Source organism: Hemitrygon akajei, chromosome 30 (genome assembly GCF_048418815.1).
Source record: "Hemitrygon akajei chromosome 30, sHemAka1.3, whole genome shotgun sequence".
Classification (NCBI taxonomy): domain Eukaryota; kingdom Metazoa; phylum Chordata; class Chondrichthyes; order Myliobatiformes; family Dasyatidae; genus Hemitrygon; species Hemitrygon akajei.
The window spans coordinates 26,921,061-27,142,611 of record NC_133153.1 but is presented as its reverse complement, the minus strand read 5'-3'; the positions used below and the strand labels follow the sequence as shown (position 1 = coordinate 27,142,611).

Below are 221,551 nucleotides of genomic sequence, written 5' to 3'. Positions count from 1 at the left end.
TATATGGATACAAGATCACACTAAGTGGTAGAGGAATTGTTGTTAGTGGCACAGGAACCAGGGCCCTGGCTGCCAGTCAGAGGGAGTGTGGGAAATACTACTTTGTCACCAAATCATCAAGATTTCCAAATGATCAGATAGTAGATTATCTACATTTTACTGCATTTCTTACTTTGCATGCTTACTTAGTGACTAGTAATTGCTGATCTACAGCAATAGAGACCTACAGCATCATAAAGCACTTAGGGAGTTTCGTTTTCTGCAACCTTTGCTTACAAAGTGAACAGTTTTATGAATTTTATATAATATCAGTCACAGAACTCAAATGAGATAAATCCACATTTATTTATTATAAAACAGACGCTCATCTTTAACAAAAAAAAATCTTAAACTAAAGAGAAGAACATCAACTTTCGTTCTGTTTGAGTGCAGTTCGCCATACATCTGATGAAGGTGGACATGGAAAGACCCAACCTTGCGGAATACAGCTACCTTCAGGATGATCTCCTGGCACAAGGTATCGATCCCATTCTTGCCTTGTAGGGAAAAGGAAAAAATGCAATGTCAACATGTACACTTTAGAAATACACCATTAAGTAACTATTAGAAACATACTTAATTCTGTCTGTTACCACTGTTCCCAACACAGCTTTCAAGCAGCACGTATAACTGTGCTGTAAGTTTTTGATGAGGAGTAGGGAGGGGAAGGGACTAAATGATTCTGTTTAATCCAATATAAAAAATAAAATAAATAAAAATAAGATTTAATAGGATAAAAAATTTAAATCAACTATTTTAAGCATAGTGGGCATATAGACAAATACCAGATTGTTTCATATAAAGGCAAAAAAGCAGTGTAATTCTCCAGATAAAGAAATGAGAGTCTAACAAAACAACATGGAACCTGGCAAATATTAATACAGTGTCTCATCCAACAAACTTTTTTTGTTAAATGAACTGATATGCAAAAATATTCCAGAAAGTTTAATAAAATGCAAGGCCCTTGTAGGGATATTTTCTTAAAAAGCAGATATGTAAAATATGAAATGAAAACATAAACATGCTAGAAGCTCCATGTTGAAAAAGAAGTGGAGCTTTTGTTTCAAATTGAGAATCCCTCATCGGTTCATTGCTCCAACGCTGCTTAACCTGTTTCCAGAGTAGTTTTTCATTTTAGGTGAATGCCTTGTCACCTTCCAAGCATTTGATGGCTAACAGTTTCCTTACACAAACCACTTTAAGTCTTGCTGCAGTTCAACTGATTTTTGTCAAAAATGCTAAATTATAGGACAACTCTCATCACTTAACTCCAAAGTTGAGTCCCTGCTCAAAGATGGAGAACGTCTCCTTCTTAAAAGAGTTAAATACTCCCAATTGTGTAAAATACTCCATCAGCTTGAATAATCACATTTTCCTCATTCTTTTAGAGGAACCAATTATACCCAAGAATACAAATATCTGGAACATGATAAGATAAATTAATCCTTACCTGATTTGAATAAGTGCATGAGAAGAATGCTCAGCTTGCAAGTAATATTGACAAAACGGTTGTAGTGGGTGGTCTGCAGGCAAATCTATTACACAAAGTAAAGCATATAAAAATCACCTGGTGCTTCTTTGTGTGGATGACAGTGTTACTTTCAAGGGGTAATCAATGACATTAATGGCTGTGATAGGAAGTGGTGGAGGAGATCTATTGAACAATTATTTTGGTTTTTTGCATAGTAGAGGAATTAAGGGCTACAGGGAAAAGACAAGTGGGTAGAGATCTGTCAACGGCAAGATCAACCATGATCTTATTGAATGACAGAGCAGGCTCGACGAGCCAGATGGCCTACTCCTGCTCCTATTTCTTATGATCTCAAGGCTGAGCAGTAGATCTACAATAAAGAAAACTCAATTTGCTGGAGGAGCTTGATCAATACAAGGGACAACAAATATGATTAAAATCTATCCACATAAAAGCCCACTGCAGATGCTGCATAGCTGGAAAAAAGTGGAAAATTGCTGGAGGCTCTCAGTAAGTTAAGTAGCATCTGCAAAGAGAACACAGATGATGTTTCAGGCCAGCCCCTTTTGGTTAGAATTGGTTTCTGAACAATGGTAGCCAGTTATAACTAAAGGTGGTTGATCTGAAACACCATGGTATTTAAATGTACATTCTTTACTTAAATTACTCTTACTCATATTTCAAAGACTCATTAACATAAGAACAATGGCTTGATTATTACAGCAGTGCAGTGGTTTGATATAAAGTGAACTAAGTATGAAAAAGTAAAGTCCAGCTATTACAAGTACCTGGGTCTCCAAATAGCATTGATTCAACTTCACGTTGCTGTTTTTCTAACTTCTCTCTCTCTCTCTTCATTTTTTTCTCATTTTCTCTTTTCCTTTCTTCTTCTTGTTCCCCTTCCAGCATAACTCTCAAGGCTCTTTCTTCTGCATCGTAGAGATCACTACGTTTTTTAATTAATTTTCTAAGCCTTTCAATATGATGCTCAAAATTTTCATCAGCAGAAGGAGGAGGATGAACACCTGTATAAACAAATCATATGATCATAAAATTGAATTAATTATATTCTTACAAACTCAGTACTCACAAAATCTGCAAAATATTTTGTGATATACTGTTTATATTTTGTATTTACAGTTAGTATTTTCTTTTTTTTTCAGAACATTGAAAAACTGGTACCATAAGTTTCTTAGACTCAAAATATTCTCAAGATTATAAAATTATTCCATAAAATTTACAGACTAGAACTGGAAGTATAAAACAAAGAATCTTAGTGACAAAAAGAGCCCTATTAGTGGCTTTTGTCAGAACAATATCCACAATAGTACAGCACAGGAACAGGCCCCTTGGCCTATAATGTTGTGCTGAATTAAAATAATATAATGCCCAACTAAACTAATTCCTTCTATCTATACAATATCCATATCCTTCCACTTCCTGCACATTCATGTGCCTATCTATAAGCCTCCTGAATGCCTCTATTGTATTTGCCTCCAGCATTCCAGCACTCTGCATAAAAACATCCCTTGAACTTACCCGCTCACCTTAAATGCATGCCCTCTGGTATTAGACATTTCAATCTGGGGAAAAAGATACTTGCTATCGCTCTGTGCCTCTCATATTATGAACCTCTGTCAGATCTCCACTCAGTTCCTGCCGTTCCAGAGAAAACAATCCAAGTTTATCCAAATACTCCTTATTGCACACGCCTCTAATCCAGGCAGCATCTTATCAAACTTCTTCTGCACCCTTTTCAAAGCCTTCACAACCTTCCTTTAATGGGACAACCAGAACTGAATGGAACACTCCAGATGCTGTAGAGTTTTAAAAGTTGAATTACAATGATTAATAGGGGCTTGGACAGATATCTGAATGGGAAATAGGATTAGCGTCGACAGATGTCATTCTTGTCATGGGTGAGATGGACCAAAAGGGCCTGTTTCTGTACTGTGTATTTCCACTATTCTAACCGCCTCTTAATCAGTGCAAAGTTTCTGTATATTACAGTACTAAAATTCATGCTATCTTTTTTTTCTCAGCATGCAAAAAGAGAATATATTTTTTCTGTTCTTGATGTTTTACATAGTCTACCATATTAACAAATTAAACAAGTGTTTGAACTACGTGTTTTCCCAAAGCCGAAAGATGATTTTATAGAAGAGTTGGCCCTTAAGGCTAAGTGTCAATATTCATATCAGCAGTGAAACAGTTCGGGGGGGGGGGGTGAAATATTAAAGTTTATTTCAAATTACATTTCAACCTATAAATGATGTATATTTAGTGAAAAAGCAATATATTAAAATATTTGCACCATGCAGTTACACTTAATGAATAAATGGAAAAGGCCATTTGCTACTTAGTCAATCAAGGACTGAAGGTTCATCATTATCTCTATAAGCTGTTTGGAAGACACAGGATTAATGAGGCTAACAGCCTATAATAACTTCCTAAATATGTTACAATGCATAAAAAGAACTTGTAAGATGAATTTCGACATTAGAACTTCCCTTTTCTCACCTCCTTGCATTTTATGTTCTTACGAACAAATTGCATACACTTATTAATAGCTCCTGTACACATGCATAGCATTCTAAGCTGTCAACACAGACATTAATAAGCTGACTGCACTCTCTGGGGAAGAGTAAATGGGCACTTCTACAGCTGAAAGCAATCAGTACATGAGGAAAGCATATCAGTTTATGCTTGCATTATATATAATATACATTATGGTGCTGTCTGCAAAAAACAATCTAAAGAAGGCAGCTTCTGAAAATGATTGGTTACTGCTGGCAGCTGAGAGCCAGAAGAACCTTTATGATATACTATGAAATAAGTCTTCATATTTTGAAACCTTAATGCCTGCTTTAATCATTATTCTGTACTCATTTGAAATTCCACAAAGCAATTCATGGTGCAAGTTATAACTAATGCACTCTGTTCAGGATTCAGAAGTCATGGAATTATGTGAATGCAGCAGGCATTAATTCAAATGAGATCCAGTCTGCAGTTCTAATGTACATTGCAAGCAGTAATCCATTTGAAATTATAAGTGACAGCTTTGTAAACAAACAGTGCTTTCTATAGAGCAGAAACTATAGGCAAACAGCAAGGCTGCTCGAGAGATAGTTTATAAACTGATATGACCATGAGATGGTCTCATATGAATCAGACAAATGGAGTATATCAAAACAAGCAGCTATGTTATTTTGTCACTTAGCATATCAAAGCAAATTTTCTCTGTTTATCAATAATTGGGATATTTATGCAATCAGAGTTAGCCCCTACAACATTAATTTTGACTGAATTCTCTGGCTCAGAAGCTTTGAAATAATCTATGTGGATTAACTTGTCCCAGCAAAGGTATTTAAAGATTCCAGAGGTATTTTCTCGCAGGTAGTGTGCTCCCCATTGTAAATATGTAATGTAATAGAACCAAGTGAAAGACTCAAAATTTCGGAGTAAACAGTATCATAGCAGCAATTAAACTTGTATCGAGTCAACTGTTGCTAGCTTTGTTCTTTAGAGCAGTGGTTTCCAACTTGCAGTCCACAACCCTTCAGTTAATGGTAGGGGTTCATGCATTAAAAAAAGGTTGGAAAACCATGATTTAGAGAAATAAACAGTCGACGTTGGGCCAAGACCCTTCATCAGGACTGAACGTACTTTTGAGTTTGGAGAAACTTCTCATATCAACCAGCTTCCACTCCCACATGACTCAGATCACACTAGGAACATCTGGATGTGCATCCAAGATAACTTTTGTGACCTGTAGTGTGGATAGCAATGTTAGCTGTCTAAGGAGATGAATAATTATAAAAGGCGTCTGTTCAAACTAATAACCATGTGTCAACAAAGTCTCAAAGAACACGGTGGAGAGATGAGTTGGTAGATATAAGAGTATGAGATGCATTTTTATAAGGAACTTGCTACAAGATAGCACTGAGGAGTTTGAAACAAGATGAGCACCTCCACTAGCAAAACACTGTTACTGATGCCAGAAGGGTGGATCCACTTGTTAGGAAAACTGTACAGCTGCGTATTTGATTGTACTGTATGTGCAAAGAATATCTTTGAAATAGGACCCAGGTGGGGTTAACATCTAACACTTTATATGAAAGGGAACTTAATGCTTCAAATAAGGCCTCACGAAAGTTTGTGTGCAGTTTTGGACAGCTATCTATAAGAAAGATTTAAATAAGGTTGAAACAGTACAGAGAAAATTTACAAGGACGTTGCAGGGACTGGAGACCTGAGCTTATGAGAAAAAATTGAATAGGTTATGATTTTATTTGTTGGAACATAGAAGACTGAGGGATTATGAGGGGTATAGATAGAGTAAATCCAAGCAGGTTTCCACTGAGGTTGGGTGGGACAACAACTAGAAGACATGAGTTAAGGGTGAAAGAGGAAAAGATTAAGGGGAACATGAGAGGCTCAGAGAGTCGTAAGTGTGTGCAATGAGCTCCCAGCGCAATGGTGCATGCAAACTTGATTTAATCATTTAAAAGAAGTTTGGGTAAGGCCATAAGATAGGGGAGCAGAATTAGGCCACTTGGCTCATCGAGTCTGCTCTGCCATTTCGTCATGGCTGATCCAACTTTCTTCTCAGCCCCAGTCTCCTGCCTTCTCCCCATATCTATTCATAGATTCAAGAATCTATCAAACTCTGCTTCAAATATACATAAAGACTCGGCCTCCACAGTTGCCTGTGGTAAAGAATTTCACAGATTCACCACTCTGGCTAAAGAAATTCCTCTTCATCTCTTTTCTGAAAGGACGCCCTCTATTCTGGTCTTAGATTCTCCCACCATAGGAAACATCCTTTCCACATCCACTCTATCAAGGCATTTCACTTTTCAAGCAACACACACAAAATGTTGGAGGAACTCAGCAAGCCAGGCAGCATCTATGGAAAAAAGTGGTCAATGTTTCAGGCTGAAATACTTCAACTGGTTTCAATGAGGTCACCCTCATTCTTCGAATTCTAGCAAATATAAGCCCAGAGTCATCAAGCATTCTTCATATGACAAGCCATTCAATCCTGGAATCATTTTTGTGAACCTCCTTTGAATCCTCTCCAGTTTCAGCACATCCTTTCTACAGGGCCCAAAACTGCTCACAATACCCCAAGTGAGGCATCATCAGTGCTTTATAAAGTCTCAACATTACATCCTTGCTTTTATATTCGACACCTCTTGGAATGAATACAAACATGGCATTTGCCTTCCTCACCACTAACTCAACCTGCAAGTTAGCCTTCAGGGAATCCTGCACAAGGACTCCCAAGTCCCTTTTCGCCATAGATGTTTTGTACTTTTTCTTCATTTAGAAAATGGTCAACCCTTTCATTTCTTATACCAAAGTGCCTGACCGTACACTTCCTGACACTGTATTCCTTCTGCCATTTCTTTGCCCATTCTTGTCTAAGTTCTTCTATAGCCTCTCTACTTCCTCAAAACTACCTGCCCCTCTATCTATCTTCATATTGTCTACAAACTTCGCAACAAAGCCATAAATTCTATCATCCAAATCACTGACATGTAACATAAAAAGAATAGGTCCGAACACAGACTCCTATGGAACACCATTAGTCACTAGCAGCCAGCCAAAAAGGATCCCTTTATTCCCACTCTTTGCTTCCTGCCAATCAGCCACTGCTTTATCCATGTTAGAATCTTTCCTGGCTATGGGCTAGTGGCTTGTTAGGCAGTCTCGTGTGGCACCTTGTCAAAGGCTTTTTGAAAATCCAAATACACAACATCAACTGATTCCTTCTTGTTATTTCATCAAATAATTCCAACAGATTTGTCAGGCAACATTTGTCAGGAAACCATGCTGCCTACAGCCTGTTTATCATGTGCCTCCAAGTACCCCGAGACCTCATCCTTAATAATCGATTCCAACATCTTTCCAACCACTAAGTCAGATTAACCAGCCTCTAGTTTCTTTTGTTCTGCCTCTCTTCCTTCTGGAAGAGCGGAGTGGCATTTTCCAGTCTTCCAAAACCATTCCAGAATCTGAAATTCTTGAAAAATCATTATTAATGGTTGTTTACATACTAGATGAGCTGAAGAGCCTGTTCTGTGCTGAACTTTTCTATGACTCTATACATCATGAGCTCAATGATATAGAAGGGGGAACTTGCACAGTACGTACTTGCTGATTTTAAGTGTTTGCACTATTTTTGTCCTTCCCTTTAATTTTGCATAGTACAGAAATAGTTTGACAGAAATACTATACCTAGCCACACATTTTGGGATGGCACTTGTTGAGTTCAGAAAACAGCAGGTCCACAATCCTGATGACCTCAGCCAGCCCCCGACACTAATTATTACCATCCATAAACCCTTCACTTCTGGGGAGAAGCAGGCCATTTTGTCTGAGTAGCCCAGACTCAGATTTAACATGTGGGAATGCAGAACTTTTGGCTCACGTTAGAAGATATGATTGAAATTCACCAGAGACACTCTAAAGCTACATGTTTTAACATACAGACAGTATGGCCTAGAGGTGCAGAATGGCACCTGGACAACTAGTGGGAATGCCAGTAACAAGGGGAGATATTGCAACTGAAAGGGTGAGGTAAGGGAGGGAAAGGGGTAAGGTGAGAGTAAATGAGGAATGACAATATGGGTAGTTAAGAAGCCTGATGAGCCCACCAATGATGATGCAGAGTATAAATATCAAGTCTACGAGGCATACTCAGGCAGACAGTTCTAGGTGGGATGATCCAATCTTCCTGAAGATAATTCAGCTTTGAGATCAGTTCACCAGAAAGTTTTAGATTTGTGGGTTGCAGTGGGATCCACCTAATCTATAGTACAATGCAAGGGAGATTGATGGGAAAATGTGGAAGGGAAATCGTAAGTTGCTGTTAGTAAATATAGCTACTGTGAGGATACAGAGAATTTCAGCACTCCAGGCACAGCAAGGATCTGCCATATGGATACAGAAGGATTAAAAAAAAATGACATATTACAGCTGTGACTACTTATAATACTGGTGCAAAGGGCAAAATAATGAGGTCAGAGAGAAGTTGCGTACTTGAGATCAAGCTAATGCACCTTTCAGAGGATTTCGGGCATGCCCAAACAATGAAGGCACTGTCCTGAAGATAGCTATATCTCGTAAGGCAAGTGCTATCGCAGATTCAAAGAAGGGAGAGATTACATGGACAAGTCAAGTTAAGCAAAGATGCATGATCCACAAAGCAGACATTACCCACAGGGACTAGTCAGGAGTTCCAGGGAGAACCAAGTGCAGTGGTAGCAGACATTAAAGTAAAGGTACAGGTAAACTATAAAAGGTGAGGTGGCAGGGTTTGCTCCCAGGTGGGTAGGACCACAGGTGGTGCCACTGAAAAATGACACCCGGGTCTGTGTGTTGTCGCAGGGAGGAAGTCAGTAGAAACACTAGACTCAAGTTAAATGCTATGAATCATTGCTCCCACTAACAATTTTGTTATAGGAAACTTAAATTGATAAACACCTGTCTTCTCCATCTGATGGAAGACAGATGGAAACAGACCAATGGATACAAAAGAATGGGTGTGTGGATGCAGAAGGGAGGGGGAAGCACTTGTCAGCACATGCCTATGAAAACGTTAAAGTATAACAGTAATTGTATTTTTTTAAGCAAAGGCTTGTTCTGGGAGTTGGATGTTTAGTGATATAGATCAGGAAAGTCTTGGAAAAAAAGATGGGAAGGGATCCAAGTTAATGACATAGACACTAAGTTCCACAACTTGAAGGGCAGGGAGGGGTGGGGTGGAGTGAGGTGAAGTGAGAGAAGAGGAGAAGAGGAAAGAAAAGAGAAGTACACGGTGTCAGAAGGCAATTACTCAGGTCTGGAAGTAAGTAAACACCAATTGATCTGGGCCATTTCAGTGGTGGGGCCAACTAGCAATAGGATACAATAGGGAGGATGGTTGAAGGATAAGGTATCATTGAGTCATGGTCCCTACATCCATTGGGGTACAGACCACCCCAAACACTCCTTTAGATGGATTAAAAGAACCTAACAGAATGAACTAGTATAGCAACATAAAGTAGGTCAAGCAAAGATCATTGCACAAGTTAAAAACAGAAGAAATTTTGGGATCTAGGAAAAGGACAGAAAGGGCTTAATTTGGTCTTCTGACCTATAAACGAGAAAGGTTATTCAAGTAGTCCTGTACAAAGCCTATCCTTCTTTTTGGCTAACCTAATGTAAAATATTGTGCAGTTGACCCCAAGAGTGGAATAGATTGCACACCTTTTCTAGCTGCAGCTTCCTTCCTTAATTTCCGTAACTTCTCCAGAGCCCGGAGGATATCCACTAATCTTTTTGCATCTGCTTGTTTTTTCCGCACTTCTGACAAGACACTGTCGGCTGCAGCTTTTAGTTCACGTTCCTACAAAAGCAAAAATATAAAATTAAATCCAGTTGCTTTGAATATTGAAAACCAAATGATTTGAAAAAGTCAGTGTCATTTGTTTCAATCTTATCGACCCCCCCCCCACAAAAGGCAAAAGAATAAAAACATTAATATTTCTATTAACTGATCCATGGAGCTGTCTCTGCTAGTTTGCAGATCTGTTGCAGATAATACACTCAATTACTACTTTCAAAACAAAAGTTACATCTCACTGCTTCAAAGCAGGGCAGTTGTGGTTTTGAGAATAAAACAACTTTTGACTCTCCATAACTTTGTCACTCAGTAATAGTAGTAAGTACTTACTGGCTCTAATTAACTCCAGAAACTCCTTAATTATCTGTTTGTGTTAGGAAATATAACATTAAATAAACTACAGTCTCACGGTACAAAACAAAGTTTGGCCCACTAATGATTGACACAAACTTTATAACTTTATTCCCAAACTGCAGCAATGTGCAAATATGACTGGTTATCAAACCCATTAGGAATGATAGTTTTTTATACACCTAGTTTTGATAATCATCTCCAAATTATCAGGATACCAGAGTTACACCAATCTGCAGATTTACTTATTTTTAATGTTCTCTGAAGCAGCACAAAATTAACAATTCTTACAATCACAGCAGCTAATCATTCAGCTGATTAAAAACAACTGGTCTTTGAAACAGACTAAAGCCAATAATATTACCGTAGATTCCGGATTTTAAGCCGCTACTTTTTTCCCACATTTTGAACAGCTTTGAACTTTGCGGCCAATAATCCGGAGCGGCTAATGCATTTTTTTTTCATGCCGCCTCGTAAACATTTTGCCTCGTAACAGTAGACCAATAAAATTGATGAGTAGTTCACAGAGGTCCAATGAAATTGTACGATAAATCAAGCGCACTTTCACAATTAAATTATTGTAAATCAGTCATTTGTACTCACCCTCATCAACATGGAAAACACTCGAAGCATTGTGCTACCTACCCTCTTAGTTTAAACTATATTTGTTTTCTGTACTACATCGCGGGATGCTATGACGTCACACCCGGTTTCGCGGCGTCTTGTGGGAAAAATGCCGTTTGCGATGAAACGGAAAGGAGGGGGTCGAGCGGCGGAGCGGCTTTGGATCCGAGCGAAATCTGCTTTTAAGTTAAAGGTATCAATAACTTTTCCTGGTAGGCTGCAGTATATATATTTTTTACCAGTCGTTAGGAGATATTGGAATGTTGTTCAGTAAAGAAGTATACGCAACGTATATTTAAAAGTAGCCGCGTACGGGCACGGTTCGAAAAAAAGCATTTGCAATATGTATTTGTTTTTGTTACCATATGGATTTAATTAAAAGTTAAAAAAATCCTCACGTGTAATATCTTTCTGTGTAAATATCTCATATTACAACGTGGGACACCTGCGGCCGAAAATCCGGTGCGGCCTAAAATCCGGTGCGGCCTTTACATTTAAAAAAATGATTTTATTTCTAAAATTAGTGCCAGCGGCTAAAAATCAGGTGCGCTCTGTAGTCCGGAATCTACGGTAAACAGCCGTCTGAGTAACTGTCCATTCATAATTGCCCATTAAAGAATAAATAAATTTCAGTTCAGAATTATCCAAAGCATGCCTGCATTCTACTCTAAAGGACCATCACACATTTCTTTGAACACTAACTATTCTTCAATTTTGAACTAAATCTGACCAGTTGGTAGCTGCAATTTAATAAGCTAAAGAAACAAAAAATATCATAGTTCAATATGATATTGTAGTGCTAAAGTGTGGCAACATTAATGACAACAAGGTTTCACTCCCAGACAAGCTCAACGCCTTTAATGCTTGTTTTAACTGAAGCAGCATGGACAAACCCCCACACAGCCCCAAAAGACCCCATTCTTAGTCTGTGAGGTTGACACAAAAGCACCTTTCAGGAGGGTAAATTCACAGAAAGGACCTGATCCAAACAGCGTACCTTGCCAATACTGAAGACCTGTGCTAATCAACTGGCCGAGTGTTTACTGACATTTTCAACCTTTCTCACTTCAGCAGTGAGGTACCCACATGCTTCAATCATACTGATGGCCAAGGAGAACTTGATAACCTGCCTCAATGACTACCATCCAGTAGCACTATGAAGAAGTGCTTTGAAAGGTTGATCACGAAACAAATCAACTCCTGCCTGAAGAGTGACCTGGATCTGCTCCAATTTGCCTATCATCACATCTGATGTCATTTCACTAGCCCTTCACTCAGCCCTTGAATGACAATGAAGATTAACTATAGCTTCATTGATTACACCTCAGCATTCAATACTATCATCCCCACAAAACTCATCACTAAGGTCCAAAACCTGGGCCTTGGTACCTCCTTGTGCAACTGTATCCTCAACTTCCTCATTCACACACCCCTGTGCATTTAGCTCCTTGTTCTATTCACTTTATACTCATGACTTTGTGGCTAAGTACAGCTCCAATACCATATTTAAGTTTGCAGATGACACCAGTGCTGTTGGCCAAATTAGAGGTGGTGATGATTTAGCATACAAGAGGGAGACTGAAGATTAAGGTTGAACGGTGGCACACCAACCATCTCTCACTCAACGCCACAGAAAATCAGAAATGCTAATTATCAACTACAGGAGGAAGAAGGTGAAAGGCAATAAAGCAGGCCTCATTAGGGGATCTGTGTAGAGGGGGTCAGTAGCTTTAAATTCCATCAATCCTATCAATGGATCTGTCCTGGGACCAGTACACAAGTGTCATCACAAAGAAGGCACAAGAACACATCTGCTTTCTTAGAAGATTCGGTATGTCAATAAAACATTTGACAAAACTTCAAGACGTACAAAAAAGCTGGATGAACTCAGCAGCATCCGTTGAAAGAAGCAGTCAACGTTTTGGGTCGAAACCCTTAGTCAGGACTAAAGAAGGAGGGGGCAGGGGCCCTATAAAGAAGGTGGAGAGAGGGTGGAAAACCAATCAGAGGAAAGATCAAGGGGTGGGGGAGGGGAAGCAGGGAGGGGATAGGCAGGAGAGGTGAAGAAGGAATCTAAGGGGAAAGCACTATGGGTAGTAGAAGGCAGAATCATGAGAGGTGATAGGCAGCTAGAAGAGGAGACAGAGTAGAGGTGGGATGGGGGAAGGGAGAGGGAGGGAATTAGCAGAAGTTGGAGAATTCGATGTTCATACCAAGGGGCTGGAGACTACCCAGACGGTATAGAAGGCAAACTTCTATAGATGCGCAGTGGAGAGTATCCTAAATGGTTGCATCACAGCCTGGTGTAGAAACACCAATGAACAGAAACAGAAAAGTCTACAGTAATTGCCGGATACAGCTAATCCATTGCATGCAAAGCCCTCCCCCCTACTGAGCACATTTACAAGTAAGTAGCATCCATCAGCTAGGACCCCACCACCCCGGCCATATTCTCTCCTCACTACCACCATCGGACAGGAGGTACAAAAGCCTGAGGTTCCACATCACCAGGTTCTGATAGTTATTTAATAGCAACCCATCAGGCTCCTGAACCAGTGCGGACAACTTCACTGACTACAACACTAAATTGATTCTACAACCTCACTTTCAAGGACTCTTTAAAACTCAATTTCTCATTACTTTTTGTCTTCTTCTGCACATTGGTTGCCTATCAGTAATCATTTATGTATATAATTTTGTAAATTCTATTCTAGTTCTTTATTTTCCTCTAAATGCCTATAAGAAAATAAATTTCAAGGTAGGATGTAGTGACATATACATATTTTGATCATAAATTTTAATTTCAAATTTGACATCTGATTAGATTTCCAATCAAAGTTCCTTTTTAAAAAAATCCAGTTTCCAAACATGAAATTTAAACTATTCACAAAACTTATGTAACTTACTTACATGGTCGACCTCAAGTCTCACAAATGAGGAAATCTGCAAATGCTGGAAATTCAAAGCAACACACACAAAATGCTGGAGGGACTCAGTAGGCCAGGCAGCTTCTATGTTAAAAGAGTAGTAACAGGCAACAGTTCAAGCTGAGACCCTTCTTCCCTTCCTGAAGGTCTCGGCCCAAAACATCGACTGTTAACTCTTTTCCATAGATGCTACCTGGTCTGTTGAGTTCCTCCAGCATTTTGTGTGTGTTGCTACCTCAAGTCTGTATGTTTTACTGATCTAGTTAACAGGGTATTTCTGTAAATGTCTGGAGAAAGCAATTAATATGATATAGAGATCATTAAGAAGCCAAATGTGTAACATAGTAAAGATTTGATTAAATACCCTTTTCTTCTCTTCAACTTCTCGGACACAATTCATTCTCCATTTTTCAATCTTTGCTTCCTTTTCTGCCATCCTTGCCTTTTGTTCCTGTTTTTCTAAACACCACTCTTGCTTCTTCCTTTGAATATTTCTTCTTTTCTTTTTAATTGCATCCAGCTTTTTTTTCACAGCGCTGACATACTCACTATCTGTAAGGATCTTTAGTTTCTCCTGTAAAACAGTTTTTATCTCAATTGCTTTTAGGTAAGATTCGGTCCAAATCTCTTCATTTTCTACATTTTGCCTCAATTGCTGGCATAAAGCAGTTAGTTCTGCCACAAATTTGCAAGCATTCAGTACAGATTCTTTAACTTCACTAACTAATGGCAGAGATTTAGATTTTTTGCTCTCTGAAGGCTGTGACTTACATTTTGACACAAACCTCATGAGCCAAAATTCATCTTGCTCCTTTGTCCGTTCATTGTTTTTGAAGTCATGGAATTGATCAGGTGATAAGAATTTGGTTACTGATTCCTTTCTCTGCTGTTGCTCTATACTGCTATCTTTCAAACCTTGTGGGAAATTAGCAACACAAGGCCAAGGCATGGCCATTTCATCACTTTTGTACTGCATACCATGTTCATTCTTCCAAGATGGAATGTCCACTGACAAATTTGGGAAGTTTTGTTGATTATTATGGCTCTGGTTCACTAACTGAGAATTCTGAGGTCCAAATCCAGCAGGTAAGTTAAGACCTCCACTTTGAGGTGTAGTTTGATTTGGACACGAACTGTTTTCAGGTTGAGAAGTCACATTTTGAAAGTTGGGTGGTGGTACATCTCTCTTGGGGAAGGGTGGGTGTTGCTCGGGATGCGAATTTGGCCGAAAGGGATATTGTTGTTGGGCATCCAAGGGTTTCTGTTGGTATGGGTGTTGAGGAAGATAATACGACTGCCCATTCTGTGGATAATGATTTTGGTGAGGATAAACTGGATGGTCCTGGCAGAGAAATCCCCCAGAGGGGCAGGGTTGATCTCTGCCTTCATAAGCCTGCGGGTGGGACATGGGGTCAGGAGCCTGTAAGTGGGGAGGGCAGTTCTGCGAGCGGGGTGGCTGCCCCTGCTGGCCTTGATCCCAGGGGTTGGGAGGACGTTCAGGTCCTTGCGGGTGTGGCGGGCGATCTTGATTATGCCCCTGCGGGCGAGGAGGGTAGTCCTGGTGAAGGTAAGAGGGGTGGTCGCTCCCCCACGGACGGGGAGGGCATTCCGGGGGCTTGTTGTCCTGGGGCTGGGTCAAGTACTGGCCCCGATGCTCCTGATCCCAGAGCTGCTCCTCTAACCGCTCCGCTCTACCCAGGGACGCTGGGGGGCCTCGGGGAGGACCCCGGTCCCGGCCGCCCTGGTAGGAAGGGGCATCAGGCCTCCAGTCGCTCCCGGCCCGGCTCCTCTCCGGCCCAGGGAATCCATGCTGCCCTCCGGGAACAGGATACGCGCCGGTCGCCTTCTCCTCGCTCCGACCAGTGGGGTTATAAAAAGAGTCGCGGCCTTGGCACTGCGGGGTAAAAGCCGCAGTTGGCGGCACGTTCCGCCGGTCAGGGAACCCACGGCAGAATGGCGGCGTCCACTCCATCGCCGCCTGGAACGGCCGACCCACCCGTCACCGAACGTCATCTAATTGACAACGATACCCGACCAATCAACACACGGCAAGGGCGGGTTTACAAGGTTGTACCCGGTGTTTAGGGTTGGGCGCCACCTGGAGTCGCCCAGACTAACTACTTTTACAGAGAGGGCAAGTCTTCCTCAATTTTTACACGTTCCCTTTATCAGCGCACAAGAGAGACTACAACGGCTGTAGTGACTGTAGACTAAACAAGAGAAAATCTGCAGATGCTGGAAATCCAAGCAACACACGTAAAATGGTGGAGGAATTCAGCAACTCAATGGAAAAGGGTTAAACAGTTTCGGGCCGAGACCCTTCATCAAGATTCTCGGCTCTCTACTGTTCATCTTCCTCCACAGATGCTGTCTGACCTGCTGAGTTCCTCCTACATTTTGTGCCTGTTATTCCATTTATCAATGTTCTTTTTTTAAAAAAATACGATTGAATCTTAGGGGTAACTTTGATGCATTAGAGACACAAGAGATTCTGCAATGTTGAAAATCTTGAGCAATGCACACAAAACTGCTGGGTGAACTTAGCAGATAAGGCATCGTCTACAGTATGGAGGGATTATTGGGCTATTATTTTCTGTTAACAAGAATATCTAACCCTAGAATCTGAACTATCAGTCAAATGAAATACAACTCCAGCAGACCAGTTATTTCCCTAAACCTCGCACTAACTTTCAGTCATAATGTTGCCTCGGCAGCTGAACACTACAGACCTCTTACATTGACTTGTTTCTAATTGAAGATTTGCATTTCTCGCCTTGTTTTTCTTCACAGTCGTGTATAATTTATGCAGAGTTTATGTTCTGTGTGCTGCCTGAGTCTACCTGCCTGTAAAGCCCCTCCACGCAAGATTTTTATTGGACCCGTACCTCACTAACCCCTATTTATGACAATAAACTCAACTTGAATTCAGGACGATCTGTGTTAATACAGCTATCGACAACAAAGTCATGACTCGCAGTTACAGAGGGAGAGGATAGTATGAGGAAGGGACCAAGGTGAGAAAGTGGCGAGAGATAAAGTAGGAGCGGGGGTGGGGGGGGGGGGGGGTTCAGTACATGTAGAATGCACAAGAGGGAATAGACAAAATAGTTGAGATTTGGTGGGAGGAATAGTAAGAAAGGGCTACAAGAGCAAGGGTGAAACATGACCAGCAAGTCAAGGGAGATGGCTGCTGAAATCTGGGTGGGGTGGATAGGAAGAGAGTGAGAGAGGGAGATCTGTTTCACTTGGTATATTATGCATGTTTTTAATTATGATTGCATTGGCATTTAACTTTGTTGTTTTACATACTCAGGACATAGAACAGTACAGCACAGGAACGTGCCCAAGCTTGTGTTCCAGAGTTCAGTTATTTACATCTTAACATGCAGATGACTGAGCTCTGGAACACAATCTCCATAGTTTAGATCTTAAAAGGGATCCAGTAATCCTGTAGAGCTGTGCAGCCAGAGCTGGGTTCTAGAGCGGAATGGGCTAGGAGGTGTTCTTGTGGTATGGATTCCAGGGTTCGAGAAGGTTAATTCCCACCTACCAGGTTTGCATTCAGTACCTGCCTTTGAAGTGCTTGTATATTTCCAGTTCCCTTTAAACTCACTGGATTCACAGTAAAATTTATTGTACAACTGTTCCAGGTATGAATGAAGAATGAAATCAGAATCAGATTAAAACTGACTTATGTGAGATGAAATTTATCATTTAGTGGTAGTAGTACTGTGCAAAGACATAAAATTACTGAAAATTACAAAATAAATAAGTGCAGAAACAAAGGAATAATGAGGCAATGTTTACTGACTGTTCAGAAATCAGATGGCAGAGGGGAAGAAGCTGATTCTTAAGCTTTTGGAGTTTCACTCTTCAGGCTCCTGTATCTCATCCCTGATTGTAGTAGCGAGAAAGCATGCCCCCGATGATGGATGCCACTTTCTTGAGGCACCACCTTTTGAAGATGTCCTTATGGAGGGGAGGGCTGTGCCTGTAATAGAGCTCACAGAGTCAACAACTCTGCAGTATATTGCAATCCTCTGCATTGGAGCCTCCATATCAGTCTGTGATGCTACCAGACAAAATCCTCTCTGTGGTAACATCTATAGAAATTGGCAGGAATCTTTGGTGAAATACCAAATCTCCTCAAACTCCAAATGAAGAACTGCTGGCATGCCTTCTTTGTGATTGGATTAATGTGTTAGCTTCAGGATAGATCCTCCAAGACACTGACAACTAGGAACCTCAAGCGGTTCACCCTTTCCACACTATGAGGACCAATAGGTGTTCTAACATCTTCCCCTTCTTGAAGTCAATTCTTTGGTCTTGCTGACATTGAGTGCAAGGTTGTTGTTGCAACTCCACTCAACCATCCAATATTTTATGCCACTTTACTGCCATCTGATATTTTAAACAATAGTGGTATTATCTGTGAATTTACAGATGCCATTTGAGCTGTGGCTAGACATTCAGTCATGAATGTAGGGAGAGTAGAGCAGTGGGCTAGGTATGCATCTTTGGGTATTTGTAGTGGTAACATTTAATAGTCCGGAAAACCTGCTAATCTAGTATTACCATACTCAAGTAATACTAATCTAGTATTACCAGATTGTTGGATTTTTAAAAATCATACTTAGGTAGAAACTAATGGAATCACATTTTTAAATTACCAATTTTCACTAAATGATGTTTCTTGGAATGAAACAGATATATATATATATATATATATATATAAACAATTGATATACATGTACTACAAATCCCACAAAATTAATTTGCTTTGAATATTAGGGTAAATTAAACTTATTCAAGTGGGGATTTGCCTTCTAACCCAGAGGTGGGTGGAGTGGAGGATTATTATTAATCAACTAAAACTGTACACAGGTCAAGTCTAGTAAAACTATGTTAATAATTTATTTAATAGCAACTGTATAGAGTTAATATTCACCATAATTTATATTTTTGTTTCTATTTAATCCAACAAAAAACAAAATAATTTAATCAGTCCTGAGGATGGACTTTTGCTGGTTATTCCTCTACTAAGACCCTCCAGAATTTTGTACGTTTTGCTCTGGATTTCCAGCATCTTCAGAATCTTGTGTTTATAAAATAAAGTACTTATTTTTATGATGAGGAATGCAAATAATATTTACTGTTTTGAATGTAAAATATCAATTATGATCAAACTCTTTTTTAAAAATCTGCAATATCTGAAAATCAGGAGCATTTTACTGAGTAAAACATTGATGAGCAAGTAAATTTTCTAATTTTTAAATACATTTGCTTCTAGGCTTTTCCATTTCTTGAGAAAATACATCTATTTGGAAAGAGAACAGTGTTGCCATTATGATTGGATATATGTGCTTTTCAAGTGTTACAGTTTGTTTTTAACAAATTACATTTATAGCTATTCTTACAAAATAATTTTAATAATTTTAATTCTTACAAAATAATTTTAATTCCTACAATCATGGAACTTAATTTTGTTAAATAATTTTCTCCTGTAATTATTGTCAGGCATCATTTAAGTAACTATTTTCAAAAAAAAATTTACATAAATAGGTGGATTTGCATTATACCACCCACCTCGCTTAGGAATTGTTAACCAAACTCAAGGAATTATTTTTTAAAATTTACTTATCATCAAGTAAAACCTGGCTATAAATAATATAAGAGAAGCAATTGGCTCAATTCTAATTATACAATGATAGTGGTTTACAAACTTCGCCAAAGAAGTGCACAAATGTACAAAAATTCTTTTAATTTTTAAAAGATGAAACACTGTCATCTAGGATTTTCTGTGAAGCAAATGCAGTCATGTTTTGGATGACACAAGCATCTGTGAAAATAGAGTTATCAGTTTCCATGCTTCTTCTTGAAGACTGCTTGTTTAAATAATTCTAAGCCTGTCTGTTCATTAATAGCTCTAAATGCCAAGGTGACCAAAGTTGTAATCTGGTAAGTACTTAATTTGTACATTTTATTTATACAACCAAGGATTTACAGAAATTCATCTTCATATCCTTCAGTGTTGCAAGAAAATGGATTTCTAAAGGACTAAAATCAATTCTGTTTCTGGTCACAATACCCCAGATGGAAATACAGAAAAAAACATAGTACATGTGTATTGTGCTTAATACTGAAGATACCTAAAATGTTATGCATAGGTTAGCACAATAACAACTGAACCAAAATCATGTCCAAAACATTACAAATTAAGAATCGAAACTGAAATCCCCACAAAAGCTTCGAGTAAAACCTGCCTATTTTCCATTTAATCTCCCTTTGCTGCAGTCTCTTCTTCAATCTGATTCCCACATTCTGAAAGCAAGTATGAAATTCTCTTTTTTTCTAAATGACTATAGCACCTCTAGCACAAAGTTCTGATGAATTAATGAGAAATTTAAGGATATTCAATAAGATCTTGCTCCCATTATACAAGTTGCACAATTGTTCCTGAACTGTAGGGAAGAGCTGCTTAAAAATTGTAACATATGATAAACACACTGAGAAATGTGTTTATAGTAAAATTGAGAGATGGCATAATGACCACTGTACAAAGTTTTACTATTTTACAAATACATGATCATTTTCCAGGTCTGCTGAGATCATGCTAAGGGGATATAGACCGTCAACCCCTACCAAACATCTATTCTCTTCAAACAGTAACTCCCTAGTGAGAGGAACAGACTAATAATGCCTTAAAATTAATTAAAACTAGTTTCAATTTCGTATGAGGCTCATCTTGCACATATTGTTCTGTACTGTGATCTTTAGTTGTTGGCAGCATCTACTTGGCGATGCCATCGATCATCATCCACTCCAGAATCATAGTCCTCTTCAACAGTCTCCTTCGGGGGCGCTCTAAATAAAGAAGATATGCATTAGGTTCAAGGGAATTATATTTAAAATTTTCAAACTGAAGGACAAGCTTTTCCACATAGATAACGGTGGGCATATGCAATAAGCTGCAGAGTAAGCGGTAGAGGCAAGTAACAATTATGACATTTAAATACATTTGGACAGGTAAATAGATAGGAAAAGTCCAGAGGAATATAGGCCGAAGTAGGCAAATAGGACTAGCTTAGTCATTGGCCAGCATGGATGTGTTGCGCCAGAGTATTTCTGTGGTGTATAACACTATGATTCAGCTGTTTCTCAAGATGAACAGTGCTGCTGAACTGGAGCTACATTTACTATTCAAATTTTGGCAAGTGACAGAAGTGCTATCCATACCTACCTGTGGACAGCCTACGTATCTGCTGGCGGAGGGCACTCTGACTGGTTGCGTCACAGCCTGGTTTTGAACCTAAAATGCACAGGTTCACAAGAGGCTGCAGAGGGTTGCAGACTCAGCCATTTCCATCAATCTGGAAATTCACTCTCTTACTATTATTGGGACTGTGTGACAGGAGACTAAAAACCCACAGACAATGTTTTAATAACAGCTTCTTCAGGTTTCACAACTGTCCACAAACTCATGAATACTGGTTTGTTATTCTTCTCTTGCACTATTTACAGTATTTTTTAAAATTTAAGTTATGTTTGTCTTGTACCGTATTACTGCCACAAAATTACAAATATCCTGAAACGTCAGTGATAATAAACATGATTCTGATTCCGTTGGACCAACAGCCCAAAATGAGTCTAGATTTAATAGCAATGGTGCAGTGAAAGAGCGACCTTTTTTGGTGTGCTTTTCTTTAATGTTTACATATAGTGGAAAACAAAGGAGGGAGACAAGACAGTAAGTGCTACTGTGTGGTTTCAGAGAAAATATTTTTCATATGTTTTCAGAGGACTAATAAGGAAATACAGCATTACATAACAGCTTCTTACTAAGAGCATCTGTAGGTGGAATTTTATCAGTACAACAAAACATCTGTGATAAGATGGAAGTTTAAAGAACTGTTAGGGTGATAACTGAGCTGCAATGGACATGAAAGATAACTTTGCCTTGCCCTTGACTACTAAGTTGTTACCAGAATTGTGTTTTCCGCAATTTATTCTTCTGAAAATCAAAATGAACATTCCAATCTAACTCCTAAAATAAAAAAACAGGTTTAAATTGGACATATTTTCCAGCTTTGTTCTAGAATTTATTTTAGAATTAATTGTGATATTCGCTTGACATGAATTCCCCATGGAGTTGATGAAAAAAATCGTACTGCCACATTTCTTCAGAAATTGCATATTATCTGCTTAACACATGGAAAATCACCGAGGCAGAGTTGAGGCTTCAAGAACAGAATTAGGGAGTCTAGCCTTTATGTTTCGAGTAAAGAGAAAGAAATGAAATACATTTTCACATTGTGAAGATTTGTTGAGTTAATTTGAAGATTTTTTTTGACCAGAAATGGACAAGGCCACTTGAAGAAAATATGAAGATAAGCATAAACAGTCCCAAGTCTCCAAAATAGGATTTGACCATATGGAAATAATACCCAGTGAACTCTAAATTTATGAAAGATTATAAATATAGATAGACCATTCTAAGTTTTTGTTTTCCAGAGCTGATGGGCAGGTCACACAGTAATGACAACTTAATGATTTTTGATGAGTTCACTGGAGAATGTAATTTTGAGAATCTTGTGTTTTCATTAACAATCATTAAATAACTTCCATGTGATCTATCTTTTGCTATAAATGACCTATAAAAGGCAAAAATGAAAGAAGCACCTGCCTACATCACAATTGATGTACCACCACTTTCAGATACAAATATGTAGAACAAAGCACAATCCATGTTGGAGATTTAAATTTTTGTCACCGTCACTTTCCCCAGACATAAATGACCATTGGAGATTTACCGCATGTATCCCGGTTGTTTCTTTCCATCGACTACATCTTTGTTCAATTCTACAGCAACAATGTCTGAATTTGGCACTTCAAACATCGGCTCCAACAGCAGCTTTTCCTGAAAACACATCTTACTTTTAGAAGTTGCAGTTATACCTCACAACAAACACAAATCAGACTTACCCCAAGTAGGAATAAGTGGTATTTAGCAATATTTAACTCTAAGGCAAGGTGCTTTAATATAAACTCAGTGGCCACTTTATTAGGTACAGGAGTGGATCTCAGGGCAGTAATCTGTTGCTGTAGGTTCAAGGTTCAACATGTTGTGCTTTCTGAGATGCTCTTCTGCACACCATTGTTGTAATGTGTGTTTATTTGAGTTACTGTCATATTCCTGTCAGCTTGAACCAGCGTGGCCAATCTCCTCTGACCTCTCTCATTAACAAGGCATTTTCACCCACAGAACTGTGACCCACTAGATGTTTTTTGTTTTCATTTTTCACATCATTCTCTGTAAACTCTAGAGACTGTTGTGCGTGAAAATCCCGGGAGATCAGCAGTTTCTGATAAACCCAAGCCGTCTAGTTTGGCACCAACTATCGTTTCACAGTCAGTCACTTAGATCACATTTCATCCCCCACTCTGATTAGTCTGAAAATCAACCTTGTTGGCATGCTTTTATGCATTGAGTTACTGCCACTTGATTGGCTGATTAGATATTTGCATTAAGATACATAGGTGTACCTAATACAAGTTGCCTTTGTAGGGAACATACAGTTACCACACCCTTGTGGACCATTTCATTGTTTCCATGCCTGGGCATTGAAATGCTGAACACAGATGTGCTAGTTGTCAGATAGCAGTGCCTTTGGCCTCTTGATTGTCATTTAATGCCATCTAATAGAAATAGTGGCAACAATGAAGGACAATGAAAAATTGTGTTCATAAGGCAAGAAATTACATTCTGTTAAAAGGAAATAACAAACCAACCCCTCACAGTGTTCCATGGATGAATACAACCTAAAAGGGAGGCAAAAAAATTCAGAAAAATAAAGAGAAACAATAAAATCAAATGATCAGTTTGTGATGGGAATAGAACCATTGAAAGAGAAACCAAAGGAAGATGGAGGAAACAGTAAATTGATATTGTGCGTTGACATTTAAGTGAAGACAAATTAAAAAATGAAAATGAGAATAAATAAATTTAATGATCATGAAAACCCTCAGCCCAAATTGTCTGCAGGCACACTATCAAAAGAATCTAGGGAAAAGAAAGCAGAAGCATTACTGCTCCATTTTGATAATTCATTAGGAAAGGCTGTAGTGCTAGAAGAGTAATGGATAGCTTAGAAATGATTGTATTTAACAACTGAGATAAAACTTTTTGAGGGAATTATAAATTGACACAAATCATTCCTATCACAAATGAGCGATACAGCACAGGTACAGCCAAATGGCCCAACCGGTCTATGCCGGTAGCTCCCTGGCTTGTCCTTGCTACCCTTCTTAAGCAATAGAAAACATTATACACCTTCCAGTCTTCAGCAACTTCATCACCAATGGATAATGAAGTCAATACTTCCATAAAAGGCCTCTGCAACAACTTCTCCAGCCTCCTGCACTTAGTCAGGCCCTGGGGATTTAACCACCTTAATGCACCATAAAGCTGCAAATACTTTCTCTCTGGCAATATGAATTTTCTCCAAAACATCTCCATTTGTTTACCTTACCTCGAGTTTCTCTGATTTGCTCTTCGGTAAACTGAGGTGAAATATTTGTTACAAATCCTAGCTGTCTCCTGCAGTTCAAGACTTGGGTGGCCCTGTTGATCTCTCAGGGGACCTACTCTCTTTCTAGCCATTCTATTTCTCTTGGGATTTTCCTTTACCGTCTAGATCCATCTCAAATCTTCTTTGCCCTCTTGATTTCCCAGTTAAGAGTATTTTTAATTTTATTATAGTCATCAAGGAATTTATCCATCCTTAACCTCCTAAACTAAATGTATGTGTCCTACTTTTTCTTGATCGGAACGTCAATCTCTCCTCTCCTCAGCCTTGGTTCCCTAAACTTTACCGTTCATCCTAACAGAAATCTGCTGTCTTAAGCATTTGCTGCTTTCCTTTCAAACATGCTTACCCAATTGACCTATGCTAGATCTTGTCTAACTGCCCCAAAATTAGCCCTGTTCCATGTTAGGACCCTAACCTATAGCTAGGTCTGATCGTTTTCCATCACTATTTAATACTAAGAAGAATTATAGTCACTTATTTCTCTGCCCCTCTTACAATCACTCCTTGCCTGTTCTCCATCTCCCTCTCCTCCCCCTTTCTTTCTCCCGAGGCCTCCCGTCTCATGATCCTTTCCCTTCTCCAGCTGTGTATCCCTTTTGCCAATCAACTTTCCAGCTCTTAGCTTTATCCCTCCCTCTCCTGTCTTCTATCATTTCAGATTCCCCCCCCCCTCCCACTTTCATATCTCTTACTATCTTATCTTTCAGTTAGTCCTTTTGAAGGGTCTCGGCCCGAAACGTCGAATGTACTTCTTCCTATAGATGCTGCCTGGCCTGCTGTGTTCCACCAACATTTTGTGTGTGTTGCTATCCTATACAGCCTGCTTCTATGCTGTATGACTATTTTCAAAATGCTTTTGATGAAATATCTGTAGGAGGTTGTGTTCCATGACCTCATTCATCAAAGTCAGGGACTAAGTAGCAGAATGAATTTCTATATGACTTTAGAACAAAATGGTGATCTAAGAGAGATTTGGACAGAGCAAATCTAGAAAGCATTTTTGGTAAAGCTGCATAAATAAAGATCATTATGATCATCAACTCCAACAGAAGCTTATTGCAAGGATGATGAGAACATAGAACTAATTAACCAGAGTGGTTGAAGTAGAGAATATATACATCAGAAAGAAAGCCAGAAAAGCATGAAGGCGAGGAGGACAGAGAGTTAGAAATTCAGATGAAGGAAAATGGGCGTGTTTGAGTAGAGTACAAAATGTTGTCACACACTGGTTAGTTTAAGAGCTGGTTTCTGTGACATGTGTAATATTACACAGCAGAGAGTTCTCAAAAGGCCATCGTGGTGCATCCAGTGACCTTGACCTCACACATAATCAAGACCCTAGAGAGGCTGGTCCTGGCTCACTTCGTCCCCTGGTCAGATTAGCCCTCAGTACCCTGCAGTTTGTCTACCAAGAGCACATTGGAGTTGACAATGCTGTAATCTATCTGCTGAACAGAGCCTACTCCTATTTGGATAAGCAGGGCAGCACTGTGAGGATCACGTTTGATTTCTCAAGTGCCTTCAGTACCATACAGCCCTCATTGCTGGGGGGGGGGAGCTCCGTTCACTGTAGGTTGGCACTTACATTGTATCCTGAATAATGGACTACCTGGTTGATAGACCACAGTTCATGTGGCTTCAGAGCTGTGTGTCAGACATGGCTATAAGCAGCACTGGGGCCCACAGGGGTCTGTATTGGCTTCCTTCCTGTTTATCCTGTATACCTCGGACTTTAGGTACAACACTGAGGCATGTCATCTGCAAAAATTCTCAGATGACTCAGCAATAGTCGGGTATATAAAGGGAGCCTGGGAGGATGAGTACAGGGCCCTGGTAGAGGATGGTGCAGGCTGAATCCTATGTAGCCCAACTTCAGTAAGACAAAGGAGAGGATGATGGACTTTAGGAAGACTAAGCCTGCATTGCTCCCCATTCCTATTGATTGTGAGGACGTGGATGTGATGAGGACCAACAAGTGCCTGGGGGTGCACCTGGATGACAGACTCAAGTGGAGCAGCATCACAGAGGATGTATACAAGGGACCCAGAGTCACCTCTACTTCCTGAGGAGACTAAGGTTCTTTCAAGTATGCAGGTCTCTCCTTCACATGTTCTACCAGTCTATTGTTGCCAGTACAAACTTTTATGCAGTGCTGTGCTGGGGCAATGACATCAACACGGTTGATGTCAACAGGCTCAATAAACTGACGAGAAATGTTGGCTCTGTTATAGGAGTTAAACTGGACACACTGAAGACTGTGGTAAAACAAAGGACCTGACGGAAAATCTTGGAAATTCTGGACAATGTTTCTCACTCTCTGCATGCCACCTTGGTTGGACAGAGGAGGACTTTTAGTAACAGACTAAGACAACTGTGCTGCTCCAAAGAGCATCATATGAGGCCATTCTTACCCTCACCATTAGGTTCTATAGCGAGTCAACTTATAGCCAGGGAAGTGACAACCCCCTCTGAGACAATTTTTTTTAAATATATTCTTTCTTATTTCTCTTCCAATGTTTGTATATTGGCATATCTATGAATTTGTAATGCTATAGTGACACTGTGATTTCCTTTGGGATCAATAAAGTATCTATCTGGGGTCCTAGTCATCATTTGCAACTTGATGTTTTGTAGGAGTTCTCTCAGATATGGAGAGTCAACTTAGTCAGCCATTTTAATTGGATGAAGTTACTGCAGAATGATGCATGCTTAGATTCCATATGATCCAACCCAATGAGATTTCATAAAATTGACAAGACAAAGAATTTGCAATACTTGCCACACACTGGGAACCTAACGCTAAAGAATTAGAAAGTTATGCCTAGAGTACAAACTGAATATGACAAAAATAAATTATTTGGACTTGAGTACATCTTAATATGGGGTTTAATTATTTTCCCCCCAGGTGACTAACTTTAATCAATAGTTCACCGATGGAACCCAAGGAGAAGTAACTCTCCAGAGTGGTGATTACAGCCCATTTAAAAAAAAATAGCATAACCCCCCCCCCAGAGATTTTGACCCCCTTTGAGCACCAATCCTCTAATCTCAGTGACCCATTTAAAAGCTTACATTGCCTTAACCCCATCCCTTGACCCATCAGAAATGAAGCTCTTCATCACAGTAGTATGCAAGCACAAACACAACTGTAAACCAACCCTTTTAGGTAATATTTTCAGAAACTTACCATGATTGATCTAAGACCTCGTGCACCAGTCTTCCTTTCCAGAGCAAGGCGGGCTATAGCTCTCAAGGCATCCTCAGATACATTAAGATCACACTAAACAGATTGTTAGAAGTTCAAAGATCAGTAATGATTACAAAGACAGATCTTCACATTAGAAATTACTGCCTCTAGATATAATTTCTCTGAAAAATGGTTAGATCCAAATTGTACATGCAGGACTTTAAAGGAAAGCCTCAAGGAAACTAAGATTTTGAAAATACATGTTTATGTTTATTTCAAGTCTTTCAATTACTTCACAGTACCATCAGTCTATCTGGTAGCCTTTTTGGGTATCCACTCTATGGTAATAAATTTTCTAGTGATTGAGAAATTACATTTTTCCATTTAAACCATGGCTTGTAACACATGGCAATTGCGTTAACTAGTAAGATGGATTGCACTTCACACAGCAAAGCACCATTTTCACCAAAGGCCTGAAGCTTTAACAAAATGGATCAGCAGTAGCTAAAATTGAAATGTCATTTCTGTGCAATTTTATTTGCTGGTTCCCGAAGGAAGCTTGTACTTGGCTTTCCCAGCAAAAAGAACTTTAATGGAAATAGTTTGTATTTTTTTTTAAAAAGGACAAACATTTAGCCTTCTTAATTATCAGACAGTATGCTTGCTTCCTTTATGAGAAATATAGGGAGAATGATTGGTTAGTTTTATAAATAGAACATGAGACGAGATGCTTTATGATATTCCCCTCCCACATTTCATAGCCTATGCAAATAACTACATACAAACAAAATTACCAATATTTATTAAAAGAATTCTCAAAATAAATCTCTTCCTTCCTTGCAATTAAAAAAAAAAGAACAGCTGAGAATAAGAGTCTAATTCGCACCTTATCCATACTAAACAACGCCTGGTATTGTGGGATGACAGCATTTCGAGGTTCTGTTAAAATCCGCACCAATGTGTCCTCATTTAGACTATGCAGTGGAACTATCACAGGCAGTCGCCCTACAAATTCAGGTATCATTCCAAATTCTATCAGGTCCCGGGCCTCGACGTGGCAAAGTAATCTATCTTTCTCTTCCAATTCCTGTACTGTATTGTTGTCACCACTCATATTTGCTAAATCTGCTGCTGCTGCAGCTCTTCTCCCTTTTCCAAGATTTGAGGGTGTGCCAAATCCAAGGTACTGTTGAGACAGGGGACAGAAGGAAAGATTACAGTTTCATAAATCACAACAGTTCTTCACACAAATATGCCTAGAGTAGTGAATACTTCGTGTTGGCGCGTGGCCTAGTGGATAAGGCATCAGTCTAGTGATCTGAAGGTCACTGGTTCGAGCCTCAGCTGAGGCAGCTCGTTGTGTTCTTGAGCAAGGCACTTAACAACACATTGCTCTGCGACGACACCGATGCCAAGCTGCTTGGGTCCTAGTGCCCTTCCCTTGGACAACATCGGTGGTGTGGAGAGGGGAAGACTTGCAGCTTGGGCAACTGCCGGTCTCCCATACAACCCTGCCCAGGCCTGCGCCCTGGAAACCTTCCAAGGTGGAAATCCATGGTCTCACAAGACTAACGGATGCCTATTATTATTACTATTAGTGAATACTTTAAAACTATTTCCATTAGCTCCCAAAAAAGTACCGATTCTTACAAAAATAACTATTAAATGCTTTTAAAGAGCAAACACGAGGAAATCTGCAGATGCTGGAAATTCAAACAACAATACACACAAAATGCTGGTGGAACACAGCTGCCTGGCCTGCTGTGTTCCACCAGCATTTTGTGTGTGTTGTTGTTTTTATTAAATGCTTTGTAATCTTGCCAGTGAGGAGTTGTCTTCAATTAAGGTTTCTAATCATCTCCCATAATGTCAACATCCAATATTAGCGATTTACAAATGCGCAGTGAGGTTTCAATGCAAGGTCAAGATTGAGTTTGGCTGTAACAAAGTTAAGAGTAAGTTAGCCCCTGATGTCAGTTGTCCATGGCTGTAGAGAGATCGTCACTTGGAACCAAACTCCAGCCTGAATTTGTACTGAAAAGTAATTACGTAAGTAATTAAGGGGTAAACTACAGTAACAATTCTCGGTGACTGCCATCAAAAGAACTAATTAATTCAATATTAACTACTTTTCAAAGTCAATGTGCATGAAGAACAACCCAGAAACCCAGGACCCTTACCTTTTCGTTCTTCCTCCTGCTGATAATCCTATCCAGACCATTAAAAGCACCAGATGCCACAAATAAAATATTAGTTGTATCCACCTGAACTGTTTCTCCACGTAGCTTTCTGGAATTTTTTTCTGGAACATTTACAATTGTCCCCTCAAGTAACTTCAGCAGCCCCTAAGTCAGACAAGAGAAAGAAATTCTTCTTTAAATTAAAATATACATCACTATTCAAAACATACAAATTGGGAATTTCAGGAATGCTTCCACAATTGCTGTGCGGTTAATTTAAAGAAATGGGACATTAACGTAGTCAAAAAGCCTCCAGTCCAAATTTTGGCCCTAAAGCACTCACTGCTCTTTGAAAGAGCAATCTACCACCAACCTGTGCCCACAATCCAGAAATTTATCTTTCCTTCGATCTCTTTTTCATTCATTCCTTTAAGGTTACTAATTAATCTGCACCAGATTCTTCTCAGAAACTACATGCAAAGCATTAAAACATATGCAGAGCACTACTGCACAAGAACCAGCCCTTCAGCTCACAGTGCCGTGTAACCACAACTATGATGTTAGTCACCCATGCAACCTTATAGGTAGCTCTAAAGTGTGCGGCCATTGTTTATTTCACGTGTGGAGATAGCAGCCTATTTCTTTTGTTTTCTAAAAGTCTCCCAGCAGAAGTCTCGCACCACCCTCTTTGAACACCAGCCTTTTAATCTTAGCTACCCAAGAATTTTATGGCCATTCCAGTTCTTTTGTTCAGTCTTAAAACAATATTCTATGGTTATCAATATAAGTTTGTTTACTGTCATTCAACCATACAGATGTACACAAGTTAACGAAACATTGTTCCTCTAGGGCCACAGTGCAAAACACACAGCATATAGTTACGATCTACCACATGCAGTCAGAAGATAATATTAGCACAAGTCCCTGAGTGCCATGCCCGAAAATTCACAGGCTGATATGATATGCAAGGTGTTGCTTATTTAAAACTGTATAATGTTACTGGCACAACTACAACAAAACACAAAGTAGTACGAATATGTGAAACAGCAGCAATAAAAGATGAAAAGTGACCGGTGCGGGATGAGAGTGTGTCCGAGTTGGTGGGGGGGGGGCAGGGTGTAGGGTGGGGAAGGACATCGAGCATTCAGACAGGGGGTACATGTGTGTTCGGTGGCAGCAGGTGTTAAGTCTAATAGTCTGGGGAAGAAACTGTTTCCCAGCCTGACAGCTCTGATTCTTATACTGTGGTTCCTTCTGCCTAACGGTAGAAGGACAAAGAGATTGTGGGAAAGATGGGAAGGGTCTTTGGCAATGTTGGAGGTACTGCGTGTGTAGCACTTCTGATACATGTCCTGAATGGGGAGAGGGGGAAGCTTGACCCTGATGTTTTCAGCAGTCCTCACTTTCCATTGCAGTATCTTGCAATTTCCGCATCAGTCAGCGATGTAGCTGGTCAGGACTCCTTGAAAGTGCTCCAGTAGAATGTTGTGAGATTGGGGGGGAGGAAAGCTCCATTTGCCTCAGTCTCCTCAAACAGAAGGTGCCACAGTCCTCCCTTGCCTAAGGGGGTGTTGAGGGACCAGGTGACATTGTCAGTGATGTGCATGCCTGGGAACTTGGTATTTCTGACTCTCTCTGCAGAGAAGCTGCTGATGTGCAACAGGGAGTGGTCAGCCTGAACCTTCCTGTAGTCAACAATCATCTCTTTAGTCCTTTAGATGCCGAGACTTAGATTGTTGTGTTGAGCACCAATCCACAAGCTGCTCTACTTCCTCCATGTTTGCTCTTTTATCATTGCTGCTGATGAGGCCACACTGTTGTGTTGTCAGTGAACTTCATGTGTTTAGAACTGGATTCAGTAGCACAGACATGCATTAGCAGTGCAAACAGCAGCAGGCTAAGCACAGAGCCCAGAGACACAGGTGCTCAGCATGATGAAGCCCGAGATGTTGCTGCCAATACAGACTGTCTGCAGTCTCTTCGTCAATGATACAAATCCAGTTCTAGCAAGATTCTTGGGAAAAGCCTTCTGAAAATCCATCAACTGCAATGATCTCACCCATCTCCAGCTTATGAACAGATGACCTGAGTACAAGACATATCTAGGAGACGACAGAATAGATCTGCCAGCTCTTGCAGGACTGCAGGCATCTTCTGCTGTAATGAATCTTACAAATTCTCTTCCTCAAAGGACATTGGAAGCACAGTCTTTAAGTAACTTTATGACAGAGACAGACAGACTCTTGATTAAAAAAATAAGCAGGACAAATGACTGGAGGTAAATGAGAATGCAAAGATAATTCCATTACATGTTGATGGGCCAAGCAGCTGATTTCTAATTTGTACAGGCAGCTTAACGAAACCCAATTTCTCATCATATCATATCTTTCTATTCTAATCAGTGTCTATGCATATTTCCATCAGTTCTGCAAAGAATAACCAACTCCAAAACCAAAATCAGTAAATTATTTTTATCATGAGCATACTGAACGGTTGGGTGGTGGGGTGGAATATGACTCTACCAAAGGAGGTGTAAGGCACTCCTTCCCTCTGCTAGCCTGCAGGTCACCCTTAGGCAAGGTGTAGCAACTACTTACTCCTCGATCAGGATCCCATGAGACCAAGGAAGCAGGTGGAGGATGGTGGTATGAGCAGCTGGTGCATATCACGTCCTGGTTATGCTACCACTGATGCCAGGCAGACAACCTCTGAAGAATATTGAGAATGGTTGGGGTCATCTGTCTTGTAAAGACACCGCCCAGTGAAGGAAATGGCAAAACACTTCTGAGGAAAAATTTGCCAAGAACAATCATAGTTATGAGGCCATGATTGTTCTTGGCAAATTTTTCCACAGAAGTGTTTTGCCATCGCCTTCTCTGGAACAAGGATCATCTACATCACATGATGATGATGACTGAGCAGTGTTTATCTAAGAACATCTTACCATTAATTATTAATGGAAATTACTTAGAACTGACCTGTTGAACGCCTTCACCGCCCACATCACGTAGCTGATGGATCCCTGGAACACTACCAATCTTATCGACTTCGTCCAAGAATACAATTCCTGCAAATAAATTCATTTTATTCAGACAACCAAACTGCATACAATTGAATAAGCAGCACACGATTCGTGATAGTTGTGGAATAAATTGAGATACCAAATAGTGAACTTGACTATTTCACCTTCTCCTGAACAAGTGCAACTTAACTCTTTCTCTTTCCATAGGTGCTGCCTGACTTGCCCATTTTCACGGTTTATTTTGTATTTCAAACATCTGTTGTTCTTTTGATTTTCATTAATAAAAAGTGAATAACCTTATTGTCATGATTGATGAACAATTAGTGTAGGCTCCTAGCTCAAGCACCTGCTCAGATAAAAAGAATAGAGGGCGGGAGTGGTGGTTAACGACTCTAAACATTGCCTTTGGCTTTGCTTTACAAGTAGTTTTTTTTAAAAAGTACAGTGTATTTCTAGACGTGATCATCTTAATTGAAAAGTTATCAACATGAAAGACAAAAGCTACAACAATGCCAATAACAAAACACTGATGATGTCAAAACTATCAGTGTTTGCAGTCATTGCATCATAAAGCAACAGCTGCTTGTGGAATACGCACAGCTGAATAAAATGTAGAGTTCTTTATGACTCAAGGAACTTGTTTTACAAAATCCAAGCATAATCTCCAGGAACCCTTGAACTGAATGTCAGTTATGAAATACACTCACCAGAAAATATCTTGAAGATATGATTATCTATGTGCAAGCTTTTAAAGCATGTAGTACACAATTATTGTGTAACATATTAAAGCAACTTCTCCCTCCAAGATTAATTTTTAAAGTGGAAGATTAAACAGTAACTTTATCTGTCATATGTATATCAAAACAGTGAAATACACAGTTTACATCAAATTAGTGGGATTGCACTGGGCAGTCCGCAAATGTTGCCAAGCTTCCCTTGCCAACAGAGCATGCCCCAAGTCACTATCCATCCGGGAATCTTGCTCTCACCCACAGAATGTCCTGTCCATTCCCCTAATGAATTCCCTATCACCACAGTGTGCCTTTTCTTCCCCCCTTTCTGTCAGAGGCAGACTCAGTGCCAGTGAGCCGACCACTGCAACTTTCCTCTGTTAAGTCACCCCCAGCAGTATCTGGTGGTACACCTGTTGTTGAGGGGGATGGCCACAGGGGTTCTCTGCACTGGCTCCTTAGCCCAATTCCCCTTCCTGACTGCCACCCAGTTTCCTGTGTCCTGCACCTTGGGTGTAACTACCTTTCTATATGTTATACCATCTTCAACCTCTTTATGTAATTGAATCCTGAAAACTCTTCTATACAACTTGGCATCCAATTCAATGGAATTATCATTACTAGCCACTTGGGACTTCCCAGCAATATGAAACAGCAATGTACATCAAAAGGGGGCAAATCCACTCCACAATGACCAAAATGTTTGCACAGCATGCTTTATAATTTATCCAGAATGCCAAATATAGGCCATTGATTTACATATGTCTATTAAAGAATGAAACGCCCCATATAATCTGTGAAAAGCATGACGGTAATAAAGAATAATCATTACTAAATTAACAAATTAAATATATGGCAACAATTGCAACACATACTGCGAGAACATAATTATGGCCATATAATTTGATGTCCGAATACATAATTAAAAGTAGCCAAGACAACATTGCAAGACCCATAAATTCAATAATTGGGACAAAGTTTATGGTTACAGTTAATACCCACAAACCTTACCTTGCTGTGCTTTGTCCACATTATAATTGGCATCCTGCAAGAGCTTAGCAACAACTGATTCAATATCTTCACCCACATATCCAGCTTGCGTCAGGGTAGTACAGTCACAAATGGCAAATGGAACCTCTAAGCATCGGGCAAGAGTCTGGGCTAACAAGGTCTTGCCTAAAAAAAATAAGACAAGTGTTTGGTACCTTGCATATCTCCCATCTTCACAGCAACATTTTAATTCTTAATATTAAAATAAATATAATGCTCAGCATTGCAATTCTAAAAAGTTTGCAGCTTTTCAAAAACATAATTTGTGTACACAGAAAAAGCACAACAAATTAATCATCTTTGCATGAGAAAGTTTATACCTAAAACACGATAATGATTTTCAGCAATAGAAATCTTATTGCTGTTGTTCAATCTGAATATTGACTGTTCCACATTCCAAAAGCGCTAACTGACTCACTGTGTATTTCACATAATTTTTGTGTTATTTTTCAGCCTTCCAGCATAGCAGCTCAGCTTCTCTTAATTATCTTTAATGATTCCATTCACAGGGTGTCAAGGTAAATACATTATCTCCTTTAAAATTCAATATGCAAAAACAGTCAGCAATATTGAATTACTCCAATGCAGAATCAATACTTCAGGTAAACTTCACCCTTTTCTTTGCCATCTGGTTGCTCTGGTGATTAAAAACTCAAATCGTATATAATTTTCATAATGTTTGCTAAATTAAAACAGGATTGCAGAGTATTGGTATAATAAAACTCACAAGATCAACTTGTTTTGTTCAACTGACCTGATCCGGTGGGACCAAGCAACAGAATGTTGCTTTTCTCCAACTTAATATCATCGTGAGCCGAATCGAGCACTTCGCCACCTCGTTTCTCTTGGGGAACTGACTGACTTGCCTGTTGCTGCATGGAAGCTCCAAGAGCATTGCCATGTGGACTAATACCTGCAATTTGAAGTAGCTCTATGGAAAGAAAAAGCAAATCCTCAGAAAACTCACTTTATCAGATCATTGATTAAAAACAGTAACCAAGATCTCAATATTTTGCAAATACTTCCAGAAAACAGCTCTGCATGAAGTAGCAACACACATAAGCTGCACTTTCAATTTGTAACTGGCAGCCAACGCAGCAAATGTAAGCGTACATATTATTTACTTCCATTGTTTATGTACAATATGATTCTTTATACCTGTTGGCACAAATATTAAAGCTGCATGAAGTGGGACAGATTATAAAGAAAATTGCAGGAAAGTGATTTGAAAATTTTAATATGAACTAGGCCTCACAAATATGAATGTTGCATTTATACAACTTGCAAATACATTACATTTTCTAACATTCTATAACCATTTTCAATTATTAAATCCAAAACTAACAAAAGAAAAAGCTGACTGAATAGGAGTGGATGCTTCAAGAGTGCATAGTGCAGGAATAGGAAAGACTGGTCAGGTATAACAAACCAGTAAAGATACCAAAAACAGACATCAAGAGTAAATGACTTTTTACTTCATGAGTTAAGAAACCAATAAATACTGGAACTGAAATTTTAATATCTGTACACAAATCCTTATCAATCATGTGATCCACAAGCCAAACACAACAGTTACCATCAGCAACTGTTGTAATTATTACTGACACATGAAGCATGTCTGCTACAGAACTGACAGAATTGCCAGAACTAAAGGTTATTCCCACACCCAAGTAAATTAGGGGTAAAAAAGATGAATATTTCTCTATGCCTTGCTGGAAATGAACATATACAATACGTATGAATGAAGACAAGACTAGTGCTTACAAGAGAAACACGAAGATATAAAACCTCAAATATCTGCAACACTAATTTGCTCAATATTCAACTGACTTCCTTTTCCAAATTCTTGTTTAGAAACTTTTGTATTATCAATATCTATTTTTTGTATTTGCATCTGAAGTACTGTAGGTTCATTCCTCATCTCCCATCAAAGGGTATCATCTTTTCCTCAGTTACTTACACTGCAATATTTTACCTCCATTCATTTGAAAAGTCAATTTAAAATTTCTGTTGACATACAAACAAGTCTGCAACTTTTAGCAGGTGGCCACTTGCCTCATTCCCACCCAAATTTCTCTGTAATCTTCCAGAATGAGTGAATATCGGCATCTCTACTGGTAGCAAAACTACTCTCATGCAATTCCTTGTTCAAATTAATGGCTTGAATAAACGAACTTGTAGGACACACGTATTTTGGAAAATCTGTGATACTCCTCTATGGTGATTCTCTACATTTAAGTGAGTTCAACAGTCTAATGAGTGTAGCCCTAACAGTACCCAAAAAGCTCTAGCACAAATCCAGCTAAATCTGCTTTGTAGCTAGTGTCCCATTCATTACCTGAAATATATTCTCTTCACCACTATAACCACCAAGTGAAAAATCTGCAAAATGCACTCCTGCAATGTACCAAGACTTCATCAAACATGCCAGTAGCAGCCACATTAGAACTTCTCAAATCTAAATTCCCTTCCAACAAAACTAATGTAGAAATAAATACACTGCCATTTCTTCATCGATGGTCGATAGAAGGCCGAGGACTCCTTATCTAACAGCCCTGAAGAATCACCTCACCAAAAAGACTGAAGCAATACAAGAAGAGAGTATCATATCCATTTCATGCAAAAGATCTGAAACCTTACCCTTGGCCTATTTGAAGCATCACTTTCTGATTGTAATCTGATTCTGATCATCAAGGTTTATAGACACCTATAGGCATGGTACGTTCATGAACAGAGACCCAATCGGTCTCAGCCTATGCCCCCTCTCCTTTACCTCACTAATCTTAGTCTCACATTGATTAATAAATATTTATTAATTTCACTCACTTTCTCAAAATCATTCAGCGATTCAGGAACACCTTCTTCCCTCTGCCATCCGATTTCTACATGGACATTGAACCCATGACCACCACCCAACTACTTTTTTAAAAATCTGATTTTGCACTACTTATTTCAATTACTTAATATACACAGGTACTTACTACAATTCAGTTTTTTTTTTAATATTTATCATGTATTGCATTGTACTGCTGTCGCAAAAGTTTGCAAATTTCACAACGTATGCCAGTGATATTTAACCCGATTCTGATCATAGGTATAGCTACTGATACTCACATCCATCCGTCTATCCCGGCTGCTTTGTAGGATGTGAAGTCGTCCTCGTTTTAGGCCTACTTCATCAGCTCCCTTACCTTTTCTTTGCCAGTATATTACAGAAGGTCGTTACTAGTTCTGTACTTCATCTTAGTTTTAATTTCCACCCTTGTACACTGTCATTTTGTCCATCTCTGACTCTTTCCTTTTCCTTGAACTCCAGCTCAGGGGGCAGATTATGGCCAATTTCCACACCGGTTGATCCAAAGTGGCTGTTTCCCCTTAATTGTGGTATCCCCTTCCATCAAAGTGGTCCTCATCTTCCACCATATGTCTCAACAACCAAAAGATCTCTCTAATTTCCACCATTTTCAACTACTAGACATTTAACATTGTTAAATAACAGCTGCTTTCGCCTCTATCTTCACCAATGCCCAGGCAACATCCTCTATCTCTTCTTCCCCACCCCCCCACCCCCAACTAATTCGGGGCCTACACCCTGCTTTCAGTTGAATCAGAGATCGTCTTGGTTTTCTTCCAGTTTAGTGTTCTTTAATGCTCACAATGTGGTCCCCTCTGCAGTGGAGAAAACACATGCAGTTTGAGTAGTTATTTTATCAAACTGCTCTGTCCTGTCTACGAAAGAAACTGAGTTTTTAGTTGGTCATTACTTTAATTCTCCATCTCATTTCCACTCAGACCTCTGTTGTTATCCTCTTACATAATTTCAATGAAGCCCAGAGTTTGAGGAACAACATCTCATCTTCTAACTAGCACATTACAGCCCACCTGACCCAACAGAGTTTAATAATTTCAAGTAACCAGCCTTTCAGTTTACATGGATTTGAAGGGAGGTTACCAACCTTGATGTTAATTCTGTTTTTCTCTCTCCACAGGCGCTACCCAACCCGAAAAACATTTCCAGCATTTATTTCACAATTCCAGCAGCAGCAGTTTTGAGTGTTACAATTCAAGCTTTGTTGTTTTTATATCCCTCTCCTCTTTCCTGGATTCTCATTTATCCCATTTCTATTTACATTAGCTCCAGAATGATCACATTAACAAGCCGTTGCTAACAAAATAAATGCTGGAAATATGTTTCAGGTTTAGCAGCATCTGTGGTGAGAGAAAAAGAGAATCTCTTCACAGGTTGATAACCTCCCTTCAAAACCAGCTTGAACTGATATAAACTAAAAGGCCGGATACCCATAGCTGTTATTTCTTTCTCTTTGTCTCTAGACTATTAGGCATTTTCTTTGATCTTGTTATCCACCTCTCCCACCCTAGCCTCTCCACAACTTAAGACATTAATTTTGAACTTTTCCTAGTTCTAATGCAATGTTAACTGTTTCTTTGCCACAGATGCCATCTGTTAAGTATTTGCAGCATTTTCTGGTTTTGTTTTGTATGTTTATTACAACAAACTGAAAGGTGTCATTCACAATACATCTTTTACACACATAGATTTGCTAAGTACAAACTGATAGCTATTTATAGCAAAGCCAAAGTGAAACTCAAAATAATGCGCCAGAGCAGAAGTTGAGTCCTGGTAAACAGAAATAGGTTACACTTCTAAAGATGAATGATCAATTCTAGGAGTCATCTTCGCCCTTAAATGCATCAATACCTTGCATTTACAATGTCTCCAGAGGAGAAAGTCACTCAATGTGCCTTGTGAGAAGATGACAAGCAATAGCACCAAAGTTTGAAAAGCCTTTTATTAAAAAATGAGAGCAAGAGAGATACTTCCTATATTTGTGAGTGCAACAGGAATCACATTCACTTGGCAAAAAAAACATCTGAAAGCAGTGCTTTCCTTTAATCAGAATCAGATTTATTATCACTAACATTTGCCATGAAATGTGTTGTTTTGTGGCAGCAGTACAGTGCAATACATAAAAGGTTATAAATTACAATAAGAAATACATTAAAAATAAAATAAATGAGGCAAAAAAGGGAAAATTGTGAGGTATGGATCACCTCACATTTCAAATATACTCAGATGGCAAGTGCAATGATTGAATGTTGGGTTGATTTACAAGCCAACAAAAATGAAGAGTAAACAGTACTTATAAAAACTTAATTAAGTATTATAAAAGAATATGCTTATTTCAAAATATATATCTGCCTCAGATATCAAACCATTATAAGGCACTCCTGTTTGGGGGGGGGAGAGTATATGTGTAAAAAAGAAAATTTCATGACTTCAGTGATATTAAACCTGATTCTGATTCCGACATGCATGTCCAAACAAGTTATTCAGTCATTGTGATATAGTTCAAAAATGTTATGCAAAACATTTTTCAATGGGAGGAAAATATTTTAAACACGCATCAAAAATCACTAATTTAAAGCAAAACAGATGGGGCATTATCTATCATACAGTTAGACGTCGTCACAACATTCAACAAATGCAAGTTATAAATTTCACTCTGGCAGCTGCTGACAGAAGACTGGAAAAATTGTACTTGGTGTTAGATTTCTCAGTGGTTGCAATAATCTAGGAATCTTGATTCAGCATTTCACATTTGGATTTTGGTACTGGAAAGTAGTAATACAGGGTGGCAATGCTCTCTGGGGTAAATATTTTTTTAAGCTAGAAACAGGGTGAGAAGCTGGTTTGCTGTACAGACTTTATGTTGGAACTGAAATTGAAAGCTCCAACAGGCATCAATCAGTTTATCTGTTAACAACTCTGTGATGTTGCTGTAATCACAACCTTGTAGAGAGGGTGTACAGCTGCATGTTGTCCTTGATAATGATTAGTGAATCCTACTGCATTTTTAATACAAAAATTGACCTAAAGATTGTAAATTCAAATCAGGTTCACTGCCATTCCTTAAAGTTTCACTTGAACACTAATGAGATTTCTGAGATACTGAATGATATATATCACTTTGAATAAGTTTTGAAGAAACAGCTCAGAGCTCTGCACAGAAGGTTATAGAATGGGGATATGGAAGGTGCAACGAACCTGGATGTCTTTATACACAAGTCACTGCAAACAAGGTGTTCAGGTGTAGCAAGCAGTCAGGGGGCTTTCATTGCAGAGGATTGGAGTATAAAAGCAAAGACAGTTTACTGCAGCCATAGAAAGCCTTAGTGAGATATCAAGTCCACCTGATAGTTTGCAGTCTGTTTCACAGTCCCTTTATCTGAAGAAAAGTTCTCACCATCGAGGAAGTACAATTAAGATTTACTAATGATACAGAGAAAGGTTGGGTTGTTTATGCCAATATTCCTACATAATTCAATCAAGACAAAATGGACTAGAAACCGGGAAGTATGTTCCCAATGGTGAGACGATCCTGAATCAGAGGTCCCAGCCTCAAGGTACAGGAAAAGGGAAAATCAGGAAAATCTCTTCACTCAAGAATTGATGAATATATATTTAATGACCTGGCCTCCACTATCCCCTGGAATTTACTATCACTGACAATGGAGGAAGTCAGTCCTTAAACATATTCAAGAATTCAAAACACTGGGGGAACTCAGCAGTATCTATGGAAGGGAATAAACAGCTGATGTTTCAGGCCGAGACCTTTCATTGGGCCAGAAATGCTGACTGGTCATTCCCGTAAATAAAGGCTGTCTGACCTGCTGAGCTCCTCCAGCATTTTGTGTGTGTTGCTCTGGGTTTCCAGCATCTGCAGAGCCTCGTGTATTTAGGAAGGGCACAAGTACGTTGCTTGTGGCTAAAGTTATGACGCTATGGAGAGCAAATGGAACAGGGTACTGAAATAGATGACCAATTAATGTCACATTGAATGGGACAGCAGGGATGAAAGGCTGAATGGTCCACTCCTGGTCCTACTTTCCATGTTATACAAGTTACAGGCATGTTACCAGTTAGGACTGTTGAAGTCCTTGTCATGGAGGAATAAAGTTCAAACTTATTATCAGAATACATACATGTCACCACATGCAACCCCGAGTCTCCTTTTCCTACTGGCATACCAGCAAATCTGTAGAACAGTAACTAAACAGAACCAATGAACAGCAAACTATGCAAATATAAATAAATAGCAATAAATAATGAGAGCATGAAGTAACAAGATAAAGAATCCTTAAAGTGAGACCATAGTTTGTGGGAACACCAGAAATAGAATGAGAATAGTTATCCCCTTTTGTTCCAGAGCCTGATGGTTGAGGGGTAGTAACTGTTCTTGAACCTGCTGGTGTGAGTCCTGAGTCCTTGTACCTTCTACCTGATGGCAGCCTTGAGAAAAGAGCATGGCCTGGGCACTGAGGACCATTGATAATGGATGCTGCTTTTCTACGGCAACATTTCATGCAGATGTGCTCAACAGTTGTGAGGGCTTTACCCATGAAGTACTGGGCCAAATCCACTCCATTTTGTAGGATTTTCCACCCAAAGGCTTTGGTGTTCCCCTGTAAAGAACACTTTCCACCACACAACTAAAGAAGTTTGCCAAGGTTTTTGATAACAAGCCTAATCTCTGCAGACTCCCGAGGAAGTTAGAGGTGCTGTCATGCTTTCTTTGCAATAATAATTCCATGATGGATCCAGGACAGGTCCTGAGATAGTGACAACCAGGAACTTGAAGTTACTGACCCTCTCCACCACTGATCCTCCAATGAGTACTGGCTCATGAATCTCTGGTTTCCCTCTCCTGCTTGCCTAGAATTTGTATTATACATGCAGCAAAGTGGTCATTATCAAAATAATTTACTGCTATTGTTCGTAAACCAAGCTAGTTTCTAAAACATGCAGCAAGCATTTTAATGGGTAAAAAGCATAGCACAGGGGGTCCCAACCATTTTTATGCCATTAGCCAAGGGGTCCGTGAATCCCAGGTTGGGAACCCCTGGCATAGCACAATAATGAAGCACTGTTTATCTCATGCTTCCAAACATAAGTACAGATAGACACAAAACACACAATGCTGCAGATCTGTGGGGTTATCAAAAGTGGATATCAAATTGTCATTCAAATAATAATCTTAATGAATGGATGAATAAACAGTAACAGATATAACCCACTGGGTAAAAAAATTTTTTTTTGGAAGGATTCAAACTTGCAAAATTACATTCTATAAAGGATTATATATAAATATTTCTCCTCGTGGGTTCCCAAATACTACACTTGTTTAATCAATTTACAGAATAAATTTGGAGCATCATGAAATGCTATCTTTGCAATTAAACCTGGGGTTTACTACAATGAGACATCTACCAGATTAATTTTTGATCAGCACTGTTTATATCCTGGGAAAAATAAGCTGGTACTTCTCAAACTGATCTTCAATTCATGATACAAGCAATTTTAACTTATGAATTATGCTTCTGTTTCAGGAGATTTGGAACATGACAGTTAAGAAATGCTGCCGTAAAAAATAAGGAAGTCAGTTTCAAAGCATAGACAATTGCAATGGATTTCAGACACCGAATCAAAAAATTTCACTAAGTTTCAAAAATTTCAACTAGGTTTGCAATTTCACTTTTTATTTATTCTGTTTCCTAGATCATCACCTGTGTCCATTTTTAAGACCACAAATTTTAGACTGTGTGGCTGGATACACAATTCAGTTAATAATCAGGCTGTTTTCAACAACAAAAAAAGAAAAACCAAAAAAAAAGGGCACAGGTGAGAAGATGGAGTCAACTTACTTGAAAATCTGTACTCATCCTCTCGTCTTCGGATTTCTAACTCTAGAGAAAGGTTAGAAATAATATCAAAGAGCGATCTAACTAAAGGCAGCAACAGGCATTGATGAATTGTCAATCTGCACATTTAATAAATAGATCTGTTGCATACTGCTTCTTTATAAAGACCACAACCCTTATACAATTAACATACTAATTTTTAGCTCTGACAAATATATCCCCAACTGAAATGGGATGTAAATAATGCATACGAGTTGAGACTGATACAAAATTGATATTTGAATAGATGACAGCATTGATTTCCATTATAATTCAGTGACAGGCAAAAACTACCTTAAATCAAAAATATAACCCAAAAATCTTTTGCAAATACTGTGTACTACAAACAGACATCAGTTAATATTGTACTTCATGAAAAAGGAAAAAGAAGCAGTAAGCCATATGACTCCTTGGGCCTACTCCACCAACCAAAGACACACTCTATGGCTTGTCTGCTCTGCTACCTGATCCTCACATCTTCCAATTTCCAAAAATCTATCAGGTTTAGACTTAAACATTCTCAGTGGCTGAGCAGTTAAGGCATAAAGGCCAAGAATCCAAAAAAATTTATTATAGCCAGCCAGATAAAGAGATTTCTCTATATACAAGTATAAGGTAGTCAATCTTTCAATCTCAAATAATGCCCAGCTTCACCAGAGAAACAACCTGGAATCCATCCTTCTCAGGATCGTGGGTATAAGCAAACATATGAATCGACAGAAGTGAGATACTCAGTTTTAAACTCTGCTCTGACATTCTATAAGGTGATGGTTTCCAATTCAATCAACCCCCAAAAGCAAGTCGCCACTCTGTTTTAAGGCAGACGCCATCTGTATCTGCCTTAAAAATATTCAGAAACATGGTTTCCAATACCTTGGAGAAATTCTAAAGACTTGTCACACTGAGGCAAAAAGAATGCTTTGTCTGAGGACTTCCGGTAAGATGGCGATTGTTTAGCTGCTCCGAACTTCTGCTCCGTTACTGTCGCTACCTTTGCACTAAATGTCTCCATTTTATAAAGCTTAGATAGGAATTATTTCGGTATCTCTTACTTGCCTGTGAATATATCTAACCTACAATGTCTAGCAAGAGTTCTAAATCCGGGAGAAAAGAAACTACGCCTTCGATGGAGGCGCTTGCAAATCTCCGAGACGAAATCTTAAAGGAAATTAAAACCGCTTTCAAACAGTTAGAAGACAAACTGGATCGGATCAACGATAAAGTGGACAAACATGCTGAACACTTATCTCGCATCGATTCGACTTCTGAAGCTTTAGAAAGTCGGGTTCGATACTTGGAGACTCTCTGTTCCAGCTTAGAGGAAAAATCTAATAAACTTCTTTCCAAAATGGTGGATCTCGAAAATCGCAGCAGACGCTGCAACATCAGAATTCTGGGATTACCAGAGGCAACTGAGAAGGGGTCAACCGTGAAGTTTTTCGCCGAGTTTCTCTGTGAGATATTCGGGAAGGATCTGCTTCCAAACCCGCCCGAGCTCGAACGGGCACACAGAGTTAACGTCCCTCCCGGAATTCTGGGATCCCGTCCACGACCAGTAGTCTTGTGTTTCCATCAATACCAGGTAAAACACAGTCTGATTGTGGAGACACGTCGCAGAGGCTCTTTTTCTTTCCAGGATACAACCATTCGCTTTGTAGAAGATTTTGCACCCCAGACTTTAAAGATGCGCGCTGAGTATAAAGGCGTAATGAAAGTACTTTTTGATCGTGGTTTCAAACCTTCCTTTCGTAATCTTGCTGACCTAAGAATCAAGTTTAATACCGGGGAATTCAAGTGGTTCAAATCAGCGAGGGAAGCCGAAGCGTTTGTGGCAAGTCTTCCGGCTATCCAGTCATCTTCGGAATCTGATCGGACCTCCTAAAATGGTGGATAAGTACTCGTAGTAAAATTACTTTCTCTGGACTCGGAATTCACTTGAATCACTCAGACATTATTCACTGAAACTCTAAAGGCTGTTGACAATCTCTCCCGGGATTTGGTGTGTGTGTAATCTATTTTCACCTCTGTATAACTTTACCTACAGAGTTCTACAACTAAATCTAACTTGTTTTGGAGGTTTGAAGTCTTTAGTGAAGGTCTCCCTGTTTGTCGGTTCACAGTTCAACTGCTGATTTATTTTTCCTCTGTTTTAAATACTTATCTATTTTATCTTTTTCTTTTCTTCACCCCCTTTTTTTTCCATTCTCTGAATGTTTTTTTTCTCCCTTCTCGGTAAACGGTTGATAAATACTCGTCTTGAATTTACAATTTTCCCCTTCCTCTTTTTTTTCTTTTTCCTTCTTACCTTTTTTTTCCCTTTCTCTTACTTTATCCTTCTATAATATTTCGCGGGTAGATTAGTTTTGGTTTTCTTCCGATTTTCTCTGTATTAAGTTGTATATCTCGGCAGAAGGTGTTCTAATCTGTAGTTATGTTTCCTAGTGCATAAACTAGTTACTGTTTGTTATAGCATTTATACGGAACTGCTGTCAATGACACAGATCTGGAAGTTGTATTTGGGTTAATTTCTTTGGTAGAGCTAGCTACTTGTTTTGGTAGCCGTCTAGTTTTGGGTTGTGTGGGTGGGATGGGTTTTCCAGTTCCAACATTTCTTTATTGGTTAGGACATGTTTATATTTTGACCTTACGAATCTATGTTTACATCTCTGCTCCCAGACTGCTATTGTACCGCTTGATTTTTTATATGCCTACTGCCTTTTATGCATTAGTAATTGATAATGGCCAGTGCACTTAAATTTGTGAGCTGGAATGTAAAGGGACTGAACCACCCTGTTAAAAGGAGGAAGGTATTCTCACATATTAAACAACTCAAAGCTGACATTGCTTTCCTCCAAGAAACTCATATTCGTTCATTATTCAGTTCTCAATTCGGATTTAAAGTTCCATAAGATCTGGGGGCCTTTTATCGAGTACTTTCATAACCTTCCTCTTGACTAGGGTTTTTTTTTCTTTTCGGTCCCTTGCTTTCAGCTACCTTTCTTTTCTGGTAGTAGGCATTATTATCCTCTGTTGCTAAGCGTATTCACAGTCTGGGAGTTTGACTGTCCGGACTTATACTCTCTATATTGTGTGGTGGTTGGTCTGGAATTGTTGTTTTTTTTTCTTGTGTTGTGGGGTTTGGGGAGGACACTAAGCTCACTTGTCTTTAATTTAGGTGCTTTTTTGTTAAATTCTCTTCCTCTGTAGCATATTGATATTGTACGCTTAACCTTGCTCTGTATTAATGCTCCTCATTGGGATTTGGGGTTTTTAATTTTGTAAAATGTTTTGAAAAACTAATAAAAAAAAAATTAAAAAAAGAATGCTTTGTCTGTCTCAAATGGGCAACACTTTATTTATAAAAAGTGACCAATTCTCCCACAAATGGAGACAACTTCTCAACATATTAAGCTGTCATTGTCTTAGGATGTCATATACATCAATCAAGTCATCTTTCTCCCTTTTGAACTGCAATGAATAAGAGCCTGGTTGTGTCAATCTCGTCTTCCTAAGGCAATCCGCCATTCCAGTGAGCAGTCCAACAAACCTTAATGGAACTGCTTTCAACACGTTAAAATCCATCTTTAAATAAGCAAATGCTCTACCATGTAGTTCAGATGTGGTTTCATCATTTAACTGAAGAACAAACTTCCTTCTTTTGTAATCAGTTCACTGAACAATAACAGCGTAATTTTTTCTAATAACTTGATATACTTGTAATCTTGTGAACATGCAGCAGAGCAACCAAATGCATCTGGCAGATGGAACAGTGTCGGGAGGTGTATGGTCAAGCGCTTTGGTAGAAGGAATAAAACCGTAGACAAGTTTCAAAAATTTCGGAAGTCCTAGGTGCAAAGGGACTTGGGAGTCCTCATGCAGGATTCCATAAAGGTTAATTTGCAGGTTGAGCTGGTGGTGAGGAATGCAAATGTAATATTAACATTCATTTTGAGGGATCTAGAATATGAAAACAAGGATGTAATGCTGAAGCTTTATAAGACATTGGTGAGGCCTCACTTGGAGCATTGTGGACAGTTTGGGTCTCTTATCTAAGAAAGGCTGTGCTGACATTGGAGAGGGTTCAAAGGAGGTTCATAAACTGATTCTGGGAATGAAAGGGTTATCATATGAGGAACTTTTGATGGCTTTGGGCCAGTATTTGCTGGAATTTAAAAGGGATTGAAACCTATTGAATATAGAAAGGTCTTGATGGAGTGGATGTGGAGGATGTTTCCTCTGGTAAGGAAGTCTGGTACCAGAGGGCACCACCTCAGAATAGAGGGATGTCATTTAGAAAGGAGATGAAGAGGAATTTCTTTAGCCAGAGTGTGGTGAATCTGTGGACTTCATTGCCACAGGCAGTTATGGAGGCCTGGTTATTGAGTGTACTTAAGGCTAAGATTGATAGTTTCTTGATTAGTCAGGGCACGAATGGTTATGAGGAGAAGACAGGAGATTGGAGCTGAGAGGAAAATTGGATCAGGGTGACGAAATGGCAGAGCAGAGTATGGGCCGAGTGACCTAATTCAACTCCCATGTCTTACAGCTCCTACTAATTAAGAACATGTCAACCTTGAAATTTGGCCTCTGCAGCCGTCAGTGGCAATGTATTCCACAGATTCACCATCCTCTGGCTAAAGAATTTCTTCATCTCTATTCTAAAGGGATGTCTGACTCAAACTTTTAACATTTAGCATTTTAACAAAACACTACTTCATTTTTTTTCTCTGCCAAGTGGGCAACTTCCCATTTTTTCACGTCATATTCCATTTGCCTTTTTACTTAATCTGACTACATGAGTTTGCAGCTTCCCCATTTCTTCTTCACAACTTTATCACTGCATTACTGGAAAATTTAGTAATCAAACCTTTGGTAACTGAGATCCCAGCACCAATCGCTGCAGCATATTAATGACCAAGCAACAAAACAACAATTTATGCCCATTCTGTTCCCTGCTGGCTACTCAATCTTCCATCCATGTCCATCCCTATAGCTTCAGTAAGATGTCCTACCTTCCTACACCAATTGCCTTCAATAAAAGGAAGCATTTTTATTTCTGCCTGTTGAACTTTTACATTTTCATCCTGAACATATGAAAAAATATACTCTAAGTTTTTATTTCTCATCCTTGATAACATGAATCTTTCTAATGCTAAGTTCCTCAACTAAATAATTATCAACAAGTTCTTCAAAAAAAATTCCTTATCAATTTGTTGTTTTCATTTAGGTTCCCTCCAATAAATATGGGCTTAAAATAAACCTTAAAAAGCAAAATTTCAATGCTTTTCATTTCACTAAAGTCTTGATAAATTCCTATAAGACTGGAATTCATGTCCACATAAAGTAAAAGATTGCTGTGACTTTCTTCAAAACATTTGCTCTTTATTTCTTTTCTTACCAATTTCAAATCTGTACAATATTTAACCAGAATATCCTCAAAATTAATCATCTTTAAATGAGATAATTAGTAGATGAGGCACAACAAAGGCAAGACATTACACACTGAAAAGAAAGTTAGAAGTATGTAGTATGTAGCACAACTAAAGACAAGATGAACACAAATAGCATTAAACGTGCCGAATCAAATCATAGCAAGGATAAGTAAAGCAAACACAATTTAGAATAAGTAGAGAAGTTTACCATTCAGAATATGACATCAGCTATTTTATATATGTAAATTGCTCATGAGAGTGGATAACTTGGGCCTCAAACTAATGTGAAAATGGCAAACAAGTGGCATCTTTCTGACATTCCCACAGGATGCAATAGATTTCTATATCTACAAATGAAAGCTGAATGGTTTTCTGGATTTCTTTCTCCCAGACTGATCCTAAGGATCACAAGGAAACCAGGGATCTAAGGAAACTAAGGATCACCAGGGATCACCTGAAACAAAGCTAAAAAGCTCACCTGAATACTGAATACTCCCAACCTACCCTCAAGTTTCCCTTCAAATTGATAAATCTATCTAGTACTTTAAAAGTTAACCTTCTAACACAGTTAATGAAATATATTGCATCTTATTACATCTTTGAAATAAATACGGAAAGCTGCTGAGATCATAAGCCACAAAAAAAATTTGCATGATGTATATTCCAAGAACATTGGCACAGAAAAAGATGATTTACCAAATTCAACTTTCCATGAACAAAGAGCAAAGCTCCAGGTGAATCAATGGTTAAGAAATAGGAGAGCAGCAAAGCCCAAAAGTTCACAACTATGAATTTAAACATTTTGAAATTAACATTAAAATTGAAATATATTGTAAAAGAAAATGCAGCTCATGTTCTTGCAGAAATAAGGCAATTTGTCACATTTTTTTAGTTGTAATTTTGCTGATATTAACAAAGTTGGCTACACCTTGAATGTATATCAAACATAATGATCACTATGTTTGATAATCAAATACAGTGGATTTCAGTTCATTAAGCCATCGGTTAACCAAGGCAGCTGTTTTTTTGGGACAAGTCTTAAAGAACTAATCAAGAAAATAGCCAGGATTCCCTTCATTTGTTTGGGACACTCTGCTGCTTAATTGGAATAGGAGACCTCTGCCAATCAGTTTCTACTAGCGTCAGCTGCGTACACTTGTGTGGCTATAAGACACCACACCATACTGAGAGTCAACAGTTTTTAAATGACATCAGTTGCTTATATTTGCGTTCAAAAAGCAGTGCTTTTTTGTCACTGATAGTAAGCAAGACAAGACAGATCTGTTTTACTCGCTGCAGTTTCGAGCATTTAAGCTTGGAGATACCATAAACGTCTAGGAGTGAAAGAAACAACTTCACCACTTCAACAAGAACTATGAAGAATGTGAAAGTATCAACAATCAACTTGAATGTTACAATGAAAATTATAATTTGGAGATGTAGTCATCCAAAACATTGTACAAAGGCAGTCCACTAGCTGCACTGATTTTCCTTATTTACAGTCAATCAAAAGAACATGGCAGTGTACAGATACACTGGGTGAGTTCCTCCATCAATAATGAGCACAGTGGATAGAGGTGAACAGATGGACGTTATTTACTTGGATTTCCAGAAGGCGTTTGAAAAGGTACCACATAAAAGACTTATCCATAAGATAAGTCATCCATAAGATAATGATGCATAGAGTTGGGGGTGATATATTAACATGGATAGAGGATTGGTTGACTAATAGAAAGCAGAGAGTTGGGATACATGGGTGTTACTCTGGTTGGCAATCAGGAGTGACTGGTGTGCAGCAGGGTTCGGGGTTCGCCTACAACAGTTCACAGTATGCATTAACAATCTGGAAAAGGGTACTGAGTGTAGCGTATCCAAGTTTGCTGATGATACTAAATGGAGTGGAAGAACAAATTGTGCCAAGATATAGAGATTCTGCAGAGAGATATAGGTAGGTTAAGTGAGTGGGCAAGGGTCTGGCAGATGGAGTACAATGTTGGTAAATGCGAGGCCATCCACTTTGGAAGGAAAAATTAAAGAGCAGATTATTACTTAAATGGCAAAAAAAATTGCAGCATGCTGCTGTGCAGAGGGACTTGGGAGTGCTTTGCATGAATTACAAAAGATTGGTTTGCAGGTGCAGAAAGCAAATGGAATGTTGGCCTTCATTGCTAGAGAGATTGATATTAAAAGCAGGGATGTTATGCAGCAACTGTACAGGGTACTGGTGAGGGCACACCTAGCGGACTGCATGCAGTTCTGATCTCCTTACTTGAGGTATCTACTGGCTTTGGAGGCAGTGCAGAGGAGGTTCACCAGATTGATTCCAGAGATGAGTGGGTTAGTCTATGAGAAGAGATTGAGTTGCCTGGGACGTACTCGCTGGAAATCAGAAGAATGAGAGAAGATCTTATAGAAACATATAAAATTATGAAAGGGATAGATAAGAGGCAGGAAAGTTGTTTCCACTGGTTGGTGAGACTAGAACTGGGGGACATAGCCTCAAGATTCAGGGGAGTAGATTTACAATGGAGTTGAGGAGGAACTACTTTTCCCAGAGAGTGGTGAACCTGTGGAATTCTCTGCCCAATGAAGCAGCGGAGGCTATCTCAGTAATTATATTTAAGACAAGGTTGGATAGATTTTTGCATAGTAGGGAAATTAAGGATTATGGGGAAAAGGCAGGCAGGTGGAGGTGAGTCCATGGCCACATCAGCCATGATCTTATTGAATGGTGGAGCAGGCTCAACAGGCCAGATGGACTACTACTGCTCTTAATTCTTACGTTCTTATTAGGAACTAATACAGTTTTATAGTACTGTAATAGCATTGGTAGTGCTCTAATTTGTTCTTTCATTTAAATACACAAGTTGTTGTTACTAAGTTACACGGTAGTTTGTCTTTTTAAACCTTCGAAACTAGTTCCACGAAACTTCAGCTAATTGGGCAGCCCAAAATGTATCCCAATGCGTCCCAATTAACCAGAAACCACTGCATTGAAAATGTTTATGAATTGAATTATGAAATGAAATGTTTATCAATTAGTATAAATTGTTATATTCATTAAAACAAAATTATTCTTCTCAGTGAGATCTTGATAAATATGTGTTTAGTTAATATCTTTGAACACTTTCCAATAACAAATAACAAGTATATTTTGCAACTAAATCAGAAGAGAATATTATATGACATGGAGATTTGTGTTACATTCAGTAACTCCTAATAAATGCTGTAAATTATGTGACTATTTGTGGGCAGGCATTTAGCATGATTGCTCTTTGTGAATGCATTGATAGTTTCTTCTTATTTAGTCACTAAATGTTGAATAAACAATTAGGATTTGCTCCAAATGTTGTAAATTTTGTGGAAAACCAACTGATTTGTTTCTTTTTAGATAATAAAATAGAAACTGAATCACTTGGCTAAAAAAATTACAATACTTTTTTTCTCACCAGGCAACGGGAATGGAACATATTATAACTTATTGACATAAATAATTTGCTAATCTTACACAGTATTACACATAACTGTTTGTCATTCATAAGAATGCTTACTATCCTTATGAAGAAAGAAAGCCCATAACTCACAGTGAGTCACTGGGACGCCGTCGTGACGGTGTTTTTTTTAAAAACAGGCTTTCTTGTTTTTACGAGGCCGAGTTGCTAGCTCGATGCTCAACCCAGCACGGATGGGAAGCGTGCCAGGGGAGCCAACTGGATTTGAACTTGGGAGTCTTCGCTCCGAAGTCCGGTGCTGATAACACTACGCCACTAGCCAGCCTTACTATCTTTATGGCATGGGTTTCTGATACTCACTGGGCTGAATTTCTAAAAAAAATTGTGTTTAGTTTGTGGGACTCATTTGCATAAAAATGCTCTTAATTTATTCCAAATAAGTTAGACAGCCTAAAAAAAATTAATCAGAAAAAAAACTCCACTAGTTCATGATAGCTCCTAAGCATTCTAGTGCCCTGCACTTGAATATTCATGTCAGCTGTAAATTTTCTACTTCTTAAAATTAAATAATTTACTAATTACATTAATATAAGCTTAAGATTGTGCCTGTCGGGACAAATAACTTAAAATGAGAGTCACTTGCAGACAAATAAAGGAAAAGGAAGGAGAGGTCACTGAAGTCTCCAAAATAAAGATTAAGACAAAAAAGTTTAGAAAGGGATAAGAATTTAACTTCAGGCAACAAGAAGACAAAACTGAAAAGAAGGGTAAGTGAATACAGGTGAATTCAGATGTTAGATCTGAATGAACTTGGTATACAAAATAAGTCAGAAATTGACAGGTTATGGGCATTACTGAGTTGTGGTTGAAAAAAGATATTACGACACGACTCAAACAACTGAGCAAACTCACTCCTGTACAGCTCCTCATCACCATCTGAAATTCTGCCAACCGTAGTTGTGTCATTGGCAAATTTATAGATAGCTCTTGAGCTGTGCCTAGCCACGCAGTCACGGGTGTAGAGAAAGTAGAGCAGTGGGCTAAGCGCACACCATTGAGGTGCGCCGGTGTTGATTGTCAGTGAGGAGATGTTATTCCTAATCCGCAGTGACTGTGGACTGAGGGAGTCAAGGATCTAGTTGCAGAGTGAGGTAGAGGCCAAGGTTTTGGAACTTGTTGATTAGTAAAGGGTATGATGGCGTGCAATGCAGTGCTGTCATCAATAAACAGAAGCCTGACAAAAGGCACTGCTACTCTCCAGGTGGTCCAAGGCTGAGAGTTCAGAAACTGGAGGGTAAAACGACTTGAAGTCCTATTGTCTGATTCCCTAAAGGTTAACCTGAAGTTAGAGTCAGTTTTAAGGAAGACAAATGCAATGTTAGCATTTATTTCAAAAGGATAATATCAACGTGGAGCACAGTTGATTTGGAGCACTGTGAGCACTGTGAGCAGTTTTGTACTCATATCTAAGAATGTGCTGATATTGGAGAGGGTCCAGAGGTTTACAAGAATGATCCTAGCCAGGAATGGAAGCATTAATGTCTGAGCAACATTTGATGGCCCTGGAGTTTAGAAAAATGAAATGGGGATCTCAGTGGAACCTACCAATATTGAAAGGTCTAGATAGAGCGAACATGCAGAGGATGTTTCAAACAATGCCCTCTAGGACCAGAGGGCACAGTCTCAGAATAGTTGGACATCTCTTTGGAACAAAAATAAGAATGAATTTCTTAAGCCAGAGGCTGATGAATCAGTGGAATTCATTGTTGCAGACTGCTGTGGTGGAAAGTCATTAGGTATATTTAAGTCAGAGGTTGATAGATTCTTAATTAGCAAGGGTATCAAAGGTTACAGGAGAATGGATTTGAGAGGAAAAATAAATTAGCTATAATTGAATGGCAGAGCAGACTTAATGGGCCAAATGACTTAATTCTGCATCCATGTCTTATGGTCTTAAGGTGCAGGATGAGGCTGGCAATGGAATTATTAAGCTATTTTCATTTAATAAAAATAAACTTAATAAATGTAAACAAAGCATTCAAGATTTGGAATGGACTCAATGGGCTAAGTGGCCTTACACTTCAATTCTAAATCCCACTGCACTTAATTCACCTTTACTGTTGATTACATTATTTCCACAAATCTTAGCTTTCAATATCATACTTAAACTGTTAAAATGTTGGAATTGGGTTTCCTGCAATTCTGTTGCAAAAATTACCTCCAAATGTCAAATCCTGAAATACTGCCAGAGCAGGAAAGAAAGCAACTATCATTTTCACTGCAGTGATGCAGGACAGAGTACATCTCCAACCAAAATCTAACACCCTGATCTTTCCACCACTTCTCTAATCTGCAAGTCAGCTCCAATTGGTCAACTTGAAAATCAACTGGATCCTTTCACAAAACAGCACCTTGTAAATCATTTATCTGGCTTGTGCTATTTGTAATGTCCACATTATTAGGCCGAGAGGACCAATAAAGTACAAATTTGCAATCACTGCAATCCAAGTTACGAATCTTTCTCATACTAAATACACAAACCTTTCTCACTCTAAATACACAGAACTTTCTCACACTAAGTACAGAGTTTGATCTATGATCTTTGATCAACTATTGTTAATGAAATCATTATACAATCATGCCAAAAGTCACATGGTTACTTCAGGCAGCGTCTGCATTATTCTCATGTGCATAGGTCAAAGGCATCATTGCCATATCACATCTTTTAATTTGGATTTGCGCAGAGAGATAACGGAATGCTGAATAGTTGATCTATTATTTTTCACATTTATCAGTTAGAAAGACAAAGAGGTATATAGAAAAACATCGTTTCTAGATTTCTCTCCGTGTATCCCTACAGCCCTTACCCAGACTCACCCCCACTCTCCGTCAAGCACACATTGGGACCTGGAAACAAATGACAATCTTTCTGCATTCCTGAGATAGGTTCTATTAATCTCGCTTAACAGTGCCATACAGAATCCTACATCACATACGTTGCAGCATTTTTTTTTTAAAAAGGACAATGTGCACATCAACTCAAGGCTGTAGGCAAGGCTAATAAACATCTAAGGTTGATATTCTGGGGAGAGTAGTCATTCTGCAGTGAAGTATAAAACTTTGAAGATTTGAAATTGGCACATAGCAAACAATGTTTTATATACACATTAATCTACAATCTTTCACAGCAGCAGATAACATGAAAGAATGCTTTGACAAGCTTCTATAATTCTTTTAAGATGCACGAACAATTTTTTGTAAACTTTTCCTCCATCCCTCGTTTACATTCAGCCCAACCTGCCTGCCAAGTTCTGCATAATAACAAAATACTTCACAAAATGATACATAGAAAAATATTCTTATTATAGCACAACATAAATAAAATTAACAACTGTTTGTTTTAACCTTGATGGTTCAATGATATACTTCTTGGCAAAGATTAAGAATATAAACAAAGATAAATATGAAATACAGGCAGAAATTTGGCATGCTACTTCAAACTCTGAAATCTGGTTAACTGAATATTAAACCATTGACCTTGAATTATATTCTTGATTCATGAATGATTAATTTATAGGTCAACTGTTTGAAATAGAATCACAAGTACAATATCGCAGACAGAATTTTGCTTTCTGTCGATACATCAGAACAAAATGAATAGAAATTCACCAACTTTGCTCCCCATCCATCAACCAGGTCTCTTCAGAACATGCGGCTGAGAAAGAATCAGACCTTTTACAATCTGAGAATGACCCAAGGTGAGTGCCTGACCACATATCTGGAACATCACAAACATAACATGACTGCTTCAAGGCACTTCTTAAAACCTACCTTGTTACCAAACTTTTTGCATCTGCCAATATCTCCTCATTTGATTCAGTGCTAAAAAGTGCTTAACTATATTTCAAAGAAGAATAAATACGGAACTAAGATGAGTATCAACGCACAATTCCAACAGAAATACACACTGTTGCGCTCACAGAAAGAAGGAAACTCCAGAGAGGACCAAGCTTCAACCGTGTGGAATGATTTTTTCAAGAATAATGAAACATACATCATCTACTCTGTTTATATAAAAATACGTGGAGCTTTACTGTAGAATAAATTCCAAAAACAGTGAGATTTAATCTCTCTCATTACTGTCCATATCATAATCAGGGTATTGGATTAGTAGTAAAAGAAATTGTACATTATAAACAAACTGATCACGTTATGGATTATTCTGAAAATTGATGCCTAAAATAGATTGTATTTTAAACAATTTTAGTAGCTTGTGAATGTCTAAAATTATTAATATCACAGATGATAAAGTCATGGATCTAATAGGAAAAGATTTCATTTTCTACAATAGTTGTGCGTCCAACTATCATAACATAACCCTTATTTGTGAACTACGCAGCAATGTTACTGATTACGAGGATGCACAGGGACACGTCATCAGATGTAACATGGGGCATCCAGTGTTTCAGACTTTCAACTGCAGACACTCTTGCCCAGGCGATCTAGCCAGAGTCGATGAGACCCTCAACTTTTGTCCCAGAAGCATTGGTCAACAACACGTGGCCATCTGGAAGCTCGCCCAGCAGCCTAATTAAGGTCTTCCACAGAATTTGCATTACCAAAATCAAGATATAATTACTTGGAATGATTATGACTTGATTAAGCATCTTTAGTTGACAGAACAATGCTGCTGATAAAAATGGATTAAAAAAACAACTCCATACTTTCAAAAACATACCAGTAATGGATAATGATGTGCAGTTATTGCTGAGCTTCGTCAGCAGGAATTCAGTATGCATGAAATAGTCTCATATTTTGTTTTGAATGGGAGAACATTTAGCCTATCTAGATAATGCTCGTTCTTGGACCAAATTCATCAACCGCATTCTCTGACTTATTTCTTTGGTACCCCATTTTCTCTCATGTGCCCAGCAATTCTGCCTGATTTTGCTACTGACATTGATTGATCACAGGTCAAAAATGGTATCAATACATATACAGTATAGAAGGGCAGCATGGTAGTGTAGTGGTTAGCACAACGCTTTACAGTACAGGCAACCTGGGTTCAATTCTCTACGCTGCCCGTCAAGAATTTTTATGTTCTCCCCATACGTCCAAATACGTATGGGTTGGCAGGATAAATGTCCTGTGGTTAAGCTAGGATTAGAACAGGGGATTACTAGGTGGCATGGCTTGAAGGCTCAGGAGGACGAATTCCTTGCTGTATTTCAATAAATAAATATACACACATGTACAGAAAAGTAATTGAGATATAAAATACTGTTTTCATTCATAGAAGATTTTGAAATATGCCCGAATAAATTACATTCTGTGCTTCATGTCATAACTAAATTTATGTTTAAAAAGGTAAATCACCCCTTTCAATATCATATGCAGAATCAACAAAGCATGTATTCCGTACATTTGCATTTCTACGCACATACAAGAATGCATACAACTGCAGATTACAATCAAGATTCACAAGTTATTCTATTTTATATTGTCTCCTGCTACATGGCTTTTCTTGGCAGTGGGGTATTTGCCTGCTCCCATGCTTCTCAATATTTATAATTTCATTCAATTTACTTAGCCATTATTTTCATCCTTTCTAGGCAATTATTCTGCCTTCAGCTGTTCTCCTGAGTTACTGGACTGTGTAATAAATACAGCACTGCATGGTATTAGTACCAATTTTGTCCCACATTCAAAAGCATAGAATACAAAAGCCAATACTCACCTGCAAATGTGAACAATTATTTTTCAATACCAGTAACTTTGGAAGCTACTAATAAATTAGGGATATCACCACACAAGCTCAAATTCAATTCAAGCCATGTACTACAAAAACGATCAATGTATTGAGCTAAATGATAAATACTCACCGCGAGGTGTTAGAGAGGCTTGCTTCTCCACATCTGTTTGCTGTCTTAGAGCCGTTGGAATATTATTGTGAATGCGCTTGTAATGGTTATACACAGCAACTGAAAGAACTTTCTTAGCATAAGACTGACCAACTACATATTTGTCGAGATAACTATATATCTGAAACAAAATTAAAATAAGATCTTGGTGAAGATCTAGGTGGAGAATTTTGTATCAAATTGAAAGCAATTATAGTATACACAATTGAATATGCAAGATAAAGATCAGAATCAGGTTTAAAATCACCAGCATGTCATGAAATTTGTTAACTTTACAGCAGCAGTACAATGAAATACATGATAAATATAAAGAAAAAAATCTGAATTACATTAAATACATATTAAATAGTTAAAATAAGTAAAACAAAATAACAGAAATAAAAAAGTAGTGAGGTAGTGTTCATGGGTCCAATGTCCGTTTAGAAATTGGATGGCAGAGGGGAAAAAGCTGTTTTTGAATCACTGTGTGCCTTCAGGCCTCATTACCTCCTTCCTGACGGTAACAATGGGAAGAGGGCATGACCTAGGTGGTGAGAATCCTTAATGGTGCACGCCATCTTCCTAAGGCACTGTTCCTTGAAGATGTCTTGGATACTACAGAGGCTAGTACCCAAGATAGAGCTGACTAATTTTACAAGTTTCTGCAACTTATTTTGATGTTGTGCAGTAGCCTCCCCCCTCTGCCATACCAGACAGTGATGCAGCCAGTCAGAATGTTCTCCACAGTACACCTGTAGAAGTTTGAGTGTTTTAATTGATAAACCAAATCTCCTCAAACTCCTAATGAAATATAGCCATTGTCTTGCCTTCTTTATAGCTGCATCAATATGTTGCAAAGGATGACAATCAATCACTTTGTTCAATAAAGGACACATTGTAAATAAATCAATCATTCTATGCAGCAAAGGAAATGTCACATCTGACCAATGTTATTATGTAAATAAAAACATAACATTTGAAAAATCGCTGCTTATCTATGTACAATGTACTGTGTATGTTAACTAAAATGGCTTCTTTGTTTTGTTAAGAGTAGGAATGCTTCTTTGTTATGGTAAGTGCTTTCTCTCGCAGTCGTTTAGCTTTAGACTTGCTGATATCGGGATTGTATTCATTTGTTAACCGATGGGGAAATGTTATTTTGTCTTGTGGGTCTGGGAGCTGGGGGGTTTTTGTGGTCTTTTGAGGGACTCGGGAAGAGGACACCAAGGAAGGTGGACGTGAGCGGCACTGCTCGGTCGACCACCAGGGTGGTCCCAGGTGCAAGGACATGGAGGTCGGCGGAAAGCAACGAGGGGTCGAGTGGTTCGATGGTTGAGCTCCAACGATGTGCACTAAACTGACTGAACTCTGATAAGTTTTGGCGCCTTTTATTTTATTTTATTTTCCTTCACATATACTGTATTGTTAGTGACCTTTTAGTTCTAGTAAAATCTTTAAAGTATATTCTATAACGATATCTGGTGTGAGTTTGATATTGTGTGTGCGTCGCTGCATTGTTTTTCACAGCACCTGCGTACATGGGAGGTGGGGTTAGAGAATGGCTGGAATTCTTCCCCTAGACATATACCAGTCTGTTGAGCAGGTGTTACATCTATAATCTCTTTTAAACTTAATTCAACTTCATTTTTTCAAATTACTACTTGGCACTTTGGTAATGTAACTTAAAACCATTTCTTCCCGATATTGTTCAGGTAGCAAGATGCAGAACAAAATCAAGGAGTAAATTCCAACCCACTCTTCAGAATTACACAGCAGCACATACGCAAATTTTACCTTTTTTGGAGGTGGTGGTGGTTTCTGTTGGAAAGCTAGCTTCACAGCTTCAGCTGCCGACTCTGGCTCTTTATTTAAACTCTTCTTGGAGTCTGCTTCAGATAGCACCACAAAGAAATGGTGGCATTTTTCACATTTCACAAAGCGAGTTGAAGCTGAGGGTAAAATGACAACATTTCTTAAAAAAACAGTTCAGTCATATCAATGTTGATGATCAGCTTCAACTGGAGTCACAATAACACATGGTGGAAATGTTCAATGTAGAACAACATATATAATTATTTCCATTAAAGTTTTTAAACCAATTCAATATTATACTTTCCAAATCACCAAAAAGTTGGTAGATCCCTACTGATCACCGATTGAATAAATGTCCACCTTAACATGACAATTGACCTCAGTGGAAGGAGGGAAGTAATAGGAACAAATCCATACAGTTTTTTCATTGTTAAACACAAGTGATTAACATGATGGAATATTTTGGATGGTGAATCTCTGACACTCTTGGCCTCAAAGTCATGGAAGCTAACTACCGTAGATTCCGGACTACAGAGCGCACCTGATTAAAAGCCGCTGGCTCTAATTTTAGAAATAAAATCAATTTTTTACTTGTAAAGGCCGCACCGGATTTTAGGCCACACCGGATTTTCGGCCGCAGGTGTCCCACGTTGTAATATGAGATATTTACACAGAAAGATATTACACGTGAGGATTTTTTAACTTTTAATTAAATCCATATGGTAACAAAAACAAATACATATTGCAAATGCTTTTTTTCGAACCATGCCCGTAACGCGGCTACTTTTAAATATACGTTGTGTATACTTCTTTACTGAACAACATTCCAATATCTCCTAACTACTGGTAAAAAATATATATACTGCAGCCTACCAGGAAAAGTTATTGATCGCCTTTAACTTAAAAGCAGCGTTTTCGCTCCGCCGCTCGACCCCCTCCTTCCCGTTTATCGCAAACGGCATTTAAAAGCAGCGTTTCGCTCGGGTCTAATGCCCCCTCCTTCCCGTTTATCGCAAACTGGTATCCCACAAGACGCGGCGAAACCGGGTGTGACGTCATAGCATCCCGCGATGTAGTACAGAAAACAAATATAGTTAAAACTCTTCTAACTTTAACTAGAAAATGAATTACTAAGCGAAAATATTATAAACTAAATAACTGCCATAAAGGCAGCACAATGCTTTTCTTCGAGTGTTTTCCATGTTGATGAGGGTGAGTACAAATGACTGATTTACAATAATTTAATTGTGAAAGTGCGCTTGATTTATCGTACAATTTCATTGGACCTCTGTGAACTACTCATCAATTTTATTGGTCTACTGTTACGAGGCAAAATGTTTTCGGCGGCATGAAAAAAAATAATGTATTAGCCGCTCCGTTTTAAAGGCCGCAGAGTTCAAAGCTGTTCAAAATGTGGGAAAAAAGTAGCGGCTTAAAATCCGGAATCTACGGTAATTTGAGCTATTTAACCAGACACAAGCCGCAGGACAGAAGATTTGATGGAAAATTAATGTTGTGCTAGGGTCTGGTGTGCTGAGAATGATTGCTTCAAACTTCCCAAGTTTAGCTGGGCAAAATCAAGAGCCACGAATGATTTAATATTTGGCAAATAGGCTGACAACATAGGGAAAGTGGAAATGTGCATATGAGGGAGGCATGGGATGTACAAATGGCAATGCAAAAGAATGAGTCAAGCATGGAGCTTTAAGAAAACTGATGTAACCTTGTAGTCTGAGAAGTAACTGCTACAGATTGACTGGTTAAAATCTGTGAGTTAAAAATAAAACTATGAGGTGGAAAACCAATGACAAAAATCAGTAAAATTCCATGTGGGTGAATGTACCACAATGAAAATAAAAGATGACAGGAACAGTTAAAAATTCTTCATGTCATGTGGAATTTTGTGGTGCAGTGGGTGACACAAAAACCTGACAAGAGGAACCGAAGCAAAGCTTTGTGGGAGGGATAGGAATGGATATAAGATTTGAGATGATGGATGAAGATTTTCCAAACAGAAAATGAAGCGGAAAATTGAATTTACTGATTGCAGGTGGGGAAGGATTGACCTTGGATGTTAATTACATGGATCACGAAAGAGAATTGTATGCAAAGCCAGGGAAGCTAATCTTGGAAAGAAAACTGGGGAATTTAGAACATTTAACAGAAAGAAATGAAGGGACAAAAGTGTGTGGAGAAATTCATGGTCTCAAAACCCAAGCAACAGAAGAAAACCACTGAAGGAGGTTTCCAAATAATGTGCATACCAAAATGCCTGACAGCAATACAACAATATCTAAAAATAAAGTTATATCAATGTATTACTTACAAACAAAGGTCTCCACATGAGTGCACGGGTCTCCACACTTCGGGCAACGCAGCTGATTTCCACCTTTCCCAGATCCACTTGAACCAGATGATCGCTTGCTGCCCGCTTCGCTGACAGACTTCTGCAATACATTAGGGGAGAATTTCAGTTGCTAGAAATTCTAGATTAAATATCCGTCTCCTTATTTGGAGATACTGGCTAAGCCATGTAACACCCTGATAAAGGTTTCATTGCTAATTTTGTAGGGTATTTCATGTAATGGTCTTCCTGTAGAAGCAGTGTGTTCTGTTGGCAGTGTTTGAGTTACCATTAAAGATGAGGGATGCTTAGGAATGCATGACGTCCAATCAGGAGTGTGGAACTGGGAGAAGGTTCTAGAGGACGCTGGGGGAGCAGTTTTTGTGACCAACACTGAGGTGGGTTGAGGCCTTTTTTGGCAGGAGATAGCGAGAGGAGGAGTTCAAGAGAACCTGTAGGATTTGATCCAGCAGGAACATGTGATTTGATGGGGTAGAGGCTCCAATGCACAGGGGGCTGCAGAGGGTTAGAGACTCATTCAGCTCCATCACAGGCACAAACCTCCCCACCATTTAGGGCATACTCAAAAGGCGGTGCTTCAAGCAAGCAGCAACCATCATTAAGAACCCCAACTATCTGGACATACCCTCTTATTTATAACATCAGAGATGAGGTACAGGAGTCTGAAGACCCACACTCAACAATGTAGGAACAGCTTCTTCCCTTCTGCAATCATATTTCTGAATGGCACAAGAATCCATGAACACTACGCATAAATTCTTCTCGGGCTTCCAGCCAGGTGCAGGAGTCTATTTTAACTGATGGTTCAATGTCAAACTCCACCATCAATGTCAGGGATGATGCCTAGGCATATCTAGTCCAGTGGTATGTGCACTCAACTCCCATCATCCATCCCTCCTAATTAGTCCTCAACCAATCAGGTTTACGCTGACCCACCTTGTTTAAAATCACATTCCAGTTCTTACTTAGAGGAACACCTTCATCTTTGTTGATTAACTGTACAAAAACTATTTCGGACCTGGAGAGTCTCCACAAGTAAATAAGTCAATTGTGCATGACTTTCCTACAGAATGGCTGAAAGACGAAGGAAATCAGTTGGGCCCTTAACAAGGCCGATGGAAACACCAGGATGCTTAACAAGGAGGAACGTGTTACTACTGCCTGTCTTCCCTATATTTCCACAGTTTCTGGAAGGATTGCCAGGATCCTGAGGAAATACTGGATATATACCATCCACAAACACACAAGGAAGCTCAAATCCCAGCAAATGTGGGTCAAAGATTACCTGGGAGTCAGGATGGCTGGAGTTTACAGGATTCCCTGTGAATGCGGAGCAGCATATTTCGGCGCACGGTGAAAACCCGCATCAAGGAGCATAGGAAGTGTATCCATTTGGGTTACCCAGAGAAATCGGCAGTCGCAGAACATGGCATACGCAATGACCACAGGATTGACTCTAATGGCACAGAACTACTGTGCCACACAAATGGCTTTTGGGACCATCTGGTGAAGGAAGCCATTGAAATAAGACTAGAGAGTAAGAACTTCAACGAAGTCAAAGGTCTTGCTCTAAGTAAGAACTGGAATATGATTTTAAATGGCGGGGGGCAGCAGAAACCTGATTGGTTGAGGGACAGGTGACGGGAGTTGAGGATATTTACCACTGGACTAGACATGCCTAGGAATCACCACTGACAAGATGGTGGAGCTTGTCATTGAGACATTGGTTAAAATCAACACCTGGAGGTGACTGGAAGCCCGAGAAGAGTTTATGTGTCATATACGGCAGGAGAACACCAGATGCTTTTTCCATTAACTCTACCTCACTGTTCCTCTTTTGTATTATTGAACTTTTAAAATTTCTTAAATGCATTGCACCCTACTACTACTCATGACATACTGTTCAGAGGCCATTTTATAGGTACCCCTGCTCGGTAATGCAAATATCATGTGGTGGCAGCACAGTACATAGACATTTGCATAGTCAAAAGGTTCGGTTGTGGTTCAGGCCAAACATCAGAACGGGGAAGAAATGTGATCTAAATGACTTTGAACACGGAATGAGTATTGGTGCCATACTATCTCAGAAACTATTGATCTCCTGGAATTTTCATGCACAACAGTCTCAAGTTTACAGAGAATGATACAACAACATCCAGTGAGTACCAGTTCAGTAGGCAAATATGCCTGTTTAATGAGAGCGGTTAGAGAAGAATGGCCAGACTTATTCAAGCTGACAGAAAAGCAACAGTAACTGAAATGACGACATGTACAGTAGTGTACAGAAGTGCATCTTGGAAAAGTGCACCTACAGTGCCTATAAAATGTATTCACCTCCCTTGGAAGTCTTCATGCTTTGTTGTTTTACAACCTTGAATGACAGTGGATTTAATTTGGCCTTTTTTGACACTGATCAACAGAAAAAGACTCTTCCGCGTATAAGTAAAAACAAAGTGATCTAACTACAAATATAAAATAAAAAATAATAATAGCCCCTTTTAGTATGACACACCAAATTATCACTGGTGCAGCCAAATGGTTTTTCAATTAGAAGTTTTTACTAAGATGGCAGTTTCTTCTCTAAAATATTTTTTGTTTTTTTTTATTTTGCCATTTTTTTATCTCTCATCTTCTTCCTATAATGCATCTCTTATCACAGTTTAAATTTTTTTTGGTGTTTGGGTTTTTAACCCGATTTATAAGTTACTAGTGATTATATTCTTTTTGTTTTTTTTTACGATTAATTATATTAAGAAGTTTGGTTTTAGTATAGTGATTATTATTTCTTTAAAGTTTGGGTGGATCTTTTTTTTATCCTTTATATACGGAGTTGTCTTCTGCTGATATGGGGGTAGAGTTAGTTCCATTTTTCTTTTTTCCCAGCCTACCCCTGGCTGGGATGGTCTTTTTTCTTCTTGGGTGGGGGGGGGGGGGGTGGGAGGTCTTTTTCTAAATCTTATGGTTCTTATACTAGTTTTTTTTAGTTTTTTCATTTGGGCTGATTTTAAACTACAAAAATGTCCGCTATGTCGTCACTTCTGGGTCCGCCCCTTATTTTTGTTCCTCTTCCGGGTGCATGAGTTCATAATTTGGTCAACCCTTTATATACCAAAGGGTTGATTTCAGAAATATGGCTCAGACTATTAATTTTGTCTCTTGGAATACTAATGGATTAAACCATCCGATTAAACGGAAAAAGATTTTCAAAGTATTCCAAAGACTTAATGCTCATATTATTTTTGTACAAGAAACTCATGTGAGGAAAGAGGACAATTATCGCTTTTTTAGGTTTTGGAGGGGTCAACAGTATCATTCGAATTCGAATGCCAAAGTAAAGGAAGTTTCAATTTTTATTGACTCCTCTATTGTATTTGTCCAACATATCTTTTCGGATCCGAATGGTAGATTTTTGTTAATTACTGGCTTACTTTTTAACAAAAAGTTTGCAATGGTTAATGTTTATGCTCCAAATGTGGATTGTCCCGATTTTTTTAAGTCCTTATTTACTTCTTTACCTAATCTAAATGAATATAAGTTAATAATGGGTGGTGACTTTAATTGTTGTTTAAATCCTTTGATGGACAAATCTATATCTACTCAGACTTTACCTAATAAGTCGGCCACTTGTATTAACTCTTTTTTGACTGATAATGGAATTTTTGATATTTGGAGATTTCGGCATTTTAAGGACAAAGAGTTTTCATTTTTCTCACATGTTTATCATTCCTACTCGAGAATTGATTATTTTTTTATTGACTCTTGTTTTATTCCATCGGTAATTGGTTGTAATTATGATATTATAGCCATCTCTGATCATGCTCCATTAAAACTTTCTATTAAATTTACGGATACAGCTTCTAGTGCTAGACAATGGCGATTTGATTCTACCTTATTGCAAGATCCGGATTTTATTAAATTTATGAAGGAACAGATCGATTTCTTCTTTTCAACTAATTCCACGGATGATATTTCTTGTGGAACACTTTGGGACTCTTTTAAAGCATATATACGTGGACAGATTATCTCTTATACTGTTGGTCTGAGAAAACGCATTAAGATGGAAACTCTTTTATTGGTTGATAAAATTAAAGAGATTGACAAGAAATATTCGATTACTCCTAGCAAGGAGCTTTACAAACAAAGGGTTGAACTTCAAACGGAACATAGTTTATTACTTACATCTTCGATTGAAAATCAATTAATGAAAACCAGATCTGATTTTTATATACATAGTGATAAATCGGGTAAACTGTTAGCTAGTCAATTGAAGAATGCTTTGGTTAAACGTCAAATTACTAAGATCCGTCAGCAGAATGGGGATCTGACAGTTAACCATGATGAGATAAATAAATCATTTCAAGATTTTTATACCTCCCTGTATCATTCCGAATTCCCTAATGATCGTAATACCATGTGTGATTTTCTTGGGAAATTGAATTTTCCAAAATTATCATCAGATGATCTTTCAATATTAGAAACTCCTATTACGGATGCAGAAATTAAAGGGGTTATTTCCTCTATGAATTCTGGGAAAGCACCAGGTCCAGATGGGTATACAGTAGAATCTTTAAAATGTTTTTCCGCTACTCTTTCTCCTTGGTTATGCAGGGTTTTTGAAGAAGCAATTAGATTGGGCAATCTGCCACAATCTTTTTATAGAGCTTCCATTTCTTTAATACTGAAGAAAGATAAAGACCCTACTGACTGTGCATCCTATAGACCAATATCTTTATTGAATGTAGATTCCAAGATCTTTTCCAAGTTACTGGCATCCAGGCTGGAGAAGGTATTACCCCAAATTATTTCGGAAGATCAAACCGGTTTTATTAAAAATCGCTATTCTTTTTTCAATGTTAGGAGATTATTGAATATTGTTTATACTCCTTCACATAACACTTCAGAATGTGTTATTTCATTAGATGCAGAGAAAGCATTTGAAAGAGTTGAATGGCCATACTTATTTTATGTGCTTGAGAAGTTTAATTTTAGTCCGACATTCATTTCCTGGATTAAACTGATATATCATACTCCAGTAGCCTCGGTGCTTACTAACAATTTAAGATCTCCCTTTTCTCGTTTACTTCGGGGTACTAGACAAGGCTGTCCTCTCAGTCCATTATTATTTGATATTGCTTTAGAACCCTTGCCAATTGCTATCAGAGAATCACAGAACATTTTTGGCATTAATCGTGGGACAGATATACATAAGTTATCATTATATGCAAATGATTTATTATTATTTATTTCTGATCCTGAGAAATCCATTCCTGCAGTTTTATCATTGTTGGTTCAATTTAGTGATTTTTCCGGGTATAAATTAAATCTTAATAAAAGTGAATTGTTTCCTTTAAATAGACAGGTTCCAATTTATGGAAATTTACCTTTTAAATTAGTTAATGACTCTTTTATTTACTTAGGGATTAAAATCACAAAAAACTACAAAGACTTATTTAAGGTTATTTTTTTTACCCTTAATTGATCAAATTAAATGTTTGTTTACTAAATGGTCACCACTATCTTTATCTCTGATAGGTCGGATTAATGCTATTAAGATGGTTATTTTACCCAAGTTTTTATATATATTTCAAGCGGTACCAATTTTTATTCCAAAATCTTTTTTTTTGCTAATGTTGATTCAAAAATTTCCTCATATATATGGCAGAATAAAAATCCTAGGTTAGGTAAAATATATTTACAGAAGGCAAAGAAGGAAGGTGGATTGGCATTGCCTAATTTTAGATTTTATTATTGAGCAGTTAATATCCGATATTTGATATGTTGGTTAAAGGATTAGGATATATCTTTTAGCCCTCATTGGGTGGACTTGGAAATTAAATCTGTACAAGGATTTGCATTGGGTTCTATTTTAGGGACTTCTCTTCCCTTTGCTCTTTCTAAATTGCCGAAACGAATTGACAACCCGATAGTTAAACATACTTTACGTATACGGTTTCAATTTCGGAAATTTTTTGGGTTGACTCAGTTTGTTTTAAATATTCCTATTGTATCCAATTGCTTTTTTTATCCTTCTATTATAGACCAAGCTTATTCAGCTTGGAAGACTAAAGGATTATTACGATTTTCCGATTTATTTTTGGATAATTGTTTTATGTCTTTTGAGCAATTATCTAATAAATATAATTTGCCTAGATTTCATTTTTTTAGATACTTACAGATTAGGAATTTCTTAAATACTGTACTTCCTACTTTTCCAAATTTTGTGTCTTCAGGTATTTTGGAGAATTTGTTTGAACTAAATCCTTTTCAGAAAGGGCTAATATCAAAACTTTACAATATAATTATGAAGATATGTTCAGAGCCCTTTTATAAGACTAAAAATGATTGGGAAAGAGAACTTAACCTTATTATCCCTATTGAGAATTGGGATAAAATTCTTCAATTAGTTAATACATCATCTATATGTGCTAAACGTTCATTAATACAGTTTAAAGTTGTGCACAGGGCTCATATGTCCAAGGATAAATTGGCTCGTTTTTATTCCTATATAAATCCTATTTGTGACAGATGTCATTCTGAGATAGCGTCTTTAACTCATATGTTTTGGTCGTGTCCGCTTTTGAAAAAATATTGGAAAGATATTTTTGATATTATTTCTGCGGTATTGAACATTGATTTACAACCTCATCCTATTACTGCAATTTTTAGTTTACCAATGACGGACTCACTCCATTTATCCTCTTCCGCTTGTCAAATGATTGCATTTCTTACATTAATGGCTAGATCTATTTTGTTGAATTGGAAAGAAATTAATCCTCCTACCGTATTTCATTGGTTTTCTCAAACTATGTTATGTTTAAATTTAGAAAAAATTAGAAGTGTTGTATTTGATACTTCTATTAAATTTGAAAAGATATGGAGACCATTTATTCAATATTTTCATATGATGTAATATGACCCTGTTCCAAGCCTATTTGTTTTTCCAGTTTTGATTGTATATATGTTGAGAGGATCGGAGTTGACGACACTGATGATTTTTTATTGTTGTGAGATATTATAAACAGCCCTTTTTTTTCTATTCTTTTTCTCTTTTTTCTTTTTTTCTCTATTAGTTATTAGATTATTAGTTTTTTTGCATAAACTTTTTTTTCTTTTTTCTGTTTTTTTAAAAAATATATATTATGATATACCTAGGTTTGACTTGTTTATTTGTATATTGTATCGTTCATGATTTGGGAATACTCATTTATACTGTAATCATTGCTTATGTATTCTCTCATGTTTAGTTGGAAAGTGTATGTTTGTAATCCCATTATCTATGTATCATTTTATTTTGTTGATATTAATAACAATAATAAAAAGATTGAAAAAAAGAACCTATCAATCTACACCCAACGACCTGACTCCCCACAGCTGCATATGGCCGCAAATTCCACAAATTCATCACCCTCTGGCTAAAGAAATCTCTCTGCATTTCTGTTTTGAAAGGGCACCCCTCTATCCTGAGGCTGTGCCCACTTGTCCTAGACTCTCCCACAATGGGAAACATCCTTTCTACATCTACTCTGTCTAGGCCTATCAACATTCACAAGGTTTCAATGAGATCCCCCAACCCCTCCATCCTTCTAATTTCTAGTGAGTACAGACACAGAACCATCAAACGTTCCTCATATGAGAACCCTTACATTCCTGGAATCATCCTTGTGAACCTCATCTGGACCCTTTAAGGAATGGCTTAAAAACAATAAAGTTAATGTCCTTGACTGGCCAAGTCAAAGTCAGTGTCCAAACCTCAATTTAATTGAGAATTTGCTGCTGCTCTTCAAAAGGGCTGTTCACTCATGATTTCCATGCAATCTGACAGAGCTTGAACAGTTTTGTAAAGAGAATAGGGAAAAATTGCAGACTCCAGAAGTGAAAAGCTGATAGAGACCTATCCACACAGACTCAAGGTTGTAATTGCTGCCAAAGGTACATCTACTAAATACTGACTTGAAGGGGTTGAATACCTATGCAATCAAATATTTTGTGTTGTATATGTCCGTAATTAATTTAGATCTCTTTGTAGAGATTTTTTTCACTTTGACACAAAAGAACAAAACCCAGATTAAATCCACCGTGGTTCAATGTTATACAACAATAAAACATGAAAACTTCCAGGGGCGGGTGGTGAATACTTTTTATAGACATTGGACATGTCGAATCGTGAAGTGGATGGACTATAGCAACAGATGACCACACCAGGTCCACTCCTGTACCTAATAGACAGTGAGTGTATGTCAGTAATAATAAACCTGATTCTGAGTGCTACTTTGTAGAAATATTGCAATTCTAGATCCATAAAATAACAATATGAACAGCTTTCATTTATATGGCAATATCTGCATAGTAAAGGAAAACAAAGTACTTCACACTGGTAGTATTAAATGACAATTGATGTTCACCCATACAAAGAGCTTTTCTCCACGAGGACCAACACTTCAGTTCAGAGATAGGTTTTACAGGGCATCTTAAAAGGAGGAAAGGGGGACAAAGAAAGGAGTGAGTCTTGACAACCTAAACCTTTGCTGCTGGGGTAAAGTAGTTAAGTAGTTAGTAACCATGAGAGAATTTGAAGAGAGCAGATACCTTAAGGTTACAAGGCTGCAGGAGATTGCAGGGATATATTGGGGGATAAACAATGGAGGTATTTTAAAGCAGAAGTTCTAAAAATCACTGAGATGTCTAACTGGTAGCCAATTAAGATCAGCAAGAACAAGGTTAAATGGTGAGCTGTACATCATACAAGTTAGTTCACCAGCAGCAAAGTTTTGAGTGATCTGAACTTCACATTGAGCAGAAAGCAAAACAAAGGTTTCATCAGTAATCCAGAAATGTACCTTGCTGCCATCTCCAGTTGTATCTTTACCTCCATCCTTTGAAGCAAGTACAGTAACTGTCTCATGAAATGCTCGCCCAGGATATTTTCTTCCTCCTCGCTCTTCAAGATTTCCCAGCAATGGGAAATGGAACCGCATAGATGCAAGTCCTGAAATGAAATGCAAATTCACGATTGCGTTGCTTTCCAAAGTTTAATTTCAGTTGTATAAATATTATTTCTAATACCTATGCTCATCTTCTTTCCAATGCTGAGACCAATTGTTTCTATGTCTTTCCAGAATTTTTGCTTTTGATTGGAGGTTCATTCCATGTTCTGATTCACTTGAATTTCAACATTATTGCAGTAACAAACGAAGGGCAGGACTGGCAGGTTAATGATCCAAGGAAGAAAAGTTTCAGATGTGACTGATGGAGATACAAAAAAGGGGGAATCATATAGCTCAACAGCAAGGGTGTCACAGTAGAAAGGATATTCTGGAGGCTAAGTGGGATGGAATACAGGAGTAAGAGAGGAATCACTTTAGTAGGGTTACCAGATACCTTAGCCAGTTGCAGAAAGCAACAGGGTGATAGTTGGGGCAGATTTTACAACTTTCCCAATATTGACTTATTGTCTTCATCAAAGGAATGTGGATAGAATGGAATTTAGAATGGAGTGGAAGTGTGTCCAAGTGAGTTTCCTGATTCAGTATGTCAATAGTCCTACTAGAAAGTGGACTGTACTTAACGTCATCTTAAGAAATGAAATGAGGTAGGTGGTGGAAGTATTGATGGAGAGAAAACACTTGGGAAACAGTGACCACGATTGTGCAAGATTCAAGATGAATGAGAAAGACTGGTCCTCAAGTTAGGACCTAAATTGGGGGAATGTTGCACAAGGGAGAAACTGCCAAAAGTAGATGAGCAAAACAACATCTGACAAGTGAGTTATTTAAAAGTGTTAGCAAAGATTTTGGGACAGCAAGTTCCAGTAAGGGTGAAAGATTACAAAACTTTGAATTTCAACGATTACTGAAGGTTTAATCAGGTTTAAAAAAAAGGAAACATACGACAATTACAGGCAACTACAATCAAGCAAGTCCCTTGAGAAATTTATGTGTGGGAGCACTTAAGTAAATTAAGAGGGCAAAAATTGGCCAAGAAATCTTCATAGCAGGTAGGATAAAGAGAATCTCAGTACTTTGGGAGCAAGAGAGTGCATTTCCTTAGGGAAATGGTAATCAATATTGGAGCCAGCATTTATGGTTGACATTTGAAATGAATACATGTCATGTCTGTCCATCTATGTAGGCTCAGGAAGGAGAGTTACTGGAACATGCAATATTAAAAAAGTACTAGATTGTCTTGGAATACACAAGGGTTAATAAATCCCCAGGGCCAATTAAGATCTACACCAGCATGCAAGTGTTACAAGAGCGAAGAGTGCTGGGCCTCTTCAAAGAGCTTTGCATCTTCATTAGCCACAGGCAACCAGAAGACTGTAATATAGTTCATAGTCTTCCTTTGTTTTTGGAGGGCAGCAGGGACAAGCCTGGTTGTTACAGGTCAGAGAGCCTTCTTTAGGTGGCAGGGCAATTATTGGAGAGAATTCAAAAATTCAGGATTTATGTTTATTTGAAAAGACAAAAGCCGAACAGGAAGAGTCAGAATGGCTTGGTAAGGGAAATTCACGACTGATTTAATTGAATTTTTTTTGAGGTGGCAACAGATTATATTGATGAAGGCAGGGCAGATATTATCTATGTGGACAGGACAGACTTGTGACAAGGTCCTACATTGTAGGATGGTCAAGGCTAATGGATTCAAGGTGAGCTAGCTAATTTGTGAAAAAGTAGTAAAGGATGGTGGTGGGAGGATGTTTTTCTGATCGGAAAACTGCATCTAGTGCTGTACCATAGGGATCAGTGCTAGAACTTTAGCCTTTTCCATACAAGGAGAGTGGCTGATGTCTGAAACTTGCAGCTAGAAGGCACAATGGAACCAGATACAATGAAGAGACACGTGGATTGACACTTTCAGAGGCACAGCAGGGCAGGATACAATCTTAATTCAGGCGAATGTATGAATGTGGACTGAAAGGCCGAATGGTTAATTTCTGAATTGATTCTATCCTAAAGGTATGAACTTTGATTGGCCAATAATATAATCTTAGAGACAGCCACTTAACCATTTCTAACTACAATATAAATACAAGTATTAAAATTAATTATAGGCTTTGGTGATAAAGCCACCCTTACAATGAGTGACATCAAAGTAAATGAAACGAAAAGGAAGAAAAAAAATTCTTTGCAGTTTAAAACAACTAAGTCTTTAACTACTGACAAAGACTGACACATTATGTGTAACTACTTTTAATATAAGCTAGGGAACATTTTGTTATAAACAATAAAAATGAAATTATAGGTGTAAAAAAAATTCACAATACCAAAAGGAGAACTGGTTATTGTGCTAGCATCTCGTACAGTCTTCCTATAGATTATGAATATTCCAGTCCACCATATTTAATACAGTACCAAATTGACAAACGTTCTTTAACCAGAGTCCTATTGAGGATGATGGGAGAATCATGGTGGCAGGGCGGAGATAATGTCTTTACCAAAGGAGGTGTAAGGCACTCCTTCCCTCCCCTAGCCAGCAGGTCACTCTTGGGCAAGGTGAGGCACCTGCTTAGACCCACCCCGATCAGGATCGTGTAAAGCCATGGGAGCAGGTGGTGGATGGTCCTATGAGCAGCTGGTGCATATCACAATTCCTGGTTATGTGACCACTGACACCAGGTAGACAATCTCTGAAGAGAATTGATAATGGCTGGGGTCAACCTTCTTGTAAAGACACTGCTGAGCAGAAGGCAGTGGCAAACCACTTCTGTAGAAAATTTTGCTGAGAACAATCTTGGTCATGGAATGACCATGATCGCCCACGTTAGACAACAAGGCGCATAACAAACGACTGGTGTAATCGTTATAAGGTACAATGTTCGAAGATAACTAAAGAAAACTGACTTTGTAATGTGTAAGAGGCAAATTAATTCATTCAAAACTGACCATAGGTGAGTCAGGCTGACAATGAATAACTTCAGACGGTAAAAAAGACAATAGACATCTTGACCAATGACACCACAGTAATAACATGTCCATGCTCAACAATGCATTACACATAAGTGACATAATAATATTGTGTAATTGCATTGTTCACCTAAAAAGTCACATTTCTCTCTAAAAGCAGCATTTAGTAAAAGCCATACATAATTATGGAGAGTTATTGTCTAAACTTCAAGATAGCCAAAATGCTTTACAAATGAAGTAGCTTTAGACTCAGTGGTTACAAAAATGTAGAAACTGTTGCAGCCAAGTTGCACTGAGAAAGCCCCCACAAACACAAATGAAATAAATATAATTTTAAGCACTGCTTGAAGTCTAACTCGCATGCTGTGGGGTGGGATCTTTCGCGTCCACCTGACGCAACAGACAAGTCCCACAGTCAACGATTGTGTTGAATTATGTATATGAGCGGGGCTTGAATCCAAAAATTTGCAGTAGGTCATAACCCACTGGGATATGATAACAAAAAACAATGATGTTGCAACCACGATCCTGCGTTCCCTTTAGATACTGAAGGCCGAGTATTCCTCCTAAACCCAGTCTAGACCTTACCCAGACTCGAAGTGTTTATGGACGAGCGAAGGAGCCTGACTGCCGACGAGCAGGTACACATCACCACGACGCAGGACATTTGCGCCCAGCGGCCGCCCCCAAAAGCTCCTTCCAAAAGCCCTAGAGTGGGTGAGGGGGGTGGGCGCGGGGCCTCTGCCTTCCTCGGGTCAAATGCCTGCTAAAGGGCCGAAGAACGCCTCGGCTCAGGGCTGCTCCTGGAACGTGTGCGGGAAATTAAACGATGAGGGAGGAGCGCGGTCCAGAGTGAACCATAAGATGCAGAGACGGGACAAACTGGAGCAAATCCGGCTCAGTTGGCGGAGCTGACGCACCATTACCAGACCGGAAATGTCAGTTCGAATGCCACTACTTCCGGTTGACGCTTGTGAGCAAATACGCATGCGTCGGATGAACCCTTGCCAGTGACAGCGGGGTTGATGGATGGAGATGTGGTCGAGACAAGTGATGAAGGCGAGGGCCGGGTTGGTGGATGGACATGCAGTTCAAATGAGATGTGGGTTGTTCAGTGTAAAAGTTCTGAAGATTTGTGGATGGAAATGGCGAGATGACACCTGGATTGGTGGATGGACATGCAATGAAGATGACAGCTGGGTAGAAATCGCAGCTTTGCATATTATAAAGATTGTAACATCCTTCCCAGCCTCATCAACCTATGCTTTTTTAAAAAAAAGTTAAACTTTTTTTTTTGATGAAAGATAGCCAGAAACTCTCACAGCTATTGAAACAGTTTAATGTTGCATCACGAAGGGTCTCGGCCCAAAACGTCGACAGCGCTTCTCCCTATAGATGCTGCCTAGCCTACTGTGTTCTACCAGCATTTTGTGTGTGTTGTTGTTTGTTGTAATGTTTCATCTGAAGCTTCACCTCCTTTAGTACTCCACTGCAGTAGAGCTCGATGAAGAATGTAGGTTGAAGGAGTTTTAAGAGAAAGACTATGGTATGGTTTGCTAGTGTTACCAAAGACAGTCGCAAATTTCTTCAGATGTACTGTGGAGAGCATTCTAACTGGCTGCATCACCATCTGGTTGGGGTGGGGGGAGTGCTACTGTACAGGATCAAAATAAGTTGCAGAGAATGTCAGTTCCATCATTGTCGTATCCAGGACATCATCAAAGGGTGATGCCTCAAAAAGGCAGCAGCCCCATCATCAAGGACCCTTGTCACCCAGGACATGATCTCTTCCAAGTTTCTTGGTGTTCACCTGGTGGAGAATCTCACCTGGTCCCTCAACACCAGCTCCATAGCAAAGAAAGCCCAGCAGCATCTCTACTTTCTGCCAAGGCTGAGGAAAGTCCATCTCCCACACCCCATCCTCATCACATTCTACAATGTATCGGGAGTATCCTGAGCAGCTGCATCACTGCCTGGTTCGGAAATTGCACCATCTCGGATCGCAAGACCCTGTAGCGGATAGTGAGGTCAGCTTAGAAGATCATCGGGGTCTCTCTTCGCGCCATTACAGACATTTACACTACACGTTGCATCCGTAAAGCAAACAGCATTATGAAGGACCCCATGCACCTCTCATACAAACTCTTCTCCCTCCTGCTGTCTGGAAAAAGGCACTGAAGCATTCAGGCTCTCACGACCAGACTATGTAACAGTTTCTTCCCCTAAGCTATCAGACTCCTCAATACCCAGAGCCTGGACTGACACCTTACTGCCCTATTGTCTTGTTTATTATTTATTGTAATGCCTGCACTGTTTTGTGCACTTTATGCAGTCCTGGGTAGGACTGTAGTCTAGTGGTTTTTTGTGTTTTTACGTAGTTCAGTCTAGTTTTTGTACTGTGTCATGTAACACCATGGTCCTGAAAAAATGTTGTCTCATTTATACTATGTACTGTACCAGCAGTTATAGTTGAAATGAGAATAAAAAATGACTTGACTTGACTCATTGCTACCATCAGGAAGGAGGTATAGAAGCCTGAAGGCACACACTCAATGATTCAGGAACAGCTTCTTCCCCTCTGCCATCAGATTTCTAAATGGACACTGAACCCATGAACTCTACCTCACTACATTTTCAATTTTTATTTTTACATTACTTATTTTATGTATGTATACTTACTGTAATTTACTGTTTTCTATTATTGTTGTACTGCTCCTGCACAACAACAAATTTCATGACTTATGCCAGTGATAGTAATCTACATTCTGACTCTGACCATGTAGCATTTTAAGAAAACAACACCTGGTTGGAGGGGGAGAGATTTATTGTATCTCAGTAACAAACTAATGTGCAATCATGAATGCTAAGACTTAATTACATCTATAGGTTAGTGCTGGGGAGAGGCAACAGCTGAGGAAGAAGGAAATGGTGAATCAAAGCTCCAAACTTCACGCCAAAAATGATTAGTGATTGGTACAGGAATAATGTGAAAATCTGATTTGGCCATAGTAAATCTGAAGCCAATGTAAGTCCAAAGATAGAACAGCTCTCAGAGCCACCTGCATACAAAAAATTCAGGAACACCTGTCTGGTAACAATCCCAGGCATATATGGCTGTGCATCAAGGGCATTACTGACCACAGAAGGAAAAACTGTATTGACTGTACTCCTTCCCTGACACTATACATCTTGAGGCAACACAACACCAGCCATGAAAGCTACCCCCTCCCCCCAGGTGAGCAGCAGACTGTGAGTGAAACAGCAGCCATGAGAAGGATTCTGTAGAGAGTCAACCCCTGTATGGCAGCCAGACCAGACAACAACATTCCAGGCTGAGTGTGTACACCAGTTCACCGAAGTCTTCAACACTTTGCTCAACCAGGCTGCTGTCCCCACATACTTCAAATCAGCCACCATCACCCCTTACTGAAAAACCCTACACCTTCAGAACTAAATAACTACTGCTCAGTGTCAATTGTGCCAAACATTATGAAGTACTTTGAAGGCACTTATTATTGTGTGCTTTATATTAGTGTGTTTTTGTGTTACATTGGCTCCAGAGTAACAATTATTTCATTCTTCCTTACACTTGTGTGCTTGAAATGACACTAAACAAACTTGAATATTGAAATGACGTATTTTATCATATGTGGGAGAATTTGCAGAATATTGCGTTTCAATGTTGACACCGTCAGATTTATCATTTACGTCCAGAAAAGATATTCCGAGCCTTATTCACTCACCATAGGTTAGTGTCTCTGCCTATCCATGATATTGAAGCAAAACGAGGCTGAAGGCAACGTTCACCGTATCTTGATGAGTCTTGCGTTCTACTGTTAGCACAGAGGCCAGCTTGAAACTGACATCTGAATTATATATCTCTCATAACAAGTACTTCATTCAGCTGACTGCCAAAATAATACTGCTGCCGAATGGCAAAGCCCTTGCCACCATTGAGTACACCTACAAGGAGTGTTGCCACAAGAAAGCAGTATCCATAATCAAGGACCCGCACCACCCAGCCCACGCTCCCTTCTTGCTGTTGCCACTGGATAGGAGGTGCAGGAGCTTTAGGTCCCACACCACCAGATTCAGGAACAGTTATTACCGTTCAGCTATTAGGCTCCTGAACCGTCCTGGTTAACTTGTACTCACCTCAACTCTGAACTGATTCCACAGTGGACTCACTTCCAAGAACTCTGCAACTCATGTTCTCAGTATTATCTATCTATCTATTTATTTATGTATTGTACTTGCCCAACACACACAAAATGCTGGAGGAAATCAGCAGGCCAGGCAGTATCCATGGAAAAAAGTACAGCTGACGTTTCGGGCCAAAACCCTTTGGCAGTCCTGAGCTATAGTGTGCAGGGAATACCTTATGCAGGAAGATATTGTGCTTATCATGACGTGGTCTGCTCGATACTTGTTCTGAATTTTGCCATAATAATAATGGTGAGGCTCTCAGTGTTGACATTAAAAAGGAGTGAAATCAGCAGCCACTTCTAGTGACGTCGAATTTATCTTTAAATGTAGAAGTCTGGAAATTGCTTTGCTTTGTTTTACCTGGCTTTGACAGAGAGATATATCACTGAAACACGAGAGGAAATATTACCACTAGATGCTTACTCAACCTCCCATGGAAAGCTAAAGCTTATCCTTTCTAGTTTCAGTGGATTTTAATTGTTGTCAAACAATTGCTGCACAACTTAAGAGTAATCGTTTCTCACTCGGATTCTTCAGGTTTTAATCACTGGAGATTTTAAAAATATATGTTCTTAAATTTCTCACTGTCACTTTTATCTCACAATGCCACTTGTCTTCTGTTTGCTTGGTGTATGTGATTTGGTATTGGCATTATTCTAATTTGGACTATGCTTGTCTTGTTAATCATTCTCCAGTGTTGTTGTTTACCCTGTGGACTCATGTCCTGGATCTCTGCAGAGTGAGGCATGTTGAAATGGTTAGAAATTGCAGCAACCTTCTGTACAAAAGCCCAGAGTTGTTTATGGACAAATATCATTTGCACTACTATCCTGCAATTGTTGACCAAGTATTAGTTTATGATGGGAAATTATACTGTAATGTATGTTTAATACAAGGAGATATTGAACCTATTCTTGCTGGGGTCGTTCTTAACTGCCTAACCTCTCGTTGGTCTGAATCATCCTGAACTGCAGTATCACAGCCCAAAAATCATGAAATGCCCTTATAGTCTTGGTAACTAGCAAAGCCCAAACCCTGGCTAAAACCTTCATGTCATTTAACAATTTTAAAACAGTTTTAAAACTGAAATAATTTTTTAAAATAATGGAAATTCTTTAGATTTTACACATTTGGTAATTGTAAGTCTGGATTTACTTCGATTTCGCAACACAAGTCATTGGGCCCAATACCAGCTCCCAGCAGATCAAAAATCCCTGCATTCTATTCCCCCTGTCCTTACTTCCATGTACTCCTGCAGATGATTCTCTTATTCATGTCAATCAGCTCCTCTTGAATTATTTTCTAAAAGAAAGATAATTTAGTCAATGAAGTTACCAGCACATCTTTGGGATGTGGTGGGAGGGGAGAAAAGACAGAGCACCAAACAGAAACCCACAAGTTTATCAAGAGAATATAGAAACTCCAAAATGGATCCTGCAGCTGTAAAAGAGTGACCATTTATTGTGCCTTTTGACTTAGTACCATATAAATCAGTGGCTCTCGAGGTGGACCTTATGGTCTCCCAGGGGCCAAGCCTGATTTCGTAGGGGCCACAAATAAAAACACAAGAAACTGGGGGCCGCAGGAGTTTCTGACAGAGCCATGGTAAGCTTACTGTTTTAATGAAATATTACTAAAATATATAAATAAAAAAGAAATGAATAAATGTACAGTACAGTAATTTAATAGGAACCCTGACTGAAATGAATGGGAAAATATGCTAGATGATGCAAATGAGGCAGCCAATCCATATAGCGTGTGTGTGTGTGTGTGTGTGGTGGGTTGTGTATGTGGTGTGTGTGTGTGGTGGGTTGTGTATGTGGTGTGTTGTGTGTGTGTGTGTATATGCACGTGTGTGTGTGTGTGTGTGTGTGTGTGTGTGTGTGTGTGTGTGTGTGTGTGTGTGTGTGTGTGTGTGTGTGGTGTGTTGTGTGTATATATGCACGTGTCTGTGTGTGTGTGTTGTGTGTGTGTGTGTGTGTGGTGGGTTGTGTATGTGGTGTGTTGTGTGTGTGTATATATGCACGTGTCTGTGTGTGTGCGCGTGCGCGCGGTAGGGGGTTGTGGTTGCAGCACGCCAGTCGTTATTTCTGCTCCTGCTTGACCATGCACAAATCACCGTTCACTCCCTGTAGGGCGGCCCATGGAGCCCCCTTCCACATCTGCCCCCAAATCACAAATTGCGGATTGGACGGGGAGGGTGTTGTCTGCAGCAAGGCCAATCAGCAAGTATGCAGCAGAAGGCTGGTTCTGTTTGCCTCCACTGACCTGTTATAATACATTAAAATATAGAAAACCTACAGCACAATACAGGCCTTTTGGCCCACAAAGTTGTGCCGAACATGAACCTACCTTAATTACTAGGCTTACCTATAGCCCTCTATTTTTCTAAGCTCCATGTCCCTATCCAAAAGACCGCTATCCAAAAGCCTCTACCACCGTTGCCGGAAGCCCATTCCATGCACTCACCACTCTTTGCGTAAAATACTTACCCCTGACATCTCCTCTGTACCTACTCCCCAGCACCTTAAACCTCTGTCTTCTTGTGGCAACAATTTCAGCCCTGGAACAAGACAAGAAGTCTGTAGTTACTGCAGTGGCATCATCTGCCAGAGACGACTGAACTCCAGAGTGGTGAGACCTTGTGAAGTCTACCACTGCATCCCTATCTAACACTATAGCTTCCATTAAATCCCTGATACTGCATCATGTTTTGAAAGAAAGTTCAATCCCTTTTCTTGGTGAGTACGGGCACTTTATTGACACATCAAATTTGCATATATAATGGTATTTTTCTGAAATGTCTAAAAATTAAGTTATTAAACAAGTACTGCCTAAAAAGCTGGTTTTATCTTTACATGTATATTTAACACTGATACTCCTTCATGTGAGATTATACTTATTATAATTCTTTGATGTTTACTAGGATTTACTATAACCCTACTCACACAAATGTTGTTATTGGTTATATATATAGACACACCCATGCACACACACATATATTATTCTTTTTTTATATTTTCTATATATATGATTAGCCATGGCTACTGTAGCAAAGAAAGAATGTTAACAATATTCCATCGAGTATCTTGCCCATAATTTTGTTCCAGCCCCACACGACAAAAGGATTCCACTTTGTCTAATTTGTATGTATAAACTTTCAAATGGAAGTATGCAGCCATGTCAGCTGAGGAAACACTTGGAGACAGCACATAAGGACAAGAAAGACAAGACAATAGATTACTTCAAAAAAAAACTACATGATAATTTTCAATCAGGGCCAAAAGTAAATCAAATGTTTTGAAATTTAATTGCAAAAGCTGGCAATCCACATACGACAGGTGAATCATCGATCTTGCTTGCACCTTCTATTGTAACTTCTGCTGTTATGAATTAGAGTGCATATGAAACTATTCAAACTATCCCCTTAACAACTCATCAAGGTACATTGATGAAATGTCAGATGATGTTGAAAAACAACTAGTTGCACAAGTGCAAGTTAAGAAGTTTGCCCTGCAAATCAATGAAAGGACATTATGTGATCATGAAGCCCTTCTGATGACATATGGTCAGGCCAGTGAGGACATGCTTTTTGCTCAATACTTTAAGATAAGTACCAAAGTTGAAACTATTTTTGAAGAAGTCAGGAGATGTTTCTTGGAAAACAATATTCAGCTGGAAAATACAATGGCTTCTGCAACTGATGTTGTTGCATCGATGGTAGGAAGACACAGAGGATCCATTGCTCATTTAAAAATTGCTGTGCCTGATGTTTTTTGCATGATTCATGTCATCCACTATCAGCGTTTAGCTGCATTTAGTTTGCATGACACCCTTGTTCCTGTAATAATGGCTGTCAACTTCATCAGATCAAACGCTCTTCAAGGTCGTCTTTTTCGGCAACTTTGTGAGGAAAATGAAGAAGATTTTGACTGGCGACCAATGTATACAGAGGTCTGATGGTTATCAAAAGGTAATTGTTTTCATTGTTTTGTTGCACTTGGGATAGTGTTGTCGCATTACTAAATGATAAGCAGCTTGGAAAACAAATTGTCACTGCTAAGTCCGACATATTTTACCTGGCAGATATGTTTGAAAAACGGAATTTATTAAACAAACAGTTACAAGAGGAAAACTGATCTCATATCTTTCAGAGGCTGTTACTGCTTTCCTTGGAAAACTCAGTTTTCAGCAGAAAAATTGGGCAATTTCCTTCACTGGTGTCTCTTAAAATAGAATTGCAGGATAAGATCTGAGTGTATATCTTGATCATATGAATCAACTGCACACTGATATGGAATTTCAGTTCAGAGACCTGCTGGAGATACATATTCCAGATTGGGTGGTGGATCCATTTGGGGTGAACGTGAATGATGTTGACACCACATTACAAGAATGTCTTATTGAGCTGCAGAGTTATATAACAGCTCAAACAAATTTCAAATGCAGTAAGCAAAATTTCTGGACAACTAATGATATTCAGAATAGGTTTCCACAGCTCTGGGAGAAAGCAAAGTTGTTCTCAATTGGATTTCCAGCCTCTTAGCAAGTTGAATGTGATTTTAGTCAAGCTCTTCACCTGCTATCAAAAGCCTATAACCATCTTGATGTTGTGAAGAGACGATTTTCAATTATTTTTAACCAAGTTGCAACCAGATATTCAAAAATCCACTAGTTTGCATCAGTCGCAAGGATCTCATTAAGTGCCCAAAGTAATAATATTGTGCTTTTTCTTTGCTGGCTTGGGAACATACAGCAAGTTTCCGCTTGCAAGCTTCTGTTGCTACTTGTGCAATGGGGGAGAGGAGCGAGCTTCAGGGTTCTGATATTTCTGTCATTGAAACAATGGGGTCTCATTTCCTGGATGTTTGCAAAGATTAAGAATTTCAGGTTGTATACATTCTCTGATTTTAAATTGAACAATTGAATCCATGGTAGTGCAAGAGGTGATCTGTTAAGTTTTCTGAATCTTTCACTGATTGACTGCAATCATTCCTGTAACTCAAAAATAAATTATCTGTAAAGCAGTCTTGCACAGACACCTGTTTCCAAGTCATTAACTGTTTGTGAATTACCGTGCGTAAATGCTACCACAGCTCAGAGCCCAGTACTTTTTTATATCAAGACTTTAGTAACAAAATGAAACATTAAAGTAAGAAGTGGAAATGCAGTGTGTGAATACAACGTGCGAGCCCACGGTGAACCAGCCCAAGCACTCACTGAGCTGAACGGGCGGACACGTGGAGAGCGAGGCAAGACTCGCGATATTACGTGCGCCGGCGGAGGGCGGGATTTGCGCGGCGCTTCGCGGAGTGCTGGCAACGGGACGGCCCGTCGTTTCGGAGAGTTTGCGGCTCCGTCCGGAGGAAAACATGATGGAGGAGATCAAAGAAGAATCACAGGAGATCCAGCACGTCGAAGATACCCAGCATGAAGAGAGCGAGACGCCAGATAAAACGTAATCAACTCCCAGTTGAGGTGTTTCAATGGCGACGCGAGGCCTGCGGACGGGCCCCCAACCTCTGGCCGAGGGTGTCCATCCTTTTGTGCTGAAATGGGGCACGCCTTCGCTCATCCCTCCCCATCTGAACTGTTTTATTGGAGGCCCAAGGTTCACTCCTGGCTTAACAGCCGGCGTTTTCACGTTTTGATTTTTGCGATTTGATAATTCACTTTGTTGTATGCTCTTGATACAAATTCTGTTGCAATATGGTGTCAAAAATCCCTTAGATCTTGACTCCACGATTTTTCTTTCATGAGCCTCGTTACATTCAAACCGTATTTGCGTTTTCCTAAACACGAGGAACTCTGTAAATGCTGGAAATTCAAAGCAACCCACGTGAAATACTGGAGGAACTCAGCAGGTCAGTCAGCATCTATGGAGAGGAATAAAGCAGTTGATATTTCGGGCCGAGACTTCTCTTTGAAGAAGAAACGTCGACTGTTTATTTCCATAGGTGCTGTCTGGTCTGCTGAGTTCCTCCAGCATTTTGTGTGTGTTGCATCGGCGATTTTCTTTTGTTATTGTTTTGCCTCCAGATAGCTTACTTAAGCGTGAATGAAATAGAAAATGCTGGATACCTTGCTCCTGATTGTTCAGGGTGTCTTTGTTTTTGCGGTGTTATTTATTGAGAGATTCAACGTTTAAAAACGGCTCCTAAGACGTGGATTTTGGCTGGTTAATTATGGAATACTCATCGTGGATCGAACAATACACGGCAATGATTCCAGTTTTTGTTTTTTGATTTTCAGTTAATTATTTTAATCTCACGTTTGTTACGTAGGAAAATTGCAGTAATTATGCCACTAAATGGCTGACAAAGTTGCCCACTTATTATTGTGTAAACTATTTACAATTTAGTTAATCCAGAACATTGGAAAAACAGTATTCAATTTTTGTTTGCATGAGTGCATCACAACAGTAGAGGGAATATGCTTAGTTGTAGTGTATGGAAGAGATTCAACTTACGGTATTACCAAAATGTAAGGGCAGTTTGCAAAACACCAGAAAGCTAAATACTTTATCTGCATTTATTTACTCACCAGTGATGTATGTGACTTTTAGGTATTAGCAATTGTGATCCTGAGAACTTGAAAATACAGTTTCAATGAAGTACCACCAAGCAGATTTCTGTATTATTCAAGAAATATTCTGCTTTTCATCTGCAGAATTTGCATTTCAGCACCTTCATAAAACCACGGTTGATTTGATTGTAACCTCGAGATGGTATTTCAACCTAATGTTGTTAATATTCCACCAACCCGCTGATCAAGAATCTACCTGTCTCTGTCTTAAAAATATTCAGTATTTTGAGGATGAATTTCAGAGACTTGGGTCCTTTGGAAAGGCAGTGAGTTCTCATCTGTTTTAAATAGGCAACCATTCATTTTTAAACAGCAACCCCTATTTGTAGATTCTCCTCAAAAGAGAAAATGTCCTCATCACATCCACCCTGTCAAGACTTCTCAGGATTTTATATAGGAAACTTTTGCTCTTTCCGTTCATATAAGCATTGCTTATCCAACATTTTTCTTAAATTTTTTGGTGCTATTTCATCTATTAAAAGGCAAAATGTTTGTGGACCAGACATCTTGCTAATTGTTGGTCAGTGATGTAATAAAACTGCTTATACTGTGTGTAACAGGAAGTTTAATTTAGAGGCTACACTCAGGTTGGAGGAGCAACAACTTGTATTCCGTCTGGGTAGCCTCCAACGATGGCATTAAAGTCCATGACCGCCTCTACTGCTGAGATGAGGCCACACTCAGGTTGGAGGAACAACACCTTATGTTCCGTCTGGGTAGCCTCCAACCTGATGGCATGAATATTGATTTCTCGAACTTTCGATAATTCCTCCTCGCCATCATTTCCCTTTCCCTTTCTTCCATGGTCTTCTATCCTCTCCTATCAGGCTCCCCCTTCTGCAGTCCTTTATCTCTTTAACCAATCAATTTCCCAACTCTTTCTTCACCCCTCCCCCATCCTGGTTTTACCTAACACGTACCACCTTGTACTACTTCCTTCCCTTCCCCCCACCTTTTGAGTTCTCATATTTTTTCCCAGTCCTGATGAAGAGTCTTGGCCCAAAATGTCGACTGTTTACTGCATTGTTGCTGCCTGGCCTGCTGAGTTCCTCCAGCATTTTGTTTGTGATGCTTTCTTTAACTTAGTACTGTGTTCTTCTCCTATTGGCTGTGTCCTTGTCCTGTGCCTCATCTATGGCAGAATGAACAGTGTGCAACTAGGCTTGCTATTTCCTTTACCTGTGATACTCCAGTCACTTGTTTTAAGACCATAAGGACTCCAGAGACCTGTCAGTCCAAAACTCTGCAACTTGCTTGGTATTGTTTCCCAATTTGCTTGGCATTGAAAATCTGGGTGCAAGTAAGGGGTAATTAAATGAAACCAAAATGTGCTTGGAAATTTAGAAGGTTAGGCAGCATCTGTGAAAGGGTAACCTGTTAACGTTGCTGGTCCAGGACCCTTTGACAGAATGTACAGCCATTTGGCTTCTGGAAAATGGATACTTGTGTATGAATATTTTTGAAGCAAATTTTAACATAAAACTTTGTTGTTACCTCACTTAATTCCCATTAAAACTTGTTCATTATTGGGTTGGTAATTTGAAGAAAAGTGACTTTTGACAACATCTGAGTATTTTGTGTGCTGATGCATTTTTCTTTAACATAGTGAAGAAGATGAGCCTTCAAAAGAGGAAACATCAAGTTTGAAGGACAAGCCTGTAATAAATAAGAAGTCCAACAGATATCATCCATACTCAAAAGATAAGACGACAAATGGTGACAAGAAAGCTTATAACCGTAACCGAGTTTTTATTAGCAACATTCCTTATGATACAAAGTGGCAAGTGATTAAAGACCTCATGCGAGAGAAAGGTAACTTATGGATAAATTTTCATCTGAATAACTGTATTCTGGTTATTAATATCTTTCAGACATTGAGGTTGTGCTTGTTTTAGTTTACTGATTACTAGTAACTGCAAGCTACTTGAAAAGCTAGAATTAAAGTAACATACTCTATATAGATGTTATAAACAGTGGTAGTGAAACCATAGAATTAAGCTGTGTAACATAGCAGTTTCAAAGGCAACTGCACAAAAGGTCAGAAAACTGATCTTTTCCTCTGAAACAAGTGACTTTTTTTGTAGTTAGTTCTAACAGTAAGATCAACTGTGCATAAAATAGAAATTATTGTCCTATAGTGGGGAAAAAGAGAAAAGCTGTTTCAAGAGCTCCATATGCTTGCTTTATGTGCATTAATTGCTCCAATATCCTGTATTGCACAAGCAGGAATACATTGACCGTTTATGAGCTGTATTCTTAATATAGTCCAACCTGAAGTTTGTCACTGATTCTTTGATACTTAGGCTCAGAAACATAGTTCAGTAAACAGCTATTCTTGCCTGCTATCAACGAAGGCTGCAGCATAAGACATTTTGTGTCTGTGGTGGAATTGAAAAGCAAACTCCTTGAGCTTTTGTAATTCAAGTTGATTGTTGAGATAATTATTGAAATGTCAGCTAATTTGGAAATTGAAGCTAAGATCATTGTAATTATATCTAAGGGATTGAACTTGTAGCTTCAGCCTCAGTTTATGTTGTGAAGTTTCTAAAAGACAGCTTTTTTTTTGAGTGGGAATTTGGCAGGGGACATTGGCATATAGATTACATTAGAAGTTCTAAGAAAAATAGGAGTAGCAAAAGAAGTCTTAACATCTTTTTCAGGAGCAGTAATCAAAATTGGCACATTACTGTTGATTAAATTTTGGATAGGTTTGATACTTTATGGTAGAGAAGATTGCTAATAGAGACTATAATATTTCTCAGCTGACTGCGTTTGTGCCTTTGCCCTCTCCCAGAGAAGTTAGCATTTTGCAGGCAGTCAGAATGCTGAAACCAAGAATATTTTAACTCATTTCAATTTTTCAGGCCATTAGTTTCTCAAATTTAGGCTTTTTCTCATTCTTTTCAACAAGCAACTGTGTGTAATTTAGATTTAAATATTCTTAATGAAATGAAAATTAGATTCAAGTAAAATCATTAAAATCCTTACTGATTACTTGGATAATTGATCTGATGGATTGGATGAGATCAGTTCTTAGTCATTGACACTGTTAAGTATGACCTCTTTAAAGTGAACTATATATAAAGTTGCAGAAAATGACAGATTTGATAGTCACAGAAGCCCCAAAATGTAACTTTGTTCATGAAAAGGAAATTGGACATGCATGTCTGCTACACCACGTATTTTCGAAAATTCTATCCAGCCAAGCTTTGAAGTGCAGTTATCATTAGAATAATAAACATGCAAAAAAATTAGCAGTAATGGAAATGGAAGATATGGAAGTATGCAGTTGTTCCAGCAGCTTGGTCTAGGGTAAAAAGCAGTAATTATACCCCATCTCTGTTTTCAATTATTTTTCAGTTCTGTGGAATTTAATGCTAATTTGTGCAATTTGGAAGTTGGGTATAATTTTGGTCAACCACTTGCACTTCCTCCAAGGCTGTTATATTCATAAACACGAGAAAATCTGCAGATGCTGGAAATCCAAAGCAACACGTACAAATCAGTCCTGATATAGGGCCTCGGCCTGAAACTTAGACTGTTTACTCTTTTCCATAGATGCTGCCTGGACTGCTGAGTTCCTCCATCATTTTCTGTTATATTCTTAAGTTGTGCATAGCACCAGTATAGCTTTAGTATTATTTCTGTCCCTTTGAATTTATGTTTAATGCCCAGTGTTTTATTAGAGACAACTTCTCATTCCATCACTATAAACTATGACAGTTATGATCCTATTGAAAGGTGGAGCGAGAATCTTAGGTGACTTTTTCTTATTCTTCTTACTTACAGTCAGATTAGGCAGAGTTGACCATTGGTGTAGCTTTTAATGTTCCAAGTGACATCTCACAGACCTAAGCACAACAGCACAAACTTCTGAAGACTTCCCAGCTTGCAGACTGGGATAAGTCTGAGTTTGCACTGAAACAACCTCTGCAATGCCGTTTGGTGTGCCTATAACTGGTTCTTCATGGTGATGGCTTCCGGTGCCACACTTGTTGAAATAGAATGGTTTTTGGGGGCAAGTGGCTGACACTGGCAATCTTGAGAACAGAAGATTTACACAAAAATTCTAGTCATTTTCTTAATTCCACCTTCATTATCTGCAATAACTTCTATTTTTGACAAAGTAAGATTTGATTTTTAGGGCTTTCATCAACTAGGTTAGTAAATACGAGTTCTGCACATCGTTCTAACCTTCACTGAAGCTTTGCCAATTTAATAAGATTGCTTATGATTTCATAAACTTTAGCTAACTATCCCTTATGAAGGAGGTTAGCAAAATGATTTTTGGGTGGACGGGTATGGATGGTGTCGGTAGCTACCATCTGAATCAGGTTTAATATGGCATGTATTGTGAAATATGTTGTTTGTGACAGCAGTACATTGCAATACAGAATAAAAAAACTAAAATTTACAACAAGAAAATGGAATATATATAAAATAGGTAATGCAAAAAGAGCAAAACAAAGGGGGAAAAATGTGAGGTAGTGTACATGGGTTCACCGTCCATTTGTAAATTTGATGGTAGTGGGGAAGAAGTTGTTCCTAAAATTTGGAGTGTTTGTTTGTTATCAGGCTCTTGTATGTCCTCCTTGAAGGTTGCAATGAGAAGAGAGCATGTTCTGGGTGATGGGGGTCCTTAGTGACAATACTGTCATTTTGAGGCATTGCTTTTTGATGTTGTCCTCGATGTTGGGGAGGTTAGTGCCTGTGACAAAACTGGGTGAGTTTGCAACTCGCCACAGCCTTTGCAGTGGTGCAGTGGCCACTATAATAGATAATGATGCAACAAGTTAGAATGCTCTCCACAGTACACCTGTAGAAATTTATTATGAGAGTCTTTGGAGACATTCTAAGTTTCCTCAGACTCCTAATGAAATATAGCCTCTATCATGCTGCCTTTGTAATTGCTTCAATATGTTGGGCACAGGATGGATCTTCAGAGATGTTGACACCCAGGAACTTGAAAATACTCACCCTTTCCACTGTTATCTATCGAAGAGGACCAATGTGTGTTCCCTTGACTTTCCCCTCTTGAAGTCCACAATCAGTGTCTTGGTCTTACTGTTGTTGAGTGCAAAGTCATTATTGTGACATGACTCAACCAGTTGAGTTATCTCACTCCTGTGTGGCTCTTCGACACCGTCTGAAATTCTGCCAACTATGATTATGTCATTGGCAAATTTATAGATGGCATTTGAGCTGTACCTATCCGCAAAGTCATGGGTGTAGTGAGAGCAGAGCAGTGGGCGAAGCAGACGTCCTTGAGTTGCACTGGTGTTAATTGTCAGCGAGGAGATGTTATTTTTGGTCTGTGCTAACTGTGGTTTCCCAAAGAGAAAGTCAAGGATCCAGTTGCAGATAGATACAGAGGCCCAAGTTTTGGAGCTTGTTGATTAGTAGTGAGGGTGTGATGGTGTTGAATGGTGACCTATAGTCGATAAACAGCAGCCTGACATAGGTGCTGCTATTGTCCAGGTGATTCAGGGCTGGGTGGAGAGTCAGTGAGATTGCATCTGCTGTACACCTATAGCGGCAATAGGCAAATTGCAGATCTCTGTTTAAGTTATTTCTTGTAAAATTCCACACTGGAAAGCATTTGACTCTCTGTTTTTCCATCTTTTGGTGCCATAATTTGCTTATAGTTTCCCTGTTTCCTTCAGGCTTCTGTTCTCACTTCACTATTATTGAGTGTTCAAGTTGTGGCGTGCTTTTCTACTGTAAATATTTCTGAAAAACTCCACGCGTATTTCTTTACTTTCATTTCCAATACCTCCTTTGGGATCCACTTTGCTTCAGATATGATAGCCATGTTTAAGAGGCATTTTAGCAGACACATGAATGGACAGGGAATTGAGGGATATACAGTGTCTAGAAAAAGTATTCAGTCCCCACAACCATTTTCACATATTACTTTCTCATTTTCTAAATTTAAAATGTATTAAAGTAGGATTTTTGGAACTAATATACAAAGCATTGTGCATTATGCCCAATCAAAAGAAAAATTCCAAAATCTGTCAACACTTTACTAAAAATTAAAAACTAAAATTGTGAGGCTGAAAAGGTGTTCCTCCCTTTTGTAACTACTACTCTAACTTTCCACAGGTGTAATACTGTATATTATCTTACTAACTCACCCAATTTGTTGATTAACAAATTGGAGGATCACTTGTTTTCAATGAAGTCATAAGGATAAATATTCCCTCTCTTTGTAAGGTCCAACAGTGTGGTTGATTTTCAACCGATCAAATCAAAATGAAGACAAAAGCATTCACGACAAGTCAGGGAAATTATAATCGGCTCAAATCTGGGGAAGAGTACAAAACCATCTCAAAAGCACGGATCATACCTCAGAGCTCAGTGCAGTCCACTGAAAAAGTGGAAACCACAGTCACGCTGCTTAGATCAGGCTGCCCATCTAAGTTTCTTCATCAGAGAAGAATGGCACTTGTAAGTGAGGCATTTTGACACCAACAGTCATCCTGAAAGGGCTGCAGAAGTCAGTGTCTGGAATTGGAAATGGAGTTCATGGCTTCATAATCTCTAAGGCTTTGCACAAAAGAGGAGGAAAAAGCTAGAAAAAAGTGTATCCCTGCGCAATCACTTAAGATACTGTAAAGATGTGGAAGAAGGTCTTGTGGTTGGATGAGAGTAAAGTGGAACTTTTGGCCTCAACACTAAACAGTACATATGGCGTAAATCTAATGCTGCGCATCAGCCTTACTTTAAAGAATGGTGGAGGTAGTATCATGCTTTGGGGATGCTTTTCAGCAGCAAGCACTGGAAATTTGGTCAGGATTGATGGAAGTATGAAAGAGAGATCCTAGATAAAAACCTGTTAGCCTCCGCCAGAAAGCTTAAATTAAAGAGGAAGTTCGTCTTTCAGCAGGACAATGACCCAAAGCACACTGCTGGAGCAACCATAGAGTGGCTTCAAATGAAAAAAAATCATGTCCTTGAGTGGCTCATCCAGAGTCCTGACCTTAATGCAATCGATCGTCTCTGGCAAGACCTCAAGATTCCTGTCCACCGCTGCACCCTAACACTAACCTGGCACAGCTTGAGCAATTTTGCAAGGATTAATTGGCAAATCTTGCCCTATCACATTGTGTAAAGCTAATAGGCACTTTTTCAAAAAAGTTTACTGGCTGAAATAGCTGCAGAAGGTGGTTCAACTAAGTACTGAAGAGGGATGAATACTTTTGAACTGCTGACATTTCAGTTTTTGAATTTTTAATTTTTTTTGTTTTGTACTTTTCCCTGTTTTGGGGATGTACTGTGAAAAAGAACCTGTGATTCACAAATAAAAATTCTCAGTTAAAATTGATCAAAATCCCTGGTTGTAATACTCATTTATGTGAACCTTGGATTGGGGGCTGAATACTTTCACAAGGCATTTTAGGCTACGTGCAGGTAGATGTACAGTTTAAACTGGCATCTTTGGAAGTGTAAAGGGTGTATTACTCAATGTTCTATGATGGCCTTTTTCATAATTTAATGGTAAATATTTATACTGATTCTAGTATCCCTTGTATACTTATTTTCATGCACCATTTTAGTAGCTCTTGCCAGCTAGAGCTACTTAAGTCTTTGTACCCTTGTTGCTGATATCTGTATCAATTTTCAAATTCTTGTGTGCTGTATTTATATAGCACAAACATGAGCGCTTTGGCCCATCATGTCTATGGCAATCATTTAGCCCATCTACATCTGCCTGTGTTAGGACTGTATCCTGCACATTGTCTACTTGAGCTTGTCTAAATGCCTCAAATATAGCACGTGTGTCTAGTTCCACCACTGTGTTTAGCAGTGCCCTGCAGATATCCATCTCTTTGTAAAGAATACTTTCCTCTCAAACCCCCTTTAAAACTCCTCTCACCTTTAAACTCTGCCCTCATGTTTTCCCTATCATGAGGAAAAGATTCTATCTACTCTATGCCTCTTAAGATTTTACATGGCTCTGTCAGGTCACCCATCAACTTTCTCCTCTCTAGGGAAAACAAATCCAGCCAATCCAATCCCTTCAATACAACCATAATACTTTCTGTAGTATGGTGACCTGAATTCTGCACTATAGCAAGTGCAGTCTCACCAGCGTTTTGGGGGTGGCATGTTAGTGTAACTCTAGAACGGTGCCAGTGACCCTGGTTCAACCATTAGGAGTTTATGCATTCTTCCTGTTACATCAAGGATTTCCTCAGGGTACTGTGGTTTCCTCTCATGTTCTAAAGATAAACAGATTAGGAGATTAATTGTTCAAATGGATATAATTCGGCAGTGTGGGCTCGCTGGGCTGAAGGGCCTGTTACATTGTTGTATTTCTAAATTAAAAAAATTTAAATAACAACTCAACTTCTGATCTATGAAGGCAAGTATGCCGAGTGCTTTCACTACCTTATCTTTCAGGGAGCTGCGGACTAGAACCCAAGACTCGTCTGTTCATCAGTGTTCCGTAGCACCCCATTTCATTTCTGTAACAAAAATTATTTTAAAATTCACTGTATTCTTTTCTCATTCAGCTCAGGGTATTTGCATGTACAATCACAAACAAACGGGATACTGGACATGTACTTTACACCACAAGAAAACACTTCATTAGAACTAGCACAAATGCAATACAGAATGAAAACCTCAGGTCTTCAGTAGTAGCAGTACAGAAATCAAAATAATGCTTATCATCCACTAAACAAGCCGATCTCTGCAAATTCAATCTGAGCCACAAATCCCACAATCTTGCGCAATGCCTGTTTTCTCTCTCTGACTGGACATACACTAACCCTCTCAACATACTTGGCCTTATGTCAGCACTTCCACTGGTCGTTACCTAGCTTAAGACCAAACACTCACTCCTGTACAAAAATTTTCCCTTTTTTATATCCTTTAAGATTCCTTTGAAGTATCGCATAATTATCACCCCAATACTTTTCCATCCCTTGGTGGTACCAGCTGCACCAACTTAGCACTTAATGAGTTTCAGTCCAGACCCATAATTTAAGAAAACTGAGGCAACCAGTCTGTAAGGAGGAAAACATTATTTATTGTCTAATCTTGGTGATGTGCACTGGACTATTCAAAACTGACACCATTTTGTCTTCAAACTTTCATTTTATTATGTCATGTACCAAGGAGAAATCGCAATTAACTCTTTCCTTACAATATCCCATATGCATCACCTTGCACTTGTCAGTATTAATTCCATTTGCCCATTGTCTACCCAGCTTTCCATCTGGTTTAAAGTCTGCTACAGCCTGACCTAAACTTCCTTGAGATCACTAACCCCACCAGCTTCTGTATTTCCATTTAGAATAATACAATTGTTTTCTTCATTCGATGGCTAATTTTACAGCAATCTTTCAGATTTGTGTTATGAATATTTCTGGAAATCAGATCCTTAAGTGAATAGTAATTTGCAAATTTAAGCTACTCAGGAAAGCTTCATTTTATTTCTTCCTTCAACTGTTTAAAGCTATTTGTGCCCTTATTTCCGAACTGCATCTTTGCACTGTAAACATACATCACATGTTAATTAAATGCATACTAATGTTGACTGAACACCTAATCAAAGAAAGCATGGCATAAAGCTCTTAAGCCCTTGCAGAATGATAATGGTTTAAAATTTTATTTTGTAAGTTGAGTGGTATTTGTAAATATTGTTCTCTGTATTCAAGGTAGGTGATCTAATGTTATAAAAAGACTTAGTTACAGCTTGCTGCACACAAGAACTTCTCTGCAGGGTGGTAAATCATTAAATAATTTTATTATGGATGAGTACGAGTATAATGTTTCAAATCAGTGCATTTTTTTGTGAAACCTATTTAGAGTGGTTGAATGACCAAGAGCAATTTGAGACTGATTAGTAGAGCTGTGTAAGCATGACAGAGACTAACCATCAGCATAAAGGCCTTCCAAATAAGGATTTGTTTTGCTTAGCATTCAATTGTATCATTTTGGTTTCAGTTCAGGCCGCGATGATTATTGAAGTCCTATAAGGGATAGTTGAGCATTGTAATTTATAAATACAGTGAAGTGAAATTTCCTTATTGTGCAGATGGCTTTCTGGGCTTTTTCTGGTGTAAGGAAATTGGAACTGGAAGAGAAAATATGGAAAATGACTGGTACTTGCCTTTATGTCATAGGGGAAAAAAGGAAGTTGTTTTGCATCCTTTCTCGACTTTTTAATTATGTTGGACTTTGGTTCCAAGTTTCTCTCTTGAACGCCTTTATTACTGAGCTAATAACTGAGCTTAAAATGCATTTGTGCTGAGAACAATGTCTGTAACTTTGATTTCTGCATCTGTTGTAAGGTGACACACAGTTCAATTGTGAAGCTCAATGTCTTGGATTTGGATTTTATGCCATGATATGGCTGAATTATTGCTTTTGTGTGTTGTGCAATAAGCATTTTAATTGCAGTATTGTGTTTCTGTATTTGTGACTTAACACATCGAGGGTTGTAAGCTTTGTCACCTTAAAACAGTGTATTTTGACTGCCACAATGTTGGCATTGACAGGAAATGTAACTTGCTTTAGCAATGTCAGATTGTTTATTAAATGGTCGTAACAATGTCTGTTATTTGTTCACCAACCATATCATACAGGCCAAATCTGTTTAATTTGCTGCTATATGATGGAAAATGTTGTTCGAATTTGATTCGGATGATGCAGGTGACAAATCTTTGGGGCAAAAGTTGATTTCACTTTTTAAAATTGTTATGCATTGTAATGATTAGGAGGTGTGCTGGTCTGGTGTTGATTGTTGGTGAATAATGGGTTGCTCCTCTGTAGTGTTGTTTAAGTGGCAACAGTGAAGTAAGTGTGTGGTCTTTTAAATGCATTGTTTTTGGTATTTCCCCTCTGTATATCTCATGTAGTTGGTGATGTTATATACGTGGAACTCTTTAAGGATGCTGAAGGAAAGTCAAGGGTAAGTGGGAAAAATCTGCTTGGGGGTTCATAAGGTCCTCAGCAGTTTTAATTTTTACTTACTGATTAGCACAGGTAGCTCAAATTTTAAGGTGTTAGCTAGGATGCCCTTGTATTTATTGCCAACTCAGCTTTATGCTGGAGTTTGGTTGTGTTGAGTGGTTTAATCTGGAGGCCTGCAGTGGATATTTACATTTAATTGATTGGACTGGTGTTACTATAAACAAGTTGTAATGTATTGCTTTTACAGAACTGTAACCATAAAATATAGGAGGTAGTTGCAGCAAGAGTCTGTATTATGGAAAATATAATTTTTTTAAATCCTTTTTCCTACATGTAAGATATAAAATAGAAGCAACATCTGGTCATCATATATGCTAAAACATTTTCTTTCTTTCCCCCTCCCCATATTTTCCATTATTTGTCGTCTGAATCAAGGGCTGTGGGTAAGTAGTTTGCTGTTCAATTGCTTGGCTGTCATGATGTTGTGTTTCCTGGTGTGTTAAGTATTCTCCCAAACCAATGGTGTAGAACTGTGCATTTGACCACCTTAGCTTTTCGCTAAATTCTAGGTATTCTGTTTCATTGTTTTGGTGATCGCTTTCATCTTGGCTTTCAAAGTGGTGGATGCACTCCCAATTCTGATGGGGTAGCTTCACACCTTATTTATGGTTTTCAATACTGGTGGGATTTGACTCATTAAAACTAGCTATAAATGATCCCAATGGCCAGTGGGTGGTCTTGGTGAGTCAATAATTTACAGATTGCTGTTGAATATGAAGGACTTGAGTGTCAAAACATGGCAAGTGTGAATGTCACACATTCTGGGAACTTGGCCTTCTAGATGCCAAATGTTTATATTTTTACAACAGGTTACAATGTCGTAAACATCCAGGCATCCTGTGAAGAATGCAACTGTTATGTTGTTGATAATACATACTCTTGTTTATCTTATTAATAAAAGCATGAAATCCATTAACATTTGGAAAACCTGTTTGATACATTTACATATGCAGGAGATGGGGCCAAGTCTAAAGACATAATCAATTTATATCACATGAAAAGTTTATGTACAGTTGGTCTAAAGCTCACAATGAACAGTCCACAGTGGGAGCACAGTCTGCAGTGGGAGCACAGTCTGGCATGGTAGAGCTGGGTCCTCCACACAGACTGTCAGAGTTGAATGACTGCCCCGCCCCCCCCCCCCCCCAGACCACATGTATTACCAGGTTCCGGTGCTGGCTTCATATCTGCCATCGATTTCAAATTGCCGCCCATTCTGAAATGACTATGTTGGGGGAGGGGTAGTTTTATATAATATTTTTAATAATTGTATGCACGAAACAATTAGCTTCAATTTTAAGTTTGTCGCGATAGATCTTTGCTTGTTTAACAGTCAGCGTATCCCATTAAGTGGCATCTGTTCACTCTGTCACTGACCATTCCACTCTTTCAATACACAATTGAGATTTTTTTTGCTTTATACAGTGTTTTTCTATTTTTCATTAACTTCTGTCCATTACATATGTGAGGTCACTTCTCCAAACTGTCTCTGGTGTTTGGGAATTGTGGAATTAACTCATTTGTGACATCATGTTGGTATTTTTTAAAAAAATTCTTATATCAGAGGTTTTTGTATTTTGGAATTTCGGTTAAGGGGTACTCAACCTGTCAATTAAAATATATTGACTGTTCTCGCCCATTAATCAGGATATTACTTGTATAATAAGATTAATCTTAATATATTTATGTAACTGCTGTCAAATCTTTTACATGTAAATTGGAATTTTAAACAGTGGCTTAATTGAAAATGGGGAGGCTGCAGACTAACTAGAAGTTATGCTATGGTATATCTGGCAAGCAAATTACTTGAATTGAATCCCATTAGAAGCTTAATTTGGTGATCTCTTTGCGCCCTTTTAATATATTAATATATTTTCTGATTAAAATCTACAGTGTTGTGGAATTCAAATCAGAGGATTTAGTTTCAAAGGCTTTGGATGTTATGAACAAATATGATCTTGGTGGAAGACCACTCACCATAAGAGAGGTGAGTAATAGTTTCTTGCCAAATCGCTTGTATTTAAGCAGCATTCTTTATCAGTGCTCAGCAAAGAAACTTCACTGTTTTGCAAATTTTGATACTAAGAAGTTTTGGACAGTTGAGCAAAGAATTGAGTTTTAGGGATACCTTGAGAGGAAGGAAAGATAGGAAGGTGTAAAACTTGGAGCTTTAACATCTGAACATGTGGTCATTAGTAGTACAGCACTTAGATTTGGGGAAATTTAAGGCCGGCTTTGGAGCATTAGAGATTCTTGTGGGCTTTAGTGCTGAAGAAAATTAGTGATCTCAAAGGCCCAAGCCTTGGACAGATTTGAAATTGAGGGTGCAAGTTTTAAAATAGTCCAAACTGACTTTCAGTGAAGAATGAGCACAAAGGTGATGATGGATGAACAGGGCATGGAAAGTAGTGGTTTGGACAACATCAGATTTACTGAGACTGGAAAGGTGCATGTTGACCAGGTTGCTCTTCTTTAAAGGACAGTTTCAAACATCATGGCAAGTTTAAAAATTGTTTGTGTAACTATTTTGTTTTGGCCAGATCAGAGAGGTTTTGACTCTGGGAACATCTAATAAGCAATTGGCTTTTTTTTGTACGAAAGATTGAAGGATGACTTATTGGGTGATTAAAAATTATTAATGCACTTCCTAGGGTAAATATAGAAATGTTTTATTTTGGAGTAGGTAAATGGTCAATAAAATCCGATAATCACTTTGGACAAAACACATGAATTTTTACAGTATTGTACTTGTTTATTTGTGATGAATAACATGATAGAAAGAAGTGAAAGACAAGCAATGGAAATAAATACTTCTATTACATGTTGTATCTGGCCTTTTTGTCAAGAGAAATCAGTTTTAATCTGTTCATTTGCAGTAATTATATATATAATTTAAATTTATGGAGCTCTCTCAATACTATGGTAGGTTCTTTGATTTAGTCAAAAAAAAGTTAAGCAATTGTTAATTTGAAGGTTATATTTCTAGGTGATTTTGAGTGTTAAAAGCTATCGATTTAAATACAAAGCCTAGGAGTGAAAAGAACTCTCATTCTATGTGAACTAAATTTTGTACCAACATTTAAATTCTTTACAAAGTAGAAAAGAAATCTTTAATGAGAGAACTGCATTCACGTTCGAGAGCAGGGGAAAGAATGAAATTCTGCTAGCATTTTGCTTTTCCTTGTTTTCCTTTTTCTTTACAGATTTCTTACAAGCACTTTTACATTTTGTGAATTTAGGTTGCTACTTCAAAATTTGGTTGCCATGCCAATTTTATCGACTTATACGAACTATGAACAGAAATATTATGTGACGTATAATTTTGAGACTTTTTAGGGCCTTTATCAGCTGTAAAATCTTTTTGGAGATTTTCTATCTCTACAACTCGTTTGTAGTTTTATTTTTTATCAGCACAGTTTGTCTCCTTTTGCACAATGGTCAACCTTTGTTTATAGTTTTTCATAAATCCTATAGTTTTTTACTGTAAATGCCTGCAAGAAAATGAATCTCAGGGTGGTATATGATTACATATACATATTTGATAATATATTTACTTTGACAGTAGTTCTTAAAGAAAATTCAGATTTGATTCTTTATCATAAAACATGGCAACAATTTAAATAGTATTGGGGAAAATGGGGGGGGGGGATTTAAAATTTGTTTTATTTATACAGTATGGTCAAGAACATATACAGGTTTCCCCCGCAATCCGAAGGTACAGCGTTCCTATGAGACTGTTTTGTAAGCCGAAATGTCGTAAAGCGAAGAAGCAGTTACCATGAATTTATATGGGAAAATTTTTTGAGCGTTCCCAGACACGAAAAAATAACCTACCAAATCAAAGCAATTAACACAATAAGACCTAAAATCACACTAACATATAGTAAAAGCAGGAATGATATGATAAATCTACACCCTATATAAAACAGAAATATTGTAGGTGTAGTTGTATGTATATGTATGGTGTAGTTTCACTTATCAAACTCGGGAAGGCAGCGAGCCAAAATTGATTTGGAGGAAAAAAATTGACACGTACACGCATGCGCAAACAACTCCCCGCACAAGGCTTCATGGTCATTGTAGTCTTTCTCAGGGTAAACACGTGTATAAAGCGGGTGCCTTTTTTTTGTAAAGGCGAAAATCCTCTTTGGTTAGCAAAAACAGGTACTAATGTAAGTCTTTCGTAACAGCGAGTTGTCGTAAATCGAACGTTTGAAAAGCGGGGGCCACCTGTACTTTACCACTTTCGACCTCAATTGAGATAGTTCACAGCCAGGTTTGAGGACTAGTGCTTGATATGCAGTTAGAAATGGCATCAGAGTGCACAATTTGTGAGTTGCTTGTACAGAGAGCTATAAGGCTTCATTCAAATTTTAATAAATTCCCACCTACTTAGAATTTGGTTAAGGAACAAATTTGACATCACCTTTGCGGTTATCTGAAGAAGTAATCTTCAAAATCTTTTATTAAAAAAATGTGGACATGTATCAGGGATCAATTATTTCAGAGATGGTGCAATATGATTATGCACAGCTTGAAAAATATATCCAAATATAATTTTTATAGCAAAACCCAGTTTGCATTAGTGAAAATTAGCATGCTGACTTGTTTTGTTGCATTGTACCCATTATAGAATTTAAATTGGATTTGCAGGTTAAGACTGTTTGATTCCCAACTGTTGCATTACACTGAACTTATCCTTTCTGTAAGGAGCACGATAGCCAATATCATCCAACCTGTGTTGAAACATTTGGGGGGTGGGGGGGATGTGGAGCCAAACATTGACCCATTTTCTTTCAAAATTTTCACCAACCTACCATTTTATCATTTCTATGCTTCCTTTGTTCATAGGTTTATTATTCTGATCACCTTTCAAACATTTGTCTAGCTTTTCAATTGAATAATGGAGATGAATTTTGGCATCACAAAGTGACTGTGTGTGTGTAATCTCTAAGTCAGTGTTCATTAGCAGCACAGATGAAACGTCCGAGCTGGTCTAATTTTTCTTGGAATATGCATTTGTATAAACTTCCCAAAATCTTTTTTGACAAATGCTTTTGTTTTGTGTAGGATGCTGATGGAGAGCATGCTCGCAGGGCTATGCAACGTGCAGGGGGTGGTTCGTACCCTGGCGGATCCAGGCCGGATATTAGTTCACCAATTGTTAATTTACCGCCTAATCTTGTCAACAACCTAAATATACCTCCTGAAGTCCTCACCGCTCTACAGGCTGGAAGACTTTTACCAACTGTATTTGTTGCTAATGTAAGTGTTTCATTTCTTGGAGGACTAAGAAGAAATACTAAAAATTAGTATGCTGTTTTGAACTCCTATTCTGTTTCTGTATAGCTTGACTTCAAAGTGGGTTGGAAGAAATTGAAAGAAGTATTTTCCATGGCTGGGACTGTAAAACGTGCAGATATCAAAGAAGACAAAGATGGCAAGAGCCGTGGAATAGGGACTGTAATATTCGATCAGCCACTTGAGGCCGTTCAAGCTATTTGTATCCTTTTACTTACGGTTGTAGGTTTGGAATTTGGTTTACCAGTTTTTTTTTAAAGACTTTAAACCTATGGAATTTAAGGAATGTTTTCCGTTGTCATTTTGATATTCAAACATGGAGTGAAGATAGACTTGGGGTATGCTGCAGCAGGGTCTCACTTACTTTCCTACATGATTGAGCTCTGATTTATTCACAAGATTACGGCAATGTTGCAGTTAACTGCATAGTGCACACAGCCTTACCTCTGTTATCCACTAGGACAAATTTTTGTCATCTTCACCAGTAATATTTGGGAATTAAGCAAGGAGCGAATTAGTGTATGAGTTTGTCCACTTGGGTGTATGGAAATAAAATTAGATTTAGAGAGAAGGAGATCATTTAAAAACCATTTCACACAGGTAGATTAAGATACAAACTCTTACTCTTTTGATAATTATTCACTTTGTGGTTAATGATTATGTTATTGGAAATGTAATTCACAGCATTAAAATACCTGTACCATTAATTACTAAGGCTTTCATTGAATTTAATGGACAATTACTGTGTGAATGCAGCAACTTCATGAAAATAGAATGTAAGTTGCTATTTGTGAAACTAATGGCAGCGCAGTGCAAACTAAGCAGCATTTGTTTTACACTTATAATAATGTATACTGCCTGATTACGGAATCATTGCATTCCCTCACAGGAGTATTTGGGCAATTTCTATTTTGCTGCTCGCTGTTTTCTTTTGTTAGTTACCGTCGATTACTTTGTTGTATGAAAATGAATTCAATTTTTAATCCTGAAAGTCCCAAGGTATTTTCTGTTTTTTAAAAAATTCCATTTGTATTTGCGTCTGAGTTGTGGATTCAAGATTTTGTGCATGATGGCTATAAGGCGCATGGAACCACATACTTAAAGCTACTAAGTAGAAAATCTGAAAATAATAGCTTTAATAGACAAGATACAGAGACTTTGGTTTTTCTACAATATTAAATTTAAATAAGTTAACTGAAGCTTACATTCCAGTCTGCACACTTACTGTTTGTAGTTGGCACAATCCTTTGAAATTAAGTATGCCAGAAGGAGCTAAGAAATCCTTTATTCAAATTTGGAACTCTCTTCCTATTAGTTTTCTTAACTTGTTTATAGCTATGTTCAATGGACAGCTTTTGTTTGATAGACCAATGCACGTGAAAATGGTAAGAATTTTGTCTTGTTATTATTACAACATCATACGTACCTGAGAATCTTAGTTTTGCATTTCCTAACCAAGTTCCTTCCCTTTCATAAAGGACGATAGGTCTGTTCCATATGATGACTTGCGTTCTGTTGACAAGAAGCCTCAATTGCCTCGTAAGTACAACACATGAGACCAAAAAAGTCTCATCTGTTTAGATGCTTGCCCAGCTGTATAATTATGATAAAACTTGTTGCTTTGCATAATGATATACTAGTTAGTGGTTTCAATCCTGCTGTTTTGTTTGGATTCAGGTGGGCTTGGTGGTATTGGAATGGGACTTGGACCTGGAGGGCGACCAATCGCTGCAAATCAAATGCCTATGAATAATGCAATGGGCAGCATGACAGCTGGAGGTATGACACTTGTTCCTTACATAATTCTAAATGAGAGAGGAAAATTACATATCATAAACTTAACCACTACACCCCTTGCATTTGTCTTAGGAATTGGAATAGATGGACCAGCCTATAGGGGAATGAACAGAATGAGTGGAGGTAAGTTTTGCTTGCTTAAAAGCTAAGTTTTCAGTACTCTTTCTTTTTAATTATAAACCTTTTTCTTTCCATGCCTAAAGGAATGAGTGGTCCCATTGGTTTTAGCAGTGGAATGGACGTAATGAACAACATGGGAAGCTTTGGTGATGGAGGCATGGGTAATCTGGGTCGAATGGCAGGTAATATTTTACTTACTGCTTTGAGGCTTTATCATGTGTGATTCGTTTGGTGACTTTGAATTCATATTGCAGGTATGGGCACAATGGAAGACTTCAGAGGAAACCTGGCCCCAGGACTGGGAAACATGGGAGGAGTGGGAGGCAGTATGAGTGCCATTGGCGGAATAAGCAGCAGTGTAGCTGCAATGGGAAGTACTATGGGAGGTAAAGAGCTTTATCTTTCTGTCATAATACATTCCATAACACTGTAGTTATATTCCATCTTCTGAATTTAACATACTTCAAATATGATCACACTACCTACACTGAAAATTGCCTTTTGCAAAAGCTCCCTTCTGGAAAGTGCTGTAAGGGCAATTAAAACAAAACTTCATTTAAGATGTTAAATGTTTCTTGCCCAAACAGTTAATCTGGTCAGTCTTTTTAATTAGCCCTCACCACCTCCCCTCCCCCCCAGCTCCCTCTATCTGCTACCCTCGTCACTGCAATGCACTGTAAACACTTTAAATCAGTTTTTATAGTGCTGTTAATATTTTAAATTCATGCTGGTATTTGTTTTTATGCACATTTATTCCATATCTGTAATTTAACCTTTAACTTTATTTTTTATATAATTCTGTATTTATAATTGATTTTGTTGCATGTCTTGCCCTGACCAACACACCACAGCAATTTCCTAATAGATGTAAATGTACCTTTATGGTGAATGATGTTGATCCTTGATTATTCATCTCCTTAGCGAGTCATTCCTCATGGTTGAAATGTGAAAAATCTCCCAGATTCCGTCAAGCTATTTCTGTGACATTAACTGAAGGAAGTGAACTGACTGGTTTTGGTATCATTGATTGAATTTTGGTAGAAAAATTAAACGTGCAAATCTATAACTTTGAAAACATTAGAATTTATTTTGAATCAGGTTTTTGCTTTGCCAATCTTGAATATTGCCTTTTTATATTTGTTGCAGATGTGTATCGTGCAGGAATGGCATCTTCTGCTATGGGAGGTAGTTTTGATCAAGAATTTGGAAGAAGTGAAATGCCTATGAAACGTGGTTTTGGTGATTCATTTAGTGGAATGGGTAAGAAAGGAAAAACAACTTGATGCGTGATGTGGATCTTGAAAGATGAGCAACTCAGCAAGTCAGACAGCACCTCTGGAGGGGAATAAACAGTTGATGTTTTGGGCCAAGACCCTTCTTCAGGTTTGTGACATTAATGACTTCATTCACGAATCCGGATGAGGGGTCTCGACTCGAAACGTCGTCTATCTTTTCCCTGCCATAGATGCTGCCTGACTTGCTGAGTTCCTCCAGCATTTTGTGTATGTGTTGCTCAAGATTTACAACATCTGCAGAATCTGTTGTATTTTGAATAACCAGTGTGGTGTGTTCTATGTCTTAGTATTAACAATACTCATGTTGCTGAATTCACCAGTCTTTAGAATAAAAATGGATATCACTAATTGGTTAAAATGCATTTATTTGCAAAATCTTGTAAAATAAAACTAAAAATTTTGTTAATATATTCACTCTCCCCGCTTTCCTCCTCTTGTGCACTAATTGGAGAAGCTGTATACTTCCCTCATTTTACTAATCACCTTTGGAGTGGATTTTTTTTTCACCCATGCCGTCTGCTTATGCCAATGAAATGTTTCAAGCAAGTGTCCCATGGGGGAGATACTCTGCACAATTTGGGAGGATTTATCTGTTGCATATTTAGAGAGGTTTGCTTTTCTGATTTAATTGTAATAACACTCATCACTTTAATTTTTTTGAGTGAAGGTAATTGTGAATATTTGTCTAATTGGTTGGCCTGATGATAAATCTGTTCATTGTTCAGAATTGTAAAATTTTGCTGTTGGAATGTGTTGTTCATAATTGGCAAACATTTCTTTTCATTCCCTTTTTCTTTAGGAGGTGGAATAGGTGGAGGTATTGGAGGAAGCATGGGAGGTGGAATGGGGGCCACTGGTATGGGCGTAATTGCTTCTGCATTAGGTAGGTTAATGTACTGGTTCAAATGCTTACTTAAGCCTTCAAACCTAAAATTCAAAGGTGGATAATCAAGAAATTTTTTGCTTTATTTCTTATGAGAACTTGTCTGTTTTGATGTCAGTCATGTCAGTGTACTGCTGAACATTTGTTAGGATACTGAAGGTTGCATTTTAGAATACTTTGGCAAGAGGTGCAGTTGGCAAGAGTGCTTTCATGCGAATGCGAATGGAGACAAAAACATTGGGGACAGTTACTAGAATTCATTGCACAGTGGCCATTTGTTATAAAGCCTTTGTTTTTACTGTTCAGAATATCCTGCATAGAATTCTTGCTTATGTGAATTAATCTAAATGTGGGCCATAATGGATTTCAGTGTTGGGCTATGAAAGTGACTGATATTGTAGCATTAGAAATGCCAGAGCCTGTTGGAGAAAATGGAACTCTCTTGGTACCGTGGTATCCCAAAGTATTTATAGATTTTTTAAAAACTAGTTCTTTCTTTAGAACAAACCCCACTCAGTCAGCAGGAAGGTGTTTTTTAAAGCCATAGTTGAACTCTTTTCAATATTTCAGGCTTTTTAGTCTATTTCCCCCCCCCCCCCCCCCCCCCCCCGGGAATGGCAGACAGGAGATAAATTTGACTCTCTTCTGAAAATTGGGACTCACAACAAATCCCTGCTCCTGATTGTGCTGCAATGAAGATGTATGTTTAAGTTAGGAGTGAGGGCCGAACCCTTGGGCTTCTCACTCAAGCACACATTTTAGACCTGATAGAAGTTTATAGTCTATAAATTTGTAAGAGAAAATGAAAGGGTGGGTGGATGGTCAGAGTCTCTTCCATGGAGTAAAAATATCAAATACTAGAGCCCCCACCCTTTAAGGATAATGTCCAGGGCTTTACACAGTTGCATGTGCCTGGAACGTGATCCTAGGGATGGTGGTAGAGACAGGACATGATATTGATTTTGGTCAAAACAGACGTTGTGTACCTAAAGGCCTGTTCTTTTGCAGTATCGATCCATGTTCTAATTTCATCTCTGCCCTACGACTGAAAGTAGGAACTTGATATCTCATATTTGAAATTGTGAAACATGCTACTGATTAGCATTTTGTTCTTAATCTGAATATCATAGGTGCTGGCATGGCTGCTATGAATAACATGGCTGGAGGCATGGCAATGGCTATGGATCGTATGGGTTCCAGTCTTGATCGAATGGGAACAGGATTGGTAGGTGGGATCGATAGGAGCATGGATAATGATCGTGGATTTGGAAGTATGCATACTGGAACAGCAGGAAGTGGTTTAAGAGACGGTGGAAGTAGTTTTCGAGGCTGTCAGATTTTTGCAAGAAATGTAGGTGCTGTTTTTCTTTCATTAAAACTATTGCATCTTGAAAATGGTGCACAAATAAGAATCATTTTTTAAAAACTTGTTATTTTTCAGCTTCCATATGACCTGACATGGCAGAAACTAAAGGAAAAGTTTAGTCAGTGTGGTGAGTGTTTAAACATAAGTCTTGTTATTTTGACCTAATGTTCCAGCTGGGAGTATGCAAAAGTAATTTTTCTTCATGCGTTGCCTTTTAGGTCACGTAATATTTGCTGAAATAAAAATGGAAAATGGCAAGTCCAAGGGTTGTGGGATTGTACGCTTTGATTCTCCGGAAGTGGCAGAGAAAGCATGCAGAATGATGAATGGCACAAAAATTAATGGGAGAGAGATAGATGTACGCATGGATCGTAATGCGTGAGTGGTCTGTACAGAAAGATACAGCATGTCTGATTAACCTTATTGTTTTGCTGCATTTTGTACTGAAGTGATTTCCAACAGCTTTAGTGGAAGCTTACATGTTATGTGAGTTATCTTGCAATATTGAAAGATTGCCAACTTAAAACTGGATATCGACTTGTACGTTTATGTAATTTTTGTTATCAGACTGATTTTTTTATGTATATAGTAATTTAGGTAACATATTATTCACTTCTGTTTGAATGGATAAACTTTTTAATAAAATGTTGTCCAATGAATTTCGTTTACAATGTCATGACAAGAAGGGAGGGCTTTTGTAAAACTACCACTTGACAAAAGGAGTGAAAGCCTTTATACTATCCTGTGCAAAATTCTTAGCCACATATATATAGCTAGGGTGCCTAAGACTTTTCCACAGTACCATATTTGTCAATGTAGGGCAGTGAGAATGGCAAGGGTGGATCACTGTGGGAGGGGTGAGACAGGTAGCAGAGAAGGATTGCCGGGTCAGAGATGGGGGTGGCACGGGTGACACCAAGCAAGGTTATATAATTCCAACATTTGGTTTATTGATCATTACAGAATGTCTGTCTGGTGCCTCCTCTCTCCCTGTCCTTTTTCCACTCTCAGTCCACAATCGAGACCCACAGTAAAATCATCACTCACGTAGGTCATGAAATTTGTTGGGTTTTTTTTGGTGGCAGCAGTACGGTGCAATACATAAAATTACCACAGTACTGTGCAATTTCTTAGGCATCCTAGCTACATATATGTGCCTAAGACTTTTGCACAGATTTGTACAATTCCTTCTATTTTGTGGAAGCACCAATTCTTAATCTTCAATAATGTAACTGAATTTTGTGCTATAGTTCTGATCTGTACACCACATTCATTTTATTGCCATAAAACCATGAAATTACGGTTTGGTGCTCTACAAACTGAATACTGGGTATTTCATTGCAGCATCAAATTTTTTGTTATTGTAACAGCATTGCTGTAATTTGGTGAAAACCTTGCAACGTCTTTGAAGCATTATTCAGTAGGAATATAGTTCTCATGTACTTAAGTCCACTAAGAATTTTTTAATTCAAAAAGATCTTTTCCTATTCAATCTCATAAAATTGAAATGCATATTTGACTGTAAATTATGCATGCGTTAACCTGCACTAGATGAACAAAGAGATCTTGTAACACTGCATCTGATTGAACTTGAGGGGAATAACACATTTTTAATAATAGCTTGTATATGTCAATGGTAAGTACAGTGTAAAAGTTTAGTGCTGAAGTATGCCTAAAAATACTTGGAAACTTTCAGAGGGTATCTTGGGAGTTGATACAGGTACTTAATGAAATTTTGCTCTATTGCTTGTTTGCTTCCAGGAAAGACTGCTCACTTTGAATTTTATCAGCTTATCTCTAGAGTACAGTACTGAGTTTAGTGTTTCATGGAAAATGGAACCAATAGAACGGTTTCCATAATTAATTAAAGATCCTGCATTTTTGTTATCCTACTTTGACGAACTTGCCTACATTAGCCTTCCAAATTTGGGTTAACTTCTAGTGCACAGCAGCTGGTCTGATTTAGCTGTAGGCTGTCTTCTAATCTCTTGTGCCAAGTGTATTAAACCAATTATCCTGATAATAAAATTTAAGGGACAATATTCTCCTGATGACATGAATGGTGCTTAAATCTGGAGAGTGCGAATCTTAAAGTTGGGTAAGTGTTTTTTTATGTTTTTAAAAAGCAGTTTCATATGTGTTATATAACCAAGTTATTTAGGCTGTAAAATAACAATAAATATGAAATAAATAACCTGATCATCTTGTATATAATTGGCTTTTACTTTGTTGGGAATGTGTTAAAATCTTTAAATAACTTAAAAACATTTAACTGAACAGTGTGGTTGGTTGACAAATACATAATAGAAGCTACTACCATCACTGACAGTGATTTTAAAATTGCACATGACTGGGCAGTTTTCGAAAAGTTAAGCACCATGTCTGAAAATTCCAAATGTACCTCAGATTTATTATTTAATTTACTGTACGTCCATTTGGGTTAAAGCCAGCCTGTGTAAGGTTTAAACAACTTTTATTTAACAAACTTTTCCCAGGTCTTTCACAGAAGTGAAATGAAACTAACTGACCCATAGTTACATGAACAATGTCGGTTTGCCATTGGAGATGCTGCGTTGGAGAAATTTGGCATTGTGCAGGTTTCCGGTAAAGGAAGATTGCTTAAGGAATTAGAAGGAGGAACAGATTATTTTACGTATGAGAATGATTAAGGAGAATGAGGATTGAATAAGTTTGTCAGCAAAGAGTCAATATAGATTATTACGTAGTGCCTGTGAGTGTTAGAATAAAAGATTGTTTATGGAATGTAGGAGGATGGCAGGATTATTGGAGAGGTCAGTTGGGTGAGGCAGGAGTTTAGCCTAGCAATATTACACATTGAAATAAAAAAGATTTATGGTGGGGTCCAATGCAGTTTGAAGCTCAATATTACAAACCTGCAGCTCAGGCTAAGTAGCATGCAGAGGGTTGGAATTGGTTTGCAGCAGTAATAGTAACCAACTTTTCAGAGTCCCCTGGTAGTAGATCTTAGCTCATCCAAGGTGAGAGCAATAGTGAGAGAAATCAATGCTGTTTTGGGATTGAGAATTGATAAGGGTAGCATGTAGCAAAAATGGGTGGAAGAAGTGATTACAATATTATCTGGAAGGGTAAGACTATATCGAAGTGAAAGCAGATGCAGTTGAGCTGGACAAACGAGGTGGGAGGTCTGGTTTAGCAAGGGTGCAACTTCAACAGAAGAAAGTAGATGGTACACTGTGGTTAGAAGTTATAACTTTAATTAGAGTGTTACGAACCCCGAAACTGGGTCACTTACCAGCAAAGATGGAGGGGTCCGTTGAAGTCTGATGATACGATTTTTAACAGTATTTATTAGTAAAAATACACAAAAATAATATCAATGCAAATATACAGATAATATACATCGTCAATACTAAATCTAAAAGTGCAGGTATAATAATAATCAATAAGAAATAAGCTCTATCGTTGTCTAGGGGATAATGTATTGTCCGATGGAAATATAAAAGTCACTCAGTTCATGCAGGCTGCAGCCTTTGGGGACCGCTGGGTTTGCAATGGTTGGAGAGAGAGAGAGTTTTCGGAGAAAAACTTGCCGATTCCTTTTATGATTTCGATCCGTCGGAGTCTCTTTGGTGTGGCCGTTCACTTGTGGCCTCTCCTTTAGCTAAGCCGTTCTTCCGTGGTGAGCCCGCCAATCCCAGGCAAGGGAAGGACGCACACGAACCCTATGAAGGCATTCCCCACCTCTAAACACTTGCTTCTAAAGCCTCCCTTTAACCAAAGACTTTGGTCCTCTTTCCTGGTGATTAAGTGCCATTTGTGTTCATATTTGCAATAAGCATGGCATGGAAAACAATTCTTGAAACTGGTACTTTCCTGCTACACCATGATATTGCAGCAGTTTTGGCTCTGGAAATAATACCCAATTACAAGGTCCAAATGAGTGGGTTGAAGTTTTGGTGGTGTGTACCTTGATTGTAGCTCAATTAATTGCATGTCCTGGCAAGAACATTGCCTAATATTCCTAGCCCATTTAGAACTGAGATAATGAGAAAAATGAAATAAGCAAAAAGACAGCTTGCTCCAAGTTTCTTATCCAGTTTCCATCCATTAATACAAATTGCTGCAAGTACGAACATGATAGAGAGGAGAAGAGAAGCTGTTGTGTAGATCATGCCACTGCTATTGACTTCTACAGGCGATAAATCAACAAATACAGTTTTAATAAACCAAGGTGCACCTAAACAGAGAAGATCAAATACATTGGAGCCCACAATGTTCGACATAGCCATATCTCCTTTACCTGGGGGTAAGGAAGAGAAAATTTTATTCATTATAGTGAATGCAATAAGATGTAAAATTTTCTTAAGTGCAGCACATGTAATATCAAAAATGTTAGTGTAATCAGATAAATGGCTAAAATGAAGAAAAGGTTTTTAATAAACTTGTGATTCTGTAGAAGATAATCAGAAAAGAATGGGCAAGTAGAATAACAGTAACTGAGGGGGTCAAGTTGGTAGTTATGGAGCAGATACGGCTTGGATTCTTGACGTGGTCGGATTGGATATGGAACAAGGTAGCAAACAATAGCTGGCTGCTGGGTGGTAAAGGCGATCACAGCTGCCATGCTGTCTTTCAACATATTGATTAAATGAAATAGCAGAAGTCTCTACATTAACAATAGTTTTCTCATTTAAACATCAGTGAAGTTTCTTGAACTGTTTTTATAACATTGAACCAGATGGGGCTGGATTAGTTCTATGACATGAATATAGCTGCGCTGAACGGGTTCCTGTACCACTTGTATCATAGTGTAGAACTTACTAATGATTGCAGACTGAAAAGTGACACATCTGGGTTTTTAAAAAATGTTTGAATACCAAGAAAATGGGAGTAATTCATACAAAATTCAGATAAGAATTTAAAAGCTATCCAAGAAATTATGGTGTAACTTAAATTGGAAGTGAATGACATTGAGTTAGTGAGGGAGTTCTGTATCTTAGGTGCAGGAGCACTTTGCATTTAATATTCTAGAATCCATCTAGTTGCATTAGGCAGAGCTTTGCTGAAACTTTGTATTTCCAACAGAACAGTTAGTAAATATATTGATCTATTATTCCTATGACTGGTTAACAAAAATAATACATGTAGTTTTTCAGTACTAGGTCATAAGAAAACCTTTAAGATGAAAAGTCAATTTATGATTAATGCATTTAATTTTTCTCCCAAGGTTTCTTCACCCTTTGTGCTGCAAACATGTCACACAAAAAAAACAAGTTTTGGATGAAGTAATTAGCCTTTCAACAGTAACAATCAAGATTAAAAACAAAGGTTTCATTTTAGGAATACTATATTAGTATTTATTTGTTTTTATTGTTGGTAGTTTATTAGGGAACTTCCCCCCCCCCCCCCCCCAGTATGTGAGTGAATGAGTTTATTTTGTATGTGTATGTGTTGCTATTCAGCAAACTTTTAATTGGAGAGAAATAAGCTTGCTCAAGTACATTAATTTAGTTGTTTAAATAACTTAAACTATTGAATTGTGACATTAAATAAAGTTCCACCTTTCCTTTGCCCGCAAGAAGCTTGCTTTAGATATATATATCTACACACACACACCAGTTTTAATGCTTTGGTAGATAACAGCACGTCAGGCATGAGAATAACTACAATTATCCCATCTTTAAGGGTGTTGTCTACAGCGAGGATTGTGGATAACTGAAAACAGTCAAGAATAGCTGATGTAGTTGAATACAAGGCTATTCAATAATACAGAAAGCACTCATTGGAGAGTAACACTGCATCAAAAATCTAGCAATCATTCTTTATTCATTCATGAAAATCTGGATTAACCTGCAAAGTGGTATTTGGCACTTATTCATAGACCATAAAGTTGGTGTCTTTTTGGGGGGGGGGGGGGCAATTAGAGGTCGGCAAAAAAAAATCTGCTGCATAGTTCTGGGGCTGAAGTCACATAACATGGATTCAGAACAACACATTTGCCTCACTAAAGGGCATAACTTTGCTAGATTTTCCAGACTATTCGATCTTATTATACACTTCTCATTTACTCTTTTTTTAAAAATGGTTCCACTTTTCCATAAACAACAAGTTAAAGAGTGCAAGAACAAGGACATTAGTCAGTGTATGAAGTTAGTACATTAAGACACTAAATGCAGTTTTATATTTAAAATTCATTCATACCTTCTCTGGTAACAAGAACGCTAGCCACAGTGTCTGGAATACTGGTGCCTGCTGCCAGCAGTGTTAGACCCATCACTGTTTCAGGAATGCCCAGAGTTTCTCCTGCATTAATTGTTTGAACAATGTTAGATTGTCAGAGTTAAAGCCACTTACAAAATATTTTGTTAAATTGTACAACATTATAAAGTTATACAATGAAATACTATTTGCTCCATTTCCAACAGGGAGCAGACTTCATAATATACACACCAGGACCACCAGAGTCAAAAACAATTACTTTTCCCAAGCAGTAAGGCTGATCAACACCTCCACCCCTCCACAACCCCCAGCATTTTATCATTTCCTGTTGGAGTCACCTTATGTACAAACAACCCTGTGCCTAGTGTCACTTTATGGACATAAAATCAATGTATATAAGCTAGCTGATGTTTTTATTGTTCTTATTGGTGTTTTTGTGCTGCATTTGATCTGGAGTAACAATTATTTTGTTCTCCTTTACACTTGTGTACTGGAAATGACATTAAACAGTCTTGAATCTGAATCTGTAAAGATTTAGAGAAATTCTTGTCACAACAATAGGGCGCTACGGTAGGATAGCAGTTGGTGCGACACTATAACAGCCCAGGGTGTAGTTTAAAGTTCAATTCCGATGTTGTCTGTACGTTCCTCGATGGGAATGGGTGGGTTTCCTTCAAGTATTCCGGTTTCTTCCCACATTCCAAAAGCATACAATGACCAATTAATCTACTAACAGGTAAGTTGTCCTGAGATTTGGCTAAAGTTAAATAGGTTGATTGCTGGCAGGTGCGGTTCATTGGGCCAGAAGGTGATGTTTTGCGCTGTATCTCAAAAATACAGTAACCTTTACAATTTATATACGGTAATATCTTTGGCAATCTCAGGCCATACTCAATACTTCACACCAACTGAGATCTCAGAAGGAATTCCTCAATCACCACCATGCTAAACATCAATTCCTTGTTTTAAGTCCTCTTCTGAATACCTTTGCTATTCAAATTAACTGAGATTGGAGGAATTCCCAGTCTTATTCTGCCCTGTTTATTCACCCCAATTGGAACCAATGAAGTTAGCAAAGCCTGGATGAGAAATTAATGTATTTAATAGTTTAGCCCTGTAATAAAATATATATTTACATCAAGGTTTGGTTGTTCAATTGTAAAATAAATTGTAATCTACAAGACATACTGCATCTATAAGTGCATATACAGTACAATAATTGGATAATTTTTTTTACAATATTTGTTTTCATGCAAGCCTTTTAACAAATCTAAAATGATTCAACAAAGGCACAAGTGTCAGCTTTACAAATGAGGGGGCAGTCCAATTTTTTCAGAAGAATAAAATTGTTTAAGAACAAACAGGAAAACAATTTGTGCCATAACTGGGATGATTTGAAAGCTGGCATGAAGGAAATCTTGTGTAATATGTAATAATGTCTGTCTTGTTTTTCTAATGTTTAAATCTTTGCATTACTTACATAATATATTGCTCAAATGGTATTATTTATTCCAAGAAATTCTGACCCTTTTGTCAATAATATTCTTGCAAACAAGTCAATCTAAATAGTATCATACTCAAAATACTGGAGGAACTCATCAAGCCAGGCAACATCTATGGAAGGTAATAGAGTTGACATTTTTTGCCAAGACCCTTCATGAAGACTGGAAGGAGGGGGGCAAAAGCTAGAATAAAGTGGTGAGGAAAGAGTACAAGCTGGAAGGTGATTGATGAGGAAGGTGGGTGGGTGAGCAAATCAAGTCAGAAGCTGGGAGAGGATAGGTGGTAAAGACTAAAAACAAGGAATCTCATAGGAGAAAACAGTAGACCATGGGAAAAAAGTGGAGAAGAGAATGAGAGAGGTAAGGAGAGAGAGAGAGAGTATAACATGAATGGGGAATAGAAAGGGTGGGGGAGGAATTATTGGAAGCTGGAGAAATCAGTAGTCATGCCATCAAGTTGGAGGCTACACAGATGGAATTTGAAGTGTTGCTCCTCCAACCTAATTTTGGCCTCATGGCAGGATGGGAATGGGGAAGTCAAACAAATATGTGGCCACCGGGAGATGCTGCTTTGTAAAATATATATATATATATATATATATATATATACACACACACATACATACACACACACACACACACACAGTAATTAGGAGGGAAATAATTATAAAAGTATTCTGCAGAAACATGGTCATTAATTTTACAAAATAGGGCATAGTTAGTTTATATTACAAAAATGAGGTCTAATCTGGTTTGGCATGATTTGTAGCAAAGAAAAGTTTTAAATCCCATTGAGGACAGTTGAAGTACTGTCACTGTTGTAACAGAGAAAACAGTATACAAGCAGCTCCTACAAAGAGCAATGTGTTAATGACTGTATAATCTACCAATTCATCTTCTCGAATATGGATGGAAACCATTTGGCCCATGAGTTTTATTTAGTTAGTGATACAGTACTGAGTAGGATCTTCCAGCCCTTTGAGCCATGCTGCCACAGCAACCCCTCTCCCCCCCCCGACAACCCCAATTAAATCCTAACCCAATCATGGGACAATTTCCAATGCCAAATCAACCTACCCAGTACACCTTTGGACTGTGGGAGAAAACCTACAGGTTTCATGGTAAGGAAGTATTGAGACTCCTTGCAGAGAACACTGGAATTGAACTCCAAATTCTCATGTTCCCAGCTTTAATAGTGTCGTGCTAACTGCCAGGCTACTGTGGCAATTAATTAATTCTTTCCTCCCTCTCTCTGAGCAATCCCATTCCTCTTTGTACATATATGAAAAAATATTTACACACAAACCCTTTAACACTCAACCCCTCCCAATTCTGTCAGCCACCTGAAATAGAAGTAAATTATAATAGCTAACAACCAAGCATAACTTGGGGATGAAGGGAGAAATAGATAAAGAGATAAAACCCATAGAGCCACAGGGGGAGACATTTCATATTACAGCACAAAAGGGCATCAATAAACCTGGGTCACTGGAAATACAAAACATCTGCACTTCACCACTACCGTTCAGTTAATTACTAAGGATCACTCCTTTGTTCTGCCTAGAAACACGTTGGTTCTGTTATATCTAATACTTCAATATTTGTGCTCACATCTCTAAACTCGGTTATAATTTTAGACATTCTCACAGCAGAGATTGCTTAGCTCATGCCACTCAACACTATGTCCGAGGATGTGAGTTAAAATCCCAAGAGAGATTTAAACAAATATATAGAGACTGGGCACTGAGGAACACTGCACTGCTCTTGTCCACTGCTGCAAATGCTTCAGCCTGTGCATATGAGTCACCTTGGTGAACCTGAGAATGAGGAATGTTCCAAGAATCGCCTCATTTGAGCTTGCCAAGTGTCTGAATAGATATCATAGCTTTTGGGCCTTAATCTGTTCCATTATATGTGCAAATTTGAAAGTGGGATACAGGTATAATTACAGGATTCTTAGCACTGTTGAGGAACAGAGGGATCTTGGAGGTCCGTGTGCAGAGATCCCTCAAAGTCGCCACAAATGTCGACAAGATTGTTAAGATGATGTTTGGTCTGTTGGCTTTCATTAGTTAGGCATCAGTGTTTAAGAGTCACAAGGCAATGTTGCAGGTGTCTGAAACCCTGGTAGGTCACACTTGATGTTCAGTTCTGGTTGCTTCATTAAAGGATAGATACGGAAGCTTTAGAGTGGGTTCAGAGGAGATTTACCAGGATGCTGCCTGGATTAGGGAGCATATCTTATGAGGATAGGTTGAGCAAGCTAGGGCCTCTCCCTTTGGAGCAGAGGGTGATGTGATAGACATGTACAAGATGCTAAAAAGGCATAGATTGAGAGGAGAGCCAGACACTTCCCCAGGGTGGAAATGGCTAATATGAGGGGGTATAATTTTAAGGTGATTGGGGATGTCAGAGAAGACTCTTTTTAAACAGAGTAGTCGGTGTGTGGAATGCTGTGCGAAGGGTGGTTGTAAAGCAGATACATGAGGGGCATTTAGTAGACTCTTAGGCTCATGGATGATAGAAAACTGGAGGGCTATGTATGAGGGAAGGGTCAGATTGACCTTAGAGTAGATTAAAAGTTTGGCACATCATGGGTCAAAGGGCATATACTGTGCTGTTATATTCTATGTGCAATCATTTAATTTTAACCACTGATTCTCATTTAGCTATTAAACATAGATCAATCCTGCAATGTAGTTTCACAGACTTATTTTTAAGTACACTGTGGTTACGTTGCACTCTTTATTGGAACCAAGTGTGGTACCATGGCTTCGTGGTAATGGTAGAGTGTGGAATATAGTGGCTTCAGAGGCTGCGAATTCTGCTAATGCATCTTTCTGCCTCTAGTAATTGTCTACAGCACTCACAAATGCTCAACCCTCTGATCTACCTCACTCCTGCATACCTTCTCACCTCCATCTGAATTTCTACGAACGATGTGTCCTTAAGCAATTTTATAGATGGCATTTTAATTGATAGCATCACCATCTGGTATGAAGGTGCCAATGCACAGGATCAGAAAACGCTGCAGAAAGTTGTAAACTCAGCCAGATCTATCATGGGTACTAGCTTCACCAGCATCGAGGACACCTTCAAAAGGCGATGCCTCAAAAAAGTGGCATCCATCATTTAGGACCCCATCACCCAGCACGTGCCTGCCTCTCATTGCTACCATCAGGGAGAAAGTACAGGAGCATGAAGACACACAGTTTCAGGAACAGCTTCTTCCATTCTGCCATAGATTTCTGAATGGACAATGAACCCATCAACACTACCTTGCGATTATTTTCTCTCCTTTCGCATTACTTTCAAAATTTTTTGTATATACTGGTAATTTATAGTTTTAAAAATTAATATGATTTGCAATGTGCTGCTGGCAAATTTCACAACATATGCCAGTGATGTTAAACCTGATTCTGATACGTCTGACCTGGTTCTATCTCATTTAGCACGTTAGTTATGCCATGCAACAGTATGTAGGATGCCCTCGCTACAAAGGCAAGACTTCACCTCCACAAGTACGGTGTGGTAGTCGCTTCTGCTGATGCTAACATGGAGAGGTTGAAGGTGACATCGGCTCTCATTGGTTCCTCACGACCTAATATTATGAAGTTATTTTTATAACACATTGCAAACCCCTAATTAATCATTGTTATGTATTGCAAAGTCAGTGGCTTTCTCAATGAACCTATAACAGTTATATTAGTTCACATACCATTGGTTCTAGTAAAACTGATGTGGATTAGATTAATGCAAAACACAAAGTCAATAGGAACAGATTTGTATAGAAAACACAAATTTGCATTCCATGGACTACTTAATTTATTCAAAAACAAAAGGAGATTCTAAAAAACGCAATTCTTCTTACCCACGATGGTTACCATCCAAACTAATATATATGTAAATCCAGAAATCCACACAGCACACATGAAGAAAGTTAGCAGGAACCATTTTCTCCACTGATGCCTGCGACAATCTGGGATAGTTACGAATAGTAGGGTGGTGATGGGAAGAGACAGCACCCAGATAATCCTCTTCACATCCGATTCAGGCATTGCAAACACATTTGATGGATCTATGTCAAAAATAAAAACATGTTTTGGTTATTTAAAATAATTTTTTTGAATCAAATTTGTATGTAAAATTAATAAAATACATCAGAATCAGACTTAATCTCACTGGCATATGTCAAGAAATTAGTTGTGGCAGCAGTACATTGCAAAACATAATAACTAATTTACGATAAGAAATATAAATGAAAAAAATTAAATAAGTAGTGCAGAAAGAGTAAAGAAAAATCATGAGGAAGTGCTGATGGGCTCATCGTCCATTCAGAAATCTGATGGGGGAAGGGATGAAGCCGTTTCCAAAGTGTTGAGTGTGTGTCTTTGGGCTCCTGTACCTCTTCCTTGATGGTAGCAATGAGGAGTGGATGCATCCTGGGTGATGAGGGTCCTCAATGGTGGATGCCACTTTTTTTGAGGCATCACTTTTTGAAGATGGCCTGAATGCTGAGGAGGCTAGTGCCCATGATGGAGCTGGCCGAGCCCACAACATTCTGCAGCTTTTTCCAATCGTACGCAGTGGCCTTTATAACAGATGGTGATGCAGACAGTCAGAATGCTCCCACGGTACATCTGTAGAAATTTGTGAGAGTCTTTGGTGACATTCTAAGTCTCCTTAAAGTCTGAATATGAAATATAGCCACTGTCATGTCCTCTTAGTAAATGCATCAATATGTTGGGCCCAGGATAGATCTTCAGTGATGTTGGCACCCTGTAACTTGATACTGCTGACTCTTTCTAATGCTGATCCCTCAATGAGTCCTGCTGTGTGTTTTCTTGACTTCCCCTTCCTGAAGGCGACAATCAATTCCTTGGTCTTACTGAGGAAGAATGAAAGGTTGTTGTTGAGATACCGCTCAATAAGCAGATCTACCTTTCTCCTGTATGCCACCTTGTCACCATCTGAAGTTCTGCCAACAATAATTGTGCCTTCAGAAAATTTATAGATGGTGTTTGAGCTGTGCCTAGCCGCACAGTTGTGGGTAGAGAGAGTAGAGCACTGGGCTAAGCACACACCCCTGAGGTGTGCCAGTGTTATTGTCAGCAAGGAGATGTTATTTCTGATCCACACTGATTGTGGTCTCCCAGTGAGGAAGTCAAAGATCCAGTTGCAGATGGAGGTACAGAGGCCCAGCTTTTGTAGCTTGTTGGTCAGTACTGAGAGTATGATTGTGTTGAATGCTGAGCTGTAATCAATAACCAGCAGCCTGACATAGGTATTACTGTTGTCCAGGTGATCAAAGGCAGAGTGGAGAACCAGTGAGATTGCATCTGTTGTGGCGATAGGAAAATTGCTACAGTTCCAGGTCCTTGTTTAGGCAGGAGTTGATTTTGGCCATGATCAACCTTGCAGGGCACTTCATCACAGTAGATGTGAGTGTAACTGGATGATAATCTGAGGCAGATGACCCTGCTCTTCTTGGGATCTGGTGTGATTGTTGTCCTTTTGAAGCTGGTGTGAAGCTCTGACTTCAGCTGTGAGAGACTGAAGATGTCCTTGAATACTTTCACCAGTTGGTTGGCACAGGTTTTCGTTTCCCTACATAGCACACCATCAGGGCCCCGCGAGGGTTCACCCTCTTGAAAGATGTTCTGACATTGGCCTCTGAGACAGAGATCACAGGGTCATCAGACGCTGTGGCGATTTGTGCAAGTTCAAAACATGCTTAAAAGGCATCAAGCTCATCTGGGAGTGAAGCATCATAGCCATTCATAACATTAGGTTTTGCCTTATAGGAAGTAAAGGCCTGCAAACCCTGCCAGAGCTAATAGACATTTGATTCAGTCTGCAACTTCAACTGGAGTCGTTTTTGTGCTCCTTAAATAGCCTTCTGTAAGTTGTACCTGGACTGTTCGTATAGTTCTGGATCACCGGTCTTGAATGCCTCAGATCTAGCCCACAGCAGACTATGAATCTTGGTTAATCCATGGCTTTTTATTTGGGTATGTCCTCGAAGGCACAGTCATCCACACAGATCTTGATCAAGTCTGTGACAACGGTGGCATATTAATTTAGATTGAATATGAATCCATGTATAATGCTGAGTTCACCATCTCAAAACAGTCCTGTAATCGTTTCTCTGCATCCTGTGACCCTAACTTCTTGGTACTCATCACTGGCGTTGTGATCTTTATAGTCTCTGCCTGTACACCTGGAGTAAAAGTACAGCCAGGTAATCGGACCTTCCAAAGTGCAGGTGTGGGATGGCACAGTAAGTGCTCTTGAGGATGGTATAACAGTGGTCAAATGTGTTGACTCCTCTGGTTCCACAGGTGATATGTTGGTACTAGTCATTGAGAGACTTCTTCAAGCTGGCCTGGTTGAAATCCCCTACAATGATAAGGAAGGCATCAGGGTCCACTGTTTCAACTCCAAAGCCCGTCTGACATTGGCCCGAGGTGGAATGAACACCCCTACCAGAATGATGGTAGAAAACTCCCTTGGCAGATAAAATGGATGACTTTTGATCACTAGAGGTTCCAGGGTGGGTGAGCAGGATGGGAAAAGAACGGTCACATCTGTGCACCACAAAGCTTACTCCAAATATAGACAGAATGTTGGAAATACTCAAGTAGGTCAGTCAACATTGATGAAGGGTCTCAGACCCAAAGTGGTACTTATTCCTCTTTCCACAGTAATTCCAACTTGCTGAGTGTTTCCAGCATTTTCTATTTTTAATTGCAGAATTTGATTAAATAATTCCAATATTTCCCAAAAAAATTAACATTGCCTTTGTACTGTCAAATCTACTGATACCATAAACTTAAGGCCATGATAATTCATGTACAGGTGTAGTGTAAAATTTGTTATTGCCTAAACAGAAAATGTCCCCACTTTTTCAGTTGATGAGTATTGTTCAAAGCACAAATGAACATTTTGTGTATGAACCTTCCATTGATGAAAAATCCCATGCATTGGAACAGGCAAATTCCTTGAGTCTGTTCTGCTAATCAGTTAGATTATGGTTGATTTTTAACTATTTACTTGCTTTGCTTCCATTTACTTGCTAAACAAAAGTCCACCAACCTCAACCACTGTTAAATCTCTGACGTTCTTTCCCCCTCTTCCCAATTTTATCGCCTGCCTTCGTTGTTCAGGATGCAAGTTACAGCCAATTTTCAAAGATGAAGACTCAAGCTTGTTGTTGAGAACTTTCCAACACCTCAACAGATGACCAAATGCAATAGGCTGTGATGGAAAGATATCACAGCCAAGTTCAATCCTATGCTACACACACAAAATGCTGGTGGAACACAGCAGGTCAGGCAGCATCTATAGGGAGAAGCGCTGTCGACATTTTGGGCCCAGACCCTTCGTCAATCCTATGCTGTTTGTCTTAATCAAAGCTTCTTTAAAATGTGCTTCCATACTTTAAACTGGATATTTAAAGTAAAAGGCAATTTAGTGATTAGCCTAAAATCATTAATATATCCTCTCCTTCACTTCACTTAAGTTTCTCAAAGACAAGATTATGAAAGGTACTACACACCTTTGAGGGAAAGAATAGGATGATTTGGCAAGTGAATGTGGGGCTGAGGAACTGGTGCAGGGGGCAGGGATTCAGATTTCTGGATCGTTGGGATCTCTTCTAGGGAAGTATGACATCTACAAAAGGGCCTCAACAGAGTGGATGCGGAGAGCATGTTTCCCAAGGTAGGGAAGTTTAAGCCCTGAGGACACAGCTCAGAGTAGAAGGGTGGCCATTTAGAGGAATCTCTTTAGCCAGAGAGTGGTGAACCTGTGGAATTCATTGCCACAGGTGGCTGTGGAGCCAGAGGTTGATAGAGTCTTGATTAGTCAGGGCACGAAGGGTTATGGTGAGAGGGCAGGAGAATGGGGCTGAGAGGGAAATGCATCAGTCATGATGAAATGGTAGAGCAGATTCGATGGGCTAAATGACCCAGTTCTGCTCTTATATATCATGGTCTTACAGTCTTATAAAAGTCAGTAAAAAAAATCTGGCATATCGATGAAGGGTCTCAGCCTGAAACATCCACTGTTTATTCTCCTCCATAGACACTGCCTGGCCTGCTGCGTTCCTCCAACATTTTGTGCGCTGCTCCGGATTTCCAGCATCTGTCTGCTTCTGGCAAATTTTAAAGATTTCTATTTTTTGAAGCCCGTCATTCTGGTTTATGTGCATATCAAGTAGAATTGCAAATGAATTGTTCCCACCCAAGAGTGGATTTAAGATTTCTCAGAAACAACACCCAGGCAGCCAGGAACACCAGGTCAACCTACATAAATCACTGATCATTATATTCAAGCTGGAGCTTTCATTTCATACAAAAGGAAACAGAAAATATGAATTTCAATAGATGGTACAGCTAAATCAAAGATGTTATTTTTACTCTCAGAAGCATCGTGAAGAGACGGCGCTCGGAATTAATGAGATACAAATAGCTCAGTGGCAGGTTCAAGGAAAAGGAGAGCAATGGGAAATAGAGATAACCTGGCAATCTGAATTGTAGTTTAAATACGCAGTTTCTGGCAAGCTTTGACAGAACCAAAGTTTCAACTTCGGTTCTCTCAGCAGATGCGATCTGAACTGCTAAACATTTGCAGCATTTCCTATCACTTTCACTTCCCAATTCTCAGCAAGGTTCTTTGATCAGCTGCCTTAACTTTCCACATCTTAATGTCTTCATTCTGTTACCTAAGTGACAAGATCTCTGATCTGGAATCCTTTTGCATGAATTTATGGAACCAAACTGGGCAGACGTTTCAGTAACATTACCATACCTTTCACTCTCCCTTTTTCTGAGTGTATCAGTAACCTTGCTTAATCACCACTTGAGTTCTGAAGGTCAGTGATAGCACTCGACACTTAATTACAACAGTCATAATTTTTAAAAAAAATTACTACAAATACTACAATGATATAATTTCACTCTGGCTGGATAAAAAATTGTAAACTGGAAAATAAGATTTAATACCACTGGCATATGTCACAAAATTTGTCATCTTTGCAGCTGCAATGCAATACATAATAGGAAATGAATTATAGTAAACATTAAAATTTAAATTAAATAAGTAGTGCAAAAATAGAAATAGGAAAGTAGCGAGGTAGTGGTCATGGGCTCAAAGTCAATTCAGAAATCGGATGGCAGAGGGGAAAAAGAAGCTGTTTCTGAATTGTTGAATGTGTGCCTTCGGGCTCCTGTACTTCCTTCCTGATGGTTGCCATGAGAAGAGGGCATGTCCTGGGTGATGAGGATCCCTGAATGATAGACGCCACCTTTTTGAGACATCGCTCCTAGATTTTGTCCTGGATGCTAAGGAGGCTAGTGCCCATGATGGACCTGACTAAGTTGACAACTCCGCAGCTTATTTTGACACTGTGCAGTAACCCCCCCCCCCCCCCACCCCCACACCAGATGGTGAGGCAGCCAGTTTGATGACATTGTTCTGTACCCCTTTCCGGTCCATCGTTATTATATTTCTTCCCATTCCTCCCCCCCCACCCCCCACGCCACAGATCAGAATCAGGTTTATTATCACCGGCAAGTGACGTGAAGTTTGTGAACTTAGCAGCAGCAGTTCAAAGCAATACATCATCTAGCAGAGAGAGAAAAAGTAAGAATAATAAATTAAATTAAACATAATAATGAACAAACAAGCAGATCAATTACATATATTGAATATATTTTTTTAAATGTGCAAAAACAGAAATAGTGTATATTAAAAAATGTGAGTTAGTGTCCAAAGCTTCAATGTCCATTTAGGAATCGGATGGCAAGGGGGAAGAAGCTGTTCCTTCAGGCTTCTGTATCTCCTTCCTGATGGTAACAGTGAGAAAAGGGCATGCCCTGGGTGCTGGAGTTCCTTAACAATGGACGCTGCCTTTCTGAGGCACCGCTCCCTATAGATGTCCTGTGTATTGTAGGCTAGTACCCAAGATGGAGCCAACTGGATTTACAACCTTCTGCAGCTTCTTTCAGTCCCGTGCAGTAGCCCATCCATACCAGACAGTGACGCAGCCTGTCAGAATGCTCTCCACGGTACAACTATGGAAGTTCTTGAGTGTATTTGTTGACATGCTAAATCTCTTCAAACTCCAAAGTATAGCAGCTGTCTTTCCTTCTTTATAACTACATCGATATGTTGGGACAGGTTAGATCCTCAGAGATCTTGTCACCGAGGAACTTGAAGCTGCTCACTCTCTCTACTTCTGATCCCTCTTTGAGGATTGGTATGTGCTCCTTCGTCTTACCCTTCCTGAAGTCCACAATCAGCTCTTTTGTCTTACTAATGTTGAGTGCCAGGTTGTTGCTGCGGCACCACTAGTTGGCATATCTCACACCTTCAGCAGACGACGTCCCTCCTGGTTCACACGGCTTTTGGTTTGGGAATGTACCCTCTTATTCTGGCTTCTTCCACCTTTCTTTCCAGTCCTTACAAAAGGTTCTCAGCATAAAACATTGACTGTTCCTCCAGCACTTTTCCCCACACTCGTTCCTATCAGTGTGAGTGGTTTACACTAGTTTTCATATCTAAACTCTTCACAAAATCAAATTCCTCCAGCATTTATGTAGTGCTCATTATCCACCTCAGTTGTTCAAAATTATTCTCTGCAACAATTCTGAAAATATACAAAATAAGATAAACATTTTACTCTTCTTCTTTGGTAGACCCTTGGGATTGAGGATTTTACCCTACCTTACACACAGTTTCTGTTTCTGTTTGCCAACCTACAAACTTGCATATCTGGGCCCAACCTTGTTTCCTACCAGATTGTTCAAAAGTTCCATAAAAGATTCAAAGACTCAAGCATTCAAAGTTCATTTATTGTCAAAGAATGTATAAATTCATGCAATCTTGAGATTTGTTTACTCACAGGTAGCCACAAAGCAAAAAAAGCCAAAAGAACCCGATTAAAGGATTTTAAAAAAAGACCAACTCCTGATGCGCAAGGAAAAGAAAAAAAAGACACAAATCACGCAAACAATCGAAGCGAACAACATTCTGAACCAAATTGAGTCCCCAGATCTGAGCCACTGAGTAGGCCCGAAGCCCTGCTTATCAGTTCATCATATTAGCGGGCACAAAGCACAGCAGTCAGGGCCGTCTTCATAGCCTCAGAGAGAGGAGTGACCATTGCAGAGAACGAGTGAAATTGGCTTGCCTCAAATCCCAACATCGTCTTTTCGGTCTATCAGGGTCGACGTTCAAATTGACCAAACAACTGAACAGCAAAAGGCTCCAGCATCCTGGACAGAGGAGTGAACATCATGGAGAGTGAGAGAAAAAAAAATAAGCTCTTGCCTGTGATCTGGGCCAGTGTTTAAATTGTCTAAATCGCGGATCGTGCCTCGCAGTTGGACCTGGCCACTGTGAAGGGCTCAGGGCCTAGACCCCGATGCCCAGTGACTCACACCGAGCCCAGATTTCGCTGCCCAGCCTGAAGTCACTCTCAAGCTCTTCAAATCAGCTTGGCACCCAGAGCGACCCAACCTCACACCTGGGTCAGTTGTATGGGCATCTGAACTCCATCTCAACTCATCCCCCGAGCTCACCCTGCCTTTGCTCACCCCACCACCATTTGCAGCGATAATTTAAACACAATTTACATCAGAAAAAGGCATTTTTAGTGATGATTTTAGTTAGATTTCTTAACTACCAGCGAGCCATTGCACACGTTTGATAGCACCATCTTAACTGGAAACCTAACTTAAAAAAAAATACATTAGGTTGAATTTTAATGCCTTATAAATGGATTGAATATTCTGCAAAGTTTAGTATATAGAGATTATTAAATTGGAACTGAATATTGACTGTCCACTAAAGATAGCTGGAAATATGGGATGTTATGTTGAAATTGTACAAGACATTTGTGAGGTCTGATTTGGAGTATTGTGCTCGGTTTTCATCACTTACCTAAGGAAAGGAGTCAATACGATTGAGAGAGTGCATTGAAAATTTACAAGGATGTTGCCAGGACTTAGAGGGCCTGAATTACAGGAAAAGTTTGAATAGGTTAGGAGTTTATTCCCCGGAACATAGAAGACTGAGGGGAGATTCGAGAGAGGTACACAAAATTATGAGGGGCATAGACAGGGTAAATGCCAGCAGGCTTTTCCCCACCGAGCTTGGGTGAGACTAGAACTAGAGGTCATGGGTTAAGGGTGAAAGGTGAAATGATTCACGGAAACACAAGGGGGAATTTCTTCACTCAGAGGGAGATTAGAGTGTGGCACGAACTGCCAGCAGAAGTGGTGGATGTGGGTTGGATTTCAACAGTTAAGAGAAATTAAGAAAGGGGAATGGAGGGCTATGGTCCGGGTGCAGGTCGATGGGATCAGGCAGATTAACAGTTCATCATGGACTAGATAGGGCAAATGACCTGTTTCTGTGCAGAGTAGGAGTCCTTTTAAAAATCATTCCTTGAAGGGATCAAGAATAACCAGTTGAACTGCAAAATGCAGATCATAAAGAAACTATTGTTGGCTCAATAAGTTCATTTTATCTCACCTAATTCCTGTTCTAGGTAAAGCATGATTTGTGTAACAATAAAAAAATCACACTTAAAAAAAAACACAGGTTTCTGGGTCACTCAAAGTAAGAGTTAAATTTTAGTGCAATTGGCCAGTTGTTTGAAAACAATGGAATCATCACCTTGAATAGCAAGGATATTCAGTATTCTATGGAAAGCATGTTAAGTGTTTTCCAAAATCTCAGCTATGTCTAGCAGAGTCCACAAAATCCAATACTTGTGAAGTCTTACACAAACTCTTCAGGGGAGAGGAGTGGAGGGTGTGTCAAATGATTAGAAAGGTAGGTGTTTAACATTGCATAGATATCAATGCACATTTATATGCAAGTTCCTTTGATTGAAATAGACACCATCCACAAAAAGTGGAACACTTCTTTCTCATTGATAAAAGGTTTCTTATTCAAGTAGACGTAGAGATGTTAATTACTAACCCATCCAAATGCTCATCCTGACCTTACCTTCAGTAATCTCCGAGAGCCCGTGTAAACTAAGAGAGTGTTGGGAATAGCCAGAATCGTCCTGAAAGATCCCACTATCCGATCGAGAACGCCGATATACGAGCGGCCCATCTTTTCCCTGCCAGCCCATTAGCGCCTCTTGCTCATTGCTTTCTTCCATCACTTGTGCCAGGCAAGCACAGCACGGGCTAAACATCCTTGTTATGAACTGATTAAGTTTCATGTCAAAGCACATGACCACGACATACGCTGCATAGATCAATAACAGAGAAGCACATTCATACCTTAAAAAAAAGAGACAACATTCAAGTCGGCACATTAGCTCAAGCACTGTTTCCATTGAGAACAATACTACGATGTTAATTAAATTTTTATTTATTAATTTTATTTATTTAGATATCCAGCACAGTAAAAGGCCTCTGTGGCCCAACTACAGCCACGTGACCAATTAACTTACAGACCTGTACAACTTTGGGATGTGGGAGGAAAAACCAGAGCACCCGGAGGAACCCTGCATGATCATGGGGAGAACATACAAACTTCTTACAGACAGAAGCGGGAATTGAACCTGGGTCGCTGGTGTTGCAAATAGCATTAAGCGAACTGCCACTCTACTGTTCTGCCCCTTTGACCTGTACAGGTGATATTCAATATTTATTATAATGACCAAAAGTGTGATCACTTTTGTGTTCATTCTCAAGCTTAAAGAGTTTCTAACAGTATAAAACAAAAATAGATAAGCCAGGTTCTCATTCCACTTTCAACCAAATTCAAACTCAGAGAAGATTTTATCTGCTTTGTCAATTAGTGCGACACTATTACAGTTCAGGGCATCACAGTTTGGAGTGTCCTCTGTAGGAAGTTTGCATGTCCTTCCCACAAGTGCGTGGGTTTCTTTTGGGTGGCCCAGTTTCCTCCCAAGGATGTACTAGTTAGTAGGGTACAGACGAGATCAAATCTGCAGATGCTGGAAATCCAAGCAACACACACAAAATGCTGGAGGAACTCAGCAGGCCAGGCAGCATCTATACAAAAGAGTATTGTTGACATTTCAGGACAAAACCATTCCATCCTGCCGAAGGATTTTGGCCCGAAACGTTGACAATGTCCTTTTCCACAGATGCTGCCTTGTCTGCTGAGTTCCTCCAGCATTTTGTGTGTGTGTGTGTGTGTTAGTGGGTTAATAGGTCATTGTAAATTGTCTGTGATTAGGCTAGAGTTAAATAGATGGTTGCTGGCGGCCTAGCTCGACGGGCCAGAAGGACCTGTTCTGCACTGTGTCTCTAAACAAATGAACCTGAGATTTTATTGGAGGGGGAAGGAAGATATTCCTGGCCAGATTATGGGGAAAGATGGGAGAATCTCATAGGTTTGATCCTGCACATTGTTAAAAATCTAATTAGCTGAATAAAATGTGGGATGTCAAACAGGAAGGGAGTAAAAGATGATTACATTTATTAAATTAAAAATCCATCTCTTTGTTGCAATTATTTAGTATCAAGGGCTTAAACATTTACAAGCAACTACTGAATTTTAGATGCAGTTCTTTTAAAGATGAAAGGGGAGGAATGTTCATTCTAATTAGAACATGCTTTTGTTGACATGAGGAAATATGATCCAGAGAGCCCAGCTGGATATAGATTAAAGCTCCCCCATACCCCTAGGCTTGGAGGAATTTCTAAAGCTGCACTACTGAAACTCGTACTTTTCCACATCATTCATCTTATCCCTTTGTGAATGTAATAGCTTTTGTTCCAAAATCAAAACTGTTCTCATCTTATTCACTGTCTTTGAATAAGACTCATCCCAGGCAACTTTGAAATTGGGTCTTAAGAAGGTGGTAACTTAGTTCAGTAACTAATTAAGACTGCATCAAGTGGTGTAAAGTTTTATCTTGGTAAAATAAAATATTGGTATTCATTAGAGGTTCACATGAAGCAAAATAGACCAGAATGTTATACAGCACCAACACAATACACAAGGCTGATTTGTGCATGAAATTCCTGAAGTTTTCTAGAGAGGCCACGGCTTTGAATGCAATGGGTTACCCTCAGGAGGCTGATTTATACTTGTGCATACGGGCTACACCGCAACCTGCGCCGTAGCCCTGATTTTCACTTCTGTGTCGCTCTACGCCATAGCGAGCATGCGTTGATGTGCGCCAAAACACTAGTTGGCGGTGGGGTTTCTATGCCACTGTGTTGAGTTTCTTCGTGAGAGACATGGACGAGGAAATGCATTTCAAACATTTTCACATGCCAGCAGGTAGATTTGACGATTTGGTTCATCTACTTCGCATCAGTGTATGCAAAGCCTACAAATATGGCGGAGAAGAAGCAACCGGAAATGTGCAGGAGGAAATGCGATGCTACCAAGTGTATCGCATAGAAACACTTGTGACGCACAAGTATAAATCAGCCTTTAGACACTGAGCATTTCATCTTGGCCGATTCACCAGAAAGGTCCTGGGTTGAAGGTAGTTGGTAAGACAAAGATTAAAAAAAAACATCCAATTTATTTTGGGATCAGACTTGTCCACAGGTTAGGATTTTACACTGCAGCAAGGCTAATTTCAGGGCGAATTAGGTAGGATCTAGCAGAGGTTGATTGGTTGAGCCTATTTGAAAGGAAAGGAAAGAATGGCAAGAATGAGGTTTTTTTTAAAAAAAGTGAGATTACAAGTAGCCAATAACAGCATGTTCCTCTTAGGGTGAAAGATGAACCGAGCAAGTTTGAGGAACTTTGATTGGTGAGATATTGAGTTATAGGGAGAGGAAAGCCAGGCTAGATCTTTATTCCTCGGAATGTAGGAGAATGAGAATCAATCTGATAGAAATGTTTAAAATTATGTGAGGCGTAGATAAGGTTAAGAGAGACTAAAACACATGAGTATAGATTTAGGAAGAGAGGTCAAGGTTTAAAAAGAGACCCGAGGGGCAACTTTTTCCGCATGCAGAGCCAAGCGAGTACATGAGTCAAGGTGCCAGAAGAAATGGTACAATGCTGTCACTTAAGAACCACATGGACAGGTGAGTGGAGAGACAACACTTAGAGCAGGGGCTCCCACCCCGAGGTCTGCAGACCCCTTGCGTAAAGGTAATGGTCCATGGCATTAAAAAAAATGTTGGGAAGCCCCGACTTCGATGAATACGGGCCAAATGCAGGAAACTGGATCTAGCTGGGTGGGCATTTTGGGCAGCGTTGCCTAGCTGAGCTGAGGGGGCTTGTGTCCGTGAGGCATTCCTCTGACTATCTAATTTGCACGTAGATCAGCATTACAGCTACATTTTTAGTGATTAAATAGAGAAATTATATTAAAATTAAGTTTAATAATAGATTGAAAAGCCTTACCAGTGTATCACATTATCGAAGATAATAGCAATTAATGCTACAACACTGATGGCATAAGCTATGCAATCCCTCAGCAGTGGCCAACAAGTCAACTTGCAAACCTGGAAAAGTTTTCAAAATTAATGTGAAATATTTCACATGCCTACACAACTCTGATGAAAGGGCCTTTTTCCCTCAAGACTGCACGATAGTTAACACATTCATTATTGATGTTAATGACCACTTTAATCTTTCTTCAATTCATTTCCATGATTGGGCTTTTAGTCAAGTCCAAGAGCTTAAGAGCAAATTTCTTTGAGAAGTTATGACATTTGGCATAATTTTAAAAAAACACACACACTCACTGATTGTGAAAGATGTATAACCAAGCTAATTTAACCCCATTCCCACACACCCCTTGTTAACGTGGAACACGGAACACTACAGCACAATGCACAGCTTTTGACCCATGATGTCCTACTGACCTTATAAACCTATTGCAAGTTGAATCTAACCCTTCCCTAGAGGGAGGATACTACAGTGCAAAAACAGGCCGTTTGGCCGGTCTAATCTGTGCAAAGCTATTATCCTGCCTCATCCTACCAACCTGCACCCAGGCCACAGCCATTTCCTTCCCATCCTTCTACATTTCTATTAACATTTCTCTTAAATGTTGAAATTGAGCCTGTATCCACTGCTCCTTCCCATATAGACCTCCGTTGTCTCTCCTGCATTAACTTTTCTCAGCTTCTGCTCCCCCTCCAAGTCTACATCTCCTCTTTTAAAAAAGAAAAGATTTAATTCTACTATCCTTAGGCCACCACCCATCCCCAGACCCCATTGTTCCTCTTTATGTTGAAGACACAAAATTCATGCTGTTCTTTTCAGATGTTTTAACAGGTTTACAAGTCTTCTAGTGTCAAGACTTTACAAAGTCACTGTTCTATTGTTTCCATGCTTAACAATTGATTGTATGCCTTTATTTTTCCAATATTTTTATTGAATTTCATATACACATATACAGAATTCATAAGGATACTTATTATAAATCAAAATAAGATAGCACAAAATGAAATATATATAAACCACACTGATACAATCACGGTATACCATATTGATGATCAATCAAATAAAATAAATTGAATGATGAAATACAATAGTATGGTTAATTATATTTTAAGCAAAATCTACACCCCCTACCAAGACAAAGCTGGTTGGTAAAAAAAAGTACCATGTAGTGTTTTATAATAATAGCCCAGATCTATATTTTAATAACAATTCAAAGATTTTTTAAAGTAGTTCAGAAAGGGTTCCCATAGCGTTTGAAAATCTTGGTTAGAAACAGAAATCAAACAACGAATCTTCTCTAGATTTAATCATGACACTGTTCTGATCATTTAGAAAGCAATTAAAGGCAATTTCTCCCACCTTATTGCCTCCGCAGTCATTGATCTGGTTGACTATGCCATCTGCCTGATAAACATCAACGCTATTGTCCAGCTGAGTGTGGCCACGCTCACTGCTCCAAGTGTAGCCAGTGCATCTACTCCCCCAATTCATCCATGCCTGCACATTCAGCTCTGGTGCCCTGTGAGGGTCTTTCCTAATGCTTCTCCTACTCACCTTCTACACCACTCCAGTGATAATCAGCAAACAGTAAAAGTTTTTATTTTTTTAAAATTTTTTTTACACATTATCTGATGACAACCAACTCGACCTCACCACTTCCTCTTCAGGCTATCTCTCCACACCTCCAACCTGGCAAGTGAGCAGAGATTTCTGGCAAACAAAAACTGACAACATTTACTGAACGTTTAAATCTGACACACATTCCAGAAGCAGTTTAATTCAATAACTCGGTAGTATATTTGACCCTCTCCCTCACATAATGACAACATCACTACAATTTACTTCCTCTAATGTCACCAGGACCTCAAGCTCCTCTTATTGAAAACCTCATCACACCCTTTTCTTCCAGAACCTACTGTTCCAATAATTTTGTCCCCAGCCTCTCGTTCTACCATCGCCATGGATACAAACCGGCAATGGCTTCTGGCCAATCAGCATTTCTATTTTAAAATCCTCACCTTTGATTTCAAATCCCTTCATGACCTCACCCCTCTTCATATCTAATCTCCAGCCTTGCAGAACAATTCTGTCCTGTCAATCAGCCCCAGATCTATTTGTTCTACTATTAGTGGCTATGCCTCAAAAAGGCTCAGAGTTTCCCCTAGATCTTGCTTTCTCATTACTCTTTTGGAATCCATTTTAAAACCCATCTCTCTGACTAAGCGTTAGATCTTTGCCTGGTACATCGCTATATTTAATTTTGTCATTTAAAAACAGCTCTTCGAAATTTCCTGCAATATTTTTCCAGATTACAAATATTAAATAAGTGATTATCAATAGAATTAACGCAAATTTGAATTTTGACAAGATAATAGTTTAATCTCACCTCAGAATTGTCAGTGACATTATTGTATTTACGTACCATGGTGGACAACAGCCCACATGCAGCACAGATCCCAAGCAAATTGTAAACTGCAGATCCAACTATCGTACTAATTCCAATATCTCCCTTTGTCACAAAGACACCTAGGTACAAGGAGTGAGAGATCAAACAGCAAGATTTCCCAATTTAGTATTCTATTAACATGCAGAGTGTAACCAGAACTGCAAGGTTTAATTTGGGACAATCCGAAAGTATGCTGGTCAAGATAGTTTTACAAAAAGTATTCCTAAATTGAAAGGTGACATCAAGGAGACGTCTACTCATTATCCAACAATGATTGTTGGCACCTTCACAAGAGTGCCAGCATTTTACACAAAGTTGCCTGGAAATTCAAACCTGCAATACTGGTTTTAGTCAATTTTTATATAATTGTCCCCCCCCCCCCAAATGAGTGAGCCACGAGAGCATCCATTTCTAAGTGATTTTTTACATTAGTGCAGTGGATAGCATGATGCTATTACAGTTTGGGACGTTAGAGTTCAATTCTGACATCATCTGTAAGAAGTCTATACGTCCTCCACATGGAATACTTGGGTTTTCTTCAGGCCCTCCAGCTTCCTTTGACAGTCCAAAGATGTGCCTGTTAGTCGGTTAGTTGATCATTTACAATTGTCCTGTGATTAGGCCAGGGTTCAATTGGTAGGTTGCTGGGGTGGTGAGGCTCAAAGGACTGGAAGGGCCTATTCTACACTGTATCGCTAAATAAGTGAAACATTTTCATTTGGACACTGACTTCTTGCCAACACTGGACTGACCCTGGTGAAGGTTAATGGCTAGACTTCTGCACAGCTAATCTGGGAGGCCTTAAGATAAACAAAATATTTTTACTACATCTTTAAGGCTGCACTTACCTCAGCTGCCCTCAACATTGAATTAAGCCAAAACTCTAGCCTACAATTTCTGCTCCTTCTCCTGTCACAGTCACACCATCCCAATAAAATCTACATGCCAATATTGGACTCTCAATCACTTTCACATTTCCAACCCCACTCCAACATCTCCTAAACAGCCAAGGGGCCCAACTTTCTCCTGGATCTCCAGCCCAAAACACCAACCTAGGCCTTAAATGCCTTGCAACGCCAGTCGCCAATCAGGGCCCAGAGACACAGAGCGAAAGAAAAAAAGCAACACCTAGTTTGTTGTAATTGAAGTTCCACTCAACACAATGGGCTAATGCTTATCGGCTACCTTGAGGACACAGCTGTTGCTTTGAGCGCAAGTAACTTCAAATAATGGTAAAATTGTTTTTAAAATATTTTCACAATCCTTTAAAGATAAAGTTGATAATGCTAACATTAAATATAGATGATTCAAGGTATTCAGTTAACACTGAAGTCAAACCCAGACTGATGGAAGTGATCAGAGAGTATAATAGAAACACGTTTTTTTGCATGTTCCAATTATTCAGGTTCAGATTCAGATTGTTTATTGTCACTTAAAAACCACAAATGCAATGCAGTTAAAAAATGAGACAACGTTCCTCCAGAATGATATCAACAAAGCACATGACAAAATAGACTACACCAGAAAATCCACATAACGTTTGGCAATCCCCAATCCAGAGTCCGGAGAGGCTGCTGCGTATTAATATCGCGCTACCATCTTAGCGCGTTCCCCGGAAAGGAGCTCCAAATCCACCAGACAAAACAAGACCAAAAACTAAAGCTACAAGACCTGCACAAAACCACATAGTTACAACATATAGTTACAACAGTGCAAACAATACCATAATTTGATTTTTTTTAAAAACAGACTATGGGCACGGTAAAAATAGTCCAAAGATGTTAAAAGACTATAAGTTCGAAAGAAACCACCACAGAGTTTCCACAAGTCCTCAGGGTCCCGATAGACTCATCATCTCATTGTGTTCCAATTAATATTAATGAGTAATATTTTTAAAAAAGGATAATAGGTCTTACCGAGAAAAGATGTGACTAGTTCAGGAGCAGAGCTTCCGGCTGCCATAAATGTTGCTCCAGCAACATCCTGAGTAAGACCAAGACCTGACAATTGCAAATACTGTTATATTATCAGAATTCAAGGATGATTTAAATGAATCATCACAAAAAGATTGTATACAATAATCAAGTACCAGGAAGTAGAGATCTGTTAAGCGTGCCCACAGAAAAATAATCCCAGGGTTGTATTGAATTGAATTGACTTTATTACTTACATCCTTCATATACACGAGTAAAAATCTTTATGTTGCATCTATCTAAATGTGCAATTTATAGTAATTTATAATAAATAGTATGTACAACAGGACGTTCAATAGAACATAGAAATACAGTTGTGTCAGCATGAAATAATCAGCCTGGTGGAAGAAACTGTCCCGGAACCTGCAGGTCCTGGCTTTTATGCTGTGGTACCATTTCCCGGATGGTAGCAGCTGGAACAGTTTGTGGTTGGGGTGACTCAGATCCCCAATGATCCTTCGGCCCCTTTTTACACACCTGTCTTTGTAAATGTCCTGAACAGTGGGAAGATCACGTGTACAAATGTGTTGGGCCATCCGCACCACTCTCTGCAGAGTCCTGCAATTGAGGGAAGTACAGTTCCCACACCAGGCAGTGATGCAGCCAGTCAGGATGCTCTCAATTGTGCCCCTGTGGAAAGTTCTTAGGACTGGGGTGACATTAGGGTATGTGGTGACATGTACAGTATGTACTCTGATAGTAAAACTTACTTTGAACTGTGATACACCAGAACCCTGTCATGGACAATCCCCAGCTGGGCTGCAAAAGGAGGAGAGTTGGACATGGGGCTTGCAACCCTATCCTTTCAAAACTCAGAGGGACAGAAACACCAACAGGAGTTCCGAAGAGCTCACCCCCAAGAGAGGAAGGATAGGCAAAGATGGGCTACATCTGGGGACAACTCGAAAGACAGGCCAAGGACAGAGTGGGCTACTGGCAGCCTACGCCTCAGTCGGGGGGTGGTGGGCAGAAATAACAGATACAGCAGGCCTTCAATTCTTGCTAAACTAAGCTTTACACTGCATTACAATGAGAGTTTTATGCACCACAGAACAGCAACTCAAAACATCGTGATCATCCCAGAGGTCCTAGTTAAGTACAAATGCATTCCAAAACAAGGATTATGAAATTCTGCAGCCACGTTTTAATTCAAAGCAAAACTGGCATTTCATTTTCAACTCAGCCTCAGTAGTCAGCAGTCTGCATGCTGAACAACATCACAACTTTTGGTAAACGCATTTTTATTGGAATCTATTTGGTTTCTTGAAGAATTCAAACACTAATTACAAGTACTCCAAAGAAGAAAACTTTAGCTAGCTGAGAATGCTGTGCATAGTTGACATAAGAAAGGGAACAAAAACTGCATTGAAATCTTTCTTCACGAGATGTAAAGCTTCACATCCCCTGAAGGCAAACAATAAAAAAACGCAAGATCTAAAAGTTAAATTGTTGGGCATTCAACTCCAGTGATCTGTAAATCTTAAATTGGTGCAAGCTATTTGAGAGAGACCATGCACAAAATTCAATTGAGATGCATAATTTTTGGAAAAACAACTTTATAATTATACACTATTCAGAAGGGAAATCCTAAACATTCTAAACTACAAAAGCGGAGGTTTCAAAAATGAGTTTCTTTCTCTTGATCCAGTTTGCTTTAACCAGACATCTGGATAAAAGATATTGCCAGTTTAAAGTTACCAATATACACACTGATGTAGATAAACTGTGTCACTTGTGGCAATCCCAGTGCTGCTCAGGCAGCATCTATGGAGAGGAATAAAAAGCAGACGTTTAGGGTCGAGACCCTTCTTCAGGACTGGAAAGGAAGGGGGGAAAGATGCCAGAGTGAGGTGGTGGGGAGAGGAGGAAGGAGTACAAGCTAAAAGGTGATAGGTGAGAGGGAAGGTGGGGGAGGGGGCATGAAGTGAAAAGCTAGGAGGTGATAGGTGGAAGAGATAAAGGGCTGAATACATTGGACTCTGAAAGGAGGGAAGAGTATACCATGGAGAAATGGAAGGAGGGGCACCTGAGGGAAGTAATAGATAGGTGAGGAGAAGGGGTCGAGGGGAGCTGAATGGAAAACTAGAGGGGGAGGGGAGGTAATTACCGGAAGCTCAAAAGTAATATCAATGGTCCCCATCCACCTACCTTTCCCCTCGCCTGGTTTCACCCATCATCTTCTAGCTTGTACTCCTTCCTCTCCCTCCCACCACCAAAGCTAACAGCATTTTGAAGGACCCCATGCACCCCTCATATAAACTCTTCTCCCTCCTGCCATCTGGCAAAAGGTACTGAAGCATTTGGGCTCTCACGACCAGACTGTGCAACAGTTCCTTCTCCTAAGCTATCAGACTCCTCAACACCCAGAGCTAGTCTGACACCACACACACACACACACACACACACACACACACACACACACACACACACACACACACACACACACACACACACACACACACACACACACACACACACACACACACACACACACACACACACACACACACACACACACACACCTCCACTCCCTTTGCAATTTTTGCTCATTTTTTTCTCAATTCCTGCTAAAACATTGTTTACATTTACATCAATTAATATATTGTAATTCGCCCTTTACTGTGTCTATTGTCTTGTTTATTAATTATTGTATTGTCTTGCACTGTTTTGTGCACTTTATGTAGTCCCGTGTAGGTCTGAAGTCTAATGTAGTTTTGTGTTGTTTCATATAGCACCATGGTCCTGGAGGAAGGTTGTTTCATTTTTACTGTGTACTGTACCAGCAGTTATGGTTGAAATGGCAATAAAAACGACTTAACTTATTCTGGCTTCTTCCCATTTCCTATTCAAACCTGGTGAAGGGTCTCAGCCCGAAACATCAACTCCTTATTCCTCCCCATAGATGCTGCCTGACCTGCTGAGTTCCTTCAACCTTTTGTGTGTGCTACTCTGGAGTTCCCTCTGCAGAAACCCTTGTATCGTTGATTCACTCTTAAATGCCATCCTTACTGTAAATAGTAAAGGCATTTAAGGTGACGTGGCATAATGTTATAAAGGGGGCCAGGTTAGCAAGCCCCTTCTACAAAACAGCAGAAAATTTACAACTAGCAAAAGTCACAAGTTTTGCTGCCCGTCAATGATGGCTTGAATGCAACCAAATGTTCTTTAATTCAAACGTTTATAAAAATTCAGTGACTCAATTAAATTTTAATTATTAAAAAGCATGCTAAAGCTATTAATATTAAATCAAGGAATTATACAATTTTGTAATTAATTTTATCTGTTTCCCTTGTAGCTGTTCCTTTCTGTTGAAGTTGGTCAGCTTGCCATTTCTGCAAAAACATTTTAACTGTGCCTCAATCAGCACGAGCAATTTCCTGTGTGACCACTGGGCATTTCAACAAACCCCTGCTTTGTCATTGAACCGAGTGTAGCTGGAACGTAGGCAACAGAACACACTCCGGGACCCCCATGTTCATGGAGGAGTCTAGGACATTTCTGTGGTAAAATGCCAAATTTGGTTTCAGATATTGCAAGGAACATCACTGGAATTAATGGCTAGACAACAAAGCTACATATTTAAAAGATTTTTTTTTAAAACACCAGATCGATTTAAAGCACGGTACTGTGCTAACGTTTAGGCAGCCCAAATTTTTTTTTAAATATAAATTTTGTTTTTGATGTTTATTTTTTGTCCTCTGCATTAGCGTGTCAGTAGAAAAAAAAAGCAAATTTTAGATTTCTAAACATTCATTTTCCAAAAAAGTTAAATGTTACAGAGAAATTGTATTTCTTTAAGGGAAGTAACAGATTAACTAATAGCGACACGCACAAAATGCTGGAGGAACTCAGAATGTCAGGCGGCGTCTATGGAAAAGAATAAACAGTCAGATGTTTCAGGCCAAGACCCTTCATCAGAACTGAAGGGGTGAGAAGTCAGTAAGGTGGTGGGGGGGGGGGAAGAAAAATACAAGGTGGTAAAACTGGGTGAAGAGCTGAGTAGTTGGTGAAAGAGATACAGGGCTGAAGAAGGGGGAATCTTATAGGAAGGCCATGGAAGAAATGGAAGAGGGAGGAGCACCAGAGGGAGGTGATGGGTAGATAAGGTGTGAGGGGGAAAGGGGGAATGACTGGGGGGGGGTGCTATTACTGGAAGTTCAAGAAATAGATGCACATGCTTTCAGGTTGGAGGCTACTCAGACGGAATACAAGGTGTTGACCCTCCAGCCCAAGTGTGGCCTCATTGCAACAGTAGAGGAGGCAATGGACTGACCAGTCAGAATGGGAAGTAGAATTAAAGTGGGTGGCATTGGGAAATCCTGCTTTTTTTCTTGCAGAGCGTAGGTGCTTGGCAATGTGGCCTCCTAATCTACGTCAGATATCATCAAAATACCACAACTGGACACTGTAAATGACTCCAAGAGACCCACAGGTGAAATGTCACCTCACCTGGAAGGACTGTTTGGAGCTCAGAATGGTAGTGAGGGAGGAGGTGTAGCATTTGTTCTGCTTGGAAGGATAAGTGCCAGGAGGGAGATCAGTGGGGAGGGATGAATGGGCAAAGGATGAATGCGGAAAACAGAAAGTGGTGGAGGGGGGGAGGGAAAGATGTGTTTGGTGATGGGATACCGTTCGAGATGGCGGAAATAACGGAGAATTACGTGCTAGATGCAGAGGCTGGTGGGTGAGTACAAGAGGAACTTTATCCTTAGTGGGGTGAATGGGGTGAGGCCAGATGGGCGCGAAACAGAAGAGATGCAGGTAAGATGTGTTGATGGTGGAGGAAGGAAAATCTTTGAAGGAGGACATCTCATTAGGTCCAGAATGAAAAGCCTCATCCTGAGAGCAGATGCGGCTGAGACGGAGGAATTGAGAGAAGGAGATGGCACTCTTACAAGTTACAGTTTGGGAAGCGGTATAGTCCAGCTAGCTGTGAGAGTCCATGGGTTTATAAAAGATATCAGTAGATGAGCTATCTCCAGAGAGAGGGACACAAAGATCGAGAAAGGGGAAGGAGGTGTTGGAAATGGACCAGGTAAATTTGAAGGAAGGGTGAAAGCTGGATGCAAAGTTGACGAGCTCCACATAGATGTGGGAAGCAGCACCAATGCTGTCATTGATGTAGTGTAGGAAAAGTTGGGGAGTGATACTAGAGTTTCCTTGGAACATAGACTGAGCCACGTAGCCGACAAAACATTAAGCATAGGTGGGATCCACACGAGTGCCCACAGCTACACCTTTGCTTTCTACAACTGTTGATAATGAGTTGTACGAACTAAACTGATCAACGGTTGTCGAAAGGATCAAACTGGGTGAAGAACAACCAACCCAAAAGGCGAGGGTGTGGCAGATGCACCAGCTTAATCAGCAGATCATTAATTCTTACATCATGGCAAGAGTGAGCAAAGCAACAAGACACAAGGTGGTCATTCTGCATCAACAATACGTTTTCCCCCAAGCAGAAATTTCATGGCAAACCGAAGTTTCAAGATGTGCTGTCCAATCCATTCTGAAGAAGTACAAAGAAACAGAAGGTTGAGGACCAGAAACGTAATGGCTGGCCGCGGAAACCAACTGCAGCAGATGAGAGATACATCAAACTGACGTCCCTTCTAAATTGGACCAAGTCCAGTGCTGCCATCAGCTCTGAACTCAGAAACCACTGGAACCCAAGTACACCCTTCTGCAGTCCAGAGAGGTCTTGTCAGAAGTTGTCTTCGTGGAAGAGTTGCTGCCAAAAAGCCATTCCTCCAAAAGAGGAAACAAAGCCAGGAGACTCACCCATGCATAAAAAAATGGACTGGGATACCGAACAAAGGCAGCAAATGGTCTGGACTGGCGAGTCAAAATTTGACATTTTTGCCTCAAGCAGGAGGCTGTTTGTCCTTCGAAGAGCTGGCGAGCGCTACACGGATGAGTGCCTGTAACCAACAGCAGAAGTTCCCCCACAGGTTTGGGTCTGCATTTCTGCAAATGGAGTTGGTGATCTGGTCAGGATGCATGGAATTCTCAATGCTGAGGAGTACAGGCAGATTTTCCCTGATGGAGCAAACACGAGGAAATCTGCAGATGCTGGAAATTCAAGCAACACACACAAAATGCTGGTGGAACACAGCAGGCCAGGCAGCATCTATAGGGAGAAGCACTGTCGACGTTTCGGGCCGAGACGTCAGTCCTGACGAAGGGTCTCGGCCCGAAACGTCGACAGTGCTTCTTCTTATAGATGCTGCCTGGCCTGCTGTGTTCCACCAGCATTTTGTGTGTGTTGTCTCCCTGATGGAATTGTGTGATGGATGAGGTGTCTGATTGATCTCAATTTCACTCTGCAGCAGGCCAATGTCCTCAGACACACAGGCAAAGTCATAAAGAACTGTCTTCAGTGAAAAGAACAAGGAGTTATGCTACAGATGGTATAGCCTCCACAGAGCCCCGATCTCAACAACATGGAGGCTGTCTGGGATTATCTGGAGAGACAGAAGCAAGCTTGACAGCCAAAGTCTGCAGAAGAACTGTGGCAAGTTCTCCAAGATGCTTGGAACAACCTACTAACCGATTTTCTTTTAAAACTGCATGAGACCTCAGAGACTGCACGTACCTCAGAGAAATGATGCAGTTTTAAAGGCAAAAGGTGGTCACACCAAATACTGATTTGATTTAGTTTTTTTTAAAACTGTTTACTGCTCTTTATAGTAATTTTAATATTTAGAAATTTTTCATTATTTTTGAAAGCATCTTTGCTTTGCAGATTGTGGTTTTTTTTAAATAGCATGTGCCCAAGCTGTTTGCAAAATACTTTCTTTTGAAAAGAAGGTGAAAAAGGGTTAAAAGGACACATTCTAGAGAGAGCTTTGAGCTTGGGTAACTGTTGCTTTAATTGGAGGATGTTAAGACTCTAAACCAACATCTGTAGGAGATTCAATAGTTTCAAAGTACATTTATTATCAAAGAATGTATAAAAAAATACAACCATGAGATTTGTTTGCTTACAGGCAGTTGCAAAGCAAGGAACCCAGTTAAAGAAAAGATCAACCACCCCAATGCCCACAGAGAAAGAAAAAAACAAATTGTGCAAACACTAGAAGCAAGCAACAGCGTTCTGAGCCATATTGAGTCCTTGGATCCAAATACCCAGAGCGACCTGGAGTAGGCCCAAAGCAGGGCAAATCACCACAAAGTTCACTGACACGAAGCACAGCAGCCAAGTGCAGTCTCACAGCTCTAGTGTCATTGAGAGAGAAGCCCCCGGACTATCTGGGCCGGCATTTAAATTGTCCGCACCTCACAGTAGGACCAAGGCCCCACTGTCGGCAAATCACTCTGGGCCTAGATTTTGCTGCCAAAGGAGCCGATCTTAACCTCTCCAAATTGGCTCGGTACCCGGAGAGATCCAACTTCATCAGACTCTTGACACCCTGCCTTTCCAGTCTATATGGGCCAGCATTTAGATTGTCCAAACATGGATTGTGCCTCGCATTAGGATGTGGGCCTAACTGTGGTGAGTCACTCCAGGCCTTGAACACGCTACTTATCAATTTGCTTCGGACCTGGATTTCACTGCTGAAGAAGCCATTCTCAACGTCTCCACTTCGTCTTGGCGTTTGGAGTGGTCCACCCTCATACCTGGGTTGGTTGGATGGTTATCAGAATTCCTCTGCCCCGTCTTCTCCCCTCCGAATCATTCACTCCAACCAACGTGGCTCCAACTCCAAGTGTGTCGCTTTTGCAGCGAACCAGTAGGGCCCATCCTGCAAATTCACTTTGCCTTCGCTTGCTTCTTCACTTCTTGCAGTGATAGTTTACCACAATTTACTTTAAAAAGTTATTAAAGGTTTTAAATCGAATTCCCATCGGAGATATGAACAAAAAAAAAATCAGTCCACAAGTTATTGGAGCAGTATTAGGCCATTTGGCCCATCAAGTCTGTTCTGCCATTCGATCTTGGCTGACATTTTCCCTCTTGACCACATGCTCCTGCATTCTCCCCATGACGTTCTTGCTAGTAAAGAACCTATTAAATTCCTCTTTAAACATACGGTGACTCGGTCTCCACCACACTCTGAGGTAATGAATTCCACAGACTCGCTAACCTTGTGGTGAAACCTTCCGGTTTAAGATGGCGCTACTGAAGATGGGCAGCGGCTTACTGGCAGTTCATAAAGCAAGGAGTAGAACTAAATATTTCATTGACGACGCTTACTGTGGAAAATGTGGTGAACAATCACGGCATACAAAGAGGCGAGTGAAGGAAAGGCTGACTTGAGGGTTGAGGCGTGTGGATGCGATGCAAAGTCGGAGTGAGGTCAAGATGGAGTCAGGGCGTGCAAAGTAAAGTTGAAGCGGAGGCGTTTTGGAGCCTGCCGATGTAAACTATGCGGGGTTTAATCGGACTAAGCACTGGGCTGATTTGGAATGATTGGGTATAGGCCAGAATAGAAATAGAAATATCTTTATTGTCATTGCATAGTACAATTTGTCACGCAGCAATACAGTGAAAATGAGTTTGCAACTCTCGTACTCAATGCTATAAAACAACAAAGAAAATAAATAAACAATAAGTATCCAGCCAGTACAAGCAATGTCCAGCAGTACAACTCAGATGCATGACAGCCATAAAACCAGTAGTAAAAGTTGCAATATAACAAATTTATGGATGATGCTTGATCGATTGGTTCAGAGCAATTATAGCTCTGGGGAAAAAGCTATTTTTCAGTCTGGAAGTGTGGGCATAGAAAATCTTCTAACGTCTGCCAGATGGAAGAAGTTCAAACAGATGATTGCATGGGTGTGTATTGTCCGCACAGATGCTTGTAGCTTTCCTTAGGCAGCGTGAGCTGTAGGTGTCCTCCAGGGCTGGGAGCTGTGTCCCGATGATCTTCTGTGCGCTAGAGACGACCCGCTGAAGTGCTTTCCTATCAGCTGCTGTACAACTGAGATACCACACAGAGATGCAGTATGTTAAGATGCTCTCTATGGTGCAGCGGTAAAAGGTCACCAGCATCTGCTCAGGTAGACCAGCGTTCTTCAGTATCCTGAGGAAAGCAAGTGTTGCTGTGCGTCCAGGCCCGGAGCATACCGAAGTGACAGGGCATTCATCCTACTGCAAGTAACGACCCAGTGTTAGGACGATTTGAGCGCAGGGAAGTTTGCTAGCTGCTCCACGACGTTTGTTCCGTCCTTTGAGCGAAAGCCAAGGCTGAGAGACTGCTCCAGCTCCTCCAGACTCTGTACCTGTGAGCTCAGCACCAATTTGCCCCACTGTGCGATGAACGGAGGCTGAGGCTGTGGGCCTGCTCTGGCGGCTCCAGGCTTCGTGTCTATGGATGCACTTTTGTTCTGAATGCTGTTGCTTGCACAGTGTGTTTTCTCCCCCTGTCTTGGTTGGGTCTGTCTCTGGGCTATATATGGTGACACATTCACTGGTTCCCTGCGGGTTGGTCTTTTTTTTAAAAAAAAAGTTATTTCGGGTCTCTTGTTTTGTGGGTGCTTGCAAGCAGAAAAAGCTCAAGGTTGTACACATTATACATACTTAGATAACAAATGTACTTAGAACTTTGAGATTAGTGGGAATACCCACGGTTGCTCAGCATCTGCTGAAATAACTGGTGGGCCAATGCTTTGGATATGGTCTCTTGCTCAAAACTCAATAATCTTACAATATTGCTTTCAGTCCCAAGACTCTGGCTGCCTACAGCTCCAATGTGAAAATGGAAAACTTGCTGCTGTGTTCTGTTTTCCCACCTGTATTCTAGCTCTGGAGTCCAGCAGTGAATCACAAAATTCCCCTGGAGAGCTGCTGGACACAATGCAGCAAAAACCAATTTCATTCATTTATACAGAGACGGCTGAAGGGGGAACAGGTAGCTCAAACAATATAACCTTACTCTATAGTCCAATCTCCTTTCATGGTTTGAATTGTTTAAGTGATTTTTAACATTTCCAATAATATTTTAACTGTTTAAATAATGTTTGATTTTGCGATCTTCAGAAGCATCCAAGCCTGGAGCTTCTGCCATTTCTCTCAAAGACATATGGTTAGGGTCAGTGAGTTGTGGGCATACTTGTCGGCTGCCCCCAGCACAATCTTCGCTGTATTAGTCATTGACAAAATAAATGCATTTCACTGTATGTTTCAAAGTTCGAAGTAAATTATGAAAATATGTACGTCACCATATACTACCTTGAGATTCATTTTCTTGCAGGCATTCACATTAAACAAATAATTAATTAATTAATGGAAAACTGCCCATAAAGATGGACAATCATTGTACAAAAAACAAACTACACATAATAAATAAAACTAAGCCTATGAATTGCAGAATTCTTGAAAGTGAGTCCGTAGATTGTGGAATCAGTTTAGTAGAGGTGAATGAAGATTATCCAGGGGTCTGATGGTGCAGGGTATCCATCCCTTGATTTCCAGTCTCGCTGGCATCAGCGAACAACGATTCCTCTGGTGACACCTTCCAGATCGCTAAATTTCTTCACTTTTTCTACACCTTATGTTTGTCCTTCATCTTGATTGTGTTTCGGAAATCGTTGGAGCCTGGGGCGTGTAGTTTGGAGTTTGATTGAATGATCTTGGGCTCTGCTGTCCGAGAGGACTAAGAGCTGCCTCATGAAGAAGACCAGAGACGGGGTATGGGGCCGTGATGGAAATCCATTTCGAAGCCTTGAGGAAGACTGAAGCATCGAGGCGGATGCAGAGGAAGTCAGCGATCGCTCTCCATGGAGGTTACGGGTCAACAGCTGGGTGGGCAGCACTCAGAAGGCTGCAGGTAGGTGGCTGGTGGTCGCTCTTCATGGAAGGAATGTTTGGTTCCGACGGTAGGATGTTTTTGAAGATTTATGCGATTATTGGACTGTGGGGTACTTTGCACTCCTTCAGTTTTCTGTGTTTTCTTTCTTGCTGCCGACTAGGGTTCCAGGTGGGTGAAATGTTAATCTTTGTGAGAGGGACGGCGGCTGAAACATCAAACCCACAACCCCCTCCCTCGTAGAAAACAATAACATCAAACCTCCAACCCCCTCTCTCACAGAAAAGAGCAGCGACGATAACATCAAACCCCCGAACCCCCTCCCTCATATGCAAAAGCCATGAGGTCACCCACACAGAAAAACCAACAAGAACATCAGACCCCAAATCCCCCACCTGTAATAAAACTAATTTCCAGGCAGTATATTCCAAGAGGACCACAAACTTGTCATAGGGTTTGGAGGCAAACCTCAATGACCTGGAGAGGCACGTTGGCTGGAGTCAGGGCTTCATGCTTTGGCTGTTGGTAGGGTCACCCATGCCAAACAGGTCAAAGGGTAAAGGCCAGATCAAGAGTGGTCCATCGGTCCTCCAGGTTCGGGGATTCAGATCAGGGCTAAAGCAAAACTTTTACAGAAATAACAATGAAGAATCCTTCTACACTTGAGTGCAACAGTACTCCTGAACTTGCCTGACTGACAGCAGTGAAAACTGAGCTACTGACACAGTGAAGGAAGTCCAGATCACCACCAGGGATGGAGGAACTTCATTTTTGTCCTAAATGCCTGTGGCATAATGGGAGAGATATGGTGACATGTATACTTTGATAATAATTTTACTTTGAACTTCTTTAACCATGATCGTTTGTTAAATGGCCATACGACTATTTGTTAAATCAATGCAACTATTTTAGTGTCACATTTTGCACAAACTCCCCAGGCCTTTACGACTGGGTAGTCAAGATTCCCCACCTGTAATGATGGGTGTGGCCAACACATTTGCCCCCCAAGCAGCTTACCAAAGGCCCACATAAGGACAACAGACTTCCTGCCCTACAGAGCATTTGAAAGTGAATTACCGTAGCTTTTTAAGCAAGAATCCAAGTAATTTTTCTACCAATTCTATTATTCCAAGTTTATAAACACCATGTTTGGACTGCCGGTGGGATTTGAACCAGCATATCCAGAATCTTTAGTCCACACATCCAGATTAGTTTTCCAGCCTCATTAATTCAAGTTTATTGACATTCAGCCATATATATATATTTGTATTCAACTGGGTATTCATCAGGCTCTTGAGCCAGAGGGGATAATTTCACTTGCCCCATTATTCAAATGTTCCCACAACCCATGGAATTACTTTCAAGGACTCTTCACCTCATGTTCTCAATATTTATTATTACTTTCTATTTGCACGTGGATAGTTTGTTGTTTTTTGCACACTTGTTGAACGCTTTAAGTTGACGCGGTCTTTCATTGATTCTATTATAGTTATTATTCTATGAGTATGCCCGCAAGAAAATAAATCTCAGCTTTGTATATGGTGACATATATTCGCTTTGATAATAAATTTACTTTGATATGTATACTGCCAAGCAAGGTGCACACACAATACATACATCTTACACACAAGGTAATATTACCGCAAATAGGTTAGCAAATAATCAGGTACTTTTGCGACGCAAGTCAGAAGTAACTAGGACAAAACTACTGGCTTCACACTCGTCGCTAAACTAATGTACTCCAGTGGCATCAAACGTGTGTCAACAGGAAGTTGAACTTCGTAGCCCAGAAGGAGGTGCAGGTGTAAGTGATTAGGCCGCGGAGTTAACATTTGCACTTACGTTCACTGATAGTCTCCAAGGAAGGTAGGAAATAGTCTTCACAAACTATGTCAATAGCCAGCAGCATGTAAAGAATGATGATAAAGTGAATAATTATGCCTCCCTCTCTTCTCTCTTCCAGTGTAAAAAATCCTTCAGGGAACTCCGATGATGGAGATATTACACACTTGGTCGAGTTATCTGCGTAAAGTCAGAAAAGAATCAGAACATTGGTATTTGTTTAAGTTAATATTGAACAATGCATCCCACACAGCGGAGAGATCAGCATGCACAAGAATTTATTAAAACCGCATAAACAATCTTGTGAAGACAATCAGAAGGAACTGACCCGCGACGGCCCGGCGAATTCGTTGACTGTTTCCCCGACTGGATAACGAGGCGGCTACTTTGTGAATGAGATGAGTTACTCCGTAGACAACCAGGAAAATTCCAACTACAAAGAAGATCACTTTGTTTCGTCTTTTCCTAGGCTTCAGAATTCCTGCCGTACTCATTATTAATCTGACTGGACTTTCAACGACTTGACCAGCAACCCTCAAACTATCACAACATTTTCATAGTTTAATGGTAACTAATGAGTTCCAGGCACTGACATGGGTTCAAATATTTATCACAACTGACTTTTAATTGGAAGGCATTGGAGCTCAGATGACATGGTCACGAGCTGCATTAACTAATCATCTGAGTGAAGTAGCTAAAAAGCCAATTAAATCATTGACGAGAGAGAAGGTTTTGAGGTGGAAAAGGGGAGTGGTTCCCTGGGGAAGGAGGAATGTTACATTTCCTTAGATAGCATGGAATGTTGGATGTTTTAATTACGTGAAAAAGAAATGTCTAAAGCAGAGTAAAATCAGAGCCTTTATTGAATTTAGTAGATTAAAGAAAGGCCCTGAGAGAAAAAGAAGTTTTGCAGATGCCAACATATCTATGCTTTGAGGAAAGTTGGTTTTGTGTGATTGAATTCGATAAAAAGCTTTTCCTATAGCCACTTAAAAAAATGCATCACAATTATTTCTCGTGACCGTGAAAATAATGGGGCTTTCACTGAAACTATGTGCAAGTTTTAAAAATGGCCTTGTGTACTATTCTGTACACTCAAGCCTTAACACCGAACCTTGGTTCAGTCCCTTCCCACCTATTTCCGCGATACTTCGCTTGCTCTCAAACTCCTCAGTAATTTTCAGTTCCCTGGCCCTGACCGCCTCACTTTCACCATGGATGTACAGTCTCTATGCACTCCTATCCCCCATCAAGAAAGCCTTGGAGCTCTCTGCTTCTTTCTCAGTAAAAGAAGAAACCGAACAGTAGTTCCCCTCCACCATCACCCTCCTCCATCTTGCAGAACCGGTCCTCACCCTCAACAGTTTTCCCTTCGGCTCCTCCCACTTTCTCAAGACTCCGGAAGTAGCCATGGTCACCGGCCCGCCTTTTTGACGGCTACGCGGAACAGTCCAAGTTCCAAGCCTCCCCAGCCCCTTCCTCCGCTACGTTGACGCTTGCCTCGGTGCTGCTGAATGTACCCACGATGAGCCGGTCAATTTCAACAACTTTGCCTCCAACTTCCACCCCGTCCTTAAATTCACTTGGCCCATTTCTGACACCTTCCACCGCTATCTCCACCTCTCTGTCTCCTTCTCTGAAGTCAAACTGTCCACTGACATATTATATAAACCAACCAACATCCATAGTTATCTTGACCATACCTCTTCCCACCCTCTCCCACGTAACAATGCTATTCCTTTTTCTCAGTTCCTTTGTCTTCACTGCATCTGTCCCAGAATGCCTCTTTCCTTTCCAGGACATCAGAGATGTCCTCCTTCTTCAGAGAATGGGGTTTCCCATTGAAACTGCCTTCACCCGCATCTCCCTCTATTTCCCAAGCATGGGCGCTCACCCCCATCTTCCCACTTCCTTAACAGTGATCGTTTCTCCTGTCCTTAACTACCACTTCAGGAGCCTCTGCATCCAACACATCCTTATCTGCAACTTTTTATTCCTGCAAGTGGCCAAAGTGCTGCACCTGCCCATTCACTTCCTCCCTCACCTCCATTCCAGGCCCCAGACAGTCCTTCCAGGTGGGGCAACACTTCACCTGAGAATCCGCTGGGGTCACCCATTGTATCCAGGGCTCCCAATGCAGCCTCGTTTACGTTAGTGAGGCCCGTCGTAAATTGGGCATCGAGGACTTTCTGCTCAATCTGCGAAAAGCAGAATTTCCTGGAGGCCAAACATTTGGATTCCGATTCCCATTCCTGTTCCGACACATTGGTCCGTGGCCTCCTCTTGTGCCTCAGTGAGGCCACCCTTGGGCTGGAGGAGCAACACCTTGTATTCTATCTGGACGGCCTCCAACCTGATGGTATGAGCATCGATTTCTCCTTCGTGTAACAAAAAAAAATCACACCCCCTCTTCTTTTCTTCTATTCCCCACTCTTCTGAACTACTTATCACCTCCCCGGGTTCCCTTCCTCTTCTCTTTCTCTTTTGGTCCACTCTCCTCTCCTATCAGATTCCTTCTTCTCCAGCCCTTTACTCTTCCAATCCACGGCTTGACCTATCATCTTCCAGTTAGCCTCCTTCCCCTCACCCCACACTGTTGCCATCTTACCCCTTCCTTTCCTGTCCCAAAGAAGGATCCCAGCCCAAAATGTGGACTGCTTCTTTATTTCCTTAGTTGCTGCCTGACCTGCTGAGTTGCTCCAGCATTTCGTGCATGTTTCCATGTGGTATATTTGATTAGGGGAGGAATCTAATTTCTACAATTGGGTTTTTAAATAATTTTCCCCTAATATTCTGTAACAATTCTTTAACATTACTGTTGAAAGAGTAACTGGACCATTATTATTGTTTATTGGTATATAAATTGCAGTATAATAAAGACAAACTAGAATTTGCAATGCTAAATACAGTATTTACATTAATAAAACAATGCAATAATTTAATATAAATTATACATAATTAACATTATTTTCTAGAAATAAAAATGGAATGTTGCTGTAACATTCATCCCACTTAAGAAAAGCACTGTTTTCTCTCAATCCTGGCAAAGTATCTGAAACATTTAAGTTGAGACCATTCATTAGGAAAGGTCTCAGCCAGATACATTGACTGTGAATTCATCTCCATAGATGCTGCCTTACCTGCCTGAGATCTTCCAGCATTTTGTGTGGGTTGCGCTGTGTTTCCAGCATCTACAGAATCTCTTGTGTTTTTGAAAATTAAAATTTGAGAAATTTATAACACTACCTCTTCCAGTTGCTAATTAACCAGGCAAGGATTAAGAGTGGGCCTGGCTTTTGACATTGCCTTGGCTTTTATCAATCATGTTATTGTGAACACCATACCTTTGCTGTGAGCATTGCCAGTGACTTGGCCATCAATAATTACCTCCTTGGACATCCTCGTTGAGTTGAGGGTGGTTGACTCCCATTTCAGTTCTGTGGGTTCTCAGGTGATTGAAGACTTTTCTGCAGGATCCACAGACTCCTACAGGTCATGATTGATGGCTTGGGTGAGTAGGTTTGATGTTGTGCCATGTTCCCACTATTTGTGAATGGTCTTCCCAGTTTTGTGTGGTGGAGAGTTGAGAGTTCCAAATGTTACCTTTCCACATTGTGCTGCGACACGAGTTGAAGACAGTTCTATTTTCAAGGAAACTTTAAGCATATTTCTTGTCCTCTTAGAAGTTGGTTTCCATAGTGCAGCTTGAATTGTGTCCTTGTTTCAGGAGCCTTGTGCTGGGCAATGGGCTGCCCTCTGGGGCAGGTTGGATGTGATCAAAGGTTTGATGTTGACCTGGGAGAGGGCACTGACACTAGCCCACTTGTCCTTCCACTTCTGAAAGAATAAGGACCTGTTCAACCTTCATTTCCGATTAATTTATTTATCACATGTACATTGAAACATACAGTGAAGTGCATCATTTGCAATGACAACCAACACAACTGCACAACCAGAGAATGTGCTGGGAGAAGTCCACAAGTGTTGCCAGCACCAACACAGCATGCTCACTGTGTTCAGCAGGACAACATAAGCCCTTCTTTTCCATCTGTCCACCCAGTCACCCACTACCCACACATAGACGGTCCTCTAACCTCAGGATAGGCAGCCTCTGGGCCTCCAAACTCCAGTACCACCACCGCCTCTGCCCCCGCACTCTCAGACTTGCTGACACTGGGCTTACCTTCAGTCCCTATCTCAGACTTGCAAACCTTGACCTCTAGACACATTGACCCAGGGCTTCAGTGCTCCGGCCTTGACCATCTGACTTACCGCCTTCACTCTTCGGACTTCAAGCACCGACCTCCAGAGACGCCGATCCCTGGACTTCAAACTCTGCAATTTGCTGACCTTGTGGTAGTGACCCCAGGGCTCACCATTCATGGAACTTTTGACCTTTGGGCCTTGATCTCTGGACTTGCCAGGGCCTCAGCCATGACTGACACAGGGAGAGGATGTCACTAGCCCACATCCACAGGGTCCACTGATTTCAGTGATTGACCACTGCGATCGCTGGTCTTCCTCTTCAACATCTGCTGACTCGGCATCTATCGACAGGGTAGCACTCCGAACTGCTAGGCCCCTAACCTTAAACACCCCTTTGTCCCCATCCATAAACCCTAACCTGTCCCGTAACTTCCCGTGTTAGTCCCAAAACCATCCCGACAAACCTAAAAAAAAAACAGCTAAATTTGAGCCATGGCATTGATGGACATTGCAGCTCCACGCCATCTTGACGGGAGGTTAAAACTTAACGTATTTCTACTCTAGATGCAGAACCACTTCAATCTCCATCAATAAACGACAGTTTGCAACTACCTTCTGACTGTGTGAATGAGCTCCAAAGCATCATTGAGACTCTCACTGAATCAGGCAAAAAGATGCCTACCAATAAACTTTAGTATGGAGTTCTTTCTGACAGTGTAGGTTAGCTCCAGATGCTTGAGTTTCCCCTCACCTCCCAAAGATGTGTGTGTTGGTTGGTCAGTTAGCCCTCATGGGATCAGTGACCAATAGATTGTGGGTGAAGTAGATGGGAATGTGGAGAGAATAATTTTTGGGATTCCTAACCTGGGGTCTATGGACCCATTGGTTAATGGTATTGCTCCCTGGCATAAAAAAAAGTTGGGAACCCCTGGTAGTTATGCATAATGAGGGGTCTGTTTCCATGTTGTATGACTATGACTCTTAAACCAGAGGGTGTAGATTTAAAGTAAGGGGTAAAAAGTTTAAAAGGAGACCTGAACAGTTCCTGAAGAAGGGTCTCGTTCCAAAATGTTGACCGTTTATTCATTTCTGTAGAATTTGCCTGACCTGCTGATCTCCCCCAGCATTTTGTGCGTGTTGCTCTGGATTTCCAGCATCTGCAGAATCTCTTGTGTTTGAGGGATCTGAAAGGTTTTTTTTCTAACCTGAAGGTTGGTTGGAATCCCAAACATGAGATACTAGGGTTTGGTGGAGGAGGGTTAATTGGAACATTTAAGAAGTATTGGAAGCTCTGGAACCACTGTTATAGAAGGTTACAGGCCCAGTTTTGGACATGATCCTACCACAGGAACAGGCCCTAGGCCCACAGTCTATGGTGAAACCCTGGAAAACATGTCTCACTTTGGTATCTGAGAAGCAACCTCTCAGCAGGATGGACCTTGAAGAATTTACCACACTTACAGTGCATTAGCACAGCCTTCATTTGATTGACAATGAAGGTATTGGGCGATCCAGCCACACTCCAAGCAGTGAACCCACCCCTCCCATGTGCCTTTGGGATGTGAACTTCCTACAGAATGGTCCTCAGCACTGCCAATATCTAGAAGATTGCTGAACGTCTCTCCTTGATTTTCCCCACACACCCTCACCCGTTCTGAGTTCCTCTCCCTCCTCCTTATCCTATTTTACATTTCTGCTGATCTGTTTCCAAGTCCCCCTCCAATTCATGGCTCCCAGGCTTTGCCGTCAGCGGTTCAGCACAGTCAGTGCAATGCTTTACAGCACCAGCGGTAAGATCAAGGTTGGATTCCTGCTCCTCTCTGTAAGGAGGATGTAAATACTTCTCAAGAACACATGGGTTTCCTCCTACTTTCCAAAGACATATGAGTTAGGGTTAACAAGTTGTGGGCATGTTATGTAGCTGGATGCATAGCAACACTTGCACACCTCAGACTGTGTTGAACATTGATGCAAAATCCTGTATTTTACTGTATTTTTGATATACATGTGACATATAAATATAATATCTTAAAAATCTCTTTATCCTTTGTTATTCACTCATCTCTCAACTCACGCCTCCTAACCTGCTTTGGTTGCCTCTTTTCCTACTTGCCCAGCCTAGCTTCTGTTTTCCCCATCTCTTTCCCTGCCTAGTTCCCACATCTCTTAATTTTTCCAGTGTCAGTTTCTCTCGCTTTCTACCATTCTGGCTTCCACTCAGGTCCTGTGGATAACACATGTGCACGTGAAACCAAGCCAGGCTGATGCACAGCTGCAGCACTGGGTGTGAATGGAAACTGGTGAGGTGTGGCTGGCGTCAGGCATTTCTGGCTCTTTTTGCTGACAATGATCCCATCTCAATCCTTGTCCAAATCCAAATGCCTTCCAATTTTCTTTTTACCCAGAATTAACACAAAATAATAACAGAGCAATGAAATAATTCATCTTGTCCTGTCCAACTGATTATTATTGAATAAATATGTACTGGGATTGGGTAGAGGGAAAAGCAATCATTACAAGAATGTGGAGATTGATCACTGGAAACAGCCTTCATAATCATTTCAGATGTTCTTCTGCAATTACTTTCTCACTTTCAGAATTATCTGAATTTCCAAAATCCGAATTTTCTTCCTCTGAGCACTGACGCGACGTCGCAAATGGAAAATTCCACAAGACGCCGGGAAGGTTCCCAGGCGATGCACAGGTCTCCGCACACCGCAGACAGTTCTGAGACGTGGCCTCACATACGTAATGAACAGAAGTTAGTGAAAAAATAGAAGAAAACACTGAATAAGGGGAAAAATAAAGATTTTGATCATGTATCATCAATTTGTCGCTTAATGGTATGCTGATCATGAAGCAAAGATCTATCATGACAGACTGAAAATTGAAGGTAATTGTGAATATTCAGCAGGCGCTGGTTGCCGAAATTTATGAAAAGGCTAGCATTAATTTTTTGAAGTGTCTGCTGATCACGGAAGTCTAACACCAGAACAAGTCTACAATGCTGATTGTCTTTTTTTAATAGACCTTACATAATGGCATTATATTTTTAAGGCACCACTGACGAAAACCTAGCACCACCACTGACGAAAACAGAGCATGTAAACAATGCTGATTGTGTTTATACTTTACATAAGCCTAAAAGAAAGTAAAATACAAATACCGTGTAATGTAACGGTTTGATCAAAACATGTCATCGTGGGTGGAGACTGAAAACCTGCAGTTGTTTGTTGCTGTTCAACAGCTGATTCAGGTATTCTCCCGATGTTGCTTTTGTTACCCTGCACACATTATATTCTCACTGTATTAAAGGTATGCAATAACTTTTACTGTTAAGTACGTTTGTGTGATGAACAAGCGTAAGACAAAAACTCAGTTGTACAAAAACTGATGATAATCTCAAGATATCTCATTATATATTCCAAAATCTGAAAAAAATTTAAGTGTAATGTTCTATCATGTTTGGGGGTCTGGCAAGTGAGATAGGAAATGCACTAACTTTGAGGAGGTATATTAATAGTTTATTTACAAACGGTAAAAATTCGACCTAACATTCCTGTTCCCCAAGTTACAGACATTACAAATCTGAATATTCAACAAACATGCTTGGTTAAAAGTGAACGTAGAGTATACCTTCTCAATCATCATGTGCATCTTTCCCAACCGTTATGTGAAGAAGACAAGCCCCTGCCACCTGCTATTTTTATATAGCCAAGGTATTTCAAACTGGACACCAGGCAGCTGTCCAATGGGAAAAGCAGCTGCAACTTCTAAACTAACCAATCACAATGGAAGCGGCATTCGACAAGTCAGAATAAGGTATGCCCTCACTGGACACTAAGGCACTTCCAGCCCCCAGCACTTCAGATAAGGACTACACAGCCTGTATTATTCTTAAAATGTGTGCCACTTGTCTTCTGCTCGCTGATAGTCAGTCTTTGTTTATGTATAGTTTTTCATAAATTCTATTGTATTGCTTTATTTTCCGGTAAATGTCTGCAATAAATTGAATTTTGAGGCAGCAAAATTTATAATACAGTTTACTTTGACTAAAGAATCATGCTGACTCGCACACTAGAAGCCTAAAACGTTTGACTAATTGTAGACTTCATCCTTACGTGGAATCATTCTTCTTTCAACAGCGAATGTCTGATATCTCTCAAATAACCCAATCTGTTGTGGTTTTGATAAACTGTGCCTTGGTTGGGTTTATTGTTAGTGGTACCCTGGTGAGTGTAGTGCCTTCAATGAGGGTCTGTGGTAGTGTAATGATTAAGGTAACGGATTAGCAAACTGAAGTCATTCCAAGTGTGACGCCATTGTAATTTGGGGCGTCAGAGTTCAGAGTTCAATTCCTGCACCATCTGTAAGGAGTTTGTACTTTCTCTCCACAACTACATACCTGTAGATTTCCTCCCACAGTCTAAAGGCACCCTTGTTCTTAGGTTAATGTTCATTGTCAATTGTCCTGTGTTTAGACAGATAGATAGATAGATGGGTTTCGGGTAGATGGATCTCATCAGCCTGGGAAGGCAGTCCATCTAAGAGAAGGAAAACTCTGATTTTAAACCTCCGCTGCCTTGCGGCCATACCCACTCATGGGAAAGGCTTCGGGAGTAAACCCAGAGGATAAATCCGGAGCCGGAGTCCCTAAGGCAGTCCGATGTTACATTCAACCTCGTTCTGGCAACTCCTGCGACGACACCGGTGCCAAGCTGTATCGGCCCCTGCCCTTCCCTTGGACAACATCGGTGGCGTGGAGAGGGGAGACGTGCTTCATAGGCAACTGCTGATCTCTCATAAAACCTTGCCCAGGCCTGCGCCTTGGAGAGGACACTCCAGCGTCGCCTCACCGTGGCGGCAAAACACGGAAAGCAGCAGTCTACCGGTTATAAGCCTGCGCTCGATTGGCGTAGAGCAAGGCGCCAGGGGTTGCTTTCGACGGAGGGAGAGGCCATCGTGCCTCACTGGACAGCTACCGCCTGCCTCCCCCCAGCCAATAAGGTGCTGTCCCGCCACAGTCCGCCTACTTCACTGGGTGCGTGGGGCTTAGGGATACAAGTATCCTGAATCGCGGTCTGTAAACACTGCACCGAGCAAAACAACAAGGAAACAAGGCAAGAAGCCAGCATTCAGACTCGGATGTTGGATCGTATGGACTATGACAACCGGTCTATCAGACGACCTTCACGAGATCACTGACACCCGCAAAACAGCAGTGATTAACAACGAACTGCTTCGTCTTCAAGTGGACATTGCAGGGCTCCAAGAGACACAGCTTCCAGAATCGGGGACCCTTTGCTGCAAACTCAGACTCCACTGCGCCAAGCCTCTCGGCAAACAGCGTATCAATGCTACTACGATCCAAAACTTAACCAAAGCGGAGGTATTCGTCAAGTCACTGGAGGACGTCCTCCTTGCAGACCCACCAGGAGGAGCAGTTCAGCAGAGATGGGATTCTCTCAGGGACACCATCCACAGCACTGCATTGAAGACCTTCAGGAGGAAGTGGAGCAAGACACAGGATCGGTTCGAGGCAAGCGCGAATGAGCTCAATGCGACCATCGAGGAGAAGCGCGTTACACTGTTGAAGCACAAACACCAACCCACTCAGGGAACGTTGCAAGCATTGAGGACAGCTAGGAACAACGCACAGAAGACAGCCAGATGCTGTGCAAATGGCTACTGGCTACAACTATGCGAAAGCATCCAGTTATCAGTCGACACAGGCAACATTCGCGGAATGTATGAGGGGATCAAGAAAGCCATCGGTCCAACCCAGAGCAAGACAGCTCAACTGAAATCCAGGACAGGCGAGGTCATCAAAGACAAAAGAAAGCAGATGGAGAGATGGGTGGAGCACTACTCCGAACTCTACTCCGGGGAAAATGATATCTCGGACAACGTGTTAGCCACCGTGGAATGCCTCCCGGTCATACTGCCGACTGCTGAAGAGCTGAGCAGAGCCATCGACAGATTACGCACTGGAAAGGCACCAGGGTTGGATGGCATCCCACCAGAGGTCATCAAGTGTGCAAAGGGAGTTCTGCTCAGCCACCTGCTGGAACTACTCTGTCAGAGCTGGGAGGAGGGAATGGTGCCGCAAGACATGAGAGACTGCAACATTGTCACCCTCTATAAGAACAAGGGGGACTGAAGCGATTGTAACAACTACAGAAGAACCTCGCTGCTGAGCATCGTTGGGAAGGTCTTCGCCCGCGGGGTCCTGGGCAGACTACAGAAAATCGCCGAAAGGGTATACCCCGAATCTCAGTGCGGTTTCAGGTCGGAACGTTCCACAATCGACATGATCTTCTCTCTTCGACAGCTGCAAGAGAAATGCCGAGAACAAAGACAACCACTCTACGTCACTTTCATCGACCTCACAAAGGCATTCGACCTTGTTAGTAGAGACGGCTTGTTCAAAATCCTCGCCAGGATTGGTTGTCCTCCGAGGCTCCTCAAGATAGTCCGATCGTTTCACGCGGATATGAAAGGCGTCGTTCAATTTGACGGCTCTTCTTCGGAGGCTTTCAACACCTGCAGTGGTGTGAAGCAGGGCTGTGTGCTTGCTCCCACCCTATTCGGCATCTTCTTCGCAGTCACGCTGAAACATGCCTTTGGAACTTCAGCCGATGGAGTTTACCTTCATACCAGATCGGACGGAAGGCTGTTCAGTCTGTCCCGGCTGAGGGCAAAATCCAAGGTCTGTGAAGTACTCATCAGAGACATGCTGTTTGCAGACGACGCAGCGTTGGCGACACACTCTGAACAGCAACTGCAGCGACTTATGGACAACCTCTCAAGAGCCTGCAGGAATTCAGCCTAACCATTAGTCTGAAGAAGGCCAACGTGATGGGCCAAGGCGTTGAACGACCCCCCGTCATCAACATCAACAATTACGAGCTGGAGGTAGTCCACGAATTCACATACCTGGGCTCCACCATCACGGACAGCCTCTCCCTGGACTCCGAGATCAACAGGCGGATCGGACGAGCAGCCACCACATTCGCCAGGCTGACAAAGAGAGTCTGGGAGAACAGAAAGCTAATTACGAACACCAAAATTGCAGTCTGCGGGGCATGCGTCCTCAGCACACTGCTCTACGGCAGCGAGACCTGAAGCCTCTACTCCAAGCAGGAGCGACGTCTCAACGCCTTCCACCTTCACAGCCTGAGACGCGTTCTGGGCATTAAATGGACCGACCGAGTCACCAACACCGAAGTCCTTACCCGCGCCCAGTTACCCAGCCTCTTCACCCTTCAACAACGCCACCTCCGCTGGCTGGGACACGTATATCGCATGCCGGACGGGAGGATTCCGAAAGACCTACTGTACGGGGAACTGACCACCGGCAAGAGAGCACGAGGACGTCCTCATCTTCGTTTCTAAGACGTCTGCAAAAGGAACATGAAGTCAATGGACCTGGACGTCAAAAGATGGGAAGACGTCGCGAACGATCGCTCACGCTGGAGACGAGAACTACACAGAGGGCTGGAGCGAGGAGAAGAGAAACTGAGGCTTGCCGCCGAGGAAAAGCGCGCTCGCCGAAAAGACAACAACACGGCAACTTTGGAGGAGAGCGTCTTCAAATGCAATCGCTGCAGCCGAGACTGTCACTCCCGTGTGGGCCGGTACAGCCACAACAGACGCTGCACCACCATCAGCAGCGGAATCAAAACTCTCCAGGCGCAGATCCACGGTCTCTCGAGACCGACGGATGCCACACACAGATAGATGGGTTGCTAGGTGATGCTGTTCATTGGGCTTGAAGGGCCTGTTCTGCCCTGCATCTTTAAATAAAATAAAATAAATATATATATTTAGCTGTTGTGACTTTTGAAGTCAGAATCTTTTAGATCTATTTGCTTGTTGACTTTTTCTTACAGCATGGATCATTGTAAGCTTCCAACATGCTCACTTTTTCTTGGAGAAGGAAATCTGTCAACCCTTAACTGATCCACGACACAGTTCCACACTAAGTGATTGACCCTTGGCACTGTAAAGACAATAATTAAGAATGAAGTCCTACCTTATCAGGACAATGAATGGCTTTGCAACCTAGATATAAATAAACCCTGAAAATGTATTGTCTGTTGAAAGATGTAACAAATCACTAGTTAATTTATTAATGCTACAACTATTCACACAGTGCAATGCTGCAAAATATCAAATTGTACAATAAAAATATATTTAAAAACTTCAGAACAGCCTGTAGTAATCCATTTCAAGCTTCAGACCTCTTTTATCTGCTTCAGCATTGCAATTTATTTCTGTGAAATTGCCCTTTGTGAAGATAATGTGACATAATTCTGTTATATAATTTCTTCCTTGTAGCCTATTTAGACTGTGTGGAAACATTTCTTATGCTGAAAGGACATTCCCTTCCTGAGCTGAGGACTTCCCTGAGTGAGATCGCTTGCCCCCGGATTATTCAACAACTGGAGAATTTTAAGCCTCAATGGAGCCACTTAAAACTGAATTCAGGTAATAAGGTAATTAATCAGAGAATATATGTTCTGTTTGTTCTTTCTGTCATCGCCTGATAATGAACTCCAGCAAAAACACAAATTTTTAGTTCCATGGTCTGCTTGTGCCATCAGAAACATCAGACTCTCAGTACGAGGGGTGACTGGTAAGTTCGTGGCCTAAGGTAGAAGGAGTCAATCTTAGAAAACCTAGCACATTTATTTTTCCTACATTTACACACTTAGTCCAGCGGTTGTGGAGCATACAGATCCCTTCTTTGTAGAAGTCGGCGTCTTGGACCTCCAGAAGCGGTCCACAGCAGGGGTGATTGATAAGTTCGTGGCCTAAGGTAGGAGATGAGTTATTAACTTCAAACTTTCTGCATTTTCACTCAAAGAGTTGAACTGCATGTGCACATAACGAGAGCTGTATAACTCATCTCTTTCTACCTTAGGCCATGAAATTATCAATCACCCCTGCTGTGGACCACCTGGAGGTCCAAGACGATCTCGTTACGTGCACATACAGTTCAACTCTTTGAGTGATTATGCAGAAAGTTTGAAGTTAATAACTCATCTCCCTCTACCTTAGGCCACAAACTTATCAATCACCCCTGCTGTGGATCACTTCTACAAAGAAGGGATCCGTATGCTCCACAACCGCTGGACTAAGTGTGTAAATGTAGGAGGGGACTATGTTGAAAAATAAATGTGCTAGGTTTTCTAAAATTGACTCATTCTATCTTAGGCCACAAACTTATCAATCAACCCTCATAAGTTGTGTCAGGTAAGCATTTTCAATAATATTTTCATTTAAATTAATGATGTCTGCATGTCAAAGCAATAATGTTGGCTTACAATCTGCTGGAAGAACTCAGCAGATCGCACAGCGCTTCTGAGGGTTGGAGGGAGTGGGGAAGAGTGAAGGAATGTTTGATGTTTCGGGTTGAAACTGTGCGTCAGGGTTGAGTGTGGAGAGATGAAGTGGCCTGTGTAAGGAGGAGAAGGAGAATGGTGAGACCGAGGAGGGCTGTCAGACAGGTATGCCAGGTAGGGGAGGGGAGTGCGATGGAGTCAGGTGACTGATAGATTGGGGAGGGTGAGGAAGGGGGGAGAGGCAGAGTGCCACTGGAAGGAGGTAGGCAGGAAGTGCTGTACTCTTAAGTAAAGGAGGAGAGAATGGGAACCATTAAAGGAGAGGTGGTTGGCCGTTGGAACTGGATTCATGAACTACGTTTGTAGAATGGGTTGATGGATCGAGGAGGAAGTGGTGGATGATGATTGGTGATAGGGGTTGAGGGGGTGTAGAGTCCATTTTTAGGGATTAGGGACAAAAACGGAAGAATAAGGAGAGAGGAGGGTGGGGCAGGGGTAACAAGCCAATGGAGGAGAGGATTATCTAAAAGTGGAAAACTCAATGTTCAAGCTATTGGCTAGTTGACTGCCCATGTGGAACATGAGATAAATACAAACGAGTGTAGATGCTGGAAATCTAAAGCAACACACACAGAATGCTGGAAGAGCTCGGTAGGTAAGGCAGCAGCTCTGGAGAGGAATAAACAGTTGACTCTTCATCAGTGAGATGGACAGGCCAGTGTGGGAATTGGAAGGGGAGTTGAGATGGAATGAAGCTGGGAGCTGGAGATGGCCATTGTGGACTGAGCATAGGTGCTCTGAAATAGCTAACCTCGTGCTTGGTTTTGGTGATGTAGAGGGGGCCGTAGACCAGGTTGGAGGATGTGCACCGGAACCTCTACCTCACTCAAGGGGCTGTTTAGGCCACTGTGATGCAAGAGGTGTAGGGACCAGGGAGGAACAATTGAGGAGAGATGAGTGGCCTGGGGAGTCACAGAAAGAGTAAATGTTGAAAGGATATTCCCATTTCTTGGGGCATCCAGACCAAAGGTTGCACTCTAAGAATAACAGATGAGCTACTTACAACTGAAAAGCGGAGAAATATCCTTCTCCCAGAGTAGAGCTGGAGAGCTCCGCAGCACAGAAACAGGCCCTTTGGTCCATCTAATCCATGCTAAGCTGTTAGCTTCTCTAGTTGGTGAATCTGTGGACTTTTCCATCACACCAAACAGCTGAAGTCAAATCATTAAGACTATTTAAAATGATGTTGGATGTTTAATTAGCGGGACATGGGGAGAAAGTAAAGGCTATAGAACTTGAATGATCAGCCACAAAGATACACGGGTTAGGATTTGTGAGCTGAGGGCGTGTTCTGTTGGCGCTGGAAGCACGCCAGCACTTGCGAGCTGCCCACAGCACATACTCTGACCGTGTTGGTTGTTGATGGAAATGACGTATTTCTCCGCATGTTTTGATGTACAAATAAAACTAATCTTTAAACCCTCACCTGCAGCAGTGCTATATGTCTAAACAATGGTGATAAGCGACTAATATCATCTTTCCATTAAATCAAATATGGCAGCACAATTTGATGCAGCTGGGGGCTTTTGCATTAAGAGCTTCTCGCAGGTTCCTTTACCTCATCTCATGTATATACAGCAGCGAGAACCAGGTTCTTTTTTGTTAGGAAAGCGTTCTCATCTTTTAAAATAGCTATTAGCACTACATGAAACAATATGCAGTGTGGAAAAATGACAGGCCTACTTTCAACAAGGCTGATCTAAATGCTCACTCTGTCTTGCAGAGTTTAATTAGAATGATCTGCATCAGTATATAAGCTGAAAATTACATTTCCCTTATAATCTGCACATCAATATTTCTGCTTGATGCCGCAGATTTTAAATCTGCCTTAAAATCTGTGTGGTGTCACGTAGAAATACCGAGCGTATTAATAAAAGTGGATAACAGATGAGTGCAAGATCAAGATGAAGAATAAATAGACTTTTGAAAGCAGATCAGAGTCCAGAAATTGGAAAGATAAGGAAAAATATGAAGCAAAGCTAAAGTGGTTTGAAGAAGGCATGCCTTCAGTAGCATAAACATCCTCAAACACGAGGTTTCATCGTTTCCTTTTGTTTAATGGGTTCGTTGTTTTGTTGCTGCCTGTGAGGAGATGAATCTCAATGTTGTATGTACTTTGACAATAAATGTGCTTTGAACTTTGAGCATCATCAAATCCTAGCCCAGTTCCCAATGACGTTTACTTCCTTGCGATCTGCAAAGGAAGGTATCTGTGTGTGACGGACTCTCTCTCCCTCTCGCTCACTGCTCCCGAGGGAAGGCCCCGGCATTCAAATGGTCTCTCTCCCTCACCCTCGATGCTGTCCAGATCAAAGATCTGGGTCTGCAGTTTGTGGATTGGATCCTGTTTGCTCCTTTTTCTGTCGTGATTTTGTTATTTTGGGCAACTTTGAATCGGGTTGAATCGGGCCTGCAGAAGACGAATGCTGAGCTGAACGGAACCTGGACTGTTTAGACTTTGTGGTTTTGCTCAGTCTTTCTCATTGCCATTTGTGCGTCCTGTTTTTCTTTTGTGCTGAGGATTGATGTTTTCTTCTGTGAACGCATTCCGTAGTTTTCTTGGTTTTGTGGCTGTCTGTGGGGAAGACAAATCTCAGGGCTGTATACTGCATACATAATTTGATAATAAATGTACTTTGAATCATTTGATGGTTTGGTTTATAACAGTGTTATAATACACAAAGTCAAATTAGCTAGACAAAAGAGTCCATTAAAATATGCACATGACCTTACTGTGCCTGCGTTGAAAGGTTTAAGCTGTTAACACGGGGACAGGGTCTTGGATGAAATCCAGAAAACATCTGACTTCTCATTCGAGGTTCAGCACTCATTGATGGTTAAAAGACCTAATGGTATGGATAAGGGTGTGCTGAAATGGCTACCTCATTGATTAGTGAATCTTGAGGCAGCAGTTAATCCACTATGCTCGAATAATGTTTGAAATCATATTCTCTGAAATTTACTTACCAGGTCAAATAATGATTAATGGAAATATTCCTGCAATTAATTAGATTAAGAGTGCATCATGATGTACATTAGGGAAAGTGCTGGCAGTGGTAACAGTGGTAGAGAAAACTGTCTCTAAGTCTAATGTTTATGGGATTTGAGTTTATCTCCAGAGTATGAGGGCATAGCCATGGTTAAACCATCCATGTAGCATTGAGAGGTGTTCTGCTGATTGTGCTGATTTTTAGACGAGATACTGAATCGAAATGTAAGCAATCCCACGACAAACTTTGAAAATGAGCAGACTAGTTCTTCTACTATATTGACCAATATTTAAAGGGTTTACCTCTTGCAACACACAAAATGCAGGAGAAAAATGGGCAGGCCAGGTAGCATCTATGGAAAAGAGTGAACAGTCGACGTTTCGAGCTGAGACTCTTCATCAGTGCGACCGGTTTATTTAGAATACCTTTGCAAAATTAAATATCAGTGCTCAGGATGTATTTTCAAAGGATGTGGGCCTTGGGGGATAAATATTGGCATGTGATGACCGACCATAATCTAATTTTATACTTGTCCTGATGATCTGTGAATGACGGCTCTCATTAGTTGTGTCCCTGACAAGGATCCAGTGAACCACCCTCCTTCCTACAGCTTGCCTTCCACATCTGTGTGGATGATCTAATTAATCACGAGGTGTCCAGAGGGAGCACTGGTCAGATACTTTTTTTTACGTGGCTCCAGCACAGCTTTAGTACGTAGGGCAAGAGTTTTGAGTCAACTCTTGTACTTGCTCCAGCTTGTGTGTGTTAGGGGAAAAAGCTCTGTGCTGTTATACAGAATTTACAATGATGCAACTGGGTCATTTAATTTATAGGGGTGCAATCTCTGAATGAACTAATGATTTGTAACCATTCATTTGGTTGCTACCTTACTGAAAGGCCATCCATTGTTGAACGCAACGACTCAAGTTTGCTGAGTTGCATGAGTAATCATTTCTTTCCAGAATAGCGATAGAACTTCTCCTCATGGGTTATTGCTTGTACTGTTGCTTATAAAAATAGCTGAAGTGATTCAGTATTGTTTTCTTTTTGTAAATTAGAAGCCAACCGGTGAGGTTTGTTGTGGCTGTGAGCTACGATTTGAATAATTGCTACTTCCATTCCTCGTCAGAGTTAAATGGAAAAGTTAATGGCTTTGTAAAGTGTGTCTTTTGAAATATTTGTTTTCCTCTCCCATAAGTTTTCAAATGTAGATTTTTTTTGTTCCCATTTATATGTTAAGTTTAGTCATTTCTTGGCTGGTTCAATGCTAATGCCTTTGCAAAGGTGTTTTTTTTGAAGAAGCCATCTCACAATGCTCTGAACACATCATCAGTGACGTAACCTGGGGTCGTTGGGTGTTTCAGGTCTTTCAACATCAGGCACCCTCACTCAGTTGGTCAAGCCATGACCTGTGTTCTGGCAGCATTTGCTGCAGATCCCCATGAACTTGCTCTCTTCATCTACCTTTTTTGCTTTCTCTGCTGCCTTGGTGACGCTACCAATGTTGCTCTCCCTCCTTGTACCAGCGGTACCCAATGTGCTGAGGGCTCTGTGAAGAGACAGTTCAATGAGTCCCCAGCAGCCCACTTCAGCGGGCATGTACTTTGCCTTTCATCCCTGCCACATATCCAGCAAGCTTCCTCTCATGGCCCTCCTCCCACGGCACTGTCAGCTCCAGCAGGATGACGTACTTTGCTGCCTCTGCGACCAGGAGGACGTCTGCTCTCGAGGTGGTCTTCTCGATGTGCTTGTGGGAACTCCAGCTGCTTCTCCAGGTTCAGTCCTGATCTGCCAGTTGTGAGCCGGGGTGCCAGAACCCCTCTGGGTGGCTTTACTCACGCTTCTGATTGCCCTCCAGCTCTCCCAAAGGTGTTGGTTCAGCTGTAGGGTTGAGCTCTTTTGTTTTTTTACTGCTTCTTAAGAAGATTCCTTCTGCGAAGGTCTTCAATACCTGTTCATGTCTTCAGTGGTGTTGGCTCTCCCCAAGCACTTTCGGGTAGCAGTTCAGGATGTACTCCAAGGTTCCTCTCCTGGAATGCAACAGGCAGTCAGGGGCGTCAACCTTCCCCCAGCTATGCAGGTTGGGCAAGATGTCATACACCTCCTGGACAATTCTTCTTTTTCCAGTGTTCAGTTATCTGGAGTTCTAGTGAAGAAGTAAAAGATCTGGAATGCTATTGCTGACACAGGAGACTGCAGATTTTGGCCCAAAATGTTGACTCTTTATCCCCGTCCATAAGTGCCTGAGGAACTCAGCAGGTCAGACAGCATTTTGTGTGTGTTACTCTGTATTTTCAGCATCTTCCAAATCTCTTCAGTTTTTGAGAGATCACATGATCCCTCTGGAATCTGGAGCAACACACAAGACATCAGGGGAAACCAGCAGGCAAATGGACAGTCAACATTTTGAGTCAAAACCCTTCATCTGGACGATTGATCGGCAGTGCTGTGCTGAACTTCCAGGCACGCTAGGTTTTTTATATGGTTTCAGATGGTTTGGCCTCCGCAGAGCCCAGACCTCACCATCATCAAGGCTGCCTGGGATTACCTGGAGAGACAGAAGCAAGTGAGACAGCCAAAGTCTGCAGAAGAACAGTGGCAAGTTCCCCAAGATGCTCGGAACAACCTATCAGCTGACTTTCTGTTAAAACTGCACAACAGTGTACCGAGGAGAATTGATGCAGATTTAAAGGCAAAGGTGGTCATACAAATTTTTATTTAGTTTTTTTTACTGTTTACTTCTCTATAGTTTTTTTTTTGATATTTAGAAACTTTTCATTTCAGTATTTTTGAAAGCATCTTCACTTTACAGAATTTTTTTAAATATATGCCCAAGTTTTACACAGTACTCTAGATGACCCCAAAACGCTTCTCTCCCAAGATGCTGCCTGACCCTGTTGGGTTCCACCAGTATCTTATGAGGTGTTATTGCTGCCCTACCGTTTGCAACCTTTACACAGATTTTCAGCATTTTTCCAGCTTTTGGTCTTACTTTTGCGACACGGTAGCGCACTTGTCACTTCATAGCTCCAAAGGCCTGAATTTTAACGAGACATTCACCACTCTCCACGTAGGGGGTTGTACCTTCTCTCTGAGGCCATACAGGTTTTCTCTGGGCATCTTGATTTATGCCCACATCCGCAAGATGTGCAATTAGGTAGGATAAACTCGACTGGAGATGATCAGGAAATAAACGGGGAACGGGGCTGCTCGGAATGCTGGCTCAGATTCAATGGGCCAAATAGCCTCAGTTGTAAGAAACATAAACGAAGGAAGGAGATGAAATCGAATGAGATATGCTTATCAATCTTGTCTATTTTGGAGCAACACATACAAAATGCTGGAGGAACTCAGCAGGCCAGGCAACATCTTTGGAAATGAATAAAGAGTTGACGTTTTGGGCTGAGTCCCTTCATCAGGACTGGAAGGGAAGGGGAGAAGTCAGACTAAGAAGGTGGGGGAGGTGAGGAAGAACTACAAGGTGGCAGGTTTTAGGTGAGAGAGGGGGAGGGGTGAATTAAAGAGCTGGGAAATTCACTGGTGAAAGAGATAAAGGGCTGGAGAAGGGGAGTCTGATAGAAGAGGTCAGAACATAAGAACATAAGAAATATGATAGATAGATAGATAGATAGATAGATAGATACTTTATTCATCCCCATGGGGAAATTCAACTTTTTTCCAATGTCCCATACACTTGTTGTAGCAAAACTAATTACATACAATACTTAACTCAGTAAAAAAAAATATGATATGCATCTAAATCACCATCTCAAAAAGCATTAATAATAGCTTTAAAAAGTTCTTAAGTCCTGGCGGTAGAATTGTAAAGCCTAATGGCATTGGGGAGTATTGACCTCTTCATCCTGTCTGAGGAGCATTGCATCGATAGTAACCTGTCGCTGAAACTGCTTCTCTGTCTCTATGGTGCTATGTAGAGGATGTTCAGAGTTATCCATAATTGACCGTAGCCTACTCAGCGCCCTTCGCTCAGCTACCGATGTTAAACTCTCCAGTACTTTGCCCACGACAGAGCCCGCCTTCCTTACCAGCTTATTAAGACGTGAGGCGTCCCTCTTCTTAATGCTTCCTCCCCAACACGCCACCACAAAGAAGAGGGCGCTCTCCACAACTGACCTATAGAACATCTTCAGCATCTCACTACAGACATTGAATGACGCCAACCTTCTTAGGAAGTACATTCGACTCTGTGCCTTCCTGCACAAGGCATCTGCGTTGGCAGTCCAGTCTAGCTTCTCGTCTAACTGTACTCCCAGATACTTGTAGGTCTTAACCTGCTCCACACATTCTCCATTAATGATCACTGGCTCCATATGAGGCCTAGATCTCCTAAAGTCCACCACCATCTCCTTGGTCTTGGTGATATTGAGACGCAGGTAGTTTGAGTTGCACCATATCACAAAGTAAATGAGCAGGAGTAGGCCATCCGGCCTATCGAACCTGCCCCACCATTCAATAAAATCGTGGCTGATCTGTCCATAAACTCAGCTCCATCTACCTGCCTTTTCCCCATAACCCTTAATTCCCCTACTATGTAAAAAATCTATCTAACTGTGTCTTAAATATACTTAGTGAAGAAGCCTCAACTGCTTCCCTGGGCTGAGAATTCCACAGATTCACCACTCTCTGGGAAAAACAGTTTCTCCTCATCTCCATCCTAAATCTTCTCCCCTGAATCCTGAAGCAATGTCCCTTAGTTCTAGTCTCACCTACCAATGGAAACAACTTTCCTACTTCAGTCTTATCTATCCCTTTCAAAGTTTTGTATGTTTCTATAAGATCCCCTCTCATTCTTCTGAATTCCAGAGAGTATAGTCCCAGGTGACTCAACCTCTCCTCATAAGTTAACCCCTTCATCTCTGGAATCAACCTGGTGAACCTCCTCTGCATTGCCTCCAAAGCCAGTATATCCTTCCTCACGTATGGAGACCAGAACTGCCCACTGTACTCCAGGTGTGCCCTCACCAGTACCCTGTATAGTTGCAACCTGACCTCCCTGCTCTTGAATTCAATCCCTCTAGCCATGAAGGCCAACATTCCGTTTGCCTTCTTAATAACCTGTTGCACCTGCAAGCCAACTTTTTGCGATTTATGCACAAACACTCCCAAGTCCCTCTGCACAAGAGCATGCTGAAATCTTTCACCATTTAAATAATAATCTGCTCTTCTATTATTCCTTCCAAAGTGGATGATCTCGCATTTACCAGCATTGTATTCCATCTGCCAGACCTTGGCCCAATTAGTTAACCTATCTATATCCCTCTGCAGACTCTCCACATCCTCTGTACAGTTTGCTTTTCCACTCAGTTTAGTGTCATCAGCAAACTTTGCTATGCTTCCATGGAAGACCATGGAAGAAAAGGATGAGAGTGGGGGAGCACCAGAGGGAGGTGATGGGGAGGTAAGGAGATACGGTGAGGGAGGGAAACAGGAATGGACGATGGTGAAGGGGGGGGGGGTAGCCATTACAGGAAGTTCGAGATATTGATGTTCATGCCATCAGTTTGGAGGCTACCCAGATGGAATATAAGTTGTTGCTCCTCCAAACTGTGTGTGGCCTCATTGCAGCAGTAGAAGAGGCCATGGACTGACATATTAAAATGGGAATGGGAAGTAGAATTGAAATGGGGGGGGGGCTTCTGGGAGATCCCACTTTTTGAGGTGGATGGAGCGAAGTTGCTCGGCAACGCGGTCTCCCAATCTATGTCGGGTCTCACCAATATACAGAAAGTCACACCAGGAGCGCCGGATATAACAGATGACCCCCAATGGACTCACAGGTGAAGTGTTGCCTCACGTGGAAAGATTGTTTGGGGACCTTAATGGTAGTGAGGGAGGAGGTGCAGGAGCAGGCTTGGCATTTGTTCTGCTTGCAAGGATAAGCACCAGGAGCGAGCTCAGTGGGGAGGGACAAGTGGACAAGGGAGTCACGTAGGGAGTGATCCCTGCAGAAAGTGGGGGAGAGGGAAAGATGTGCTTGGCGGTGGGTTCCCGTTGGACATGGCAGAAGTTACAGAGAACTTGAGCGTGTTGCTTTGGATTTCTAGCATCGGCAGATTTTCTCGTGTTGGCCTAATTTGGGGTTCCTGATCAAGATAAAAGATAAGGATTAGTTATATTTGTCACGTGTACTATGACACGAAGAGAGAAATGTGCCATTTGCATCAAATCAGTGAGGATTTTGCCGGGTGCAACCTGCAAGTGTTGCTGTAGTAAGCCCACAACTCACTAACCCTAACCATATGTCTTTGGACTGTCGGAGGGAACTGGATCACCTGGAGGAAGCCCACAGGGCCGTGGGAAGCAAACTCCTTACAGGCAGCGGCAGGAACTGAATCCCAATCTCACAGCTAGTGCTGTAATAGTGTTATCTGAATTGCTACGCCACCACTGTTTCATAGTTGTCTACTGCCACATCTGATCAGGTGGCGCGGTTAACGTGACGCTTTACGGTGCAGGCGACCCGCATGCAATTCCCGCCACTGTCTGTAAGGAGTTTGTACATTCTCTCCGTGACCGTGTGGGTTTCCTCCGGGTGCTCTGGTTCCCTCACACACTTCAAAGACATACCGATTGGTAGGTTAATTGGTCATTGTAAATTGTCCTGAGATTAGGCTAGCAATAAATCAGGGGATTGGTGGCAATGCAACTCGAAGGGCTGGATGGCTCACTCCATACAGTATCTCAATAAACAAACACAAATACTGTAAATACAGTGCAGTACTGTGCAAAAGTTTTAGATATATATATATGGTGCCTAAGACGTTTGCACAATACTGTAGTAACTTTATGTATTGCACTGTGCTGCTGCTACAGAATTAAAACAAGTTTGACATATGAGAGTGATGATAAACCTGATTCTGATATGGGTTTCTGTTGTGGACTGAGAGTGGGAAGGAGGCAGGGGGAGAGGGAATCACAGTTGGGGAAAGGAGAAGGAGAAGAGGAAGGAGCTAGAAGCATCAGAGAGGCACTCTGTAATGATCAACAAACCAATTGGTTGGAGTCACGTGACCTTGCCTGGCGTCTCAGGGCTGGGTGTGTCTGCACCCGCACCCCCCCCAAAACCCCGCCCCTGGCACTCCTTCTGTGCCACCTGCCTCACAACCCTACTGTGGCACTCCACCCTCACATTCCCTACAACCTTTGCTCCCACCAGATTTACAAACTCATTCTCCACTCCACATTGATGAATACAGTAATGTGCAAAAGTCTTAGGCGCCCTGGCAATATATATGTGCCTAAGACTTCTCACAGTACCGTAGGTGGATGGTATCCAGAACTAAAGAGGCTTTTAATCCTCTGTCTCCCCTCCTGTCGAATCCTCAAACTGTTCCATTATATGCACATCCCACTTGCTTCACAGTAGCAAACCTGTTGGTGGCTCACAGCCACACTCTATTGAAACTTCAGCACTTAATATCCCAGTGTATATGTAAAATTGCTGAGCTATTCTGAAATACTAGATTCAGCTCCACTTTGTGTCAGTTTAAATGTTCAAAGTAAATTTATTATCAAAGCACATATATGTGGCCATATATTACCTTGAGATTTGATTACCTTGCAGGCATTTACAGAAAAATAAAAATACTAAAGAATTTTATTAAAAACTGTGGACGAAGACTGACAAGCACTAATGTACAAAAGAAGAAAAAAGTGTGCAGATGAAAATAATACTGAGAACGAGTTGTAAAAAGTCCTTGAAGTTGAGTCTTTAGATCATAGAATCAGCTCAAAGGAGTGATGAATGAAGTATCAATTTGCTGCCAATATTTTAGAATTCTTGTCTGCAAACCCTGTGCTTCAGCATTTTATAGTTCAACTGTTAGACCCAATATTGGGACATAAGCTGGCTGCAAAAGATAAAGATTAGCTTTATTTGTCAAAGATTGAAAGAAGTATTTCATGAACCGTCTGGAGGATGTCGCCCTTGGTCGCAATGCTCGCTAGCGCCATCTATATTCGTCACATACTTCGAAACATGCGGCAAAATGCGTCGTTTTTGAGTCAAAACAAAGCGGGGAGTGTTGTACTGGGCAGCCCGCAAGAGCCGTTTAGTATCCAGCGCCAGCAGAGCATGCACACGACTCACTCATCCTAACCATGTGACTTTGGAATGCAGGAGGAAACTAGAGGAATGCATATCTTATCAGTAAATGTATTTAGTTTGGATCTGGGTTGTACTGTATTATTTTGTGTCACTACTCTTGCCTTTGGTAGGCGGGATTGAGATACATCTCTACTAAAGGAGGTGTAAGGTGATCCTTTGCTCTGCCAGCCTGCAGGCCACCCTGGGCAAGGTGAAGCACCTGCTTAGCACCACCCACCCTGCAAATCAGGGTCATGTGAAGCCACCGGAGAAGGTGGTGGATGGTCGTATGGGCAGCTGGTGCATATCACGGGTCCTGGTTATGCCACCACGATAGAATGGTCGGCTGGTGGCGCAGAGAGATCAGCGCCGGGCTCGAGAACGGAGGTTCCCGAGTTCGATCCAGTGACAGACCGCTCATGAGTGCACTCTCCATCCGTGCCGGGTTGGTGTCGAGCTCACAACTCGACCTCGTAAAACAACAGCACTGCTACCTCCGGTTTAATTCCCACGCGGAATATTGTGGAGGATCAAATACCCAAACCCACTGACGCCAGGCAGACAATCTCCGAAGAGATAATGGCTGCCGTCAGCCATCTTGTTAGGGCACTGCCCAGAAGAAGGCAGTGGCAAGCCACTTCTGTAGAAAAATTTGGCAAGAACAGCCATGGTCATGGAAAGACCATGATCGCCCACGTCATGATGATGACGACTCTCGTTTGTAGTATTTTGAATTTATTTTCGCTATATTAGGTCACTCGTGATACCCGTTGATAGTCTAGAGTCTGAGTGGTTTTTCAATGCTCAGCTGCTAACGCATCGAATTTAAAGCTTTGTGTGATTATATTAAATAAAAGGTGTTTGTAATTTCTCCAGTCAGTTTGTGATTTACTTTTAAGAATCTGGCTTCAGGATGACATACGTGACACTTTTTTGAAGGTTCTATTTGCACCTGGAAAATTCTGATGCAGTCAGTCTTTTACTTTATCATCTGGTTGTTCAGGTGTCTTCCATTTTTGGAAGTTGTAGACTTGCATTGATCTTAAGAAACAGGAGCTGGAGTAGGCCATGTGTTCCCCCCAGGTCTGCTCTGCTATGCAATGGGATGAATACTGGTTCGTTCTGGGCCTCATTTCCACTCTCCTACCCAATCGGCAGAATCTCCCACAATCCAAAACCCGTCCATCTCAAATCTCAATCTTTTCAGTGATTCAACATCCACATCTCCTCGGGGGAGGGGGCACAGAACTTCAAATAGTCACCAGATTTTGAGCGGGTGAAAACATTCTCCTGTCTAACTCACTTATTCTGAAACAGTTCTCCTTGAGTCTAAATTCCAGCCCTCTCAGTTCCATTGAGATGCTCTCAACATCCATCTCCTCAATTCCCCTCAACCTTTTGCTCCGTGCTAAGATTGGATCTCATTCTTCTAATCTCCAGTGGTTGTACACCCAACAAGATCAACTATGCTTCGTAACTCAACCCCTTCTCCCAGGCATCAACCTAATGTGCGTGGTCTGAATTGTACATGTAGGAACACGGTATTTCAATAACAGGATGTGCTAACTTGAATTAGCTAATGGCGCTTTCTGTTTTTTTGGCTTGTCGAGGAAGGTGCTGAGGGCTTTTGTGCTAGTGAAGCATTCATAACTGAGGGTCACCATAAGACGCAGGAGCAGGGTTAGGTCATTTGTCCTATCATGTCTACTCCATCATTGTATCGTGGCTGATTTATTTTCCCTTTCAACCCCATTCTCCTGCCTTCTTCTCATAACCTACAATGTCCTTAATAATAAAGAAGCTACCAAACTCTGCTTTAAATATACCCAATGACTTGACCTCCACAGTCATCTGTGGCAGTGAATTCCACAGATCCACCACCCTCTGGCATCTCTGTCTTAAAGAAATGCCCTTCTATTCTGTCATCCTCTGCTTTAAATATACTCAGTAACAATCATCACAGGAAAAAGGTGAGAAATTGAATCAAATGAGGAGAAATTTCTTCATCAGAGGATTGATTCATTAAAATAATAAATTCCAAAGAACACCAGGTGCTGAGATATTGAAGATATTAAATAATACCTGTAGATTTTTAGACATCCATGGAATTGAGGGTTTATACCTTGGTTAAATATAAAATTGTTAATTACCCGAATCTTCACAGCCATTCTTCTATGGACAGGAACGTGTCACTGAGACTGTATTAGGTTGAACTGGGTACGATTCTATCATTGTTTGCTCTTTTCCTTTGTTCAGTATTTTATCTTGTCATCAATGCACGCAAAACGCTTTGTGAACATTGCAGGTCAGGCAGCGACTTTGGAGGGAAGCTTACAGTTGATGTTTCAGCCGAGACCCTTCATCGTGACTGCTCATTTTTTTTGTTCCATAGATGTTGCTTGACCTGCTGAGTTCTTCCAGTGTTGTGTGTCCATGTGCGTGTGTGCGTTGCTCCAGATTTCCAGCATCCGCAGTCTCTCTTGATTCTCCATTTTATCTTGTCATGTTGTGTGAGTGTTTACATCTGGGAGCTTTGTGTCATGTCATTGCTTCAGGGAAAAGCTTGTCAGTTACCATTCTGCATGCCAAGAAGAGTGGTAGAGTAAATTTCAGTACAAAGCTAGAACACATCGGCCTACTGTTAAAAAAAAATTTGTCCTTGGTGGCTAAATATCAGAAACTGCATAATGTCATTTTAAATTGGATTTGGTTATAAGTGTTAGGAAAAACATCAGTGAATATGATGTCATGATTTAAGAATCGTTATTTTGCTTCTGTATTTCAGTGCATTGTTTAATGCAATTTGTTGGAGTGACTTCACTTTTTAAGGAAGATGTGTTGTGTTCTGTATAATTGACTCTTGTGCTTGGAATTGGTCTTTATCAGTACAAATTCACTTTATGTCCATAAGGTTGTTAAAAATCTGCTTCAGCTGAAATAACCATCTTACATGTTAAAGTGTTTTATCTTTGGTACCAGATATTGGGAACATTGTACATAAGCAGAACCATACATCTATGAATAATTAAAAATTATTGTTGGGATGGATAAATATGCTCAGTGGCCCCTTTATTAGGTACACCTGCTCGTTGATGCAAATATCCAATCATGTGGCAGCAATTCAATGCATAAATGTATACAGACATGGTCAAGGGGTTCAGTTGTTAAGACCAAGCATCCGAATGGGGAAGAAATGTGATCTAAATGACTTTGACTGTGGAATGATTGTTGGTGCCAGACAGGGTGGTTTGAGTATCTCAGAAACTGTTGATCTCCTGCACAACAGTCTCCAGAGTTTATAGAGAATGGTGTGAAAAACAAAATAAAAATCCATTGAGTGGCTGTTCTGTGGGTCAAAATGCCTTGTTAATTGAGAGAGGTCAGAGGAGAATGGCCAGGAAGCTGACAGGAAGGCGACAGTAATTCAGATAATTACACATTACAAAGTGGTATGCAAAGAGCATCTCTGAACACACACCATGTCAAACCTTGTAGTGGGTGACCTACATCAGTGGAAGATGGCAAGCATACAGAAATAACTCAGGCCACTTTATTAGTAACTTCTGTACTTTATAAAATGGCCACTGAGTGCATCTTTCACAGCCGCATCAGAAAACAAGACCAGTTTCAGAGAGAGGAAAGAAGAAAAGAACACAAAGTGGAATTTGTAATACTTTAGAACAGTGCTTGCAATGTTCCATTGGAAGGGCATAGTCTTATGACATACACACAAGCGGTGCTGTGGGTGCTGGAGATCTAGAGCAATACACACAGTGTGCTGGAGAAACTCAGCAGGACAGGGCTGATGAATAGTCCTGGCTTGAAACATTGACTGGCTATTCCCATCCATAGATACTGCCTGACCTGCTGAGCTCCTCCAGCACACTGTGTGTGTAATCTTATAACAGCTATCAGCAGAACTCTCCTCTATTCCACTGTTGTATCTCCTCTAAACCATCTTTGTCTATGGCGATAGTGAATAGTTGGCGATTACAAAGGTAGAACAGTGACAGTTGCTTTCTCACCACTCCAGTGATCCAGGTTCACTGCTGACTTCTGGTGATGTCTATGAGGAGCTTGCAAGTTCTCCCTTTGACCACACGAGTTTCCTCCCATAACCCAGAGGCGTGCCGGTGGGTAAGATCGTCAGCTGTTGTTGATTCCCCCATTGTAGTTGGATTGCAGGAGAATTATCATAATCGTCAGGGCTTTCTTTAAAGCTGTATGTTGCTTCACCTTGTTCAATCTCTCCTGTAACTGTGAGAAGGATCTTTTCTTATAGAACTGTGCCAGAAATGGTCTACGTTGCTGGGATTATGATCTGCATAAGCTCAGGCAAGGAGGTAGGAATACACATAAGAAACTAAGTTAATTATGATACAATCTGAATTCAATCTGTAGATCAATTAAGCAGTTTTTGCAGGCTCATCCAGGTCTTTGTGTGTAATTTGAGAAACTTCTTACCAAATATAAAATACAGCAGATTCTGGTTAATTGGGTCATTGGTTAATTGGAGCAGCCACTTATTTGGGACATCTCTTTGGGAACAAAAATTAATCAAGAAAATAGCCAGGATTCCTTTCATTTTGTTCGGGACTATGCCGCTCAATTGGGATAGGAGAATGTTGCCGAACAATTTCTACCTAGCAGTGGTTGTGCACTTGTGCGGCCGTTAGCCACTACATTGCGCTTAAAGTGAGCAGTTTTTAAATACCATCAGTTGTGTGTGCTTGTGATCAAAAATACCATGGTAGCGTAGCAGTTAGTGCGATGCTGTTACAGCTCAGGGAGTTCTGAAGTTCGGAGTTCAGTTCCAGCGCTGTTCTGTAAGGAGTCTCTGTATGTCCTCCCCGTGGAATGTGTGGTTTTCCCCAAGTGCTCAGGTTTCCTCTCACAGTCCAAATACATACTGGGTAGGTTGGTCATTTTAAATTGTCTCGTCATTAGGTTAGGGTTATTCAAGGTTGTGGGGTTGTTGGGGCAGCATGGCTCAAAGGGCTGGAAGGATGTATTTTGAGATGTATCGTTAAATAAGTCAGCAATTAAATAAACAGTAAGATAATTCAGAACTTTTTTCCTCACTGCACTTACAAGCATTCGGGCTCGGAGTTGCCTCAAATGGCCAGAAGTGAAAATGAAACAATTTCACTATTTCAGCAAGTTAGGCACTACGAAGGACTTGAAGGTATCAACAATCATCTTGAACGTTATGATGAAAACAAAGTTTTGGAAGATACAATCATCAAAACCATTGCATGAAGGCTGTCCATTATCTGCACGAGGTGTCTGAGCCGATTTTGTTAATTTACAGCCAATCAAAAGAATACGGCGGCATTATTCCTCCATTGATAACTGTTAGGAATTAATATACAGTTTTATAGCACTGTAGTAGTATTGATAGTGTTCTAATTTTTTACTCAGTTGTCATTTTTTAACTGTTTCCTCAAAACCGGCTAATTGGGGCAGCTGCTTAATTGAGCCAGAATGTACTGGTCCTGATGTGTCCCAATTAACCAGAACCCACTGTATTCATGAGGTGATTTTGGAAGGATTATCAGAATCAGCTTTATTATCACTGGCATATGTCATGATATTGTTCTTTTTGTTGTGGTCCCTTCTGGCAATCGCCCACCTGGCTGTTTACCTCAGGAGTTGGGCCTCAATCACCTCGTTTAGTTCCCAATCATTCCCAGGTTCCACTAACTACAAACACCTGCTTTCCATCAGCAAATGCAGTATAAGAACCCTGTGAGCACAACAAGGAGCTGCCAGTTTGTTAGTTGACCCTGGTGTGAGTAACCTCGTTTCATGGTTATTAGGACTACCAGTTCTAGGTCCAGCACTGCTCCTGGATACTGACTCCACGCTCGCTACGTTAATAATGCCTCCTGACTCTGTCTCCACGCTCGTGTTCTGCACTCGGGTATGTTTTCACTGCCATGTCCTTGCAACACTTTGACAGCTGTGCAGTGTAAGACTTAAGAAAATATAAGTTACAAAAAATAGTGCAAAATGATAATAACAAGATAGTGTTCAAGGGTCATTCAGAAATCTGATGGTGGAGGAGAAAAAGCTGTTCCTAAAGCATTGAGTATGGAGTTCAGAGTTCAATGTTCAAACTTATTATCAAAGTATGTATACTATATACAACTTTGAGACTAATCTTCTTGCAGACACCCACAAAACAAAGAAATGCAATAGAATCCATGAAAAACCAAACACAACAAAGCCAGGGTCTTGAGCTCACTGGTTAGTTGATCTACAGATTGAATCTAGATTGCATTGTTGATGGCAGTAATGAGAATAGGGGATGTCCTGGGTCCTTAATGAAGGATGCCACCTTCTTGAAGTAATGCCCGTTGAAGACTCCCTCAACGGTGGAAAGTGTTGTGCTCATGATGGAGCTGGCTCAGTCTGTCTCTCTATGATGACCCTCGAACGTTGCTGTGTACGCGTGCATGCACTGTTTTGGTGAAAAAGTGTGTATGGTCCTAGCACTCTGTCAACCTCATTTAACCCTAACCTATCATTTACAACCTACCTGGCACGCCTTTGGGCAGTGGGAGGAAACCGGACCACCCAGTGTAAGCCCACACATTCCACAGGGAGGACGTACAGAGGCACCTTACAGATGGTGCTGGATTGAACTCTAAACTCCGACACCCTGAGCTGTAATAGCGTCGTGCTAACCGCCAGGTTACCATGGTGCCCTTATTGACAAGTATTCAATATGTTCATGTTGTTGGCTGGGTGTAGGATGTTCATTCCCAGTACTTTCAGTGTAGACCTGCAGCAGAAAGTTAGAATTGTGGTGCTCATTATGTAAAGCTAAAACTGGACATATTCATACATATGTATGTCATTGTTCAAGCAGTAGAAAAAATCAATGGTGACCTTAATAATTTCCTCTTCTCTCTACCTCATGACCACTACCTCTCCTCTCCACCCACCTTCCCCCTCACGTAGTTTCATCTATCACCTGCCAGCTTATACTCCTTCCCCTCCCCCCACCTTCATATACTACCTTCTACCCCCCTTCCTTACCACTCTTGATGAAGGGTCTCAGCCCGCAATGTCAGCTGTTTATTCCCCTCCATCAACGGCACATGACTTGCGGGGTTCCTCCAACACTTTGTGCTTGTCGTTCCAAAGTTTTGAGCATCTGCTTTATCTTGCCTGTCTCACCCTTGACTCATTGCGTGTCAGTTGCTTTTGGTTCCTCGGATGGCTGGCCCTGACCACGTGCATCAGAACCGAACAAGGAGAAAATGTGAGGGGAGCTTTAAAAACGGGTCAGTAATGAACCTGATGTTCGTGCATGAACACTTAATCAGAAGCATGGAAAATAATGCAGAATGGCCAAGTTTTCTTAACCCAGGGGTACTGATGCTAATCAGCTTATCCATCTCAGACCGGTGAGCAAATTGGACCTTTGGGCCACGCTTCCTGAATTGTTGTGGGACATTAGAGTCATTGGGCTCGTGTACGGGCTTTCCTGTTTAGTCAACCCTTTTCAGATGTGACTAGCATTATAAACTCTTTGATTTACGGGCCTACGCATATCATTTCCTGTTGGGTAATTGGATGGGCTGACATACAGGTTAAATATCTTTGCCCCATTAATTAACTTACTTTTAAGGAGGGAGTTTTATGAGTTTTCTGTTTAGAAATGGATCTATTGGGAAATAAGAAAACTGTACAGAAAATTGTATTCTATATCTTTCAATAAACATGAGAAAGTCTGCAAATGCTGGAAATTCAGAGCAACACGCACAAAATGCTGGAGGAACTCGGCAGGTCAGGCAGCGTCTATGGAAGTGAACAGTCAACGTTTAGGGCCGAGACCCTTCTTCAGGACTGGAAAGGAAGGGGAAAGGTGCCAGACCCACTGACTATCTTTTGATTTTTGTTTTCATTCTTTGGTTAGTTCTTTTATCTATCAAGTGTATCATGTTGGAGAGGTTAATATCAGGTAGAAACAAGATGAAATAATGTGGTTGAAATTCTCACATTATCAGTCATGTCTGGCTTAATTGTCTGCTAATGTTAATTGAGCACTACAAATATAAATTCAACACACTGGAATAGCGTCATACAAAGTTACTTCTAACATGGGTCACAAGATGGTCAGTGTGTATGGGATGACTAGCTAACTTTATCTCCACTCTTCGATCAGGAATACTTCCATTTTACTTGGAACGGTCTGCTGAAAATTGGATATTCTGTTACAGCAATAGGTTGACAGATTTACATGAAAAAGTATCAATGTTTCCAATAAGTCTCATACGGTACTGTGCAAAAATCTTAGGCACATATACAGTGCCTATAAAAAGTATTCATCCCCCCTTGGAAGTTTTTATGTTTTATTGTTTTACAACATTGTATCACAGTGGACTTAATTTGGATTTTTTGACGCTGATCAATAGAAAAAGATTTCTTCGTGTCAAAGTGAAAACAGATCTCTACAAAATGATCTAGATTAATTACAAATATAAGACACAAAATAATTCATTACCTAAGCATTCCCCCCCCCCCCCCATTCAAGTCAGTATTTAGTAGATGCACCTTTGGCAGGGTGAGTATGTATGGATAGATCTCTATCAACTTTGCACACATGGACACTGAAGTTTTTCCCCATTCTTCTTTACAAAACGGCTCAAGCTCAGCCAAATTGCTTGGGGATCGTGAGTGAACAGCTCTTTTCAAGTCCAATCACAAATTCTCAATTGAATTGAGGCCTGGACTCTGACTTGACCACTTCAGGACATCAGATTTGTTGTCGCAGTTCTCTTGCAGACTGCATCAGATTTTCCTCCAGGATTTCCCTGTACTTTGTGTTTGTTTTACCCTCCACCTTCACAGGCCTTCCAGGGCCTGCTGCAGTGAAGCATCCCCCCAGCACGATGCAGCCACCACCATGCTTCATGGTAGGGATGGTATGTTTTTGATGATGTGCGGTATTCGGCTTACACCAAGCATAGCATTTAGTCAGATAGCCTAAGATCTCAATTTTGTTTTCACCAAACCATGAAACCTCCTTTCAGCTGACTTCAGATTCTCCCACATGCCTTCTGGCAAATTCTAGCTGACATTCCATATGAGTTTTTTTCAACAGTGGCTTTCTCTTTGCCACTCTCCCATAAAGCTGCGACTGGTGAAGCACCCGGGCAACAGTTGTACGTGCAGTCTCTACCATTTCAACCACTGAAGCTTGTAACTCCTCCAGAGTTGTCATAGGTCTCTTGGTGGCCTCCCTCACTAGTCCCTTCTTGCAGGGTCACTGAGTTTTTGAGGACGGCCTGCTCTAGGCAGATTCGCAGTTGTGGCATAATCTTTCCATTTCTTGATGACTGATTTAACTGTACTCCAGGGGATATTCAGTGACTTGGAAATGTTCTTGTATCCATCTCCTGACTTGTGCTTTTCAATAATTTTGTTGCGGAGTTGCTTGGAGTGTTCTTTTGTCTTCATGGTGTAGTTTTTGCCAGGATACTGACTCACCAGCAGTTGGACCTTCCAGATACTTGTGTATTTTTACTACAATCAATTGAAACACCTTGACTGCACACAGGTATCCAAGAACAGATCTCTAACTAATTATGTGACTTCTAAAAACAATTGGCTGCACCAGTGATAATTTGGTATGTCATATTAAAGGAGGTGAATACTTAATGCAATCAATTATTTTTTGTTTTATATTTGTATTTCATTTAGTTTGCTTTGTGGAGATCTGTTTTCGCTTTGACACGAAATACGGTAGTCTTTTTCTGTTGATCAGTGTCAAAAAGGCCAAGTTAAATCCACTGTGATTCAATGTTGTAAAACAATAAAACATGAAAGCTTCCAAGGGAGTGAATTTTTATAGGCACTATATTTAGCTCGGGCATCTCCGATTTTTGCTGAGTACTGTAGTAATTTTATGTATTGCACTATACTACTACCACAAAAAATAACAAATTTCATGACTTGCGTGAGTGATGATAGACCTGATTCTGATATGGGCCTCTGTTATGGACTGAGAGTGGGAAAGAGGCAGGGAGAGGGAACCATGTTTAGGGAGAGGGAAGCAGCAGAGAGACATTTTGTAATGATCAATAAACCAGTTGTTTGGAATCAAGTGACCTTGCCTGGAGTCTCAGGTCTGGGTGAGTCTGCACCTGTGCCACTCCCTGACCCTGAAACTCCTCCTCTGCCACCCTTCCCACATCCCTCCCGTGGTGTTCCCAACATCTTTTATTCCCACCAGATTTATAAATTCACTCTTCACTCCATAGTAATAAGTACACTACTCTGCAAAAGTCTTAAGCACCCTAGCTATACATAAGTGCCTAAGAATTTTACATAGTACTGTAGTAACCTTAACTTTCTTAATGGGTCATATTAAAATCGAGTATTATTTCTGAACAATTCTAAATTAACTCATAAATTATAGGTGAGCTTTACTTGTCACATATACATTGAAACAGCTCAGAGAAATGGGTAATTTGCGTCAATAACGAATGCAGTCCAAGGATTGTGCTGGAGGCAGGTGTCACCACACCACATAACATCCTCACGACTTAGTAACCCAAACTTGTAGGTCTTTGAAATGTGGGAGGAAACTGGATCACCCGGAGGAAACCCACACAGTCACAGTGCAAACGTTCAAACTCCTTACAGACAGCGACAGGAATTGAATTAAGGTGATTGTTGGCACCGTTGTGCCAACCACTGCGCTACTGTGCCACCCAGTGGTTTCAAGTTCCTTTTTATAATCAGTTTTTTTAATAAATTTTTTCACTGTCTGTTGATTTATTTTGTTCTACATGTGAATACCTTCGGAATATGACTTTCCATATCTTATTCCAGCGGTCCTTTGGGATATGCCAGCTTTAATTAAAATTAAATGCATAACCTAGGCTAAGAGGCCAGTAGGACATAATGAGAAATTCCTGCATATTGGAGGTGGCATTGATTGGTTACTGTGATGACTTGAACAGACTCGATGGGCCAAATGGCCTAATTCTGCTGCTCTGACTTATGCACGTTATGCACTGCTTTGAAATAGTAGAATTCTGAGTGTTCCACCCAGTGACACCTAGTATTGCTGACACCAAATGCCTATCATATTTGATTCAACTGTAATGATTGTACTTAACAGGTCAATTAAACATTCACTGGCCTTTTTATTAGGATCCTCCTGTATCTAATATGGTGACCACTAGGTGTACGTTCATGGTCTTCTGCTGCTGTAGCTCACTTACTTCAAGATTTGACATGTAGTGCATTCAGAAATGCTCTTCTGCGCACCACTGTTGTAAAATGTGGTTATTTGAGTCACTGTTCCATTCCTGTCAGCTTGAACCAGTCCGGCCATTCTCCTCTGACCTCTTTCATTAACAAGGTGCTTTTGCCCACAGAACTTAATTTTTTTTTGTTTTTTTTGCACCATTCTCTGTAAGCTCTAGAGACTGTTGTTTATGAAAGTCTCAAGAGATCGGCAGTTTCTGAGATACTCAAACCACCCCATCTGGCACCAATAAACATTCTACAGTCAAAGTCACTTAGATCACATTTCTTCCCCATTCTGATGTTTGGTCTGAGCGGTAACCAAACCTCTTGACAATTCCTGCACGTTTTTATGAATCGAATGGCTGCCACATGATTGGCTGATTAGATATTTGCATTGCCAACCTGGTGTGAAGGTGTATCTAATAAAGTGGCCACGGAGTGTACATGAAGGACTGGAAATAACTCGGGGAAAATAACAATGCATTATATTGAAAGAAGCAGCTCTGTGTAGGTGTTGTATGTTCTTCCTTAAACTGTTCGTAGTTCATAAGATATGTTAATCTACTTTGTTGAGCAGAGGAGTATTTAATAATTCATTTTCTGAAATGAAAAATCCTTTATCATGATAAAGTTATTTGTAATCAGTGTGTGCTAAGTACTCAGTAATCCTTCAACTGTCTCCATATTAATAATGCTACCTCCATGGAATGTATAAATATAATTTATGTTGTGTAGTCCTCCTTGGGGAGAAATAAGAACATTTCCCCCTCAAATCATTTACAGATGGCTTTTCAATATGCCAACCTTTTGGGCCTCCATTCACCGCAATACACATTCTGCTATCGATTGACAGAGCCATTCCACAGTTAATGTCCTTGTTCCTGGAACAGCCTACATCCCCTCCCATTCTGTTCATCACTATAGGGATCGTTGCTGCCTTCAAGCCTCATGTTCAAGGAGCGTGGGCAGAAGTGAAATCGGCTCAGAACAGACTTGGCAAGCTACTGACGGGGTTGAGAGGACTACTGCGATTTGCCCAAACGTGTGTGGGGTGCCTCTTGGATGCACTGAATAGCCCAGGGAATTATTTTTTTTTCAGAAGGGAAATAGAGTTCCCTTCTGTGGCTCAGAAAAAGGCCCTTCAGTCCATCTAACCTGTGCCAAACCATTTAAATTGTCCCCTTCCATCAACCTGCTCTGGGACCATAGTCCTCCATACCCCGATCATCCATGGATCTATCCAAACTTCTCTTAAACATTGAAATCGAGCTCGCATGCACCACTTGTGCTAGCCGCTCATTCTACACTCTCATGACCCCCTGAGTGAAGAAGATTCCCCTCATGTTCTCTGTAAATTTTTACCTTTTACCCTTAACCTATGACCTCTACTTTATAGTCCTGCTCAACCTCAGTGGAAAAAGCCTGCTTGCATTTCCCTATCTATACGCCTCATAATTTTGTATAGCTCTATCAAATCCCCCAGCAATCCTCTGTGTTGCAAGGAATAAAGACCTAGCCTATCCAATCCTTCCTTACAACGTGCAACAAAAATGCAATTGTTTTTGATGGAACTGATTGAGAGGAAAATATTTTGGCTATGCCAAAACTTTGATATGCGTCTGTAGATGCACGGTGGAGGGTATCCTGACTGGTTGCATCACGGTCTACAGACTACAAGACTGTCCTGAACATCAGCGATCAGGACGCCTCACTCCCCAACAGGCTGAATGTATTTTACGCCAAGTTTGATGTGTAGAACAGTGGCTGGCCTTATCGACAACAATGATGAATCAGAGTACAGAGAAGAAGTGGATTGGTGTGAGAACAACAGCCCAAGGAAATGGTTCTGGACTTTAGGAAGGTGTAGATGCACCTACATGGCTCCTCCATAGAGAGAGTTAAGTACACCATGTTCCTGGGAGTTCACCACGTTCTTGGGAGTTCACTTCGCGGACGACCTCACCTGGCCCCTCAGTATCACCTCCCTGAACAAGAAGGCACAGCAGCACCTCCACTTCCTCAGGAGACTGAGGCAAGTGGGGCTCCTGTCCCACCCCGCATCATAAATGAATTTTACAGGAACACCATTGAGAGCGTCCCGCCAAGCTGCTTCTCCATCCGGTAGGGAGCAGCACAGCATCGACCGGAAGTCCCTACAAAGGACTGTGAGAATGGCCAAGAGCATCATAGGGGCCTCCCTACCATCCATCAGAGACCTTTATCATGAGCACAGCATATACAGGGCCCCTAGTATTATCAAGATCGTATCATTATCCAGCATCCTCTTTGACATTTTACCATCAGACAGGAGATTCCAATGCGTGAAGTTTCAAAGGTTCAAGCTTCCATTTATTATCAAAGTATGTATGCCATATACAACTCAGAGATCTGTCGTCTTCAGATAGCCACAAAACAAAGAAAACCATGGAAGTCAGTTCAAAGAGAAACAACAAGCCCACCAGCCACACGAGGAGAACGGCAACACCGTCATCAAACCCTCAAAGACCCCTCCCCCGCACAAAATGCAACAAGAATGTCACCCCCCCACACAAAATTCAACAAGAACATCGCCCACAAAAATTCCTCCCCACAAGCAAAAAAACGAGAAAGAACAGACAAAAACACCGAGTGTAAAAACCATAAGCTTGAAGTAGACCATAGTCCAAATTAATAAGTGCAGAACTTCAGTATCATCCTCCGACATCAGTGAAAGAAGAGAGAGACACCGCTCGAATGCAGAGGCCTACCTTCCAGGCACAACGATCGGCCACACAGGCTCCTTGTTGGGCAGCAGAGGGATCCCATCCGCGATCAAAAAGCACGCAGTCGGCGTGAACCCTTGCTCGCCTATCGCATTCGCTTTGATGTTTCAATCTTCCTCAACCCTTTAATCGGCAAAATGGAGTTGAAGCAGTTCATGCCCTATCTCGAAGTTTCTCCGTCTCGATTCCTCAAGGGATCGAGCTTGAGCTTGTGCTTGCTTTCTGGAATCTGGTCGGAGGCAGGAAACTGTAAATCACAGGCTCTAACAGTTCCAGAAACACATCTAAGATGACAAACAGACATAAAAGAAATTAAATAATCAGTTTTGTGGTCTATCTGGAAGATATCAGCTGAGGGAGGGTTGTATGCAGGTGCCAGTACAACCATTTAATATTGTACTATACCCCACAATATTTAATTTATATACTTTATGTATAATTCATCTGTAGATTTAATTCTTCCATTCCTAAGTTAATGTGTGTTATGTGCACTACTGTGCTTTGCACCCTGGTCCAGAGAAACACTTTTGGTGGTATACATGTAATGTAATGGTTAAATGACAAAACTTGACTTGACTTGGTATGGAGGCACCAATGCCCATGAATAGAAAAGCCTATCAGATGGAGTGGACACAGCCCAGTCCATCACAGGTTTCCAGCCTCTGCGGATTTTCTCTTGTTTGTGACAGGAAAAGCTCTTCCCCTCACTGAGCACATCTACAAAGAACATTGCCACAAGAAAACAGCATCCGTCATCACGGACCTCCATCATCCAGGCCACACTCTCGTCTCACGGCTGCCATTGGGAAGGAGCATGAGGAACATTTCAGGAACAGCTATTACTCTCCAACCTTCTGGCTCCTGAACCAGCGTGGATAACGTCACTCACCACAACACTGAACTGATTCCACAACCGATGGGTTCACTTTCAAGGATTCTGCGGCTTGTTTCCTCCATATTATTTATTTATTTTTATTTGCACAGTTTGTCTTATTTTGCACTTTGGTGGTTTGTAAGATTTTGTGTGTAGCATTTTGTTGATTCTATTGTACTTCTCGTTCAACTGTGAATGCCTGTAAGAAAATGAGTCTCAAGGCAGTGCATGGTACTTTGATAATAAATTTACTTTGAACTTTGAAATGGGATTCCTCAGACCTGTATGGTATTGACATAGAATTTTTAATGTCTTTTGGGACAGCCAGCTGGAGTTTCAAAGTATTGACCCAGACTTTGCAGTCAGCAGGAAAGGAACAATGCTTTTCATGCCTTTGGTAATTAGATATCCATTTAATCTTTTAGACAGTCTGGGGCTTGAATGGGCAAAATAGAAGTTGGCCTATTCAAGCAATCAGTGAGCATAAATACCTGGAAGCAAGGTGAAGATTCAATAGAGAATTGTGTGCAGAAGTCAAAAGAGAAGGGAATAACATTGTAATTGTGTGATTTAAAAAAAGAAAAGAAAAGATTGCTTAACAGAAAATATAAAGGAAACTATGGAGAAAATCAAAGTTACTGAAAGTTGTTAAAAAATCAAAGTTTTACTAGTCTTTATCTGAACGTTCATAATACTTGCAATACTGTTGACGTGCTGTCAGCGTAGATGCAAATTGTGAGGGTGATCTAATAATAGTGATTATACCAATATGACGAGGATTGGGTGCGCAGTCTTCTAGGTTACATGATATTCCAAGAACATGCCAATACAGAGGTGGGGAATGGGATGAGTGAGCGGTAACCTTACATTAGTCAAAGAAGGTATTAGAAAAATGTTAAGTGATGATTACAGGGGCAATGGATAGGAATGCAGAATCAGTCTGGGTTGAAATCACACACAACTGGGGAAAGATGACATGGGTTATAGTAGAGTATATGCCCTCAAAATGTGACCTTGAAAGGGGTAATATCTAAGGTGTGTTTCAAGGGAATTGAAATAGTCTCAGGAGTTTTTAATCTGCAGAGCATATTGATTGTCGAACCAAACTGGTAGGTGTAGAAAGGAGCTAGTTTTTAGGTGTTGGACATCAAGAGAATGAAGCCAGTGGGTTAATAACGGAAAGCAAAACAACGCTGGATCGATTTACTGCATCAGTCGTCAGTGTAGAGTTCACTACAAATATCCCTAAGATAACAGACGGGCTAATTTCAAATAACAGGGAGGAAATTGTAGAAATTTCAAACATGAGGGATAAAGTATCAGAAAGACTCTCGGGGGTGAGCGTGTTTCAACACTGGACAAATTGCTGGACCCAGTGGCCTGCACCCAAAGTTCTTTCTTCAAAAGGAAGTGGCTGCAGAGATATCACATCAATTGGTTGAAGATTTTTTTTTAAAAAACTTGTTAAATTCTGGCCGGGTACCAGATGATTGGGAAATCAGCCAATGTCACTTCCTTGCTCAGAGAAAGGAGACAGAAGGCAGGAAACGATAAGCCATTTAACATCCAATGTTGGCAACATGCTAGAAACAATAATCGAGGAGGAAATAACTAGTCATATCAGAAAGCTGGACATAAACTGAGTCAACATTATTTTTTGAAAGCAAGTCCTGCTCGACAAATTTTCTTGAATTCCTTAAGGATGTGGTGAAGAGTTGATGGAATGGAGTCCGTGGATGTCTTTAGATTTCCAAAGGATTATTTTTAGAAGATGCCACACAGGAATCTGGTGCATAAGCTAGGAGCCCAAGGTCCGGGGGGGATGTGTGCTAGCCTGATTGTCACATAGAAAACAGAGCACGAGTAAATAGGTCCTCTGCAGGTCTGGAGGGATGCAACTTGTGCAGTCCCTCTGGGATTGATACTTGGCCCTTAATCATTCATTACTTCCATTAGCGTTTGGAATGAGGGAGTGAAATGTAAGGTTTCCACGTTTGCCAATAAAGAAAGCAAACTGCATTTGGTCTTTATTGCCAAAGGGCTGGAACTTAATCACTAAGCATAGCAACACTGCGACCACTTTGACTACAATGGACTTCTTTCGTTCTAATTATGTTCTTTCTTGTTAAAAAAAAATCCTGTGTTATTTATCTTGTGACTGCATAGTTGATGCTATGTGCACGTGATGGTGCAAGTACGCTTTTCATTGCACCTGGGCATCTTTGTTCACGTGACGATGCAATTAATTTTTGATTTTTGTTGTTACAGTTTTATAGCGTGTCGGTGAGGTCACGCCTGGAAAACCACGCACCGTTCAGGTCTGCTTGCCTGAAAAAAAAAGATATGAGGCAGTCCAAAGGAGATTCACCAGGCTAGTTCTTGGAAAGAGAGGATTGTCCTACCTAAAGAGGTTCACAACTTTGTGTTTGTGTTCCTTGGGCTTTCAAAGAATTATAGGTGACCTTATTCAAGCATCTAAGAGCTAAAGGTGATGACAGGATAGATGTTGGGATGTCCTCACTGGTGGACATTTGAAACTCTGGTGCTCTGAGTGGAGTGAGTCTCTGGAATTCTCTAATTCTAAAGGGGATGGAGGCTAGATCAATAGATATATTCAAGGTAGAGATGAATAAATATTTCAAAGATTGAGAAATTGAAGATTATGGGTAACTGCCACTGAAGAGCTGAGGCCAGCATAGCTCTGCCATGAGACACGGGAGTTGAATTAGTCTATTTGCCCATCAAATGTGTTCCACCATTCCACATTGGCTGATTTATCATCCCTCTCAAGCCCATTCTCCTTGGCACCTGTGATGCCCTTATTAATCAAGAGCCCATCAGCCATTGCATTAGATATGTCCAATGATGTGGCTTCCACAACCATCTGTGGCAATGAATTCCACAGATCCGCCAACCGTGATTATGCCAAATGATGGGGCAGGCTTGACGGGCCAGCTGATTTACTCCTGCAGCCATTTATTTGTGTTCTTGTATTATTTAAAAATGATAAATAATTAAAAGCTACTAGAGTGACACCTTATAAAAGTCTGTTATCTGAATTTGGACTTAAGCGCTTTTAAAATTCAGTTTGGCATGGATGTTCCGTGTTTCTAGTATTTTTAGTTGGTAACCATGGGGGAAGGTCTGCAATTCATGTCCTTTCTGTGTTCTGCTGTTGAAGGTCATGGTTGGGTGTCAAGGAAAAAAAAACCTCACAAAGGGAGCAGGGCTAAATTGCTCAGCAATTTCTGTGCAATTGTTTTGCTATCCATGTTATTTTATAGTAAAATACATCATTGTTATTATACAGGCCACTTACTTCATCTCATCTCAGTTTTGAAAAGTGCAGAATTCCTTCCCCCACTGATGCATAGAAATGATTGCCTAGGCTAACTGTTCAGGTCCTGAAATGGGGGTTTGAGCCCATAAATTTTCATGTTTGAAAGCCAAAATGCCTCAAATTTTGCCAAGATGATGTCCTTTTTAAAGCACAGAACAAATAAACCTAGAATTAAATTTCTAAGCAATATTCTCATTCAATATACAGTGGGCTTTTAAGCTAATCACAATTTTATGATTCATCCAGGAGTAATGTAATTAAAGAATATAATCCCGCGCAGATATCGATTTACAGCTTTCTGATCCATCTTCTTTTTCTGATACACTAAGAGATATAATTATTTTGGACACTCCAAAACTAAAGTGAATTTAAAATATAGCCACGTACTGTATAAACGGCTAATTTACAAGGAATGCTGATGAGGTTTTGATCAGATTTTCAGATTTAATTGTTCCCTCTGTAGATTTACCATTTAAAATTTTTATTTTCTGAAGTTCTTCAGCTGCAAGCAGGGAAATTAAATAAAGTCATCAGCCAAATGAACAAACAAAGCATCTGCCAATGATCAAAGATGATTACTTGGAGTGAAATTCCTCTTTTAACCGTAAACAGGAGGCTGCTTGCTCTTCTTTGTGCTTAATGACCTGCGATTGAAATTATACCAACAGAAATGATCGATTTCAAAGCTGCCTGTATCTATGTCTTGTGACTCGGGCCATTAGTTAAAGAGTGTAGCAGGTAATTTCAGGGTTTTTTTTATCAAGGGATGTTACCACTTATAAAAGAGTTTTAACAACTGTGGCAATACTTTTGCAAATTACAGATATGTTCTGACCGGTGTCTATAGCTCCAGGCCTCTGTTCCTGGATGCACCATGATCGTCAATGCAAATATCTTTACTGATCTCACTGTAGCTGTTTTACAATCAAAGCACCATCTGCTTATAATTAAAAAGAAAAAAAAGAAACTTCACTCTGTGGTTTAAAGGAATACAATTTTGTAGATAAGCAAGCTGAGTATAAATTGTTGAATGTTTCTATAATCCTAATGTATATAAAATTTGTACAGTGTGGTTAGTTTGCCCAGAATGATCAGTTCCAATGGAAATATAGCCAAGAGAGAAGGCAATACATTAACACAGCGCAGCTAAAAGCCTGCGGAAGCAACACCAAGGGGAGAAAGTTACAACGTGTGTCTGAATAATTAAATTTAAATAGTGGGGTCAATCCAGACTAATGGAAGTGAGTGCCTGCGACTCAGCCCTTTGACCTCTGGAAATGGTTTGAAATTGAGTTTTGACTAATAGTCTGCACCTGATGCAGGAATCATGTATGTTAGGAACTTGGCTGTTCACGTCAATAAACAAAGCAGCCTGCAAATTGATCACTCCGTCAGCTGTGATACAGAAACAAAGACCTTCATTATGGTGCACTTTGCACTGCTTTTTGGGATGCCCCCGTCCACTTTATACCAATCTGAAACGTAGTCACGGTTTTAATGCAGGGATTTTTGCGTGGCAAGGACCCACAATGATAAAAATCTGTTTTAGTGTCGGATGAAGTATAAATAATGGTAAGGACACCAGGGATAACTCCTCTGCTCTATGTAACGGAATCTTCATAATATGTGATTCGTCTCTTAGAGTAACAGATTCCTTGCCTTTTGTTTGGCATGAGGACTGGGGTTTGCAAAGGTTTATCCAGGTTTGCCAAGATTACAAAACTAGACCAGGAAATAACGCAGTGAGGAAACCACAGAGGTTGAGGAGTAATACAGAGAGCTTAAGTAACTGGGCACATGGAATTGTGGAGGTATCCCCCTTTGGAAGGAAGGAAATATTTTGTTTAGAGAGCATCAGATGTCTTGACAATAAATTACAAAGTTGACATGTCTATACAGAGGACAATTAGGAAGGTCAGTACAATGTTAGTTGTCATTGCAAGCCTTTGAAAAATGTAGAAGCCCTGTTGTAATTAAGAATATAACAGCACAGTTCAGGCCCTTCTGCTCACTATGTTGTTCTGCTCTTTTAACCTACTCTAAAACCCTTTGCTCCCTGCATAACCCTCCATTTTTTCCTCCATGTGATTCGTCTCTGGGAGTAACAAATTCCTTGCCTTTTGCTTTTATTGAGAGCTGAGGTTTGCAAAGGTTTATATATGTTTGCCAAGATAACAAAACTAGACCTCTGCCATCACCCCTGGTAGTATGTTCCACATTTGCACCACTCTCTGCATAAAGCAAAACTTACCTCTGGCATCCCTATGCTTCTCTCCAATCAGCTTAAAATTATGCCTCTTAATTAAATGGGATTTAGTAAGACTATAGATCTGCTGTCTATAGTTTCTTTTGTCCCAGGAACACTACCTCACTACTTTTTAATTTCTATTTTCAATGTTTCCATTTAATATCAGAGAATGTATACAGTATACAACCTGAAATTCTTATTCTTCACAGACATCATCCACGAAATAGAAGGAAACCCCAAAGAATGATTGACAGAAAAGCATTAGAACCCCAAAATGTTACTTTGCACCACTTATTTAATTTAACAATTTAATTTACACACACACACACACACACACACACACACACACACACACACACACACACACACACACACACACACACACACACACACACACACACACACACACACACACACTTTACAAAGGTAGAGCATTCCTATGAAACTTTTCTTAAGCTGAAATGGCGTAAAGCGAAGAACCATTAATTTACATGGGAAAAATTTTCGTAAAAGTGAAAGTCCTCTTTTTAATGCGAAAACAGGTCACTAATATAGGTCTTTTGTAAAAGCGAAGTGGCATAAAGCAAACATTCGTAAAGAGGGGGACACCTGTATTGCATTGTACTGCTGCCACAAAGACAACAAATTTCATGACATTCGCCGGTGATATTAAACCTCAATCTGACACTGATTATTTTAGGAAGGATCTGCACCTATAAAGTGAGTTTGATATAAATGCACTAGAGAGAGGGGGCTTATGAGGAGAGATTGAATAGAACAGGCTGATGTTCTTCAGGTTTGGAAGAGTCATTGAAATATATTAAATGCTTAGAAAGCTTGAAAGCATGGATGCAGAGATGGTTTTCTCTTGCAGTGTGGCCTCGAACAAGGCATCAGCCTCAAGACCAAGGATCGGCCACACAAGGTTAAAATCAAGGGGTTTCTCTGCTCTAGAGGCCTGTAAGGGTTCAGTAGCTGAGTGTTTTCAGTTTTGAGTGTTTAACTTTTTATGTAAATAACGTAATTTGGGGATACATTGGAGAAAGGGGGATTAACGTGGGGATCAGCCTTTACCTTATTCAAGTGAACAATCAGTTCCCACCAAAGGGGTCAATGATGATCCTGGATCAATTTTCCTGAATAAATGGAGCAGTTTCCTAGGATGGAAAAATAGGTGTGAAGGAGAGAATAGGATGAAGGCCTGAGGGTGAGAATATCAAAGTTCCATGCAATAAAAAAAATGTCTGGCAGAGTTAGACTTTGAAAATGTTTTGTGATTGCTTCTATAGCTACGGCTTAGAATTATGGTTTAATTATTATGAATAACTTGGCTGTCTGGTATAGCCTTTATAATAACAATGTATTTTTGAAGAATTTCAAAGCTCCAGCCTTGCATTTGCAAATGTTTCCAACTTCTTGTGTTCCCTCTGGCATAAAATCTATCTGTCTTAATTAGTTGTCTTCTACCAAAATGGTGGATGTTGGGCCACTAAAAACTATGTTGTTGCATTGTGTTCTCGTTGCCTTTGAAGCTGGTGTCCAATTGCCTCTTCCCCTCTGTACCTCTTGGGATATGTATTATGATACATGAATGGGGAGATTAGTATACCTTGTATCTTGCAATCACTACAGGCTGTACACCTGAAGGTAAATCTGATATCTCCCTGCATTGCACACCTGAAGCCTACAATGAGTGAAAGGTAAATGTTGCCTTTTCTACTGGATGCAAATATTGACCACAAGTCTTGAAAGGCTAATTGCGTTAATAAGGAAATAGAAGTAAGTTATTAAGTTTTAAACCAGGTTTAATCAATTTAAAATCTGTTGCAGTTGGAATGGGAGCCTGCGGATGGCGGTATGTAGCTGCCCTACAGTCAGAGCTTTGTTCTAAATTTCTCAACGCAAATTTCCTGGTTGCTTCCCAGAGTTAATGCCACTTTGCTGCAAGAGTTAATTGCAGATTAACCCCTTCACGGTTGGGAAAGACCTCACACTGTTCTGACCAAACTCGGGGGGAAAAGAAACCAGCTCATAATAGAGGCAACACACCTCAATAATGGGGCTCATGAGTTTCAAACAGTTAAAATTAGACATTTTCCTGTTCGTTCCTCACAGATGAAAGGATTTCTATGTCGGAGTAATTGAGCTGATCAAAATTGAAGCTTCAGTCTATCCAAAGTTCTGGAGCTGAGATTAATGAAATGACTGAAGTGATTGTTTAATGAGCATGCATGTTGAAATCTGAATTAAATCATTGTTTTCCAATCATGAAACCTTTTCTTCTACGTCCCACGTTACGCCTTTGTTGTTGGCCAGTAAGGCTGTTTCTGTCAACCTCTAATCAGTTTTGGAGAGAGCCATCCATCAACTGGACCCAAAAACAATACAACGTGGTTCCTTTCCCAACATCTAAAAGCCTAATTTGTTCCACTGACTTCTCAAGCGTAATTGTCTTATCTAGATTTTATAAGTTCAAAGTAAATTTATTATCCAACTACATGTACGTCACCATATGCAGCCCTGAGATTCATTTTCTTGCGGGCATACTCAATAAATCCATTAAGGAATAATAACTAATAGAATCAATGGAAGACCACATCAACATGATTGTTCAACCAGTGTGCAAAAGACAACAATCTGTTGAAATACAAAAAGATAGAAAAATAAAAAATAAACACTAAATATCGAGAACATGAGATGAGGAGTCCTTGAATGTGAGCCCATAGGTTTTGGGAACATTTCAGTGATGGGGCAAGTGAAGTCGAGTGATTTTTATCCCCTTTGGTTCAGGAGCCTGATGGCTGAGGGGTAATAACTGTTCCTGAACCTGGTGGTGCAAGTCCTGAGGCTCCTGTACCTTCCTGATGACAGCAGTGAGAAGAGAGCACGACCTGGGTGGTGGGGGTCCCTACTGACGGATGTTGCTTTCCTGTGACAATGTGCTGTGTGGGTGTGCTCAGTGGTGGGGAGGGCTTTACCCGTGATGGATGGGCCGTATCCACTACTTTTTGTACTTTTTGTTCAAGGGAAATTTTGTTTAATTATGTGGATCTTGCAGGGTCTTGGAAGAGCATGGTAAAAGATCTTTTCAGGTGCCTCAGCAATGGATAGGAGGCTCCAGTGAAAGCAGAATGTGAACAACCAGATGGTTTTAAAAAAAACTAAAAGTTCAGAATTAGGTTTATTATCACTAATATATACTCAGAGGTCACTTTATTACCTCATTAATGCAAATATCTAATCAGCATTACCTTAAACAGCTGTGATGTTTCTGCTGCTGGACCGTCGAGGCATCAGCCGGGTCCACCCGTCTCCGGACGTTTCATCCCCTAACCCGGAACATCCTCGGGATGACGGGACGGCAGAAGGTTATCAGTCTTCTACCCCCGACGATCAGACTTCCAGCTACTATCGTCCCTTCGCAGCCAAAGCCAACCGGACGCTCCCTCTGCTGCGTGAGCCATGGTGTGTAACGGCTCTTTTCCTGGTTCTCCCTCAGCTGCCATCCTCTTCCAGCGTGACAAGGCGGGAAACCCCTCCTGCCCCACTTCGACAGGGAAGTTCCACGCCTGCCAGCCTTGGCGTCTGCAGTCCGCCACCAGGTCTTCAGACCTCGCCAGCTTCCTCTCGTGGGCCTCTTGGCATCGGGTCTCCCATGGTACTGTTAGCTCTATCGCCACGCCATCCATGTGGTTAGACTGGTTCAAAGTGACAGTAACTGAAATAACTGCACATTATAACGATGGTGTGAGGAAGAGCATCTCGAGCTCACAACAAGTCGAACCTTGAAGTGGATGGGTACAGCAGCAGCAGCACGTAAAAATGACCATAAGTTACAGAAATAAATAAATAGAGGTAACGTATTATCCACCACAACCTCTGCCATCGTCAAAAGGATCCTACCACTAAATGAATCTTTACCATCCCCCCACTTCCGCCACCTTCACTTTCTGCAGTGATCACTCCCTCTGAGATTCCCTTGTCCACTGGCCCCTCCCCACATTTACCCCTGCAAGCTGCAAAGTGCTACACTTGCCGATTCGCCTCCTCTCACACCTCCATTCGGGGCCCCAAGCACTCCTTCCAGGTGAGGCAACACTTCACGAATCTGCTGGGATCGTCTATTGTGTCCGGTGTTCCCGGTGCGGCCTCCTCCCCAGTGGTGAGACCTACCGTAAATTCGGGGACTGCTTCGTCGACCACCTCAGCACCATCCCTCCACAAGTGGGACTTCCGGGTAACCAAGCATTTTAATTCCAATTCCTATTCCCATTTTGCCACGTCGGCCTTGTGCCAAGATGAGGCCACCCTCAGGGTGGAGGAGCAACACTTCTATTTCATCTGGGTAACCTCCAACCCGATGAAATGAATATTGACTTCTCCTTTCAGTAAAAAAACTTTCTCTCCCACCCCCCCCTCAATTCTCCACTCTAACCTTCTACCTCTCCTCACCTGCCTGTAACTTCCCCCTGGGTCTCCTTCTCCCATGGTCCACACTCCTCTCCTATCAGACTCCTTCTCCAGCCCTTGACCCTTCCCTCCCACCTGCCTTCACCTATCACCTTCCAGCTAGCCTCCTTTCCCTCCTCCCATCTTTTTATTCTGGCATCTTCCCCCTTTTCAATCCTGAAGAAGGGTCTCGGCCCAAAACGTTGACAGTTTATTCATTTCCCCAGATGCTGCCTGACCTGAGTTCCTACAGCATTTTGTGTGTTACGTTCTCGTGTTTATAAGCAGTGCAGAAGTTGAATAATGAGGCAGGTTTTATGGATTCGTGGGACTTTCAGAAATCTTATGGCAGAAGGGAGAAAGCCGTTCATAAAACGTGAAGTGTGAGGATCTTTAATGATGCATGCCTTCTTCCTGAGACACTGCATCTTGAAGATGACCCTGATGGTGGGGAGCATCCAAAGCAACTTTATTATCAAAGTGCGTACCTTTCAGGCACTTACAGAACAAAAGAAATACAGTCGAATCTTGTGAAAACTTAAACAAGTGAAAGTTACACCAATGTGCTAAAGATGACAAACAGTGCAAATAAAATTAATACTAAGAACATGAGGTGTAAAGTGAGTTTGTAGGTCATAGAATGAGTTCAGAATAGTAGTGAATGAAGTTATCCACGCCCGGATAGTTGTAGGGTAATAACTGTTCCTGAACCTGGTGGTGTGGGACCTCAGGCTTCTGAACCTCCGGCCCGATGGTATCAGCAGGAAGAGAGCATAGCCTGGAATGTCTGGTCTTTGATGGCTGATGCGTTCTTGTGGAGGTGTCCCTAGAAGTGTATTGTCTGGTGGGGAAGGCTTTATTTGTGATGGGCTGGACCATATCCGCCACCTTCTGTAGGCTTTTCTGTTGATGGGCATTGGTGTTTCCATACCAGGCCATGATACAACGAGATTTTTGACAAAGTTTTTGGTAACGTGTTGAATAGACGTGAACCTCTACAAAAGTAGAGGCCCTGTAGAGCCTTCTTGAGCTTGTCCTAAGACGAATCCTCTAATTTGTTAATACCCAAGGAATTTAAAGATATTGACCCTCCCCATCTCCGGTCCCCCAATGAAGACTGGCTCGTGGACCTCCAGCTTCTTCCTCCCGTAGCCAATAATCAACTCCTTGGTTTTGATGACGTTGAGTGAGAGGTTGTTGTGGAGGCACCATTCGACCAGATTTCCAATCTGTCTCCTATACGCCGATTTTTCCACCGCCTTTGATTTGGCCAAGTTTGAACAACAGTGGTGGCAGCAACAAACCTCAGTATGTACTTAAATACACATTAGTAAGTATAAAGTGAGTAGAGCAGGGGACTAAGCACACAGCATAGCCCCTATGTTAATAGTGAGAGTGGACATGATGTTGTTGCTAATCCAGACTGACTGGGGTCTGCCAGTGAGGAAATAGAGGATCCAGTTGCACAGTGAGGTTCCAAGGCCCAGATATCAGAGCTTATTGATTATATTTGATAAGATGATAGTGTTGACTGTGGAGCTGTCATCATTGAAGAGAATCTTGAGGTACCTACACATCTTCATTGTCCAGGCGTTCAGAGCTGAGTGAAAGGCCAATGAAATGGCACCTGCTGTTGACCTCTTGTGATGGTAGGAAAATTGGAGCAGATCCAGGTCACTTCTCAGTCAGAAGTTGATGTGCTTTATGGTCTGCCTCTAGAAGCACTTGGTCACGGTGGTTGTAAGTGCTCCTGAATGATAGTCAGTGAGGTTGGTTACCACGTTCTTCTTGGGCACTGGTATGATTGAGGTGGGTACCGCAAACTGCTGGAGTGAGAGGTTAAAGATGTCTGAAACACAGGTCTTCATTACTCAGCCAGGTATGCCACCTGTGCCAGGATTTTACCATGGATTTGCCCTCCTGAAGGGTGCTCTCACATTAGCACCAGCAACTAAGATTACAGGGCCCTCAGGGGCTATGAAATATGCCGTGCTGGAGCTCAGCCAATCTGCAACCCCCTGTATTCTCTTTTGACCCTGCACATTGGCACCTGCATAGCGATCTGTGATGCAGCCAGTCAGAATGGTCCCCGCTCTACATCCATGGAAATTTGTTTGAGTCTTTGATGGCATCACAAATCTCCTCAAACTTCTAATGAAATTGAGTTGCTGGCATGCCTTCACCGTGATTGCATCAACGTGATAAATCCTTTAAGATGCTGACACACAGGAGCTTGACGATGCTCGCCCCTTCTACCACTAACCCCTTGATGAGGGCTGGTGTGTGTTCTCCTGACTTCCCTTCCTGAAGCCCACAATCAATTCCTTGCTCTTGCTGGTGCTGAGTTCACAGTTGTTCTGCAACACCACTCATCCAGCTGATCTAGCTCACTCCGGTAAGCCTCCTCGTCACCACCCGAGATTCAGCCAGCAACAGTGGTATTGTCGGTGAGTTCATAGATGGCGTTTGAGCTGTGCCCTGCCAATCAGTCGTGAGCGTAGAGAGAATAGTGTGGTGGGATAAACATGTATCGTTGAAGTGCACTGTGTTGATTGTCAGTGAGGAGGAGATGTTGTTACTAATCCACACTGACTGGTGTCTGCTGATAAAAATCCAGTTGCAGAGGAAGGTGAAGGCCCCAGGTTTTAAATCTTGTTGATTAATACCAACAGGATGATGGTGTTAACACCGAGCTTCCTTTGCTTAACCTTTCCAGAGAGTATGGCATGGCTGGATGGGAAGAAACTGAGGTAAAAATAGTGGTGAGGTCAAAACATCAGTCTGAGATACACATGATCCCATCCAACCTGATGGGGACGTGACCCAGGTAAACCCAAGGAGATAGTCAGAGAAAGTCGTGTGACTAAATATCCAAGATGCATAGGTCTTGCCATCCAGAGTGTGAAAAGACTTCTAAACTGGTAAAGAAAAAGCTGAGTTAGAGACACATTGTCAACCAAGATGCCCACCAAACTGGTCCCATTTGTATGTGTTTGACCATATTTCTCCAAACCTTTCCTATTCCTGTACCAGAACTTTGGAAAAGCTCAGTTCATGAAGTCAGGAATGGGAGATACACTCAAAAGATCAGGTGACTATTGTGAGGAAGGACAGTAATGTTAATCTTAATCAATATAATAAAAGATTAAAGATGTTATTAATGCAACTGAAATAATAACATTGGTTTTCCCTCTGGAGTTACACCAATGTAAAGGCAGGAAATGGATTTGCTGATCTCATAGTCATAGATACAACGCAGGCCCTTTGGCCCACCAAGACCATCATTCATCCACTTACATGAATTCTGTACCAACTCTGATATTAATCTCTCTGTATTCCCATCTCAGATTCTACAACACACAGGGAGCCATCCTTAGCGGCCAATTAACCCCTTAGTCTGCACGTCTTTGGTTATGTGGGAGGAAAACGGGGAGAAAGCCCTGCAGTTGCAGATAGAAGGTGCCCAGCGTTCCCAGACCTGGGTCAGTGGAGCCAAAAGGTGCCGGAGAACATTGTCCAAGATTGCAAGGGCAACAAGGAGAACCAATAGTTTATTCAAGTAGAGAGAGCTCTTATCTTGAAGTGGAGAGTAGAAACTAATTATCACTGTCTGTATTATTTCTCAATCTTTTGACTTTGCGATTATGATCTTCCAAAGACAGTCATCCTTGCATTACCTCCCACTGACTCTCCAATTGAATTCCAAAGGGTAGCAACTAATAGCTTGGCTGTGACTTTCCTTATGGGCATGAAGGTCTCTTGTAGGGAGAATGGCTTATAGCATGCAGAGCGTGATATTATTGTATCAGCCTTGATGAATAGAGTTATAGTGCTTTAGGGCCAGATATAACCAGATTCTGTTCAGTCGATGCTCAATTGTTATTTGGTTGGGTGGTGGTTAAAGTTAGAAAGCGTTCATCCATGTCAGTGTTGAAGCATCCAACCCTGATGCCCCATTGGTAAAGTTAGTTAGTAAGAACATATTTAGTCTTCATAGATGGAACTGATGGTTGCAAATAAGTACCAAATGCATCATTGTAAGCTGCAATTTAAAGAAGACCACCCTATACCAAGGAATGTGCCAGCCGGTGGTGCAGTGGGATCAGCACCGGACTTCAAGACGAGTGACCCCAAGTTCGAATCCGGCCAGCTCCTTCCCCACTTTCCATCTTGGGTTGTTGGGTTGAGCATCGAGCTATCAGACGAAATGCTAAAGAAAGGGAAAGGTTGCCGCCCGATGCACCACGAGGTGCGGAGAGGAATAGCAACATCATACCTAGAAATGGGCTACAATTTACCCATGCCAATTTATTTAAGAGTGTATAATAGCAGATTTGGAGCCATAATGTATTCCCAGATGTAAAGGTACTGAACTCTTCACAACAGATAGAGAGCAGAAAATTGAGGATTGCAGCAGTAAAGTAGTAGGTGGTGGACTGGGTGATATGGCAATTTATCAAATCTCATTCCTGAATCCCGAGACTAGAGGCTGAGGTCAAAGGTCAACCCTGGGATGATGCCTGAAGGTGGAGACCCAAAGTCCATTAAGTCTGAGAACCTAGGGCCAAGGCCTAGAGGCCCAGAGCCCAGAGGCGACCTGCCTGGGTTTGTGAGAGATGAGAAAGGGGCCATTTTGTTTTGTTGTTATTGCTGCTTGTGTTGTTCTGTGAGAGGTTGTGGGCAGGCCAAGTTGTTACTGCAACATGTGGAGATGCTTTCAGGCTGCCCCCAGAACATCCTTAGGTGTGCTGATGGCTAACACAAAAGGCACATTTCACTCGTGCTTCTGTGTACATGTGGTAGGTAAATCTGAATCTGATCTGAAATTCTTACCGTTTGACGACAAGGAAGCTACTTTCATAAAACTTGCTTGGCACGGGCGCGTCACCATACTGCGCAACGGGAGGTCATTTCTTTACAGGAGCTCGTACGAGATGCCTGACGAGCTCAGCAGGTCAGGCAGCATCTGTGGAGAGAGTAGCAGCCACTCCAACAAACCAACACCACTGCTGGAGACCAAGTATGACACACCTTTTCATCCAATCCATTAATAATGCTCAGAAATCGAAGAAAAGTATTCGATCCTGTATTAAGCAATCTTGAAGCAATAAAACTAATGACACGAAAACTAGCGGAATTAAGTGATCAACAGAAAGATATCATACCCAGCTGTCTCTAGCTCTAACGGACTCTAATCAAAGCATGAATATGTAACAAAACCCTTCGCTTTTACCACTCCTCACCCCTGTGACTAACTACCATAATAATCATAACAAACACAGAACACAGACTACAATGTGAAGAGAAAACAGACGCACGCTTCCAACAAAGGGAAATAAACAGTTGCTGTTTGGGGACAAGACCCTTCATCAGAACTCATAATGCTGATGAAAGGTCTTGGCCAGAAACATTAGCTGTCCGTTCCCCCCCACAGATGCTGCCTGACCTGCTGAGTTCCACCAGCATTTTGTGAGTGTGATTTGAGATTCTTGGCAAATGCAGAACCTCCTGTGTCTCTGGTTTTCCCTGTAGGTGCTTGTGTGAAACCTGAATTTTAAAAAGAGTGGATTTTATGTTTCACATGATCAAAAATCCAACAGTTGCACTGGACACTTGTATGAATGTATTTATTGAAGTCAGTGCTGTGATAAAGTAACAATAGTATCAGGCTGTGTTATGTGAATAGGCAAGCCTTGTCTCTTTGACAGTGCAAAACTTAATTATCAAATTAGATATCCTGCAGGTTCTTTGAAGATGCATGAAATGGTATAGTCTCACCTTTTTTAATAAAGTGTCACTCATTGTGAAGCCTCCTTTGAAATATTTGCCTTATTGAGTTTTCAGAAAGCTTGACAGCTGTATATTTAACAACCAATGAAAACAACATGTCCAAACTGGATTTGGCAGGTAGATCTGATGACAGATTGTGCAAATTAATGATAAAATGATGAGAGACACTCCAGTTTCATGAGGCTTCAGTTACTGGTAAGGTAATGTTATATACTTTGTTGGTCAGATTAGTGTATGAAACAGAAAATCTTCATTGATTCTTGAAAGCTGCAGCTGAGTTTCAGTTTGTGTGGTATGATGTGAATATGCTCTTGAACAGAAGTCAATCCCCTTCAATGTGCATTACACCCAGGGACAATCTGACAAGATCCTACAAGAGTGATACTTACATTTGATGATCTTGTATCATTCACTTTGGTTTCCACAGCTAAACGCTGGTGGGCTTCCCTCAAAAAGTTGGCGCAGTGTCATCGCGAGCTTAGTGGGAGACTTTCAGAGACCAGTCTGTCTTTCCAATCTCTGTCAATGAGTCTGGTTGGTCAATAGTGCTTGGAGAATCACTATCGGCTGGAACACCGCAGACACACACAGATTGGCTATTGATTTCCAGTGTCTGCTGTGGGATGTCAATATGGTTACTGTTTCCCAGTTCCCAGTGGGCTGCACACTATTAGAATCAAACTGGACTGTCATTACTGATTTATAGGAGGATAGTCACAGCTCGTTCCTAAATGACCGTCGTTCTGGTTGTGAGGATGCATGGTGAGAACCTCACTGCCCCACATCATTCTCCATTTAACAACAGGAGATTTTGCAATATGTTATTGTTTCCTCTCTGGGCAACAACTCCACCTCCTGGTTCGTCCTGGAGTGGTAATTGTGCCAGAAGGAGAATATTGTTCTAATCACGCTGGGACTCGAGTCAGTGAATGGACACAGCGACAAGATGTACTTTCAAATCCTCCTCTCCACAGCCTCCAAGAATTGAGTCCATTTTAAATTTGGCATGTATCTGCTCCCTAAGGTACAGATACGACTGAAAAAATTGATGGATGTATTTTGTTTTAAATTACTACTACCACAAAAAGCCCTGTATTGTTCAGAGCTGCAGTGCTTCTCAGCCACGTTACCCTTTGTTCAACATGGCATCTGGAGAGATCTGGATCCCCATCTGAGCCTGCCAGCAGCTCATTTGTGAAAGGAATTCATGTCATTCTTCCAGCTGTGGCTGAAACGGACATGCCATCACATGCGATACCTACCATCATCTCATTAATTTTATTCCAATTAGAACAGTGAAGTTGCAGGAATTAATTGTGGCTTTGTTTACTGTTTTTCGATGCCACCATTTGTGTGCAAAGTTATCTCTTCCCTATTGCTGTAAATCCATCTACTTGAGAACTGGAGCTACAAACTTGGACGGTGATAATTCTGTGTTGTGTAATCTGACCTTGGGTTAAACATGATAGTTGATATTTTGAGCTGAGACTCAGCCTGCAGATTCTTGACACAAAACAACAAACATTCCTTTGCCTCCACAGATGTCCTTCCCAGAATTTTGTTGCTTTGTTCCAGACTACAGTAGATCTGCAGTCTCTTGGGTCTCCCTTGGGTTGTATATGGTCTGTTAAAATTGCCTGAGGTTTTATCTACTGCTCCCCATTTGGTAAGGACACGAGTTAATGAAGATTGGGCCAGACTCAGAAAGGTTGGGCACAGGCCGACTCAAGCTGGTGAGGTCCAGCCCCCAGAGCAAATTGAAGCAACAGAACCAAATGTTTGGACAATGATTTAGGCGCCAGGCCGAATTGGAAAGGTTGGATATGGGCCAAATCAAGGCGGCGGTCTCCAGACTTCAGAGAGTATCAAAGCGATAGAACCCGATGTTTGGGTGACGGTTCAAGCGCCAGGCTAAATTGTGAAGGTAGGGTACAGGCTGAATCGAGGTGGCTGGGTCCAGGCCCCAGAGCGTTTCGAAGTGACGGAACCCAATGATTGGCTGTCGATTTAGGTGCTGGGCCAGATTGAAAAGGTCAGGATGTTGGCGTCCACGGCAATAGACAGGTCAGTTCAGCTCACTGCTCCGCAAGGTTTACTCGTCTCTGCGCAAAACTAAGGGTCTGTGGACTTCAGTTCAGAATGCTATTTGCTTGCATTTATTGTTTACATGATCTCCCCCTCCCCCTCCCCCTCTCCCTTTCCACCCCTCTCTCCCCCTCTCCCTTTCCACCCCTCTCTCCCCCTCTCCCTTTCCACCCCTCTCTCCCCCTCTCCCTTTCCACCCCTCTCTCCCCCTCTCCCTTTCCACCCCTCTCTCCCCCCTCTCCCTTTCCACCCCTCCCCCTCCCCCTCTCCCTTTCCACCCCTCTCTCCCCCTCTCCCTTTCCACCCCTCTCTCACCCTCTCCCTTTCCACCCCTCTCTCCCCCTCTCCCTTTCCACCCCTCTCTCACCCTCTCCCTTTCCACCCCTCTCTCACCCTCTCCCTTTCCACCCCTCTCTCCCCCTCTCCCTTTCCACCCCTCTCTCCCCCTCTCCCTTTCCACCCCTCTCTCCCCCTCTCCCTTTCCACCCCTCTCTCCCCCTCTCCCTTTCCACCCCTCTCTCCCCCTCTCCCTTTCCACCCCTCTCTCCCCCTCTCCCTTTCCACCCCTCTCTCCCCCTCTCCCTTTCCACCCCTCTCTCCCCCTCTCCCTTTCCACCCCTCTCTCCCCCTCTCCCTTTCCACCCCTCTCTCCCCCTCTCACTCTCTCTCTCCCCCCACCATACTGGGTGTTCAACAGTCTTTTTTATGGGTTCTTTTGTGCGTCTTTGTTTTGTGCTGCCTGTTATGAGATGAATCTCAAAGTTGTATAATGTATGCACACATTGGTAATAAAAGTATTTTGAACTTTGATATGCTTTGCTGTCCAACAACTACTTAACACTTCTGTTGATGAAAATGTCATCTTGCAGAACTATTTCAATGATGGGCCACTGCATTGAAAAGAGGGGGTAGTGAGAGATGTAGAATTGAAAACGAGCAGTGTTGCTATTCTGATGAGCTTCAGCTAAACATCTGAATCACATCAGAGTATCATAAGTGTACTCATTGCTAATGGGTGTGTGACCTTTTCATGTATGGTGTTAATGCTTGCGTTTTGATCTCTAGTGTTTTATTTACTTGTAGAATCTTAACTTCATTCATGGCATTTGGGTGTCCGCCATAATGATAATTATCTTGCATGTCAAAGTCTGACACGTTTCAACTGGGAAGATGAATAATACTCAGTGGCCGCTTTATTAGGTACAGCGGCACACCTTGCTAAAGCAGATTTCTAATCAGCGAACCACGCGGCAGGAACTCAATCCACACAAGCATGCAGGCACAGTCAAGGGGTTCTGTTGTTCAGACTGAAAATCAGAATGGGGGCAGAAATGTGATCTAAGTGACTTTGACCGTGGAATGATTGTTGATGCCAGGCGGGATGGTTTGACTATCTCAGGAACTGCCGATCTGGGATTTTCACCTACAGCAGCCCCTGGAGTTTACAGAGAGTGGTGGGAAAAACAAAACCAAGAAAAAAAAGTCCAGCGAGCGGCAGCTCTGTCGGCAAAAATAGCTTGTTATTGAGTGAAGTTAGAGGAGAATGGCCGGACTGGTTCAAGCTGACAGGAAGGGGACAGTAACCTAAATAAATATGCATTACAACAGTGGTGTGCTGAAGAGCATCACTGAACGTACAATGTATCAAACCTTGAAGTGGATAGGCGACAGCAGCAGAAGACCATGAAGTAACTACTGAGTATACATTGCTTTTCAACCAAGGTTCTCTCTCATCACAATGCTTCTGAATGTAAGTACAATGAAGTCTCTAATACACAGATGTTCAGGGGCAATACTTAAAATAAATCACTAAATCGATGATTGAAATATCTAATCTGATCATAAAATAGGTATTTCAGCTGCTACGTATTATTATTTCCCCAAGCAACTTTGGTTGCTTTGATGTGGAATGATATGTCATAGATTGACTTAGCAGGACTTTATAGGCTGAAAGTCCACTCAGACACTTTAAGGTGAGATTGCATTTCCCAAACTGGGGAAGACGCATCTTGGGAGGTGAAAATCCATGCTGTGTGAAGTCCCTTGAGGATTAAAGGAAGGCAAGATAAATAGTTGCTTTAATTGGCAACAGTATTTGATTTAGTTTTATTTACAGTGTGATAGATTTGCTTTAAGCACATGTCAGCCTTTTCCTTGGATATCCCACCCTGAATTGGGCAGGATAACAACTTGGAGAATTGCCAACATCATCTCCAGACATGTGCCATCCCGTGAATCTCCTCAGCTCTTCATTGTGAACGTTAGCTTGGTTAGTTTCTCTGCTCCGATGTAGAACACTTGGGTGGTGGTTCAAAACTTGAGAGTCAGGTCTCAACACTTCCCTCTCTAACTGGTTCTTGGGCTTTGATGCACCATCAATAACTCTCCGACACGTGAGGCGAGATATAGGCTTTTATTGGCTGGAAGAAAGAACAAGCAGCAATTGACCACCACACTACATCCTGGAGACCGAGGCCGGGCTCAGTCTCCAATCGCCTTTATACCGCGGTCCGTGGGAGGAGCCACAGGAGCAGGTATATGTAGTTCACCACAGGCTTCTTGATGGGGAGGCCTCAGACAGCCTGCGTTGGCAGCAACATCTCTAGCTCCATCACGCTGAACACCAGCACTAGCACTGTTAGGCCCCCTAACAGCCTACGGCTGTTTACACTGCTGCTCTACAACTCTAGTGCGATATCCAGCACTTAACCACATCAAGTTTGCTGGTGACACAACGGCTGGTCTCATCGGCACCAATGATGAGATAGCATACAGAGATGAGATATAGCGGCTTGTGCTCTGGCACAAACATAACAATGCGAGTCTCACCGTGGATAAGACTAAAGAGATGACTGGATTTCAGGGGGCTCCCTAATGCTCATCAACGGTTCCTTCACTGAGAGCCAGGAGCACCATGTTCCTTGGATTGCACATCACTGATGATCTCACCTCATCCCTCAACACCACCTCTTTAGCCAAAAGAGCACAGCAGTACCTCCGCTTTCTGAGGAGACTGCAGTGAGCCCCCATTCTAACCTCGCTGTACCAGAGCACCGCTTTCCCGCTGTATCAGCGTCCACTGCGGGAACTGCAGGGCATCTGGCCACAAAAACCCTGCAACGGATTGTGAGGACTGTTGAGAAAACCATTGGGGTCTCTGAAACATTTACCAGAAGCACTGCATTTGCAGAATATTCAGCATTATCGAAGACCCCTCTGATCTGTTAGGCTGGGTAACAGCTCCATCCCGCAGGCTCTGAGACCTCTGAGCCCCCTGCTACCACCCCGTGCATGTTATGACAGGGCCAGTAACATTTAATAATGATGTACGTTTACCAATATGCTGTATTTGCACTTTACTCCACGTGTACATCTACAGAATACTACTTGTATCTGTTAGTATTATTGCATTAATATTATTTTTGTGCTGTATATATGCACTGTGTTCTGCACCTTGGTCCTAGAGGAACAATGTTTCATTTAGCTGTATACATGTGTAAGGTTCAATGACAATAAACTTGAACTTCTCTCCACTCGCAACATGCGATCAACTTTCTGGCATGTCAACAGTCATAGTAAGTGAAGTGCTTTTATTAAGTATCCTTTAAATCCTTTAAATGAAGTTATTGTTGCATTGCAGAACTTAATGTCAGTATACGACTGTAAATCCTTACTCCTTGCAGACATCCGCAAAACAGAGAGGTAAAATAACCCCAAAGAGTGAATGACAGAAAGAACGCTAGAACCCCAAAGCCCCCCCATTTCCTGCTCCCACACACCAGCAGCAGCAAAGTATCAACCCTCCTTCTCCCCCACTCCCTCTCCCCACCTCTAGTTCCAGCATGAAAACAGAAGAAATAGGAACAGGAGTCGGCCATCTGGCCTGTCGAGCCTGCTCCACCATTCAATAAGATCACGGCTCAACTGATCTAAGATCAACTCCAGCTACCTGCCTTTCCCCCATAATCCTTAATTCCCCTGCTATGCAAAAATCTATCCAACCTTGTCTTAAATATATTTACTGAGGTAGCCTCCACTGCTTCAGTGGGCAGAGAATTCCACAGATTCACCTCTCTGTAAGGAAAGCAGTTCCTCTTCATCTCCATCCTAAATTTACTCCCCTGAATCTTGAGGCTATGTCCCCTAGTTCCAGACTCACCTATCAGGGGAAACAACTTCCCTTTATCAATCCCTTTCATAATGTTATACGTTTCTATAAGAAAGCAGAAAGCATAATTGCCCCACCTCTCATAGCAAGCCTCCAAAGACCACAACCGATAGTCCATCAAGAACTTCTGTTCATCGCAACACTTTGAGATGTCAACAGGTTCTCTCTCTGACTAATGAGGGAGAGGGAGAGGAGGAGAGAGAGAGAGATCACTCCTGCAACAGCAAGGGGGGAAGCCAACAGTCTGATGTTACAGTTTGAATCTGCAGTTTCTCTTCATGAAAATAATCACGATCACGATTGAAAATAAAGTGGAAGTAATAAAGCAATCAGAAAGAGGTGAAACGCCATCGGTCATTGGAAAAGCGTTAGGCTACAGTCGGTCAACAATCGGAACAATTTTAATGGAGAATGTGAAAGGCCTTGCCCCGATGAAAGCTACAATTATTACTAAGCAACGCAATGGTTTAATTATTGAAATACGTATGTTTCTTAAGTGTTTTATATGAATAAGAAGGTAAATTATGTACTATACACTAAGACAAATGTTTGACTAACTGACACTAAATAATACCGGATGTACCTGTTCCGACTTCAAATCCGACTTAAAGACTCAGGTGCGGAACTTGTTCATAACCGGGGGACTTTAAAATCATCTCTAGGTTACTTATAGTACCTAATACAATGTAAATACTATGAAAATAGTTGTTATATTGTATTGTTTAGGGAATAATGACAAGAAAAAATAGTCTGTACAAGCTCAAATAACAAGTGCTGGAGAGAGAACTTTCGGGTTTTCCCGATCCGCGGTTGGTTGAAAACATGCATGCAAAACCCGCAGATAAGGAGAGCCGACTGTAGTTGAATTTTTAATTAGTTTATTTGGAGATGCGACACAGTAACAGGCCCTTCAAGCCTAACAATCCTGCGCTGCTTAATTATGCCCATGAACACACCAGTTAACTACCCAATGTATTAACCTGCATGTCTTTAGAATGCAGGAGGGAGTCAGAGCACCTGGAGGAAACCTACGTGGTCACGGGGAGAATGTACAAACTCATTACAGAACCGGGTCGCTGGCGCGGTAACTGCGTTATGCTAACTGCTGTGCTATCGTGCGGCCCCCTAAATGCCAGTTCGTACACGTTAAGCTCTCCCAGGCAAACACGGAATAACGAGCAGGTGATTATTTCCCCATTATACTGATTAATGGGGCTGGGTTTACTCCTACACCTCGTGCTATGGAACATGATGGCTCCAGATCTGATCCCATTTCAGATTATGCTTCAGTTTCACACTTAACCTGAATGAAATAACAGTGAAATCACCCCCGAGCCTCAGCGATCGATGTGTGATTGAATTTTATAGTCAGCCTGTTGGAGAGCGGAATGGGCCCCAGACTAGATGTTTAAATAAGGGAAATTGTGAACACCTGAATGCAGAGCGAGCGAAAATGAATTGACATTTTAGGTTAAGGAACCTATCAATCGAGTTGTAGTGAGAGACATTTGAAAAGATCTTTCAGAAAATGCTGAATAGAACCCTTTCAGTGAAAAAGACAAAAAGGCTCTACCAGCCATAGTTAATTTAAAAAAAAAAGGCAGAGCCAAACTTAAAGAGGAAGCATTTAATTGTATGAAGATGAGTGGCAGTCAGGCGATTTGTCGGACTATTTTAAAAAAACAGTAAAGAATGACCAAAAGATTAATGAGAAAGGAATAACTGGACCATGAGATAAAGCTCTCTGGAAGTATATAAACAGATATTTATAGAAACACTTAACATTTTTAAAAGAAAAGAGTTCACAATGTGGGCATTGATCTCATAGACAAAAGTTTATAATGGAAAACCATGAAATGGCGGATGAATTAAGTGCGTATTTTGTATCGAGCTTTGCTGTGAAGAGTGTGAATAAAATCCTGGGAGTAGCTGTAAATTAGGAATTAGAAGGGAGAGAGGAACTGGGGGTGGGGAGGAGCAGAGGTTATTATCACCAGGTCAGTGTTACCGAGTAAACTATTGGAGCTATAGGCCAACAGGTCACTGCTTCCTGGGATCTGAATAGTTAATTGGCCTGTTTGAATTCAGGTGAAGCTCCACCTCACCTGCAAATCTGCTGGGGTCATCTATGGTGTGATGCGGCCTCCTCCACTTTGGTGAAAGCCGTCGTAAGTCAGGGGGCCGCTTCATTGAGCACCCCGCACCATCCGCCATAGGTGGAAATTCCCAGTGGTGAAACATTTTAATTCCCAATCTCATTCGGACTTGGCAGAGGTGCAGTACCTCTTATTCCGTCTGGGTAGCCTTCAACCTGATGATATAAATATTGATTTCTCCTTCCAGTAAAAAATTCCCTCCCCCTCCTCTCTCTATTCCCACTCTGTCCTCTTACCTCTTCTCACCTGCCTAGCACCTCCCCCTGGGTCTCCTCCTTTCTTTTTTCCCTGTGGTCCACTCTCCCCTCCAATCAGATTCCTTCCTCTCCAGTCCATTACCTTTTCTACCTGGCTGGTTTCACCTATCACCTTCCAGCTAGCTTCCTTCTGCTCCCCCCCATTTATTCTGGCGTCTTCTCCCCTCCTTTCCAGTCCTGAAGAAGAGTCTTGGCTTAAAATGTTGACTGTTTATTAACTTCCTTAGATGCTGCCTGACCTGTTGAGTTCCTCCAGCATTTTGTGTGTGTTGCTCTGGATTTCCAGCATCTGCAGAATTTATCATGTTTATGAGAGAATTCAAAGTTGGAATTAAATGTATTATCAAATTACACATATGTCACCATTCATTTTCTTGCGGGGATTCACAGAAGAACAAAGAAATACAATGGAATCAATGTAAAGCTACACACAAAGTCTGACAAACAGCCAACAAGCAAAAGAAGACAAACTGTCCAAACCCCAAAAAAGTAAACAAATACTGCGAGTAAATAAATAATATGGGGGTGAGTGAAGTCATCCACTCTGGCTCAGGAGTCTGATGGTTGAAAGGTGATAACTTCCTGAATCTGATGGTGTGGAACCTAAAATTGATGTATCTCCTTTCTAATAAGACATAAGAACAGAATTAGGCCATTCAGCCCATCGAGTCTGCTCACCCATTCCTTCATGGCTGATTTATTATCCCTCTCAACCCCATTCTCCTGGCTTCTTCCTGTAACCTTTGACACTCTGACTAATCAAGAACCTATCAACTTCTGCTTTAAATATACCCAAAGACTTGGCCTCCATAGCCATCTGTAGCAACGAATTCCACAGATTCACTACCCTCTGGCTAAAGAAATAACTCCTCATCTCTGCTCTGAAAGGACATCCTTCTATTGTGAGGCTGTGCCCTCTGGTCCTAGACACACTCACTACATGAAACATCCTCTCCACATCCACCCTCTTTAGGACTTTCAATATTCGATAGGCTTCAATAGATCTACCATCATTCTTCTAATCTCCAGCGAGCATAGGCTCAGAGTCATCGAATGGTCCTTATACATTAACCCTTTCATTTTCTGAATCATTTTCACGAACCTCTCATGAAATTCCAGTAAAGTGGCAGTCCGCTCGGAAGCAGCAGCCAGTCTGGGTTCGGTCAAAAATGTATTTGTTCATCTTATACGCCTTTTTTAACATTGCAGGTCACTACTGGAAGCTAAGAACATCAAGTACTGCAGGTCTGCCCCATCAGCAAGTTTCTTGATAGCGATGGAGCTGAACTTATTGTGTATTGTCATAATGTTGTCGTCTGGACCCGTGCACTGTTGGACGGTGCATTGTCCAAAACAAGGTGCGGGTGATTGTCTTGTACATTTTTATTGCGATCGCGACCCTGTTGGATGGTGGTAATGCAAGTCCGGTTCACTAGTTCAATATAGGGATCGATGGCAAGGCAGCTGCATTGCCTTGGCTGTGGCAAGGAAGAGGCCTAGGACACGGGCTGCCTGTTGCAGCTGTCCAGAAGAGGAGATGCCGAGATGGTGTGGGAGAGCCTCTGAGGGGTGAGCTGGAATCTGTTCTGGTTTGGGGGTCGGCCCCTCTTGTCTGTGTTGCTCTCTGGTGCATGCTAGGTGCTGCCCTCTGGTGCTCGCTTAGTGGAAGAACAAGCTGGACTCCCAAGGAGTTGGGCGATACTTTTTTCTTTGCGACTGTATGCTTTTCTGAAATCGTAACCATATGTGCTATGTGTAGTGCGCTGCCCATGACTTGTTTTGCACCTTGGCCCCTGAGGAATGTTGTTTTGTTTGGCTTTACTCATGTACGGATGAATGATAATTAAACTTGAACTTGAACTTCTGGACCCGCTCCAACATCAGCACATCTTTTCTTAGATAAAGGGCCCAAAACTGTACACAGTACTCCAATTGTGGTGTGACCAATGTCTTATAAAGCCTCAGCATTACATCTTTGCTTTTATATTCTAGTCCTTTTGAAATAAATGCTAACATTGCATTTGCCTTCCTTAACAACATGCAAGTTACCCTTTAGGGAGTCCTACATGAGGACTCTCAATCCCTTTGAACTTCTGATTTTTGCATTTTCTCCCTGTTTAGAAAACAGTCTATGCCTTTATTCCATCTGCCAAAGTGTGTAACCATACACTTCCCTATACTATATTCCATCTGCCACTTTTGTTCATTCTCCCAAACTGTCTAAGTCCTTCAGCAAAATTCCTGTTTTCTCAGAACTACCTGCCCCTCCACCTATCCTCAAACTTGGCCACAAAGCTATCAATTCAGTTATCCAAATCATTGACATATAATTTTGAGGAATTGAGGAATGCAGTGGAACAGAGAGATCTAGGAATAACAGTGCATAGTTCCCTGAAGGTGGAGTCTCATGTAGATAGGGTGGTGAAGAAGGCTTTTGGAATGCTGGCCTTTATAAATCAGAGCATTGAGTACAGAAGTTGGGATGTAATGTTAAAATTGTACAAGGCATTGGTAAGGCCAAATTTGGAATATTGTGTACAGTTCTGGTCACCGAATTATAGGAAAGATATCAATAAATTAGAGAGAGTGCAGAGACGATTTACTAGGATGTTACCTGGGTTTCAGCACTTAAGTTACAGAGAAAGGTTGAACAAGTTAGGTCTCTATTCATTGGAGCGTAGAAGGTTGAGGGGGGATTTGATCGAGGTATTTAAAATTTTGAGAGGGATAGATAGAGTTGACGTGAATAGGCTGTTTCCATTGAGAGTAGGGGAGATTCAAACGAGAGGACATGATTTGAGAGTTAGGGGGCAAAAGTTTAAGGGAAACACGAGGGGATATTTCTTTACTCAGAGAGTGATAGCTGTGTGGAATGAGCTTCCTGTAGAAGTAGTAGAGGCCAGTTCAGTTGTGTCATTTAAGGTAAAATTGGATAGGTATATGGACAGGAAAGGAGTGGAGGGTTATGGGCTGAGTGCGGGTAGGTGGAACTAGGTGAGATTAAGAGTTTGGCACGGACTAGGAGGGCCGGAATGGCCTGTTTCCGTGCTGTGATTGTTATATGGTTATATGTTATATGGTTATAATGTGAAAAGAGGCGGTCCCAAAACTAACCCCTGCAGAATACCACTAGTCTCTAACAGCCAACTAGCACAGGCTCCATTTATTCCCACACTTTCCTTCTTGCAAGTTAGCCAATCTTCTACCCATGCTAGTATCTTTCTGGTAACTCCATGGACTCTTATCTTGTTAGGTAGCCTTATGTGCGACAAAGACCTTCTGAAAATCCAAATTCACAACATCTGCCCTGCCCCTTATTTCCAAAAGAATTTCTACAGATTTGCCAGGCAAGATTTCCCCTTAAGGAAATCATGTTGACTTTGGTCTATTTTATTATGTACCTCCAAGTACCCTGAAATCTAATCCTTAATAATAGACTCCAACATCTTCTCAATACTGAAGTCAGGCTAACTGGCCTAAAATTTCCTTTCTTACACCTCCCTCCCTTCTTAAAGAGTGGAGTGTCATTTGCAATTTCCAGTCGTCCGTAACCATTCCAGAATCCAGTGATTCTTGAAATATCACAACTAATGCCTCCATAACCTCTTTCAGAACCCTTTTAGAAGATCAGCTACCTTATTCCGTATTCTACGTGCATTCAAATATAACACCTTCGGTCCCGCATTAATTACACTTTGTGATTTTGCTCCCATGTTATACTTCAACTCATCCCACTGACTGCAATTTTGCCCTATCATTTGCCTGTCCTTCCTCATTGTATCACCACACACTGCATTGACTTGTAAACCATTGTCCTATCACTCTGGTTCCCATGCCCCTGCCAAATTAGCTTGAACCCTCCCTAATAGCTCTAGCAAATCTGCCCAACAAGGATATTGGTCTGCCTTGGGTTCAGGTGTAACCTGTCCTTTTTGTATAGGTCATAACTTTTTCAGAAAAAATCCCAGTGATCCAGAAATCTGAAACCATGCCCCCTACACCAATTCCTCAGCCACCTATTCATCTACCCAAATCATCCTATTCTACCCTCACTGGTGAATTACACAGGTAACATTACAGAGATTGCTACCCTGCTCTTCAGCTTTCCACCTAACTCCCTAAGTTCTCTCTTCAAGACCCCATTCCTTTTCCTACCCATGTCATTGGTACCAATCTGTACCATGACTTCCAGCTGCTCACTCTCCCCTTTTAGAATGCACTTATCTTCCCCCCCCCCCCCCCCCCCCCCCTCTGAGCCACAGAGTCAGACTCAGTGCCAGAAACCTGACTACTGTGGCCTTACTCTGCTAGGTCATCCCCTCAATATCTGTCATACCTGTCGTGGAGGGGAATGGCCATAGGGGTACTCTACACTGTCTGCTTATCAGCTTTGCCCCTCTTGACGATCACCCAGTTATCAATATCCTGTACCCTGGGTGTAACTATCTCCCTGTATGTCCTGACAGTCGACCCCTCACCATCTGAATGATCTGGAGTTCATCCACTTCCAGCTGTGATTCCTTAACACGGTCTGTTAGAAGCTGCAGCTGGATGCACTTCTTGCAGGTGTAGTCGTTGGGGACGTCTCCTTGCCTTCCCACATCCTGCAAAAGGAGCATTCCACTATCCCCACTGCTGTAACTATGCAATAAGAAAGACAATTTAAATGAAAAATATCTACCTACACCATGTGCCTCTCCTTGCCGAAGCCTGAGCCTACACACTCCAACGATGGCTGCTCTGCTTAAACCTAACTTTTTGCTAAGAGCCTAACGATGAATAGTTTAGCATCTCATTGGGAACTGCGGCATGAAGAATGTCCTGGCTGCCTCCACTCACTTCGTTGGAACTCTCTCCATCGCTACACGATCCAACCGTTCCTTGGGAACTGTGGCATGCGTGGTATCCTAACTGGCCCTGCTTGCTTCTTTTGAGCTCTCCCTCTCCCCCCGTGCGATCCGATGTCTCCACAGGAACTGCGGTGCTGAGAATGTTGGCAGCAGCGAGGAGACATCATGGCCTGGGTGACTGGGTTCCTTGATGACGGATGGATGCTGCTTTCTTGTAGCAACGCTCCTTGTAGATGTGCTCAATGTTGGGGGTGGGGGGCTTTTCTTATGATGGGCTGGGCTGTATTCAACATTTTTTTGTCGGCTTTTCCGTTCTTGGGCTTGGTATTGCTACCCCGGGCTGTGATGCAGCCAGTCAGGATGCGATTCACTCTGCAGCTGCAGAAGCTCGTCAAAGTTTCGGATGACATTCCGTATCTGTGCAAACTTCTAAGAAAGTAGAGGTGATCCAATGCCTTGTTTGGTGTCATATATTTAAACAGCACAGAAAGAGACCCTTTGGCACCGTCCACTTGCAGTCACCATCCCACATCCATCCATGGGAATCACAATCTTTCCTTCCTCATGCATCTTCATCAGACTTTTCCACAGCTCCACTTTGCCTGCTCACCACCCCCACCCACACCTAGACCATGAACAATGTAGAGTAATCTGCTCCCCTACTAAGCAGCATATCTTGGGATGAGAGAGGAAACTGGAGTGCCTGGTGTTGGTTTTACTTTTCCAAAATTCTTTAGATGCGGGAGTATTTTGATTTGAATGGAAAATGGCAAAGGAAACTCCTATTTTTCAAAAATGGAAGGAGACTGAACATGAGAAGCTTGTTTCTTTAACATGTGTCATAGGAAAGTGTTGGGCCTGGAGACAAACTCAAGATAACCTGGCTAAATCAGTATAGAAATTATATTTGACCAATTTATTGACATTCCTTGAAGAACTGCACTATGAATAAAAGGGAAGCTGATGGACATACTGGGATCTCCACAAGATTCTTGATGAGGTGACACATTCAAAGGTCATTGATGTAAATGCTTATGATGTAGGAGGAAATGTACCAGCATGAATAAAATGGAGAGTAGTCACGACTGAATTGGGCAGATGAGGTTTGTCAGCCATGATCGTTAGCTCATCTGGAAGGAAAACTCTGCTCTCAAACCTCCGTTGTCTTGCGGCCATACCCACTCATGGGAAAGGCTTCGGGAGTCAACTCCAAGGAAAAGTCCAGAGCTGGAGTCCCTTAGGCAGTCCTACGTTGAGTTCAATGCTGACTGACAACTCCTGCAAAGTTGCTGGTACCAAACTGTTGGTTTCTGCCGTTCCTTTGGGTTCATCAGATGCGTGGAGAAGGGAAGCTTGCTATATGGGCAACAGCTTGCTCTCCATATCGTACTGTTCTGGCTTGTGTATCTAGACAGCGAGGATGCAACATCCATGGACAGCCCTGACCGATGGAAGCCTCACTCACTCACTCATAACTGGATTTTCCTTGGTTCAATGTCAAAAGTCAAAGATTCAAATGTTCAAGCTTATGCATGGGTGTAATGAAAGATATACTTGCAAGAACATCAGAGTCACAAAGTAGCATCATATAAGTGTATAATGTAATTAAAGGAACACTTGCATATTGATTTGCATTTTGAGGAGATCTGCAGAAAATAAAATGCCCAATAGCATAACTGTATTCATAAGACAAAGCATGGTCTTGTAAACCAAGGTATTGTATAAGCAGCATTCACAAGGAAACAAATGATAGTAACATGCAAAGAGTGATGTGTAACAAGCCCTAATGCTAAGTGGCTGAATGGAGCGAAGGTGAATTGCTAAATTTGTTGATGATGGAAATACAATTTATGACAGGATGCAAGGAGGCTACAAGTGCGTATGCATATATAGGACAAGCTGAAATGCAATGATGTGGCCAGTAAAGTTTAATGGGGGAAGCGTTCCGTTTGGGGAAAAGATGAGTGTTGAGAGATTGCAAAGTTCTGAGACAGAGGGACTTGAGATCCCTGGTGCATGAGTTACAAAAAGCTAGCATCAGGTACAGCAAGGAATTGAGAAAGCTAACAGAACTTTATTGTTTATTGCTTGGGATATTGAATAGTCCTTTAGAGACTTGTTGATCAGTTATATAGGACATTGTTGAGGTTACACCTAGAGTAATGTATACAGTATTGGCCTCTTTATTTAAGGAAAGATATTGTGCTAGAAGGTGACTGGAAGGGGTTGCTACACTGACACTGATAATGGGTGCATTGTCTAATGAAGCAAGGTTGGATTGGGTTGGGATGTATGCAGTAAGATTTGGAGGAATGAGTCATCTCAATGGAGTGTAAGTATTTGAGTAGGGCAGATGTGGAAGGATATCTGCTCATGAGCGAATCTGGACTAATGGGTCACTCTTTTAAAAATAAGAGGTTGCCCATTGGAGACTGTGATCCTTTTTACTGCTGAGGAAAGTCAATGAAACTTCTTAAAAAGGAGTGGTGGAAGCAGAGTCCTATTTGAATTGAAAATGTGAAATATATTGATGTAGCAATTGTGGACAAGTTCTGGTGTAAAGGTAAATTGGCATTAAGAAAAACTCAAGTAGTTTAAATGGGGGAAGGTTAATATGGTCTGCATCTTATCGCATTAGAAGGGGCCAATACATAAAGAGGGAGACCATGTCTCTGGGGAAGGAAATCCACAGAAAGGTATTAAGCAGTCAACATGTCAGGCCGAGACCCTTCATCAGGATTGATGAGAAAGGGGGAAGAAGCCAGAACTTATTTTCTTATTCTCAGTAATTAATTTATCTATCTATCTATCTATCTATCGATACAGCACAGAATAAGCCCTTCTGGACCTTTGAGTCGCATCACACAGCAACCCCTCAGTTTAACCCTATATCCTAATCACGGGACAATTTACGATGACCAATTACCCTATTAACCGGTACATCTTTGGACAGTGGGAGGAAACTGTAGCACGTGGAGAAAAACCATACATTCTATGGTAAGGGCATACAAACTCCTTACCGAGGATGCTGGGATTGAACTCTGAACTTCGACGCTATGAGCTGTAATAGTGTCTCACTAACCATTATGCTACCACCGTACCCCGTACCCTTTCTTTTAAAAAAATCCCAATAATTTATTTTAAATAACAATCCTCCCCACCTCTCCTGGGGCACCCTTCCTACCTCCACTGGTTTTCCTAAAACACACAGCTGCCCTGCCCTGCCCTGGTGCCGCATTCTCTCCAACACAGTTGTACGTCTGTTATGACTCTTGACCCCTCACCAACCCCCCCCCCCCACTGTGGGAACATGGGTGCAATGAGCTCCCAGTAACACCCCATGATAAATTGAAGGGCTGTCCCTTTCGGCCGTGAGACTGCGAGTCAGACAGGAATCTCAGAGGGAATACTTAGGTCGAGCTGGGCAATAACTGCATGGTGGATTAAACCTCGTCCTCCTTCAACAGCATGTTTACTGAATGAGTTATTTCAGAAGGCACTTTCTTAACCAAATGTATTTTATAGTGTTTGAGTGATTTAATATAGACATTTATATAATTAAATTTAACATAAGCTGCCTACGTTCTTTTCATTTTGATTTAATGTAACACTTGGATAGAGGCAGCTCTCTCTTGATTTTCTTTTTACAAGGTAAAGTAAACTTGGTGGCTGACAATTATTTTTCATTCTGAGCAATTGAATCCACTTCTAGAAGGGAATGAGCATAACTTCAAGGCTATGGGTGATTTGCTTTGGCCATGGAGATTTCTCTGTCTTTAAAGTTTTAGGAAGGGGTGGGGTCATGGCGTAAGATATCTTTACTACCTTCAGCACCAGAGATTCCTACGGGCCCTGACTCAGTCTCTGCCACAGCTCCGGGCCTCGCTCTCCACTGCCTTTCCGACATTTCAGCCTTCACTGAATCCATGACTTCAGTAGCTGGTCCTTCTCCTTCCTCGTGTCCAGGAAGAATTGGAAGGTTACCTTTCTCCGGAACCCAGACCCTGCCACTTCCCGCATGGGCCTAGACTCAATCAGATTCCTCCAGACCTCAGTCCCCACCGTTGCCAATTCTAGTTCTAACGACCCCAGATGACCCTCGACCACACATCCCACTCTTGCTAACTCTGCTTCCAATGACCCCAGAAGGCACCAGGCTGCTGATCCCACCATTTCTCACTCTGGTTCCGATGACCCCACATGCTTTCAGGCTGTGAATCACGAGTCCACTAGCTCTGGCTCCACTTCCACCTCCAGACTGAGACCCTTCTCACTGTCTCTGGGCTTATGTGCTCCCCTTCCCCCACCACTACTCCCCAACCCTGGGTCTCTCAGCTTCCCCTATCATTTCTTGGGCCCTCAGAGACTCTGTCCTCCTCCCACCCTTCCCTCACCTCTGAGGCCTCTAACTGTCTTGACCTCACCGATCCCTGCTGTGTCTTCACAACTCCCTCTGACCTTCTCCTTTCTGAGGAGGAACGTTCTGTCCGCAGCAAGCCCTTACCTCTGTCCCTCTCAGTGATTTTCACACCCCTGACAACACTGAGCGCCTTTTCTGTCATCTTCATCTCTGAGCCCACTTCCTTGGCAACGCCTGCCCGAATAACCCCATCTCCCATCTTCAACCCTCCTCCTCTTCTCAGACAGTCTGCCCTGAACCTTTTCACCTCTAATTGCTGATGAGGCATCAGCCATCTCGACTTCAGCACTCCTCGCTTCTCTTCAAAC

General features: G+C 40.8%; 4 protein-coding genes across 6 annotated transcripts; 1 reads left to right on the top strand and 3 right to left on the bottom strand.

Moving 5' to 3' along the window:
• Nucleotides 1–326: 326 nt before the first annotated feature.
• pdcd7 (programmed cell death 7) lies at nucleotides 327–15,870 on the bottom strand. The gene is made up of 5 exons (XM_073033171.1): nucleotides 14,169–15,870; nucleotides 9,767–9,905; nucleotides 2,299–2,535; nucleotides 1,490–1,574; nucleotides 327–536 (listed from the first exon to the last, which is right to left on the bottom strand). Exons 1-5 carry the CDS (start codon nucleotides 15,774–15,776, stop codon nucleotides 407–409), a joined length of 2,199 nt encoding a protein of 732 aa, XP_072889272.1. The 5' UTR covers nucleotides 15,777–15,870; the 3' UTR covers nucleotides 327–406.
• A 3,675-nt stretch (nucleotides 15,871–19,545) lies between these two features.
• On the bottom strand, nucleotides 19,546–74,869 carry clpxa (caseinolytic mitochondrial matrix peptidase chaperone subunit Xa). 3 transcript variants are annotated; one of them, XM_073033173.1, is made up of 14 exons: nucleotides 74,776–74,869; nucleotides 71,122–71,270; nucleotides 62,246–62,366; nucleotides 59,902–60,056; nucleotides 58,090–58,249; nucleotides 43,288–43,329; nucleotides 35,318–35,494; nucleotides 34,525–34,689; nucleotides 32,739–32,827; nucleotides 29,761–29,925; nucleotides 28,467–28,766; nucleotides 27,581–27,673; nucleotides 22,615–22,721; nucleotides 19,546–20,668 (listed from the first exon to the last, which is right to left on the bottom strand). In XM_073033173.1, exons 1-14 carry the CDS (start codon nucleotides 74,852–74,854, stop codon nucleotides 20,578–20,580), a joined length of 1,893 nt encoding a protein of 630 aa, XP_072889274.1. In that variant the 5' UTR covers nucleotides 74,855–74,869; the 3' UTR covers nucleotides 19,546–20,577. The 3 variants fall into 3 exon arrangements, with proteins under 3 accessions (XP_072889274.1, XP_072889276.1, XP_072889275.1); XM_073033175.1 differs by lacking the exon at nucleotides 74,776–74,869 and adding an exon at nucleotides 71,348–71,443; XM_073033174.1 differs by lacking the exon at nucleotides 43,288–43,329.
• Nucleotides 74,870–83,685: 8,816 nt separating this feature from the next.
• Nucleotides 83,686–107,385, top strand: myef2 (myelin expression factor 2). Its single transcript, XM_073033170.1, has 18 exons — nucleotides 83,686–83,851; nucleotides 86,585–86,790; nucleotides 95,850–95,902; nucleotides 96,340–96,347; nucleotides 97,858–97,951; nucleotides 101,035–101,229; nucleotides 101,314–101,467; nucleotides 102,601–102,650; nucleotides 102,744–102,804; nucleotides 102,943–103,044; nucleotides 103,135–103,185; nucleotides 103,266–103,364; nucleotides 103,437–103,568; nucleotides 104,329–104,442; nucleotides 105,277–105,360; nucleotides 106,491–106,711; nucleotides 106,802–106,853; nucleotides 106,945–107,385. Exons 1-18 carry the CDS (start codon nucleotides 83,766–83,768, stop codon nucleotides 107,106–107,108), a joined length of 1,926 nt encoding a protein of 641 aa, XP_072889271.1. The 5' UTR covers nucleotides 83,686–83,765; the 3' UTR covers nucleotides 107,109–107,385.
• A 2,634-nt stretch (nucleotides 107,386–110,019) lies between these two features.
• Nucleotides 110,020–149,998, bottom strand: slc24a5 (solute carrier family 24 member 5). The gene is made up of 9 exons (XM_073033169.1): nucleotides 148,192–149,998; nucleotides 147,864–148,043; nucleotides 135,211–135,294; nucleotides 133,271–133,374; nucleotides 130,801–130,901; nucleotides 127,450–127,733; nucleotides 118,301–118,507; nucleotides 112,910–113,011; nucleotides 110,020–111,008 (listed from the first exon to the last, which is right to left on the bottom strand). The coding sequence occupies exons 1-9, from the start codon at nucleotides 148,355–148,357 to the stop codon at nucleotides 110,692–110,694; spliced, it is 1,545 nt and encodes a 514-aa protein (XP_072889270.1). The 5' UTR covers nucleotides 148,358–149,998; the 3' UTR covers nucleotides 110,020–110,691.
• Between the last annotated feature and the right edge of the window lie 71,553 nt (nucleotides 149,999–221,551).

Bases quoted from the DNA above. Each gene is read 5' to 3' on its own strand.
- clpxa (XM_073033173.1), bottom strand. From the start codon at position 74,854: ATGTCCTGCGTCGTGGTGATGTGTACCTGCTCGTCGGCAGTCAGGCTC. The intron at 71,271-74,775 runs GTAAGGTCTAGA...ATTTCATTTCAG, and splicing joins CATAAACACTTCGAGTCTGG to GACTTGCATCTATGCGGTTC. The intron at 60,057-62,245 runs GTAAGTAATACA...TTTTACCCTCAG, and splicing joins TCATGTGGAGACCTTTGTTT to CTTCAACTCGCTTTGTGAAA.
- slc24a5 (XM_073033169.1), bottom strand. From the start codon at position 148,357: ATGAGTACGGCAGGAATTCTGAAGCCTAGGAAAAGACGAAACAAAGTG. The intron at 135,295-147,863 runs GTAAGTGCAAAT...TGCAATTGTCAG, and splicing joins CTTGGAGACTATCAGTGAAC to GTCTTGGTCTTACTCAGGAT. The intron at 111,009-112,909 runs GTATGAATGAAT...CCTTACCCCCAG, and splicing joins CGTTCTTGTTACCAGAGAAG to GTAAAGGAGATATGGCTATG.
- pdcd7 (XM_073033171.1), bottom strand. From the start codon at position 15,776: ATGGAGTGGACGCCGCCATTCTGCCGTGGGTTCCCTGACCGGCGGAAC. The intron at 9,906-14,168 runs GTATTTAATCAA...TTGCTTTTGTAG, and splicing joins AAGTTGAAGAGAAGAAAAGG to GAACGTGAACTAAAAGCTGC. The intron at 2,536-9,766 runs GTGTGCAATCTA...TTGTTTATACAG, and splicing joins GGAAGCTGCAGCTAGAAAAG to GTGTTCATCCTCCTCCTTCT.
- myef2 (XM_073033170.1), top strand. From the start codon at position 83,766: ATGATGGAGGAGATCAAAGAAGAATCACAGGAGATCCAGCACGTCGAA. The intron at 105,361-106,490 runs GTAGGTTAATGT...TGAATATCATAG, and splicing joins CGTAATTGCTTCTGCATTAG to GTGCTGGCATGGCTGCTATG. The intron at 106,712-106,801 runs GTAGGTGCTGTT...GTTATTTTTCAG, and splicing joins GTCAGATTTTTGCAAGAAAT to CTTCCATATGACCTGACATG.